This window comes from Euprymna scolopes, chromosome 31 (assembly GCF_053919585.1).
Source record: "Euprymna scolopes isolate OS-2025 chromosome 31, ASM5391958v1, whole genome shotgun sequence".
Taxonomy (NCBI): domain Eukaryota; kingdom Metazoa; phylum Mollusca; class Cephalopoda; order Sepiida; family Sepiolidae; genus Euprymna; species Euprymna scolopes.
The window spans coordinates 56,821,489-57,109,846 of record NC_136512.1 but is presented as its reverse complement, the minus strand read 5'-3'; the positions used below and the strand labels follow the sequence as shown (position 1 = coordinate 57,109,846).

The window sequence follows — 288,358 nt, the reverse complement described above, 5'->3', positions numbered from 1 at the left end:
TTTTGTTATTTGGCACATATGTAGAAAATGTATTAAAGATTAAATCTTTTAAGGAACATAGAGGCAGATAATAAAGGTTGCAACAAAAAATGAATCTGAGATTTTGATATCCGAATCGAAAGCAATTCTTAAATAGCATTGGATGATGTTATTAGATTCCAAATTGCTTGAAGAAATATACATTGAAGGTAAATTCCAATTATGCCCGAAATAGCAGCCAGGGTAATTGGCAATGACTGTTTCGGAATGAGGAATTTAAGATTCATTCTGTCTCATATTTTGATGGTGCAATATCCTTAGAAAATAGCCATAGAAAGAGGTTCTCTTTTATAAAGTAAAAGCCAATCGTTTAAAATGAATGCTCCAATTAGCGAAATATCTTCTCTATATAAATAAAATGAACTCATTTTTTCCCGTTGATTTTGACCTTAATAGGATTAAAAATCAAGATATTTCATGCAAATATAATATGCACAAATGGCAGAACAATATCTGAGGTGTGCTATAGGCTTATTATTTCTCAAATTCCTCGATAATCTTAGATTTCTATACTTTTTCTGCTGAGAAGTCACGGCCAAAATCGGTTAAGATCAATGGAAGTGGTAAAATATTTTCTCTCATATAAATTCCTCCTCCCCCTGCCACCACTTAACACCGTTTGGGGATCGTTCACAAGGAACAGTTGAGAAGAGAACACCGGTTTGGCTTCGTAGTGGTTAGCGTGCTGGACAATTCACATTATATTTTCACGTTCGCGCCGACCTACCGTAGTCGTTTTTTTTTTTTTTTTCCTAAACAACTGGAATGGACTTTTCTTGGTGGCCGAACTGTTAACGTTGCAGATGTTTTTGTTTTTTTTTCACACTTTATTTTCCTACTTTTACTCATGACTCCGGGTTTGATCCTTCCTACTTACCTACCATAACATTTTTTAAAACTCCCCCCCGTCCCGGAAACAAACACTCGGGCAACGCCGGGTACCCCCGCTAGTTCTTAATAAAATCAAGATCCTTGGAATTTAAAAAAGTTCAAATCTGATATTGTAAGGATGGATTTAAAATAAAGATAAAAAAAATACAAGAATAAAATCGAAATAAAAAAAATTAGTTCATATATATTATGTTTATGGGTATCTCAGTTTGTATGTAAGTGTCTTTCACTTAATTTATGCTTGTCTCCCATTTTCCCTTTCTGTTTATCTAGGTTTCTCTATGTGTGTATCGTTTCTGTATTATGCGAGTGTTCGACACATAAGTAACTTTGTGATTCGGCGAAACACTATTTACATGTGTGTGCGTGTTTGTAAAAGTCCTTACATATGTATGCGTGTGCTTGTTCTACATCCGTATGCATATAACTCGTTGTATGTATATGGATATATATCTTACCCAACAAATGTATCTATATGTCTGTATATGCTTTCTATGTATCTCTTTGTGTTCGCTCTACTTCCGAGTGTTACTCTGCGACTATATATTTTTCTATTAGATTTTTCTCTCATTGTGGATTGCTTTTATTTCTTAATATAATCTAAAAAAAATTCGCACCGTATTTTATTTTAAATCATAGGGAATTCTCCGATTCTACAGCAAATAAGAACAATTAGAACGTAATTGTATTTCTCTTCTGTAATGCAGCCCATCGTTTATTTCATATCCACGCAATGTGTGTATGCATTCTTTTTTATGTATTTCCTAGTAAGAACAGGAAACGGACACAATTTAATACTTCGCACCAACTAAGTTTATACGATAAAAGGGGAGTCCAACTTTGAATTACTTTTCTTATATTTTAATTACAAATCGGACATGTCTTTACCATTTAATGATTTGCCAGCATGAAAACTCATTCTTATATTCAAATCATGTCCGAACGAAAACGTCAAGTACTTTTTAGTCAATCTGTAATTATCTTTTACAAGCAGTAATTATTTTTCTAAACTAGACGGACGATCAACGTGCGTGTACTTGAACGAGTAACGTTAAATGGTCATTAGTTACTTGCGTATTTTGTTCTATCGGTAATTCATGTGGAATATGCAGAGAAATAAAAAGGTAATAAAGTTAAAGTGATTGCGAAAAAGGCGGAAAATAAAGGCGTTATCGAAAGACGCGCGGTTAATGGCGGTTATTGTATGAGATGCAAAGATAATTGTTGGGTACCTCTTCCTAATGCCCTATCGAACCTCGTAAATTATAAGCTGTAATATGTGCAGGCAAGTTTTATACGTATACGATTCTGAGTTCTACTTCTATTTCTGCTCCATCACGCAATCACAGACACACACACGTGCATCTTTCTATTGATATGATTGCCTGTTTCTCCACACACGCACACACACAAATACACACACACACACACACACACAAACACACACACATACACACACACACATATATTATATATATATATATATAGAGAGAGAGAGAGATCATTACGGAGGGTTTATATTTAATCGTTTTTTTGTTGTTATTTCTCAATTTTCCATATGCTCGTTCTAATATCTCATTTTAATATCTATTATATATGCGTGTATGTGTGTACGCGTGTGTATGTGCACGTATAGTTACATATAGTTACATATTTATATCTACATATATATATATATACATATATATATATGTTGTAATGTAAATGTATAAATTCAGTAAATAATTTTTTTTCTTTTTAAAGCGTAATTTCAATACTATTTTGTAAATAGGACTTTTAAACCATTGTACATTTATTTAGCTATTTCTTTACACGTTAAAAACATTTTCACATACGAGACGCTTCACTACTTCAAGAAATTTGAATGTAATATAAACTGAAGCATATAAAAGCATCCAGATTTTAAACGAAACAGTAATCAAAATTGCCTGAAGACGACTAAAGGAAATCAGTTTAAAGTACTTGCAAAAACAAGATGGACGAAAACAACAATGGAACTTCCATACATAAACTCGACTGAAATATTAGAACAACTATCCGAAAACTAGAGAAATTCTAAAAAAAAGACGGTTAAGCGTAAACATTCCGTGCTGTTCAACAATGCCTGTCTAAATGAAAACCTGCTGCCTAAATATACAAAAGTATATATATATATATATATATATATATATATATATATATATATATATATATATATATATATATATATATATATAAAAGGTACTGTGTCTGTGTGAGTGAATTCGTTTCCTATGGATTCGTAAACGGCTTGGGCAAATTTTTTCAAATGTCATACAATCTTACTTCATGTTTTTGGGAGGATAAGTAAATAGGTTTTGTATCGAAATGCCTCTGATAAATATTGAAAATTGATAATTGGAAAAATTCGATTAAAAGATGAATAGTCTGATTAGTACTGAAACACCATGAATACATTTTAGAAGCTTTATCAGCGCACGAGCTGGTGTGTAAAATCAATAGTAAGTTCTTTGATAGGACATGGGTACAGTCGAATAGAAAGTTTCTGTTTAGAGCACAATTGGACTCTGACACTTGACTTTTGCTTTCAAGCCTTGATATAAAAATATTTTATGAAAATCCACTGTATGTTCATTACAATACATCGATGACTACATGAGGTTGTGGAGTAAGTCGTTGCAGGTATATATGTGAAGCTTCCTTCTGGTATACTGTGGTGGGCACAGACTAGAAGAAGCCATCAATTCATATGATTTAGAAAAAAAGGGGCGACTTTACCGATTCCGATGAGAATAAATCTAATTAAAGTGTGGAACATTCGGTGATCCTCAACGCTCAATCTTCCCACTAATGTCTATATATAAATATATATATATATATATATATATATATATATATATATATATATATCTGTAGAAATATTTTTCTTATAATATATACCAATACTTATTTAAGAAGCTCAATGTAATTATAGAGCAATATAGAGAATAAATGACAAAAAGTTATATTTCAAAATTCATGATGTTGACCATCTTATAATCTATTCCTTTAATTCAGTTGACGTATACGATTCTTGACAGTATCTGTTTGAAATTCAAAATGGCGTAATGGAAAAATAAAAAGGTCTTTGCAGTCTCTCTTCCAATTTTCGGATTTTAATCAGGTTAAATCAAACTTCAATTCCTTTTGACGGATTGATTGTTGCTATTTCTTCTGATGAGTTAAGGGCATAATAGATTCACTGATTGATATAATAATTAAGTAGTTGATTTTGCGCTACGAAACAGTTACTGTCAAGAATTGTATAAGTCAACTGAATTAAAGGAATAAATTATAAGATGGTCAACATCATGAATTTTAGAATATAACTTTTTGCCATTTACTCTCTCTCTCTCTCTCTTTCTGTATATATATATATATATATATATATATATATATATAATTAAAACACGGTAGTGTTTGAATATATGGTTAATTGGCAGTTTTAATCATTAAGAACCGATTTACAGCTTCACCGCTCACTCATTTTTCGGCCAAATTTCAAACAATTATTACAGTTTATAGATCACTTTCTCAGCTATATTGTGCAAAGAAAAATTCAATTTTCGTTCCGTAAAACAAAAGTTATGATAAATTTTCTGATGTTCAAAATCGTAAAATTATGTAAGGAGGTGAGTGACGCTTTTTATGACCGGTTTCCATAGCAACCACGTCGCTTCAGTGACTACTGCTGCTACTAATTTGAAAAGAAAAGTAACAAGTGAGAATGAAAGCATGAAAAAGAAATAAAAATAATTTGAAATTTAAAATCTTGTGAAAAAATATGCGCAAAAAGAAAGAAATACACTTCCCTTAAAACCTAATAGATAGTTTTAAATAAGGATATCATTTTAAACTTATAGAATAATCATTTTTAAGAAGAATTTAAAACGATGCAAAGGGGCACAAATTTAGACTAAGTTTGATATTATTCAGAAATAAAGGTATATAAAAATATCGAAGAAAAGAATAAAAACGAAGGAATTAGAAATGCAATAGATCTAGAATTTAAATATACATAAAACACCGTAATAGCCTAGTTTATTTGTTGTATTATACAATTTTATATTTAATTACTTCCATAGCCAGACAACGTCGTAGCCCACAAGAGCCATGACAGCCAACAAACCTGAAGTCCAAGACTCGAGTTTCGCCTTCATTTGGGCTTATCAGTTAGACACATCCGAACTCGGGATTCGAAACTCGAGCCTCTTACATGCGAGCAAACCCGCCGCACACAAGTAGGTCCTCTTAACTCACACAGATCAAGAAATCCGACAGTGCAATGAACCTACTTTCGTCTCAGACAAGGAATGTGATCGTCGCGACCAGCTATAACACAAGCCGATGTCTCACAAGTAAGAATGTTATACTATAATTTTATATATTTTATATTTGTAATATTTCGTCTCGATCAGTGAATGTCGATTATTTATCAGTGTAACAATGTCAAATTTTAATCGTTGTTTCGCATAGACAGTTCTACTTGTATTCAAATATTTGATGATATTAAAACTAGTTCATTATGAATTGTTATGTTACTGGTTCATATTAAAGCCGTTGTGGTTTGGGTTGTTTACGCCGTATTATTCAGTTGAATAAAATGTATTGTTATCTTCCAATCAAGATGATAACTACACACTAAACATATTGATTTATCTACAATATAATCTGCATTAATTAACTAATGTACGAGAACTCGCGTTTCTGTGTTTCTCCCGGATCGTAATTTTGGTAAATACACATTATTGTTTTATATTCATAAAATATTTGTAAATTCATGGATAAACCTCTACCACTGCCCTCATTTTTTAGTTGATTACATGTAATCACCCTGAAAATCTTGGTGGAAAGAAGAAAAAAAGAAACGAAGTTTTCGATTTGATAGTCATGTCATGTTAAATTAATATAAAATATAATTGTAAACGGAAAATTATTTTGAATTATTTTGCATTTCATCATCCCCGGCTACTTATTTTCGAACCAACAATTTCGATGAAGTACTAGTTTAAGGCAGTATGTGTGTGCGTTTATGTGTGTAAACAATACTTCGTCCAATTTTAATGATCAAATCCGTAATCATTTTATATATTATCCACAAAAATTCGGTACACTTTACGATCCGTTATTTTACAATAACTTAATTAAAAATTTCCTTAAATTTCTCTAAAATTTAGCAAGTACATTTTTTATCACTAGAAATCACTAACATTTAAACATCCTTATTCAATCTTCAAACATTTTTTAATAAAAACTTTACTAATTCAATTCAATCAAACACATGTGGCTATTGCTTGTTAATTCTTCTGAATGGTCTTCTTATATACTCTTTAGTTATATACATTTCATTATGTGGTTATAACATCAATTAATAATGGTTTATATATAATTTTACTTGCACCAAAAGGACCAACGCTAAAGCTATAGTTGTGCACTTACCTCCCTTAGTCTGATTGGACAAGCCTCTGCCGTTATTGGCCGAAAAATAGATCAGACAAGATCTGAACTCAATTCGATTGATTGTAATGTCAGTCTTCAATCACACACTGAATTAGAAAACCGTTGTAATCGATAATATATTATCTATCAGGATCAGCATGTCTGAAGAAAATTAATCTCATCTCAATTGCGGATTACATATTTACGAGTGTTTTACAAGATGTTTGCGTAAATGGAACTGTCCGAATGTTGGTATGGCTGAAAGTTGTTTTTTGTAACTGAATCAGACTTTCAGGTGTGCATTATTTGAATTACTGTTATTGTCTTGGATGTTGTTCTCAGTACATTTAACATCCGAACATCATCATGTGCATCTTTTAAAGCTCTGGAATCTATACGGAATTTCGAACGAACTTAATCCATGAAGTAGCTTGCAATTGTTCCGTCAGTGATGACCGGTTAGAAGTCTTTAGTTATTCATAATACACTCATATTAAGGATTGAACATCGAACTTTAAGTAAACCTACATTAAGAACAGATTTAACTTAGCGCTTTATCCGGTATGCCATGTATCTTTGCAGAATTCGCAATTTCGTTCAATTTCCCGAGTTTTAGAGAACTATTTCCGACTTCGATAAGATGCACCTGAATAAAATTGTGGGTTTCATAAACTGAAGCGTTGTGAGAACCATATCTACAGATTCGGAGTCGGGATGATAAAAATAATACAATTAATACAATACCATTATCCGAATCCTCTGTATTGTGGATCTGGTTTAGACCAAAAACGATGGCTTTGTTTGACTACCTTATATGTCGCAAAACGCGGGAGTGTTGAAATCTGATTAAGAAAATTGTTATTATTCAGGCATGTCCTCGTAACACATTTATTTATTCTTAATAATTGTGACTTGTAGTCAGGATTTGACGTTTAACCACCGAAATAGATTTAATTAGAACGGATTACTAACAAACACAATTACCCGTGATGCCAAAAAGTGTATGTGGTTCTCGAGTTCAAGATACAGATTTCCAAGTTCGAACTAAAGACTCTCAAGTTCGAAAAAAAACTGTATTCAAAGAATGTTAAGACTTCCAGCGGAACAGTGTGCAAATGAGACCACTGAATGGTTCAAAACTGCAATTGAAGCACATGTTCCCGCACGGAAATTCTATAGCAAGCCCCACTCTCCCCAATGGTTTACTTCTGCTTGTGCAGCTGCCATTTGTCAAAGGCCGCATGCGTTCCGCAGATTCAACCGACATAAGTCCAGCTCAAATAAACAGAAGTTTATAGAAGCTAGAAAGAATTGTAAGAAAGTGATAGAGACAGCTAAGACAGATTACTCTGAAACCACCAGAAAACGCATCGAAGCACAGAAATTAGGAACCCGGGATTTTTGGAAAATCTACAACAGCATAGTAAATAATGGACAGTCAACTATTCCCCCACTATCAAACAATCATGCGGCTGCTTGCGCGACAACTGACAAGGCTAATTTGCTTGCCAGTCAGTTTGCCTCAAACTCCACACTGAACTCGGTACACCACTCCCTCCCTGATTTTCCTCTGCGAACAGACGCCACACTAGACGATTTGAAAATCACCCCTTCTCAGGTACATGCTATTATGAATACCTAGACACCTCAAACGCATGTGGACCAGATATCATCCCAGCTGTGCTATTAAAAAAATGCTCTGCCAAGGTTGCTACAGTTCTCTCCAAACTTTACAATAAATACCTTAACGAATCTTGCTTTCCCGACTGCTGGAAAACCGCCTTTATGGTACCAGTCTTCAAGAATTCTGGTGAAAGAACTGACCCACTAAATTATCGCCCCATTAGCCTCCTCCCGCTTTTCGCCAAAATATTTGAGTCCTTAGTTAATCAAGCCCTAGTCCAGCACCTAACAGCTGCTAAACTCCTGACTGACAAACAATATGGATTCAGGCAAGCCCGTTCAACAGCAGATATCTTAACTGAAGTTTCTGAACGTACATACCGTTCATTGGACAAAACAGGGGAGGGTAGAGCGGTAGCCCTTGATATATCTAAGGCTTTTGACAGGGTATGGCACGATGATCTTCTAAAGAAAATTAGATCATATGGAATCACTGGAAGAATTCATAATGTAATTAAATCTTTCTTAAGTAATAGAAAAATCAAAGTTGTCCTCGACGGTCGTACATCTAAACAATATGACATAAATGCAGGAGTACCTCAGGGGTCTATCCTTGAACCTCTATTATTCCTGATATTCATAAATGACCTCCATGATAAAATTGCTTCGGAGATGGGTATATTTGCTGATGGCACCACTCTCTATAACAGATATGAAGGGAAAACAAATGAACAAATATCCAAGGAAATGGCCGAAACACTAGAGGATGACCTCCAATCTGTAGTGGAATGGGGACAAAAACAGATGGTCACATTCAATGCTGCTAAGACTAAGCTTGTTTCCTTCAATAACTACAAGAAACATTCTCTACCACCAATAGCAATGGCCAAGAACACATTGCCTGAAAGTACTTCTTTTAAACTCCTCGGCCTAACGTTTACATGGAATATGAACTGGAATAGATACATTGAGAGCATTGCCAAGGCTGCTGCAAGGAAGGTTGGCTCCCTCTACCGTGCTAGAAAACTACTTACGCCTGCCAGTATCCTATACCTCTATAAGGCAACCATTCGCCCATGTATGGAGTACTGTTGTCACATCTGGGCTGGTGCATCTGCTGCTTGTCTCTCGCTCCTGGACAGGGTTCAAAAGAGAGTCGCCAATCTGATAGGTCCTGAACTGTCATCTAGGCTTCAGTCTCTGTCCCATCGATGAGATGTTTCATCCCTCTGCCTGTTCTACAAATACTTTAATGGTGAATGCTCTGACGAACTGCAAACAATTGTACCTCCCCGACGTAACTACCCCCGACAAACCCGACAAGCTACTAAGTCTCATCCCTTTACAGTAGAGATCCCTAGGTGCAAGAAAGCCTTTTACTCCAATAGTTTCTTCCCCAGAACTGCGGGTCTTGTGAACTCCCTTCCTTGATTCTGCTTTCCCAACTGCACTGATATGCAGAAGTTCAAGTGTAATGTTAACAAACATCTTTCTACTCATCTCCCTTCATAATGACCCCGCTAATTAAGTCCCTGATAGTAGCCCCCTGCTTCAAAGTAGCACTGTGCCTTGTTTGGGGTGAAAATTGAATAAAAAAAAAATTAAAAAGACTACATTGGACGCATTGTTAGTATGACAACAAATCCAAATATAGAAGTCAGAATACTACAAACTAGCGAGACTTGTGTAAATTACATGGCGGAGCGTGAACGGAGACGCCGCGATATTATTGAAGCCCTTCTGTTAAAACTGTAAAAGTGTTTATCAGTAATTAGGTTAAAGTAGTGCCAGAATATATCTGGTTATTACGGTTTATCTCCCATATATTGATAGGAGTCTGTGACATAGTTCCATTGTTTGGACGCCTGGCGAGAACGGAAACCCTAGAATATCATTATACCATCTTTCGATAGAACTGAGACTACTCTTGGATCCTATCTAAAAGACCAAGAATGTATATTTTAGTTTCACGTACGGCCCAAAAGCGACATTATTCATTTATTCATTTTTTACATTGCGTCTTCAGTGATCGAGAGATCTTATTTATTAAAAAGGAGGATAGAAGGTGATAGCTAGGGCTATGACAACAGCATATTATTTTCCTTGTTTTGATTCTCAGGTGTATATCCATTGATATCTTATATGTTTTTATGTAGAGTGATGTGGTTCTCGGTTGATTAAGTGTGTCTGTGAGAGTCAAAACAATGAAAAGAATATGCTGTTGTCATAGCCCTAGCTATAATATACTACGGACATTGAACTAACGTATCTAAATGCTAATAATTAAATATTCATAGTATGTTATATTCTATCCTCCTTTTTAATAAATGGGATTTCCCGATCGAAAAATGTATAATTGGAAACCGTAACACACGTACGTACATTAAAGGTACTACGCTATTAATATATAGATAATACAAATCATGCAAATGCTCATCTCAAACATTCCGAAACAGACTTTCAGATGTTTGGCATCAATATGATTCTATTAAAGTTATAAATGTGGTATTGGTTTTATGCTGAGATAATTCGTACACATTTTCTCTCATAAAACATTTCATGCCTGATAAGTCATCTGCAAGGGACTCATAGCCACAACAAAAAGAAATCGCTGACGTCATGCAGGTTTTATTATAAGCAACTATCTTTACAACCATTTTTTTTTTTACTTTCATTTTTGTTTTTGTTTTTTTTTACATAATTATCCTTAAACTAGGCTCTTAAACGTTAATAATGTTAATTTTTGTTGCATTTTCACCCCAGACAAGGCACGGTGCCACTTTAATGTAGGGAGCTACTATTTGGGACATAATTGCATGGATACTAAATAGGGAGCTGAGCAGCAAGATGTATGTTTAGAATATACTTGAACTTCTGCGTGTCAGTCGGGATAGTAGGAACTTGGAAGGTAATTACAGAAGTCTAACAGTTTTAGAGAAGAATATATAAGAGTAAAAGAATTTCTGGCACCTGGGGATCTCTACTATATGGGGCTGGGATTTTGCAACTTGTCGGTTTCATCGGGGTCATTTATGCCGAGGGGATACAACGGCTTGTAGTTTGTCGGATCATCTACCATTAAAATATTTGTAAAACAGGCAGATGGATGCAGCATTTCGTCGATGGGAGAGAAGCTGAAGCCTAGCTGCCAATTTGGGACCTATTAGGTTGGCGACTCTCTTTTGAACCCTGTCCGGGTGTGAGAGACTAGTAGCAGATGCACCAGCCAAAAATGTAATAGCAATACTTCCTACATGGGCGAATTGTGCCATTGCAAAGGTATAGGCGTAAGTAACATTTTAGCACAGAAAAGAGAGCTCGCCTCCCTCGCGGCAGCCTTGGCAATGCCCTCGATGTATCTGTTGCAACTCATATTTCTTGTAAACGTTAAGCCGAGGAGTTTGAACGAAGTACTTTCACCTAATGTATTATTTATTTATGGTTTAGAAGGTGTCTTGTAATTATTAAAGGAGAGAAGTTTAGTCTTGACAGCATTGAATGTCACCATTATTTTGTCCCCATTCAACTACAGACTGAAGGTTTTCTTCTCGGGATTTCGCCATTTCCTTAGATATGTGCTCATTCGTTTTCCCTCAAGTGCTTGTTATAGAGCGTGGTGTCATCAGTAAATATACCCATCTCAGAAACATTGTTTAGTCATTAAAATTATTAATTGGACCGATTGTCATATAAATTTTAAATAATTAGATCTTAAGTTTGTGTTCTTTTGTTTTTGAAAGTTAATCCTAATTATAATAGAACTATGCGACCAATAAATTAATAAGCCTAAAACAAAATTGTTATAAAATTGAAACCAATTTTATTATGATGAGCTTTTATAGGTAATAGATTCAGATGTATCCTAAGATAGAATACTGCTGCTACAGCCGTATAGGTACAATTCTTACTTGCTTAGCATGGTACAAAGCTGAGTTCGCAATCTAGTGGGGGTTATCTCTTATTAACCCTACCGTAATTTTCCTAAAGAATCAACATTGCTAGCGTTTCTCTACTCATATTAGACGGTTGAAAGGGACCCAATCTCTGATATTTTTTGACTAAACATCCAATTCATTATTCAAACACAAATATATATGTAATTAAATGATGATTATTATTTTATACCTACACACACTAGAGTTTTGCGCTTACGCAATCATCATTGTAGGATGACACCTTTTTAGCGGTCGGAAGATCCGAACCCTGCTATGAAGCTACCTTTGACTCCATTAGCTAAGATTTTACCTTCATCACACCAAACAATTGCAAAGAAAACAGAAGTAATTAATAACTAATAAGCACACAATTCGGGCGCGAACATTAGACAATCTAGAGTGTTCGAACGATGAGAGTTATAAACGTTTCATAAACGCTAGTTGACTATCTTTTAGCTTATACTTCCCAGAAAGTGGCCATCCTTAAGTATTCTTTAATGGTATTGATAATTATAATTAAATGATGATTATTCTTTTATACATATTAAAACGAGTGTTTCATACTTACGTAATCATCAGTGTAGGATAACAATACCTGCCGGTTTGGAGATACAACCCCAGCTATGGAGCTACCTTTGACTGCATTTGTTAAGCCTTACTTCCGGGCAACCCGATAACTGCAACGAGAATAGAAGGAAATTAATTACTAATAAACGCACAATTCGTGCGCAGACATAGGACACTCCTAAGGTTCTAACGATGAACGTCGGGAAAGTTGAATTAACGCTAATTGACTGTCTCTTAGTTTATACTTCCTATAAAGTGGCCATCTTTACGTATTCTCAAAAAGGGTTGATGATTGTAATTAAATAATTATTGTTTTTATCCCTAGAGACACTTTTGTTTCATATCTTACCCAATTATCAGTATAGGATGACAATTCGTACCAGTTGAGATTCGAACCCAACCACGAAGTTAGCTTTGATTCTTTACCTCCGGCCACCGAACAATTGCCACGAGAATTCATAACTAATAAACACACAATTCGGGCGCAGATATTAGACAATCCAAAGTGTTCGAACGACGGAAGTCGTGAACGTTGAATAAACGCTACTTGATTGTCTCTTAGTTTATACTTCCCAGGTAGTGTCGATCTTTAAGTATATTTTAAAGAGCTTCATAATTATAATTAAACAATAATGAACCTCGGGGTCACCAAACAATTGCTACGAGAATAGAAGGGAATTACTAACTACTAAACAAGCACTCGAATTTTAACTAGTCACTATCCTTCAATGTCTAAGATCTCTTTGTGCAAGTGTTTCTCAGGAAAATCTGGAATAAGGATACTTTATCCTACAAGTAAACATTTACCAAATATTCCAAATAACATGGTTTTTGCATCCCCAATAAGAGCCATTTAGTATGGTTTATCCATTCTAAATGCTGCGAGAAATCGTGCAATTTCTGGAACTTATTGTTATACCAGCCTTCCTTTAACAGAGGAAATTACACCGATTAGCACTATAAATAGCGCTAGTAATTCCAACACCGGTGAGAAAGACGCGACTGCACTTTAACTGCTAGCCGAGTTCCCAGCAGATATACATGCTTTCCTATCTTTGTACATTATTGTTAATACACTTGTCCTTAACCGAACCTCGACTTGATTGTTATTATTTTCACTGTTGTCCCCCGACACTACACTTATGTAACAGCACTAATCTTAATAATCCAGCAAACAAGATGAATCCTAGTCCTAGAATACAGTACGACAAAAATATCATGAGAAAGATATATTAAGACACAGTAAATCTAAAGGGAAATGTAATTTTTTTTTTTAATTTCACCAACTTAACATTAAAAACGTAAATGATAATTTAATGGAATACCCGAATATCTATGTATCTTATATGAAAATCAAGCGTTCACCTAAGGAAAGGCCCTTTTTTATTTGTGAGAACTTCAACTGACGTAAAATGAAACAAAGCTTTATATATATGTATGTGTACGTGCATTCATGTGTACGTGTGCATACGCTACATTTCTACCATTTCACTTACAAATAAAAGTGTATCGTTATTCATTGGTTACCATTTCGAGTTTACTGTTTTTACTAAAGCTAACATTGATTAGATAGTCTCGTTCAGATCTACTCCAATAATTTATATTAAGCTGGGACAGATAAATATAACTCAGGCTGTGCATTAAATTAACTTCACCGTCTGTGGGGTATAAATGAAAATATTAAGCCAGAAAACTGCCTACCATAGTTAGAAAAAATGACAGTCTGGTGAAATTCCCAGAAAGCAAACCGATAAGATTGAACTGTCAAAGGATCAAATAAATTTTTGGTTTTGAGTCACGTCGAAAACGTTTATGGAAAATCGTCTTGAGCATCAATAATTCATATTGCTCTTAACGAGAGAATATGACAGGAAACGATTGTGTCCAGCATCTACAACGGAGTTCTAAAGTGAAAAGTTTTACGCTAATTGCATCGTCTAAAGCCCTTCAGAGGACAAGTACGTAGGTATGTGCAGCTTATTCGGACACATATCAAAAGGTTCGCACTTTATTGCATAGATGAAGCTAAGGAGACGTCGTACTCATCTTGTTCTATTTTTCTTTCTTTGATTTTGTTGCAGCCGTCTTCATTTTTTAAGGATACTGGCTGTAATTCGTATGATTTGCATTCTTCAAACCACTGTTCATATCTTGAGTGTTATGTTCACACTGTTTCGGTCGATGTAACCTCCGATCTTCATCAGGTTTATCTTGTCGAACCTGGGGAGGTTTTTATCAAACTCTGGAATCTGCACGGAAAATGTGGCTGTGTAGTGTAGGAAGCAAACAGTGTCACGAGGAAAATTGGGATTTAAAGCGTAAACTGTAAAATAAGTTCAGTCAATGAAAATCTAGATAGTTATGAAGCGTATTTCAGCAAAAATACTTCAATAATTATTCCCATTATTTTTATCATTGTGTATTATTACTATGTGTATTTATTTTTACTTTAATTATATTATACAAGCCATGTGCATTAATTGCATATTATATATTGTAATAATCGTTTTAGACGATTTTTACAGGTAAGATCCTTTATTTAGGAAAATTATTTTAAACTAGCTGTATCCGGTGATGATGATCATGTTGCTCCTAGGAATAAATGAATTGTTCTAATATTACGAATTACTGTGTCTAAAATGTCGTTTTATAGTTAAATAAGGTAATGGCTAATAGTGTAAACATACTAAATTTGTATGTGTTATCTGTTGTAAAGCTACGGTAATTTGGTCCAGAGAGGAAAACTGCTCCTCTTTTATTATATATAGGGATTACATAAGTTAGACGCTATGCTATCAGGATCTGCAAATATCAACCTTAAAACACATCATTGAGGTGAGTATGGCTACCACTGCAACAAGTCGAAACGGCTGGGCCATATTTGTTTACATGGTGAGAGTTCATCCACTGTGTTTTATTTTAAGTGTTATGGCATTGTTATCGAAAATCATGTTTATGCTGAATATTAAATAGCATCCATAGAAAATTGATTTCACTTTTAAAAGTACAAATATATTTAATGTTTGGATATTTTGAGCTCAAGGCATTAATTTGTAACATATGTTAGCATTTTATGTGTCTGAGTTTTTGTTGTTGTTTTTTTTTTTCAGAGGCGTAAAATTGCCTTGCAAGAATATCAAAGGGCAAATTTATAGACGAAATCAGATAGTGGCTGTGTTGTTTATAAAAAAATCGATGCTTTTCCTTTATATTTAAATTACTTTTACTTTTCCCTCTTCCTTTTTTCCCCACTTATGTTATTCGTCCGACATTTGTATCTATACCTTAACAATATTCACATACAATAGGTTTAGTTTATTAATATGAACTAACAAAAAACTATCTGGTTGTGTTTTTATCGGTTGTGTTCACAAAAAATAGCTGGCAAGTATATTGATATAATACGCGATGCAGATGACTAAGGCTAGATGATGAAAACTAAACATGATTGCAAATTAATAAAGAAAACATTGTATGGTAATTAGACGATAAGCATGTTTTTGATTTCTGGCGTGTTATAGTATTTTACAGACTGATTTGCTGTATCACAGCTACTCAGTGCGCATAAACCAAAACCCATCCCAACTAAAGATCGGACGTTTAATCATCTAGTTAATATTCAGCTGAGCAATGCTGCAGGGACTGGTAAATGATATGTACAATTACTGCAATTAATATATATTGGCCGCCACTATTACAGTATTCTGTCTATGAATAGCTCTCCCCCTCTCTTTATCTATCTATATATATATATATATATTATTATTATTATTATTATTATTATTATTAATAATAATAATAATAACAATAATAATATTAATAGCATCATTATAGTGTTTCATATCCATGCAACATTCCATGTAAAGATGATAATTATTGCAAGCCAAAGGATTCGAATTTCGCCTGATATTAAACCACAAGGTCAATATAAATTAACGAGAGAAAAAGAGAATCTAAACTCTATATAATGTCAAATCAACAGGAAATATATTGTTAGCTTCGTCACAGTGTTCAACAACAATGTGCTATATATTTTCACAACAGTGTCTGTGTGTGAGTTCGTTTCTTATAGACTCCGAAACGACTGAACTGATTTTCTTTAAAATTTACAGAACTTTAGTGTATAAGTAGTTAAGTTTTGTCTCAGAATACTCCCGAAATTATCGATAATCAATAATCGAAACCGTTATTTTAATTCATCTATTATCGGTAAAGCTATTTTTCTATATCGTCGCTTAGAAATAATAATAATAGAACAACGGGTCGTGAAAGTTCTACTGTGAGTAAGTTGATAGCGTATTTTTTGTTGTTTTTTTAACCTAACGTGGTCTGTGGGTTCAAACCCCGCACGTAAATTTCTTAATAACTTTTTTCGTTAACTGGAAAGAAGTTTATATAAAATAATTTTATAAAAGAAAAAGTACTTCTCTAGAGTGCAATGTAGCATAACAAATATTTTGGACTGGATGAAAGCATGTGAAGTTTCCTCTCGAGCGATTACACGGAATTCGATAACAATAAAAATGTAAGAGTGTGAAATATTCGTTGATCATCATTCATCCCGCCCTACTAGTATATATATATATATACATATATATATATATATATATATATATATATATATATATATGATCCACTAATATTTCACTCTCTTATATTTTTATTGTCATCGAAATCAACGGTCAAATACATGCTGAAGACAAACTCCGAGCGGAGAGAGAAGAGAAGCTCAATTGGCAAGAAGACTGGAAGGAGAATGAAGAGGACTGTGACACGACTTTTGACATCTGGAGAAAAAGTTACAGCAAGAAAAGTGAAGGAGAAACATGACTTGGATGTTAACGTCCGAACAGTACAAAGAACGCTGCATAGGATTCGTTTGAAGTATGCAAAGGCTATGAAAAAATTGCATTAACAAAGAAATACAAAGGAGCAAGACTGGAGAGTGCTTAAAAGTGATTAACAAAGCATATTGACTTTAAGAAGGTTATATTTACTGATGAGAAGCGCTTCAAGTTTGAATATCCCGATGGGTGGTGTACTTAGTCGAGAAGGAGTGAGACTGTTGTACTGAACAAACGACAGATGGAAGGAGGTATGATCTTTGCAAATGATCTTTGTGTGGGGTATGATCTTTGCAAATGGCGATATATTCTTGGAGTGGCTGAAAGGACGACATAACAGCGAAAGCTACAAACAGTTGCTGAACGAGAAAGCCCTACCAAGGATAAGAAGAGATTTTGGGAATTATTTCGTTTTACAGCAAGACAATTTCAGCATCCATGTGTCAAAACTCATGAAATAATGGATGGCTAAAGTGATATGACTACTTTGGAATGGCCTGCAAAAAGCCGAGATCTAAATTTAATGAAAATGTGTGGGAGATGTTTGTGCAACTTGTCTATGATGGACCTGAAATACCGAAAAAGTCTCAACTATGAGAACGAATACTAGATGCAACACATACAACCAATAGAAACACGTAAAAATGTTTTTGTGTATATATTTGATCATTATGAAGAGAGATTGATAAACGTTATTGAGAAGAAAGGTGATATTACAGACAATAACAGTTTTTCAACAGTGTGCGAAAAATAATGTCGCGTGTGTTTTGTAAAAAAATGATGAAAATTAAATATTTTTCCTTACCTAATCGATTTTCTTCCATTTTTATTACAGGTATTGTCTTTATATGTTTATGCTATTCTATTGAAGGAATTTTGCCACTGTATGGTAAAATCGAATACTAAAGTGTCCAAATAATATTGTCCGTCCCTTGTATTAGAAAACAAACACAAGCACTTTTCTATAAAACATTTCTAAATAATTAAAAGCAAACAAGTAAAAGTATTTTTATATTAATTTCTTATATCATCATGCATTCAGTAAATTGTATTACAAATCTCTCTAAACAAAACAACCAGACATATGGATATTTACCATTATTTGCTTCCATATAAAATTGTAGAAATGTAAAGTTCTACTTAATCTTAGTAAAGAATGTAAAACGGCATCTTGGCAGTTTATGATTAAGTGAATTTAGTCACTTCTTTTTTCAACGTAATGCTCGCATATCTTTATTGCAATTTAATTCTTACAAAAGAGACGTTGCGAGTTTATCTCTGCTTTATCGTTATTTTCATGGCAGGAGATCTACTGCGCTTCAATCTATAAAACATTCACAACAAACACTCGTTCAGCTACAACCACTGTCAACAATTTTCTACACTGTTTACCCAATCATCAACACTATCGATCACTATGCTGCTATCTCAGTAAACTCATTTACACATTTCTTCGATTTGCCTTCAGGCCTTGATAAGTAGTGACCTACATCTGAATAAAACCTTAAAAAACTTCGGATTTTAAACAGCTATATACGCAGATTCATCATTTAGTCCTCTCACACATTTCGCACAAGTAAGAATGCAACCAAATAATTACACTGACCAACAACAATATTATTGGAATTATTATAATTTATATATTTCCTCATCGTTTGGTTGTTCTTTCACAACATTTCGATTAACTGTTCCTCTGGCTTTCGTCGGGTGATTAATTGCTATGGGATATGAATATTAAGTCTCTTAACCTTATCTTCAGTAATTACTGTCTTCCATAGTTGTTGTCGTCTCACCAAGTTTTGGGCCAACTAAGCCTCTGGCTAGTTTCGGTATGTTTCACTCTTACCCAAAGCCGTTCAAAGTCTTAGTTGGATAAAACTTGTTGAGACGACGACAAATATGGCAGACAGTAATTACTGAGGATACGGTCAAGAGACTCAGCATTCCTATCCCGTCAGAAGAATAATTGGTCGAAACATTGTGAAACAACAGCTAGATAGATGATGATAATAGTCCACAGATAAATAAATAAGTTTATTGTCTTCATTTTTCAAATTATTTAGGATGAATCTGATGCGCTGAATCCAATAATTACATTGGTTTTTGTTCAATTAGGTCAACTTTTTAAGCCATGGCCATATATCGTTTTTTTTTACGTTTCTATTAACATGTACGCATGTGTGAAGCATTTTAGAGAAGTGGATTAAAGTAAAATATCGAATGTCGAATAAATTTGTTATTGGAAATGATTATTTTAATTACAAGAAGTATTCAAATCAGATAGTCCTGGACAATCATGTCGAAAATAATCATTTTGAAGTCATAATACCTCGAAATCTTCCGAAAATTCGTATGGTACGGTGCTCAGCATTACACGAATGACTAGCCTGTGCAGGAAGTATTGGTGCTTTGCAAAGAAAGGAACGTTATCAACGACCATTTGGTAGACAGAAACAGAATACTCTTCCCATCGCTGCCCATCAAACTCGGCTTAATCAAGAAGTTCTGCAGAGCTCTAGACAAGGATAATGACTGCTTCACTTATTTTTGTCAGGCTTTTCCAGGATTGACTATGGAGAAGTTGAAAGCTGTTATCTTTGATGGTCTACACATCTGGCAACATCAGAGATCCAGAGTCCGAAAACACAATGAACGAAGACGAACTGGAAGCGTGGAAGGCATCTGTTCTGGTAGCGAAGAACTTTCCTGGCAACAATACTGCCAGAAATTACGCAGAACTTGTCTAAATTAGACTGACTGCTTTTTAAAACTTGTGCTGCAACATAAGCGTCAAAATGCACTATTTTCACACACGGATCGATTTCTTAAGAACTTGGGTTCAATGAATAACGAACAGAGAGAGAGAGAGGGGTTTCATCAGGAAATGAGAGAGATGGAGACTAAGCATCGGTGTCGCTGTATTGCACTCATTATGATTAAATACTGTAGAAATCTTAAGATGGATCTCCATGCCGCTAAGCATTTCAGGAGTTAGAGAAACGGACTTTCAATTTCTAAAGTTTGAACAATAGTGAAGCAATATGTAATTTATATGTATTTACCTTTATCAATGCTCACCATTCAATTTACAGTAATTGATGTTTCCATCAGGTAATCAATATATGTTGTCTTCAAAACAGTTCTCTTAAAAACATATTTAGGGTGATGTGTTGACAATAATCAGCTGATTATGCCACAAAAATGTAGTCGATTTTTCACAAGATCTGATTTTTACAAATAAATATTACACAAAACTCCGACGTTGTGGAGAGAAACAGATGTCATTTTCTGATTCAGCTGTGCAAAAGTGTCCTTAATCAGTTGTAGAAATGTATATAACATGTAAAAAGTAAAAAATTGTTGCCCCATGTTATTGGTAAAATTTATTTTCTGCGTGAATATTCTGTCAAGGGAATATCAATTGAACGATATTATTAAATAAAATTCTGCGTTGATTCAAAGAACGTCACGCTGGATTAATTATTCATATATACCATTTATTACTCATTTATATGAACTCCTTAATATACTATAATTCATTCAGTAGGCATTATCACAAATTTAATTAAACCAAACACGCTGGATAAATAATGCTTCGCCTCATCGGCCTACCTATAAAACCGTACCCAAATAAAAGTTTACTGTTTCGTTAATTTTATTATTTTATCTTTCCACAGAATGTTTATTATTGGTATTATTTGATTATGCGGACTATCCAATCCAATCAAACGCGGCCATAGCCGAGGTTAGACTCATTACACGAGTGTGTAGTGTAATTCAAATATTGTCGGTAACTGAATACTTGAAGCTTCGCCAGGGCTATCAAAGGTATTTTTATCGTGATGCCATGACTAGATGGGGTACCTACCACGGTTTAAGAGGGTCCCACCTACCCTCGATAAACACACATAGATCACGCCAGTTTCTCAACCTGGTATTTTACCTCGCGGTAATTTTGGACAACTGTTCTCATCTTGAATGTAATTTTTACAACGATCGATGTAACCTTCTTCTGGTGATCTTATCGAACTCGGGAATTTTTTCTGTCAAACTCAGAATCTGAACAGAATCTTGAACAGAACTCTTTATTTAATCCTCATGGATAGCATGCTCTTATGCTGTCACTCATGAATGAGTAGAAGAGTGCCATTTACGACTGGATATCAAGTGCTTTATCCATTGCGTCACGGGTTCTTGCGTAATATTTATTGTGTTTCGCTGCCCCCGGTTATACCAGATTTTCGCACTGACCTGCGCATTCTAATGACGTATTTCTGAGTTTTACTACTTCCTTGCCGACTCATGATAAACTATTTTGTGGCATCATCACTGGATGTCATCGTACACTGCCAACAGGCTTCCTTTATCTGAGTTGTTGGTTTTGGTTTTAAATGAAGATTTTTTTCCTAGATGTATTGCAATCAAAACGGCAAAGATAATCTGGAACTGTATAAACAGGAGTGTCCATCTCTCTGAGGCATTATATATACCCGATTACGTGAATACATACAACAGCTAGTATTCTCTAATTGTCACCCAGCTGATACTGAACAGACTCAACATTTGTTAACTTCGGGGATTTAACGATAATCGATTTGTCAATATATATATATATATATATATATATATATATATATATATATATATTAATTTTATTTATACAAACATTAATGGCTACATATGTGCATACATATTTCTGTAATCACCCGCGTTGGGGGATTACAGAAATATGTATGCACATATGTAGCCATTAATGTTTGTATAAATAAAATTAATATACCTGCCCTGTTCACTCATTGAGCACTATTTTGGTAGACACATGTTGTTTCATTGGATGTACTTCTAGGAAACTAAACTCTACTGGCTATATATATATATATATATATATATATATATATATATATATATATATATATATATATGCGCGTGTGTGTATGTGCGTGTGTGTGTAACATAGACGTCTTTATTTTACCTTTATTTTAATTTAAAAGAAACCGTACATTTGCATGGACTTTGTATCTGTTTCCTTTTAATCTTGTTAACTCTTTAAATAATAAAGATAAAGTTTACTGCGATCAAATCTGCTTCCTTCACACACAATAAAAGCGACAACTCATACATAGCAGAGTTCATCTAAAACCGTTGCCCTTGAAGTCATTTAACGCAGTCTTCAGAAACTTTTATATGTATAATAAATGAACGAATAAAATGTGTGGAACATGACAAGTGAGCAAAATATGATTATATTTCATCGAAATAAAACCTGAAGGAGATTTTTATTGTCAGACATATTGGTCATGTGTCTTAAATTATGCCCGACCAGACGATGTGGAACAAATGGGTCGGACAGAATAAGGGTATTATTATCTTGACCGTTTGCCAGATGCACAAAGGGCGACAATAAGAGCTGGGTTTCCTCCCGAAGAAAACTATTTGCCTTTGATGTCTTTATTATTTATTATTGACGTTAATATCTTGCGGAAGAGACGAATACATAGTTTCCACTTTCTGTTCGTGCTCTTCATGTCCAGTTCCCGTGCCACCCGGATTCATTACTTTGCTCCGATTTTCTTAGCTTCAAGCTCTTCCACTCTTTTCTGCTGACCGGCAGTTATAAAGATCTTAGATTCCTTTTGTCTTGCCAGCATAAGTATATGAGTTCATTTTGTCGATTCTTTCCTCTGATATAAGTAAATGGAAATTTGCCAACATTTAAATGTGTCATTGCATTTCAAACAGAGGCTCCGTCTGTCGGTCGTTTCGTCTGTCAGGCATAAATTGCTAATAGTATTTTTGAATCGTTCATCAGGCATATTGTATAAACTAGTTTTTCCCAACCTTTTACATTCATAGAACTATTCCAATAGTGATTTCCAAGGAATTCCCACGTGATGTCGTTAGTCTCAGTTTTTTTTACAAATACTACTATGGCATGCGTTCCTCAGAATTGTCTCATCTATTTCCTGCTTCCTTTGTTCAAGCTCGTTTAACTCGTTGGTCTAGAGGTCTGCATACATTGGCTGTTTTAATAACTGATTGTAATACAGCTTCCTATTCCAATAGTTTCTTTTCAATGACTGCAAAATTGTGGAACTCTCTTCCTGCTCACTGTTTGTCTTCTACCTACACCGTGTTTTTTTTTAAAGACTAAGGTCAATAGGCATCTGCTATCTTTGCTATAATCATCTTTCGTTCTCGTTAGCTTCTTACTTTGTTTCAAGCGATTTACATCAAAAATTGGCATTTTACTTATCTCTTTCATAATACTAACAACGATGTTTTATAACAGATTTATGTAAATAAGTGATCTTTCACAAATTTATTGACAATTTGGAATGAAAATCAACACATTTTTCTAACAACTTATACAAAGCCATAATAACTGAATCTCGTTTCCAGTTTATTTACAAATTTTAAAAATTCATTGAAATAATAATTTTCTTGCATAAATAAATAATATTAATTGCGAAAGAAAAAATGTATTTGCGCATATGCACAAAGACATAATAATCACAACCTATTTTTCTGTATTTCTTCAAGTACCCTTAGTATTCTCTTAATGGACTCCAAAGTTTCGCGGAAGCCATGGTCGGTTAACCTTGGTATATAAGAATCTTACTCTAAGACTATCACATTTTATTTTTTTAAATATTATTTGCTTCGATCTGTGAGGGTTAAGTTTTAAATAGTATTATCATTGAATGTTAAGAGTTTAAATTAATATTTCAACTTTTAAACGCGATTAAAAAATAAGAGCATCTTATTCTAGTGTCACGTCAAAGTTTTACGTTATTTTAGACGAGGCGTGATTGATTAAGTGTGAGATTGCATTATCATTGCTCTGGTACGCTTAGATTTTAGATACGAGGAGCGTTTCGAAATGGTACATCCTACTTTTTTATTCGACCGAATGGATCAGACGGCATAGCACATTACACGTCTATGATGACTAAGCTTATACATTCATGACCTGACAATTGTACGTCTTTGTTTCAGATATTGACGATGTAAGACTCTAAGAAAACAGCAACTCTCATTCATGGACATGCTTCAGAAGCAGAGATGTATCATTGAATTCCTAGCAAAAGTGCTTAAGAATGGCGGTGTATGTATCGAAAAATCAATTCGGGAGCACAAAATGTCGCTAGTTTTTATGATACTGCTCTCGTCTGCATAGTTCTTCCACATTTTGAATCTTAAAAAAAAATAGGAAGCTTTAAATTTAGTACGACTTTCGTAATACTTTTGTCGAATTTTGGCGCTTAAATTTAAAATATGAGATTTAACTTAGCCTAGTATTTTTATGCTTTTTAGATTAGATCAGTCATAGGCTTTCGTGTTCAATATTTCACTGTAAAGTTTGAAAGAGCATTCGTCGCTTTGTTACACTAATGTATTTATGGTGTGGTGTTTTTCTATCTTATTTCGAAAATAGATGCACTATTCCAGACAATGTGCATAGAGTTACGATTAAGTATCGAGACAGCTATTGATGGCAGCCATAGCTACAGTATCGGGTGCAGACTTTCCGTACTATTTCTTACGCGTTTGTAAACATACCATTGTATTTTTTTATTATTATTATCGAGTCTTCAATGTCACAAATTTGGAAGAGCACACCCGTAGGTATGCCAGGTTTACATTTAGAAAGAACGTATTGTTTGTCTGCCATGCTTATGTTGTAATAATACAAGAGTACACGCGACCTGCTTGTTAAGTACTTGTTATACATATTACTAGCATGGAAATCCGGCGTTGCCCGGTTGGAAATGAAGTTGAGTTTGGACACCGCTGCTAAATCGGGCAGGAAAAGAAGAAGTACGCGAAACCCACTTTAAGCCAACTCAGTCTACAAAGATAATTTGTTACAGTGTGTTGCAACGAAAACAAAGTGAAAATAATTGAGTTTTAAAAAAAAAAGTAGAATTTGTTTTAAGCGAAATAACCGTTATAAAACTGATTAGTTTAAAGAAAAATAATCCCATTACGTAACCCTCAAAATAAGAAAAATGTTAAAAATCTGTTAAACCTGTTTAAATGTTTAAACTTTCTTTTAAACCCTCTGGTAAAAAAATAGAAATAAGAAAATTTTTTTAAAAAATACAAAACAACCCTGTTTACAAAAAAAAGACTATCGTTACGTATCGTTATCGTGTGTTGAAACGAAAAAAAAGTGAAAATAAGTCAGTTTTAAAAAAAGTGGAATTTATTTTAAGCGAAATAAATTTATAAAAACGATTAGTTAAAAGGAAAAATATCGCATTACGTAACCCTTGACAGAAGAAAAATGTGATGCCAAATAAAATCTTTTAGTTTTGTATAAATGTTAAATTTAAAAGTACAAAACAACCCTGTTTAAAAAAAAGGTCACCGTTACGTGTACTCAAACGTAAAAACTAACGCTTACAAGGTAACCTCCTAATCCACTGCCCCACAACGTTGGGAGCGAAATAACGTTGAAAATTATTTTATTTAAACCAAGTGAAAAAAGTAATGCTTGACGCACATGCGCAGTTTTCGAAGTCGTTTATAAAGGTACGGTTTTTCCGACCCTTCCTACGTTTAAACATTTATTTCTATGTGACATAATTGACCATTTTTTCTAATTCTCACATATTATCCGACTGAGACATCGATCTTTCAGATGGTACCGTTCTTGACCCGGTCAAATGTGGATGAGTAAGTTTTTGCGAGTCATAAAAACACAAATACGCACACATTCTGCATTTTATATATATAATCAACCAGCTAAAAAAATGAAAACAGCAGCGAGTAACCGTGCGAGCGAAAAAAAAAAAGCAGTAGCCAGGCTTGAACCTGTAACGCTTCCTTCTCCATCATGAGAATGGTTTTTGAAATATTTATTATTTAAGCACAGTAGCAAAAGTGTACGGCGCATTTACGACGTTACGGACCTTCGAAATAATGAATTTAAAATGTACGTTGAGATCGAGAGGCATGAATGACTTTACAAAAACTGATATTCGTTTTCAGCACACCTGAAAACCCCGTACTTCTGTGTTTATAAAATAGGAAAAAAGGATAAAAATAGGGGTATTATGCACTTTTGATATCGTGCAATTCTTAAGATTAAATTCATGTTTCACAATATCTTTTTTTATTATTATTAAACTGTTAGGTGAAAGCACAGAATAGTTACAAAACACCTTCCCGTCTCCATCATGAGAATGGCTTTTGAAATAATAACGTTATTATTTAAGCACAGTAGCAGAAGTGTACAAGTACGAAAAAAAAAAATTTGGGGGATCGATTTACTATAACGATGTAACTAAAAAGTGAGAACCCCTTTCAAATGTCAAAATAATGACTTTCTAATTTTTTTTTTTAATTAGAGGGGTGATTTTTTTTCTTTTTAATTACAACTTTCAGTTTACTTAAACATCTGATAAAAAATCGAAATATGGAAATTGTTTTTTTTTTTTGTTTTAATTAAAAATAACAAACTGGAAATCGTTATAAAACCGCCAATAAAAAATGCTAAATTAATAATACAAAAATCGTTAACGCCGTATATCTGTTAAAATTGTAAAAAGTGTAAATGTCGTTCTTTTTAAATGAAAACCTAACATTAAGTGTATAAGTAAACTGTTTAAATGCAAAAAAAAAGCCGCGGTTACATGTACGTCAAAACTAAAACTCACGAAGAAACCGCCTATTCACTGAACTACAAAGCTGATTGCGAAATACTGTTGGAAATTCTTTTATTTAATACAATAATGCTTTGAAGTCGTTTAGAAAGAGAGACTTTTACTGCCCTTCTCTTCGTTTAAAACTTTATTTCTGTACGAAATAATTTACCTTTTTTTATAATTTTCACGTATTATGCGACCGAGGAATAGCTCTTTCAGATGGTATCAGTCTCGACCCGGTCTGATGCGTGTGTCGAAACATGCAAACACACACACACAAACACACACACACACAAACACTAACAGACATTTGATATTAATATTATAGATTTCATATATAATTATTTTGAATAAGAAGACACTTTTGATATATATAAATCAGAATAACAACCGTTGTTGTAGCTGCTTGTTGTTGTTGAGCATCGTTCTTTTTGTTAAGAATATTGAGTACTTACAGGAGGGACCACGTGAAGTTTTCCCATTGTCCTTAAGTTATAGTGTTTGTGTGGAACGAATTGGGTTCGAACTGGAATATCCAGGTTGTCAGCCCGTTTTGCTAAGCACTGGACCACGGTTACCTCCCTCCTGTTGTTGTTGTTGTTGTTGTTATGGATGATGTTGATGATAATGATGAGGATGATTCATTTCGAATGAATCAGATGATTATTGTTAACATTCTTTTCCCAATATTATTTTTACTTTAGAGTCGCCGCTTATGAACGCCTGGGAACCACTCAAAGATAAATGATAATAGTTAGGTAGATGCTGAGACAACACCATGATGATCAATTAAGACGGAGCTTGGATAAGGTTTATTTTTTGAGGACGGCTCAACAAGAACTTATTTACTTTAGGTTTGAAAACAACCATGTTTTAGTCAGCTGGGAAGCAGCCCCAACGGTATTGTGTTCCACAGACCAACAGTTATAGGAAAAAGTTTCTGCTCGTGTAATGTTCGTTAGAAGTTGAAAGAAATTGTTGACGTTTTTGCAGCTAGACGAGTATTTGTTGCGAACGTTTAACAGGGGTGGAGCATAGATTGAGGCTTAGTCAAGCATCTATCATGAAAGTAACAATAGAGCAGATATACTCGCATCATCTCTCCTGTGAAAAGGGGAATAAGGGATGTGCAAAGTTCTCGCTCACTAAATTTCGAAAATACTCTTCTACCCTGTTAAGGCAGTAAAAAAACATTTTCCCCAGATGTGAAACGTAATGACTTATACAAGTAGATGGTGGCGTCGCGAATAGAATCTTTTGGTAGCCGTCGAATGATCCCATCATTTGTTTTCAGAGATTTTGGTAACAGATCCAATGAAAGTCTTCTATTTCAGATTAAGGTTGAAGGTCAGTCTTAGAGGTTTGTCGAAGTGAAGAGCTTCCCCGGGATGAGAGCCGTTCATTTAAGTATAGCTAAGCGTGGATTTATGCATTAGTATTCAAAAGGTACAAGTTTGGTTTCAAATACTTCAACGGTAACTAGCCACCATTACACCATTGTACAACACATTTAAGGTTGGAGAAGACATAATCAAAAAGATTCGAATATTGTCAGCCTTTGAAGTGTTGCCATAGATCGTAGTATCGTCTGTATTGGGAGATTGTTGATAAAGATCAGGAAAGGCGTTGGACCTAGGGTGGATCCCAGATGCACGCCAGCGTTATATTGTGAGCTTTGGATTATGGCCCATCAACGAGTTCCTAAATAAACTTATCGGAGAGAATGGATTTGATGGTTGAGATGATATTTCCAGCTTTTTCGTAGTCAGAAATCTTGTAAAGTAGACCTTATGCCAAACCCTATGGAATACTTTAGATATGTCAAGACAAGAGCTATCGCCTTAGAAATGACGCTACCGTCAATAGATTCATTGATCTTGTGGGATATCACCATCAACGCATTAGCTGTTGATCTCTCAGAACAGAAACCATAATCACATAGAGTAGAGTTTGGTGTGGAGTTCTTAGTAAAAAGTTTAGCTTGGTTGGACACTGACGTAATTACCTTAGATCCGTTGATGATGTTTGGGATAGAAGATATGCATGTGCTAAGAACGCTGTTTGTTATGCGCCAAAATCTGTGAGGTACCAAGCCTCTGCTCGTCTACGTTAGAGTTGACAGTAAGGGCAAAATACTCCATCGTGTTTTCTATAACTTTTTTCGGTGTTTGCTGGAAGTCCTAAAGACAATTTTAGTTTCTGAACATATATTTTGTTGAAAGCAATTAAAATAGTTTTCTGTGTGTAATGGGATACAACGGTGTGCCACGGTATTCTATTTGGTTTCACTTGGAATCTTTTAAGGTATATAACCATCTATACCGACAGATGGCCAATTTATTAAGTTTGATTCTATAGAGGACATGATCTTTTTTGGAATATTGAGCATAGAAATATTTTTTTATATTCGTTCGGAAATTATCCCAGTCAGTAATCGAGTAGCGGTACACAGTGCGATGGAGTGAAATATCTGACATATTGTTACACTTTTACAAAATCTTTCTAATTATATTTTTTTCGAGAAAAATATCGGATACTTACAGAATTGATTCATAAAGGTTGCAACCATCCCTAAGTGAAAGTATTTCTGTGGTACGAATCGAGTTCGAACGTAACACACCCAACTTTTCAATTCGTGTCGTTAGCCACTTAGCCACTGTTACCTCCCTGCTGATTTCATAGTTGTGATTTCATAGTTGTGTTGGGTTATACTACTTAGATTTGTTGATAAGGACCACGAAAATTGTGCCGCAGTATTGTCTTATGTGCAAAAGGATCCCATAATCGTTATGTCGACAAAATTTACGGGTTTACCAAGGACACAAAAGTTAGCGGTTGCATAAGAACTCAGGGAAGATTTTATTCAGAACACACAAAAGGTTGAGCATGCAAAGCGGGAAAATTGTTTCATTAAGCAATTGATGTATCTGTCAGGTTCTCTATTGCACAACTGCATAGGAAGCAGCAACAAGAGGGCGTCGAATCCTTGTGTAGCTCCGCCTAGATTTTCACCATCGATTTATTAACAGGACACTTCTGATATTATCACGTTGTCTCGTCTCTGCCACTATGAAGAAATTTCGGCTTTAGGGAAGCTCCTGCTGCTTTCAAAAACGGTTTTTGAAAACAAGCATCACACGTATTTTTGTAGAAACCATTTACGATTTACAAGTAATTCTTTTCAGATAATGATTCTGAAGCATAACTTGTTTTAAGTAAGCGATAAAACAAGTCGGATTCTGAGAAAGACATATGAACTGTTATTATTATGAAACTTTTTATCTCTAATCGCGCAGATTTAATGGACGTAACTTATCAATATACGGCTCCTATTTTAATATTATTTTTTATATCCTGGGAGACTAAACATGATGTCACTAGCCCATCAAACACGCAGTGTGAAAACACTTCCCTTCGTCTCGAAATTTTGACAGGTGCTAAAACATAATGGCACCGATTTTCATCAATCAAAAATGGTCAAATATACAAAGAAATTTTCTCTTTGGTATTCTAAGGCCATCAAAATAAATGACACGTTTGTTTATTTGATCGGATTTCTTTATTTATTGCCATAGTTATTATGATGAATCATAGAAGAAGAATAACAAAAAAATATTTTGTTTTTATGTTTTATGTTAGAATTTTGAATTTCCTTCGGGCATAACATTAGAGACCTCAAACATTTATAAATATCTCTTTCTCTCTCTTTGTATGTAAACATATATAAAGTTGTTATTCTTGTGAGTTTTAATTTTATTTTTTTTTAGAAATTCTTACTTGGCTGTGCTGATAGACAACTACAACTCTATATATTCTGCAACTTTATTGAACAATATACATTGTTACGTATTTTTCAGTTTGATTAAAACGAAGAAGCCTACGAAAATGTAATGTGATGTTTTATTCTATTATGTACTAGCAGTGTCCCGACGTTATTTAAATAAATTAATGAAAACATATCTTCTGAAATATTTTTTTAAATTTATGAAATTAAAACAATATCTGAAGTGTATTTTGCCTGTAAGCTGATATATGGTGTCGAATGTGTTTCTTTAAACTGAATACGATTACCCCAATTGTATAATTATCACGCAGAAAGAATGGAAGACTAGAATTACAAGAATCATAAAATCTAATGGTGTGGTGACATTTTTCCCACGATCAAGGTCAATATGGTGATGGGTTACTAGATATTTTATATGGAAGAGGCGAAAATCTCGAAATAAATGTAATATTCTTGTGATAATTAAAAGCAAAGAAACATTCTCGTAAAACACAATGTAAAAAGTGGCGTTGGTGTTGAGTAGAAAAAATTGCATTGATAAGGTTTGATTATTTTCGTATAATTACTGATTATACAGGGGAATAATCCAATTCATTTTATTATATAGGCGGTTAATTATAGATTTTAGGTTATAAAATTAAATATAATTGTGAGTACGCGGTTCAAGGCTCTGAGCAAAGTTCACAGGTACCCGTATTTATATTTCTATAAACATATAGTGTGTAGGGACCCGGATAATGACAAGAATTATTATAGCGTTGTCGTTATAGAAATTCCTCTTGGATCTTATTGATTACAACTATATTTTCTTTGAAAATCAACAGATTAATAATTTTCTTTAATATAAGTATGTGTTTTTAATGGGTTAATAACTATTGTATATATCTAATTTTGTTTTATCATCAATTTTTCTTGTTCATATATATATATATATATATATATATATATATATATATATATATATATATATATAATTATATTTACTATAATAATTAAATACCTACAGACACTAGTGTTTCATCCTTTCGGGAATCTTCAGTGCAGGGTGTAACGATTAACACCAGTCGAACGATTCGAACTCAGCAACATGAGCAATCTCTGGCTCGATTAGCAAAGACCGTATCCATTCGGCTAGCATTAACCGCGGGAAATAACGCTGAATTTAAACATTTTAATTTTAAATGTTCTTTACGTCAGTCACAGTGACCTAATCATTATATGATGATCTATGCATAAGAGTTAAATTGACTGACTTAATTCAACTGAAAGTGCTCAACGATAAGAAACGAGTTTCTTAAAGGGGCTGATATATATATATATATATATATATATATATATATATATATATATATATATATATATATATTATGGCTATGTAAAGACTAAATCTAAACTTGTTCGAAAACATTATTTATTTAAGATTGTGAAATTAAAAAATAAAAATGAATGTGTCAGCTGACCGGTTTCGAAGCTCGCTCAACAGAGCTAAAATCGAGCTTAATTACGTTTTAAAAATCGTGGAGCTCTTTCTTCCTCTATTTCTGATTTAATCAGACCGACTGGTTCATTACGTCCCCGTCTCTATGGTTTACCTAAAACCCATAAGATTGGGGTACCTTTAAGACCTATATTATCCATGATAGGTTCCGCCCAACATAAAGTAGCCAAATGGCTTAATAATATTTTAGAACTAGTTTTGGGAGAGTATAGTTCTTTCTGCATTAAAGATTCGTTTTCTTTTGCAAAATTTATGCAGAATTATACTCAGACTGACAAATTTATGTGTTCGTTTGATATTGAAAGCCTATTTACCTGCGTTCCACTCTCAAAGACTATTGATATATGTGCCGATGCCCTTTACCGTAGTCAACTCCCAACTCCCCCTATTCCTGAGAATATTTTTGTGGAACTTATGGAATTCGCCACCATGTCGGTCGAATTCAGTTTTAATAACATTATGTACAGGCAGATAGATGGTGTTTCGATGGGTTCTCCCCTGGGACCAGCGCTGGCAAATATTTTCGTAGGTTTCAACGAAAAGAGTCTTTTACCTGGCTTTCAAAAACCAGATATTTATTTTCGTTGTTGACGACACTTTTTGTCTGTTCAACAATGAAACGGAAGCAGATACCTTTTTTGCTTCCCTTAATAATATTCACCCAGTTCTAAAATTTACTATAGAAAAGGAAAGTAATTCTTCCCTTCCTTTTCTAGATGTACTGGTGTGTAAAACACCTACCGTTTTCTTGACTTCCATCTAACGTAAACCTACATTTACTGGTCTTTACACACGTTAGGACTCTTTTTGCCCCACCAAACAAAAATATAATCTCATCAACACTCTTATCCATAGAGCTTGTATGATATGTTCAGAGACCAAATTAAATGATGAAGTCACATTTATTACCAAGACTCTTTGCAATAATGGTTTTCCATTGCAAATCGTGGAATCTACTATTAAAAATAAAATCTCTAATTTCAATAAAATTAAACAGGCATCTGTCGACAAATGCCCTATCTACCTACGTCTACCTTGGCTAGGTAATGTTAGTGAAAGATTTGCCAAGCAAATTTCTTCTGTCGTACAACAATGTTACTTTGCATCAAATACCCGTGTTGTTTTTTTCTTTTAAACCCATTTTGTCTTCAATTTGTAAAGACGTTCTTCCCCCCCCCCACCATAACAATTCTATTATTTATTTATTTAAATGTAGCTGCGGTGTGCGCTACGTCAAGCGGACGTCTCAAAGATTAGATAATAGGGTAAAACAACATGTTTCATCCAAAATTCGAAATGGAAATTACCTACCTTCGGACGTTTTGAACAATACCCATGGTTCATCTATAGGAGAGCATCTTATAAATAATCGTATTTGTGCTTTGAATTTTAATGCTGACTTTTTTCCCATCCTTAGTAAGTCGCACTCTCTTTATCATCTTAAAATTCTAGAAACTATATATATTAAAACTCTGAGACCTTCTCTTTGCAAACAAAAAGAGAATCTCTTAGGGCTTAATCTAGTTTCTATTTAATAATTAATTCATCTCCCCCCTCTTTCTTTTTTTTTTCTTTTTTTTTTTATTCCCCCCTACTTTTTCATCTACGATTCATTGTTCCCCCTTTTTCTTTTTAAAACGTAATTAAGCTCGATTTTAGATCTGTTGAGCGGGCTTCGAAACCGGTCAGCTGACACATTCATTTTTATTTTTTGATTTCACAATCTTAAATAAATAATGTTTTCGAACAAGTTTAGATTTAGTCTTTACATAGCCATAATAAAATTTTGTACCCCGCAAAAAAAATATTTAAATAAAAAAAATATATATATATATATATATATATATATATGTGTGTGTGTGTGTGTAGCTTGAGAAAATTTCCAAGCATTAAAACTATATAAAAAATATAATACAAAATCTCGTTTGTTGGAAAATTATTTTTCTAGAAACTGAATTAGTATTTTACAATCGAGAATCTACACTAGTCCTGATATTATTTTAATGATCATCGGTTGTTTAGAATGAAACACTGTTTCAATGATTTAAAACTAAAATGTTATATTAAACGGCGACTCTCGAGCAGTATTGATAAAACACAACCTCCCTTTAGAAATATACAAAAATGTCCCGGATATCAGATCTAATTTTTTGTTCCACATTAATTTGGCCAAACCTATTCATATTATTTAATAAATGTTTCCTTAGCTTTGTCATTTGTCCTCGCAGAAGTAAGTTTTTCTGTTGTATTTTATAGGGTTCGGATGAATCTATTAATCACACCCTTTTCACCGATTAATATTTTTATATTTACAGTATTATTTACTTATATAATATCTTTATAGTTCCTATATTTTATTTAAAAAAATATAAAAATTTAATATACAAACATATACATAATATTTAAACAATAATATATTAGTACTATATTACTCATATATGTTATCAATTTAAACCTGAATCAATTCTATAGTTTTGAATTTCCTATATTAACCTCTTTCTCTTCTAAACATATTTAGGTTGATATGTGTTGATAAAAATCAGCTGATAATGCCACAAAAATGTAATCGATTTTTCACAAGATCTGATTTTTGTTCAAATCAACTAAGCACAAAAGTCTGACCTGATAGAGAGAAACACATTTCATTTCTTGAGTTAGCAGTACAAAAATACGCTAAATCAGTTGAAGAAATCTAAACAACATTCAAAAAGTAAAAAATGGTTTCCAGTGTAATTTAAATACTTTAGATATAGCTTGATGCACATCTGAGGTAACAATAGATCAAGCGCCGAATGTTTTGTGTATTTTAGGTATCAGATACATACATGGAAGTTTTTCCTTCTGGTTTTGTTCCTATTTTTTATTTATTTATTTTTTTTTCTTTTTACAAATCATAACAATGTTGGTTAGAATAATGCTATCGAATTCACTATTAATTTATAAATATCTGAGGTCCTGGATATGACCTTAAACTATATCCGATGGTGAGGCCCCAGCTTGCGGACTTTAGGGAGCGTAGAGCCATCCTTTAATTGTCATTGCTCCCAGGTCCACTCTGACCCGGAGTGGTAGTACATGTTAGTGTCCCAACTATGGATTAAATAGAAACCGACTAAAACAAAAACAAATATACTTTATTAAAAAATTGTTCTTCAAAATCACTGGCTTATGCATTAAATAACCTGAAAAGGGTTGATATGCCGTAAAACAAAAACAAAACAAACATAAATATCTGAGACTTAATCTTCAATTCCCACTTCTAACATTATATGCTGAATATAGTACCTTCTACAGATGAAGCTATATTATTTGTTGCCTTATTAATAGGAGTTATCGAAAAGTTATATTGAAATATTTGAAGTTTCGCAAGTTTGTGTGAATTTCTAAACAGAATACTCGGTTTTATGAAATATCACTTATTTTAAACGTTTAACCGTTTTATTAAATAATTCAAGTGCATTATGGTTCAATTCGCTGAATGTAGAGTGTGGACTGTAAAAGTTTTTTTTTTTTTTTTTTTTTGCTATGTATATAAAAAAACTACGTAGAGATTTACTTACTTCCTTAACACAGTAAGTTTAATTTAGATAAGTGGCTTCTCTATAGTTTTGACCTTTACTAAGAAATATTCCTAATTTGGAAATGCACTATCGCTGAATTGTAGTCATTACATAAAGAGGGGGGCTTACATTCACATTCTTGAATATTCATAGCATTATTATTTATATTTATATTTTCGTTTGTTATTTTTAATAATTTAAACCCTTATTTCGTATTGGTGTCGTAGCTTATATGTTACTATTGGAGATTTTTACTCTATTTTTTAGTCCATAGGATAGTGAATCTATGATTAACAGTTTAAATAAATTTATTTGTCAAATATTTTCATTTTAGTACACTACTACACTGATATTTCGAAGTTTTTGTTTATACTTTACAAATATGCTTTTATAATTTAATATCGATTATATCCACAATATACTCATACCATTGAGTAGGTTCGTCTTACTCATATATCACATACGGTTTTAATAATATTTTAGATGCTATTTCCTTGAATATCTACATTTTAGTTTGATTGAATAATTTTTCTTATATAATTAAAAAACTCAAGAAATATTTGTAATGATAATAACTCTTATTTTAATTCCTCGTATAAAATGGCAGATTTTCTGGTGTTTCAATGTAGTGTCATATCACTAACACCGTAGTAGGGCACAGCTGGATCTAATCGTCCGATATTTTCGGATTCGGCTGTACTTTTATGTTTGGTCCATATGAATAAATCCGCATTTTTTTAATTATTCCATCGTTTTTATCCCGACACATTCAAGTATGTACCTATTATTTTAAATATTGTTCAATAATCCTATTGAAAAACACGATTTGTAAAATGTTTCTTTAAAATGCCTAATAACACAGATAGACAACATTCATTTTATGTGATAGTAGAGATACTATTATATAAATTATGAATTTTGTCTGCGTGTAAGTCGATCCCTAAAGACTTCTAAAATGTTAAGCCGTTTTTTTCTTTTTAATTTCACTCAAATGTACGTTATGTCCTTGGTAGTGTTTTTAGATAGGTTCTGTATCTTCGATAAGCATCGATAATCGATAATCGAAATCATCCGATGAAATAAGGAACAGGAAATTTTTACTAAAGTTGACGCCTTAAAACAGCCTAATAGAACAAATGCATTTGAGTTTTACTACCGCACAAGCAGAAAGGCCCGGCATATAAAATCATCAGTAGGTTCTTTGGCATAACAAGGACAAGTTCGACATGAATGTTTCTGCTTAGAGCAAAACTGAACCATGATACTTGACTCTTGCTTTTTAAACTTTAATTCAAGTCATTATCACAGAACAAATAGAAAGGCCAGGCAGGTAAAAACCAACATTATGGTCTTAGATATGACAGGAAAGCGTTTGAAACGAATTTTACTGTTTAGAGCACAATTGCACTATGATACTTGACTGTTGAATTTTTAAATTTAATTAAAGCCATGATATAAAAAATAATTTTATAAAATCAACAGTAGGTTCTCTACAACGCAAATTTAAGCTACAATGTGTCGTCGGCTAAGAAACTGCAGCGAAACATGCGAACCTTCCTCTCGATGCACCACGTTAGGTCCTGGACTAGAGCAGGCAATTAATCGATTTGATTGAAAAATGGTCGATTAAATCGATTTTGATGACAATAAAAATATGGGAGGATGAAATATTCGTTCATCCTTATTCAATCCCAGGCAAAGTCGCATCTCCCCGTTTTTATATACACACATACACACACATACACGCGCTCATATATACATATATACACTTGTGCCCGATATTATTCATACCCCTCGGATCTTTGAGATTTCTATAAGAATATTGCTCAAACCAGAAGATAGACAATATTAAAGGGATTTCAAACATTAAATCAAGCATAAGCATTTAATTTAAACTCAACAAATAAATAAATTATGCAAGTTTGAAACATTATACTAAGAAAAACAATAATGGCACTAGTTCAAAATTATTCATACCTCTCTTACTAATAGTCAATAGAATGCCCTTTATTCTTAATAACTGCCTGTAACCGTTTTGGATATTTATCAACAAGATTTTTACAAGCATCAACACTGATTTTTGACCATTCTTCAATGCAGTAGTTCTCCAAATCCCTCAAATTTCTAGGTTTCCGCTTTTTAACCTCAGTTTTCAATATGTGCCAGAGGTTTTCGATAGGGTTCAGGTCGGGACTCTGACTAGGCCATTCCAAAACATTAATGTGATTATCCTCAAACCATTTCTTGACTATTTTGGCAGTATGTTTTGGATCATTATCCTGTTGAAGGACCCAGTTTGGTCCTAAATGGAGCTTCTCCGCATCCTGTCTAATGTTTTTCTGGAGTATCTCCAAATATTGCTCCTTCTTCATGGTTCCATCTATCTTGACCAAACTACCTGGACCACTAGCCGAAAAAGAGCCCCAAAACATTAGGCTACCACCACCATGTTTCACCGTGGGTATGGTGTTCTTTGGGTTGTAAGCTTCTCCTTTCTTCCTCCAAACGTAAGAAGCATCCATATGGCCAAACAATTCAATTTTTGTTTCGTCAGTCCACAAAATACTTGAGAAAACAGACTCTGGAGAATTCACATGGGTCCTAGCAAACTTTAGACGTGCTGCAAGGCGTTTTCCGGTGTGCAATGGAGTCCTTCTTGGTCTTCTTCCTTTCAGACCATTTTCATGCAGAGTCCTTTGCAATGTTTGCCTTGATATTTTTATGCCAGAAGACTCCAGATTTTCTAAAATGTCCTTAGTAGTGGTGGTTGGATTTGCATTAACACTTCTTACAATATTCCTGGTGGCTCTAGCTGACAGTTTCCTTTTCCTTCCTCTGCCAATCAAGTTGTTTGTTGTGTGGTGGCTCTGGAATTTTTTGATGATGCTCTGTACTGTTGCTGTGGGGACCTCAAATTTCTTGGAAATTGACTTGTAACCTAAACCATCCTTATGTGAATTCACAATTTTAGTCCTAAGATCATTACTAAGCTCTTTTTTTATTCCCCATTCTAATAATTTTTATTCTTTTTTTGGTTTTCAGTTGATATCATTTTAATTTCTGAAAAATGCAAAAAACGAAATTAAATTAATCAAAGGTTGTATAAAAGCATTCAAAATAAGAATCAAACAGGAAACAAACAGTCAGAAACTCGATTAATACTGAAAAAATAAGGGGGTATGATTATTTTTGAACATTGCAGATTTTATAAATAGCTGTATATTTCTTTTATTACAAGTATCCCGAGATTTTAAAATGAGGAAAATGATCAGAAGAGGTTTATTAAGAATATGTATCAATATGGACGTAAACAATAAATTCTTACAAAGTTACACCTAATAAACTCAATTTTCAAGAGGGGGTATGAATAATATCGGGCACAAGTGTATATGTGTGTGTGTGTGTGTGTGTGTGTGTGTGTGTGTGTGTGTGTGTGTGTGTGTGTGTGTGTGTGTGTGTGTGTTGAATATGAATAGCAAATATGTTTCAATGACCACCCTGCTAGGGAAAATCACTGAAACATATTGGCATATGTATAGCAACTAGTTTTCATATTCAACATATTCATATTGCTCTGTCTAAACATTGAGCACTCTTTGGTTGACGAATTTTGGTTTGTTTAAACAATATAACCAATAATATAATATAATATCATATAATATATATATACATATATATATATATATATATATATATATATATATATATATATATATATAATCTGTGTGTGAGTTCGTTCACTATTGATTCAGAAACAGCCAGGCTAGCTTTCTTTTGAAATTTCACACAAAAGTACTTTGTGTGTTTGACAAACGTACTTTATGTGTTGGGGAATGTTTTTATGAAGGTTTGGAATCGAAATGCATCTGATAAGTATCACAAAACAATAATCGAAAAATAGGAGAAAATAGAAGAATGAACTTATTTTGACGAAAGATAACACTTAATATCGCTGAAGTGCACTTGAGAAGTTTTATCACAAGCAGAAGGAGCCGCTGTATAAAATCTACATTGGCTTCTTTTTTTTCTTGTTTTTTTTTATAAGATAGGGCGCATTCGAAATGAATGTTTCTGTTTAAAACACTATTGACCCATGAGACATTACTTTTAAATGTTAAACTTGTATTCACGCTGCTATATTAAAGTAATTATAGTAAATGTATAAAATCAACAGTAGTTTCTCTACAGTGCAATGTACGGAGAACTAAGTCATTGTGTGGAGATATGTGTTTTTTTTTTACACAGTGATCACCACTTATCAAGGCCCGGAAGCCACTCAGGGATAAGGGTTATTGCAAGTACATTACGTTAGTGTGGAGATTTGATGAAGTGTTTACTTAAGTGGGCGGTTCATTAGGAATTTATTAACATTGGACTTGAACACATCCAAGCTGTAGTCCGGTGGGAAGCAGGCAGACGGAACAGAGTTCCACAGGCGTGCAGTTCTACGAAAGAAGCTTTGTTCATGGAATCCGCGTTTTGATTTAGGCGCATATATAGAGTGGGGGAAATTTTTCACAGTGGATTCAGCTAGACGGGTGTTTTTCGTGAAAGATTGGCGAGGGGGGACCAGAGATTGGAGTTCAGATGAGCACCTGCCATGGAAATAACGATAAAACAAGGATAGGCTCGCAACGTCTCTTCTGTGGGAGAGAGGTTGCAGGGTAGAGAAAAGGGTATCCCCCACTAAACCACGAAGTCTATTTTGTACTCTGTCAAGGCAGGATAGGCTGTTTTTAGCAGCTCCTGTCCAGATATGGCAACAGTATTCCATCCGTACTTGGCTTTTATATTGATGGAGAATTGCATCAGTAGTGAGATACCTTTTGGAGCGGTAGAAGGATCCCACCATCTTTCCAGCGACCATGGCAACAGACTTGATGTACGTGTTCCATTTCAGATCAGGAGTAAAGGTCAAACCCAGAAACTTGTCAAAACACGGGGCCTCACCCAGACGAGAGCCATCCATCACAATTGATGCCAGATGGGGATCAGAGCGTTGATGATGTAAGGATAGGAGTTTGGTTTTGGATGCATTAAAGGTAACCAGCCACATCTTCCCCCCCCCCCACTGAACCACGCGCTCGAGATCAGAGGAGAGAGAACCAGAGAGAACTTTGTCATTTACAGCCTTTGATGTGTTGCCGTAGATGGTCGTGTCATCAGCATAGATGTCAACGAATGATTTAAGTTGATATAGATCAGGAAGAGAGTTGGGCCCAGGATTGACCTCTGAGGGACTCCAGCATTTATATTGCAGGCCTCCGATTTTTGTCCATCTACCACTACTCTTATGAGCCTATCGGAGAGAAATGATTTGATGATTGAGAAAACATTTCCAGTTATACCGTAGCTGGAAATCTTGTGAAGTAGACCCTTATGCCATACCTTGTCGAAGGCCTTTGATATGTCAAGAGCAATTGCCCTAGAAAGGAAGCCTTTGTCAAGAGATTCACTAATCCTGTGGGATATAACCGTCAGCACATCTGCGGTAGATCTTGCAGAGCGGAAACCATATTGTGTGTCACTAAGAAGGTTGTTCCTGCTGAGGTGGTTGACTATTTCTCTATTTAATATGGATTCAAGCAACTTACTCATAACACACAGGAGACTTATTGGTCTGTACTGAGAGGGAGATGACTTATCACCTGAATTCTTAAATACAGGGCAAACTGATGAGGTCTTCCAGGGAGTCGGAAAGCACTTCTCCTTAAGGCAGCGGTTAAATAGTTTCGTAAGTATGGGAGCAAGTTCTGGTTGAAGCTTTTTTAACACTATAATTGGGATGCCATCAGGGCCAGTTGCTTTACTGGAATCTAGGTTCTTGATTAGCTTGGCGACCTCCTGCACGGATATGTGGATGTTACCTAGCTAGTTCTGTGTTATAGGAGGAAATATGGGGAGTTGATGGCCTTCGTCGCATAGGGTAGAATTAGCTGCAAAGTTCTTTGAAAATAGTTTGGCCTTGTCTGACGCTGACGAGATGACCTCTGGTCCATTGATAATGGTTGGTATAGAACGCACACTTCTGTTCAGGATCTTATTTGTTATTTGCCAAAACTGGTGGGAACCAAGCCGTTGATCAGCTACCTTGGATTTAACAGACTGGGCATATAGCTCTCTTGCATTTTTTATTACTCTTTTACAGTGGTTGCTGGCAGTCCTGAAAGCAGCTTTAGTCTCAGTGCATCTATTACGTTGATAGCTATGGAAAAAGTGATTTCTGTGCGCGGTAGCAGCAGCACATTCTGGGGAGAACCATGGCTGGCTGTTAGGTTTTTGTTGGAATTTTTTAGATGGTATGAATTGGTCTATGCCTACAATTAACCATTAGGTCAGATCTGATACTATAGAGGGCACTTCCTTTTTAAGCATGGAGTGCAGAGGTAAATCGGATATGAATGTACGGAATCGGTGAAATCGCCTATTTTTATCAAATCAACTGATTACCTACACTAGTCAGGGGCCTACTGCAGTACACCGAAAGTACTGCAGTAGGTCTCTGACTAGTGTAGGTAATCAGTTGATTTGATAAAAATCGGCGATTTCACCGATTTCACCGATTTCAATATAATGAAACTAATGCAAGTGCGAAACATTTGTTGATTATTATTCAATCCCGCACAACGTCGGGTCTCCCTGCTAGCAAATTTGCAAGCGGTCCCAGTTACATGTACTTGTACATTGAAGTCAAGGGAAGTAACAACCTTAATTTTTGCAATTTTGGCAGAGAGATTTCAACGTTCATCTACATACAGCGCCTTATATACTTAAATGGCTACCAATCTTGTACCGACCAGATTAAAAGTTGCTTAACTTCGATAATCTAACGAAACCTATGTGTCAACATGATGGTGCTGTATATATATATATATATATATATATATATATATATATATATATATATATATATATATATATAATGGTCTGTTATATTGATTTTCTTTATGATCCGTGCTGAAGAAGCTTTTATCAAAGCATTGAAAGATAAGGTGAAACAAATAGCGGAGGATTCTACCGATTACTCGATATTGAAACTGCACTTAAGGAAAAATGTCTAGACAAAGATGGCGTCTAGATGAAGATAACATGACTTAAACATTTTGGTATTTTTACTTTTCTGAACTTTTCTCTTATACTACAGAATAATTTTTGACTCAGTCTCGTAAGTTGCCAAAATATTGTAATCTATTGCCCAACTTATATGAAAAATGTTTATATATGAAATTGAAAAACGACAGTAAGGAGCCGTGTTCGGCTGATAACGAAACATTTCTTCGGATTTTGTGGATATTAGCCAATGATCCGGTCGGAGTATTGATTAGTAAATGCTGAGTAATGAAAAAACTTTGGTGCGTCGAGCTGATTGACTGTCTTCGCTAGTTTATATGCTTACTTATTTAAAATCATTTTTATGATATCGCTAGCTGGCCCGTGTTCCGCCGTTGTCGGGGAAACCATATTAACTCAAAATCTGCTATGTCTTAAACTATAATTATTGAATTATTTATTTCGGAGCGAACTCACGTACCACATTATTAATGTACAACAGCAACAAGGAATGAGAAATAAAAACGTTGCGACTGTGTGCGTTTCTGATGTGTTTCTTTAAAGAAAACTCTCATTTGTGACGTCAAAAACAAAAAATACGAATATAGATATAAGATTTCTCATTATTTTATGCGGATCATAAAAACGCGTAACGGCATATGAAAGAAATAATCTATTTGTGTCCTTCCTACAGTGCCTACAATTTTCACAGGAACAGATGGAAAAGTATATTGGACTCAGTTTAACTTATTCTCAAGTAGAAACGTACGGTTACTTTACAACTCATGTTCTTTCGACAAAACAGACTTTGTAACATTTTATTATGAACATGTATTGATGATTAATATAGCATTACCAATAACCGACATTTTATGCATGCGGTTGATGCCATGAAAAAATGTGCATGTTTCTTTGATTTCATTTTTATATATATATATATATATATATATATATATATATATATATATATATATATATATATATATTATAAGTGCACCTCTCTTGAGCAGTTAGGGAGAAATAGAAAAAGAAATATAACAAAAAAGGAAATATCGAAGTAAACAAAGAGAAGTTAAGGTGTGATTATACTTAAAGTCTGACAAACGACGGGAATAAAAGGAACTGAGATATATTAAAGATTGGTAAGGGGTTTACGACGGTGAGGGAGCAGTTTGCGGAAGTTAGTGTTTGGACGTTGTATGAATCCAGACAGTGGCAGTTGGACAATTGACGGGAGTTTGACTTTGATGCAAGCGTAGACAGTTTGTGGCTCGGACTAGCTTCGGGAAAATGAATTGACAAACACAGCCTCGACATTAGATGTAGATGTCTGTCGTAGCACTTAGAAGATAGTTTCCCATGATGGTGTCACACACGCGCACAGAGCCCACTCAATATATACGGAATGTTTCAGTTTGTGTTTTTCTTGTGAGCTGTGCTGTGTTGTTTATTTATGTATTCTTGTGAACCCATGTGCAGCCTCCAATAGCAACCAGTGTGAGAGACGAAGATACAGCCACCACAAGAGACAAAGAAGAAAAATCCATGACCAACAACGGTGTGGTCGGTGATGTTGTCGGTGAGAGACTATATAGTGTCACTCTCTCTCTCTTTCTCTCTCTCTTTCTCTCTCTCTCACACACACACACGCGCGCGCACACACACACTCATTTAATTTACCTTTCTTAGTAATTTAAAATTTATATATTTTTATTAAAGGTTATTTTTATTTGAATTGGTATTTCTTTTCTTTATTTGAAGTAAAACTTTTCCATTAGATCTTCACCTTTTTTAATGAAGTTTAAATCTTAAATTCGAGTTTGGGTTTTCTTAATGAGAAATTTAGCTGTTTGCATTTGAATGTTAATATTTGCATTTTAATGTTTCGTCGTAAACCTGTTTTCGTTTGTAATTCACTTTTTGTCAATTGATACTGGTCTTTTATGGAAATTGCTTCACGCAAGACATTCAGACTCCTGATGTAATGATTTAAATATATCACTTCAAAGTAAAAAAAAAAACTAGCAAACACTTACGGTCGGTATGCAAGTCTCCTAGACCTTTATCGTACAATTGTCCAAAGCTATATTCATCATCTTTTTTGTCTCCATTATGATCTCCCGACCACTAGATTGTCTCAGTTGAGATAAAAACCAAATGCAATAAGTCTTCAGACGTATCTCTTCTTCGTACAGTATATTGATACTCTGTGGCCTGACTGTGATAGCTTCCGTACATTTATATCGGGTCTACCTATGCGTTCGATGTTTAAATAGTATCAGATCTTTTACAATTGATTTTTCCCAGTACTCTAACCACTGCGCGACAAGTCCTTGAAAACCAAATTCCCGAGTTCGACAGAAACATTCCCAGGTTCGACAAGATACATCTGAAGAAGGTCAGAGGTTATATCGATCGAAACGTTATGAAAATCACACTCAAGGTGAGAACAGTAGTCCGATGAATAGTAATACAAATAAGCAATCCTCATCTAAAAAATTTAGAAATGTTATGATTTTTTGTTTTTTTAGATACGAGTTAACTTTTGTATTTGTTATTAACTACGATTATTTTCTCATATAAAATAATATCGTGCATTCTGTTTATTTTTACTAATTGTATGATTATATTTACAAAGACAATCAGACTCCAACTTGTCTGAAACAATAACGCTGTTCTACATTTTCCAATGCTTTAAATATTCAAACTTAAGAGACATAGGATAAATAATGTCGATTACAAAAGTGCTGATCGTTATAGCAGTGATGATAAGCTGTTACTGCCAAGAAGGGGGAAAAGTAAACACATCATAATTACTCTGTTCTTCTTATTATTTATGATTCTTTTATTATTATTTATCCTAAGCTTGACTACCCTCAGTGCATATATTGAGCTTTTTTTTATTTTGTTAGGGTTAAAATATAAATAATTATATTTATATTTGGTTTTGGAATTTGCTTTTCCTTGATTAGTAAAGTCCTCCTCATGACCTTTCCTGCTATATGTATATACATATACATATATATATATATATATATATATATATATATATATATATATATATATATATAAGAGCAAATAGTTAATAAAATATGTTAAAACAAACACTTTGAAAAAGAGTTAAAAACATTTAATCTGAAAAGGAAATACTTAATAAATGGATAGTCCTTAATCCGCGGAGTTTCGAAGAAATACTTTCCTTCTCATCAGAGGGTAGGAAATTAGTAAAATGCGGGATCGGATTTTGCATTCAAAAGTATTTGATGAAACTGCAAGTAAGTCAAAGATCTTACTTGATAACAAAAAGTGAAGCAGAGGGAATATGGTGAAGAAAAAGGTGATTTCCCGTGAATTGATAGTCTGGTGAAAGGTAAAGTATCCAATGACGGTAAAATCCAAATGCAAATTCAAGATATATATATATATATATATATATATATATATATATATATATATATTATATTATATATATATATTATATATATATATATATATATATTATTTTCAGCGTCTGCCAGTTGTGTGTGTGTCTATTCTGGGTCGGATGATTCTGTTGCAGCTGACACAGGTGTTGGTGCCTAGTTTCGAGAGCCCTCAGCTCTATGTGCTCTCTGCTATCTGTCCTTCCTCCACTATCTGACTCTATTCCCCTCACTGTTTTGGTGCATGCCGTTACAGTCCTTCTCTATGGGCTGCGGTCTTCGGACAATATATGCCACCTGCCTTGACGTCTCACTTGCAGACATACCTGTAGCGTAGCACAGGTCTTTCAGCTGGTCTGCAGCCGGATTTGTGTTCACCGTTCTGATCCTTTCATCAAAACCACCAGATTTGTCGTTAGGTAAAAGAGTAGATGTGCTTGAAATATCCGCCTGTTCGAGGACGTTTTTGTTTGAGACGTGATCTTATCAGGTACTCCCTAGGATTTTCCTACTGCAGCGAAAGTGAAAAGTGCAAAGTCTGTTCTCTCGGTGGATATACAGGGCTCATGATTCATTTTTATATATAATCGTACTGAGCACGCAGGTTCAGGGTATTCCTATTTAAATATTGTTATCAAAATTTTCTTGTTCCAGACCCTGGTTGCAATTTTCTCGATACGTTTTGTAGAGCTCTGTGCCAAATGAAAGATTGCTGGTGTTATTAGAGCCGAGATATATGAGGTCTGCGACAACCTTGAAAATGCAGTCTCAAATGGTTATATTTAAAGTGTTTTTACATCCTGTCAGTGTATGTTAGTTATTTTAGGCAGAGGACTATGCAAAATTCTCTGCATGAATGCGCAATGATTGGTAGTCACGCTACCTAGATTCAGACACCAAAATAAAATAGAAGAGAAAGCATTATAATTGTCCGCGACATATTTATCGGAACGATTTGCACGTAGAATTCCGAATTAGTTTAAATATAGCAAAAACAAAAAATAGAATTGAAGAGACAACTAACAGTATGTAAACCGTTATTTTCTAGGGAGGCAGACATATAAAGCGACTGACGATAGTTCAGATAGAAAACCAATGATAGGTTCTCGTTGTTTGGATTTGAAAAGGAAGGTACCGCTGTCGTATTGATCGTGTAAATATATATATATATATATATATATATATATATATATATATATATATATATATATATTAAGTAATGTGATTTATAATTTAAAGGTTTTAAAATTTTTTAAATTTAAAAATCAAAATTTAATTAAATTAAAAATCAGTTTCATAAGAAGGAACAACAACAAAGTCAATTATCTGTACGATCGTTTCGGAAATCCGTGCTTTTTATTTGTGGTATACATGAAATCACGTAGAACAATTATGCATAGTTTTTTTGGTAAGCACGGTCTCCTCATCAGCAAATTTAGGAGGATTTCTATTGAATTGAAAAGACACCAAAAATAAACCTAGCATTAAAAGTAAGGCAGATGAATCTGAAAAATTGAAGTAAAAGGTTTGGATTTAAAATTTATAAGAAAATTAATAAGAAAATTGGTATAGGTTAGAGATAGAAATGAGTAGAAAAAATATATATATTTTGAATTTACATAATAAATTTGATTAAAAATATATAGATATATAATTACCTTTTGGTTTTTCTTTTTTTGTAAATCAGGAACTGTATTTAAAGTAGTCATTTAGATATTTGCTATAGCTTTTTATTTTATTGAATGATGAATTTTAAAAAGGGCGACGCTCGTGCAGTAAATTGTTTCCGTTAGCGTATTTTGATTTAGAGACGCTACAGTTAATATCTAGAGAGAGAGAGTATTTTTTTTTTTTTTTGCAAGTTTTTTAAGGGGAGATAATTGTCATGGCTTTATTTATTATTTGATTTACGAGTCTACGGGCGGTAATTGGTTTAACTTAATTTATTAGAAAAAAAATCTATTTTTACTAATGAGTAATTTTTAATGATTTAAGGTGGTTTATATTTATTAAATTTAAACCAACGTTTATGATTACACGATAGAATCTCGTGTCTTGAATTTACTAGTTTGGTTGTGCTTTTTATATCTTCATATTTTAAAATTTTTAGGGTTTCTTTTGTACATAATGTACAAAATTTATCTCCTGGTTTATATGATTTGCAAGTCTCAATTATTTGCCATTTTAAGTTGAAAGAAATATTGCTATTTTTTAGTTGCCAAATATAGTTGGATAGAGTAGTTTGGTTTGATAGAGAGTTATTTTTAAAAGAATGTTTGTGCGTTGAAATTCTATGTTTTATTGGGCCAGATGTGGAACCAATATATATTACCTCTTGATTATTATGATTATTTTCCGTTAGGTCTATTGTTGGATTATAATGTGGTGGGTTGGTTAATAATTGATCGGTAGATTGATTTAAGTTGGTGTTATTATTTAATCTGGTAGTTGAGTTATGGCTGTTGATAGGTTCTTGTATATTTGGAGTTTTTGATACTGTGCAGCTATAGATAACATTTTTAATTTTACATGAGCCTTGTAGGGGACATTTATTTTTTCTTCTACAGTTACAGTCCGACGTATTTTGTATAGTTGCATTTTGTAGTTTATTAATTATATTATTATTTGAGCTAATTATTTTCTGATGAAGGTTAGGCATAGTAGAGTAAGAGACTTTAATTGTGTTCTTATTGAAAATCTTATTATATCTATGGGGGGCTTTAAAGTTCTTATCTAATATTTTAAATATATATATCAGAATTCGGTTCTTATTGTTGAGCACTTTAAGTTGAAATGTAAGTCGGTCACTTAAGCTTGCATGTGCAGACCATGATGTTATACTCATTATATTACCCTGGATGGATGTCTCGACATTTAAGAATAAACGTTTTAATTTCAACTGTAATTCTTGCAGTTAAGGTTGGCTGCGTGGTTTGTTCCTTCCTAATTGAGTCAGAGATGACTTCGAGCCTGGGTCCGAATCTCACGACCGGCTGTTACCTCTGCACTTATGATTACCAAAAGAATGAAACACTAGCGTCTGTAAATATTTAAAAGTTATTATAGCAATAATTATATATATATATATATATATATATATGAACAAATGATTAATAAAACATGTTAAAAGACATCTTGAAAAAGAGTTAAAAACATATTTAATTTTAAAAAAGGAAGCACAAGATAAGTGGATAGTCCTTAATCCGCGGAGTTTCGAAGAAATACTCTCCTTCTCATCTTATTCCGGAGTTTGTAGATACCGGCCTTTCCCTCCCCTTATTTTGTATGTAAGTATGTATGTTTTTGTTTAACTTGTATATGTTTTTGGATGTGTATATATATTTATGCATGCGTGGGTGTTTGTATATATATGTATATGTATGTGTGTGCGTGTTATTGTATATGTATACATATATGCATATATATTTATATGCGTGTGTGTATGTATATACATGTATGTGTGCATTTGTGTGTCTGTATGTATGTATATGTATGTGTATGTGTATATATATATATGTGTGTGTATATATATATAATTTTCTATTTTTTATTTATTTTTTTATTTATTTACTTTCACTTTTTTTTATTTATATAAATAACAGACGCCCCATTTCTTAAACTTGGCCATTTATTTGTTCTTCTGATCAGTTTTCTTAATTTAATTCTGGGACTTTCACGTGCATATCTAAGCTGACCTAATTATTAACGCTAACTTTCGCGCTTTTTGTCTGGGTCAGTTTGACCTTGCTTTTCAAATTTAAACTTTCACCGCTTTTCGTTTTTTTTTTTTTTTTGTTTTTTTTTTGGCTTTTTTAAACCTTAATTTTTTTTATTCATCCAGCCTTGGCAGACGTGTTTTAAAGTTTATCTCCAGTGCTTTTCTTTTAATGATTTGGAATTCATTCCATTTGCGCTTTTTTCCAAGGAACTCTGCCTTTTGGATTATTTTGGACCATTTTGGAATTTACCCATTGGATTGAAATTTTAAATTCGACCGTTTTGGATTTACCATTTTTGGATTTTTACCCTTCACCGGACTATCCATTCATGTGAAATCTTTTTATCATTTTTCTTTTGCCTCCTGTTCCCCTTACCTCACCCTTTTTTTAACCAAGTAAGATCTGTGACTTACTTGTAGTTTCATTAAATACTTTTATATGCAAAATCCGATCCTGCATTTTGCTAATTCCTGCCCTCTGATGAGAAGGAGAGTATTTCTTCGAAACTCCGCGGATTAAGGACTATCCGCTTATCTTGTGCTTCCTTTTTTAAAATTAAATATGTTTTTAACTCTTTTTCAAGATGTCTTTTAACATGTTTTATTAATCATTTGTTCATATTATAAGCTCTATTTCCTTTTCGGTTTTATTGAGCTTTTTACATCTGGCTGAGTTTATTTTACTTGTAAATATAAACTCTTTAATATTTATAATATATTTTAAGTTTACCATTTTGATTACCTTGGTAAACACATTATAATTTTATATATATATATATATATATATATATATATATATATATATATATATATATATATATATATATATAAGCATGGTGTTGCCCAGATATTTGAAGGTGTATGTTGAACAAAAAAAAAGCAGTCAATTTTTTTAACGTTGACTCCTATTATGACTCCTTAAAATTTATTGATTTGGGCTCAAATCAAGTTATTAAGTTGAATCTATGTCCAAGGAACCTATATCTAAAATTTCAAGTATTAGACTCAGAATTGTCGGAGGAGTTTGGTAGAGTTCTCAAAGGTCAAATTGTTGAACTTTGACTCCTTAATCGCCAAATTTCTGGCCGAAAATCGATCACATCGATTTTTCCAAATCTCAGTACCATGTATATCAAATTTCGAGTCTGTAGACTTACAATTGACAGAGTTATTGCGTAGGGAAATGTACACACACAGACACACAGATACACAGACAGATACACAGATACACAGACAGACACACAGACAGACACTTCCACTTTTATATATATATATATATATATATATAATGAATTATATAAGGACTTACCATTTACATATTAAATATATGTACGTATATATATTCAATGTATTTATACATTTTTAATATATATATATATATATATATATATATATATATATATATATATATATACTAGCAGGGAGACGCGATGTTGCCGGGAATTGAATGATGATCAACGAATGTTTCCCCGTCTCATATTTTTATTGTCATCGAAATCAGTGAAATCGTCCATTTTTCAATTCAATCGATTGATTAAATGCTCTAATTCGGAACCCATCGCGGTGCATAAGGAGAAAACTTCATATACGAAATTGCTGTAATTATGTCCGGAATGCATTGTACTGTAGAGAACCTTCTATTGATTTTATAAAATTATTTTCACACGTAATATTTTGTAATTAAAGTTTAAATGCTAAAATATCATGGTGCAAGCATACTTTAATCAGGACATTCATATCGAACGCGCCCATGTCATATCAAAGAACTTACTGTTGGCCTTTTTGCTTTTGTGATAAAAATGGCTTTAATTAAGGTTTAAAATGCAAAAGTCAAGTATCAAGCGTGCTTTAAACAGCAACATTCATTTCGGACGCGCCCATGTTATATCAAAGAACGTACTGTTGATTTTATATGCTAGGCTATTCTTTCGTATAATGTTTGACTGTATAAAGCGTTAACTTTGGTCAAAATCGCGTGTTTCTTCTTCCCTCGGATTTTTCCGATTATCGATATCGATACTTATGGAAGACATTCCGATAGAAAACCTATCGAAGAATACTACCAGATATATAAAGTGCAACTGTGTAAAATTTTATAAAAATCGTCCCAACCGTTTACGACTCCATAGCTAACGAAGCAGAGACAAAGTTACTTATATATAATAGATAAGATAGATAGATAGATAGATAGATAGATATAAAGAGGGATAGATAGATAGATAGATAGATAGATAGATAGATAGATAGATAGATAGATATACTAAATGAAATTTCGATTTTAATTATGTATAGATTTATAAAAAGGACATTTTAAAGATCAAGTGTTCAGGAAGCAAAACTAGTGAGGAGGGGGATATATTGAAGACATTGAATAAAAACGAAGAAGAGCATTGCTTCCTATACACTATGGTGTATATATATATATATATATATATATATATATATATATATATATATATATATATATATATATATATATATATATCTGTGTGTGTTATTTAAAGAAACTGGAGATATACAACGCTCCACGAGTTATCTTCCTTCTTACTTAAAACATGAGCTCATATATCATGACACTACAGAATTTCTTTGCATTAATACGAAACATTAAAAGCTATGGAAGCCCATAAGCGTCTTATCTCGTGCAAAACAGAATGGGACATTTCGTTTCGAAGAATAATGGGCACATATATTATTGTCGGAGAGAAAACAGATTTCAGTCTTCCACAAAACGCCTATATAAATACAACGCTTTCGCACGTATGCAAATTCCTGTAGATAGAAAAAAGGGAAATGAATGATGAATATATAGTTTGTGAGCTTTTTTTTTTACATGATACGCGTTCCAAGTATAGATATAGTGTGTCTCTAGTTTGAGTGATGTGTTTATTTTCGTTCAGTATTTTTATTTCTGAGTTTTTAAGTTCTGTATGCGAAGATATTTTTTGTCGTATATATATATATATACATATGTATATATATATATATATATATATATATATATATATATATTTATATATATGTTAGCAGGGAGATCCGACGTTGCCTGCGATTGTATGTTGACCAACAAATATTTCACACTCTTATATATTTTATGTCATCGAGATCGATGAAATTCACCATTTTGCAATCAAATCGATTGACTGCCTGCCCTAAATGGCGCTCATCCTGGTACACCGGTAAGAAGCTTTCCATGCCTCCCCGAAGTGACTTAGTCCACAATACTTTCTAGTCTACAGTATACTGTTCAGAACCTACAGTTGATTTTATAAAATTATGTTTTATATATAACGGCTTGAATTTAAGTGTAAAACGCAAAAGTCAAGTATCATGGTCGAATTGTGCTTTCAATATAAATATCTATTTCGAAGCCAACCCTGACATATCAAAGAAACTACTGTTGCTTTTATATGAAAGGCAGTTCTGCTTGTGTGTTGATAATGGCGAGAATGTAATATTATAATGCGATGTTAGACAGTATAAGATGTTACCCTGGTTCAAATTGCTTGTTTATTTTTTTCATCGGATTTTTTCGGTTATCGATGATCGAAACTTTTCGAAGAAATTTATTGTTAATAAATATGGTTAGTAAATATAAGGATTGTACTTAATTCTTGTTGTATTTAAAGCGTGTATAACAAAGTTTTCGGCTTTTTAGAACAACTGATAGGGGTGGAAACGTTAAATAATTCCCCACTAGTTTAGCACTCAAAAAACGTCTACTTTGCTGTACTTACAGTCTTAGTGTTATGTTTTCATTTTTAATCTCTTGGATATAATACTATTTCCTCGGAAGCAAATGTATTTTTTATAAAAAAATATATACGCGACACAGAATTGTTCTGAAGTATTTTACAGCGAACAGGAAAAAAAACCAACACGAAAATCCGTATCTCTTTTGTTTAGTTGACGGTTAACTGTATAAGACAAACTGAGAAAAGGCAAAAGAAAATAAATAAAAATTATTCTTTCTCACTATTTTTAAGCAAATAATTTGGAGGGTTATTTTTAGTCGGTGTTTTTGGTTAGATTTTCGTGAATTTCTAAACCAGACATTTGTCAGTGTTATAAGAACAATGTAATACTCGGTATCTGTCGTAGTTCTTGAAATCCTCGCTTCGCCAGTGTTATACGAACACTGGGCTGTTTAAACTCGGATTTTCTTCGTGAGTTTTGAAATTCTTGTCGCCAGTTTAATAACCCTGTTTGAAAGGGATACATAATACGAAAATGGAATGGTAAAATGTATTAACAAGAACATACAAAAGTGAGTTACTCTCGTTTCATCTAGTGGATATCGATTCCCAGCTTATGGCATTGAATCCCGGTATTTATTGTGCATGGATCTGTTCTTTTGTAGGTAACACATGTAGGTCCGCCCAACACATCAGGAAGAGACTCTATTCCAGTGGAGATCTTTAAATGCCATGGTCCAAACTTCTTAAACTGTTTGTACAAATATAGAAACACGGATCTGTCCCAGAAATTTTTAAGACACACTGATAAACCATCTTTACAAGAACAAGGTTAACAAAAGGGTATACGATAATAATCGTGTAATTTCATTATTCTCCAAAGTTGGTAAAATACTTGCTTGTTTGATATTCAATTGAATAGTGGAACATCTTGTTGATAGGATATACTCTGTGACGCAACATGCTTTTCTTTAACACTGTGAAACAATTGACATGATAGTTGCGCTGCCAATCAAGAAACTTGGAGTTCCTGACATGATGAACGTCATTATTTAATGTAGCATAGCTTCAGTTGTATTTGATTGTAACTCATTGGATCCTTTTGAATTCATCAACGTTACTAAACAAAAATGTGTGATGGCTCCGGTTTTATTTACTTTGGTTTTTTTGTTTTTTTTTTGTGATGCTCAATCATGCGTTGGTGACTTCCCATATGGTGATGCATTTAGATTCAGGACTACTGAGTAGCTTTTCAACCACCGGCGATTCAAGGTAAACACGCTTGTCTGAATAACCACCACCAGACATCGTTTTGTTGCTGGTGATGCTGCTCTCGTTGCCGCCTTCATGAAAACTCCCAGTCACCTGTTGATCGTTCTTCAGCGGTTAAGGCGTTCGGACCGACAAATAGCAATAAAAAATCGAAGTAATACAACAAAGTTCTTAGAATGAAACAGAATCCACCTGTAATCCTGAATATCCTTAAATCCCTATTCATGTTGAGTGCAAAAACCTGAAATATGTGAAATACTTTACTTATTCGGGAAGCAAAATCAATGCAGTCTGAACACATGATGATGAGATTACTAATCGAATTGCAAAGGTTAATGCAGCATTTGTGAAGCTTAAGTATCGACTGTGCGACCAGCGTGTAATTACACTTGCAGCTAAAATCAATGTGTACAAAGCTGCTGTATTAACCACATTATTATAATGATCAAAAACATTAACAAAATACTGATAGTACATTAACAAACTTAATCGCTTCCCACACATTTGTTTGCAGGTTTCTCTCCGTAATAAGGTCGCATCGATTTATTTTCCAAATGTAACTTCGCAGAAATTGAGAGGTTTTTTATGCAGTCGAAGCTTCGCTGGACAAATCATATATGTAGAGTGAACGTTGACAAAATTACAAAAATGCTGATTTTTTTTTTTTTTTTTTACAAAATAGTCACCACTTATCAAAGCCCAAAGCTCACTCAACGATAAGGGTTAAGGAGTGTACAGTAGTCAATAGGACAATATCATAGTAATCATTAATAGTGTAAATTTGATAAATTGGATTACTTAAGGGGAACTGCTCATCAAGAACCTGTGTACGTTTGACTTAAAGACAACCATATTGTAGTCAGCTGGAAATCAAGCAAACGGAAGAGAGTTCCACATGTGTGCAGTTCTAAGAAAGAAACTTTGTTCATGGAATCTACGTTAAGGTTTAGACACAGATAAAGAGTGGGGAAATTACAGCTAGACGAGTGTTTCTCGTGAATGTTTGGCGAGGGGGGCCATATATTGGAGCTCAGACGAGCCCTTGCCATAAAAAAAACGATAAAGCTCGCAACGTCTCTTCTGTGAGAAAGAGATTGCAGGGAAGAGAAAAGGACATTCCTACTAGGTTACGAAGTCTATTTTGAACCCTGTCAAAGCAGGATAAGTTTTTATAGCAGCTTCTGCCCAGATGTGGCAACAATACTCTGGACCTACCTGGCCTTTATATTGGTAGAGAATTACATCAGCAGTGAGATATCTACTGGAGCTGAAGAAGGATCCCACCATTTTTCCAGCCACCTTGGCAAAGGATTTGATGAACGTGTTCCATTTTACATAAGAAGTAAAGGTCAAGCCAGAAGCTTATCAAAACATGGAGCCTCTCCAAGACGCGAGCCATTCATTTCAATTGATGCCAGATAGGGATCAGAGTGTTGATGGTGTAAAGATAGAAGCTTGGTTATAGATGCATTAAAAGTAACCAGCTATTTTTTCCTCATTATACCACATGCTCAAGGTCAGGGAAGAGAGAATCAGAGAGAACTTGGTCATTAACAGCTTTAACGTGCTCCCATAGATGATAGTGTCATCAGCATAAATATCTACAAATGATCTAAGGATGGGATTTGGAAGATCATTGATGTAGATCTGGAAAAGAGTTGAACACAAGATGGACCCCAGAGGGACCCCAGCATTAATAAAAAAAAAGAGCTTCTGATTTCTGCCCATCAACCACTTTTCTTATAAAATACTTTAATATATGTTTTGACAAGATTCTGGGTTTGTCCTTTACTCCTGATCTAAAATGGAACGCGTACATCAAGTCTGTTTCCAAGGTTGCTGGAAAGATGGTGGGATCATTCTACCGTTCCAGAAGATATCTCACTATTGATGCAATTCTCTATCTATATAAAAGCCAAGTACGTCCAAGGATGGAATACTGCTGCCATATCTGGGCAGGAGCTGCTAAAAACAGCCTATCATGCCTTTACAAAGTACAAAATAGACTTCGTAGCTTAGTGAGGGATGCCCTTTTCTCTACCCTGGAACCTCTCCCCCACAGAAGAGACTGAGAAATACTTGTCTCAGTGTAGGTAAAATTAATTCATATATGTACTGAGCAATACTTCTCCTAGTGTAGGTAAAATAAGTTCATATATGTACTGTGAAATACCTGTCTAACTGTAGGTAAAATAAATTTATACATGTAATGAGCAATACTTGTCTTTGTGTAGGTAAAATAAATTCATATATGTACTCAGCAATACCTGTCTTACTCTAGGTAAAAAAGAATTATATATGTACTGTGCAATACCTGTTTTACTGTAGGTTAAATAAATTTATATATGTAGTGGGCAATACGTGTCTTAGTGTAGGTAAAATAAATTTATATATCTACTGAGCAATATCTGTCTTAATGTGGGTAAAATAAATTCATATATGTACTGTGCAATACCTGTCTTACTGTAAGTACAATAGATTCATATATGTACGGTACAATACCTGTCTTACTGAAGGTTAAATTAATTTCTATACGTACTGAGCAATACTTGTCTTAGTGTTGGTAAAATTAATTCATACATGTACTGAGCAATACTCGTCTTTGTGTAGGTAAAAGTCATTCATATATGTACTGTGCAATACCCGTATTAGTGTAGGTAAAATAAATTCATATATGTACTGTGCAATACTTGTCTTAGTGTAGGTAAAATAAATTCATATATATACTGAGCAATACTTGTCTTAGTGTAGGTAAAATAAATTCATATATGTACTGTGCAATACTTGTCTTAGTGTAGGTAAAATAAATTCATATATATACTGAGCAATACTTGTCTTAGTGTAGGTAAAATAAATTCATATATGTACTGTGCAATATCTGTCTTACTGTAGGGAAAATAAATTTATATATGTACTTAGCAATACTTGTCTTAGTGTAGGTAAAATTAATTCATATATGTACTGAGCAATACTCGTCTTATTGTAGTTAAAAGTCATTCATATATGTACTGTGCAATACCCGTCTCAGTGTGGGTAAAATAAATTCATATATGTACTGAGCAATACTTTTCTTAGTGTAGGTAAAATAAATTCATATATATATGTATATATACTGTGCAATACCCGTCCTACTGCAGGTAAAATTAATGTATATACGTACTGAGCAATACTTGTCTTAGTGTTGGTAAAATTATTTCAGATATGTACTCAGCAATTCTCGTCTTAGTGTACGTAAACTAAATTCATATATATACTGTGCAATACCTGTCTTAGTGTAGGTAAAATAAATTCCTATATGTACTGAGCAATACTTGTCTTAGTGTAGGTAAAATAAATTCATATATGTACTGTGCAATGTCTGTCTTACTGTAAGTAAAATAAATTCATATATCTACTGAGCAATACTTGTCTTAGTTTAGGTAAAATAAATCCATATATGTACTGTGCAATACCTGTCTTACTCTAGGTAAAATAAATTTATATATGTACTGAGCAATACATGTCTTAGTGTAGGTAATATAAAGTTATATCTGTACTGTGCAATACTTGTCTTAGTGTATGTAAAATTAATTCATATATGTACTATGTAATACCTCTCTTAGTGTAGGTAAAATAAATTTATATATGTACTGTGTAATACTCGTTTCAGTGTAGGTAAAATAAATTTATATATGTACTGTGTTATACTCATCTTTGCGTAGGTAAAATAAATTTATATATGTACTGTGTAATACTCGTCTTACCGTAGGTAAAATTATTTAATATATGTACTGTGTAATACTCGTCTTAGCCTTCCATCGTCGGTAAAATAAATTTATGTATGCCCTATGCAATACTCCTCCTATTGTGGGTAAAATTAATTCTCTGAAGACAACAAATATTGCATTAAAATCTAAGTGCAATGCTTGTAGTGTCTAAGTTTAGAATCATTATTGTTATTTGAAAAAAAATCCAGGATATTATTTTTATTATAGAAAATGTCGTAAATTCTTTAGCTCAAGAGGGTTTTTAAAGAAACTGAAACGCAGGAAACTTTGATTCAATAATATCTAACAACTGGATCAAATTTAATGCAAATCTCATTCGTTTACTATGTCTGGCGATAGCTACGTGGTAAAGTCTCAAGTTAGAACTCCGCAAATTTTGCTTTCAGTTTCGGTTCTAGCTGATGGCACCTATGTCATTTTGTTTTTTTTACTTTGGAAATCACGAGTATATATTAAGTACAATATCCTATGAAATCATCACTAGAGAATTGACTCTATAATAATAAGAATGGGAAAATAGCTCCACTTTTTTGTGAATGCCTTGGGAAAGGCAGAAGCTAAGGGAGTAATCCCCGACAAAAATTCGGTTTGGAGTCACGGTAAGCAGATGGTAAAGCACTGCAACAAATTTCGGCAACTCCTACAGCTGCGCTGGCTCCGACCGTATTGACTTGCTTTTGTCGGACTTAGCCATCAACGCCGATAGGGATACATTGGTAATTGAGCAAGCCTAGGTATCCTTATCACCCACCCAGGCATCCACCCGGAGAGCCAATTCCAGTTTCGAACTGTATAGTCACAGCTGATGCTGCAGTGCACCGGACTAGATGCAGAACGCCATTGTCTTATTAAACAGAACGTTGCCATCAAAATAATGTATGAAATCTGGATAAATTAAAATATTATACTTAACACCTCCACCCCCGCTATTATCATATACAATGTAAAATGGAAAGATAGTGAAGCCTCTTTAATATTGACTATTTTACATATAGTTTTAGACGGGCATATTTCATGGATAAACGATATTAAGGGCGTAACAGACTTATGTATATTTTAATATGTGTAGTCGGATATAGTGTTCACGTTATTTGCGATTCTCTCCATATATACTCTCCTTGTTTGAGTGAGTTAGTGGGAATAGGCGCACGCGCTTTCCCGTCCATATTATTCAAGTGTATGATCAGAGATTTGTGAAATAATCAGGTAATACAGAAAACAAATTAAATTCTTACGTCTAATCAAAAGGAAAGAAAGGGATCATCTTCTATACGCATACTTTGATCTATGAAAATGCGGTTTAGATTCTAGTTTGGCATATGTTCAAAGACCTGATCATCACAAGTCTGTGACATGATTCAATTACACGATGTGATCATCGAAAATGCCTGTTTGATCTGTCTATCGAGCGGCTTCATGAATTAACCACCCTTTCATAAGCACGTGCAATTTGGTTCTGAGTAAACTTCTCTAATAATAGTGATCAGAACTGACCGCCGTTTTCTATTTAGATTTAAAACCATTATAAAAATCCGAAAGATTGGCTCACCTTCATAGAAAATCATTTTTGTGCGGATCATTTCGGGCGACAATTCCAATAATAAAATGCAAATACAAGTTCATTATTGATCGAATTTTCTACATTGCCGAGTACGAATTTGGATACGCGTTGTTCAGATCTTAATGGTTCAACTGTAGTCATTTACGAAATATTTATATTGAAGAAAGTATGAACACCCAATATCTCTTAAATATGAAGAAAATGGCAAAATGCATCTAAATAATTGAATTAATTAAATTGCTTAAGTATACAGGAGTTAACATGTATAAAATAGGGCTGTGTGTATAGACAAATTTAAAAAATGACAAAACTCAAAATATAAAAAAAATCAAATCCTAAACCAATTCTTTTTGTTAGCAAAACTTTTAAGTAAAATATTAACAATTGACACTGTTTTCCTAATAAATAAAACACAAGTATTAATTGATGTTATTCTTACAAATTTTCGGTCAATCTAACCTCCTACCTTCTTCAGGTGCATCTTAGTGAATTCGGAATTTTTTCTGTCGAAATCGAGAAATCTGTATATTAATGTTTTCATTGCACTTTACGAAGGAATAGTTCAACATTAGACGAATTATTTTAATTAATTATTTAATTATTACGAGTTGTTTTAATTAATTATTTAATTATTACTACTTATTTTAATTTATCAAACACTTTTTCTTATCTACTGTGTCACTTTTACAATGTTTCTGTCGATGTCACTTCCGAAATACTTCAGGTGTATCTTGTCAAAGTCGGGAATCTTTCTGTCGAACTAGAGAAGGATCAGTGGCGTACTGGATGAAGTACTTGGTAATATTCAGTTGTAAAATCTAGATATTGAAGGTGCAATGCTCAGTGTGGGCGAAATTCAAAATATTATTGCGAACTAATAAGGATGTCTACCCAGACATGGCTTACGAAAGGTAGACATGCTACTCCAAAGGTTCTATTCGAAATTCTGTGCAGATGCCCAAGTTCGAGAGAAAAAAGTCCTGGATCCAACAAGATATACCTGAAGAAGTTTGGCGGTTACATCGATGAGAACAGTAGTTTGATTATTTGAAAAAAAAAATAGTAGGCAGGGGTGTTAAAAAAGATTTGAATAGCAGGCTCGAACCCGTAATGTAGAGGAGAAAAAAGATTAAAAGAACGTGATGTCTTAGCCGATGTCTCCATCGCTCAACTGGAAGTTCCGAACGTTGAAATTAAGCGTAGTCAATCGAAAAGAAGACGATGACTTACTAAAATGTCGGCGAAAAAAACGAACCTTGTACAAAACTGCTCAGTTGAGGATTAAGAAATTGATGTTTGGGGCCAATTTTTTTTTTTTTCGATATTTGTCGTCCGAAAGATCGAGTTTTTAAACGATACCGGTTTCGTCAGGTTCCGTCGCCTCTGTCGAAAGGTTTTGCGAAACGCGCGCACACACACACACACACACACACACACACACACACACACGCGCGCGCGCGCGCGCACATACACACACACACGCACACACACACATACACACACACACATTTCGCCTTATATATAGTAGATTAAAAGGAAAACTAAAATAAAAAAGTCAGTTAATCATATCTCATCATAATTTTATTTCAATTCTACAGGTAGTAGAGAATTTGCAAATGAATAGAATGAGTGTAGGCTGCAGCTTAATAGTTAGCCTTATTAATTTAAAGCTTTTCTTCAACATGTACAGCTGAGATAAATTTATAATGTTGATTTTTTTTTGTTTTCCTTTTATGTTTGCTCTGCTATGTATTGAGCACTCTTACCTAAGATGTATCAATGTTTGTTTAGTTTCATGCTATAGAAATAGTTCGAACACACACAGAAGCTTAAGTACTGACAGAAATCAAGTCACTGGGGGCAATTATCGGTTAGTTTGATAATCTATCTTAACTATATTAGAACGCGAAAATAAAAACGTTTTTTAATATATTTTCTTCGTTTCATAAAATAAAAATAAAATTAACCAAAGACTATCTCAATATATTTTTTTAAAAAATAAAAATAAAAACATGCGCTTCAGGGAAAATAGTTGAATATTTTTCATGTAGAAGTTTTTAACTATTAATTATTTACTAGGAACTTAAAAGTATGATTATTATCATGGCATTATTGTAGATTAACTTCCTAAGCTAAAGAAAACTGAGATTTTCTTTTTATATTATTGCGTTTGAATACTCTGGAAAACAAGAAAGAAAACAGAATTTTACTGTTTTAGGGCTATTAACCAAAAAGATATCTATGGGAAATAAATTCTGTGCATTTTATTGAGGGGCGTTAACTTTGTGGTTTTATTACCTTGGATTTGGGTTTCGTGATAAAAATATTTAATGGGCAGCCCCAAAAAATTAGAATAGCACCGAAAGGAAAGCAGTTTACGTTAAAGTTATATACGAAATCTATTCCCCGCTTTAAACTAATATAATATACAGTGACTGGGCAAAATTCTTATCTCAATTCCTTATACCCACTCAAACTATAACGTTATCCTGAACCTAAACTAATATAAAGTTTTTAAAAAATGGAAAAACCTAAGGTAAAAGTCTTAATTCGCACTAACGCTTTTCTAACAAGTCTCCCCACAAAACTGCTTCCACTGCATTCCCCCAAATCACTTGGAGGAGTGTAACTATTCATTAGATATATAACCTTCCTAGAGTTGGTGACTCAAACAAATTACCGGTCTGAAAACCTAAATTGCTTAAGGAGTAGATAGGCTCTGTCTATCGCCGGCTTCCTTACTCCTTCTTTGTCTATTAGTCAGGCGCAGAGACACTATCCCAAGTGAATCGACAAAACACTTAGTGGTAGATCTTGTTTCTTGTCTAGGGAATTGAATGCCGTTCCCCCACTCCCGACACATGCCACCCCCTCAAAACTATGTACTTGGGAGTGCTTGAGTACCACACATGCCTGTGCAATTAGATTGGGGTGATCTTCTTCTGATGGGCTAAGGGTACCGGATTGACAGTTCCTGGCTGCTGTTTCCGACTGGTAGTACAAGTGACCTAACTCTTTGGTAGCGCTTAGAGCGGCTACTCCATCAACAGTTGCATAATATCGGGATGTTTGTAGTGCCATGTCGCGCATGGAAAGGGACCCTGCACTCATCCCCGGTGGGCTTTCCTAAGGCCACAGTCCTAGTTGAAGAAAGGTCAGCTAATGGTCTACTAGTTTTGCATGTCTGATACCCTGCATAACCTCTTGTTTAGCTCCTCCTCACCTAACTGAAACTCTTTAAAAACATGATGACAGTACAATAAAAAAATAAGCTTAAACCAGGCCTACGGACAAAAAAATTCAACTTGCCTCCTCCCTTGAGGCTTGCATTCACAAATATCCGTGGGCTTAGAACTAATTTAGCTGATGTTGAAGCATTTCTCCTAACAAATACCCCGGATATCTTAGCACTAAGCGAGACTAACCTACACTCCTCCATGCCCTCTAACTACTTTAAAATGCCTGGCTATCTCCCACTCTGCCGTAAGGACTCTGACAGACATATGCACGGACTTGGAGTCTAAATTCGAAACACCCTCCCCCTGACTAGAGAAACAAACGTAGAAACGGACGATCAAGCCTTTATGTGCTTTAGACTAAACATACAACACAACATTAGCTACTTTTATTTTCTCTACCGCTCTCCCTCGACCCAGGACTGCACCATAATAAACAAAGTCTCTGACAGCATAGACACAGCACTCTCCCTCGACACTAGCGCACAAGTACATGTATTTGGTGACTTTAATGCTCACCACAAAAACTGGCTTGGATTCTCTACTCACACAGATGCAGCGGGCAGCACAACACATAGTTTTGCTATATCTCACTCCCTATAACAAATGGTTACGTTTCCAACCGTTTCCCTGACCAGCAAGAACAACACGCATCACTTCTAGATCTGTTTCTGACTACAGTTCCCGAGGATTGTACAACAAATGCTGACAGCCCACTCGGGAACGCTGACCATGCAGTAATAATGGTAGAAATCGCCCTAAATTCTAGACCCAAAACTTAAGAACCAGTGCTCAAAACAACGAGATATTATAAAAAGACTGACTGGGAAGCCATATTAGAGATCTTATCAGAGATACCCCATGGGGAAATATTTTTCTCTTCCTGCTGAACAGGGCGCAAATGAGACCATTGAATGGTTCAAAACAGCAATGGAAGCACATGTTCCCATGAGGAAATTTTATAGCAAGCCCCACTCTCCCCAATGGTTTACTTCGAGTTGCGCAACTGCCATTGCTCAAAGGCAGCATGCATACCGCAGATTTAACCGACATAAGTCCAGTTCAAACAAACAGAAGTATATAGAAGCTAGAAGTAACGTTAAGAAAGAAATAGCCACAGCTAAGAGAGAATTTACTGAAGCCACTAAAAAACGCATCGAAGCACAAAAATTAGGAACTCGTGACTTCTGGAAAATCTACAACAGTGTAGTAAATAACGGGCAATCAACAATTCCTCCACTAACCAACAATCATGAGGTTGTTTGCTCAGCAACCGACAAGGCTAATATGTTTGCCAGCCGGTTTGCCTCGAACTGCACACTAGACCCTTCCAACAACCCCCTGCCTGACTTTCCTTTGCGGACAGATGCCACACTAGACGATCTAAAAATCACCCCTGCTCAGGTATACGCTATCATAAAAAACCTAGGCACTTCAAAAGCATGTGGACCTGATCTCATCCCAGCTGTGCTATTAAAAAAATGTGCTCAGCGGAAGTAGCTCCAGTTCTCTCCAAACTCTACAACAAATGCCTTAATGAATCATGCTTTCCGGGCTGTTGGAAAACTGCTTCTGTGGTACCAGTATTCAAGAATTCTGGCGAAAGAACTGACCCATCAAATTATCGCCCCATTAGCCTCCTCCCTCTTTTCGCCAAAATATTTGAGACTATAATTAACCATGCTCTAGTCCGGCACCTTACAGATGCTAAACTTCTGACTGACAAACAATATGGATTTAGACAAGCCCGTTCTACAGCTGACACCCTCACTGTAATCTCTGAACGTATATACCATTCACTGGACAAAGCGGGGCAGGGCAGAGCGGTAGCTCTAGATATATCTAAGTCTTTTGACAGGGTATGGCACAAGGGTCTCCTCAGGAAAATTAAATCATGCGGTATCACTGATAGAATACTTAACATAATTAAATCCTTCTTAGATAAGAGAAAAATTCAGGTTGTCCTCGACGGTCGTACATCTAAACAGTGTGATATAAATGCGGGAGTGCCTCAGGGGTCTTTCCTTGGACCTCTATTGTTCCTAATATTTATTAATGACCTCCCCGACAAAACTGCCTCTGAGATGGGTATATATGCTGATGACACCACACTCTGTAACAGGCATGACAGGAAAACAAATGAACACATATCTAAAGAAATGGCAAAAACACTAGAGGATGACCTCCAATCTGTAGTGGAATATAGACATAAATGGATGGTCACATTCAATGTTGCCAAGACTAAACTTGTTTCCTTAAATAATTACAAGAAACCTTCTCTGCCACCAATAGCAATGGCCAGTGATTCCCTGTCTGAGAGTACATCTTTTAAACTGCTTGGCCTAACGTTCACAGGAAATATGAGTTGGAACAATTATATTGAAAACATTGCCAGGGCCGCTGCGAAAAAGGTAGGCTCTCTCTACCGTGCTAGAAAACTACTGACACCCGAAAGTATCCTGTACCTCTATAAGGCCACCATTTGCCCATGTATGGAGTATTGCTGTCACATTTGGGCTGGTGCATCTGCTGCTAGTCTCTCGCTCCTAGACAAGGTTCAAAAGAGAGTCGCCAATCTGATAGGCCCTGAACTGGCATCTAAGCTTCAGCCTCTGTCCCATCGACGAAACGTTGCATCTCTCTGCCTGTTCTACAAATATTTTAATGGTAAATGCTCTGACGAACTGCAATCACTTGTGCCCCCACGATGTAAGCACCCTCGACAAACCTGACAGGCAGCTAAATCCCACCCCCACACAGTAGAGATCCCTAGATGTAAAAGATCTTCCTACTCCAGTAGTTTCTTCCCCAGAACTGCTAGACCTAGAATTCCATTCCAGGTCCCTGCTTCCCTTACTGTACTGACATGCAGAAATTCAAGTGTAACGTGAACCGACATCTTGCTGCCCAAATCCCAACATAGTGTCTCAGTAGTTGCTGCCCCTGATAGTAGCCCCCTACACCAAAGTGGTAATGTGCCTTGTTTGGGGTGAAAATGTAATGAAAAAAAAATATTATTTTAAAGTAGTTTCGCTTTTTTTTTAAAGGTGTTCACACATACTAGGCTAAAATATAGAATCTCTCTTTCGAAGAGAAGTGATTTTATTGGTGGTGTTATTAATTACTTGTGATCATATTTACCTGTCTTCCCCCGAGTAATGCAGTGAATGAATCTCTCCAATTAGACAAAAATTGATAGATTGAGACAAAAATTTATATTGGGACAAAAATTTATATTGGGACAAAAATTTATATTGGGGACAAAATTTTTATTGGGACAAAAATTTATATTGGGACAAAAATTTATATTGGGGAAAAAATTTATGTTGGGACAAAAAATTTATTTGGGCAAAAATTTATATTGGGGCAAAAATGTATATTGGGGCAAAAATTTGTATTGGGGCAAAAATTGATATTGGGGCAAAAATTTATATTGGGACAAAAATTTATATTGGGGCAAAAATTTTTATTGGGGCAAAAATTTATATTGGGACAAAATCTTATATTGGGGCAAAAATTTGTATTGGGGCAAAAATTTATATTGGGACAAAAATTTATATTGGGACAAAAATTTATATTGGGAAAAAATTTATATTGGGGCAAAAATTTATATTGGGACAAAAATTTATATTCGGGAAAAAATTTATATTCGGGAAAAAATTTATATTGGGGCAAAAATTTGTATTGGGGCAAAAATTTATATTGGGACAAAAATTTATATTGGGGAAAAAATTTGTATTGGGGAAAAAATTTATATTGGGACAAAAATTTATATTGGGACAAAAATTTATATTGGGACAAAAATTTTTATTGGGGCAAAAATTTATATTGGGACAAAAATTTATATTGGGGCAAAAATTTATATGTGGGCAAAAATTTATATTGGGATAAAAATTTATATTGGGGAAAAAATTTGTATTGGGAAAAAAATTTATATTGGGGCAAAAATTTATATTGTCGCAAAAATTTATATTGGGACAAAAATTAATATTGGGGCAAAAATTTATATTGGCGCAAAAATTTATATTGGGACAAAAATATATATTGGGACAAAAAATTATATTGGGGCAAAAATTTATATTGTCGCAAAAATTTATATTGGGACAAAAATTAATATTGGGGCAAAAATTTATATTGGCGCAAAAATTTATATTGGGACAAAACTTATATTGGGGCAAAAATTTATATTGGGGCAAAAATTTATATTGGGACAAAAATGTATATTGGGACAAAAATTTATTTTGGGGCAAAAATTTATATTGGGACAAAAATTTATCTTTTGACAAAAATTAAAAAAATTAATTAATTCTTATTAATGTTATTACAACTTAAATTTGGTTATGCCAGATTTTTTTTAGTATAATTTATATTAAAAACTTATGTAAATAATTTGTTATTCTTTTTAATATAGCTTTTGTATATTTTAATTTTAACTTCATGAATCAGAGTTGCTCTTTTTAGAAAAATATCACAAATAATGAAAAGTTCCAAATATCGGAGAATGTTTATAAAAACTTTCGTCAATCTGCGCCATTGAACTCTTTCGATAAGGGGTCAATAATTACGCAGATTATTACTTTTTATGCTGTAGATGGTTTTTTGAATTGTTTTTGTTTTTTTGTTTATTTGTTTTCTTTTTGCTTTTTTTGTTTTTTTTTTGTTTTTGTTTTTTTCGGGCGCTCGGTTATTGGAATAGAAATCGTAATCAAAATCAATATCTGTATCGGAAATGTGAATTTAGAACAGTATCGGTAATTTTATCTTAACCCTGAAAAATATTGAAATCGTTCCAACATATATATATATATATATATATATATATATATATATATATATATATATATATATATATATATATACATATATATATATGTTTTCACTCTCAAGAATTTATCCATATTTTAACCGCACCGCTCCTGAACTGATATCGAGTTTAGTTTCAAGAAATCAATCAAGAATCAATGCCGAAATAAGCAGACGAAGACTGACACTAATATAGTTGTATTTCTAAATTCTATTGACAATGTGCCATATCAAACCTTCAGAGTCTGATTCTAGTTATAATTCATTCAGATGTTGATCAAATAAGAGAAACTAGAATCTTAAGGCTTAGTTTTGCAAATTATCGAATAGAATTAATAGTTGCGTAAAATGGATATTTTTCTACTTATATGATGGATCCTTACTATAGTGGATGCCTCGAAAATTAAAATAGCTTAAATAAAACATCTATATTCTATAAAGAACTTAATAACGTATTGCAAACCTTAATCACCAACTTCTCGTCGACCAACAAAACTACACATACCAAACAATTAAACAGTGAAAAGATTGCAAGCTTAATATATTAAAATAACAAATGTCCAACAATTATAAACTAGACGAAAACCGAGTACAAACCTAATAAATATATATACTAAATTTTGTGAAAAGCAGAAGTTAATCAAACTCAACTATTAAATTTAAAACATCTGACACTAACAACTCAGTATTAAACATACACATCAAACATACATACTACATATGTTTATTTTCTCATGCATTAAAAATCTGTCGAATATATCACCAAAGAATATACCTACATGGCCATATTATGACAATTCCCGCCGCGTTTTACATGCATCTATTATATATTAACACAGTTCGACGCCATCTTACTATACATTTGAAAGATACTAACTTTCAATACTAAAATTGTACACACAACTTATATATATATATATATATTTATATCTTTATATGTAGATATTTATATATATGCATGTAGATTAAAATCAAGATATTTATTATGTTTATTATCATCGCAACTTATCTGATCAATGAAAATTTAATTTATATTTTTTACTATTTAACTGCCAAAGACAACTAAAGTATAAGCATTAAATGCGTGTTAGGTGGTCTATAAGACAACACCATGATAATTTATAAGTGTGATCGTGATAGGGCAGAATATGTTCATTAAAAATGGTTACACAAGGAGTTGTTTACATTCGACTTAAAAACCAACATCTTGTAGTTAACTAGGAAGTAGTCTCACGATATTGTGTTACAAGGAGGGTGCGTTCTAAGAAATGCAATTTGCTCATGGGAGTTTTGTTTAGTTTTCTGTAGAGAGAGAAAAATGTCATGCAAGTAACGATAGAATGAAAACATACCAGAAACATATCTTCTGCAAGGAAAAAGAAATCGGGAGGAAAAGCATGGCCTACTAAATAATCTTACATATATATATATATATATATATATATATATATATATATATATATACACGCACATGTAATGAGCTGTTTGTTTAGTGAAACATTCATTTAAATATGAAAAAACTATAGCAAACACTCAACATAATGGCAACTATTTAACGAACAGCTGATGATTTAAAAGAAATTAATTTTGAGATTGAATTTTTTACAGGTTTTCTTAATGAACGCTTGAGCCGCAAAAACACTTGCCTTACGTCGGTTGACTATCGATCTATTCTATCTAGTATATTTTGCGTTTGCTGCCTTCATTTATCCATCAATAAATGGCAGTCGATATTCTTTTGAACTGTGTATTTTTCATCGTCATTAAATTATCTCTTCATAAAATGGTCAGATGCATTCATAAAAGAATAGCAAATTGCAGATAAATACAACCACTTTATATTCGGTATCTCCTCATCTTAGAAGAGTGAATACCTTTTCAATGTTAAGTAAACCATTAAATAGCTTTTACTTAGGCTTTGAAGTGAATCGTAAAACCGTTAATACTCGTTCGGTAAATGGGTTTTGACATAAATGAGCATCTGTTAATTCTGCGAAAGGTTCATGTGAATGCCTTTTCGTCTATCCTCCTGTACTGATGCATATATATATATATATATATATATATATATATATATATATATATGAGTGTGTGTGTGTATGTGTGTCTATATCATCTATCAGAAAGCAGTGCCATTCAACGTCATATTAACCCTCACAATTTAAAGCTAAATTCAACTAAAATAAAAAAATAAGCACTAACGCGAAAATTAAATATCAAAATAATTGCACAGAGATTAAATTGCTTGAAGCAATATTAATTTTAAAAAATATAATTCAACTTTTACAAAGTAGATTGTAACATCGGTAGTACAAATTAAATATATTTAAAAATGAATGCATGCATCCGTAACTAAATACACATACACACACACACACACAAACATATATATATATATATTGAATATCGAAAAAATAAAAAAATAAAATTTTCACCACACGCTTCTTTACTTTTCCTTCTCATATAGACAATTTAAACCAAAATAACTAAATAAAAAAAAATCAACGAACCAAGAAAAATAAAATAAAATTAATTACATATAAAAGGGCAACAGAAAACTGCCTCTTTAACAACAACGAAATTGCTCCTGGAGGCGATCAAGGAAAACGACTGACAAAAAATTACTCGGCAACTTAATACACAACTTACCAACTAAAACAAGAAGAAATGCTCGGCAGATCGAGAAAATCAATAAAAACTAAATAAAAACTCTGTCGTATTTATATATCACAGTGAAGACCCAAGTCGTATCCCAGTCAAAGGTCCAATCCTGATCAAACGGGACTAATATAACACGGTGAAGACTGTTGTGTTCACCGGTACATAAGTGTTGTCCTAGGTAGTTCCAATTTCGTAGCACCCAAGGAAGTTCAATAGCATGTTTTGGTAGCGTATACGACGACGGGGTTGATGCTCGATTTCTGTATTCCCTGCCTTACCTATAAGAAAAGTAACAAAACATAAAAAAATAAAAAGAAATAATAAAAAATATTGAAAATAAATACAACTCTTGAGGGAAATACACGTGCCGCGGGCCATGATCCGAAGGCGCTAGATTAGCTGACCTATTTTTTCATGCTTGCTGTCTCCTGAAAGAAATCAACGCCAATGGATAACATTCGTTTGTTATTGAGTCAAGAATTCCGTAGGCGACAATGAAATAACTCCAGTCGTAAGTCTTAGTTAGTAATTATAAAATAAATTCTTGATACAATAGAATATTTTTACATATATCAAAAAAATAAAACAAATATGCGATTTCACTTTTTACACAACGCAGCAAGCGTGGACAGTTGCTAATAAAACTTTTACGAAAAACTTATCTTTCCTCTCTCTCTCTCAATCTCTCTCTGTCTTGCCTCTCTCTTTCTTTTTCTCTCTCTCTCACTTTCTCTCTCTTTCTCTCTCTCTCTCTCTCTCTCTCTCTCTCTTGCGTCAGTGAGCGAGAGTGTAGTGTGGGTGGAGGGGCGTCTATACTCACTCTCAGCTGCACAAAAACACTCGATATGACTGCAAAAACCAGCTCTGCGCACTTTCTTATATGGAGGTGACAGGATGAGTTTGACGAGGTCTACATTTTTCATTCAGCAATCCATTTGCCTAACGTCAAAATTGGATTCATCCTGATGGGCTTAATTGGCTAAATTACTTGATCATATTAATTAAGTAAATTACCAGCATAAATGTAATTTTCCATCATAAGTTTCCCACACAGGAAAAAACCTTGGAACCTTGACCTCGGGTTCACGCCCCTTGACAACACTATAGTTTAGACAAAACAATCGAAAATAATACCTTCTCTAGAAATACATGGTTTGTATTAGCAAAGCATTATTAGTATCAAAATATTATGATCAATCTCCAAATTCAGTTTAGGTTATTTTTCCTTCTTTTGATTTGCGTCACCAACCAAACAAATTGGATCAGCAAGACAACCGGGGGTTACACTGATTGTTCACATAATAAAAAGCTCTAATCCCTCTCTAATTCAACTGTTACAGATGTAATTTTCGACGATCACTGGTGGTTGGTTACATCCGCCCCCTTACTTTACCCAGATTCAGAAGGAAATGGTTGAGTCTAACTCGTGCGTAGGTTCCTCGCTCGTCACTAACCTATCCTTAATCAGCCTCATAGCTTCTTTAGTCGCTGAGATAAAACGTCCAACCGTACCTCATATTCTCTCACCATAGACCGTTGTCTCTTCTGGATCAACGTTCATATAGTCGCTTGCTTCATTCCCCTATAAAAGAAATCATTAAAAAAAATTAAAGTCATTTTTATTTGTTTCATTAGTTTATCTCCTGCTTTCCTCCACTTGGGTGGCATTTAAGTCGTCTGCATCTGCTCTGGTTGAGGTCATTTCGGCTTCGGATGAGTTTTGACAAGGACCACCCTTGTGGCGTTTTTATTCTGTTAATCCCTCTCACTCGTTTTCTCACACAATATACCGCCGTTATGATGCTTATCATACTTCATGCCACTGTTACTCCTTGGGAGAAGATTTTTGACTTATTAACATCCCTACCTTCTAACCTAGTATGCGCTTCTCTCAAATTGACGCTATCCATTTTCTTTAGCATTCTTGACGATTCGAGTCTTCGATCGAAAGGTTCCAGCTCTACCCAGTAACTTACGGCTGTGTCCAGAAGGGTGGGAGCACATCCAAGAGTAGTTTACTATTGTCCGATGTGGTACTACCTTGAAGGAATTTAGTCCACGTTCAGAGTTCTCTTCTCCAGACTCACATGCAAGCTTCAAGGCCAGGTCATATTAGCCAAATCTTTTCTAGCATCTCTCGCAACTGTTCGAGGCTTATGGCACTTGGTAACAAAAGTGTCTTAACTCCATGGCGTTTCACCCTAACCCTCTTGTATGTTCAGTCCATACAACTCAGAACTGCTTAGTCGACGTTAACTGGATCAACACATGTAACTTGTGGAAGAATTTCTGAAAAAAATACTTCTCTGGATACCTCCGTCTCTATCTTTATGGAGACGTTCCATATTTTTTCATTCGGGACTTGGATTTGGGCAACTATAGTATTAACACTTTTTTCGTGATCTCAAGCCTCACAATAACAAACAACGAGAATCCCCATACGTGCTAGACAACTGCTGCCGAACCTAACCGAACTTACCGATTCTTCCCTCGCAAGTGTCGAGTAATTTCTTACATATTCCTAAAGTACACTAACCTGACCAGGTTCATATCTGTAAAACTGATGGAAAGATCATTCGTTAATTCTATATCTGCTTCCTAAATCTCTTACTCGGGAATAGTCAGTAAAAAGGGTTCCAAACCACTTCGGAATTATTTCACCACCTGGTGATTTTTCGTTTCTGTCCTTTATTTTTTAGAACTACTTATACTAATTGCCTTTTGAATACACGCAAACTGGAACACTATAAATACTAGAATGATCGCTGGTGGAGACACCCAGGCCGGTATGTCCCCACACAATCAACGCTAAAGACGCAAATCGGCGTGGCGCTTGCTCGACGGCGCCGCCTCTAGTCTACGACAGTAGAGGACTCAACCCAAGATCTCCAACCGTTGATCACCGTTACGGTCGTATGCCTTGTCTTAGCGTGTAGAATCTACCTATCCACTCAGCGTTCGAACTTATCAAATAATGTTTACTAAAAAAGTATAAAAATTCAGTTGTGATCCAACCACGGTCGAAAATTGCCTCGGCGACGGATAAATTGGAGCTTTTTATTATATGAGTAGTCCCGGGTAACAGCAAGCCGCCTTGCTGGCCCGAACTGTTTGATTAGTGATGCAAAACGCAAAAACAAATTCGGGAAAATTAATAATAATATAGTTTTGTGACTGGAATCATTAGATGAAGTTGGATAAGTAATGTTTTGTCTTGGATCTGACCTCCAGATCAATGTTTCTAGATTTCTCCATGCGAAAAACTTTTGTTGGGAAAATAACGTAATTAATATGTACAAGTGATTTGGACCAATTAGCCAATGAAGGTGTCTTAGAGTTTGACGTAATGAAGAGAGATTGGCTGGATAAGAAACCCAGACTCATCAAACAGCACCCGCTACATTTTAGTAAAAGGTGTGAAGAGCGAATTCCCAGTTAAGTGTAAGAATCGGGACTGTTCACTCCACCCACAACACGCTCCCCGTTCACTGACCATCCGATAAAGAGAGAAAAAATTTCATTGGAATCACTTAATTAGACTGTTTGTCTACCTATTTACCACTGTTGAAGCAGAAATGCAGGAATCTCATACCAACCCCGTCATCATAGAACCGACCGAGACCACGCTATTGAGCTTCCGTTGATGTCCGAATCGGAACCACCTAGAACTACACTTATGAACCGTTGAACACTACGGTCTTCATCGTGTTATATTTGGTGCTGTGACCAGGAGACGGTTTTGGGGAGCCTACAAAATTTACAAAATTCTAGACGATCCTAAAATGATCACGAACATTGTTTTAATAGTAACTGAAGACCAGAAAACATCCCGAGAAAAATCCACGGTCACAACACATTTATTTGGGGAGGGGGACGATCATGACCTTTTAGTCACTTTTGCTGACAGTCACATAGAATTTCGATTCAATTGCATCCAGTGAAGTATTGAACCTGTTCTAGTTAGGGACAATCACGCAAGATTTCGCATCTGGAGATTATATCAAACAACAGGGTCAGGTGAATTTTTTCTTTGGCTTGAGCTATTTTTCCTGATGATCAGTGAGGACCTTTGATGGCGAATTATGTTTTAAGGAGAATAGTTACGGCTTTGTTAAGTGCTTTTAAAGTGAAGAATGTTTGATGCCTTTAAATTGGTGAATGATAGCAGCCGTGTATTGAAAAAAACAATATTGGTGTTTGTAGTTACAATTTATAAACTCGAGTCGTGTTTAAAGAGAAAAAAGTAAGAAATTAAAGAGGGCTGAACTAAAAGGGAAAGTGAGCGATCAACAGAAAAAATGTGGCTGTCGGGTTACGCGAATCGTATTTAGAGTGAAGAATAGTTAACGTTTTGTTAAACTGCTGATTGGTTAGTCACATTATAAAGTGGTTGCTGATTAACGGTTTTATATTTATTATTGTTTTACACAAATGAACCCTTGGAATTTAGAAGTGATATTTTTTTCTTTTCGTTGTTATTGTTTTGTTGTGAGCAAATACATAGAGAAAGAAAATAAGAAATTTAGGGAGTAATGTCTGTTGTTAACGAGTAATGTCTGTTGTTAGTTGAGAATTGAATAAATTGGGAATGAATGCTCGGGAGGGAACAGAGGTTTTCGAAGCTGGAAGCATTTGGGGTCATCACCAGTGAATGAGCATTCTAGTTAGAGGATCGCTGTAGACGTGGTTAGAAAGCGGTTCAGACTCGAAAGGCGAGCGAGTGAGGTAAGGACGGTAAGAGAAGCGTTGGTGGACGGAGCATTAGTGCAGATTTTGTGAATGACAATCCGCTGAAACTGCAGGATGCTCTAGATTTTTACTTGGCCCCAGAGAATGTTGCGGAGGGTCGCCACCAGCCTAAAAGTCCCGACAGAAAATAAAAATTCGGTGCGCACTCTGTCGAAATCAGAAGGAAACTGGGAGAGGAAGCCTTGGAGCCTGGAAACGATCTGTCCGAACTGTAGTCAGTTAGGCCACGAATTTAGACGCCGTAAATCGCCGACTGGGAATTAGAAAGTGGGATATGATGCCCCATGATCTCCCAAATGGCAAAGGTCGGAAAACCGAGAGATCACCCCCCTCCAAGAATTAAATTGAAAAGGGTGTTAAAAATAATGTGACTTGAATTGAAAAGAAAATTTAAAAGAATTTAGAAGCATTTGAGCTGATACTTCTGAAAATTAAATAAAAAGAATGTTGACAAGAATTTGTAAGCATTTAAACTGGTACTTCTGGGAATTAAATCGAAAAGAATATCCAAAAGAATCTGAAAGCATTTAAGCTAATAGTCCGGAAATTAAATCGAAAAAAAAATTATTAAAAGGAATTTGTAAACATTTAAACTGAAGAATAAAAATATGTTTGTACTGGAGGAATAGATGTATTTTTGAATTGAACATTAGGAGAAAAGAGGTTTCTACATAAGGACCTAGGGACGTAGATGATTTACACTGATCCTATGAGAAAAAAAACGACTGGTACGGACGTTGTTCTGGTAAAGACAGCTAATTAAGATAGAAAGAAATACAACCGATTATTCGGAACAGTGGCACCGCCAATACTGATGATAGTTGATTTGATGTTTTATAACTAAAGCTAGGATACATGCCTAACCCTAACCCTAACCCTAACCCTAAGGCTAGGATACACGCCTATTCTTTTCATTGTTTTGACTCTCGAGTGTGTATCCGTTGATATCTTATATGCTTTTATATACAGTGATGTGTTTCTCGGTTGATGAACTGTGTCTAACTGTGTCGGATATATACTCGAGAGTCAAAGTAATGAAAAGAATATGCTGTTGTCATAGCCCTATTTATAACAGATGGATTTAATGATAGAAAGAAAACAAGAAAAAAAGGAGAATTACGATTTTGCACTCAAACGTAAACCCTGCAAGCCTTAATGTGTACGTTTTGAAAATAGAAAGAAAGAAAACAAAAGAAAGGAAATAAAGATAGATAGAAATAGTGTCGCTGCACTAAGCAGCAACGCACGTCAGATTTTTCTTTGACCTTGTCAATCAAAAAGTGCAACGACTTGCAAGTAGAATTGTTGCCAGTAACTCATAGCGGGGTGACCCGACGCTGTCCGGGGTACGATAATTTGGTTTTTAGCGAATTCTGCTATGTTTTGAACTCTCGTTTGTAGTTTGCTTAAAGAAGAATTTATTATGGACATTTATTGGACGGTCTCCTTAATTTTGATAATCAGCGGCAATCATTTTGAGTACCTCCAGTTGGTATGTGTTAGTTAGACAACCCGTGAAGAGATCCAGGGTGGGCTGATGTAGCCAATTAGGCGTAAAGAACACGAAGGGAACGTAGACGAAATAGGTGACATGTGGTTGATATGACGTGGGGCGTTGCATGTGGATCTATGTCTTGATAGACTTGATAGATATTGTTGAATATCTCTGCTGTCACCAGAATACCACATTTATTCTGTTCGTCGTAAGGTGAAAGGGTATTTCATAATGCACGAACTAGAAGTGAATTTTTAAGTCTTTAAATTGTCATTTATAAGTTAATGTGAGGAATTAAAGATAACTGTTAAGTCTTGCAATGAAAAAGTAACGCATGAAAATAAAGGAGAAAGTTATCCATATTATTACGGATATGGACCTTATTATACTAGTGTACCGAACGGAGTCCGTATTGATGACAGGAGCACTGAGAATGGCAAAGGGTGCCGTCTTTAAGAAAGCATGTGAGGTGATACTCATGCAGTCATACCAGACCTTAGTGAGTGATTTAGAACCTCTGGGAAATTGATCAGAGATTATCTTGAAGAAATCCTGTACGAAGAAATATGAAACATTTGCTGTAAAGTGGAGACAAAATTGTTGAAGAAATCTTGTATGCATAAATATGAAAGGTTTACTGATACGGTAGACACGGAAGCAGCCAAAGAAGAAGTAATTAAATTACAACTCAAAAATTTAGAAAAATGGCGGAAAACTTTAGCCCAAGTAAATCAGGAGGGTCTCTCAATATTAAATACTACACGCAGGGGGGATTCTCGTTGTTGGAAAGTGCGAGGTTTGAGTTCAAAGTAAAATGTCTCAGTTGTTCCGTGGATTTATCTCCTTTTCTTTCAGGATTTAACCCGATCGATTTTGTTTTTAATTCCTCTTGAATGGACGTTTCCCAAGGGTCGAATCCTTGTCGCAGCAACCAATATAACAACGTTTAAGACCCGATCTTCCTCCAGTAAAGATGCAACATGAAGAAGATCGTAGTTTCTACACAGTTACAAGTGTAGTCCTAGGTGATTCGTCTCGAATATCCACAAAAGTTCCAACGACGAAGTCTCAGTCACTTCCACGAAGACAGGATTGATATAAAGCTGGATGCAGCAGTTTGATTATCCCCATCTCTCTCTCTCTCTCTCTCTCTCTCTCTCTCTTTCTCTTTCCTGCTGGAAAAGATCATTCAACTTGGTTGTTTTCCTTTAAGTTAACATAAAAGTAATAATAATAATAAATCGACGCTGACCCTGGTTGTAGTTTCCATATAAATATTCATGATTACAAGAGAAAAATAAAAATATTTATGTACAGGATTTCACAGGAGAAATAAATAAAAAAGAATAAAAATATCGATTATAATTTTTCTGGTAGTTTTCGATAGTATTCAAACGGAGCTTTTTTGTTTTTATTCTGCTATTCATTTTTATCGATGGGTCAGTGGACGAGTGCTTTCACGCGGGGTAATGTGGACGGTAGACAGTCTCCTCAAAGCTTCAAACTTTTCAAAACTTGAGCGTAATTTATTTTCTTTGCTTTCCATCCTCTTATGTATGGGAAGAGTGGGTGGCGCCTGGGCAGATCTGGGATTCTTCTTTAGCCAATCCCCGCCCAGCACGTCATAATCTGGTTCGCCCTGATTCGATAATTAGCCATACACCCCATACACACCAATTAGGTAATTTTCCGCAGCAGTCTCTTATTGACTATTCCCACGGACAGGCCAACAATGGCTACATACTCCCAAATAATCATTTTTCATAGCAATATTGTTAATATTCTCTTTTTTCCGTTACAAAGAAAATGCATTTCACATCGGTGTCCAAGCCATTTCTTCTTCGGATCTGCAATTAAAATAAAAAGGCTCTCATTCATCTCTCGTTGGCTCCCATTTGGATCAATTGTCAATTCAGATGTCCTTTACCCTACTCTGGGGTAATCTCTTACCATCGTGGCTGATTGGGTCACAAAAGAAAAAAATTAGATAATATAGAATAAGGAGAATTGCAAGCTAGGTTAGAAGGTAAAGGTACTAGTTAGTCAGTGGTCAACTTCCATAACATAACATTGGCATGCAGTTGGTTAAGCATGATAACAGTTCTGATTAAGACGTAAGTGTGTGTGAAAGCGAGTGAAAAGGCTTGACAATAAGAAAGGCCTAAAGGCTACCTGCACCGATAGCTAGGGTGGCTTGCGTCAAAGCTCACCTGAAACCAAGATGACTCCAACTAGAGCAGATGAAAAGTCCGAGGCCACCCAAGTAGAAAACGAAGCACCTTGAGCACCAGGGACCCGGGGGTGAACTAGTGAAGCAAATAAAACTGACTTTGATTTTATCTTGGTGAATTCTTTTATAGGAGAATTAACCAAAGGACTTCCCTATGTGGAGCCAAAGGTGGGACAATGAAAAAACAAATAGAATAATAAAATTAGAGAAAAGTCGAATGATCGCTTCCTTAATAGGTTAATTGTATGTGTGTTTTTATGCCGGGAAATGAACTAGAATAACGGCTTTAGAAAAAATGGAAAGAACAAGAAAAAACAAACACTACCCACTGAAGAGACCACGGTCTAAGGGAAAGTAATAAAAAAAATGTTAAACCGATTGCATGTTTTTCCTTTTTTTTTTTTTTTTTTTTTGCAGGAACATGAATGAATAATTGAATTCTAAGAACATTCTGATGAACTATTATTGGACTAAATTCTTAACCCAAAATCAAACTAGACAATGGTCCAAAGGGAGATAATATATGAAACTAAGTCCAAGGCGAGTAACCGCCCTTGATTAAAATTGAACGTTTGTTTCATAATAAACTATACAAGGACAAATATAACTATTTTGCTAATATTGCTGAGCGATGAGGTATCGTTTGACGTTGCCTGCCAGCGATTTAATTAGACCAGATGCGGATAGGTCAGGGACGGGCGTGAGACGTGTCGGCGGGTTAGCCTTTGGAAACTGGGTGAGCTAAGGGAGCGAATGTGACCCCACGACTTGTGATGGTCGAAAATTGCCTTGGTGATGAGTGAATTGGGGCTTTTATTATAAGAGCAGGCGGGCCAAACTGTTTGATTGGTCATCCAAAATGCAAGAAAAAAATAACTTCGGGAAAATTAATAATAATATTGTTTTGTGACGGGAATCATTACATGAGGTTGGATAAGTAATGTTTTGCCTTGGATCTGATCTTAATGTCAAAGTATCCTAATTTCGCCGCATGAAAAAACTATGTTGGGAAAATGACATAATTAATGTGCACAGCGATTGTGGCAAATTAGCCATCAAGGCGTCTTAGAGTATGACGTAGTAGAGATTGGCTAGATGAGAAACCCAGACCCCACCCGCTACCTTCCAGTAAAAAGATGTGCAGAGCGGATTTTTAGTCAGTCGCAAGCTGTTAAGTTTGAGTGTCAGCACTGTTCAACTCCACTCCGCGCCACGCACCCTGTTCACTGATTGTCGGATAAGAGAGAATAGATTGATTCACTGCTAATCAAACTGCTCATAAAAGAAAAAGACATTATATTTTTTCTTTTTTCCTATTAATAATTGTAAAAATAACATTTTTCTTGTAATCAGAACTTATTTTATAACTAATCCATACAAACGAAAACCCAAACTTACGCCTGGTGTCAGTTATTTATCGCATACAGAATTCGTGATAAACTTTCAAATGAACGATCCCAGATTGAAGTAATTTCTTTCAGCAAACACCAAGCAAGAGGGTGGGCTACCTAACCCCCGTAAATCCGGCTCGCGGCGCGTGTCTCTCTTGAGGGGCTTTGAATTGTGTACTTCGGACTTTTGAATTTTTTCTTTATATTTTTTTGTTTTTGTTCTTTACATGCGAACCACTGTTGAGGCAAGAAATATGGGAATCGCACACCAACCATTACATCGTAGAACCGACTGAGACCACGTTATTGAGCTTTTGTGGGTGTTCGAATAAGAACCACCTAGAAGTACACTTATATGCCGTTGAACACTACGGTCTTCATCGTGTTATACAGGAAACACTTTAATACAATACAATTATTTCGTAATTAATTCTTCTTTTAAATTGTCATTTAAATTCAGAAACCAGAGCTCAAAACAAAAAAAATGCTAAAAATATAATAATCTCAATCCGGGCAACGTTGGGGCATCCCGCTGCAGATCCTTGAGAATAATTCTACTTGCAAGTTGTCGTTCTGTTTGATAGGCGGGGTCAAATGAAAATACGACCTGCGTAGCTGCTTGGTTCAAGCGGTTTATAACGCTGTTGTAACTGATCCCCTTCTTTTTAGTTTCGACTGGTTGTTTTCTGTTTTGTTTCTCTCTCTCTCTCTTCTTCTTCTCTCTATCTCTCTCTCTCTCTCTATATATATATATATATAACTACTTAATTTACTCACATAAAATCAATATACGAAAGTATAAATTTATGCGTAAACTTTAAGTATTAACTTCAAAAGTACTCATTACGTAGGTAGAGTTAATTAGTGAGTTATAAAATATATATAAGCCTAAAGAGTCATAGAGTGGATGAAACGCGCAATATTCAGTGTATCTTAATCGCCATATATATTTTATAACTCACTATATATATATATATATATATATATATATATATATATATATATATATATATATATATATATATATATATATATATATCTTTTTATTTGAAAATATATACATTACAGCTTGTATTGTTTTGGGTTTCCAGTGCAACCTCCTAAAATTTCTTTTCTTTCCTTTTTTTTCTTTCTTATGTTAAATCCATTTGTAATAAACCATCAAGTCAAACTATCATCAGTACCGCCTGTCTCACTTTTTCGAATGATCGGTTAATGGGTGTATTTCTTCCTATCTTTAATTAGTTGTCTTTCTGCTTTTATTTTTAAATTTCCTTAGTGACAGTTTATTCATCCGCTATATAAAATTCAATTACCATCCGTAGCGGTGGTTTAAAATCCAAACAATATGCTGAACACATAACCGTCATTGATTACAATTCAAGCTTGATTACCAAAGCATCGAATAATGAGGACGCCATATCCTTATCTCGGTGCATTATAAAAAGATCAGAACAACGTCACTACCTCTCTATATCCTTATGTAAAATCTCTTTTCTCAACTATTTATTTTTACGTTCAAAAATATTTCTATTTCTCACTGTAATTGTCTCCAAATTCTTTTCAACATTTTTTTCAATATTTTTCTCAAAATATAACTTTCTACATTATCTCATCTTTTCTTTTCGAAAACAATAATCAAGCCTAATGATCGTCTATTTGTCAGTTTAAACGCTTCCAAATTATCGTTAAAAAACGGAATAGCATCAGAACGCATCTACAATTTATATTTTTAGCATTTTATTTTTATTTATTATTATTTTCCCTCTCTAGAGTAGTCAGTTTGACGACTTTAAAATTATAAAAAAAATAATATTTCAGCACATACATAAACATTTTTTTCAAAATCAGAAATATTCAGTTTAAATGTTTACAAGTTAATATCAAGCATAATTTACAGCTACGGCGGTTTACCTGATTCTCGCATACTGCTGTTTCAACCATTCGCCTCCCAGTATCAATATCCCCATCCTTGGGTGGGGGTGGTTTTGGTTCTCTGAGCCTTGCCATTTAGGGGATCGTGAGGCATCATGTCATCCCACTTTCTAATGTCCGGTCTGCGATCTGCTGCGTCAGTGCACCATTTAGATTCGTGGCCAAACTGATCACATTTCGGACGGATCGATTCTCAGATTACAAGGCTTTCTCTCACAGGTTTCGTCTGGTTTCGACATTGAACGTAGCGGGGTTTTTACTGATCATTCTATGTCGGAACTTTTTAGCACGTTAGCGATCTTCATTTTCTAGAGCCAAGTCAAAATCTTGCAATTCAGCGGACTACCCTTAGCGATCTCTGCCTTAATGTCTCCGTCCACCAACGCTTCTCTCACCGACCTTACTTGGCTCGCATGCTCTTCGAGTCTGAACAGTCCCCTGACTGCGTCTATAGCGATCCTCTCACCATGGTTCTCATTCACTGCTGATAACCACAGCTGCTCCCAGAACACTCGAGGGTTCTCCTTAAATTTCTGCTCGATAAACCGTGATAATAGTTCGTCCGTAGCCTCACACGCCCCCAAAACAATCTGTGTCTCACTAAACCTCTTGTAGCCATTAATCTGACTCTCTCAGATCACTATCGACAACTTTTGTTCCAGCCTTAGTACTCATTCCTAAATTATTCAATTACTAATTAACACCAACATTACATGCAACAAATTCACCCTCCCCTTTTTTTTGCACATACGACTCAATCTTAAAAATTGTAATTATAAACACCAATTTTATTTCTTTACCATTCAGTAATTTAAAGGTATCAAATATTCTTCACTTTATAATACGGCTCGTGTCAACCTGTAGTTTTACAAAACGTTAACTATTCTTCACATTAAAATAAGATTCATGTAAACCAGTAGCATCTCTTTTCAATTAACGACTCATTCTTGAATTTCTTATTATTCGCCTTCAAGGGTCCACACTAACAACAAGCTCGTCAAAAGAGAAAATTACCTTGTCCTTCACCGTGGCTTTACACAATCTCCTGGATGAAATCTTGCGTGACTGACGTAGGCTCAAACTGGTGCACTGCAACAGATGCAACAGAATCGAAATAGTTCGTGATCATCTAGAAGTGATATAACAGAACTGAAATCCTGCGTGACGGTGGCGGTCATAAAATGTGACTGAAGTTCGTGGACGTTATCAACTCAGGGTTAATCCTGGTCTCGGCAACCAATATAACACGGTGAACGCCCTGTTGTGTCATATCCTGATCACAAAGCACGACATCGCACAGTGAGTACCGTTGTGTTCACCGGTATGTAAGTGTAGCCACAGGTGCCTCCGATTTCAGAACACCCAATAAAGTTCAATAACGGGGTCTTGGTCGCTTATATGATGACGGGGTTGTTGCGCGATTCCTGTATCCCCCCCTCACCAGTGGTCTATAGGAAAAAGAACATTTTTTAAATTAATAAAAAGAAATAATAAAAAAATATTGCAAAGTAAAACAAACTAAACTAGTCAGTCTACAGGGAATATACGTGCCGCAGGCCACGATCCACCGGCGCTAGGGTGGCCGACCTTTTTTCCTGCTTGCTGTCCTTTGAAAGAAATCAACTCCAATGGGTAGCATTTGTTTGTAATTGAGTCACGAATTCCGTATGTGACAAAAAAAATAACTCCAGTCCTAGATCTTTGATGTTCTTTATAAGATTAATTGGTTAATAAATTCTGAATACAATAGTATTATTTTACAGATATGATAAAAAGGAAAACAAATATGCGATTTCATTTTTTTCAACAACGCAGCGAGCGTGGAAAGTTAATAAAAAATAAAATTTTCGTCGACAACCAATTGTCTTCTCTCTCTCTCTCTCTCTCTCTCTCTCTCTCGCGGTTAGTGAGCGGGAGGGGGGGGGGATAACATCACTAATAGTAGAAGCGCTAAGAACAATACCGAAAAACTTTGAAAAAAGAATGGGAGAGATTGGAAAGAGAGGGATGTCTGAGAAGATACCATGGATAACAATAATGAAAACTCCAGAAATATTAAGGAAACCCCTTGAATGTGGAGACTACACCACACATGAACTACAGACATAAACTGGACACATAAACAGCACAGATGCAAAACACAAAGGAACATCACACGGAATCATGAAAACTGAAACTGTATAATTGAAAAATACTGCTCCTACCTACGGGCACTACATCAAATAATAAGAGGGGGTGTCAAAGATGATGGAAAGACCGAAGAGATAAAGCACTAGCTAGACCTGCGCTGGCTGGGTGCAAAGAGGACTGGGACCTTGGGGAGGCTTATTGTCACCCAAATTCCAATGAATACCAATGGTTGCTGCCAACAAGAAATCAATGGTAAGAGACTGTTTCGATAACGCACATTCTTTTACAAAGGCTACTGAAAGAGGTAGAGAGTACTGGAGGTCTAGGGAGACTTTCTGTAACTCAGACTCCAAGGAACACCACAAGTTGTCCTCAAAGAGTAATATTTGATGATGGCTTGTGTGACTACTCCTAGTGAGTACATAATAAGTGAATTTTAATGAGATCTCTCATTGTAAATTAATATACAAATTAGCTTTACAACTTAGACTACATCTATAAGAAATGTATCAGAAAGATATATATTTTATGTTGAATTCGAAAATAGTGTTTTAATCTCAATATAAATTTTCATAATAGTTTTTCAAATATATAGATTACTTGTAAATAACATAAACGAATAAAGATGACAATAGTAATATGGGTTAAAGGAGTGCTGAAATACGTAGCTGTGCATCATCTGGATTGGTCGTTAATATACAAATAAGAACGATAGTAATGGAATAATAATGGAAATGTCAGTAATAATTTTGTGTGATGAATCAGCAATTACTTTAGTCTTAACCTAAGGAAGACACTCTCTGGGATCTGTCTTGTGCAAAAACTCGACACTTTTTGACGCTAAACGATTTCCAGACGCAGAAATATTCACTTACTTATTCTATTGTTAGTCATTAATTTACTTTTGTATTCGGGAAATAATGAACTGTTTAAATTAATGTCTAAGCTATTTCGATTGAACTCCGTTTATTTTCCTGGACTAAAGCTGAGATACAACAGAGTTTCTGGTGGATTAATATCATTAGTCAAGATTATTAAATAGACGAATTGAACAAAGAGGAGATGCCGACAATTATCGGAGAAAAGCTTCACAAAGAAACCTCATATAATAAATAACGTAATTTAATTATGGCTTTCTTATTTCGATGAATATTCCTCAATATTAGGTTAAGATAAAAAATAAAGGATAAAATAGGAAGAAAAAAGAAAGATAAGTTGCTACATAAAAACAGGCGCCGTACAGTATAAGTATAAGAAATCTGAATAAATCACCGTGTGTTTCTTGAGAGATTATAATTATCGGGTAGCGTAGATGGTGCCAGGAAAGTGTGACATCATTTTATGACGTACTCTATTAAAACATAACTGGGTGATAAGTTGGTGCAGTGAATGACGTCAGAAAATGGTGACGTCATTAATTAAACCAAAGAGAGGTGGCACGGATTAATTATCTAGATGATAGATGAGGAGCTGAATTTTAAAAAATCACTTCATTTGGCACTGGTATTTAAATATGTCGACTCAGTAGAGGTGAGGTTGGAGATTGCGTACCTCCTTACATAATCTGCCATAAAAAGTTTACGTGCAGGCACCCCTTCGTGGGTATCCGTAGTCTGTCAAAGGCTGAAGGAGCCTGTTTTTTGTTGGTTTTTATGGTTTGTTTTAATATATATATATATATATATATATATATATATATATAAGCGAAAGTAAATTAAAACTGTAAACTGAACTTTACAATCAAAATTTATTGTTTGACTTAATGCTCAAAAAACGATTAACAAAGTCCTTATTCCGCGGAGTTTCAAAGAATGCTATTTTTTTATTCTTCTCATCAGGACATAAAGAAATCAGCAAATTATATTTGTAGCAATGCTAGAATTTACTAGTTAAGCATTAAGTAAAACCCCAATTTATTGTAGTTATAAATTGCCAAATAAAAAAAGAAGTGAAGGAATGTGAAAAAAATTTGGGCTACCGCACTGTCCGGAAAAAAACAATTTTCATTACTTAAGCTGGTTTTAAGGATTTCCAATCGAATTATATGCATCGTAACGCTGGACTTATTTTGGACTCTATTCTCTCTAAAGAACTATTTTGTATTTCGGATGAAGTTGAGAGGATTTTCATGCAAGCTGAAATATTATGCGCGGTTTGTTTTTATCTATATCCAACATTTTTTCACATTTTTTCACTCCTTTTTTATTTGGCAATTTATAACTACAATAAATTGCGGTTTTACTTAATGCCTTAACTAACAAATTCTGGCATTGCTACAAATATAATTTGCTGATTTCTTTATGTCCTCTGATGAGAAGAATAACAAGAATAGCATTCTTTGAAACTCCGCGAAATAAGGACTTTGTAAATTGTTTTTTTTTTAGTATTCAATCGAACAATAAATTTTGATTGTAAAGTTCAACTTACAGTTTTATTTTTCTTTCTCTTATAATAAGCTCTACTCTCTATTGCGTATTGAGCTTTTTTAATTGGTTGGGATTAAATTTTCTAGATATAAATACTGCTATTTATTCTGAAGTTTACCATTGCGTATATCAGGTAAACACTACATCCTTTGATTTCATTAATATATATATATATGTGTGTGTATGTGTATATATATATATATATATAATACTATCACATTGCTGCAAGAAAGGTGGCTTTCTACCGGCTAGAAAGCTTCTCACACCTGCAAGTATTCTACAACTCAACAAAACCACCATTCGCTCATGCGTGGAGTATTGTTGCCACATCTTAGCTGGCGCAATAACCATTAGCATAACCCTCTCGGACAGAATATAAAAAGAGTTTCTAACCTAATAGGTCCCACACAATCTACCAAGCTACAGCCTCTGTCCCAACACCGCATTGCTGCATCTTTGCACTATTTTACATATTCTTCAACAGAATCTGCTTCGATAAACTTGCTGCACTTGTGTCCCTTAAACGTAACTACCCTAGCAAATGCGATAAGCAACAAAATCATATCCTTTCAATGTACAAATCTCCAGATATCAGAAAACTTTCTACTAAAGTGTTTTTTTTTAATGAATGCTGTTGGATTTCACTACGTGCTCTTTGTTTCCCCTGAACTGTACCAACATGCAGAAATTTAAATGCAATATAAAAAAACATCTTGCTTTACAACTATTTAATTTGAATGCCCATATTAATCACGAATTCATGGTAGTTTCTTACGTCAGTGATCGTGCGCTTTGTTTGGGATGAATTTAATTCTTAAAAATTAGAAAATACATATTTATGTACTATCTAGTTCAGAGATTGAGTTATTTTGATATACATTCATATTTAAACATAATTTGACATTAATTCACTTTTTTTTCATTTTCTTTATTTGAAGATTTTAATGCTGGGTATGGGGCAACCAAACCAGATGCCAAAATTCCCTTGATTTTTATTGAATCCAATCGAGAGATCTTTTTTTTATCCTCGCTATTCCCTTAATTGGATTTCTCTTTCACTTGGTTCACCAGGAATATTAGTTAGGTAGGACTTCAGGCTCTTCTTCATAAGCCCTGTAGCACCTATAATAACTGGTATGATTGATATCTCCTTAAGATTCCAGTTTCTTTTCATATTATACATGAGACTTTGATATTTGGTCTGTTTCTCTCTTTCAGCTCTGTTCAGACCTTCATTATAATTCAGCAAGTGTGTCATCTCTCATCTCTCATTGTTTGCTGTTTAAATCCAGCTCCTATCGGCGTCTATCACTCTCCCTTCCTTATGAGCGCCACATTTAACCGTTTCTACTGATATACTTCAATCAGACAAAATACATAATATAATAGTTCTTTATTCCTGGATTGTGTGACACTGGAAATAAAACTTCCTTTTTATAGTTATAATTAGCTGATATAACACTATTTCATATGCCGGGCGACATCCAGTTACCTTGCTAGTCAGAACTCATGCGTTCGGCAGTCGTGCGTGTTTGAAACGTCCCAGACGATAAAATAGATTCTTGTTGAAGATTTGGAAAAAATAGATCTTAAATGCTAAATGAAAAGTGACACTTTGGATAAAATAAGCAAGTTGATATCAGAAATATCTTCATTCGCAGCCATGCTTTGAGTCTGGAGAAGGGATTTAAAAACAGACTATTTTCTCATTTTGCTGGCGGAGGAATCGCGAGCACATACTAGCGTCCATAACTCATATGAAGTTTTTGATGTGATAATAAGAAATAACATGGATGGCATGGAAGGCGGGGCTGTAGGTATTGGTTTAACCGATAACCCGATTTTGCGTGTTAAAAAAATAGAGAGAGAAAAAGAGATTTCAGAAAGGAAAAGCTGATTCAGGGGAAAGAAAGAGAATAGAGGAGGAAATGCTAATCTCAGGAATATTTGACGGGGGAGGCACAATTAGAGCAGCATACAAGTCATTTACTAGAGCACTTGCGATGGAAAAACTCAACCACAGCGTCTGAAAAACAACAGCCAGCTAACATGTTAAAGGTATTGCAACCTGGATTGAGGGTTGTGCGCGTTTTGTGCGCTTGAGAATGTGAACGGTACTTTCCAGATATCAGTGAGTCTCTGGTTACATTTTTAAGGGTAGAGTAATAAAAGAAGTGTAGCTACTGGAACTTACAATCAGTGTCGCTGTGTTTATGGGCCGGTGACATCATGGTTACATATTTGGTCTCGTTACGCAGGATCGTGCAACAAACCCTCCCAGGCACGGCTACAGAAATTTGCAATTACCTTCCTAAGAAACTATTTCATACTTTATCAATACCAGTGTCTATAACTCTCGCTTGTTTGACAGTCTCTCTCTCTCTTCCTTTTGGGCGGTGTTTATACAAGAGACGTTCCAAAATAATGCTTCCTGTGTTTTATTCCGCATGAATAGATCAGAGTGGAATCCAAATTGCATTGTAATAATAACTGAACTTATGCATTCATGACCTGAAAGTTCCACTTCTCTGTTGCAGATATTAGTGTGATACTCTAATAAATCAACCCATGTCATAGACGTGCCTTGTCATTAAATTTCTGGCAAAAGTCCATTCAGAATTGTCGTGACTATGTAGACAAATAAATTCTTGGGCGCAAAAGGTTGCTCGTTTTAATGATACCACTCCAATCCTTGAAGCTCTTCAACTTTTTGAGTTGCAATAAAATATGTTTTACGTTTGGAACGATCCTCGTACTACTTGCCCATTTCATCTTATTTTATACTTTTGATTAAGGAAATAATCATAAGCTAACTTTAAATGAAAAGAAAATCAGCGGATACTGATACTTGAGCTAGTTTAAGTGAATAAAATCTAATCTATTATATAATGAATAGTTGTGTGGGGGGTGGACGTGTCACGCAAAGTAAAATATACTATGAAATAAACAGCTACAAAGTTTTTATCAGTGTTGCCATGGATGAATAATATCTTTAAAAAAAATTTAATTCATTGTTTGGAGATCTACTGAGCAAGGCTTCGGTATGATATATATCTATTTTCTCTCTCCAGCTATGAGTAAAAGTCAGTTTGTATGAATCAGCATCGGGACATATTTTAATCGACCTTATTCTGTTTTTAGTGCGAATGTCCCCGATTCTTTCTACACTTAGATATTTACACGATTCATCACATAATGTTTGCCAACACTCATAAGTGTAAGCGATACGTTAGCACTGACATAATCACATCTTTGCACACATACGTCATTAGTCCACATCGTTAATGAAGTCACCACGTCATTTTTTTCTTGCAATAAGATTTTTCCTCGCTTTCATTTCTTTTTCCTCCTTGTGCTTCAGCATGTCACAATGCTATAGTTGTAGACATTCAAATACCGTCAGTAGATTTATATTTAATAAAATTTACTTTAATTTATTTTACGTCATTTGATGTAAATTATTATGGATAGACATCGGGCAACATTTTTAACTGACTCCACTCTGATTTTAGAATTATTTTCACGGATTCGTTTCTAGAATCGTGTACTTATAGTACAGGTGAAGTTTGCCAAGTCATATGAAAGTGATGTTCTGGAATCGACTGGATTAAAATTTAGCAGACCTTGCTAGTCAGTTCGCTTTTTCAAGTAATGTTACACAAGAAATCTTTCTTAGTTGATTGTATATTAAGTCATTAAACCCCAAGGATAAAAGGAACAATATATTTGTAGTTATCGATTCATCAAAGATCATGCTACAGGTTTTCATAATAATGTTATGCCATAACCGATGGGCATTCCCCAAAATTGACGAACTAATAAGATCCAATCATGTGAGGTGCACATTAATTAATTAAGCACTCATGGATACACTAGGAATATCCGTGAAATGGATTGACCTTTCTTAAACTACAATATTATTCGCTTATACATCTGAGTCTGATGGACATTCCTCATGTAGCCAATTACAACCATTTTGATCAGCCGGTACCTCACATTAATAACTCTGGCCAGACAGATAATGCAACTATGATGAATGTGCAAATTCTTTCCCAAAAATGTCTATACATATAACAAAAATGTCTATCATCATCATCATCATCATCATCATCATCATCATCATCATCATCATAATAATAATAATAATAACAATAATAATAATAATAATAATAATAATAATAATAATAATAATAATAATAATAATAATAATAATAATAATAATAAAGATAACGTAAAAGTAAAAATATTTATTTTTGATTTGCAACATTACTTTAGTATGGAAATGATTATATCATCTTTCGCGTTCTGAAAATTCTAATATATATATATATATATATATATATATGTGTGTGTGTGTGTGTGTGTGTGTGTGTGTGTGTGTGTGTGTGACATAGAAACTTTATTACATTATCAAGTCAATAAGAGTTTCAGTGAGGGGAATAAAGGAGAACCCTCATTAGGCCATACCATTTCGAAGCTAAATGTTTCTCGTCAAAACAGGAAAAAAAGCCTATATATATATACATATATATATATATATATATATATATTCGTATTCCTGTCTGTTTGTTTGTTTGTTCACAATTTGATTAATATATACAAAACGTGTTTTTCATTTCTTTCTATATATAGTACAATACTTGGAAAATATACAATTAACAGCTCACCTTATTTGCATATGACATTAAGAAAATTGATTTTACTAAATAGCCGTATCTTAGTTAATTTTTTAACGAGAGAATTATTTTAAGCATTCTATTTAAAATTGTTATTTAATAAATTTTAAACAACAATTATATTGATAATATATTTATTTAATTTATTTTGGAATTAATATTTCTAACTGCGACCTTTTTTTAAAACTTCTTTTAGAGGTATTGATGCTATCTATAAAAAAAAACGTTTACGAAATATCATTAAGTTGCTAGCTGAAAAAATAATTCAGTGTAGATAGAAAAAATGTTTGGCTTTTAAAAAAACACTTACGAAAAAACTGAAAAGATTTAATCTGTTTTTTTTTTATTATTCCTTATGACAATACAGAAATCGGTAAATTTTAACACGTAATTCGGCATCGTTTAATACCTTAAAAAATGAAGATCTGCTGCCCCCTCTAAATTCAACAATTTACACTTTTTTCGCGTTAATTTCATCGATTACAAACTTAATTTTTTAATTAGAAAGGTAACTTTATACGACGTGACCCAGCGGCGTTTAGCCCCTAAAATGTGGAGATCTACTTTTTTCAGTCTAATACATTTAAACAGCCTTTATAAATATTATGAGAAGAAATTTAACAAAAAATAAAATAACATATAAGAGTGGGGGATCACTTTTCTGTATTAATTTAACGTAAAATGAGCCCCCACTTTTTGCCACTAAGCGAGACATGTCACCTCTAGCATTTTTTCAAGTTTGGCGATTGAGGAGGACGACCAATCTGACAAATACAATTTGTTTTTATCTGGTGGGGGGAGAATTACATTGAAAACATAAAATAACGATAAATTTAATTATTTTTTATGAGACGATTCTCTACTTTCACCTGGCAATTTATTAAACAAAACAAAACCCAAAATATGACAAATTCAATTTTGGGTGGGGGGATTACATTAGAAACATAAAACGACAAATAAAAAGCAAATCGAACCCCCTAAACAACAAATATAAAATTTCCTTTATTTAAAAAAAAGACAGTAAAAAGTGCCCGTACAAAAAATAAAGGTAAATATGTAGTTTAGCGGCGTAAATTATTTGACAGACAAAAGAATTATAAAAACTATTTATCTTTATATAAAACATTATTAGACCCAAAACAAAAAAAAATCATTTTGTTTTTTATCATTTTTTATTAGACTAAATGTGCACGCATTACACGTTTAAAATTTGCCCTTTTTTAGGTTTGGCAGATTGGCTGTTTTAAGGCCAAATTTGGGCTTTTATGCTCTTTCATTACAAAAAAAATATGGCATCCAAAAACATAGTTCATGAAAGAGTTGAAAAAGTCCAATCTGCCAAACCTTAGAAAGGCCTCGAATGATAAATATAAATGATGAAAAAAAAATAATAAAAATGAATTTTTTCTGGTTTTATTTCAGCCTTAGTGTCTAACAATGTGTTTTATATAAAATAAATAGTTTTAGATTTTTTGTCTTGCAAATAATTTACGCCGCTAAACTACACATTTACCAAAAATAAAAATAAATGCATGCATTAATGTTTATAAAAGTTATTTTTTTAGGTTCACAAAATCGTGAGTTTTCTTAGGACAGTGATCCCTTCTGTCGAAATATCTTGTGGAGAGGGTATCAGATACTTCTTTTGGGGGGCGATTACATGTACATGTTTTTATCCGTTCTTTTATTTTTGAAATTGTTGTGGGGGTATCCACATTACCCATGATGAAAATGATTAGTATAGCAGGCGTGTTTCGGAACTTCATGTCAACCCAGGCAACGCCGGGTACCCATGCTAGTATATATATATATATATATATATATATATATATATATATATATATATATATATATATATATATATAGTTAAATAGAATTGTAGAAGGCGGTACAATGCAGAAGTAACGGAAAGACACAAGCTGAAGCAGGTGAGAAATTTAGTAATACAACTTATAAATACATGTGTACATATTCATATTTCATATACGCAGTATATTTATATTTGCACAGTGGTCACCTGGGAACGTCGGTCTGGTGGTATGTCCGTGTAATATAATATTTTGAGAAAGATCTCTTCGTCAGATATTTACTTGACTTTGACAAACGTGCTGTTTAAAATTACACTTTGCTTAACAAAATATTCTTCATCTTTTTCCAGGTTGAAAATTGGTCTTATCAAAAGAAAAGCACCAAACTATGATTGTTATGCATCAAAGTGGATTGAAATGCAAGGATAGAGTAGTTAATGGCATTGCAACAAGGAGTATCATCTTCCAAATCATCAAACAGTTCAAAGAAACAGGGGATACGCTAGACGATCAAGACTATCGAATGCTCTCCAAGATCGTCTCTTGATAAGGTCTCAACTTAAGGATCAGATTCATCCAGTGCCACACTTAATGAAACATGAAATGAGGGTGGTGTGAGTGCCTCAACGCGCACAGTGATGAGAAGACTTTTCGACAGTTGCCTTAAATCAAAGAGAGCAGCAAAAAAATCTTTTCTATCAAGAAAAATATTCCAGACAGTTTTAAGTTTTGCAGAAAATATAAAGATTGGACATTGGAGGATTGGAGCAAGGTAATATTTTCGGATGAGGTACCATTTCGCTTGTTTGGAGCTTCTGCAAAATCCCTTGTTAGGAGAAGGAAGGGGGAACGCCTCCATCAATCTTGCGTGATCTTTACGATAAAGCATCCGGACACCGTTCACATGATGGGTTGCTTTTCATTTCAGGGAATGAGATCACTAACTATTCTGCTGAAAATACTGCTATGAATGTCAAATCGTACCTGAATGTGCTTAAAGATCACGTCCTCCCAACAATTCAAGACTCTGGGCACAAGCTGCTTTTTCTAGCACGATGAGTCTCCTTGCCATACTGCTAGGATGATAACAAAGTTCTTGAATAATAAGAATATAGGAATCTTGAAACCTTAGCCCGAGAATTCTTCTGACTCTGATAGACATTCCTCATGAGGGCAATTACAACCATGTTGATCAGCCGATAGCTCACAATAATAATTCTGGCTTGATAGATAATACAACTATGGCATATGTGTAAATTCTTTTTTAAAAAACGTGTATACACATAATAAAAACGCAATTCTAATGGATATAAGTTACGTTCAATTTTATAATAATAATAATAATAATAATAATAATAATAATAATAATAATAATAATAATAATGTGAAAATAAAAATACTTATTTTGGAGTTGCAACGTTGCTTGATTATGAAAATAATTATATCATCTTTCGCGTTCTGAAAATTCTAATGCATATATATGTATATATATACATATATATATATACATATACATATATATACATATATATATATACATATATGAATATATTATTATCCCTGAAAGAATCATGAAATATATATATATATATATATATATATATATATATAATGATTCTTTCCGAGGTACAGAATTTAAATATCGCAATCATGAAGGGAAGACTTTTATAATTTATGATTAAAAACGTTTTAAAATAAAGTATACGGGGTAAAGAGGAGAAGAGAAAAAAAGTCGGAGAGTCCGCTGACCGGTTTCGCCCTCGCTTTCTCAAAGCTGTATCGAGAGTTTTTTTGTTTGTTTGTTTTTTTTAGGGGGAATCGAAGATATGCACAATTTAAAACAAAATCACATTGCGTCACATTATGTGTGGGAAAAGAAAGAAAAAAAATAGGGGAAAAGCGATTAAAATAAAGTAACGTAATATTACTCGAAGATCCTAGGCACTAATCACGCTCAAACCCATGAGGCATTCCCTCGTTTTACAGAGAGAAGGCCTTCTGGTCCGAACATGAACAGTTATCTAAGATATTTAAATGGAATAAGGAGTGAGCACGACACGGGATTGAAAATGATTTCGTGCTATCCTCAAAATTTCACGCCTGAGCAATGGTGACATACTTTGTCTATTTTTCCTGTGCTAGCTGTAATGAAAGTCATTTTTGTTGTAGGGCAAGCCTTATCTATTGCAATTTTCTATTTTTTGTTATCTAAAAGCAGTCATTCCTTGTCTAGCTGCCTCTTTTCTGTCATTTTCTGAGGCAAAGTTATACTTACTCTGCTTGTAGCCTCTTACTCACACCCTTGGGGTAGGTGAAAGATTCGTACGGTTTCTGATTCATTGTCTCAACTTTGAGCCTCTCTCAGCTCACCTCGTTTACGTCTTTTTTTCGTTTCCTCATCTGTTTCATTTACTCTTCGTCCTTGTGTATGTTTCTTTCTTGTTTCCTTCTTTGTTTCATTTGCTCGTCACATTGCTTCCCTTTCCCAGCCATCTCGTTGCCTTTCTAGAATTCGCCTTGTATGAATTAAACCGCTTAGCAGCATGTCTAGTTCTAGTTCTGTCAGTTTCACGTTGAGTTGCTCTTTCCAAATTTATTAATCTTGCTCTCCTTTCTCTTTGACGGATTCCGTTATGCTCCGCGCGTCTTTCTCCATGTGAAGTGTTTTCATTGGAGTAACTTGCAGCAACGTTTAGTCTATTAGCCTCTAATCTTGCCATTTTTTTGCCTCAGTTTGGTTTCGATTTCGTTTGTGTGGCATCTTTATCATGTATCCAAAAGAATAATTTATTATCTAAATTTTTTCAAAAGAATTATATGCATCTCAAGAAAAAAGATCTTTAATGATCCGTTACATTGTTTTTGTCAGCGTTATTTTGGAAGTTATTTTGGAAGTTAAAAGATAGAGTGCAATAAATTTTGGTCTATGATAGGGACCACTATCATGCCAAATTTCATCAAAATTGGTTGAGAAGATATAGGTGGCGGATGGTGATCTAATTCAAATTCATAAAGAAGTTGTCCGGCGCCATTGTGGCGGCCTCTGAAATAGTGACGAACACCAACTTGGTGTACTATCGCTAGGTGGGAAAGAGCCGCACCAAATATGACTTTAATCTTTGACCGTAGCCTTGAAAAATGGTGTGCGCAAGTTTGGTCATGATCAGTTAACTAGTGTGGACTGTAGGACTGTATACATACACAGGCTATGATGTTGACCGTTGACCTTTACTTTGAAAAATAGTGTGCATTATACCCAGGTTTGGATCATCATTATGCCAAGTTTGGTCATGATCGGTCCAGTGGTGTGGGCTATAGAAAAGTATGTATATATATAGGCTATGACCTTGCCATTTGGCCTTAGCCTTGTGAAATGGTGTGCATCCTCTAGGTTTGGGACCATCATCATGCTAAGTTTGGTCATGATCGATCCAGTGGTATGGGCTGTAATAGAGTTGTACACACAGACACACACACGAACGCTATTACTATATATATATATATATATATATATATATATATATATATATGTGTGTGTGTGTGTGTGTGTGCGTGTGTGTGTATGTGTGTGTATTTGTATGTATATGTTTTTGTATTTATATATATATGTTTATATATGTATATATGTATGTATGTATATTTACGTATAATTCATTAATTTATCATTCTATTTTTCCGTTTCTTTTTCTTTCCTTTTTTATAAACAATAAATATCTTTCAATCTCTCCCCGCCCGGCTAAATTAATTTAAACCCCATTTTCAACCCGTTCCTTCCTCTTCCCACCACACCATGCCCACTAACATTAACTCTCCAACCTGTTGCCATGGTGATCCTTTAAATTAACTGTTACTTATGCCGTTATGAATATGAATAGCGTCTTTTAATTTTAAACCGTTATAAACTAAAAAAAAAACGTTTATAAGAATTAACACATAATTAATATTTAATTATAAACCCCTCTCTTATCATATACACTCCTACTACTTTAAATTCCAACGTCCTCTCCCCTCCACTCCCCCCTTCTTTTCTAACTCCCCTTCGTGTACGATTTTTCCATTCTTATTTGATTTTATAACTTAGTCCATCTATGAATTCTGACGATGTTAGTTGGATTTTTCCTCTCTTTGAGGATCTTCCTCTAGTTGAAACAATATGTGAACTCATTCTGTACTCACAGTAATAAATTTCTTATATATATATATATATATATATATATGTATATATATATATATATATATATATATATATATATATATTATCTGAACGCAGGCTAAGATAGGTATGTTGTGAATTACCGAGAGCAGAAATCGGCCGAGTGTTTGATCACTAGGAAAAAGTTGGCATGTTATTTTTGGATGAATTGTAAATAGAAATTTTCATGTTTGATAGAACGGAGCAGACTTCTAAGGCAATGAAACAAAGAGTAAAATGAAAGCACGTGAACCATAACTAACACAGCCAACAGACCATGTCCAGCCATAATAGTGGGAAACAAGCACAGAAACGTCAATGGCTGCCGTTCAGAAATTTGTATAAATAGATTGGCCGATGGAGTTAATCTTATTTCAAGATTGACATAATATATTAATGTATTTTTACGTCATCCATTATTATATCTTAACTTTATGTTAGCTTCGTGGGAACTGTTAGTTAAGAATAAATCCGTGTTTGCAAATAAGATTAACACTCCAAACATCAATATCCGCATTCATTGTTATGTAACCCATTATACTTAACAAAATCCTGTTAATTAAATAGCGTTATATTTCAAACTCATTTAGATAAAGATTGATAATTTGATTCGGTCTATTTTCACAACGTTTAATGCGTATATCTTTAAACTTGGAGATCTTTATATCGAAATTGGGAACCTATAATAAATCTCGGACTTAACTCCTTTTTAATCGTTTCGTAAACCATGACCGAACAGAGGTGTTAATTCTTAGGTAATTCTCAATATTTATTGCTTATTGCGTAATGATTGTAATTTTATAAAGACTGCAGTTTTTAGAGGACGGTTACTTTAAACTTATTATTAGCCAAAATCTTTCATTTTTGCGCCACAAACTCATATCAATAATTCAAGTCGTGTGATTCAATTGTGTGATAGGATGAAGATTTTATCAGAATTCAATCTGGATATTTTGTATACAATTTTATTCTCTATACATCGTATTATGATATACTCTTTATACTTATTGTTTACTAAGTTATGTGACATATCTATTTAGAAGGTTATTGTCGCTCATTGCTTGTACTATCTCCTAGAGATATTTCCCCCAACGTTCTTCTCTGTCGATAATATTTACTTCGACCAGAGCCCAGGTTTCCATTGATAGCTTCAGCTTTAAATTTTGTATGTGTTTTTGAGTTCGGCATGAAGATTTCAAGTTTCGAAAAGATACAACTAAAGAACGTCGAAATGCTGTGAAAACAACACAAGCTGAAAATAATAGTCCAAATATTTTAAATAATACATCTTTTTAAAACTGTTTTTATCAATGAGTAACGTTTATCTCCCTTAGGTATCATATATACCCACTTACAGAGCCTCGTATTTTATACATAGAAACTTATGAATTGTTGTTGGCGTTTAATTATATAAGATTTTTCTATGTTTCAGTCCTGTGATGACTTTTCAAATTAATGCATAGAATTTATGTTACCGTGTTTATATATATATATATATATATATATATATATATATATATATATATATATATATATATATATAGTGTTATAATGGAATAATTCCAGGAGGAAATCCGGGTATGAGAGCTCAATGTGGTAAACAGACCAATAACATAAAAATATAACACGGAAATTACATAATTGTCGATTGTTGAGTATCAAAAATGTAATTGTCTAGTTTAGATGCTTGAAAATACCATAAGGTTGAAATAAATTATTGCATCGACAATTATGTAATTTCCGTGTTATATTTTTATATATCATATATATATATATATATATATATATACATTTTAAATTTGTCTTTACATAAGCAGTAATGTGTTGCTACACAGCCATGAGCATGTTTCGGTCTCCTAGTAATTATTAACTAGAGACCTCTTCAGGCAACAACGCTTATAAGCAAAACACACACGTAATATTAAGTTTGATAGTTAGTCAGTCAGTTTTTTTGTTATTCCGGCCTCCGTTTTAAAATCCCGCCTCCGTTTAAAAAACCTCAATTCGGTCATGGTTTAAAAAATAACAGGATTGAAAATGGAAGCGGAAATAACAAAAAATCTGACTGATATTTTTATGGAAAAAATAATTCATTTTTAATAAAATAACATCTAACATAATGAAAATAAAGATGATCTTCACAAAAGATTATGGGAAAATCCTATTAACATGTAATTCCTATGTTTGTTAAAATTGACAAGTATATCATCGAAGAACTTAGTTATATTTCAAACACGTCCTATCTTAGAAGTCGTATATCTCAACTAATCGAAGCTCAGGATGTGTTGCATATTAAATTTAAACATTAACAGACATAGCTACTGTTCTCTGTCAATGATTATCTCGACACATGTTCGTATTCTTAATACTTCTGTATATATATATGTGTGTGTGTGTGTGTGTGTGTGTGTGTGTGTGTGTGTGTAACCTTTTGTGGTTATTAAATGTACCTTGCATATATGCAATACATTCAAAACAAGGTCAATAAAAATATAATACATTCGTGATGGTCTGTCATAGCATTATATAATACTGGCATTAACATATATATATATATATATGTATGTGTGTGTGTGAGCATTTCAATATGTGTGTGTGTGTGTGTGTGTGTATTGAAATGCTCACTGGTTAGTTTTTTTTTCATGTTTCTACCGACTGCTTTTTTATCGAAAAGCAAACATGATTGAATTTCTCGTTTTTCCCTCAAAATAAATGCCTAGATTTTGCCTACACTTCCTTTTCAAATCAGAATATTTTTATATTAAATAATGTACATTTATATAGAAATATTTTCTCCTGGCTGCTGGAAAAAAAAATCAGGAAAGATATACTGTAGCAAAAATACAAAATAGTAAATGCAACAGAAACCGTGTCATTCCGTTTGAATATAAATCACTCCAAACAATACGGCCAGGTCAGCTAGCGTCATATTACTATTTCCATATAGATATCTTTTACATATATTTCTTAGACAAAAATAAATATAATGCATCCTTAGCCAAAAATAAGTCTATGAGAAAAAAATTTAGTGATTGAATGTATGGGTGCTCGTTTTGGCGTCATATATATATATATATATATATATATATATATATATATATATATATATATATATATATATGTATATATATATATATAGAGAGAGAGAGAGAGAGAGAGAGAAAATAAAAAGGAACAAACCGTATTATGTGTTCATCAACGTTTCGTCTTTATTTCGAGACTTCCTCTGGATGAATGAGATTAAGAAACCAAAACATATACCAGTACTAACGTTGATGAACACATAATACGGTTTGTTCCTTTTTATTTTCTCTATTTTGTCGGAATACTATTTCCATTATTTTCATCATATATATATATATATATATACATATATATATATACATATATATATATATATATATATATATATATATATATATATATATATATATATATATATAACGAACAAAGGTGAAATGAACGTTTACGATCGAAAAGATCTGGTAAATGGAAACACAACTAAAATACATAACAGCAGTTATGTATTTTAGTTGTGTTTTAATCATATATATTTCTATATGTTATAAATTAAGTAGCGTGAACCTTACAATTGTACTGTCAACGCGTATTACTTGTTAATTAAAACGTTCGCATTAAAATATGGTTCTTTGGCGATATTTTTCGAATTTACTGATCTCTATAATTTACTGCTCATAATTTACTCATGCGAGTTGTATTCAATACATATCAAGACTTTCATTCGCATCAGCACTTTTATTGATAGTATACATATGAAACTTAAGTCATCTTCCAAGTAATCTCCTCAGGCTGTACCGTTCCAACAACTTCTGGAAGTCCGCTTGTGAGCGTGTCAATGACCTTTTGTCACGATCTCTTTCATGTTCTCAATCGTCTCATAACGACAACCTCTAATTTTTTTCCTTGAGCTTAGAGAATAACCAAAAGTCACAGGGAGCAAGGTATAGACTATAGGGAGGCTAAGCAACTGTCTTAATGCCTAGCTTGGTCAAATAGTCTGTAACACAAATGGAGTTGTAGACTGATGCAGTCCTGATGGAAATGCTACTGGACGATTTGAAGAGTGCTCGCCTCTTCCGACGAAATCTCTTCCTGAACTCCCTTAAAACATGAACATGGCATTCCTTGTTGACTGTCTGTCCAGTAAAAGCCCCAGCGCATATCGATCAGAACCGAGATATCAAAAAAGGGGGATCATCATAAGTTTTGCTCTGTCTGGCTTTCCTGGGTCTGGGTGAACCAGCATGCTTCCACTGGAAACTATGTCTCTTGGTGTCTGAGTCATGGCAGTAAATCCAGCTTTCATCGCATGTCACTAGAATATTAAAAACTGCGGGATCTGAATTGATCAGCTCGACACTCTCCCTGCAGTCATGACAACGTGTTTATTTCTGATCTTCTCTGTGCACTCTTAAAACAAAATTCGCGCAAATCTTCTGCATCCTCAGTTTCTCGCTAATAATTGTACAGTTCTCACACTGACATCAAACTGTGTAGTTATTGTCTCTATAGACACACGACGGTCTTTTTCCATGAAATTCTTTATTTGACCAATAAGCGCTGGTGTTCTGACTTTTTTTTTTACTTCTTCCACACCTCTCATCATCCCTTAGAGACCGTCTGCCTTCCTTGAATCTCTTTATTTCAGTATTTAATTTATGTATTTCTGTTGTATTAAATGCTAGCTTCTTTTTTTTTTTTTTTTTTTTTCGTCCATAAATGTTTATCTACCAAGTTGATCTTAAATATTGTATAATCAATCCATTATATTATCATTTTCAGTCCCCCACCCCTAATTTCTGGCTCCCATCTTATCTCGCAATTACTTATAACGTCACCAACTAACTTCGGAAGAACCCCCCCCATCCGATTTTGTTTTATATCATAAGTTGCTTAAAACGTGATTAGTTAAAGTTCAGAATAAAATCACGCTTTCTCTTAACGGTTAATTTAAAAAAAAAAAAAAAAATCTTCTGAACGCTATTAAAAGTTAAATTCTTCACTAGTTTGGAGACGGAATGCGTTGTTGTGATAAGTGATTTTTTTCTCTACTAATTCGCACTTTTTATTTTAAGATTCAAATATTAATAACTACATTTTATTTCAGTATTTAATTTATGTATTTCTGTTGTATTAAATGCTAGCTTCTTTTTTTTTTTTTTCTCGTCCATAAATGTTTATCTACCAAGTTGATCTTAAATATTGTATAATCAATCCATTATATTATCATTTTCAGTCCCCCACCCCTAATTTCTGGCTCCCATCTTATCTCGCAATTACTTATAACGTCACCAACTAACTTCGGAAGAACCCCCCCCCCCATCCGATTTTGTTTTATATCATAAGTTGCTTAAAACGTGATTAGTTAAAGTTCAGAATAAAATCACGCTTTCTCTTAACGGTTAATTTAAAAAAAAAAAAAAATCTTCTGAACGCTATTAAAAGTTAAATTCTTCACTAGTTTGGAGACGGAATGCGTTGTTGTGATAAGTGATTTTTTTCTCTACTAATTCGCACTTTTTATTTTAAGATTCAAATATTAATAACTACATTTTATTTCAGTATTTAATTTATGTATTTCTGTTGTATTAAATGCTAGCTTCTTTTTTTTTTTTTTTTTTTTTTTCTCGTCCATAAATGTTTATCTACCAAGTTGATCTTAAATATTGCATAATCAATCCATTATATTATCATTTTCAGTCCCCCACCCCTAATTTCTGGCTCCCATCTTATCTCGCAATTACTTATAACGTCACCAACTAACTTCGGAAGAACCCCCCCCCCATCCGATTTTGTTTTATATCATAAGTTGCTTAATTTTATTTTAAACATTATATTATCATTTTCAGTCCCCCACCCCTAATTTCTGGCTCCCATCTTATCTCGCAATTACTTATAACGTCACCAACTAACTTCGGAAGAACCCCCCCATCCGATTTTGTTTTATATCATAAGTTGCTTAAAACGTGATTAGTTAAAGTTCAGAATAAAATCACGCTTTCTCTTAACGGTTAATTTAAAAAAAAAAAAATCTTCTGAACGCTATTAAAAGTTAAATTCTTCACTAGTTTGGAGACGGAATGCGTTGTTGTGATAAGTGATTTTTTTCTCTACTAATTCGCACTTTTTATTTTAAGATTCAAATATTAATAACTACATTTTATTTCAGTATTTAATTTATGTATTTCTGTTGTATTAAATGCTAGCTTCTTTTTTTTTTTTCTCGTCCATAAATGTTTATCTACCAAGTTGATCTTAAATATTGTATAATCAATCCATTATATTATCATTTTCAGTCCCCCACCCCTAATTTCTGGCTCCCATCTTATCTCGCAATTACTTATAACGTAACCAACTAACTTCGGAAGAACCCCCCCCCCATCCGATTTTGTTTTATATCATAAGTTGCTTAAAACGTGATTAGTTAAAGTTCAGAATAAAATCACGCTTTCTCTTAACGGTTAATTTAAAAAAAAAAAATCTTCTGAACGCTATTAAAAGTTAAATTCTTCACTAGTTTGGAGACGGAATGCGTTGTTGTGATAAGTGATTTTTTTCTCTACTAATTCGCACTTTTTATTTTAAGATTCAAATATTAATAACTACATTTTATTTCAGTATTTAATTTATGTATTTCTGTTGTATTAAATGCTAGCTTCTTTTTTTTTTTTTTTTTCTCGTCCATAAATGTTTATCTACCAAGTTGATCTTAAATATTGTATAATCAATCCATTATATTATCATTTTCAGTCCTCCACCCCTAATTTCTGGCTCCCATCTTATCTCGCAATTACTTATAACGTCACCAACTAACTTCGGAAGAACCCCCCCATCCGATTTTGTTTTATATCATAAGTTGCTTAAAACGTGATTAGTTAAAGTTCAGAATAAAATCACGCTTTCTCTTAACGGTTAATTTAAAAAAAAAAAAAAAAATCTTCTGAACGCTATTAAAAGTTAAATTCTTCACTAGTTTGGAGACGGAATGCGTTGTTGTGATAAGTGATTTTTTTCTCTACTAATTCGCACTTTTTATTTTAAGATTCAAATATTAATAACTACATTTTATTTCAGTATTTAATTTATGTATTTCTGTTGTATTAAATGCTAGCTTCTTTTTTTTTCTCGTCCATAAATGTTTATCTACCAAGTTGATCTTAAATATTGTATAATCAATCCATTATATTATCATTTTCAGTCCCCCACCCCTAATTTCTGGCTCCCATCTTATCTCGCAATTACTTATAACGTCACCAACTAACTTCGGAAGAACCCCCCCCATCCGATTTTGTTTTATATCATAAGTTGCTTAAAACGTGATTAGTTAAAGTTCAGAATAAAATCACGCTTTCTCTTAACGGTTAATTTAAAAAAAAAAAAAAAATTCTGAACGCTATTAAAAGTTAAATCCTTCACTAGTTTGGAGACGGAATGCGTTGTTGTGATAAGTGATTTTTTTCTCTACTAATTCGCACTTTTTATTTTAAGATTCAAATATTAATAACTACATTTTATTTCAGTATTTAATTTATGTATTTCTGTTGTATTAAATGCTAGCTTCTTTTTTTTTTTTTTTTTTTCTCGTCCATAAATGTTTATCTACCAAGTTGATCTTAAATATTGTATAATCAATCCATTATATTATCATTTTCAGTCCCCCACCCCTAATTTCTGGCTCCCATCTTATCTCGCAATTATTTATAACGTCACCAACTAACTTCGGAAGAACCCCCCCCCATCCGATTTTGTTTTATATCATAAGTTGCTTAAAACGTGATTAGTTAAAGTTCAGAATAAAATCACGCTTTCTCTTAACGGTTAATTTAAAAAAAAAAAAAAAATTCTGAACGCTATTAAAAGTTAAATCCTTCACTAGTTTGGAGACGGAATGCGTTGTTGTGATAAGTGATTTTTTTCTCTACTAATTCGCACTTTTTATTTTAAGATTCAAATATTAATAACTACATTTTATTTCAGTATTTAATTTATGTATTTCTGTTGTATTAAATGCTAGCTTCTTTTTTTTTTCTCTCGTCCATAAATGTTTATCTACCAAGTTGATCTTAAATATTGTATAATCAATCCATTATATTATCATTTTCAGTCCCCCACCCCTAATTTCTGGCTCCCATCTTATCTCGCAATTACTTATAACGTCACCAACTAACTTCGGAAGAACACCCCCCCATCCGATTTTGTTTTATATCATAAGTTGCTTAAAACGTGATTAGTTAAAGTTCAGAATAAAATCACGCTTTCTCTTAACGGTTAATTTAAAAAAAAAAAATCTTCTGAACGCTATTAAAAGTTAAATTCTTCACTAGTTTGGAGACGGAATGCGTTGTTGTGATAAGTGATTTTTTTCTCTACTAATTCGCACTTTTTATTTTAAGATTCAAATATTAATAACTACATTTTATTTCAGTATTTAATTTATGTATTTCTGTTGTATTAAATGCTAGCTTCTTTTTTTTCTCTCGTCCATAAATGTTTATCTACCAAGTTGATCTTAAATATTGTATAATCAATCCATTATATTATCATTTTCAGTCCCCCACCCCTAATTTCTGGCTCCCATCTTATCTCGCAATTACTTATAACGTCACCAACTAACTTCGGAAGAACCCCCCCCCCATCCGATTTTGTTTTATATCATAAGTTGCTTAAAACGTGATTAGTTAAAGTTCAGAATAAAATCACGCTTTCTCTTAACGGTTCATTTAAAAAAAAAAAAATCTTCTGAACGCTATTAAAAGTTAAATTCTTCACTAGTTTGGAGACGGAATGCGTTGTTGTGATAAGTGATTTTTTTCTCTACTAATTCGCACTTTTTATTTTAAGATTCAAATATTAATAACTACATTTTATTTCAGTATTTAATTTATGTATTTCTGTTGTATTAAATGCTAGCTTCTTTTTTTTTCTCGTCCATAAATGTTTATCTACCAAGTTGATCTTAAATATTGTATAATCAATCCATTATATTATCATTTTCAGTCCCCCACCCCTAATTTCTGGCTCCCATCTTATCTCGCAATTACTTATAACGTCACCAACTAACTTCGGAAGAACCCCCCCCCCCATCCGATTTTGTTTTATATCATAAGTTGCTTAAAACGTGATTAGTTAAAGTTCAGAATAAAATCACGCTTTCTCTTAACGGTTAATTTAAAAAAAAAAAAAAAAATTTCTGAACGCTATTAAAAGTTAAATTCTTCACTAGTTTGGAGACGGAATGCGTTGTTGTGATAAGTGATTTTTTCTCTACTAATTCGCACTTTTTATTTTAAGATTCAAATATTAATAACTACATTTTATTTCAGTATTTAATTTATGTATTTCTGTTGTATTAAATGCTAGCTTCTTTTTTTTTTCTCGTCCATAAATGTTTATCTACCAAGTTGATCTTAAATATTGTATAATCAATCCATTATATTATCATTTTCAGTCCCCCACCCCTAATTTCTGGCTCCCATCTTATCTCGCAATTACTTATAACGTCACCAACTAACTTCGGAAGAACCCCCCCCCCATCCGATTTTGTTTTATATCATAAGTTGCTTAAAACGTGATTAGTTAAAGTTCAGAATAAAATCACGCTTTCTCTTAACGGTTAATTTAAAAAAAAAATAAAAATTCTGAACGCTATTAAAAGTTAAATCCTTCACTAGTTTGGAGACGGAATGCGTTGTTGTGATAAGTGATTTTTTTCTCTACTAATTCGCACTTTTTATTTTAAGATTCAAATATTAATAACTACATTTTATTTCAGTATTTAATTTATGTATTTCTGTTGTATTAAATGCTAGCTTCTTTTTTTTTTTTTTTTTTTTCTCGTCCATAAATGTTTATCTACCAAGTTGATCTTAAATATTGTATAATCAATCCATTATATTATCATTTTCAGTCCCCCACCCCTAATTTCTGGCTCCCATCTTATCTCGCAATTACTTATAACGTCACCAACTAACTTCGGAAGAACCCCCCCCCCATCCGATTTTGTTTTATATCATAAGTTGCTTAAAACGTGATTAGTTAAAGTTCAGAATAAAATCACGCTTTCTCTTAACGGTTAATTTAAAAAAAAAAAATCTTCTGAACGCTATTAAAAGTTAAATTCTTCACTAGTTTGGAGACGGAATGCGTTGTTGTGATAAGTGATTTTTTTCTCTACTAATTCGCACTTTTTATTTTAAGATTCAAATATTAATAACTACATTTTATTTCAGTATTTAATTTATGTATTTCTGTTGTATTAAATGCTAGCTTCTTTTTTTTTTCTCTCGTCCATAAATGTTTATCTACCAAGTTGATCTTAAATATTGTATAATCAATCCATTATATTATCATTTTCAGTCCCCCACCCCTAATTTCTGGCTCCCATCTTATCTCGCAATTACTTATAACGTCACCAACTAACTTCGGAAGAACCCCCCCCCCATCCGATTTTGTTTTATATCATAAGTTGCTTAAAACGTGATTAGTTAAAGTTCAGAATAAAATCACGCTTTCTCTTAACGGTTAATTTAAAAAAAAAAAAAATCTTCTGAACGCTATTAAAAGTTAAATTCTTCACTAGTTTGGAGACGGAATGCGTTGTTGTGATAAGTGATTTTTTTCTCTACTAATTCGCACTTTTTATTTTAAGATTCAAATATTAATAACTACATTTTATTTCAGTATTTAATTTATGTATTTCTGTTGTATTAAATGCTAGCTTCTTTTTTTTTTCTCGTCCATAAATGTTTATCTACCAAGTTGATCTTAAATATTGTATAATCAATCCATTATATTATCATTTTCAGTCCCCCACCCCTAATTTCTGGCTCCCATCTTATCTCGCAATTACTTATAACGTCACCAACTAACTTCGGAAGAACCCCCCCTCCATCCGATTTTGTTTTATATCATAAGTTGCTTAAAACGTGATTAGTTAAAGTTCAGAATAAAATCACGCTTTTTCTTAACGGTTAATTTAAAAAAAAAAAAAAAAAAATCTTCTGAACGCTATTAAAAGTTAAATTCTTCACTAGTTTGGAGACGGAATGCGTTGTTGTGATAAGTGATTTTTTTCTCTACTAATTCGCACTTTTTATTTTAAGATTCAAATATTAATAACTACATTTTATTTCAGTATTTAATTTATGTATTTCTGTTGTATTAAATGCTAGCTTCTTTTTTTTTTCTCGTCCATAAATGTTTATCTACCAAGTTGATCTTAAATATTGTATAATCAATCCATTATATTATCATTTTCAGTCCCCCACCCCTAATTTCTGGCTCCCATCTTATCTCGCAATTACTTATAACGTCACCAACTAACTTCGGAAGAACCCCCCATCCGATTTTGTTTTATATCATAAGTTGCTTAAAACGTGATTAGTTAAAGTTCAGAATAAAATCACGCTTTCTCTTAACGGTTAATTTAAAAAAAAAAAAAAAAATTTCTGAACGCTATTAAAAGTTAAATTCTTCACTAGTTTGGAGACGGAATGCGTTGTTGTGATAAGTGTTTTTTTCTCTACTAATTCGCACTTTTTATTTTAAGATTCAAATATTAATAACTACATTTTATTTCAGTATTTAATTTATGTATTTCTGTTGTATTAAATGCTAGCTTCTTTTTTTTTTTTTTTTCTCGTCCATAAATGTTTATCCACCAAGTTGATCTTAAATATTGTATAATCAATCCATTATATTATCATTTTCAGTCCCCCACCCCTAATTTCTGGCTCCCATCTTATCTCGCAATTACTTATAACGTCACCAACTAACTTCGGAAGAACACCCCCCCCCATCCGATTTTGTTTTATATCATAAGTTGCTTAAAACGTGATTAGTTAAAGTTCAGAATAAAATCACGCTTTCTCTTAACGGTTAATTTAAAAAAAAAAAATCTTCTGAACGCTATTAAAAGTTAAATTCTTCACTAGTTTGGAGACGGAATGCGTTGTTGTGATAAGTGATTTTTTTCTCTACTAATTCGCACTTTTTATTTTAAGATTCAAATATTAATAACTACATTTTATTTCAGTATTTAATTTATGTATTTCTGTTGTATTAAATGCTAGCTTCTTTTTTTTTTTTTTTTTTTTTCTCTCTCGTCTATAAATGTTTATTTATCTACCGAGTTGATTGCAAAAATAAATTACCTAATTGTACTCATTTTTAGTTCGTGGGAGGGGAATCTATCACCATACTTTCCCTTAAACAGGTCCGTTGGACTTTTATTAAGTACAATACTTAATAGTTATTTTTTATTTATTTATTTTTTTTTTTTTTTAATGGAGAGTAGAAAACGCATTGTGGATGCGTTATCGGCAGCTCCTGTTACTCTCGCTTCTTCTTATTTGTCCCTCAGTCCTCATTTTTTAAATGAGTGATTTTTCTGACAAAGGGAGAAGAAAAAGCTGTTTTCTAGGTTGGCAGTATTTTTTCGCGAACAGTTGGCAGAGTTGGTGGAAATTTTCTGTTTCTATGTCTATCCTTGTAGTCATGTCACTAGTAAGGGTGCTGGAGGTAAACGTTTTGTCTGGGCTGACGTTATCCGCCTGATAGTCAGGGACCCGAACCTTGGATTAACCACTAAGGAGGCTGTCCTATCAGCAGGTGCAAAGTACTGGGGCTGCTGTATTGCCATTTGGTGAATGGAATCTGGACCATGCAGTAGCTTCTGGTGGGGCCTCTCGATGCCATACTAGTGGGTAATTGTTACGGCTTTACCTTATCATGTGGTACAAAAAAAAATTCTTCGTTTCTTTTTCTCTCTTAGTTTCCCCTCTCTGTCCTGCTCTAAGTAAATCTGTCGACCTAGTCCACAAATTCCAAAATTTCATCATGACGAGTTTCAAGAAAAAATACACGATTAAACCCGGTTCTCCAACTTCCAACGTAGACCCCTACTACCATGTCTCCTTCTCCAACATCAGGGGTCTACGTTCTAACCTTCCAGAGGTTGAAACCCAATTACAGGAGACTAAACCAGACCTTTTATTTTTAAGTGAAACTGGCATTGGACAGGCTATTTCCCTAGATGAGTTTGCAATTACAGGATACTCTAACTTAACTTCTAAATCTGACCCCCAAGATCGCCATGGGCATGGAATATGTGCCTATATTAAAGATAGCTTTCCATGTGGGAGGGACATCTCCAGGGAAGATCCTAACTTACCCTATATGTGCTTCCGGGTTGCTTTAGCTCACACTACTGCATTTATATTTACTCTCTATCGCCCCCACAACAGCGGAGTTACTATCTTTCAAAGCATATCTGAGAAAATTGACCAAGTCCTTTCTACTTATCCTTCAGCTAACATTCACGTATGTGGAGACTTCAATGTTCACAACGTCGAATGGTTGACCCACTCAAACAAGACCGATGATGAGGGGAGGTTCTGTCATGATTTCTCCATTGCCTATGACCTCACTCAGATTGTTCAGGAACCTACCCGTGTGCCCGATAATGACGGCCAGTATGCGAGCCTACTAGACCTTTTTCTCACAACTTGCCCTGAACTATGTTCAGTTTCTGTTCTGTCGCCTCTTGGATCTTCCGACCACTCTGTTGTATCAATTAAGATAAAAATGAAATGTAATAAGTCCCCAGACGTACCACTTCATCGTACAGTATATCGATACACTAAGGCTGACTGGGATAGCTTCCGTACATTTATATCTGATCTACCTCTGCATTCCATGTTTAAAAAGGATGTGTCCTCTATAGTATTAGACCTAACTGAATGGTTAATTGTAGGTATTGACCATTTCATACCCTCTAAAAAGTTTCAGCAAAAACCTAACAGCCAGCCATGGTTCTCTCCAGAATGTGCTGCTGCCATTGCGCACAGAAATCACTTTTTCCACTGCTTCAAACGTAATAGATGTATGGAAACTAAAGCCGTTTTCAGGACTGCCAGCAACCATTGTAAGAAAGTAATAAGGAACGCAAGAGAGTTGTATGCTCAATCTGTTAAGTCCAAAGTAGCTGAGCAGCGGCTTGGTTCCCACCAGTTTTGGCAAATAGCAAACAGAATCCTGAACAGAAGCGTGTGCTCCATCCCAACTATTATCAATGGACCTGAGGTAATCTCGTCAGCATCAGACAAAGCCAAACTCTTTGTCAAGAACTTTGCAGCTAATTCTACCCTTTGCGACCAAGACCGCCAACCCCCAATATTTCCTCCTGTATCAGAAAACACGCTATGTGATATACGTATATCTGTACGTGATGTTGCCAAGCTAATCAAAAACCTTGATTCCAGTAAAGCAACTGGCCCTGATGGTATTCCAATTATAGTACTCAAAAAACTTCAACCTGAACTAGCGCCCATACTTACAAAACTGTTTAAACGTTGTCTTAAGGAGAATAGTTTCCCATCTCCCTGGAAAATCTCATCAGTATGCCCTGTATTTAAGAATTCAGGTGATCGCTCATCCCCCTCTCAGTACAGGCCAATAAGTCTCCTGTGCGTCATGAGTAAGTTGCTGGAATCTGTGTTAAATACAGAAGTAATCAAACATCTCAACAAAAATAACCTTCTTAGTGACACTCAATATGGTTTCCGTTCTGCTAGATCTACAGCAGATGTCCTTACAGTTATATCGCATAGGATTAGCAAATCTCTCGACGGTGGCAATCTTTCTAGGGCAATTGCTCTTGACATATCTAAAGCCTTTGATAGGGTATGGCATAAAGGTTTACTTCATATGATCGCTAGCTATGGTATAGCTGGAAAAGTCTTCTCAATTATTAAATCATTTCTTTCTGATAGGTTCATAAGAGTAGTAGTTGAGGGGCAAAAATCAGAAGCTCACAGTATTAATGCCGGTGTCCCTCAGGGATCCATCCTGGGCCCAACTCTTTTCCTGGTCTACATTAATGATCTTCCAAATCATATCCTTACATCATTTGTAGACATTTATGCTGACGACACTACCATTTATGGTACCACATCTAAGACAGTAAACGAGCAAGTACTCTCCAATTCTCTCTCCTCTGATCTTGAGCATGTAGTACAATGGGGAAAGGAGTGGCTGGTTACTTTTAATGCATCTAAAACCAAGCTTCTCTCTTTACATCATCAACATTTTAATCCACATTTGTCATCAATTGAAATGAATGGCTCTCGTCTTCAGGAGGCCTCAAGTTTTGACAAGCTTCTGGGCTTGACCATTACTCCTGATCTTAAATGGAACACGTATATCAAATCTGTTGCCAAGGCCGCTGGAAAAATGGTGGGATCTTTCTATCGATCCAGTAGATATCTCACTGCTGATGCTATTCTCTATCTATATAAGAGCCAGGTACGTCCAAAGATGGAATACTGTTGCCACATCTGGGCAGGAGCTGCTAGAAAGGACTTGTCCTGCCTTGATAGAGTTCAAAATAGACTTCGTAGCCTCGTAGGAGATGTCCTTTTCTCCTCCTTACAACCTCTATCTCACAGAAGAGATGTTGCGAGTTTGTCTCTGATGTATCGTTATTTTCATGGAAAGTGTTCAACTGAGCTTCAATCTATGGTCCCCCCTCGCCAAACTTTCACAAGAAACACTCGTCTAGCTGTAAACACTATCAATAATTTCCCCCACTCTTTATCTGTGCCTAAACCTAAACATAGATTCCATGAACAAGGCTTCTTTCTTAGAACTGCACGCCTGTGGAATTGTCTTCCGTTTTCCTGCTTTCCGGCTGACTACAATATGGGTGTGTTCAAGTCTAAGGTAAATAGGTTCTTGATGAGCCGTTCCATATAAGTTATTAAATTTACCAAATTTTCATTACTAATGATTACTATATTGACCAACTTCTACTGTACACTCTTTAACCCTTATCCTTGAGTGGCCTCTGGGCCTTGATAATGTGGTGATGCCTTTGTAAAAAAAAAAAAAAAAAAAAAAAAAAAGTTAAGATGACGTAAAAGGGGGTCTGAAGTATTACATACGTTTTTGTGACATTTTCTCCAAGTTTGAAGCATAATTTTATTGAATCTCGTTCGTCTAAAATATCCTCACGTTGAAATTGCATTTTTTAAATTCACCAGCTTTAACAATCAGGCTTTAGTAGAGTGTATTCCGATTCCTACTGTAGCTGTTCATTTGAACATGAAATCTTAAAAATTAGTCAGTCATCTCATAAGATGTATAGCAATAAGATACTGAATTTTCAAGAGTCTACGAAAATTTTAAATGTCTGTAAAAAAAATTCTGAAAACTCATTGAAAGCACTTAGTAAATGCAGGAGTTTGGATGAGTTTTTACTCTCATAATCTGATCTATTCGCATTCTTACTCACGTACATCGGAAAGACGTATAAAATGCATACTCATATATGACAGTTATTATTTCATATTTCAATCTTGCATTTGTATGTTTTCAAACGATTCATGGAAGGCCCATACTTTTATTAGACTTTTCTGAAACTCGGTTTGATTAGATAATCTAAATAATAAATTATTTAAACTTGCATGGTTTTCTAATGCATCTTTACAAGAACAAAATATTAACAGATATATATTGATAAAACACATCACTTCAAATGTGAATACCGCGTTTTTCACATTATAGTACGCTCATACATTTAAAAAAAAGTGGTTCGACATCCCAACTATTTATTGTACTCAAAAGAAAAATAAAGGTGATTTTCATTGAGCGAGTACGTTCGTCCGCCACTGTGATATGCAATATAGTAGCATTTTAATAGACCCAATAGCAACTCAGGTAATCATTCTTATGCAGATGAGATTCTGATTAGACCCATGTTATAAAACTAACACATTTATCTACAGGGTCGCCCATTTAAAAGTAGTCCTATATCTTTCAGTTAACTCTAATCATTTTTTTCTGATAAAGCGGTTTCTTTAAAAGTGTCCCGATCGCTATAATCTTTCTTTTAACGACCAACTGATATCACAAGAAAAACGCAATTCATTTTCCAACATGATGGCGCTACATGCCACACGTCTCACAGATCACTGACATGAGTTCATGAAATGTTTATGAAAGGGAAAACAATAAGCAAAAGAGTTATGGCCACCACGTCCCCCGGACTTGTCATCATGTGATTGTTTTTTATCTTTGAGAGACTTTACAACAAAAACTTTACGCAAATAATCCTCACAATATATACCAACTCAAGGAGAACATTACTAACGCTATCAAGAAAATCACCAAAGAAGATCTATAGGCAGTATCTGCAAACTTTTTTAAATGTACCCAGAAATGCATAGATGTCACCGGGGAGCGTTTTTAGGATATTTTATAACACTACATGCAATTTAAACAATAAAAGGATGTTCCTCGTCGCTACTACATTTTCTGTGCTACTTTTAAGCGGGTTATCTTGTATATATCAATTTGATCGACTAGAATCTATACTTTTTAAATCTATGAAGTGTATATTTATAATCATGATCATTTCATGTTTAATTTATCTGCTTAATTTTATCCTTGGTTGGGCATTTAAGAAAAGGGACATCATCTGTATTATTAATATAATTACATTGCATTCATCTGTAGTCACTCCCTTTAAAACACATCAACTAAACGGTTTGTTTTATTCCATTGAGACATTTAATGCTTACAATTTCTTTCAAATAAGAAAGGGGCAAAAATTATTAAATTTTGTTGAGTTTTAAAACGATATTAGAAAGATGCAGATTTTTTTTACTGAGAAACCTACTCTTTAACTGGAAACGTTGGACCGTTGTTTCAGGCCCATGAAAGAAAAGGTGTTCATCATTGATAACCTTCGTAATCTCTACTTGGCTGGCAGCTTCCATCCTGAAATAATTTGAATAATAAACTATCAATCCTGATCTGAAAATTGTCAAACATAAACATTGCAGTAGTTTTGAGAATGCTAGTTTATAAATTCATCGTGACGAACAGAAAGACAAAGACAACATCTTATGAAGATGCTTAAGCGCAGTTAAAATTATATAAGTCCATTTTAATACAAATGTTTTGTGGTGACACTCTAGTGCTACAAAATTGTTCAAGGAGTAAAAAAAATGATATGCTAGCATTAAGCTAAATTCGAATGCGTGTGTAAGAAACTCCAGTCTATCCAACGCTTTAAAAAAAGTTGCAGTTGTCGTGATTTTCATGTTTAGTAATGACAAATATAGTGTTATACAGCGACCGGTTTTAGTTTTTCCCAGTACACTTTTGTGACAATGTTTTAGTTGTTATGTATTTCACGGTTGTGCAGAAGATCTCTCTCTCTCTCTCTCTCTCTCTCTCTCTATATATATATATATATATATATATATATAGAGAGAGAGAGAGAGAGACAGACAGACAGACAGACAGAGACATAGACTGAGACAGAGACAGACAGAGAGAGAGAGAGAGAGAGAGAGAAAGAGATAAAGAAGTTATTTATTTGTTTTTGTTGTGAAGCAATTCAATTATTTATACGAAAGTGGATTTTTACCTAAATGCGAGTTAGAAATATATTCCCTTTGACCAATTTGGTACTCTCGAATGGGTAGCAACATATGTATTGTTTATAAAATATAATTATCCACAATGTATATGTACATATATATATGCATGCATATATATATATATATATATATATATATATACATATATAGGTATACATACATGTGTGTGCATAGATTTGTATATATACAATATACATCCTCATGAAATTGTTGGTCTGACCACCCATGTATTATTGTAATATTTGTAGACGTGGATGTAAATCTGTAAGCAGTTTTACACAACACTCAAAGATACATAATAAAGTCCATCTATATAACCTAGCAAATACTGGCAAATTCCCCTGTTACACTTGTGAACGATCATGCATATATATATATATATTCATTTTGTGTGTTTGAATTCCTTCCTCATGGGTTCCGAAGAGGCTGAGCCTCTCTTTTGCGAATTTCACTCAAAGCTAATCTATATATCTGGCAATCTCCCTCCCTAGATATCTTTGTACAAAAATTAATCAGATAAGTATCGAAAATCGAAAAATTGACATCTTAAAAAAAAATTTTCTCTCTCATAGATAAAATAATTTTTACATGGGAATATGTTACGTTATACCGGCAAAAGAAACTAATAATATTTCAGTAAATAATTTCTCTTTAAAAAAAAACATAACAATTTTATTACAATTTGGAGATATAGCTTAGTGGGTAAGCATTAGATAACAGATCGAATGATCCTCCTGTTAAAGCTCGTGTGTACCTCAACATTTTATTTTATTTTTTTCTTATTAATGAGCTAAATTTACAATAAAAGAAGAAGTACAATTTTAAATCTCTGCAAATCATTTCTTCGTGTGCTTTTTTAAAAACTAAATATTAATCAGAAGTGACTTTTCCAGGGTATTCATCGTCAAGCCCAAATATCAACTGACTTGATATTGTATAAAAAAAGACACAGACGGAATTTGATGGACAACATTATCATTATTATTTTTTTATTTTATTTTTTGTGTTTGAATTAGGGCACCGGTAAAATTATTCCTGGTAATATATAATAATCAATAGGGGATTGATTCTATAATAATACATTGGCAATCTAGATATATGAAATTTAATATTTAAGCGTATTGTACGCCCGAGCAACACCGGGTATCCAGCTAGTAGAGTCATAAGGATAAATCTGAATAAAAGAATTAGTTTCATTTAAGAATAAATCAGTGATTCTTTTCCTTCATTTTTCTGGGCTTGAAACAATTACTTTTGATTTCTATCATTTTTTTTCTCTTTAAAATCCCCTTAATAAATATCTGTATTTAAATTCTGAAATTTGGCTTGTGTCTTAATTGGTAAGATATTTTGTTGGCTACAAGCATCACATAATTCAATAAGTTTATGGTAAAATGTCATTTTTCTTAAAATAGGAATTGTTATTTTTATTATTATAGATTGATATCATAGAATACATTTATATTCAATTAAAATTGCTTCAAATTAAAAAAAAAAGTCGCTGTATCAAATGTCAAACGTAAAAATCACAGAATATGTTATATGTAAATTTGATGTGTTCTATGAAAATGCTACCTGTGCCCTCAGGATTATAGACAGAATGAGAAACAGTATTTTATAACGATGCTTAAAGGTAATAAAACCACATGGGAATATTCAATACACACGTTTAGTGATGATACTCCAGCAAGATTGACTGACGTTAAAATCTAAAACAAAAAATCGCCAAATCTTTGTAGTCTGTCACTTAATCCTACGTTCACAAGACGTAATTCCTAACTACACAATTTCTCAATTCACTCAAGAAGAAATTCACTTCTGCATCGAGGAAATTGCTAACGCTTTTCCTGGGAAAGCTTCTAAATCAAATTTTCCTGATTGCTACTCTTTCTATTGTCCACTTGAGATAAATTCGTTTGCATGGTCAAATCAAATTGGCTAAAAGAGAAAGAGAATCGCCAAGCCTTTAGAACGGTCGTCCATTTAGCTTTATTGCCATTTAGCAGTTGTTAAGTATTCTAACCCAGGTTACACGATTTACGATTTCGCAAATTAGTACGAGAAAAATAAATTGGTTTCAAAGGGGAAATAAACGTAATTTCTAAAAGGATTTTTCGCTGAAATTGCCCTCGTTCAACCCATAAGAAGACACCCGACAACATAATACACAAAACTCTTGGTCAACGTGTGGCACATCAACAATTTTGTATATAATTTAATTCACAAGCACATATATACATGTTATATACATATTATATAAGAGTTCATAAAATCTGGACGCAGGATGGTAGAATATTTACCAGCTCTCATGGTTTACCTTAGCATCTTCCTTGCCACGTAAAACTGGACTCGAAACATCAGACACTTCGTAATCGGACTGAAGTGTAGTTAATTTTTGGTAGTATCATCTCCTCTTTATCTCCTCTTTTGAAAGGAGTTTGTTTATTGCTAAATATCTGAGGTATCACTACCGAGAAATGCCGATGTGTTTGCTCATAAATACTTTTGACCTTGAAAGGGTGTTTGTTTTACAGCATATCAACCCGTTATATTTAATTTAATGCCGGGATGCAGTTTATATTGTTAGAAGTATTATGTAATCTACTAAATCGTGTTTTTCGTTTACGGTTTATCAACTGTTTTTATGTTATTTAGTGCAAAATCATATTATTATTGGCTCTTCCTTATTTTTTATTGTTTTTTTTATTTTCTAGAAGAGGTAATTATTATGTGATTGGTAACAATGATGCTTAATTGTAAATTAATTTTTTTGGGGGGGGAGCTCCAAGAAACCTTATAATCTCTAAAGTGTGTTGTTCAAATGAATTACATAGTTATAATAGGACAGTACGGCTGGCAGGTTTTTACCTAAACTTAATCACAGCATGCAGTTGTCCAGAGTTATGCGCAATAAGAAGAACTTTGATGCATTAAAGAAAACTACGATGTGAAGATCCACATTAAGAGTTTAAAAATCCTTAGATAAGATATGGTTTTAACTTGATGAAATTTTTAGATACAAAATTATTCGAGAGTACATCTTCACAATTAGTGTTCAGTAACATTTTCCTAACAAGCGATAGTTATTTAGTTGTTTATTTTTCTTTCGTTTTTCTTCAACAATCTTTCAAGTCAAATATAAATGAGAGAATAGTTAAGTCTACTATTTAAAATTGTCGGGAGAGGGGGTGATGCAGATATTCATTTTGTAAGTTATGCAAACGTTCATAATCGACATCGGTGAAAATGGATAAGGTGCTTAGTAATAATCAGTTCTACGTGATAGTCTTTTGGAAGTTGAAGGTTAAGACCTCTGTACAATTAATACAAAAAATATATTCAAGAATTACTTAAGACTTCTATTTGATCACGTAAGTAGGCTTTAATTGATGGATGGATAAAATGAAGGCTCTCGCTAAGAATTCCCTACATATTCCCGAGTTTGACAGAAATATTTATGAGTTTAGCAAAATGGATCTGAAAAATGATAGAAGTTATATCGGCCAAAGTGCTGTGAGAATAATATTTAATATGGGAACACTATAAATATATAAATAAATATAAATAATACAACTATGATAGGATTTGCTATCGACTTGCCAATCCGTCGAAGACTGTTAACTACGCAATTTGATGTTCTTGCGGAAATGTTGCGTTTGTCCACAAAAAAATTAAATTTTGAGTAGTCTTGTTATAGATCAACTAATATCATGGACGATAATGTCTAACCGTAAATGGATTATCTCTCCAGGGTAAAAAAGAATACTAAGGTAACCCATTAATGAAGGTGATATCAGATTCTGTAGTGTAGCATGCTGTAAGCAGGTGTTTTTAATGACCATGATGTTTTTATGGAAGTCGCGCGAGATAAGACATGAAGCCAATTGATGTAAGAAATTAATAAATATTACAAAGGCTTAAATATATATTCTTTTTCAAAAACTTAAGTCACTATTAGGAAATCACTACGCATGCGTACTCCCACACGCACGCACAAGCACAGACACACACATATATATATGTGTGTGTGTGTGTGTGTGTGTGTGTGTGTGTGTGTGTGTGTGTGTGTGTGTGTGTGTGTGTGTGTATCCTGGCACAATAGTAAAAAGAAGAAAATCAAGTCGAGGTTGGTTTAAGGAACAAGTTTATTTAACATCACAGGTACAAAGGTAGGAAACGGGTATACCTTGCTTGCACGCAACTAGTCAGTGGTATTACTGTGTCTTCTTCCCTCGATGTAGGTATTACTGGCACTATATATAGTGAGAACCGGTGTAATTTCCCTTGTGTTAGAAAGGCCGGTGTAACACCCCCTTTTGAAAATATCCAGTCTGGGAATTAGTAACGTTTTTGTTTTGGGTTCATCCTAATCAACTCAGTTGATTTCCATTTTCTTTTTAACCTCCTATTCTCAGAAGTTGTCTCTGGTATGGGCACCTGGAAAATATCAAACATGTTCGAGTATCTTTTCCGGGTTCGGTTAGTGTGACGTTTGTGCACAAAATCTGGTCCGTTAATCATATAGACAATGTTGCCTATTTGTTTCTCGACAGTGCCGGACTCCCACAAAGTCCTATTATTTCTGTAAATCTTATAGAAGACTCTTTCGCCAACTTCATACCGTTTTTTATCGTTTTTTTTTCTTAGGTTTGGCCTATCCTGGTTTAGTAACATCTAGTGGAAAATCGATCTAACCTTGCATCCGAACATGATCTTCGCAGGTGTCTTCGACATTTCGATGTTTGCATTCGCAGTGACCCTGTAAACTTTTAAAAACTGTTGGATTGACTTATCCGTCGGTGATCCAGTAGCTTTTTTCAGAGCTCTTTTAGAAGTATCAACGAATCTCTCTGCTTATCCATTACTTCTTGGATGGTATGATGGATATGTTATATGCTCTATTGGATTATCCTCGCAAAGATATTTAAATTCGGTAGACGCGAATTGTGTTCCATTGTCTGTGACAAAGCAGTCTACTACTCCAAACCTAGCGAATAGTTCATATAGGAAGTTGATAGTTGCATCGGATGTGGAGATCTTGCATTTTAATACTTCCGGCCACTTAGATAAGCTACATAGAATAATGAGATAGTAAAAACCATCCAGCGGTCCCGCAAAGTCTAAATGAATTCTGGACCAATGTCGGTCCGGTTTTGCCCACGATCCGAATTGAGTCGGAGGAACTTTCTTAGCTAATCCGCATCCTCTACACTCCCTAACTTTTTCTTCTATATCCTTATCCACGTTAGGTCAGAAAACGAAAGAGCATATAAGGCTTTTCCTTCTTGATATTCCTGGATGTCCTACATAGAATTCCTTGAGCATTCTTTTCTGTAATAGCGTAGGAATGACAACCCTGTCGCTATATAACAGGACGTTATCGCAAATTGAATAAATTTCTTCATCCAGTTGGTTACTGTTGATTTTCTTTCGTGCTTATAATAAATTCATCTACCTCTGCCTTACACTTAATCTCATCAAGCGTCTTTGGAAGTTCTCTTATCGCGTCACATAAAGTATTTTTACTTCAATTTCTGCTTGAATGGCTGCTATTACCATATCCTCCAATAGTTCTGTCTGCTTAGGTATTAACCTGCATGACCAAGTTTTTTAGATGGAATATACTCTATTTGAAGATGTAGTTCAGAAGAAAGGTACCCCATCTTTGAAGTCTATTCGCTGTATGTTATGGTAGTCCCTTTTGTGATCCGAAAATCGTTAATAATGGTTTGTGGTCAGTTTGCAACAAAAATTTCCTACCGTGCAAGAAACGATGAAATTTATTTACCGCGAATATAATGCTTAGCGCCTCTTTCTCAATTTGCGAATAGTTTTTTTCGGTTGGTAGAAGTGTCCGGCATGTATGGGCTATGAATTTTACTTTTCCATCATCCATTTTGTGTAATATGCGTGCTCCTATGCCATAGGTGCTGGCATCGCTTGCAACTACAATATCACGCTTGGGATTATAATGTACCAGAAACAAGTCAGATGTTAATATATCTTTAATTTTCTGAAATGCTTCCTCGCACTCTTGCGTCCAAACCATTTTTGGTCCTTCCTTAACAGTTCATTTAAGGGTAATCTTAGTGTATGCATATTTGGCACGAATACATTGTAGTAATTCGCTAAACATAAGAAACTTTGTAGAGACGCAATATTTTCTGTCCCGGCCTTCTTCCATGTTCATTGATGATTTGCCCCAAGTATTTTTTCCATTAAAAAAGTACAGTTTTCCTGTTTTAGTTTAAATCCATAATCCTGGATCCTTTTGAATGTTCTTTGCTAGCGCTATTCATTAGCATATCGTCCAGGTATTGCGAAATCCAACCCATTTAACATAATGTCCATAATTTGCTGAAAAATAGCAGGGACGACTTTGACTCCAAAAGACAGCCTGTAAAACTTGTATAATCCCTTATTGATCCCTTATTGATACAGAGCAGCTTTGAACATCCTTATCGACTGAGATAGATTTTAGAAAAATATTTCCCTCCACTCAGTTTCGCAAATATTTCTTCAGGGTTCGAAAGAGGATAATGGTGATCTTTTAATTCATTGTTTAAGCCTGCGGAGAGGTCGGCACAATCCCAAATCTCCTTACACTTCTTTTTGATGTAAACTGTTGGTGTAGCCCACTCCCTGTGATCAATTTTTTCAATGACACCCATGTTTTCGAGTCTTTCCAATTCACTGTCTATTTGTTCCATGTCTTAATGATTGAAATGCCAGATCCACTATCAAGCTGAGTTAATACTTTCTTTTTAAACGTTTTAACCTGTACATATTTCCGGATATATCGTTCCTCGGGTTCAATTTTTGTGAGTTTAATGGATGTCTTCTTTCTACCAGATTTTTTCCTACAATGTGATGACTTATGTTCTTTCTGGTAGCGGTTGCCACATTGTTTGAATTTGTAGGGAAACTCATTGTACCAATGCTTATGTTCGTACCTCCAACACAGTCCAGGTGGATCTTTTCTGTTTTTCCCCTGGTTATTTTTTGAAGTTAATTTTTTCTTCTGATTGATCTTTTTAATGTGCGACACTCCGCTTTCCTCTATGTCACGACTGTCCTGTTTCAATGCAACAATCCGTTCACAGTCTTTGCTAAGCTTTGTAGTTTTAAAATTGGCTCATTTTTCGAGCTTATTTAAAACAAAACGCTTGATTTCAGAGTGTTTATTTATGACCAGCCTTTACACAAATATTAAGTATTTAAAATTATTTGATGGTAATTATTCCAGTTTAAAGTCGTTGCAATGCTTATTTACTATACTTGCATAAGTGGTGTAATCGTCTTCCTCTTTTCTAGTGACATTCATATACTCATATCTGTTAGTAGAGTAGCTGTCTCTTGGGGATTCAACTCACTGGTCGTTTTTGGGAAGATAAAATTCACGAGCTGTTTATGCTCGGCAGTTTCCAATTTTCTTAGCAAAAAACTAGCTTTTTTAGCGTCTGTCCATGTACCGCAATCCGATACAAAAATATCCTCAAATCTTCTATAGAAATGGGCGAAAGTGACATCGTCTTCTGGATTATAATTGAAGTTTTCAATAGCGTTCCACACGAAGAATGCATAATTATTCTCGTTTGCTTTCGTTAACTGTGTTGCCTCCAGAATTTTTCTCTGATTCTCCTGTGTTTTCATACAGATTTCCTCAAAGCGTTTCTGTTTTTGTAACAGTATCTCTTCAAATCTTTCTTCTCGTATGGTCGACAATTCTTTTTTTTTTCAGCGTGTGTTTTTAGAAATCTCTCTTCCATTTTCTTTAGGAGTTTTGTTGCTCCAAAAGCTCTTTTTTAAATTTCTCCTCACTTTAAGTTGTTGCATTTGTTAATTTTTCAAGGCAAGGTTTTGTTTCGTTTGAAATTTGAATAATTGAAGAAGAGACTCTTTGAATTCCACGTCCATCGTAAACGAATTCAATTTACACACCACACAATTTACACTTGTATAAAAAATCAGTTTTCCCACGGCTTACTTAATATCATTAGTTTGCTCAACTAATGCACAAAAATAGGGATATTATTTCTTAGCAAAAAGTCAATCCAAGTTTTTTCCCCCAATTCTTTTGTTGAAGAACAAAAGTTAAGAAAAAGTCCTTCCGGAAATTTAATTTGTGGTACGCGGTATTTCTCGTAACAAACAAGTCCGGCGAAATAACATTTGTTCCAAAACAAATTTAGTTGCCCATGGTTTTACGTAGCAAAAAAAAAGTCCGTCGATTCAAAGAGTCGACTAATTTGTAAGGGAAAATCATTTTTATTTTTATTTTTAATCTCTTTGTGTTTCGCAAAAATATGACGATTATTTAACAGTTCTTTGTAAAGCACAAGTGGCTTACGCGAATAAATATTTTTTACTGTTTTTCTTTCTCTTGACAAATCTGATGTTGACCGTTTTACTAATAAATAGTCAAACGTGTTTTGTTCAAATATCAGATGTTATCCCAATAATAACGACAGCTTACCCGATATTTGGTAGTTGATTTGGATAAGTCATTTTACTTTGAAGAAAACGTCTTACCGTGAAAAAAAAACCCTGGTTTCTCGAAAAAAAAAAAGAGTGTGCCCTTTTTTTTCGAAACACTTGGTGTTAATATGTTCAATTATTTTAATACTTGACAATGTTATTTGCGTTCTATCGCTGTAGATTTTTTATAGGAAGTTTTTTTTTACAAATTGTAAAAATAAATACAAATACTATTGTAGCAATTAATTTGCTGTTAATCCTTGCGCCTTTAAATATCTGTTTGAAATGACCAAGGTGTATTGTCGTAAAGATGTTGCAAATCCTTGTATTTCGATCACTTTTGGTGATTGTCTGCAGTGATACAGTTTTGATTCCGTCCTCATCAATCTGATGTGTCATAACACAATAGTAAAAAGAAGAAAATCAAGTCGAGGTTGGTTTAAGGAACAAGTCTATTTAACATCACAGGTACAAAGGTAAGAAACGGGTATAACTGGCTTTCACGCAGCTAGTCAGTGATAGTACTGTCGCTTCTTCCATCGGTGTAGGTATTACTAGCACTATATATAGTGAGAACCGGTGTAATTTCCCTTGTGTTAGAAAGGCCGGTATAACAATATGTAATCTCAGAAACAGTTTTTCATGGTAAATAACTGATGATCTTTACAATAATATTAAGACTAGCATAAATTTGTAGAAAATAAACCGATGCAGTGATTAAAATACATTAATTAATTAGCAAGCAAACTAGTTTTTCAGCAAAAAACCTGGGATTTTTTTTAGTTTTCATGTCTTGCGATGGTTATGTATTTATTCACAAACGGTCACCTATCTGATATTTTATAATGCTGAGTCAGCAGAGGTGTAGTTGGAGATTGCGCAACTCTTGCCACAAAAATTCCTCGCACAGGCTCCCTTACAATGGGTATCTATATTCAAGACCGAAGAAAGCTACCATATGTACATATATATATATATATATATATATATATATATATATATATATATATAGCTGAACGTCTGTGTGTGTGAGTGGTCACGAATAGGCTCCTATATGGTTGACTATTTTTAAAAAAATGATTACATATAATGATAGAAGATTTATCGAGGATCAGGAATGGGTATGTTTGATCGTGCAGAACGGTGGTTCATAATAATGGTTGGGTCTGCGTTAACGCCTTGTCCCCAAAGTATGGAAATAAAAAATGAAAAAAAATGTTACCGGGGTTTTTGATACAGATGTACATAAGAATACTTTGATAAGTATGTTTCAACTTAAATAGGGATTGTATAATAAAATTGTGGGGTCTGCGTTCGCGCCTGTATTCCATGGAAATAGGCACAAACTTTAACAAAGACTATTTGCGTAAGTATACTTTGATAATTATGTTTCAGTTTGAAGAAATATCGTATAATAAAATTATTGAGTGTTCGTTCGCGCCTGATCTCCATAGAATGTAAATATGTTACAAAGTTTAACAAGGTTTTTTAAAAGGGATGAGGGTCCACAATAACACCTTTACTTTAATCTTAATTCACATTAGCTTTTATTTATTTTTTGAGTTGAATCATATTGTGTCGAATACATTCACCTCATTAGTTCACCTCATTAATTCACGTTCTTATTAAAGTGAAAGCCAAAAAAAGTCGGAACTTTAGACAATTCTCGACACAAATTTCGAATAACTCTGTTTTTTTCTTCTCCCCTTGCACGTGGCACTCTTTCGAAAATAGATAAATAGATAAATAATAAAAATAAGAACGTTACTTGTTATCGTGTCGAAAAAAAGGAAAAAACTCTGCTCACGTGACTACGTATCTTTTTAAAAACATTTTCATAACCTTTTTATTTTATTTATATATCTGTTTAAGCTTTTTTGCCAGTGTACTAGAAGGAATTCAGTTTATTACAGCCCTTTCTGCGTGTTCATTACATTACAATAGTACAATCCTGAATCCGACGGCGCAATACTACACCGTTCAATACTGTAAAACTGAAACAAAGCTGTTCTGCCTGAAAAGGGCGCCATTTTCTTCTTATTCATATTTATATCAATTCTTTGCTTTAAAAAACTAAAGTAATTACGTGTTTACTTTTTTAATATCCCATTTTGCTGTTTCGGATTATTTTACTAAACTAAGTAAAGCTTCATTATTTTTTAAAACTGTTTTTGTTTCTTTGTTTTTCGATATTTCGTCGATATTATTTAGTAAGAGTGTTTAGCAGAAAAGCCAACAAACGACTACCCGAAAAAATAAATATACATAAATAAATGTTACCGTAGTCAATAATAGTTCAGTTCATGTTTTTTTGTGTTTTGAAATAGTTTTTAATGCTCTTTACTTGAAATAATTTCAGCGAACCGAAATTAAAACGAAATTTCAGGCGATAACTACTTAAATGAATTTTTATATAAACTACACATACCATAATCGAATATTCCTCAAGCACAAAATAACGGAAAACTTTAAAATATGTTTATAAATATTCTTTAGGATTGCGGAACTCTCTTAAATTATTAATACAGAATGCTCAGGTGGCGCTTCTTCAAATTGAAAACGGAGCTCTCCATTTCAAAGTCGCTGCCATTTTGATTTTTTTAACCGGTTTGTGAATTAAAAAAAAATTCTTTTACAAACTACTTAAAAATACAAACCAATGAACTTTTCTACTATAAAAGTAACTTTTATTGACTATGGTAACATTTATTTCTTGTATATTTATATTATTATATATATAACATTTTCGCTTTGTAAGGAAACATCATTTTGTTGGTCACTCTTGGCTACGAATGGAAACAAAGTTGATATAAAAAATATATTTTCGCAAAAATTATCTTTACTGTCATCATATTTTGCTTAGGGCAACATTTTGGAGTATCAAAACCTATCTTTTTACAACCCCCTCCTTTTCATAACCTATTATGCTTTCATCAAGCACAGTCCATTTTCTGGAGGCTGTTTTTGAACCCAGTCAACGACGGGTACTTCTGCTCGTATATATATATATTTATATACGTATATATATATATGTATATTTATATATATACATATATATATATATATATATATATATATATATATATATATGTAACACGTACACATATATGTAAACAGAAATTGTAATTCACTTTATATGGATAAAATATTATTTTGCTTATAGCTATTCATACGTCTGCTAATGAGACCCATTCACTCGAAATATAATGCAAAGACATCTTAAAAAATTGCTACATTTTTTTAAAGAATCACCGTCATTTAGAATTCTACAGCTTATATAATCTTAATTATGCTATATTTGATTTCGTCTAAGAGATATTTTTTCGAACTATATTTGTAACTTCATGACATAAGAAGTGTCTCTATTTTTCGACCTCCCAACACGATCAACTTTAAACACCTGGTCGGTTGTTCATGTTATAAAACCCTACAAAGACTCGTGTCTATTCTCTATAATACAAATTAAAATCACCCTCTAGTATTTCTGCTCTGCCGGGGGCAGACATGACACTGCATCTGATCCTAGCCTGAAATTATTCGCTATCGTTTTCAATGGAGTTTAGTTGGTTTACATCTGTTCTCCATTGAGAACAAAATCTAGTTTTAATTTTTTATCCAAATTTTGTCTTCCAATATTACAGAAAAGTAACATTGTTCCTGTCACACCTTAACGCCCATTATTCCTGTCTTTGAAGAGAAAAATATAATTTAATTATGATTTTATAATTAACACATTTTGCCTATGATTTTATCATTATCAATAGGAAGACGCGGCGTTGCTTGTAATTAAATTATCAATAGGAAGACGCGGCGTTGCTTATAATTAAATTATCAATGGGAAAACGCGGCGTTGCTTGTAATTAAATTATCAATGGGAAGACGCGGCGTTGCTTGTAACTAAATTATCAATGGGAAGACGCGGCGTTGCTTGTAATTAAATTATCAATGGGAAGACGCGGCGTTGCTTGTAATTAAATTATCAATGGGAAGGCGGGGCGTTGCTTGTAATTAAATTATCAATGGGAAGACGCGGCGTTGCTTGTAATTAAATTATCAATGGGAAGACGCGGCGTTGCTTGTAATTAAATTATCAATGGGAAGACGCGGCGTTGCTTGTAATTAAATTATCAATGGGAAGGCGGGCCGTTGCTTGTAATTAAATTATCAATGGGAAGACGCGGCGTTGCTTGTAATTAAATTATCAATAGGAAGACGCGGCGTTGCCTGTAATTAAATTATCAATGGGAAGACGCGACGTTGCTTGTAATTAAATTATCAATGGGAAGACGCGGCGTTGCTTGTAATTAAATTATCAATGGGAAGACGCGGCGTTGCTTGTAATTAAATTATCAATGGGAAGACGCGGCGTTGCTTGTAATTAAATTATCAATGGGAAACGCGGCGTTGCTTGTAATTAAATTATCAATGGGAAGACGCGGCGTTGCTTGTAATTAAATTATCAATGGGAAGGCGGGCCGTTGCTTGTAACTAAATTATCAATGGGAAGACGCGGCGTTGCTTGTAATTAAATTATCAATGGGAAGACGCGGCGTTGCTTGTAATTAAATTATCAATGGGAAGACGCGGCGTTGCTTGTAATTAAATTATAAATGGGAAGACGCGGCGTTGCTTGTAACTAAATTATCAATGGGAAGACGCGGCGTTGCTTGTAACTAAATTATCAATGGGAAGACACGGCGTTGCTTGTAATTAAATTATCAATAGGAAGACGCGGTGTTGCTTGTAATTAAATTATCAATAGGAAGACGCGGCGTTGCTTGTAATTAAATTATCAATAGGAAGACGCGGCGTTGCTTGTAATTAAATTATCAATCGGAAGACGCGGCGTTGCTTGTAATTAAATTATAATTTTTCACAAATCTCATAAAATTTTCTTTTTACTAACCTCTCAATTTTACTTCCTCATATAGTTGCAAAAAGTTCATGTTTTGGTAAACTCTTTCAATCAGTACCTTATCCGTGTGCTTTTAATTTCAGTAAATTGGATATACCAATTTGGATTCGTTATTTTGATAAACCAATTTGAATTCGTTTCACGCCCGTAGTTGTAGTAACGAGGAGAAAATGGAGATTTAGCACATTAAAGAAAACATAGAAATTTAGAAACACTTCCATTGTCTTTTCGGGGGAGATTATGGCCATGAATTAAAAATTTCATCAAAATTAGATATATTTAAAGATTCACAGGAGCGTATTCTTATAGTTTTCTTGTGGGAACAATTAGAGATTCAGAGCAACATTCATTGTCTTTTCTCTTATGAGGCACGTAGATATTCGCGATTACTTCCATTAACTTCCTAATAAGTTTTATTATACAAATACGCTTTTAGTTTTGATGTTACTTCTTTCACTTTTCCTTCTATAGAGAACACGCACATGCATTGGCATTTATATAGAGATTTTCCGCAATTTCTTTCGATTAGAGATGATGTTCTGCTCGCAAACTACCGTTGGCGTTGAGCAATACTAATTAGCATGTTTTCTTTTTCTTCTACATGCCTAAGTAACCATTTCTGATGTGTGACCAATACTATGAATAACGGACGATGGCAGTCCTTATTAGTTGGCACAAATAACTAAAAAAAAATATGGTGGCCAATACAAAAAGGCAGAAAAAATGTTTTATTAGCAGAGTTAATCACGGAAATAAATAATTATCTACAAAGATTTGTATATAATCAAGTTAAGTAATTTTATACACGCGTATATGTTTATATATGCATAAATACATACACACACATATATATACGTATATATACACACACACATATATATATGTATATACACACATATATATATACACTTAAATACATTACGTGTGTGCGTGCGTACGTGCGTGCGTGTGTGTGTGTGTGTGTGTGTGTGTGTGTGTGTGTGTGTGTGTGTGTGTGTGTGTGTGTGTGTGTGTGTGTGTGTGTGTGTGTGCTTTTCCGAGGAATGAATTTCCTGGAAAAAATAATGTATTTGATTCAAATTTTTCCAATTGAATATACACTTATGGAAAACATAAAAGTACGCACCATAAAAAACACCATAGCGGACATTTCTCAAGAGAGTCTGTACATATTGAAGAAATACAAATCAAGACATCGAAATTATTCATCAACTATAAATTCGCAGTTCGGTGAAAATGCTGTCAAATTATTTTAATAATATATATTGACTGTAAGTCTGCTTTTTATTGGTATTATTCATTAGAAAGTTATTTATTGAATCATTTTAGAAAGATATAACTTCTCGCATTTTTTTTATAACTGCAACTGTCCAATCTTCTTTATTTAATTTAATTTAGATATTATTTTATATGAATAAAGTCGAAGCTAGTAAATGCGTGTACAGTATTATATGCCTGAGTGTATATCTATGTGTGAACATGTAATGAACATGAACATGTAATGAAGTTTGTGTTTGTGTAAAAGATACTATGCGTAAGAGGTATTTGCTTATTAGGTGAGTGTGTAAGAATTGTATACGAGTATGTCGGGATGCGCTTGAATATGCGTAAAAAATGTAATTTTGTATGAACCAGTAATGTATAAGCTTATATCTGGCCCAATTCCGTTGTTGGTATTAGTCAACTCAATGCTTCATAGTATAATATGCTTGTGGGGGGACTATGTTAAGACTATTAGCATCTGTAGCGAAAGTGTTGCAATCTAAGTCGTCAATTCATTTCCTACCCTCGTCACCACGACTAACTTCCTGGATAATCTCTTTGTGAGCGCTAATGGTTGTGTGAGATAGAATGTATTTGCTTATGTCTTTGAGTCCATTCTCTGACTATGCATGTTATTTTTTTACACGGTAATCACCACTTATCAAGGCCCGGAAGCCACTCGGGGATAAGGGTTATTGCGTGTACAGTAATCAATGGGATAATATCGTAGTAATCGTTAGTAATGGAGATTTGATCAATTGTCTTACTTAAGGGGGCGGTTTATCAGGAATTTGTTTATGAAAGAAATCCAAGTTGTGGTCAGGTGGGAAACAGGCAAACGGAAGAGAGTTCCACAATCATGCACTTCTAATAAAGAAGCTTTGTTCATGGAATCTACGTTTTGATTGAGGCACAAATAAATAGTGGGGAAAATTATTGACAGTGATTTCAGCTAGACGGGTGTTTTTCGTGAAATATTGGCGAGGGGGGACCAGAGATTGGAGCTCAGACGAGCAGTTGCCATGTATGTGAGAAAAAGCGGTTTTGTACGTACGTTTTTAAGAGAGCTGATCTAGGGTGTTTGCAGTTTGATAGGTTGTAAGGGTTCGTTAGCGAAAATGTTTGTGTATTAGACTGAAAGTATGTGTGTGTAGATATCGTAGCGTTGGTCTGTCTATGTTTACCGAGCATAAAAGTGGACTTTTATATACGTTGATGTGTTAGAAAAAAAATTATGTACCAGAAAATGCTGTGATTTTTAGTGAGTGCCTATGTATAAGTGTCCAATGGAAGAGCATAAGTTGTGTTTGTACTTAAACGGTTGTGTTTGCATTAACGGTCGGAAATGTACAATGGTTAGCAAATCAATGAAGGTTAAATAATCAATTGTATGTTAGACTATTAAACTGCCCCCACTACACATTTTGCTTCCATATTTCGTTTTCCTTTTCTTTCGTTTCTTCTTTACTCTTTAAAATGCAATGCTTACAGATAAAAGAGAGTACTTAGGACCTCTGTTTATAATTCCGTCCGAAAAACTGATCACATGACTAGACTCCAATAAAAATGATATAATTGCGGTTTATCGAAACAAGTGCGAATTCCCCAAGAATTGAATAATAGAAGAAAGTTTTGCAAAAAGAAGCATTTACAAAATTAAATCTAACAGAAAACAATAGGCTTAATTAGCACACCTGGCGCAGGAGAATGGTAAATAGAACACCGAATATTCACACGATATTCTAACATAAGTTTTCAAGAATACGATATATACGAAATGCCTTCAATAAGTTTCCAGACTCTTTTCGGATAGTAAACACATGAAACTTTAGTCCCCTCTAAGGTTTTTCTTGAGTTTAAAAAATAACCAAAAGTTACAGGGAGCGATGTTTGGCCTATAGGGAGGATGAGGAACTGTCTTGATGCCTATCTTGATCAAATACTCTGTGACAAGGATGAAGTTGTGAACTGAGGCATTGCCATAATGCCATAGTGGAAATGCCACTGACCCAATTTTAAGAGTGTTGACCTCTTCCGACGGAATCTCTTCCTGAACTCTCTTAAATCCTGAACATGGGATTCCTTGTTGAGTGTCTGTCCAGTAAAATCCCAGCGTAGATCATGCCCGTGCTTAAAAAAAAAGGGATCATCATAAGTTTCTGGGTAGATTTGCTCTGTCTGGCTTTCTTGGGTCTGGTTGAACCAGCATGCTTCCATTGGAAACTCTGCCTGTTGGTTTTTGGGTCATGGCAGTATATTCAGCTTTCATCGCATGTCACTAGAATATCAACAACTGCGGGATCTGAATTGATCAGTTCGACACTCATTCTGCTGTTATGACAACATCTTTCTTTCTGATCTTCTCTGAGCACTCTTCGGACAAACTTCGCCCAAATCTTCCGCATCCTCAGTTTCTCACGAATAATTTTGTGTACAATTCCCACACTGATATCAAGCTGTCCACTTATTATCTCTATAGACACACGACGGAATTTATCCATGAAGTTCTTTATTTGACCAATAAACTCTGGTGTTCTGACTTTCTTTACTTCGCTCATACTCCTCGTCATCTTTCACAGACCCCCTGCCTTCCTTGAATCTCGTATGCCACTCAAAAACTGATGCTAGATTAATGCAAGATAGTCCAAAAGTAATCTGAAGCTTTCCATACGTGTCTCTAGCATTTTTACTAAGTTTCTTCTAAACTGTCCTAATGTCCAGATTGCAGTTTTTAAAATTCATCAGTTGTGAGAATCAAGATTTAGTATTCCTGTTGTAGGTGTTCATTTAAACCTGAAACCATAAAAGTTGTCAGTCACTTATAAGATGTATAGCAATAAGATACTGAACTTTCAAGAGTCTACGACAATTTTAAATGCCTACATAAAAAAGCATGGCAACTTATCATCTTGATACACATTGAAATTACAACGCCATGAACAGTAGACGGCATGAATCCTCAGCACATAAAAATGTTTTAATCTCAAATCAAGGCGTTTCTATCCTCTTGATGCTACTCCCTTGTATTTTTTAAAATGAATAAGCTACCTTCTGCATGTATTATCGTTAGGGTATAGTACGCTATGCATTGTCATTGGTTTTCTGTTTCATTTCTGTAATTTCATAAGTTCTTCTTCTGACTAGTTCATGAAGAGTTTAGACTATCATAGCAGGGATACTGCACGAATATTAATTAATAATTATTATTTACTCCCTATGCGTTATTATTCGTTTTGTTGTTGTTGTTATTATTATTTATTAATAAATATTATATAAATAATTAACACAAGTAGGACGTCTCACTTAATTAATTCAATACTGCTTTTTTCTGTTTACGTTAGTACATATAATAGTATAGAATAATCGCTTCAAAAATATTATGAATGTCGTACGCTTGCAGCATCGATATCAAAAAACCCATTCAGTCATTGTAAGAACGAATATGCATACACACTACAAACGATAAATCTGTTTATCAAACATCATTTCAAATCATAACTGTGTTTCGTTTCTCAAGCACCTGCAATATATTTCACAATGCAACGCAAGCAATAAAAGACCGCATTAAATTTGATAAATGTATCGAAAACGAGGTTAGGAATGAACTTCGAAACTTCTTGCGGAATTTTTAATTTTGATTTCAAATGATGCATTTTCGAATGTTCGTTATAATACCTTTACTTTATATATCATTTTAAAGATCATGTTTCGTTCTATCAAACCGTTTAAATTATACTCGTTTCAATACAGCTCCCGTTACTCTCGCTTCTCTTTATTTGTCACTCAGTCCTCATTTTTATGAATGATTTTCTGTATTCAAGGTTAGCAGTATTTTGTGTAAACAGCCGCCAGAGATGTCGGAAATTTTCTGTTTCTATGTCTATCCTTGCAGCTATGTCAGTAGTAAGGGTTCTAGAGGTAAATGTTTTATCTGGGCTGACGTTATCCGTCTGATAGTCAGGGACTCGAACCTTGGATTAACCACTAAGGAGGCTGTCCTATCAGCAGGTGCGAAGTACTGGGGCTGCTGTATTGCCATTTGGTGAATGGATTCTGGACCATACAGTAGCTTCTGGTGAGACCTCTCGATGCCATATTAGTGGGTAATTGTTACGGCTTTACTTTTGCATGTGCTACAAACAAAATATATATATTTCTATTTCTCTCTTACTTTCCCTCTCTGCCCTGCTCCAAGCAAATTTGTTGATCAAGTCCACAAACTACAAAACTGCATCATGAAAAGTCTCAAGAAAAAATACACGATTAAACCCGGATCTCCAACTTCTAACGTCGACCCCACTACCATGTCTCCTTCTCGAGCATCAGGGGTCTAGGTTCTAACCTTCCAATTACAGGAGACTAATCCAGACATATTATTTCTAAGCGAAACTGGCATTGGACAGACTATTTCCCTAAATGAGTTCTTAATTAAAGTATACGCTAATTTAACTTCCAAATCTGACTCCAAGGATCGTCATGGGCATGGAATATTAAAGATGGCTTTCCATGTGGTAGGAACATCTCCAGAGAAGATCCTAAATTACCCTATATATGCTTTCGGGTTGCACTTGCTCAAACTACTGCATTTATATTTGCTCTCTATCGCCCTCACAACAGCGGAGTTACTATCTTTAAAAGCATATCTGAGAAAACTGCCAACGTCCTATCTGCTTATCTTTCAACTAATATTCATGTCTGTGGAAACTTTAATATTCACAATGAGGAATGGTTAACTCACTCAAACAAGACCGATGATGATGGGAGGTTCTGTCATGATTTCTCCATTGCTTATGACCTCACTCAGATTGTTTATGAATCCACCCGTGTGCCCGATATTGACGGCCAGTATGCAAGTTTCCTAGACCTTTTTCTCACAACTTGCCCCGAACTGTGTTCAGCTTCCGTTCTGTCTTCACTTGAATCTTTCGACCACTCTGTTGTATCAGTTAAGATAAAAATGAAATGTAATATGTCCTCAGATGTACCTCTCCATCGTACAGTGTATCGATACTCAATGGCTGACAGGGATAGCTTCCGTACATTTATATCAGATCTACTTCTGCGTTCCATGTTTAAAAAGGATGTGTCCTCTATAGTATCTAACGTGATGGAATGGTAAACTGTAGAAAAAGTTCCAACAAAAACCTACTAGCCAGTCGTAGTTCTCTCCAGAATGTGCTGCTGCCATTGCGCAAAGAAATCACCTTTTCCATTGCTTCCAACATAATTGAGACTAAAACCGCTTTCATGACTGCCAGCAACTACTATAAAAAAAAAGTAATAAAGAACGCAAGAGAGATGTATGCTCAGTCAGTTAACTCCAAAGTAGCTGAGCTGCGGCTTGGTTCCCACCAGTTTTGCAAATATCAAACAGAATCCTGAACAGAAACGTGTGTGTTATCCAAACTATAACCAATGGACCTGAGGTAATCTCGTCAGCATCAGAAAAAGCCAAACTCTTTGCTAATTCTACCCTTTCTGACCAAGGCCGCCAGCCCCGAATATTTCCTCCTGTATCAGAAAACACGCTATATGCTATACAAATATCTGTACATGATGTTGCCAAGCTAATCAAAAACCTCGATTCCAATAAAGCAACCGGCCCTGACGGTATTCCAATTATAGTATTCAAAAAACTTCAACCTGAACTAGCGCCCATACTCACAAAACTGTTTAAACGCTGTCTTAAGGAGAATTGCTTCACATCACCCTGGAAAATCTCATCAGTATGCCCTGTATTTAAGAATTCCGGTGATCGCTCCTCTCACTCTCAGTACAAGCCAATAAGTCTCCTGTGCATCATGAGTAAGTTGTTGGAATCTGTGTTAAATAGAGAAGTAATCAACCATCTCAGCAAAAAATAACCTTCTTAGTGACACACAATATGGTTTCCGTTCAGCTACATCTACAGCAGATGTGCATACAGTTATATCTCATAGGATTAGCGAATCTTTCGATGGAGGCCACCTTTCTAGGGCACTTTCTCTTGACATATAAAAGGCCTTTGATAGAGTATGGCATAAAGGTTTACTTCACAAAATCTCCAGTTACGGTATAGCTGGAAATGTCTTCTCAATTATTAAATCATTTCTCTATGAAAGATTCATAAGCGTAGTGGTTGATGGACAGAAATCAGAATCACACAGTATTATTGCTGGAGTCCCTCAGGGGTCCATCTTGGGCCAACTCTCTTCCTGCTCTACAATAATGATCTTCCAAATCATATTCGTAGACATTTATGCTGATGGCACTATTATCTATGGCAGCACATCTAAGACCGTAAACGACCAAGTTCTCTCCGATTCTCTCTCCTCTGAGCTTAAGCAAGTGGTACAATGGGGAAAGAGGTGGCTTGTTACTTTTAATGCATCAAATACGAAACTTTTATTTTTACATCATAAACGCTCTGATTCCTATATGTCATCAATTGAAAGGAATGGCTCTCGTCTTGGGGAGGCCTCATATTTGGACAAGCTTCTGGGCTTGACATTTACTCCTAATCTGAGATGGAACACATACATTAAATCCGTTGTCAAAGCCGCTGGAAAAATGGTGGGATCCTTCTATAAATCCAGTAGATATCTCACTGCTGATGCAATTTTCTATCTATATAAGAGCCAGGTACGTCCAAGGATGGAGTACTGCTGCCACGTCTGGGCAGGAACTGCTAGAAAGAACTTATCCTGCCTTCATAAGTTCAAAATAGACTTCGTAGCCTCGTTGGGGGTGTCTTTTTCTTTTCCCCGCAACCTCTTTCTCACAGAAGAGATGTTGCGAGTTTGTCTCTGTTTTATTGTTATTTTCATGGCAAGTGCTCGACTGAGCTCCAATCTATGCTCCCCTCTCGCCAAACTTTCACAAGAAACACCCGTCTAGCAGAAAACACTATCAATAATTCCCCCCACTCTTTATCTGTGCCTAAACCTAAACTATAGTTGTTTAAGAAATTTTATGGCAGCGATGAGTCGCTTGAAGATGAGAGTAGTGGTCGGCCATCGGATGTTGACAATGATCAATTAAGAGACTTAGTCGAAGTCAATCCATGCACAAATGTTCGAGAACTTGCTTCTGAGTTAGACGTAACGTGTACGACATTTTTCAACGACTTGAGAGAGATTAGAAAGACAAAATACTTGATAAATCGGTGGTTCACGAATTGAACGATAATCAAAGGAAACGCCGTTATAAAGTGTCATCTTCCTTTCTTTTACGTAACAAGAACGACCCGTTTCTCGATTTAGTTGTGACTTGCGACGAAGAAGTGTTTTTTACGATAACCGGCGACGCTCAGCTCAGTGGTTAGACGCTGTGCACGCTTCAGGACACTTCCCGAAGCCAGAGTTGCAACAAAAGAAGGTCATGCTTACTGTTTGGTGGTCTGCGACCGGTTTCACTCGTTGCAGATTTTTTTAATGCAGAGGAACCCATTACGGCAGAGAAGCACTGTCAAGAAATGAATTTAATGCATCAGAAACTTCGACAACAACAAACAGTATTAGTAAACACAAAAGGCCCAATCCACCACAATACTCGACCGCACGGTACTAAACCGACCATGCAGAAGTTAAACGAATTGTGCTACGAAACTCTAACTCTTCCATAATACTTTCCAGATCCGTCACTTACCGACTACCACTACATCTTGACAACTTTCTGCTTCAAAAACCTTAGCAACTTTATGCTTCAAAAACCTTAGCTATATCAAAAACGCTTTCAGTGAGTTCATCGCTACCAGAACGTAAGACGTTTACGTTACATTAAATACACTTGTTTTGCATTGGCAAAAGTGGGTTGATTTTGAGGATGCTTATTTCGATCAATAAATCTTTGAATTAAAAAGTTAAAACCCGCAAGAACAAGAAATTTCTTGTCAACCTGATATTTTCCGCTTATATATGAATATATATAATTATCCAAAGACACGTGTTTCGTCGTTTACGACTCATCAAATTGGCTGAATCTAGCGATATTCGAAATCGGGATCCCGCGCTAATGAACCTAACCCCCTTACACGCGCGTCCATCTCGCTCGACTGTCTGGATGTATCGTGATTTATTTAGATGTTTTTTTGTTTTTGCGATTTTAAAAACTTCATTAGTTACTCAACCTTTGAAAAACAATAACATCATATATTATATATATATATATATATATATATATATATAGAGAGAGAGAGAGAGAGAGAGAGAGGGAGAGAGAGAGAGCGAGAGAGAAAGAGGGAGAGAGAGCGAGAGCGAGAGAGTCCAAAATGTCCCTAAAGGGTTTGAACTTAAATAGATTTTTTATTTTTAATGATATTTTTCTTTAGTTTTAACACAATTTAAGCCATTTGGGATTAATTTAATTAATTCAAACATTCTTTATTAATGAAAAATAATGTCTTTTAAATGTTGTCCATTTCCAACTTTTGCTCTTTGCAAAACATTATTTATGACAGATTTGCAGATAATCCGAATTGCGATTTAACTCCCTTATTTCATTTCTGATGTTTTCCTTCAATTCTTGCAGGGTTATAGGTTTGTTAACATGGACTCTTTTTTTAAGATATCCCCACAAGAAAAGGTCAAGTCTGCGGAAGGTGGTGGCAATAGCGAGAGATAATATGCGAAGCTGAAAATGGGCAACATTTAAAATACACTATTTTCATAAATAAAGACTGTTTGAACTTTGCATCTTTACAAAAGATCAATGTCTTAGTCAGATTGTGTCAAAATTACAGAAGGATATCATCAAAAATAAAGAATCTATTTAAGGTTAAAATCCTTCAGTGACTTTTTGGACATTCTGTATATATATATATATATCCAAAGACGGCGATCGCAAAATAATGAGAGCTATATTGAAAGAATGAAACAAATGCAGAAGAAGTGCGAGAAAGGAGGCGAGTGACTTAAATCAATAAGGCCTTTTTTGCTAAAATAATTTAGAATCTTGTAATTTACAACCGTGCTTTATTTGTTTAATTACAAGAGCAGAGTTCAATAAAGCACCTTATCATCATCATCATTAATACGAATAGCACACAATCAGAACGAATAAAATGTGACTCGCATATAATGAAAATGTGGCTGCAGAGGAATCTTATTAACTTTGCAAAACACCATCTACAACGAATAGTAAAAAAAAAACGGAATGCTATTTTTCTTTCCGAGAAAATTAAGACAGGGAGAGAATGAACTTTGATTTAAGCGCTAATATTTTAGAGCTGCAGCCAAAGCACATGTTCAGAATGTCATTGCGACGTGACTATGTGATGTTGATTGGTGATCGGGAAGAAGTACGTGACACGAATGAGTTGAGCAAAAAGAAATTGAATTTCCACGATTCGCTCAGCTATGTTTTGGGGTAATAATAAGAATATTTGTGTTTAATCTTCTTTCCAAATAACAATGTTTGGAAAATATTTTGGGTGAGAATTCGTTATCTTAATTTAAAATGTTCACAACACAGCGTTTGTTATAGCTCCAAAATTGATATCAAAGCAGCACCAAAACATAATACACATATAATACGCGCTTGTAATACACACAATCCATTGTAATATAAACGAAATAAGTTTCTAAAATTTAACTCTAACTAGCTGGCAGCCCGGCGTTTCTCGGTTGTACAATACGCTTAAACATATTTTAATTCATGCAGATTGCGTAAGAATTATTATAGAATTAATTCTCTATTAATTATTATATATTGCGAGGAATAATTTTCCAGGTGGACAAGTTCGTAAAAAAAAAAAAATAACAATAATGTTAATGTCGTTCATCAAATTCCATTTGCGTTTGTTTACAATATCACGTTAGCTGATATTTAGGTTTGACGATGAATGCCCTGGAAAAGTCATTTCTGATCAATGTGTGGGTTTAAAATATGCAAACGAATCAATGATTTGTGACGATTTTAAATGGTACTTTTTTATCGTAAATTGAACTCATTAATAAGAAAACATTAAAATAAAATAGTGAGGTACACTCGGGCTTAAACAGGGGACAATTCGATTTGTAGTTGAATGTTCTACTACTGAGCTATATCTCCAGAATATAATAAATTTGTTTTTAAGAAAAAGTGATTTGCTGAATTTATATGATCTCGCTTGCCGGTGTTACGTAAAATATTCCTCTGTGAAAATTATCCTTTTTCATCTATAAGAGAGAAAAGCGATTTTTAAGATCGGATTTTTTTTTATTTCAATACTTCAGGTAGATTTCTGTAAGAGAACAAATCTAAGAAGACTACCAGACATTTAAATTAGCTTTGTGTGAAATTTGCAAAAGATAAGTTCTGCCGTTTCGGAACTTATGACAAAAGAACTCTCTCTCTCTCTCTCTCTCTCTCTCACACACACACACACACACACACATACATACATACATACATACATACATACATACAAAGTGACTTTTATAATAGCAGAAAGCCTTACAACATAAACTTCGGAACTTATGACAAAAGAACTCTCTCTCTCTCTCTCTCTCTCTCTCTCTCTCTCTCTCTCACACACACACACACACACACACACATACATACACACACACACGCACAAAGTGACTTTTATAATAGCAGAAATCCTTACAACATAAACTTCGGAACTTATGACAAAAGAACTCTCTCTCTCTCTCTCTCTCTCTCTCTCTCTCTCTCTCACACACACACACACACACACACACACACAAAGTGACTTTTATAACAGCAGAAATCCTTACAACATAAACTTCTGTCTATTTCTCACATGTCGAACAAAGTTTCACTAGTGAATGTCTAACAGATTTTGTTTCATCGCTGTTCAGTTATATGAACGGACATTATAGTGGTCGTCGTGTCAAAAAGAAGTATGGACCTACAAACTACGTGTTAACAATTTGTTTATAAAGTAATGTTATAATATTTATTTTTGGTTTGAGTGTTCACGTTTTTGACACAAGGACTCAGTCCATGGACGCTTTCACAGGTATATAATGTGCAGAACGAATAGCCTTAGACAAAATAATCCTTAAATTCTACAGTTTTTAGAATAACAGATTCAAAACGTTAACACGTTTTTCAGAAATTCATGAATTGGATTTTTGTCGACATTTCAATTATTTTCAGTCCTAATTACAGGCTTTTTATGAAGGGCTTTTACGCCAAAAATTAATAGGTTAACTTTATTTGTCTGCATATACTTTGACAGTAAATAGGCTGCTAGTTTAAATTAAATTTAACCCAGTCTGAGTTCTCGTTGAAGTTGTGGTGTCGTATTTCTGATATTTTTATTAAATATAAACTAAAAATAAAATGTATCTATATATAAATGATAATAAACTTTAAAGAATAAAAAAAAATAATTAACCTTTTTTCTGATTGGTCTAAAAGCCGCCATAAAAAAAAAAGAACCGCCATCTGTTAGCATAGCTAGAAAGCAATCGTTCGTTTTGGAAATTAGAAGAGCATCCTCACTTTTCACCCCCCCCGCAACCACCCCCGGGTAGCTATACTCTGGTAAGTGGGCCCGTTATATCCAACATTTTTTTTAATTTAATTTTTAAAGCTGGATACAATTTTTGCGGTGCGTTAGTTTATGAAGATACAGAACAGTAAATAATGGATTTCTAGATAACACCGTTGTTCCAGCGCGGTTTGTGTTCTGTATAAGTGCCGAATTGTGTTAAGGTCCTTTCCTGATCCTGGTGAACTCGAAGAAAAAATCTGATCAACTTTAATCATCCTTTTAGTATAAGGGAGTGCCAAGTGTATTAAGTTTTGTAGACTTATCTAATCTCTTGAAAGTATTCACAAAACCTACACAGTAATTACAAGTATATATTAAGTTAAAAATATTCTTATGCTTCTGAAACTGAACATCAAACACAGATTAATGTTCACCAGTGATTCATTATAATCTATAACTAAAACCTTACTGCTACTACTACTACTACTATATGTTTACGTTTACGTGCTACTGACTGCAACTGACTCATTTTCCCTTGAATTGAGCTATCAGCATCGGATGTTGTTTAATGCATCCAGCGCGACCGCAGCCGAGAATGAACGCATTACACGAGTATGTAGTGTAGTTCAAATCTTGTCGGTAGCTGAATACTTGATGCTTCGTCAGGGCTATGAAGGCTATTTTTTATCGTGACGCTATCACTAGATGAGGTGCTTACCATGGCTCAAGAGAGTTCCATATACTCTCGAGAGAAGGATAGACTGCGCCAGTTTCTCAACCTGGTATTTTGCCTCGCAGTACATACCGCCCCTCGCCTTCCAAAATGATCACCTATCTGATACTGGCCAGGCTCAACGTTGCTTCTTTCGATGATCTGGCGAGAACCGGTGTGTCAATGTGATTGTGCTATATTTTAACGTGATTGTGCTGTATAATGGCGTATTTAACAGAATAACACAGTAGAATTATATAAAACAAAATGATGGGACCTCAAGATGCCCAAGAGAATCTGGGAGTAATGATAAATAAAGGGTGAGTCTGTACTACAAAGCTATCATATTAGTTCCTCACAATTCAATGAGTTGACGGTCATTTTAGGAGCAAATTCAAATGGAAAGTATTGGAGGCGTTTATACAGTTAGGAATTAAAACAGAAAATAATGAGAAGTCTGATTGTCCTTCAGTGATTTTATGCATGTGGATCGACTGCATTACTCAAATGTGCCCGAAGCTGTTTTCTTTCCTACAAAGATAAAATAAATGTCTTTAATTACTTTTTGAACATGCGTATTTAAATCAATGGTTTCAGTTAAGAGACCATTGGTTTATACGCATATATTATCATCCCCACTAATATGAATGTAAACAAATAAAGAGGAAAAATTCAGTTGAATGGTGTATAAAAAGTCTGCTATGAACACAAACAGCAAAATAAATCAATAGCAAAATAAATCAAGAGCAAAATTATTCTTTCTTTTTTTAATTTTTTTCACAAGTTTTATTCGATTATGTATTACATGAACTACAATTTAAGAGTCAATATTTTAAACCTGCAACGTGAAAATAAACACATGACTTGAATTAAACTACAAACAATAAATTTAGATTTCAGAGTCATTGTACGAAGTTGAACAAATGTCGACTCGCCAATTCTCAATTCCTGACAATTACACTCACGCATTGTAGCATGATTCGCTTATTTTTTATCGCAAGCTCCAAACAATGTACGTATATACGTGTGTGTATGCGCATGCACGTATGTTTATGTGTGTGTGAATAATAGTGATCTGCAATAGATTTCTCGCAAAAAGTCGCTTGATGCTTTTTTCATGGATTCGTAATAAATAAAGTAGAATAAAACGTCGTATTTGCTGTTTATGGATCCATCAAACACAATAGTACCAAATTTCTGCCGCAATTAAATTTCTTGTACAACTGTTGTTAAGAAAAATTGTGTTTGATGTTTGTATGCTTTACCAGCCACCCTTATGCCGTAAACTAGAGATCTCACTTTACCTCTCCCGAAATTGACGACTCCTTTCGTCCCAAATGTACCCTGATCGTATCCTTTGCCCGGGTGTTCTATTAAGTATGGCTTTGTTTTCATTTTGTAACTATCTTATCCGGGATATCTCAAAGTTCATTATCAATCTTCGTGGTTGACTTCCAAATTTTAAGATATACCTTTCATCCACTGATTCACTTCGATGTCCTTTCTCTTGGAATTTTGATAAAAATTTTAGAGAATATCACCCTTAACTAATTAACCCCCCAACCTTTGCGCCATGAATCCTATTTGCGCCTAAATTCTAACTAATGGCCCGATTTTTGTGATTTTCCTTTTCTCTAATCAGAGCTTCCAAGATCCAGCAGAGATATCCCGCATTCATGCATCTCTAAAAAAAATAAGGTATATCTTCTTACGTATCTACAGTATATTTTATTTTTCTCTCACCTCATTAAGCTATATGTGATTTGCCTACGGTACTGCTTCTGATATGTCTTCGGTACCCTTAAGGATTCTCGTATCCTCTCCACGCCTGCCTTTAATTAATTAAGCCAAGTCTTACCTCCTGCTTGGAATCGTCACGTGCGACCAGCTTTTTTTCAAGCACTTAATTACCACAGGGTCCATTTTATTCTCCGAACGGGGCATCTCTAATGCTTTCCCGGCAAGTTACTCTTCTTGCGAAAAATATTTATTGACGTTAAAAAATATACAAAAAGCAAATTATTTCAAAAAAATCTTTCTTTTGGCTTATCACATCTGTAAAACTTTTCAAAATACTAGTTTACGTAATTGTTATTTTGTCCCCTCTAAAATTCTATTTTTTCTAGGTCAACCATTTAATCAGTATGATCAATCTTATTTTTCCTAAATCATTTACATTCTTATGTATATACATAATAATGACTTGAATTCCTTTCGCAAAAATACAATAACAGTAGGCATACATTTAAGACAATTTACAATATTTGTTCAACATCATAAAAACATTTTCAAAAAAATACCTTAATGCATTTAACTATTATTTACACAAAATTATGATCAATAGTTATAACTTTTTTCAGCAAAAAAATTTTCTGTAACAAACAATTCAACAAAGTCTGTCAAAAAAACTGTCCCTTTTTTTTCAAAAACAAAATAAATAAAACACATAAAAAGCTGTAAAGTTCAACTATGAACACAAAAATGCCTTTTCAATAAAAGGGTATTTACACGCTGTTTAAAACAGTACATGCGACTTCTGAAAAATGCCTGTTTGATTGACAGATATAAATTCAACAATTCGTCCAAACGATTTCATATTGACAAAAATTTTATAACTGTCACTCTGATACAAATTTTAAAACAATAATGGATGACCACAATTTCTCTATTTGTGTGTATATGTGTATTTAAAAAAAAAACAATTCATTTATCAATGAATTACGCATGGTGACTTGTGTTTATAACTGTTTTTTTTTCATTCATCTCTACTACTATTCTTTGCGGCATATCGGCCGGGTTTTTTTTTCTAGCACACTTTTTGTTCCATTGTGTGTATTTTTGTGTCCATTTTCTTCTTTTTTTTTCTTAATTATTTATTTTCATGTCGTCTAGTATTTATTTTCATGGTATTTTATAATGCACCCTCAAACGTTGTGATTTTCCCCTGGTAACCGAAGTTTCTTTTTTGTTCAAACCAACCCTTGCATGAGTGCACTAGTCACGAACACCAAATATGAGAAATATGTTTGATTTGATTGTTCGTATTAGAGTGTTCATGTTGTTGAGTGTTCATATGAGTGATCATGTTAGTGAGATGCTAGATATTATATATATTCATTATGAGTGTTCATATTGTTGAGATATAGAAACGGGTTTTTTATATAAAGAGACTGGGTACATGTTAATACAGGAGAGCCGACGACATATAATAAACAATGAGAAGAGATTTGATGTATTGATAGATAGACCGAGAGTTTTTGCGTTTGACAGTTCTGATGATATAAATGCGGGAGTACCTCAAAGGTCTATCCTTGGTCCTTTGTTATTCCTAATATTCATAAATACTGTCTCTGGAATGGGTATATATGCTGATGACACCACGCTCTATAACAGACACGACAGGAAAACAAATGAACACATATCTAAGGAAATGACAGAAACTCTAGAGGATGGCCTCCAATCTGTAGTAGAATGGGGACAAAAATAGATGATCACATTCAATGCTGCCATGTTTCCTTCAATAATTACAAGTAACCTTCTTTACCACCAATAGCAATGGCCAAAGACTCATTATCTGAAAGTACGTCTTTTAAACTCCTCGGCCTAACGTCCATAGGAAACATGAGTTGGAATAATTACATTGAGAGCATTGCCAGTACCGCTGCGGAAAAGGTAGGCTCTCTCTACCATGCTAGAAAGGTACTAACGCCCGAAAGTATCCTGTACCTCTATAAGGCCACCATTCGCCGATGTATGGAGTATTGTTGTTATATTTGTTCTGGTGCATCTGCTACTCGTCTCTCGCTCCTAGACAAGGTTCAAAAGAGAGCCACCACCTGATAGGTCCTGAACTGTCATCTAAACTTCAGCCTCTGTGCCATCGACGAAATGTTGCATCCCTCTGTTCTACAAGTATTTTAATGGTGAATGCTCTGACGAACTGCAAGCACTTGTACACCCTCGACATAAATACCCCCGACAAACCCGAAAAGCAACTAAATCCCACCCCTACACAGTAGAGATTCCTTGATGTAAGAGAGCTTTCTGCTCCCGTAGTTTCTTCCCCAGGACAGCTTGACTTTGGAATTCCCTTCCGGGTCCCTGCTTCCCTAACTGTACTGACATGCAGAAGTTTAAGTGTAGCGTGACAACATATCTTGCTGCCTAACTCCTTACATAGTACCCCTGTAGCTTAGGTCCCTGATAGTAGCCCCCTACATCAAAATGGCAATGGGCCTTGTTTGGGGTGAAAATTTAATAAAAAAAATAATTTATCTCTTATTTCTAATACTAGCCTGACATTAAGACTTTTTTCAATTCATATCTAAAACTGCCGCGCTACTATTTTTGCAATTCTTAATATAGTTTTTTTTTCAGCGTTCATTTAATTCTATACGGTATCGAAACCCTAATTGCTGGTGGTATATTTTGAACTCTGAGGCGATATTCTATTTCTACACTTGAGAATTTTTATGGTAAAAATATATGGATTTCAACTCTTTCGACAACTTAACATCCTAGTACTTTTATTCGAATCCAGCCGGCCAAACTTTTAAGCTGTCTACTCAATAAATATTATTTTCCCCCAAGTCTTGAACTCTGACTTGAAAATTTTTCATTACTTTCCGGATACGCAGATGCTACTATTGGACTCGTTATACAATCTTATGTAACCTTCGTTGGGCCCAAAGGTTTGATATGCTTTCTATTGTATGTATGCCTATATTTTGTTTAATTTCTATTCTTTTATTCACTAGAGTAATACATTATTAATACGTTATGCGCCACCCTCAAGTGTTGAGCCTCGCATATCCTATATAAGAATACATCCGAATTCTTTAAAGTACTTGATATATATATATATATATAAAGTGATTTTAAAGGCGGAAAACATGAAGTTAAAATAAATTACAGATAAATACTTTTATTAGACAAAATATTTTTATCATACGAATATGTGGTTTATTACAAATGTTATTTTTGGCATTGACAATCCATAGTTGTGTAATACACATTTAAATAAAATAGAGTTACTAATTAAAAGTTCGTCGCCTGCAAAGAAAATACCTTTTATATAGAATATGAGCCATGGATGTAATGTTAACAATAGTGCGGACACAATTTGAGAGATTTTGGGAAAATATTCTTACCCGCTTACGAATACGCTCAGAAACACTTTAAAAGTAGAACCATTCTCATAAGTAACTACAATCTGAACTGCTTTTGACACTCATTTATATGGTGTTCACTTCTTCAACACTATCCATCCGTACAAACCTTTCTAAACTTTCCTTGTCTACGGTATTTCCCAAACCTTAAGAAGTTCTCTATGCCCGAAACCATATTGAGTGAGAAACCAACTGCATTCAGTTAAGAGGATCAAATTTGGGAAATATGTTGTTACTGAAATCACCTCTTTAATAAGTACTACGGACATATATTTGCTGACACCAATTGGTTCTATTTGTATTCCGTTGCGAGACAAGAATTTATTGGTTAGGGAAAATAGTGTTAACAATTTAAAGTTCGCTAACTACACTCAGATCTACTCTGACTCCATGGTTTAAATAGAAAGTACCGTTTGTAGATTATATGTTTTAAAATATACGCACACATGACAAATTGATGATACTCCTGTCGATTACGACGTATGAGGTCCGTCACAATAACTGAGTTGTTCGGAAATCACCACAGATGATTTTTTTATAGTGGTGACGACTTTGTGCACAACAAACCACACTTTTTAGTACAACTGCTAATCTTAGTCGATGCAGATAGACCTCAAGTTTTATATCAGAGCTTTCCATCTCATAGATGCATATTTAAATGAAGGCAGTGGATTAAACGCGCTCTCAGAGACCAACTTAGAAATTTCTACGTCCCGGCCCGATACATACAACGCATAGAATTCCAAAATGATCGCCCACGTAATACTGGCCAGGCTCATTGTTGCTTAACTGCGGAAATCTGGCGAGAACTGGTGTGTAAACGTGATTATGCTGTACATAACAAATTAATTTGCAACGTTCGTGTAAAAATCATATTAAGGTTTTGCTATAGAATTGTTGACCAACTGTTGACATGCCATAGAAGCTAACAAGAAACTAACCAAAATCAAATATGGTTTGACCTCAGCATAACCACATTCATTACCGTATCCATTAAACCAATAATTCACCTCACGTACTTTTCCACAAAAGAGGAGACAATATATCCAACTTGATTATGCTACAAAAATCTCTGGCCATTATAGGAACGCGTGCCATAGACAACGTTGAAAATGGTAAGTCTATTGCCAATATCTTTTTATGGACTTTGCATTCTGTTCCAGTGAATAGATTTCATTAGTAGAAATATGAAAACCTCGAGGCCATAGATTTTGATATAAAAAATAAGAAAATAGAGGCTCATCATTATATCACGATTCATTGAAGAAAGAGATTCATCCAGACTGGCTTTCACTATTTTAGTAGAAGCATTGAAATATGTTTAACACTGACGTTGCTGCATTATGAGCGTAATCTCGCATTACCAATTCCGGTGTTTAATTTCCTGGATATTGTTGGTCTGTTCTATTTAAAGAACATATGTGTTTATTTAGACGACTGAACGGTTTCGAAGATATCGCTATTTAGAGAAAGACACGAAATATGGGAATTGAAACGTGATGGAGTCGACTAGACAATATGAAGATTAAAAAAATTTAAAAAACACAAAATGATGGGAAAAATCGCTTTAAAAATTTACTTACATCAGATATCTCTAAGAATTTAGTTTTGAATATTTCTTAGCCTCAATGGACTTTTTCTAGACGTTTTATAATATTTAAATTCAGAAATCGAGAATAGATTCATTGTTAACAAATAAAAAGGCTGGAGGCAACACATTTTCTTCAACGTTTTTGTCGCCAAGCATGCAGTAGACATATTTCCCACATTTTTTATCGCTAACTTCATACACTAACCGATGGGTCGCGCCATCTGTTGTCAGAATTCGGTTGAGATTTATGTATAACACCTGATATTAAAAAATGGCCAATTATTAAATACTAATCGCGCTGCGCATGGTTTAACTTCGGTGATATTACGAGTAGCTGTGCTTCAACCTGATTATAGTCATATGCAGCAGGCTACATAATTTTATTAAAAAAACAATAAACAAGATGATGGTATCTTTTTTTTTTTAATTTTCTTCCTTTGAAGATTATAATGCTGGGTATGAGGCAGTTAAACCAGCTGCCAACATTCCCCTGCTTTTTATTGAAACCAGCCGAGAGTTCTTTTTAGTATCCTCGTTGTTCATTTAAGTGCAATTGTCTGGATCTCTTTTGCACCTGGTTCACCAGGAATATTAGTTAGGTAGGACTTCATGTTTTTCTTCATAAGCCCTGTGGCATATATAATAATTGGTATGATTGATATTTCCCTAAGATCCCAGTTTTTTTTTGGGGGGGGGGGTTGTTTTTTTGTTTATTTTATATCATACATGAGACCTTGATATTTAGTCTGTTTCTCTCTTTCAGCTCTGTTCAGACCTCAATCATTAGGGACACTCACTTCAACCAAGGTTATGATCTAAAACTATATCCGATGGTGAGACCCCACCTTGCGGGCCTTGGGGAGTGTGGAGCCACCCTTTAATTGCCATTGCTCCCAGGTCCACTCAGACCCGGAGTGGTAGTACCTGTTAGGGTCCCAACTATGGGTTAAATAGAATCTGACTTTAAAAAAAAAAATATACTCCATTAAAAATCGTTCCTCAAAATAACTAGATTCGGCATTAAATAACCTGAAAAAGGTTGATATGCCGTAAAATAAAAACAACCAACCAACTAAATCAACCAAGGTTGCCACGCCCTCTGACTTATTTCATATAACTATGTCAGGTTTGACAGCAGAATTTTCCATATATAGATACATGTGAAAATTTAACGTCTTATTGGTAAACTTATTTCAACATCACAAATGGAAGCTATTGCTTTTAGGAGTGATGTGAGGCTGTATTTATAGCCTTTACAAAATGTATGAATGCATAATTCCTGTTTTTTTATGTTTTATTTTTCATTTTATTTAGAGATATCTAATACAATTATTTAAAACTAATTTTATTTCTAAATTGGACGTGACAGACCGACACAAATGATATTCGAGGATAACCCTTGTCATGTGCATTTTGTCGCTGTCAACACTTTTGTTATAGCAAGGGGCTAAAAACTAAAGACGTACACCATTTTTCTTGGAAGGAGAAGCAATTAAACAAACAAAGATTGATGTTGAGAAGACCAAAGGTTTAGTGAGTCAAACGCTTCTTTCTTTACATTGGAAACTGGTCTAGTACCCCAGGCTCTTATCGTCTTGTCGATAGAAACGGAAAATGGTACACATTTTTAGATGTTATTGTTGTTTAGCCGTTATAAACACACGTATCTTGCTGATCTCCTCTTTCAAGAGTTCTTTCACATTCTAATGACATCATTTTTATCAATTCTTTCTTATAACCCCACCATTTTTTATCTGCCAGTCATTTTATGTGAACTACCTTAGTTACCTACCCAAACGATTAACAGATATACCGGGGCAAATCTATTTAAAACTTAGGCGTGATAGAGGCATTTTTACATATGTTTATTAAAATAAGTTAAAGGACATATATTTAGATTTTCTGTTTAGATTGAAATATGCATGCGGTGGCATTAAATGGTTGTGATTTACGTTATATTTTTAGATAACCATATATATTTTTAGATAACCATATATATTTTTAGATAACCATATATATTTTTAGATAACCATATATATTTTTAGATAACCATATATATTTTTAGATAATCATATATATATATACGTAGATAACATATATTTTAAGATAGCCATATATATTTTAGGAGGTGGGGATTGTTTGGAGTCTGTCCCAGAAATGGCTGGATTATTTTACGAATTGAAAATCACTTTATTACATGTATATTTATAGGATGGGGTGGTGAGACGAGTATATGGAGTCAATCCCGGAAATGGTTAAAGCAGTTTGTGATCTAAAAAAATCAAATGAAGTGTGACGCTCAGGAAGAAAAATAAAAATTACGCAATCAATCGACGTAAATCCCAAGAGGAAGAATTATTAACAGTTTTTTTTCTTTCAAAAGAAAACACTCTTGGAAGGGATGGTGAGACCGATATTGACTTGTATCATGGACTCTTCTAGTACTATATTACGATGTGAGATAACCCTCTCAGGGAGCAGTATCGTAATATTATAGAACCAGCAAGAGTACTTGTAGTACGCAGCACTTACAACTACCTGTAATGGACACCACCGGATAGTAAGCTCCGCTTACTCTTTATCATAGACTTGTAACCTTTTGTCAATATATCTTTCTTACACCTCATCCGTATCCCGTGTATTCCTTCCGTGGTCCCAACCTTGGGCCTACGTTACATATATAAAATATCAACAATGGGACGGGACCTTAAAACCGGATAAATGTGGAGCTTATTAAGGATCTTACCTTTTCTTGATGAGAAGCTCATAAAAGTACCCCCTCTTATCATTGAATAAAATCATGAGTATTCATTGATTAATGAAACTTGGTGGACGGGTCAGGTGTATCAAATATGACTTATGTGTAAATAAGTATGTGCATTATATTAACAATTCTATACGGCTGCATTTTAGTTTACCATTTATTTAAATCTTAAACCGAAGACACTGTGAATTGTGGAGAATAGATCGACGAAGTGAACATTTCATAGAGATTATCATACGCATCTAATAATTTTATTAAAACAGATGGCTGGCATATCGAGAGGAATTTTATTTAAGATTTGAGCGTGATAGAGTGGTTGTTTACTTTTCCGGCACATCAACCTTTTTCAGGGTATTAGTGCTGAATGCAGTATTTTTGAAAAGAGGTTTCGTGCTTCAAGTTTTTATATTTTCTAATATTTATTCACGACGTTTGGTTTAGGTGTTTTGTTTTACAGCATATCAACCCTTTTGTGTAATTTAATGAGGATTTCTAGTAATTTCTGAAAAAAAGATATTCATGCTTCAATTTCTTGATATCTTCAACTATTTATTCATGGGGTTTGGTTTGATTGTTTTGTAGAGAAAAAATATCGTTTTTGTTTCTCACTTTGCAGAACATGATTAAATTTTGAAATGGGAAAGAAAAAATGATAACATTCATTTTTTGATGAAATTTTAATCAAGGCGGCCGGTATATTCATATAGGGGAAAGTTGTTGTTTTTCCTTTTGAGTTTGCAGATAATGACTAAATTTTACAAAGGGCAAGGAAACACACAATCTTTGGCGCATTTTAGGTCAGGAAGCCAGTATCTTCAGATAGCCTTATCTGGTAGCAACGGCATAACAAATTAAGTGGCTGTCCGATTTTAGGACATAGCCTCTTATAGAAATGTTCGGACTTACTTAAGAATTACTGAAACAGAACATTCTTTTATAAAAGTAATCGGGCGATCGACTTTCAGAACAAAGGAGAAAAAAGAAAAAGAAATAGAATGAAAGAAATACATAAAAAAGAAAGATCTGATTGGTGTGAGTGCAAATTTAACACCATTCTATCGCAGCTGGAGATAAGGCCAAAGAAAATGGCTAAGCAAAACTCTAGAGTAAAAATTGTTAAAATGTCTTCCATAATTTAATCAGAGATGAACATTCATTTCTGTAGAGTGAATGTCTTTTTTATCTCTTCCCTTGTGAAATAGCTTTTCCCCATTTACTTTGAACGATGTAATGAAGCTAGTAAACTAAAGGGGAGAGCCATGCTAAAATACAAAGCGTTTATTGTCTGAAATTTAATCGTGGACCAGTTCAGTAAATGGACATACTCGCCCAAATAGCATAAATATTAAACTATGCAGAATATTGCTTAAGATACACGGTATATAGATGTTAAAAATAATCGCCCATTATATACAAGAGGTTTCTTCTGTAAAAGTAACTTGATTGTCCATTGGAAATCATAGAATTTTCCTCGTTTTAAGTAAATATCAAGATAGCAAATCGTCAGAGATCTATGTATTATAAGGTTCAAATGGTGATTATTATCGTTAAACGTTTCCTCTGATAGCTGCAAAGCTGTGTGTCCTCCCAGCCTTATGATCTTATGGCAAGATATTAGTTTGGTTTATGTCCACGTACGTCTATTTATAAACATTTTCTATCCATTTTTCACTGTTTACCTTTCGACAGACTTATTTGTATTATACCTTAAACGCATATTTTGAATATACGACACCAGACCTCACAATATGATCAAATAATCTCAAAACTTTATACTTATTGAAAGCGGAGATTGATGGAATGGCAATAAGTTCTAAAAACTTCGATACTAATGTAAGAAGTGAAGCATTGATGATCCCCCGTGAGTGCACAGTGACCGAGGAATAAAAAATGTAACGTGACTGAATATAATACGATTTTATGCACCAAAAGCTTTTATCTTTACATCATCAACGCTCTGATCCCCATCTGGCATCAATTGAAATGAATGGCTCTCGTCTTGGAGAGGCCTCATGTTTTGACAAACTTCTGGGCTTGACCTTTACTCCTGAATGAAACACATACATTAAATCCGTTGCCAAGGCCGCTGGAAAAATGGTGGGATCCTTCTATCGATCCAGTAGGTATCTCACTGCTGGTGCAATTCTCTATCTATATAAGAGCCAGATACGTCAAAGGATGGAGTACTGTTGCCACATTTGGGCAGGAGCTGCTAGAAGCAGCTTATCCTGCCTTGATAGAGTTAAAAATATACTTTGTGGCCTCGTAGGAGATTCCTTTTCTCTTCCCTGAAACCTCTATCTCACAGAAGAGATGTTGCGAGTTTGTCTCTGCTTTATCGTTATTTTCATGGAAAGTGCTCGGCTGAGCCCCACTCTATGGTCCCCCCTCGCCTAACATTCACAAGAAATACCCGTCTAGCAGAAAACACTATCACTAATTTCTCCCACTCTTTATCTGTGCCTACACCTAAACGTAGATTCCATAACAGAAGCTTCTTTCTTAGAACTGCACGCCTGTGGAATTTTCTTCCGTTTTCCTGCTTTCCAGCTGACTATAATATGGTTGTCTCCAAGTCTAATGTAAACAAGTTTTTGATGAGCCGTTCCATATAAGTTAACAAATTTACCGAATCTCCATTACTAACGGTTACTATATTGTCCAATTTCTACTGTACACTCTTTAACCCTTATCTTCGAGTGGCCTCTTGGCCTTGATAAGTGGTGATGCCTATATAAAAAACTTTATTATTACGGAATTTTTCTAAGAGATATTCTGCACAAAAGTTAGAATTATCCTACTAATTAATCCATAGCAGAGAGGATAAATTATGTTCTACCTTTTCCAGGACTATTAATATAAGGGCAGTTTTCTTTACAATGTTAATTGCAATGCATGCACGCATGCAACGACCTTGCTGTTTTAACAATGTCGGCGACCACGGCTCTCCAAATTCTAGAGCCATGGTAATCTCGGTAAGGCAAGTAAAGACGGTAGTTTCCCGTTGCCTGTCGTCTTGATTCGGGAATGTATCTCCTCCCACCACCCCCACCCGCCTAGATACCAACCTGGAAATTTCTACGATTTGACGTCGTACATACAGTGCCTAGCCTTCTCAAATAGTCACCAATCTGGTACTGGTCAGGCTGATCGTTTCTTTTCTTTTCGGTGATCTGGTGTGTCAATGTGATTGTGCCGTCTATTAGCTGCAATAATATAAACTTAAAAATAAAAACATTTGTTCATTGTCGACATTCTTGATAAGGTTCTCTTTCTTACGCATCGCTTTCGTCAATTCTCTGTAAGTGCGCAGGAAAATAGAATATTGAAATAAAGGCGCCCGAATCTTATTGGTTTATTGAAGAGATGACGAGATAAGTGCTTCCCAACACCCTGGAAAACCTCATCAGTATGCCCTGTATTTAAGAATTCAGGTGATAAGTCATCTCCCTCTCAGTACAGACCAATAAGTCTCCTGTGTGCCATGAGTAAGTTGCTGGAATCCACAATAAATAGAGAAGTAGTCAACCACCTCAGCAGAAATAACCTTCTTAGCGACACGCAATATGGTTTCCGTTCTGCTAGATCTACAGCAGATGTGCTAACGGTTATATCTCATAGGATTAGCGAATCTCTCGACGAAGGCTTCATTTCTAGGGCAATTGCTCTTGACATATCAAAGGCCTTCGATAAGGTTTGGCATAAAGGCCTACTTCACAAGATTTACAGCTACGGTATAACTGGAAATGTTTTCTCGATCATTAAATCATTTCTCTCTGATAGACTCATAAGAGTAGTGGTTGATGGCCAGAAGTCGGAGGCCCACAGTATTAATGCTGAAAACTGCTTCTGTGGTACCAGTATTCAAGAATTCTGGCGAAATAACTGACCCATTAAATTATCGCCCTATTAGCCTCCTCCCACTTTTTGCCAAAATATTTGAGACCTTAATTAACCATGCTCTAGTCCAGCACTTTACAGATGCTAAACTTCTGACCGACCAACAATATGGATTTAGACAAGCCCGTTCCACGGCAGACATCCTCACTGTAATCTCTGAACGCATATACCATTCACTGGACAAAGCGGGAGAGGGCAGAGCGGTAGCTCTAGATATATCCAAGGCTTTTGACAGGGTATGATAAGCTTCTGGGTTTGACCTTTACTCCTGATCTTAAATGGAACACATACATCAAGTCTGTGGCCAAGGTCGCTGGGAAAATGGTGGGATCCTTCTACCTCTCCAGAAGATATCTCACTACTGATGCAATTCTCTATCTATATGAAAGCCAAGTACGTCCAAGGATGGAGTACTGCTGCCATATCTGGGCAGGAGCTGCTAAAAACAGCCTATCCTGCCTTGACTGAGTACAAAATAGACTTCGTGGCTTAGTGGGGGGTGCCCTTTTCTCTTCCCTGCAACCGCTTTCCCACAGAAGAGACGTAGCGAGCCTATCTTTGTTCTCTCGTTATTTCCATGGCAAGCGCTCGTCTGAGCTCCATTCTCTGGTCCTCCCTCGCCAATCTTTTTCAAAAAACACCCGACTAGCTGAAATCACCGTCAATAATTTTCCACACTCCTTATCTGTGCCTAAATCAAAACATAGATTCCATGAACAAAGCTTCTTTCTTAGAACTGCACGCCTGTGGAATTCTGTTCCGCTTGCCTGTTTCCCTCCCGACTTCAACTTGGATGTCTTCAAGTCCAACACAAACAAATTCCTGATTTACCGCCCCCTTAAGTAATGACGCTTTATCAATTCTCCAATACTATTACTACACTATTCCGTTGATTACTGTACACACAATAACCCTTATCCCCGAGTGGCCATTGGGGCTTGATAAGTGGTGAACTCCATGTAAAAATTTTTTAAAAAACTCCTTTCGATACATTTCCTTTCGTCCGTGACGTCATATACCCTTATTCTTCACCTATAATGGAATTTTTCAATTCTTCATTTAATTAAACCTCCCATTAAATGCCTTGTGTAAAATAATATTTGAACATGCCATCAAAAATCGCTATTCATCATGCGATAGGTTTTAAAAATTATAAAAATATGGTATTGCCAATATCTCGAAGAAAGGTAGAAACCAATTAACATATCACCAATTTGGTTTCATTTATTATTTTTCATTTTACAATTGAACAGAATGTGTTTCGTTTGTGTCTATATTTATTTTGCAAAGTCATTGCGCAAATAACCGAGGACATGCCAGTCAGAATGACTCAGTAAAAGATCTCCTTGAGTAACCTAGTGCGGGCGCGCGTATGAGAAATGTGTGCGAAATGACATCACCGGAAAGGAAAATAAAGATTTTTAAATGGAGATCACGTTAGAGACGTAATAAGGTTCGAGATCTCGTTAGAAACGTGAATCATGTCACGGTTGTAACAATTAGGAAATAAATGTCGCTGTTATAAAGAAAATGCAAGTTGAAGTTCTTTTCTGTTCATTGTCTACTTTGCGACTGCGGCTACAACGTGTTGGTTCCTGGATAACATTACATATTGAGGAATGTATGAGAAGCTCATAAAAGTGTCCCCTCCTACCATTTAATAAAAGCATTGAGTAGCATTAATTAACTAATTAATTAATTAATTAAATTTGATTGGCAGGTCAGGTGAATCAAATATGGCTGATGTGTAAATAAGCAATGCATTATATTAACAATTCCATGGAGTTGCATTTTAGTTTACTATTTAATCTTAAACCGACGACACTGTGAATTGTGGCGGATAGATCGGCGGAAAGAACCTTTAATAGAGATTATCATATGCATCTAATAATCTTTTTAATACTGATGACTGGCATATCAAGAGGAATTTTATTTAAGATTTGAGCGTGATAGAGTGGTTGTTTTCTTTTCCTGCGCATCAACCTTTTTCAGGGTATTAATGCTAAATCCAGTACTTTTGGAAAAAGGTTTTGTGCTTCAAGTTAAAGTGTGGACCATATTTCATTTAAAACTTGTGTAAAATGCGGATCGTGCTACTTTTTAGTAAGAATTTCTAAGTTAAATTCACCTTTAACAGTTTTGTTTATTACAGTCTTAGTTAAAAGAACCGCATAATATAAAAAGAAAATGCCTACCTCCCCGCATGTTTAAGATGGCTTTCTAAATAATAACGTGATTATTTCATTACGCCCCCTATTCGGCATAAGTCCATATAATTCTTGAAAAGACGAGTCTGGTTGATAAATGAAATCTCTAGTTGATGGAATAATACCAGTTTAATCTCTGTAGGAATTTAATTGATAAACCACTTCACTGAATTTTCAGCATAAAATGATAAACTTTATGTCATTCACTTCCCTTCATTTTAAGCAAAAGCTTGTAAGATTAGCGACATATTTCCATGAACGCCGACATACATGCATTTCAACTGCACATTAAAAGCTGACCTTATTTTCGTATTAGCGATCTTCACGACGGAAATAAATACGAATAATTTCCCAAATGTTTTATCATTGATAAAAATAAGACATCCTACATATTCGATTTCCATTATCAGATTATAAAATCATTAGGAAAAGCGGTGAGCCGTAATAGTCATTGATTTGCAAAAGCTGATAGGAATTATTTATTATTGAATATAAATGATTAATCTGGATGGTTGCAATGGCAAACCTCTACGCCCTAATCTTATTACGCACACATTAGAGTAATGAGTTCCTAGATTCACTATATTTAAGTATATAATAATTAGATTACACACACAGACAATTCTTATGCGGAACGTGACTTTTCGGTCATTTTGAATTAACATAGGAAATACAGAAATGATTCAAGTCTCAAGTCATTTGCTTTTAATACTGCCAATGTGAAATCATATTGCGTTTTGTTTTGTACTGTCTTTTTCGTTGTTTCTCTATGTCTGCCTCTCTCTTACTCTCTCTCTCTCTCTCTCTCTCTCTTTCTCTTTCTCTCTTTCTCTCCCATAGATAGATAGATAGATAGATAGATAGATAGATAGATAGATAGATAGATAGATATCAGGTTGTTACAAAAAATAATGATCGATTTCAGAAACAAACATTTTTGAAAAAATAAACGATAGAAATGGTAGAATTAATCAAAATACGAGTCTTGCATAGCTATGCATCTCTGCCATCGATTTACAAGATTATTTATTCCTCGTTGATAAAAAATTATTGGCTGTGATGCAACAAAACTTTTGAAAGCTGATTACACCTCTTCATTCGACCGAAACGTTTTACCATTTAAAAATGAACTTAAATGCTTAAATCATCAGTAATCAGTAGGCGAAAGGTATGGAGAATATGGAGGAGTAGGTAAAGACTCGTATCCCAAGAGTCAATCTTGCAACATGTGGCCGCGCGTTATCATGGAGAAGAATTGGACCACGTCGATTCACCAAGGTAGGCCTCTTTTTTGCAAGGAAGCGTGCATTTTGGCAAGTTGATTGCAGTAGATCTCTGCTGTGATACTCTGATTGATTCCCAAAAAGCTTTAGTGGATAAAACCGATTCTAGCCCACCAAAATGTCACCATAATCTTTTGCTGGTGCAACTTTTGCTTTGGGAAGTTTTGGGAGACTCATCACGATCAAGCTATTGAGCAGAACATTTATCATTATCATAAAGGGTCCACTTTTCGTCACGAATAACAATTCGGTCAAAAAAGGGATCATTGCTGTTACGCACGCAAAGCATCGAGTAGACTTTAAATCTCCTAAGCTTTTGAGTCTCATAGAGCTCATGAGGGATCCATTTATCGAGTTTTTTCACCTTTCTAATGCTCTGTAAATAGCGTGAAACTGTTGCAGTACTGATGCCAAGTGTCTGAGACATTTCTCTGACACTTTGACGAGAATTTTGCTCAACAGCTGCTTGCAATTGGTCGTTGTCAAGAATGAATGCTTGCCCTCTACCGTCTTCATCTGTAATAGTCTCGTCTCCACTGCAGAATTTTTGGAACCACCTTCGTACTGTCCGATCACTTGTGGACCCCTCTGCCCATGCTCCGTTGATATTAGCAAAAGGTTCGGAAGCATTGTGCCCAAGTTTGAACTCATGCAGCATAAGGAGACAAAAGGTCACGTTTTGGATTATTCATCATTGAGGGCCCTATATGCTTCCAAAAGATTTTTCCCTGAAAATAAATAATATTAAAAATATTAATTAGTATGTAACCCAACAATGAACTACAAATTTTGTGTTATAATGACTTTTCAAAACACATCATTTTAGGTGGCCATTAATTTTTTAACAACTTAATAGATAGATAGATAGATAGATAGATAGATAGATAGATAGATAGATAGATAGATAGTTTATTCAAGACTAAGTCACCAATAGTTACATCTTTCTCTCTCTCTCTTTCTGTCTATTTCTCTCCTTCTTTTTCTTTATATATTTCTATATTATATATAGAGAGAGAGACACACACAGACAGACAGATACACACACACAGACAAACAGACAGATAGATAGGCAGACAGTCAGAGAGTCGAGAGAAAACAGAGAGGTATAGACGCAATAACAATAGTTCCTGCTGGCCTGGCGGTTGAATTCTTCATACGAACCTTATAAGAAAGAAAATATGAACCCTATTTATGTCCATCAACTCTCAAAACACCTAAAATCAATAATCAAACACATCCCTAAATTTATCAGCAGAATAATTAGTTTTAACTGCTCAACCAAAGAACTTTTAATAACCATAAAAACTTTTATAATAATGCCCTTAAAAACAGCTGTTAAAAAAGGCCTAGTTAGAATAGATTAAAACTATATATGAAGTACGAACAGACCTAAAATCGTAAAAGAAAAATCATTTTCTTTGCATATCCTTTCTAAACAAATTGTTAAAACTAATCTGGGTAAAAACTTTCTAAATATTATTTAGTTACATTTGCGCCTTAGAAATATACCTCACAATTTTTTTTTAAAAATACAATTAAGTTATAGCTGCAATAATAACTTGGAAAAATAATGAATGACCACAATAATAAAATTCTAACAGATAATACAGAATCTAACCAAAATAAAAAAAATCTAAAGTTTGTAATTGTATTAATGTCTTAATGTTCTTTTAAATAAAAATGCCATAAACCTCTGTTAATTATCAAGTCAACATTATGGCATATGAAGATCCTAAATAAAGATTCAAACAAAGATATGCCGGTCATAAATGCAATTTCGTTAATCTATATCATAATAATATGACATCATTGCTTTACAGAGAACTCATAAGAAATAATCTTACACGAAGTGTTAACTGAGAAATTTTTAAAAGGCTAGAACCTGTTAATCATTAAATTCTTCCTGCTGTATATGTCGTAATGAAAATCTGTTTAATACCAAATTTAAGAATACGGATAGGCTCCTAAATAAAAAAAATAAAACAAGAGACATCGATTAATTGTAGGCACTAAAAGTCACACCTCCTAAATTACTTACTTATTTAATCCCTTTAATTAATCCAGTTCATGTGTAACTTACACTTATATTTTATTGTACTATAATTTCTGATTATTAAACTTTACATTAATTAGTACATCTACTGACTACAACATTTTTTATATATGTTATGTTCCTATGGCTTAAATATCATTTTTACCACTGTTTATTTTTAATATCTTACTCTGTTGTTGTTGTTGTTGTTGTTGTTGTTGTTGTTGTTGTTGTTGTTGTTGTTGTTGTTGTTGTTGTTGTTGTTGTTGTTGTTGTTGTTGTTGCTGTTGCTGTTGCTGTTGCTGTTGTTGTTGTTGTTGTTGTTGTTGTTGTTGTAAGCTTATATATACTCCCCTCTTTTCTTGACAGTGATGTATTTTTATATATTACTATATTATACCTTATAGATTGTTATAATCCATATTATACAATCTACATTATATAATTTGTTTATATTGTATATCTGTTAATGTATCTATGTACATGGGTACATATAGATATAGATAGAGAGATATTTGTATATGTGTTCTTGCTATAGTATTAATATTTTCGTCATTTTTTTACATTAGGTATAGTCTAATTTTAATTTTTAATCTAAAATTTTTAATTTTAGTATAAATTCTTGATTATTGGTTAATAAATTGCTAAGACTGTTTTCAAATAGTATCTTTCTTTCACTTGCTCTTAAAGGTTTCGATTATTATCAATAATTCTATAATGTTATAACCTTAATTCTTAATGCTAATTTTTTTACACTAATCTTTAGCTACTAACAATAATTATTTCATCTGACATCTTCACATGTAACGCTAAATGTCCTGAAATCATAAATAATTTGCCTAAGAATGAAACCCCATATATATACCTGACTTAATTGCCAGAGTGTACAACTCACAACTGAAAGAACTATTGAGTGATATAAAGGGCAAAAATATTTGGTGTGCTCTATGTTGTAGACTTTCAGATGAGAGGTCTTCCTCATTGTCACATGTTGGTAGTTTTAAGAAATGAGGATATACTGAAGAACAAAAGTGATATTGATAAATTAGTTAATGCTGAAATTCCTGATATCAACAATGGCTAAGTTTTACATTATCTGGTTAAAATTTTATGATTCATGGATCTTGCGGTACTAAAATCTTTTCTCTCTCCTGTATGAATGATGGTATGTGCCTAAAACATTATCCACGAGTTCAGAAATGAAACCTCTGTGACTATGAATGAATAGCCAGAATACAGGAGACGTAAGAATGGACTTACTGTAGAAGTTGGATACAAACTTGTAGATAATATCTACGTTGTACCTTTCAATGCTTACTTGATAAAAAAAACAAGTATCATGCTTAAATCGCTTCATCTGTGCATAGTATTAAATGTTTATTTAAATGCATCTATAACAGACATAATTGGGCTTCGCTTGAGGTAAGAAATACTATAGAATCAAATAATGAACAAAATGCATACATCTATGATGAAATAAATAATTATATTCACTGTTGATATGTTTCACCTCCTGAAGCTATGTGGCGATTATCAGAGTTTAGACTCCATGGTATGTCCCACACAGTGTATAGACTTGCAATTTACCTTGAAGATCAGAATATGATTTACTTTCATAGTGATGATGCACAACAAGCTGCACACACAGGCACTACTCTTGCAGTTTAACTGGAATGAGCATGATGTTAACGCACTACTCTTGCAGCATAGTTTAACTGGAATGAGCATGATGTCAACGCACAGAATTATTTGTACCCTGACATTCCTCTACATTACGTATTCAATAAACATGCCAAAACATGGACACCAATAAAAGGAATATTAATATTATGAGTAGAACCCTAAAGATGTAGAAAAATTGCATTTGCTGATGGTGCTACTGCACGTATATGAAGCTAAAAACTTTGAAGAATTTCGAATTGCAGAAGGTGAACTTATGCCTACATTTAAAGGATCATGCTTAAAACGTGTTCTTCTTCAAAATGATGAATCATTTGAAAATGCTTTGATTGAAACTATTGCAAAGTCAAGTTATGTTTGCTGCACTATGTGCCTATTCAAACCTACACATTCTCGTGATTTATGATGAAAGATTTTTTGCAATGGATCAAGCTGAAAGCATGGCTTTGCAGTCCATAAATACAGTTGTGATTGAAAATAGTACTGATTATTTAACAATTGGTTTACCTAGATCTGTTGTAATGCAGCAGATGGAACACGAAGCTGTTTTAAATTACTCAGACATAAACAAACTAAACACTAATACTCAGACATAACCACACTAAGCACTAATACTCAAACATAAACACACTAAGCACTAATACTCAGACATAAACAAACTAAGCACTAATACTCAGACATAACCACACTAAGCACTAATACTCAAACATAAACACACTAAGCACTAATACTCAGACATAACCACACTAAGCACTAATACTCACACATAAACACACTAAGCACTAATACTCAGGCATAAACACACTAAGCATTAATACTCAAACATAACCACACTAACCACTAATACTCAGACATAACCACACTAAGCACTAATACTCAAACATAACCACACTAAGCACTAATACTCAGGCATAAACACACTAAGCACTAATACTCAGACATAAAAACACTAAGCACTGATACTCAGACATAAACACACTAAGCGAACTAATATTCTATTGATTATTCTATTGAAGAACAGCCGCGTTTTGTTTGCTTATATGATTAGGTGTTTGCTTATGTGAGGTTTGATGTTTTCAATTACCGTGGAATTTTTACGGGTACGGACTAGTTAATGTTCTTACGGCTATAATTATTTTTATTCATTTATTTTTAATTCGTTTTTGTAATTAGTAAATAAACATCATAAGTTTAATCTTCACTCAAAATCAATTTAGCTAGCAAAACCATAAACACCATTCACATATACACGCGAGACGATTTTTTCATTGACCTATATTTCGAACCCAGACATTAGCCTCGATACTGTCTGAATAAATTTCCTGTCTGCTTATCGCTGACCTTCCTCACTTCCACCCACTACGATATTAAAATATATTTGGGTTTTTGTTTTGTCTTAATATTTTTATCGATGCATGATTTTAAATTTTATAGTTGTGTGGTTTTATAATTATAATTCTATTCTTACGATTTTATTTTTTGTTATTATTGATGTTATTATAATTTGTATGTCTTATTTCCTTTTTTTCCTTTTTCTTTTTTTCTTTCTGTTTTGATATATATATATTTATATATATATATATATATATATATATATATATATATATTATGTATATATATATATCTTTTTATATGTATATAATTTATATATATATATATATATATATATTATATGTGTGTATATATATTTTTTTATCATTTCTTTTATTTTTTCTTCTTTTATTTCGAAATATATTAAATACCCTCCGCTTACTTTATTTTTACAGAACATGTAACGCGACCTTTTTATTAATTTTGTGCTGAAAACTGAAAATTTTAATTATGGACTTTACTTTTCCATAAGCACTATTGTCTGAAGGGGTCATTAGTTACTTGTGATTGGCTGATCAAAACATGTGTAGTGACATATATAATGTGCAATAAATAAGTTTGCAAGACTTTTTTATGGAAACTTTTATTGATAGTACACACATTAAACTGTAGTCCCCTTCAAAGTACTCTCCTCCGGCTGCAATGCACTTGTTGTACTTCTCCAACAACTTATAGAAAGATCCATAGAAGTCCTCTTGTGTGAACGTATCAATGACCCTCGTCACAGAGTCCTTTATCTCCTCAGTTTTCTCATAACGACAGCCTTTAAGATTTTCCTTGAACTTGGGGACTTCCCAAAAGTCACAGGGATCAAGGCTTAGACTAGAGGGAGTATGAGGAACTGTCTTGATGTCCATGACAACGCCATTCTTTCTTATCTTCTCTGAACACTATTGGGACAAATATCGCGCAAATCTTTCGCATCATCAGTTCCTTGTTAATAGTTGTGTGTACAGTTCCCACACTGACATCAAACTGTGTACTTATTCTCCCTTTAAACATAACGGTTTCTATCCATGAAATTCTTTATTTGTCCAACCAATTCTGGTGTTCTGACTTTCTTACTCCTTTCAAACCTCTCCTCATCTCTCACAGCATCGTTGAATCTCTTATACCACTCAAAAACTGATGCTCGATTCATGTAAAATGGTTCAAAAGCAGTCTGAAGCATTCCATGTGCTTCTGTTGCATTTTTTCAAGTTTCAAACAATTTTATTGCATGCAGTTATTCTAACGTGTCCTCATGTACAAATTGCACCTTTGAAATTCATCGGATGTGACAATCTTTAGTAGTGTGTATCCCAATTGTTGCTTTGAACCTGAAATAATAAAAATTAGTCAGTCATCTCATAAGATATATAGCAATAACATACTGAATTTTCAAGAGTCTACGACAATTTTAAATTCCTGTATAAAAGGTCTGGAAACTTTTTGAAGGCACCTCGTAAATGTAGAATAAATAAAAAGTATACACATCTACATATACACTAGCAAGCACCCGGCGTTGCCTGGTCGTAAAATATGCTTAAATATGATATTTTAATTCACGCTTATTAAATATTTATTATTTATAGAGTAAATCATTTTTTTATTGTTAATTACACCCAATATGTATGCAGTAACGATTTTAAAAGTTGTTTTTTTATTAATTCGGTGACATCAGCAGAAATTGAAACCAAAATACTCAGTGCTCCAGCCTTATGCGTTATTTATTCCTTCGGTTTTTGCCGTTATTGTCTGAACTATCGTCAGATTGATGAAATGCTACAAATAAGCTAGTTTAAGCTAAAAATAGATATGTATGCATGCTAAGAACTTAGTCGATTTACTTCTGCCAAGGTTAATATTTTTTTCAATTTATACCACTTAGAAGCTATTTTTAAAGGCTAAAAACCTATTCGAATGTGTTTCTAAGGTCCAAGTACCCCATATGTCAAGTTTGTAGACCAAAGATTCAGACAGGAGTTAGATAAAGAAGTTTCTCACACACAGAGACAAGGTAACACACAGACACACACACATTTTTACATTTTCGCCCCAAACAAGGCAAATTGCCACTTTGGTGTAGGGGGCTACTATCAGGGGCAACAAACTACTGGGGTACTATGTAGGGATTTGAGCAGCAAGATGTCGGTTCACGTTACACTTGAACTTCTGCACGTCAGTACTGTTGGGAAAGCAGGGACCTGGAATTGAATTTCAAAGTCTAGCGGTTCTGGGGAAGAAACTATTGGAGTAGAAAGATCTTTTACATCTAGGGATCTCTACAGTGTGGGGTGGGATTTAGTAGCCTGTCGGGTTTGTCGAGGGTGCTCATGTCGTGAGGGCACAAGTGATTGTAGTTAGTCAGAGCATTCACCACTAAAATACTTGTAGAACAGGCAGAGGGATGCAACATTTCGTCGATGGGACAGAGGCTGAAGCTTAGATGCCAGTTCAGGGCCTATCAGGTTTGCGACTCTCTTTTGAACCTTGTTAAGGAGCGAGAGACTAGTAGCAGATGCACCAGCCCAAATGTGACATATATATATATATATATATATATATATATATATATATATATATATATATATATATATAAACAGGTCCGTGTGCTAGAACATTTTCATCCCAAATCCCACGCAGATATAAAAACTATGGATAAATAGAAGGAAACGTATTAGTTCAATGAAACCAATCCTCTAATAATAAACTATAAAAATTAATAATTAATTAACGCTCGTTTTTTCAAATGAATATGCAAATCAGTTACATTTCATGAAGTCACTAGTATATTCATGATTGAGTACATTAAGAATTTAAAATAGAAAAAGGTAGGCTGCTCATATCAATGTAAGAGTGGAAAAAAATCAACTTTGTAAGTATCTTCCCGTAGCAAACCCCTTACACAAAATCTTTAATAAAAACAACCAAAAATCCCTTCTAGAAGATTTACTTTCAAGATTTAAGAAGACGTCATCCAATAATCCATTAATAGGATACCATCACATGCAGTTGATGCCAACATTGATTATATAAAAGACTATTCAAAAAATATCATTTATCCGAATTCGTACAGTAATGAACTGCTTGACTACTGGTGACCGAGTAAATGAAAAATATGTATTTGATTTGATAGTCTATGTCTACTTTACCATTTTAGCTGGCAATGTTTTCAGTAATCTATTATTACACCGGCATTTAGTCGCCATAATTCTTGTGTAACACGCATATATATTATCGAAATAATAGAAAAGAAACTGATGGAATCAATAACGCCTATACACACTTCGTTCAAGCTCCTTGGCTCCTGAAAGTACTTCATTCAAGCTCTTTCGCTTAACGTTCACAGAAAACATGGGTTGGAATAGATACAGAGGTCATTGCCAAGGCTGCTGCAAAGAAGGTGGGCTCTCTCTATCGTGCTAGAAAGTTACCTACGCCTGAAAGTATCCTGTATCTTTACAAAGCCACCATTCGCTGATGTATGGAGTACTGCTATTACATTTAAGTTGGTGCACCTGCTCCTCCTGAACAGGATCCAAAAGAGAGTCGCCAACCTGATAGGTCCCGAACTGTCATCTAAACTTCAGCCAAGCAGCGAAGTCTCACCCCTACACAGTAGAGATTCCTAAACGTAGGACGGCCTTCTACTCTAATAGTTTCTCTAATAGAACTGCTAGACTTTGGAATTCTCTTCCGGTTTCTTGCTTTTCAAATTGTATTGACATGCAGAAGTTCATGTGTAATGTGAACAGACATCTTGCTGCTAAACTCCCTACATAGTACCTCTGCAGCTTAGTTCCCTGATAGTAGTCCCCTACATCAAAGTTGCGATGCGCCTTGTTTGAGATGAAAATGTAATCAAAAATATATATATATATGTATATATATAAAGCTGAATGTGTGTGTGTGTATGTGTGTGTGTGTGTGTGTGTGTGTGTGTGTGTGTGTGTGTGTGTGTGTGTGTGTGTGTGTGTGTGGTCACGAATAGGCTCCTATATGGTTGACTATTTTAAAAACCGATTACAGATAATGATAGAAGATGTGTTGAGACACAGGAATGGGTATGTTTGATCTGGCAGAACGATGGTTCATTAAAATTGTGGGGTCTGCGTTCGCGCCTGGTCCACAAAGTATGGAAATGAAAAATTTAAAAATTAAAAAAACGTTTACAAGTGTTTTTGATATAGATGTACATAAGAATACTTTGATAAGTATATTTTAACTTAAATAAAGATGGTATAATAAAATTGTGGGGTCTGCGTTCGCGCCTGGCCTCCATAGAATGGAAATAGGCACAAACTTTAATAAGGACTTTTCATGTCAATCTGCGAAAGTATACTTTGATAATTATGTTTCAGTTTGAAGAAATATGGTATAATAAAATTATGGGATGTTTGTTCGCACCTGACCTCCATAGAATGGAAATATGTCACAAAGTTTAACAAGTTTTTTTTTTAATATAGATCTACAGAATATTGTGATAAGGGTTTCAGTGTGAACAGATATGGTATAATAAATTATGGGGTTTATTTATTTTATTTTTACTTTCATCATATTTTGCTTTGGTTTTGCTACCCCCAAATTCAACCCAAATTTACAACCCTTCTTTTTCATAACCGATCATACTTTCATAAATATGAGTCCATTTTCTGTAGGCTGTTTTTGAACCCAGTCAACGACGGGTACTTTTGCTAGTTATATATATATATATATATATATATATATATATATATATAAGTCTAATTATATATATATATATATTTATATATATATATGTGTGTGTGTGTGTGTGTGTGTATTACAGTTATTATAGACCACTATAAAATCATAATACGAAAACAAAAATTATTTTTTATTTTTTTTCTAAAATCAAAAATAATTTCTATTTATACTAATGCTTGGTAAACATTGTCTGGTATAATATTAGTAATTTGTTAATATTTCATAATATTTATCTAAATAAATTAAAGTATATAACTTATAGTACTTTCTATCCAATGACTGCTAAGATTCTTCTCAGCTTTAACAACATTCTAAAATATCTTCATGTAACATCCGATAATTTTAGAGTAATTTCACATTTAAAACAATATAATTCGCACATAATTGTCTCCCCTTGATTGATAAATCTTTTATTTGGAGACCAATTAATTACTGAAACACCGTCGGTCCGATCTCACTTTCTGATGTGTTTATATTAAATATACAATTGAATTATTTCTTCGGAACTTGTTCTGGTTATCATTTAATTTAATCCTTTTCATCAGCTTCAAACGGGTTGTTTCAAACAGCTTTGATGTTGAATAGGATAATTTGTGTCAGTTACAATGCGAAATTGAAATATATATCGGGAAAATGAACAAACTAAACAGTATCTGGTAAGGATCGATCAATCAAGGAATGCATACAAAATGAGTCAAACAATAGTCTTAGATTAAGTTTCGAGCAAGAAAAATACATAACGTATATAACCACATAATACATAACCGTAATCAACAACACCGCAACCTTTATTAATGAGAAACTGAACCTATAGTATGTAAATTGGAAAAATAAACGCATATATCTTTATTAAGAAACAACAAGAACGATCTTATGGATTACAAGCAATGTAAACCAATACATCTTATACGAATTGTGCTAGATCATCTCTTCAAGATAACAATCGAAAGTATAGCCGAAAATAGATCAGTCAGATATCTCTGCTTTAAAATAGATGTAATTCTCAGCTCTAACTAAATTTGTTAAACATATCACTAAACCAAAACTCTATAGCTAAACCCTTCAATAAATAAAAGTACACACCAACATACATCAGGTTAAAATCTAGCAACTCATACTACAGAATAACTTACATATAGAAAACCAACAAGCCTAGAATTAGTAAACTATCACCCATAAAAATATATTTGATTCCAGTAAAATAATATATAGAGATTTATTAACAAAAAAGGATAAACTGAAGAGTTAACGTATACTAAACATAATAAAAATAGTAGAGCAAAAATATAAAAATTAAAATAATCTGGCGTAAAATACCATATTGCCAACAACATTCAACATCTTTATTAAATGTGCCCTATCAATACTAATAGATAAATATTTCGAGACAAATAAAACTGCACAAAATATTTTTAAAAAACAGTAAAGATAAATTATTCATACAGCAAAACGTACTGTAAGACTCTGTTCCTTCTCGTAAGACTATGGATACCCGATGTAAGACTAACTGCGCGTGTAATTGTGAGGCAAGGGTTGCACAATTCTCCAACCACACTTCTCCCGAATCGGCACTGCTTGAGTCCAGTGGCAAGGATAAGTCTAGGACGGCTGGAAACAATGCCGAGATAAGCGGAGAGCATATACAACACTTGAAATTCCCAAATAATAACCCATTAACCATTAAGGCTCAATGTTGCTTAATCGATGACCTTACGAGAACCAGTGAGTCAACGTGATTGTGTTCTAAAGTGTAGTTAATATAATGAATGCACATAAACTAGAAGTATAAAACAAATCACAAAAAAATGGGGAAAAACAACATGAAAACATTAATTTGGATAGTAAAAATTAATGCCACTTTAAGTGCTACATAAATAACATTGTTTAAAATTCAACCATCTTTTCGGAAACACCATCAACAACAAAACTATACGATCAATTGGAAACATTTTTATAATCAATAATCCTCTCTTTGTTGACCTATAGCTAAAAAGCATACAACATTTGAAAATATCTACTAACAAGAAAATTTTTTAATATTTCAGTAAGAGTATAACAGCATCCAGAACTTATCTTTAATGTAAGATAACCGATAATTTAGTCAAATATCTATTATTGCTTTTCTAACCAATAAGTTGGAAACAATATATAACAACAACAAAAAATGTATTATTGCAGTATAAACTTATACTCAGGATAAATGTAGTAATATATACCCGCTATAATAATATTTAAATGCAATTTATATTTTTCAAGCTGGGATCTAAGTAAAGTATCCGTTCTGTCTTGAGGCAACATAAAACAATTTCTCCTACACTGATTTAATCTTTGTTATTTTTTTAAATTTTGAATTTCTTATTGTATTTTAAAATTATATTTTCAATATTAAAAGTTACACTATTATTATTATTATTATTATTATTATTATTATTATTATTATTGTTGTTGTTGTTGTTATTATTATTATTGTTATAGTTATGATTATTATTATTTTTATTATGTTTGCGATTTCAATGATTTTTACTCACATTGAGTACATACAGAAATGTTTTTATTCTGTGGGTTTGAATAGAAAATAGTAAAATCATATATATATATATATATATATATATAACTCAAATGACCTTGTAACGATGTATGTAACCCACTTTCCGGTTTACGACATCCGGTTGCGCATGCGTGTATGACTTGCGCACTGAAATATTAACGCTATTATTTCCAAATTATTATTTAACATGGGAAGAGTGGTGTTTAAAATAACTTAAACGTAATACAGAAATGAACGATGTAAAAAAAGCAGACAGTATTAACAATTGTTTATTTTGATAATTTAAACGCGAAAAAAAAAGAACAATTAGGACGCTGAAATATTAACGTTATTATTTCGAAATTATTATTTAATATGGGAAGAGTGGGGTTTAAAATAAACAAAAAACAAAAGAACAATTGGGACGCTGAAATATTAACATTATTATTTCGAAATTATTATTTAACATGGGAAGAGGGGGGTTTAAAATAACTTAAACGTAATACAAAAATGAACGATGTAAAGAAAGCAGATATATCAATATTTGAATTTAACTATAATAAGTATTATGGTATCTGTTCAGTACACATTTACCTATAAGTATGGCCAACCACTTATAATTCAATAACTGTATTTTCTTTTCAAAAATAATCAATTATAATAAACAGAACGACTCATAGAAATCTATCTATATTCTTTTTTTCATTTTAATATACTTTCATAGAAATGTTTCTGTATGTCAAAAAAGCTATTTTCTTTACGTCACAAGTGTCACGCATATACATAAATTCAATAGCTAATATAACATACTGACGGGTAGTCTAGTCTCTCTCTCTCTCTCTCTCTCTCTCTCTATATATATATATATATATATATATATATATATATATATATATATATACTCATCTCTCTCTCTATATATATATACTCATCTATGCCTGTTCATAAACATGTTGCCTCAAATCTACTATGCCCATCATATACACACTATGATTTTAAATTTCTTATTCAGATATCATATGCACAGGTTGATTAAATTCCTTCATCTACTGGCTTGTCGTATTATTTTCCACTCAACGAACGACAAGCGTAAATTTTCTTTATAATAGTTAGCTATTGCTATTTCAATTCGGATTTTTTTTATATGTACTTATATAATCGTAATATATGATTGTAAAATCTGTCATCTTATTATATATTGCATAAGGTAATACCTCCTAGAATTTCACAATCAGATATTGCAAGAATAAAAGCACATTCAATAACAAAAAACGCCGAATAATACCCAGGATGAATGCGATAGTATATATCCGCTATAATAATATCGAAGTAGTATTTCTGAAATAGTATATACACGTATATACTATATATATGTACATTTAAGTTTGTGTTAGGGACGCACCCCCATTATTAGGAATAACATTATTATGCACCATGATACTATCATATCCGTACATGACGTCACTTCCGTCCATGACGTCACTTCCGGGTACGAGAAGCGGTTTACCAGAGAGTCGGAGACACACCCGAAATTCATAACTTGCTGTGCCATGAGCAAAGATATTGTTTAATTACCTCTTTTACGTATTTTTGTTAATACATATTTATTTAATTGTTACTGTGTCTTTCCCATCATTTATTCAACCACTAGCACCACAACAGGATTATATCTAAGTAATCAGTTATTTTAATGTGTACGTCGGCTTTTGTGTTTGCTTATCTTTTATTATAGCTCATCCATCATATATGCCGATATTTCTATGAATTGTATTTGTAAAGGGTATACAAATGGATAACTTTGCATGAGCTGATGCCTCTGGAGAGTCCAGGGCACCCATGGTCAGATAAAAGAAGTCTGTCGATTTGTTTTTTGATCCATTGCTCGTTATGATTGATCAGAACCTATCTTCAACCTATTTCTACTTATATATTGAGCACTATTAAAGTAAATACTGAACATCGTTACATAAAACATTATATCTCTTCTGTTGCGGACCAGGATATAATAATACCCTAACTCGCCACAAGAAAATAATGAAACGAATGGAATTGAAGGAAACAAAAACTCAATTGATGGATAAGATAAACGTCGTTTATTTACTGCTGAAAGAATGAATGTTTTAGATATAAGATGTGTTCATGTCCGCGCGGGTGTAACCATCGTTTGTTGCGGGATTGGTATTATAGAAGGAAAAAGGAAATGTGTTTTCATCTTACGTTCGGGTCACTATCGTTTGTTCGCGAGTGGGAAAAGAAGTGAGTAATATAGTAAAAATGAGAATGATTGTCCAGCGTGTAGATAAAAACAAAGGATAGAGGGTTGACATCAGTTAAACTATGCGCCATGTTAGCCGTCAGCTACGCGGTGGTGTTCTCTAGCACAAGTAGTAGATAGAGAGAGAAAGAGTGTACGTACTGTCTGTTTGCCTTTTGTCCCACATAGTAGTAAATGGCGTGAGGTACGCGCGTGCGCGCGCCTGCCGAAAAGGCACGCTGTCGGTCCGTAGACCGGACAGCTCGAAAGCTGCTCCTAAAAGAAAGGGTTGGAAACAGCTTGTCTCTTCCTTTTATAGGTGTTTCCGGTGTGTCTTTTGCGCATGTGTGGATTTTCTTTGAAAGGGGAAGTGACGTCGTCCGTGTGTGCTTACGTGTGCGCGTATGTGAATACATGTGTGTACGTTGGACTTTTATTCTTCTATAATTTTACCTGTTCATAGAGCCATATATTTAATTGTTGTCCTGGTTTTACATCTCCGAAACAGCTACATGGTAGGCAGCTGAGGATCCCCGTTTTCTATTTACAAAATTTTAGTTAAAGTTTTCTTTTTTTATCCTTATATAGTCAAATTCTGTTTCCAGCCGATTTCTCAACAGTCTTTAATTGAAGACCTTTGAGAAATCGGCTTATGCAAGTATTAAGTCTATTTATATTTAACAATTTTTGTAAAGGCTTTTTTTCATTTTTCATCCTTATATAATTGAATTCTCTTTTGTGATTATAAACTTTTAAGAAGTCGGATTATGTAGGTGCTAAGTCTGCGATAGGTTAAATTTAGTTTTTTTTTTTTTTTCGGGAATTTAAACTGGATTATTTATTTTTATTTTTAAATTATTTTTTACTCAAGGCTTCTTTGGACTATATATATATATATATATATATATATATATATATATATATATATATATAATTTTCAGAATGTGAGAGATTGTATAATAAATTCCACAGCCAAACAACGCCGTAGCTCACAAGAGCCATGACAGTCAACGAACCGGAAGCCCAAGACTCGAGTTTCGCCCTCATTTGGGCTCATCAGTTAGACACATCCGAACTCAGGATTCGAAACCCGAGCCTCTTGCATGCGAGGCAAGCACTCTACCAACTGAGCAAACGCCCCGCACACAAGAATTTCTATTAACCAACACAGATCAAGTAAACCGCGTCGAAATCCGACTGTGAAATGAACCCACTTCGTCTCGACAAGGGACGCGGCCGTCCAACCAGTCAATAACCCTTGCCGATGTCTCACAAGTAGGATTTTAACTCGTAGGTTTTATATATATGGGGGGTATGTGTATATGCATATATATATATATATATATATATATATATATATATATATATATGGGGGTATGTGTATATGCATATATATATATATATATATATATATATATATATATATATATATATATATATATATATATATATATATAATCAAATATAAAGTATAGTCAGAGATGGGCAAGTTTTAGATACAGTTTGATGGTAATTCCATTTTTTCATTTGCTGCCGGAAGCTTTTACATTAACCAGGACCGTTTCTTCCAACTTTGCGACTTTTGACATCATCGTAGAAACGTATTATTCCTATTTGTCACGTGATTCTTTTTTGTTGTTGTATATTATTTTTTGTATTTATTCAAATCAGTTTCTGTTTAATATAAAAGTTAGACATTCATTTTCGTCCCCATAATTTAATAGACTCTTCGGCCCAAGCCCGCAATGCAACAACGAAATAACGTACGGCAATCAAAGTTCTGCAAGGACAGTAAATAAAACAACCAATGCAATACGGATGTGGAATCGACTTCATCACGAACAATTCTAGCAAATCTAGGCTGCTATTTACTTTTCGTCGACTTGGTAAGCAAACAAATAAAATATTCACAAAATGAATACGAAACAGTCCAGACAAGAAACATACGAGAGTACCATTTTGAAATGGTAATTTCCAGTGATTCTTTTTTTTATATTTTATACTTTGAATATATATCCAACGAATTCTCTCTTTTTTATTATTTGTAAGACATTAAGTTAATTTCCTAGTTTTTAGGTTTATATTTTCTTTGTATTGTTGCAATGCAATAAATAGTGGTTGGGTTTTACATCTATGATTGAAGATTTAATGCACCGTCAACTTTCTAAACGGTGAAGAAATATGCAATATAATATGCATATATATATATGTATGTATATATATATATATATATATATATAAGAAAATGTTTGCGCACTCTAAATAACACAGTGACGTATAAACTAACACATACAGTAGATAATGTGTTGTGTGTGTGCGTACATATATACATATGAGCGTGTGTGTCTATATATATATATAGAGAGAGAGAGCGAAATTATTTTTCACGTCTAGAAAAAACAATATAGCAATACAATCACAGATGCCACATATAAATGTAATACTGAGAGACTACCTGCCAATGCCTTATGTAAGTCTTCCGAATATTATTAGTCAGTTTCATTCAATATCGTAAATATCTATATTTCCTCGAAGAGTCACAATCGCAAACAAGCCATATTTACTCAATCATTATTTTCTCCCCTCACTCTCCCTGGTGACACCGGTAACTTGGATACATTTGACATATTTTTAGCAATCCTGCCATCCGTGTTTACGCTCTTATTCTATGAATGTGATATTTGCGTATTATGACTATTCTACGAGAAAAAAAAAACAATTCCATTCCTTAAGAATTAATTATTAAATCCGATAAATTTGATTAGATGTTCCATATATGTTTATCGGGTTTAAGGAATAAAGGATTAAGGGAATTTTAAACAATTACAAACAACTATTAAGCACTAAATAACATGCCTCCGTCTAACAAAGCAACAAACAAACGACTTACAAAAACTAAAATATCTACTTTCATACGTTTACATCTGCCTAAATGGAGGAATCGGATACTATAGCTGATATTTTCAAGAAGAATTTAAAAAATTATATTCATCTTTTTTTCTTATCTTCATTGTTGCCGTACAAATATCCTTCCATATTCAGAGTAGACAGCAGTTATCCTTAATAGGTCTGCACATCAATGATGCAGGACCATCATCTGGTAGTAACGTTACCTGGTAGTAACGTTACCTGGTATCAATGATGCAGGACTGTTACCTGGTAATAACAGTTTCCAGAAAGGACGAGCATTACGCGTTTAACGCAACCATGCAGATTCGGGTAAAGAGCTCCGAGTTTCCCCTTAACCTGATTTCTTCGCTTTTGCCCCATCGCCGTTGGTTTTGTCGTAGGAGAAAGTTAAACAGTAGGAGAGTGAAAGCAAACCAGAAGAAAGAAGAAGAGCCAACCGTATATGAATTTGTTTAAGGTGAGTGTCAACTTGCCGGGAAGAATCCCATACACTGTGGCACCGGAACCTTCCATCGATGCATTTGGGAGAGTGACATGCGATAACAGGGAAAAGGGAGTTTCTAAGGACTATAAGAAATCCACTTTTTTAAACGCTTCATAACTAGACCGTCTTGCTGTTTTAATTTCGGAGATTTCCCCTTTTCCTGGCCTTATCCCAGCCAAGGAGCACACAAGGTGGCAGAGCATCGGTTGGTGGTGTGTTAGGGTGTGTCTACATACTCGGTCGTCATGTCATAACACCCCTGGGGCTCCTTGTTGCTCCGAGATTCCTTGACATTTAGGCTGGTGCCGCGAGATATCATTATCCGTGTGTGGCCACGGGAAGAGATGTCGGGAGCTTTAGCATTCTAGATACTAATTGTACTCGAAGGCAAGACTTAAGTATTTTGCTTCTTTTTAACCGAAAGGCTAGCCAGCGGCGCGATCTGGAAGTGAGGAAACATTCAATTAAGCACTTTGCACCATTACCGACACACAATTCTATCATTTTTAACCTATTAAACTATGAACAAACTATATAACTTGTGCTACTATGATTTATATTTAAATCTATATATATATATATATATATATATATATATATATATATATATATATATATATATAAAAGTGAACGTGTCTGTGTGTCTGTGTACATTTCCCTACGCAATAACTCTGTCAATTTTCAGTCCTAGAGTCAACATTTGATATACAGGGTACTGAGATTTGAGAAAATCTTTGTAATCGGTTTTCGGACAAAAATTTGGCTGTTAAGGGGTCAAAGTTCAACGATTTGACCTTTGAGAACTCTACCAAACTCCTCCACCAATTTTGGGTATAAACAATTGAAATTTTAGATATAGATTCCTTGGACATAGATCTAACTTAATAACTTGGTTTGAGCCTAAAACAATAAATATTAAGGGGTCATAATAGGGGTCAAAGTTTTAACAGATTTGACCTCTGCGGTCTCTACCAAATTACTCCGGCAATTTCTAAACATTTGAAATTTTGCATAAAGGGTATTCACAGATAGGGCAAGCTTTTTAATCGGTTTGAGTCGAGAATTTGAGCTATCAATATATGAATGTATGTATGTTTGCATATCTGCCTAAAACTTTTGACAGAGGCGACGGATTTTTACAAGATCATTATCGTTATGAAGCTCGACACTTCAGAAGACAAATGCCGAAAAATTAGCTAAAAACATTAATTACGTCACCCTCAACTGGGCACTTTTCTACAGAGAAGGGTCGCGTTTTTCGCCGATATTTTTTAAAGTCATCCCCTCTTTTCGATTGTGTAGGCTTAATTAAAACCTATGTCACCCCCGGTTTGACGGTGGTCGTAACAGCAAAGACGTCACTTTTTCCCCCGTGTTTTTCCTCCTTCACGGTACGGGTTCGAGTCTGTCTTCCTACTACCACTGTTTTTTTGTTTTTTTTTTGTTTTGTTTTGTTTTTTTGTTTTTTATTTGCTCAACATACACCTCCAAACACTCGGGCAACGCCGGGCTGAAATGCTAGTATGAGAAAAAAGAAAGAAAAAAAGTCATTTGAATAGTTTTTCTCTTCTTTTAATGAAATATTTGCATCTTGACGTGTTCCAAAAATAGTTTTATCGGTTTATGCAAAGTTTTTATAATTTTCAATGGGTATTACAAGTGCTTTAATACTACGAATACGCTCAACTTAAAAGTTCAGTTCTATAACATCTCGTGTCTTTAACAACAACAGCACGCTTTAGACATATCAATACAAGTAATACTTCTAAGCTAAAAACAGAGGAAAATAAACGAGACAGCGAACTCTTTCGTTCACTGATGATGGACCCGATACGGTGTGAAATTAATAAGATTTCAACTTTTAAAAAATGAAAAAGAAAGGAAAGAAAAAGGAATTTGAATAATTTCTCCCCTTTAATAAAATATTTCCATCGTAACATTTTCTAAATACAGTTTTGTCTGTTTAATCAGATTTTTTTATAATTTGATCTAATTTATCGTCTTGTAGTTGTATAATTTGAAGTATATGTTTAACCATATGATTTATGTAACCACAAAAATGTAATCTCTGTGTTACACTGGACATATTAAGGTTTAGGTTTTTATTTTTCAGTTTAGAATTGCTTTGAGCTGACACAATACCGCAATAAAAGATAAAATCCAGATAAAATCGTCGGTGCAGCATTTACAAAAGCACCGCAAAATTCTTCCATGAAAAAAATTACTACTTAATAATTTTTTTTTTTAAATAAAATAACTCTAATCAGTTTTTATATTCTATTTAATCCATTTTTTCATTCTTTGTCTATATGATAATACCAATGGAAATTCGGTAAATTTCTTAACCTATATTGAACGGCTCATCAAGAACTTGTTTACGTTAGACTTGAAGACAGCCATATTGTAGTCAGCTGGAAAACAGAAAAACGGAAGACAGTTCCATAGTCATGCAGTTCTAAGAAAGAAGCTTTGCTCATGGAATCTACGTTTAGGTTTAGGCACAGAAAAAGAGTGGAGGAAATTAGTGATAGTGTTTTCTGCTAGACGGATGTTTCTTGTGAAAGTTTGGCGAGGGGGGGCATAGAATGGAGCTCAGCCGAGCACCTTCCATGAAAATACAAACTCGCTACATCTCTTCTGTGAGAAAGAAGTTGCAGGGAAGAGAAAAGGACATCCCCCACAAGGCTACGAAATCTATTTTGAACTCTATCAAGGCAGGACAAGTCCTTTCTAGCAGCTACTGCCCAGATGTGGCAACAGTATTTCGTCCTTGAAGTACCTTATATAGATAGAGAATTGCATCAGCAGTGAGATATCTACTGGATCGATAGAAGGATCCCACCATTTTTCCAGCGGCCTTGGCAACGGAGTTAATGTATGTGTTCTATTTAAGATCTTGAGTAAAGGTCAAGCCCAGAAGCTTGTCAAAACATGAGGCCTCCCCAAGACTAGAGCCATTCATTTCAATTGATGCCAGATGGGGATTAGAGCGTTGATGATGTAAAGATAAAAGCTTGGTTTTAGATGCATTAAAAGTAACAAGCCACCCCTTTCCCATTGTACTACTTGCTCAAGATCAGAGGAGAGAGAATCAGAGAGAACTTCGTCGTTTACGATCTTAGATGTTCTACCATAGATAGTAGTGTCATCAGCATAGATGTCTACGAATGATGTAAGGATGTAATTTGGAAGATCATTAATATAGATCAGGAAGAGAGTTGGGTCCAGGATGGACCCCTGAGGGACTCCAGCATTAATACTAAGAGCTTGTGATTCCTGCCCACCAACCAGTACTCTTATGAACATCTCAGCGAGAAATGATTTAATAATTGAGAAGACATTTTCAGCTATTCCGTAGCTGGAGATTTTGTGAAGTAAACCTTTATGCCATACTCTATCAAAGGCCTTTGATATATCAAGAGCAATTGCTCTAGAAAGGAAGCCTCCGTCGAGAGATTCGCTAATCCTATGAGATATAACTGTAAACACATCTGCTGTAGATATAGCAGAACAGTAACCATACTGCGTGTCACTAAGAAGGTTATTTTTGCTGAGATGGTTGATTACTTCTCTGTTTAACACAGATTCCAGCAACTTACTCATGACGCACAGGAAATTTATTGTCCTGTACTGTGAAGGAGATGAGTGATCACCTGAATTCTTAAATACGGGGCATACTGGTGAGATTTTCCAGGGTGACTGGAAGCAATTCTCTTTAAGACTGCGTTTAAACAGTTTTGTAAGGATGGGCGCAAGTTCTGGTTGAAGTATTTTGAGTAGTTTAATTTAATACCGTCAGGGCCGGTTGCTTTACTGGAATGAAGGTTTTTGATTAGTTTAGCAACATCATGTACATATATTATTATATCACATAGCATGTTTTCTGATACAGAAGGAAATATTGGAGGTTGGCAGCCTTGGTTGCAAAAGTTAGAATTAGCTGCAAAGTTCTTGGCAAAAAGTTTGGCTTTGTCTGATGCTGACGAGATTACCTCAGGTCCATTTATGAGAGTTGGTATAGAGCTCACGCTTCTGTTCAGGATTCTGTTTGCTATTTGCCAAGACTGGTGGAAACCAAGCCGCTGCTCAGCTACTTTGGACTTGACAGACTGAGCATACAACTCTCTTGCGTTCTTTATCACCTTTTTACAGTGGTTGCTGGCAGTTCTGAAAGCGGATTTAGTCTTAGTACATCTATTACGTAGGAAGCAATGGAAAAGGTGATTTCTATGCGCAATGGCAGGAGCACATTCCGGAGAGAACCACGGCTGGTTGTTAGGTTTTTGCTGGAATTTTTTTCGAGGGTATGAAACGGACTATACCTACAATTAACCATTCTTTCAGGTCTGGTACTATAGAGGACACATCCTTTTTAAACATGGAACGCAGAGGTAGATCTGATATAAATGTGCGGAAGCTATTCCAGTCAGCCATAGAGTATATATATACTGTACGATGGAGAGGTACATCTGGGGACTTATTACATTTCATCTTAACTGATACAACTGAGTGGTTGGAAGATCCAAGTGGAGACAGGGCAGTTCAGGGCAAGTTGTGAGAAAGAGCTTTCGTTTATAGACGCTTCAGATATTTTCGTTCTGTCATTTTTTTATCTTATTTTTCTATTTTGCAGCAACAGTTAAAAATATTCGAAATTTGAATTAATCCATTTCTTAACTTTATTTTTATATTTGAAGTTCAAAGGTAAAGACAGGACAACCTGCCAAGCACTATTTTCCACATTCCCAGGAATGATGGGTTCATTGCCCGTAAAAGAAATCTCGATAAGAACAGCTTCCATGGGAAGGAAGTAAATTGACTTTTCGCGGTCTCTTACACTGTACATATACTTTTAAGGATTACCCGACGTTATCTGCAGTACTGTTGCGTCTTATTGATTTTTTTTTATTTCCTGCTAGATTTAGAATTTGTGATAGTGTTACTAATAAACACATGCGTTTTTCTTTCAGATTTGCGAGAATATTTTCCTAAGTGATATTAATATCTAAATGCAAGTTACACATTTATTAATTAAAACACAAAACAATTATGTTTGTAAATCTACGTAAAAATATCTAGTAAAATATTTATATAAAGTTAGAAGGTAAAGGCAGAAATTTCCTGGATCCTTCGATTTTTCCTGTCAACGTACGTGCATAGGCAGGTGTATCAGAATTTTTGTAGGAATTTTTGACACCCCTAACGCGAAACTGCGAATAAAATATTAAAAAAAACTCGTAATTTCTCTTTTAAAAGTGGGTTGTTTATTTTCTTTATTGATTATACGTCCAAAATAAACTATTAAAGTTGTTTTAAAATAATAGAAATATTTTTTTTATTTTTTAAAAAGCGGTAATGAAATTAATTGAATTTTACGAGCTCTGTATTTTTCAATTTTTTAACTTTAAGAATATCTATTGATTCAATTTTTACGATATTTTCAGGGTCAATGTGAAATTTTATGCTCTTTCCAATGAAGCGAATATATTTTAGGCAAACGCTTTTTTTAATTCACGCCCCCTCCCATTTTCAAGTGCCTATTAAAAAGTAAATAATTAATTTACTCACCAAAGTTTTATATATCACAAATTGAAGATAAAAGATCAATAAATAATATATTCAAATTAAAACAACAAAAAAAGTAGTGTTTTTTAGAAATTTACCTGTAAAGTCCGAAATTTAAAGCCTTTTTTTTAAACCACGTTGTTTGTTTTTCTTTTGTTTTGTTTTTTTAATGAAACCTTGGTGCTTGCTCTTTTAATTAAAAAAAAATAGGGCTTGAATTACATTTTTCGAGTAGTTATAAGCTTGGAAAGACAGGGGTTCGAATTAGTTCACGCCTCACATTTTGAAATGTCTATTAAAAAGTAAATAATTAATTTACTCACCAACGTGTTATATATCACAAATTGAAGATAAAAGAGTAATAAATAATATATTCAAATTTAAAACAAACAAAAAAGTAGTGTTTTTTAGAAATTTACCTGTATAGTCCGAAGTTTAAAACCTTTTTTTTTTAACACGTTGTTTGTTTGTTTGTTTTTTCGTTTTATTTTTTAATGAAACCTTGGTCCTTGCTCCATTAATTAAAAAAAAATAGGGCTTGAATTACATTTTTCGATGAGTTATAAGCTTGGAAAGACGGAGTTGAATTATTCAATATTTTTAATGAAATTTCTGACACACCTAGTGCATGGGTTTCTCCTTAAAATATATGTGCATGTTTAAAATGTTCTTTGAGATTTGTAATAATGCAAAACAACGGCGCTATTGTTATATTAGACTTGCGATAACAGTATTCAAAAATAGGAATAATTTCTAGATGAAGATCGAGCAATATGTCAAGCTGCATGAATTTCTGGATGGAGATGGAGCAATTTTCAAGTTGTGTGCTATTCATCATTTTTTGACTTACAACTCACAATTTTTATGCTTTTTATTTACTATTTATACTTGTAAGATGTGTGCCATTAATCATTTTATACTTGCTAAGATTTGTGCCATTAATCATTTTATACTTGCTAAGATGTGTGCCATTAATCATTTTATACTTGCTAAGATGTGTGCCATTAATCATTTTATACTTGCGAAGATTTGTGCTATTCATCATTTTTAAAATTTTTAAGAGGTGTGCCATTCGTCATTTTGTACTAGCTAAGATATGTGCCATTTCTCATTTTATACTTGTTAAGGTGTTTTCTATTCATTATATTTTACTTTATAAGATGTATGCGATTCATCATTTTTATACTTGCTAAGATGCGTTCTTTTCATCTCAGAGTTTTATAACAATCTTTTACAGTGATTCAAGATATATTCAGGCATATCATATATCTAAATTGTCGCATTTTCTACCTCGAAAAGCGGCTTTTATTTTCTGGAAATCTCAACTAAAACATTTGAGATTATAATATGCATTGTGTTGCAAAAGGACCTTACATATTTTTAGATTTTATGTGCCGATCAAAATATTATATATTTATTTTAGTGTGATGGTCGGCTACTCTATTTCGTGAATATATAAACTCTTATTGACATCATTTATAGAAGAGATTATGACGTAGTCACGGGGCAAGCTTCCTGTAATATACTATTCTGTACTTCTGTAAATATACACTCTGGTAAATATATTACCATATTGTCTTATTTGTGTAAAACTCTTCAATGTAACAAGAGCATTTAAAATTAATGTTGGTTTAAGTACAGTGTGTAATACTTATTCTGATTAACTAACTAACATTATAGACAAACCAATAGAAATGTTTATTTCTGTCAGTAAGTGTTTATTTTTCAACGTTCATCACGTCCTTAAAAACAGCCAACATTTGTATAAACCGATTTTTGCACACAACCATTAAATATTTTACACCTTTAATGGTGCATTAGGTGTGTCAGAAATTTTGTGAAAATAGTGAATAATTCCACCCCATCTTTCCAAGCTTATAACTCCTCGAAAAATGTAATTCAAGCCCTAATTTTTTTCAATTAAAGGAGCAAGAACCAAGGTTTCATTAAAAAAACAAAAAAAAAACGTGTTTTTTTAAAAAAAAGGTTTTAAACTTCGGACTTTACAGGTAAATTTCTATAAAACAGTTCTTTTTTTTTTTTTAATTTGAATATATTATTTATTGACCTTTTCTCTTCAATTTGTGATATATAAGACTTTGGTACATAAATTAATTATTTACTTTTTAATAGACATTTCAAAATGGGAGGCGTGAATTATTCGACCCCCTGTCTTTCCAAGCTTATAACTCCTCGAAAAATGTATTTCAAGCCCTATTTTTTTTAATTAAAGGAGCAAGGACCAAGGTTCCATTAAAAAAAAAAAGAAAAAACAAATAACGTGGTTTAAAAAAAAGGTTTTAAACTTCAAAGGTAAAATTCTAAAAAACACTACTTCTTTTTTTGTTTAAAATTTGAATATATTATTGGTTGACTTTTTCTCTTCAATTTGTGAGTAAATTAATTATTTACTTTTCGGTGAGTAAATTAATTATTTACTTTTTAATAAAAACTTGAAAATGGGAGGGGGCGTTAATTAAAAAAAAACGTTTGTCTAAAATATTATATTCGGTTTATTGGAAAGAACATAAAATTTCACATTGACCCTGAAAATATCGTAAAAATAGAATCAATAGAAAAATTTTGATAGATTTTTAAAGTTTAAAAATTGAAAAATATTGAGTTCGGAAAATTCATTACTGTTTTTAAAACAAAAAAAAATATTTCTATTACTTTTAAAACAACTTTAATAGTTTATTTTGGAAGTATAATCCATAAAGAAAAAAAAATAACCCACTTTTAACAGAGAAATTACGAGATTTTTATATTTCATTCGCAGTTTCGTGTTACTTAGTCCTATACACTTGAACTATTGTTGTCAATGCAAAAAAAAAGTAAAATCCCCTACGCAAGTAGTGATCTGCACATTTGTAATTCATGGAAGTAATAATCTATTATATATATTAAAGTGAACGTGACTGTGTGTCTGTGTACATTTTTCAACGCAATAACTCTGTCAATTTTCAGTCTACAGACTCGAAATTTTATATACAGGGTACTGAGATTTGGAAAAATCTTTGTAATCGGTTTTCGGACAGAAATTTGGCTGTTAAGGGATCAAAGTTCAACGATTTGACCTTTGAGAACTCTACCAAACTCCTCCACCAATTTTGGGTCTAAACACTTGAAATTGTCTTGGACATGGATGTAACTTAATAACTTGATTTGAGCCCCAAACAAGAAATATTAAGGGGTTTTCATAGGGGTCAAAGTTTTAAAAAATTGACCGCTTTTTTTTTTTTTTTTCTCAACGTACACCTCAAAACACCCGGGCAACGCCAGCCTGCAATGCTAGTTGTTAATAAATGTAAGCTCCCCTATTCGCTTCGAATCGATTAAAACGATGGCTTATAACAGAAAATAGTCTGATCGCTTGCTAGCGTTGTTCGCTTCAGTTATTTATTGATTTAATCAAATCAGAAACCGCGGTCAGTTTAAAATCAGGCATTGTTAAATGGTTTTGTTACGAGAATGACATATCAATAAATTGCGTTTTTGTCATTACGAAATATCACAAGAAAATTCATTTTCATGATAATCATGAATAAATGATGTCACTGAATGATTACTTTTATTGTTAAATAATTATAACACAATTTGTACTACCGAAAGTAGCATTCCAGTGAATAGTGTTTATGATGAGTGAGAATGGTATTCATTACTGTAGAAAGTTATATTTGAATTATGGACATCTTATGTCAATTACATCAGCGAGAACTTTCAATATTTATATCCATCAGTCTCGATCTGTACAAGCACCGACATTTCAACATAAACCTGATATTCAAGCATTATATAATCCGTGACAATGTAATTTTATAGTCTGAAATAGGCGAATCCGTCGAATGGATACAAATCCCCTTAAATTAGTTGGTAAATGAACTGATGCTGCCTCTCTCTAACTTTTATTGTGTCGCCAGAATATGTCATAAATATTTCTCAATATTTATTTTTATAGATTATAAACAACTCAAGACTTTTTTGCGAAATAGCCATCATCATCATCACTATCATCCTCGTCGTCGTCATCGTTGTTGTCGTTGTTGTTGTCGTCATAATCAACAGCAGAGCACCAATTCGCAGTTTCAATTTTTTCAATATAAAAATACATAACGGATCGTTTTTTCACAATTGTTTAACGTTTTTTGCTAGATATTGAACCGCTATTTCAGAGACTCCAACCGGGATAGTTTTTGATTTTATAAACCTAACCTATTTAAGCACAAGAGTTTTTATATCTTTATTACACTCGGTTCACAGAGTATATTTGCCAGGTAATTTTAAATTCTTTTTCATAAGCCCGCTTCTGTATGCATACTTATGTATTATCTTACTACTAATAGCTGCCAATTATATCCAGGAATAAAAAATACGGTTGAAGATTTTCAGGGGGTACATTATACAAGTGGGGACATCTCTACTATATTCTAAATATTTATATGGAATAGCTTTCTTTTTCATTTAATATCAGCTCCAAATGTTTTCCTATCAGGAGAAAATCAGAGCTAACTGTTCGCAAAGATCATTAATCAGATATTAATTCCAGAGATGATGAATCGTGGGTTTGCAAAAAGTCTCACTTGCAATTGGCTGAACAAATTAATTCGTAATTACTTTTGTGATCTTGATGACACCATTCTGAAAACCAGAGCGCAGATCCCGACCTGAAGCAAATCATAAAACGAAGTGCGTGTGAAGCTATTTTGGAGAGAAAATAAAGAAGGATAGAATTTATGGATATTTGTAAATTGCTAAATATTTCCTCATCACAAGTGAATAAAATTTTTTTTTGTTTATTTCTAGAGACAGGTACACGTACACACTGGGTCGGAATATCAGGTTTATGTTAAAATGTCGGTGCTTGTACAGATCGAGACTGATGGATATAAATATTGACTTGTAAAATACATGAATATGAATTGCAAACCGAACTAAAAGTCTACAACAAAAAGAAATGTAAAACTAAACACGTGATCTATTTATATTGTTGCAGTTTATTGTTTTACAATTGAGGAACAATGGAAAGTGTCAGAGAAACAGAAGTATGGTCGACACAAAATTGACCATCTATATGTGAAACATAAATTAGAGACATGCCTCTTCAATTGAAATACCATTAAATCCTAAATCAAATTACTATCTACTTATTATTTACCAAGTACCGTGGCGCAGTGCTTAGATTACTTGTTAAAATTCTATATATTATTTAATTGGAATTCATTATTGAGATGAGTATTATTAATTAGTTTATTTATTGCGGACTATTATTCTCATCTTTTTTATTTTTTAGTTGTTGTCTCACAACATTTCGGCCAACTATTCCTCTATCATTCGTTAGGTGGTAATCGCGACGGGATAGGAACTCAGAATCTCCTAACTGCATCCTCAACAATTACTGTCTTCCATAGTTGTTGTCGTCTCACCACTTGTATCGAAGTAAGCCTCTGGACAGCTTTGCATAAGATTTAAACCACCATCTCCAATGTTCACCTGGAACCGTAGAGATTCAACGTCTCTATCCACTGGGCCCGTACAGAATGGTATAAAAAAGATGAGAATAATATTCCGCAATAAATCTATATATCTATAAAAGTGAACGTGTCTGTCTGTCTGTGTGTCTGTGTGTCTGTCTGTCTGTGTACATTTCCCTACGCAAGAACTCTGTCAATTTTTAGTTTATAGACTCGAAATTTGAAATACCGGGTACTGAGATTTGGGAAAATCGATGTGACGGGTGTCAGCCAGAAATTTGGCTGTTAAAGGGTCAAATTTCAACGATTTGACCTTTAAGAACTCTACCAAACTCCTCCGACAATTTTGGGTCTAGACACTTGAAATTTTAGATATAGGTTCCTTGAACATGGATCTAACTTAATAAAGTGATTTGAGCCCGAAACAATAAATTTTAAGGGGTCATAATAGGGGTCAAAGTTTTCAAAAATTAACCATTTTTTTGTTTTTTTGCTTTTTTTTACACCTCCAAACACCCGAGCAACGCCGGGCACCCCTGCTAGTAAATTAATAAATTGGTAAAATTCTATTGTAAAGTGATATTCTCCTGACGGTTGATGGTTCAATCCTAAGCGTGGGTGACCCAAAAAATAAAAATACAATTGCGATTACTAAGGACTTCTATCCAATTATGACTGAATGAATGAAAACATACTACACCCGTGAAGTAAATAAAGGGTTCCGTTAAAAATTCTAGATTAAACATTTCCGAATTCGACAAGATAAACCTGAAGAAGGTCGAAAGTTACATAGGCCGAGACGTTGTAAAAATGACACTCAAGATGCGAACAATAGTCCAAATACTGGAAACAAAATAGATTTCTATGTTTGGGATACGGAGCTCCCCTCTACTTTTTGGAAGAGAGGTTTATTCGTGAGAATAAAGCTATTGCACCAACAAAAATAATGGAGTAAATGTGACTTAAGAATATTCGTGAAGATATTCGCGGTCATTGAGGGAATTATTCTTTTATACTGAGGTAACTGTTATTGTGTTCTCATTGAGTTGACTTCTCTTGTAGGCGCAGTAATCTTAATTTCCCGATTTCTGTTGATATAATTTTATTTTTATCTTCATGCGTTTCTGTCGGTGATAAGTGAAGAAGAAAACCTCTTATACGGAGACAATTGTTGTTTGTTATCAATTTAATGGACGTTCCTTTATGAGTGCAGAAGTTCTTAGTTCCTTTCATATAATTGTATCAAAGAAAACCATTTGTTACAAGTATCCAAATCAAAGACTCTTCTGAAGCGTTGAACGTATTGTAGTAATGTTAGATTTTTTTTGTATTAATAATGATTTTTCCGTCTACCACTTCCCTGTCTGTGTCCGCAATTATCCACCAATTATCAACCATATGAGTGCTTCCATATCATATAACAAACGAAAAATTTCAATTGAATTTCAAGTAAAACAAACGGTACCTTCGTAAATGCCATGTCGCAAATAGTAACATATCCAATTACGGGGGAAAGTAAGATAGAAAAATAATTAATAAAAAAACTGTTTTCAGTAAAGTTTATATGAGGAATAAATTTAGTCCGACATTTTGAGTTACGTTCGTCACGTGACATAAGCAAAAGAACATAATTATCTCTTCTGTTAACTTATCTTTTTTAGTAAGCATAGTGATTTAGTTATTTCGCTTCCTTTCGCAAATTTCTTTTTTAATTAATAATTTTTTCTACCCTATCTTCTTTCGTAATTTTTTGGATATGTTATTTACTTGAGACCCGATAATTACATAGGTACCATTTACTGCACTTGAAATTCAATATGTTTTTGTTTGAATAATATAGAAACGTCACTATTTGCTTTACGTAATCAGTCAATCGCAACCACTTCTAATTAAAGGAAATCCTCGGTATGAATATTTTAAAATACGAGGGTCGTTCCAAAAGTAAAGCCTTTTTTTTCAACTCAAAATGTTGAAAAGCTACAAAGACTGGATTTGCACCTCTGAAACAAGGGACTTTTGTACTGCAGAATTTATTGTGCTACATAGTCACCACCATTATCAATGCACTTTTGTCAGGAATTCAATGAAGCATCTCTGCTTCTGACGCACGTTTATGACAGTGGTTGTTTTTAGAGTCCTATGTCGTCAATATCTGCAACAGTGAGATGAGACTTTCAGATCATGAATGCATAAGTTCAGTTATGATGACGATGCAATTTCCAATTCCTTCTGATCTTTTCGGGCGGAACAAAAAAATAGGAGTCAATCTGGAATAAAAATGATAAACACGAAAGTGGAACACTAATGGAAATAAAGACATCTTCGTGCAACGCCGGATATATATATATATATATATATATATATATATATATATATATATATATATATATATATATATATATATATATATTGTTGTGTCGTGGAACAACAGTGAAAATAAGAACAATCAAGTCAAGGTTCGGTTAAGGAACAAGTGTATTAACAATAATGTACAAAGATAGGAAAGCGTGGATATCTGCTGGGCGCTCGGCTAGCAGTGAAGTGCAGTCGCATCTCTCTCACCGGTGTTGGAATTACTAGCGCTATTTATAGTGCTAATCGGTGTAAATACCTCTGTTCAAGGGAGGCCGGTATAACACCCCCTTTGAAAATATCCCATCTGGGATTAATAACGTTTTTGTTTTGGGTTCACCCTAATCAATTCTGTTGATTTCCGTTTTCTGTTTGATCTCCTGTTCTCCAGAGGTGTCTCTGGTATGGGCACCTGAAAAGTATCAAACACTGTGTCCATGATGTCCTCCTCGGGCGATCTGGTCACCTCACCTATCTTTTCCAAATTTGGTTAGTGTGACGTTTGTGCACGAAGTCTGGTCCCTTAATCATGTAGACCATGTTGCTTATTTGTTTCTCAACAATGCCGGACTCCTAGAAAGTCATTATTTTTGTGAATCTTGTAGAAGACTCTTTCGCCAACTTTATACCGTCTTTTTTGTTATCGTTTTTTTTTTAGGTTTGGCCTATCCTGGTTTGGTAACAACTTGTGAAAAATCCATCTAACCTTGCGTCCGAACATAACCTCAGCAGGTGTCTTCGACATTTCGATGTTTGCATTCGAAGTGACTCTGTAGACTTGTAAAAACTGTTGGATTGACTTATCCGTCGGCGACCGACTAGCTTTTTTCAGGGCTCTCTTGAATGCGTCAACGAATTTCTCTGCTTGTCCATTACTTCTTGGGTGGCATGGCGGAATGGTTATATACTCGATTAGATGATCCTCGCAAAAATGTTTAAATTCGGTAGACGTAAATTGCGTTCCATTGTCTGTAACAATTCAGTCTACTATTCCAAACCTAGCGAATAGTTCATACAGGAAGTTGATAGTTACCTCGGATGTGGGATTCTAACATTTTAATACTTCCGGCCATTTAGATAGGCTGTCTACAACAATGAGATAGTAGAACCCATCTAGCGGTCCTGCAAAATCTAAATGAATCCTAGACCAAGGTCGGTCCGGTTTTGCCCACGATCCGAATTGAGTCGGAGGAGCTTTCATAGCTAATGCGCATTCTCTACACTCCCTGATTTTTCCTTCTATATCGTTACCCATGTTTGGCCAATAAACGAAAGAGCGCATAAGGATTTTCATTCTTGATATACCTGGATGTCCTACATGGAATTTGTTTAGAATTCTTTTCTGTAATGTCGCAGGAATTACGACCCTGTCGCTATATAACAGGACGTTATCGCAAATGGAATGAATTTCTTCATCCAGTTCGTTATTGTTGATCCTTTATTTCGTGCGTATAATAAATTCGTCCACCTCTGCCTTACTCTTAATCTCATCAAGTGTTACTAGAAGTTCTCTTATTGTGTCACATAACGTATTTTTTACTTCAACTTCCGCTTGAATGGCTGTTATTACCATATCCTCCAATGGTTATGTCTGCTTATGTATTAACCTCGATAACCCGTCTGCATAACCATTTTTTAGATGGTACATACTCCATTTGAAAATTGTTTGGAGTCTATTCGCCATATGTTGTGGTAGTCCCTTTTTCAATCTGAAAATCGTTAATAATGGTTTGTGGTCTGTTTGTAACAGAAATTGTCTACCGTGCAGGAAACGTGAAATTTCTATACCGCGAATATAATGCTTAGTGCCTCTTTTTCAATTTGTGAGGAGTCATTTTCGGCTGGCAAAAGTGATTGGAATGAATCTGCTATGGGTTTCACTTTTCCATCATCCATTTTGTGTAAAATGCATGTTCCTGTGCCATAGGAGCTGGCATCATTTGCAACTATAATTTCACGCTTGGGATTATAATGTGCCAAAAACAAGTCAGACGTTAAAGTCTCTTTAGTTTCCCGAAATGCTTCTTCGCACTCGTGTCCAAACCCATTTTTGGTCTTTCCTTAACAGTTCATTTAAAGTCGACCTTAGTTTATGTATATTTGGCACAAATACATTGTAGTAATTTGCCAAACCTAAGAAACTTTGTAAAGACGCAATATTTTCTAGAGCAGGCATATTCTTTATTGCACTCGATCTATCTGGATCCGGCCTTCTTCCATATTTATCGATGATTAATCAAGACGATGAAATCAAGCGTCGTGTTTTAAATAAACTCGAAAACGAACCGAATTTAAAACTACAAAACTTAGCGGAAGACTGTGAACGTGGTGTTGGAATTACTTGCACTATTTATAGTGCTAATCGGTGTAAATTCATCTGTTCAAGGAAGGCCGGTATAACATATATATATATATATATATATATATATATATATATATATATATATATATATATGTATATATATATATATATATATATAGAGAGAGAGAGAGAGAGAGAAATAAAAAGGGTAAAAACAAAGTATGTGTTCATTAACGTTTCGCTTTATTACAAGACTTCCTCTGGATAAGTAAAATTAAGAAAACAAATCACCAGTACAAATATTTAAAAATATTTTTTGGATCTGATTAAATGTATGAGTCAGTACCATTCTAGAAACGGTAAAGGTCATTGGGAATTCAACAAAAATGGGAAGGCAGAGTTGTGAAAGAGTGTAAGATTTTTTATAACTTCATATAGCCGTTAATATATTTAAAATGATATGATACAATGCATATTCTTTTTGGAATAAATACGTTCGTTATAATTCAAGTATGGTTGTGTAACTGAAACGCGGTGTATTTTTATTCTGTAATTTATTGGCTGATTATATGTATTCATTATTATAGGAGGTGTTTTCTATAGTGTGAGAGAGTTAACATGTGTTTAAAATAAAATTATTGTATTTTAATAGGAATTTTCTTATTAATAGCAATACGTTATAGAAACTTTTGCGTTGTTTACTTGTGCTTGAATTTGCGATAAGCGCTAATTCCAGAAGTATCCGTTGCGGTTTATTTCAAACTAGCGGGGGTACACGGTGTTTCCCGGTTGTTTGGAGGTGTGTGTAAGGGAGGGGGTAAAGTAAAAAAAAAAACGATGTTAAACTTCTTAAAAAAATCGGCTAAAAAAAAACATCGAACAAACGTAAAATTACCATAAAAAAGAAATCAGAAAAACAAAAAGCAAAAATCAGGGGGAAAAAATGATGAACGTGTTCGGAAAAACAAAAATCACAGCGAAAAGCGAAATAAAGTGGCATAAATAATCCTCCGATTCGGTTAAATCCATGGTGCGTTTCACCCAGTAGAAAGCATAGAACAAAAATGAACGTTAAAATTCCATTCCAGTTTTTTAATCAACTACAAAACGAAATAAAGCGAAAAAAAATGGCATAAATAACCCTTCGACTCGGTTAAGTCCATGATGCGTTTCACTCAGTAGAAAGCATAGAACGAAAACGAACATGAAAATTCCATTACAGGATTTTTAAGCAACTACGAAGTAAATAAAACCCAAATTGGTGTTCTTTCGTAACTGTCCCTTGTGAACGATCGCGCAATGGTGTAAGTGGTGGCGGGGGAAGGGGGAATTTATTAGAGAGAAAGAATTTTACTTCTTCCATTGATTTTAACCGATTTTGGCAGTGGACTCTCAGCAGAAAAAATATAGGAATCTACGATTATCGAGGAAATCGAGAGTTAATAGGCCTATAACACAACTCATATATTGTGCTGCAGTTTTGGGACATATTACATTTGCATGAAATGTCTTGATTTTTAATCCTATTAAGGTCAAAAACAGAGGGGAAAAATGAGTTCATTTTATATATAGAGAGAGATAAATTTTATTATTTCGCTTGTTTAAAGTAAAAAGCATTATTATGTTGTAATAAATGAAAGAAAGAGGATCGCAATTTCTTATATCTCTTTTATGCTCATTGAGCCTTTTTTTTTCTAATTGCGCTGGGTTTTACCAACGTATATCTGATGGCAATTTCGGCAAGGAACAGTGTATATGCCTGCATTGGAAACTGGTTTGTTTTTGGAGAAGTTTTGTTGTTTTCAATGTTTGTTTTATAGTTTGAGATGTGTTTTGTATGATTGGAATAACTAGTTTGTTTAGTTGGTTGCAAATTATTGTATTATTGGTGTGTGTAGGTAAAAGAAGATGTCTGTTTATGAGAGAGTTTCTGGTGTATATAATTTTTATTTATTTATACTTTATTATTTTTGTGTAGCTTTTTTCTTAGCATTTAATAGCAAATATGTGGGATATTGCAAGGTTTTCAAAGTATTTGTGAGGTATTTAAATTCTTCATCCAGATATTCTAGACTGCAAAAAAAAGAAGAAGAAACCAATTATCATACTTGTTTTTATTTTGTTATTACGGTGTGAATAGAAATGTACGTAATCATTTTTGTGTGTAGTTTTGCAGTGAACTTTAAAGGATAGTTTATTATTTGTTTTTATAATAAATATGTCTAGAAACGGTAATAAGTGATTGTTTTCTGTTTCATAGGTGAAGTTTATGGAGGCTTTGACTGAGTCTAATTTGTTTTTAATATTATCTATGTGCGTGTTCTTGGGAAGAAATATTAAAATGTCGTCAATGTATCTCAAATATTCTGTGTTTGAAGATAATCTTAATTTGAAAGAAGTCTAATAAATCTTAAGAAAAGGCAAGAAAATACTCGACTAAGAGGGGAAAGCTGAAAATATTATCCATAGGAAAACCAAAATTTTGCTTGGAGAAATTGTTATTGAATTGAAAATAAGTCATGTCAATTATAAGTCTAATAATTTTTATAAAAGTGTCGGGAGGAAACAGTAAGTTAATGTTTGATTTTTTTAGGTGTGTATGAAGTAAATTTTAACATTTTAATGGTAACATTATTATACAATAATGTTACATCTAAGCTGTGTATAGTTTTTTTATGTCTATTAATGTGTTATATCTTATTGAGTAAATTTCCGGGGTATTTTATGAGGGAGGTGCTGATAGTGACCATTAGTGGAGTTAGGATGTTGGACATGGCCTGTGCAGTTTTGTGTGTTGCACTACCAATTCGGTGTGTGAGTTTTGGGGAGTCCATATAATGACGGAATATTGGGGTGGTATTCAATGTATTATGTCCAAATTTTGTTGTTTTAGAAGCTTTTTATAATATTTGTTGAAAGTCTCAATACTTGTATTTACCGTATTTAAATCAATGTGGGTATAGGTGTCTCTGTCTGCCAACAGCGTAGAAACATTCTCCAGATATGTGTCTTTTTTCATTATTACTATACCACCACCTTTATTGTGATATAATTATGTTCTTGTCATTCACTAGGTGTTCCAAGGCATCTATGTCTCTTTTTAGTTGTACAGTTTCATATGACTGTATATACATATATATATATATATATATATATATATATATATATATATATATATATATATTGATGTATCGATTTTCGACATTAGATTATGCTCATTTTCTTTTTTTTCTTCCTCTGGTAATCAACATATGCTGCTTGCAAAACACTGTCGGACTCGTTAATCATCTTACTCCCCGTCGACTCTGCACTGACTATCGACTGAGAAGCAAATAAATCATCACAGATTCCCAGTTGAATTAAATTAAATAACAAAGTTGTTTTAGACACAGTCGAAAGCACCAAGGCCCCCATTCAGCCATTGTAAATTGATTCACAAAGTTTAAACTTGCAATCGCCGTTATATCGCATATATAATAATGCAATGTTTTGCTGAATAAAACTGGAATGTTCAAATGGTTTATACATAGAATGTTCAAAGAGATCATTTTATGTAATATTTGAATAAAAAGTGAAACATGCAAAATTGATTATGTAATGGGTCTTTAGATAAAAATTCCATAGATGGAATAAAGACTCCCTCAAGAATGAGAAACATATCGGTTGACTTGCAAAAGTATGCGAGAGGATGATGTGCTTTATTTATGAAAATATTTTAAAACACTGGAACACACACATATATATATATATATATATATATTATTTAATTGGAATTCATTATTGAGATTAGCATTATTTATTAAGGCATTTAATGCGAACTATTATCCTCATCTTTCTTAGATGTTGTTTCACGATGTTTCGGCCAACTATTTCTCTGAATGAGGTTTACTTGGTCAAAACGTGGTGAGATGATAACAGCTATGGATGGCAGTAATTGCTGAGGATTTAGTTAGGAGATTCGGAGTTCCTATCTCGTCGCGGTTACTACCTGACGAAGGCCAGAGTAATAGTTGGCCGAAACGTCGTGAAACAACATCTAAGAGACATGAGGATAATAGTTCGCAATAAATAAATTAAATGTTTCAAAATGCTTTCGTACATATGTTCCAGTAAATTTACTGAAACATATGTACGATAACATTTTAAAACATTTGAATATGGAAAAACGTAAATACACGTTAAACGGAAAGGTGTACCTAAGCTAATCTAATGGGGGTAAAATCTTCTTTGCTGATACCAATAATTTCCACCTACTTTTCATGGGTGACCTCAAGCTGTATACCAGTTCAGACGTTTACTTAAGTCGACTCTTACAGATTGTGCATGCGTTCTCAAAAGATATTGAAATTAAATTTGGTAAATGTGCCAAGTGCTCCATCAGAGCTGGAAAGAATGTCCAAACAGAAAACATACAGATTGAAGAGTGTATTGATATAAAAAAAATCTAGTAGAACAGGAACGGTATAAATAACTTGGCATAGAAGAAAAAAAATCAATCAAACATGGCAAAATGAGAGAAAACTAAGCAAAGAATATCTATGCCGAGTACGAAAAATTTGCAAAACATAAATCAGAAACCAAAACAGTGTAACTGCCATTAACCAACTTGCCATGCATAAACATACAGTTTTGACATTATCGACTGGCCACGAAAGGACATTAACAGATTAGACACTAATACAAGAAAGATGCTACCATTGTACAGAGTAATGTATATTAACTAGTGTCATACAAGATGTCTCTGCCATGAGGACCAGATGTCATGAGTCTCTCAGAGATTGACTACCGACACCGAACCACTATTTTGAACTCACGGCAATATCTGATGAACTCCCAGAATCCGAACTGTAAGATGGTATACGGACACCAAGAAACAAGAGCCAGTAAAAATACCTCCATCTCAAAACTGGCCACACATTTTGGATAAGACTGTATTACTAATGGCACAGAAACAGAAAACGCCTACAACAGAAATAGACCAGAAGAGTCGACAAAAATACACGAATAACTTTTTACTAAAGAGAATTGGAAGAATTAGCCAACCAACAGCGTGCCGAGTATTTTCCTGGATGTACTATCACGGGAATATATAAATAAAAAAGACTCTATAGTTTGGCTGAGAAGAGGATCGTTTCACTATGATCAAAAGAGAATTATAATGGCTGCCCAAAACCAAGGTTTGATGACCAATGCTTGTAAAATGATGAGTGGTCTCAGTAATAACAACAATGGAAGGTTCTCTCACATAGAAGTAGGAGTGAGATCCACTTGACATCCAGTTGTAAAGTTTTACTCGGATACGGCTTTATACAATGCGACACAATGGAATGTGCAAATATTTCCACAGGAGAATCTGTAAAACGGTGAAAACCAGTGCAAGTTGTGGGAGCATTTACTAGAAAGAAAAGTGCAAATAAGTCATACACAATCCATTATGACTATGAAATTCCTATAACTATGGAACTAGAAAATACTGATATTGTGATATGGGACAATAGGGAGAAAATAGTAACCTTAGTTGAAGTAACGTCAAAAATACATTATGAAGAGTCAAATAATGAAAGTAATATTGAAAATAGAAATCCGATACTTGATTTGAATTAATTAATAACAAAATATGTTTGACAGACAGACTGACGTAAAAAATTTTGTTCACTAAATGTCAATGTTAGCTGTTGGTATCATTTCTCTTGTGAATAACTGATATGTACAAGGAAGGGGCATATTCGTTTTAAATAGCTGAGTAACCTTGGCTATAGTAATCGAATCATACAATCTAGTAAGTCGCCTTTATGAACGGTTGTTCATAGCCGTAGCTGGTAATATCATTAGGCTTTCGGCATATATTTCAATGTCTCCCACAGTCTTCTATGTCCGTCCGTATTTATGACTTGCACAAGCAAATCATATTCTTATGGGGATAAGCCCGGATGTCTTTACTGATAGTCAATAACTAATATTCTTTAAAAGGAAATTTAGAATATAATTCGTACACATTTATGCGTCCCTTTTAATGGTGCAAAAATACTACGGGCGTTCCAAACGTTATGCCTTCTATTTTTTATTCCGCACGAATGGGTAAGAAAAAATATTGCAAATTTAATTGTTACGATGACTGTATTTATGAATTCATGATCTGAAAGTTTCATCTCATTGTTGCAAATATTGGCGGTATGAGACTTAAATTCCTTGCTTCTTAATAGTTCGCTCTTTTGCAATTTTTCAAATTTTGACATCCCTTTATAAGCTTCTCTTTACAGTTGGAGACGTAAACTTTCAGGCTATTTTCTATTTCTTTTACACATTTTTCTATATTTATTAGTCCTTGTCTTCTCACTTTTCTTTTCACATATAATCTATCGACATCACTCTTTGGATGAAGAGCTCCATTCATTGTCTTCTTTGACTTCCTGTCCATATCTTTCAGCTCATTTTCTCCCCCATTGAATCACACCCCCTCCATATCGAAATATAGCTACTGCCAATGTGTTTACTGCGGATATTTGGCTTCTCTCAATCAAGTTATCTTAGAACCAACCGAAGTCTTCTTTTGTATTCTTTTCTTATTCTTCCCTTCATTTCAGCTGCTTTTATTTTATCGAATTCCACAATTCCTAAGTAAGTATATCCTTTTACAACCTCTTTGATCGTTTCCTCATTCAAAACTTGTATGCCTTTACTTTTAACATTTTTTTCTTTTTCAGTTTCAAGGCACCACATTTTTCATGCCAAATTCCATATCAATGTCATTAATGAACATTTGAACAGTTCTTATAAAACATATTTAGCTGGTATTTGTTCTTTGCATACAACTTTAAGTTATCTATAAATAATAAATGGTTCATCCGGTACTCCTTCTTTCTTCACTCATAACATGCATTTAACTTTTTATAATATGAACGACAAGAGTACTATACTCAAGACAAACATCAATGGCAACAAGTTGTTCCCTTTAAAATCCCTTTCTTCACGTTAACTTTCCCAAGTTCTCTATTTGACACTTTCCATTGTTTTATACTTTTTTCACAGAAATCTTGCACATTCGACACTTTTCCATATATTTCCATACATTACTAAATTCAGCTCTGTCAGACTAGATCATATGCTCTGTGGTAATCTGTCCATGACGTGCTTAGATTTATTATTATTATTATTATTATTATTATTATTATTATTATTATTATTATTATTATTATTATTATTATTATTATTATTATTATTATTATTATAGAAAATATCTTTTATTGAAATTACAGACGTAAAGCTTCAAATGAATGCAAAAAAATACGTGTTATCTATCTATATATCTATAAAAGTGAACGCGTCTGTGTGTCCGTGAGTCTGTCTGCGCATCTGTGTACATTTCCCTACACAATAACTCTGTCAAGTTTTAATCTACAGACTCGAAATTTGATATACAGGGTACTGAGATTTGGTTTCGGCCAGAAATTTGACTGTTAAGGGGTCAAAGTTGAACGATTTAGCTTTTGAGAACTCTACCAAACTCATCCGACAATTTGGGATTAAAACACTTGAAATTTTAGATATAGGCTCCTTAAACATGAATCTTACTTAATAACTTGATTTGAGCCCAAAACAATAAATGTTAAGGAGTCATAATAGGTGTCAAAATTAAAAACATTGACCTTTTTTGTTTTTGTTGTTGTTTTGTTTTTTGTTTTGTTTTTTTTGCTCGGCATACACCTCCAAACACCCGGGCAACGCCAGACACCCATGCTAGTCTATATATCTATAAAAGTGAACGTGTCTGTCTGTCTATCTATCTGTGTGTCAGTGTGTGTACATTTCCCTACGCAATAACTTTGTCAATTTTAAGTCTAGAGACTCGCAATTTGACATAGAGGGTACTGAGATTTGGGAAAATCGATGTGATCCGTTTTCGGCTGTTAAGGGTCAAAGTTCAACGATTTGACTTTTGAGAATTCTACCAAACTCCTCCGACAATTTTGGGTCTAAACACTTGAAATTTTAGATATAGGTTCCTTGGACATGGCTCTTACTTAATAACTTGATTTGAGCCCAAAACAATAAATGTTAAGGGGTTATAATAGGGGTCAAAGTTAAAAAAAATTGACCGTTTTTTTTTTTGCTCAACATGAACCTCAAGACACCCGAGCAACGCCGGGATGAAATGCTAGTATATCTATAAAAGTGAACGTATCTGTGTGTCTGTCTGTGTGCCTGTCTGTGTGTGTATATTTCCCTACGCAATAACTTTGTCAATTTTAAGTCTACATGCTGGAAATTTGGGAAAATCAATGTGATCCGTTTTCAGACAGAACTTTGGCTGCTAAGGGGTCAAAGTTCAACGATTTGACTTTTGAGAATTCTACCAAACTCCTCCGACAATTTTGGGTCCAAACACTTGAAATTTTAGGTATAGGTTGCTTGGACATGGCTCTTACTTAATAACTTGATTTGAGCCCAAAACAATAAATTTTAAGGGGTTATAATAGGGGTCAAAGTAAAAAAAAATTTGACCTCTGCGGTCTCTACCAAATTACTCAGACAATTTCTGGTCTAAACATTTGAAATTTTACATAAAGGGTATTCAGAGATAGGGCAAGCTTTTTCAACGGTTTGGGTCCCCAAAATTTTTTAGTTACTAATATATAAATGTATGTATGTATGTTTTTATGTCTGCCTAAAACTTCCGACAGACGCGACGGATTTTACCAAGATCAGTATCGTTTTAAAGTTCGACCGTTCATACGACCAATATCGAAATATTGGCTAAAAACATTAATATCTTCACCTTCAAATAGGCACTTTTCTACAGGGGGGTCGCTTTTTTCGCCGATATTTTGGAAAGATATCCTATACTTTCGACACGAGTCACTTCAGGTTTGGCGGTGGTCGTAACCGCAAAGACGTCAGCTTTTTTTTTTTTCACCCGTTTTTTTTTTTTTTTCACCCTTCGCGGTACGGGTTCGAGTCTGCCTTTTTACTACCACTTTTTTTTGTTGTTGTTCAACATACACATCCAAACACCCGGGCAACACCGGGCTGAAATGCTAGTATTTTATAAACTCAACTAAGTTTTGTCCTTTTTGCTTTAAAAGTGAAAGGGAACTTTTAATGAATCTTGATTAAAAAAAGGAATATGTGGCAACCCCCGATAGAATATGAATATCAAGTTATCAATCACAAACGAACTGCTTTATATCGAGTGAAATTTTATTAATTTCATTAATGCCAAAAATTTCATTTGCTGTGGGATATCAAAATAGTAGAGTTGCAATTATGCCGAGAAATAGTCACAAAGACACGAAAATTGCGGAAATTAGATTTATTCTGAGATATTAAAAATACTCGAGTGTCAATTATGCCAAGAAATGCCACTATGCAGAAAAATTCAGAGAATGGAATAATTATTGACAATTAGTAAAACGAAAACAAATGACACAATGAAAATGGTGATGATGTTAACTAGTCATCTGGAGTACCGAGTTCGAATTCTGTTGTTTCCATAACACCATTTTCTCCAAGAATGAAAGTAACTTCCAATGTGATACATGCTATAAGTATTAACTCTAAAAAGAATTGGGTGAGCAACAAAATTCAACCAATTAAATGTCATACCATTACGATTCATAAAAATGTTAGTTTATTTCAATAACATAAAAAGTTAGAAATATTTTGCTTTTTTTATTTTTTCATGAACAATAATGTTCTTATATATTATTTAACTGGAATTCGTTATTGAGATGCGTATTATTTATTAATTTATTTTATTGCAGACTATTATCCTCATCTTTTTCTTAGATGTCATTTTACAACATTTCGGACAACTATTCCTCTGGTCTTCGTCAGGTGGTAATCACGACAGGATATGAACTCCGATCTCCTAACTGCATTCTCAGCAATTACTCACATCCATAGTTGTTGTCGTCTCACCACGTTGCGATTGTCCTTCAGGGCCCGTGGCGCAGTGGATAAAGACGTTGTATCTCTACGGTTCCAGGTGAGAATTGTCTAAAAATAGCGGTTTCAATCCTACCCAAAGCTGGCCAGAGGCTTACTTGGCCAAAAATGTTCAAAATAACATTTTCGTCAGTCTGTTACGGTTAAGTGTGATACATTATTTTTGTCGGTTTGTCCAACATACTTATTAAATATTATTTTAGATAAGACAACTTTTTCCTTTCTATAATAATCAATATATATATTTTCACACCAGTATATTTTAAAATATTGTACCGGTACTTTATTTTCTCCAATTTAATCATCTTAGGGAAGTCTTGAAATAAAGACGAAATGTTGATGAATATATAACTTTGTTTGTTCCCTTTTCATCAGTTACGTAAACGCAGGGAAACATCGTGTAATAAGCATTTATTCAGTTATCTGTTTATCTATCTATCGGTATTTTTAATTATCTATATGTGTAGCGGAGTAGCATAAATTGAATCGTGGGAAGCACAAAGGTGAGCGAGCATGCAGGTGCAGAAACGGTCAAAGGGTCATGTTGTGACATGTATCAAACTTGATTGACCGATCAGTCTACACCGGAAGTATCAGAATAGGGACTAGACGTGACATATCAGGTGTTCCATTTTGAATAAGCTAAGTTAAGATTATTGAGTTGCATTCGAGAAGTTGGGGAAGCAAGTGTCTCTATAAGGGAGCGACGTTCTCTGAATAAATGCGTAGAAACGCCACAAATCCTTGATCACCGGTTTCACTTACAGGGAGTAAAATAAAGCAATAAAAAAAGCATATATTTTCTTGTGTGTCTTGCATGTGTGCTTTTTATAGCAGAAAGCATCTTCCCCAAGATGTTGGCGAATCTCTCCAGGCAGCGACCAAAAGATAGAAGGTCACGCAGCAACAGGTATGTCGTTATAGATGTACTGTGAATTATCTATAATGAACACACGTACACACAAGCACTAGCCGAGTCACGGTCCGTAAATAGATATTAAAACTATGATGACAATAATCCGTAAAATAAGCACTTAAAAACGAACGTTTAAATAAGAATACAAAAAACGATTTAGTTAGAATATTACTTCCTTTATTCTCATCATGTATATATATATATATGTGTGTGTGTGTGTGTGTGTGTGTGTGTGTGTGTGTGTGTGTGTGTGTGTGTGTGTGTGTGTGTGTGTGTGTGTACTAGCAGGACGCCTGGCATTGTCTGGTCATAAAATGCGATTAAATAAGATATTTTGATTGATGTATGCATATTCGTTACGTTATATAGGGGGTCTTGGTAAAAGAGAGAGATAGATGTTGTTGTATGTTGTTGTAAGAGAGACTTGTTGTAGAAGGGAGATTTAGAGATATTGTTCATTGTTAAGGAGACTTAGAGAGATAGTTCCTGTTAGGAGAGATTCTTATATATGAAAATGTTCATTTCTTTGCTTGTGTAGATTAGAAGGAGAAGAAAGCTCTTGGAGTAAAGGGATATAGTTCAGACAGTTCGGACATTGTGTAGACATGATGATGTTGAGACGTGTATGTAAAGACATATAACACAAATATATAATACAATTGGACTTTACCTTTTTAAGAATCATAAGACACAAGACGAGCTTTACAAAAAACACTTGATGGTTTATTCTTCACACGGCCGTGTTCCATCACCAAGAATTCAAAGTCTCACATTTTTCCTTGAAGTGACGTCTCGCTTCCAGACGTCTGACTCCCTCTGAGTTTTTTCACTGACTGTCTTCTAACTAAAGTTTTTCTCTATTCCTAGAACTTTCTATTTTCCGTGACGTCATACACATCTTAAAACATGTGCATTCTTTCACGTGTCCTGGACATACGTGTCCAAAACTTTTCCTATTTCTCAGTAACCTATTTATCCAATATGTTAAAAACATTATCTGATAAGCTGCATTCTTTCAATTTAGAATTTCATAATAAACTAGACAGCTCACATTCTTTTCTTGAATATTTTATCTATATTCTAAACAAATGTTTGCTTTACATTTTTAAATTCTCACAAGTAATCTATTTCTAAACTAGATTACGAGGTTCGAATTTCGCCTATGCCATTTCATTTTCATTTTAAACTAAATTCTCCATTTTTATACTTACATGAAAAGGGGACAGCCCTTATCATGTAACAGTAATGCCGTCGTTCGACCTTTTCCTGACTAATTCCATGGTTTTCATTTCATACTTATGCACCGATTTTCCCCGGCTAAAGCCCAAATATCAAGTTTTGTATAAATTCGAATACCCTATATTTTAAGTTCGAATACCTTATATTTAAAGTTTCCTGTCTGTAGACCAAAACTGACAGTAGAGTTTGGTAGGCAATTTTTTTAAACAAATATATATATATATATATATATATATATATATATATATATATATATATATATATATATATATATATACGCATACATAGACATATATAGAAGGAGATTTTTGTTTAATATAACCTTTTTACGCAAATATTACGCAAGTATAAATAATGTAGAACATCTGCATCTATATAATTACACGTAATAGTTAATTAAAGATAATCATCCCATAAAAATCGAAAAAACTAATAGGAAATTAATTAAAATGGCTGTTTAAAAGAATATGTATATTAGCTGAATCTTTTACTTTTGAATGCAATTCCACGAGCTATATATATAATAAAATAGTATTTTCTTTTTAAATTAATAGAAAAAAGGGGTTTTAATATGAATATCAATGCAGAAAAATTTATATGAGTATATATAATATATATAAATATGATTATATATAAGATATATATATGAGAATATATATATATATATATATTTATATATATATATATATATATATATATATATATATATATAACTTAAGCGTTAGAGGAAGAGTGAGCTCAATTCTACAAGGGGAGACTTATCTGGACAATATAAAGCTCAACAAATATCCTCGGGGCTTATATAGGAGAAAAATAGGAATGGGAAATTAAGTCATAAAACTATATATTGGTGGATATAGATTGGTTCATTAGTTGGGGGAGAGAATGTAGTTTATGCCAAGACATTTCGAAACTTCTCATCAGAAAAGTAGAGAAGATGCTAGGTAACATAGTGGTGTCTAGCATGAGATTCATTTGGAACGAAATATATCAAATAAAATCATAGATGATTTTGGGGGAGTTTTATCGAATTCTAAATAAAGGAGTGTATTATATATAGTATAATGTAAAAAGGTACCTAGGGTCTTTACAATAGTCTTAAATTTATGGAGTATATTTTTAGGGTTAAAGTGGGGGTGTAGCGTGTGTTAACTGTGTGTAAGATGTCTATTATCTATCTCCACTATGTTACCTAGCATCTTCTTTAATCTTCTGATGAGAAGCATTAGGCTTCGAAATGACTTGGCATAACGAGTCCCTTCTATCCCCCAACTAATTGTTTGCATTCCCTTATTGAATAAATGAGCCAATCTATATCCACCAATATATAGTTTTTGTGACTTCATTTCCCATTCCTATTGTTCTCCTATATAAGCTCCAAGGATACTTATTTAGCTTTATATTGTCCAGATAAGTCTTTATAGAATTGAGCTCACTCTTTTCCTCTAACCCACTAAGCTACAATAAGCTCCCTCCTGGTTGACCTTTACTTGACGTCCCAATATGTTTAATAAGGAATACACCCCTCTCATCTAAGAATATCCCAACCCCATCCCGAAAATCCTACATCTTTTAATTAATAGCATCTATCAATAAATTCATAATTAATGTAAGATGGAAGACATGCCACCATGACCTTAACATGAGTTTAAAACAACCCCGCTTGATTATTCCACAAGTAAACCCCCCGCCTCACAGCAACTTAGCAAATCCCCTTCTGCCACTAAATAGTAAGACCAGACAGAGGGAGCAAGGGAGAATGGCGGCTAAATATTACAGATTAAAATCAACCCAATTCCCTAACGCTAATGTGCATTTAGAAGAATTTGAAAACGGCCTAATTAATCTAATCAAAAAATAAAATTTAAGAAACCCAATAAACATCCCAACCCGATAGTTAACAAAATAAGCGGCTTTGCACGTAAAATTAAAAATGGGAGAGAACTCTTTGTACCCGCAGATAAAACTAAAAGCTATTACAAATTGAACTACCAAACTTATGAAGGCCTGATATATAAAGAGCTAAGAAAATCGTATAAAGAAGTACCGCAAATCTCAGTACAAATTATCAATGACCAAGCTAAGAAACTCCTTACTAGCATGAACCTAAACACAGAAATCCTCAGCCCAGCTACCCCAAGATTCTCTTTAGAGGACCATAAGCGAGATTCCATTAGCAACCCATCTATCAGGCTTATTTGCCCCTCAAAATCAGATCTAGGAAAAATAAGTAAAAACATACTAGACAGATTAATACCAAATATAAAAAGAAAATAAATTTCTCCCTCTGGTAATCTTCAGACAATGTTATAAATTAGTTCCTAAACCTAAAAGACAAATCAAGGTTAAATTTCATAACATTTGACATTGACAACTATTACCAATATATCTCTCCTATCCTTTTAAACAAGGCACTTATCCTAGCAAAAAATAACTTAGACCTCTCCGATTTAGAAATTAGACTAATTCTACTAGCAAGAAAGATTTTAATACAATTTGATAATAAATTGTGGACCAGAAAAGACACTCCTGATCACTTCGATATAGTGATGGGCTAGTAAGACTCTGCCCAAGTGACAGACTTAGTCGGAATCTGTCCATTAAATAAACTTAAACACAGATTCAACAATAGCGATCTGCAAGGAGGCCTGTACAGGGACGACGCCCTATTAGTAACTGGATCTAGGCCCAGGATGTATAACACTACCATAATTAAACTAAGAGAATTCTTTAGCAGCTATGGCCTTAGTATAAGGTTAGAGAAAGAAAACAAACTCAAATTTCTTAGACATAACCTTTAACCTACCATAAACAAAATTTATTGCTGTACTATGTCCACAGATTCTCCAATCACATCAGATCCGTCATTAAGGCAATCCCTACTTCAGTGTCCAAAAGAATCTCTAATCTCTCTGCCAACCATAACATATTCAATGAAAACTCCACCTTTTATAACAATGTTCTAGCAAACTCAGGATACAGAGACACAACTAAGTACAATACGAATAATGGTAAGAAACACTCCAGCATCTTAGGCATAGTTACCCACAACATGACTAAACGCAAATCTAAACAAAATAATAAGGCAAGATCGAATCATAAGGATCATATGCAAGATAATCCAAACAATGAAAAACACATACAAAACGAGCAGACACCCCCTAAAAACGAATCAAAAGAAAGAACAATATTTGGTCCAACCCCCATACAACAATAACGTCCAAACTAATATCGCCAAAGAATTCTTTAAATTAGTAGAAAATTCATTCACAAATACAGCTCCTAAATAACAAATCTATTAAATTATCCTTCTCAACTATGCCTAATATAACACAAACTATTATAAGCACTAATAATAAGAAAATAGAATCAGCGCAGAAAATAGTTAACGACAACCCAAGTCTAGCTCAATCAAACTCCAATTGTAACGACGCAAATAGCTGCCCACTGGAGAATGACTGTGTACACTCAAACGTCATATATTCATGTACAGTAACAGAACTTCCATCTAACACGACAACAAATAACTTGACAGCCTAAGCCCATAGAACAAGTTATACCAGCGAGGATCCACATAACCCAACAAAAAATAGCACACGTACCGAACAACTGATCACACAACCGATACAGAGCCGAAACATAGAAACTCAATTTACCCCTAGATAATTGAAGAATTTTTTAATACACCGCACACAAATCCTAAAATACACACCTGCATAGGATTATCCTCCTTCCCAATAAAGGCTAGAATTGCGAATCATTTACAATCATTCTCTAGAGAGACCCCTAAAACAAAACTACCCTATCTAACCTAGTAAGAAATTTAAAACAAAGCTCTAGATATATCTAAGGCTTTTGACAGGGTATGGCATGAGGGTCTCCTCAGTAAAATCAGATCATACGGTATCACTGGTAGAATACTTAACATAATTAAATCCTTCTTAGATAAGAGAAAAATCCAGGTAGTCCTCGACGGTCGCACATCTAAACAATATGATATAAATGCGGGAGTGCCCCAGGGTTCTATCCTTGGACCTCTATTGTTCCTGATATTCATAAATGACCTCCCCGACAACATTGCCTCTGAGATGGGTATATATGCTGATGACACTACACTCTATGGCAGACACGACAGGAAGACGAATGAACACATTTCTAAAGAAATGGCAGAAACACTAGAGGAAGACCTCCAATCTGTAGTGGAATGGGGACAAAAGTGGTTGGTCGCGTTCAATGCTGCCAAGACTAAACTAGTTTCATTCAATAATTACAAGAAACCCTCTCTACCACCAATAGCAATGGCCAACGACTCTTTATCTGAGAGTCCATCTTTCAAACTCCTTGGCCTAACGTTCACAGGAAACATGAGTTGGAACAATTACATTGAAGGCATTGCCAGGGCCGCTGCAAGAAAGGTAGGCTCTCTCTACCGTGCTAGAAAACTACTAACACTCGAAAGTATCCTGTACCTCTATAAGGCCACCATTCGCCCATGTATGGAGTATTGCTGCCACATCTGGGCTGGTGCATCTGCTACTAGTCTCTCGCTCCTTGACAAGGTTCAAAAGAGAGTCGCAAACCTGATAGGCCCTGAACTGGCATCTAAGCTTCAGCCTCTGTCCCATCGACGAAATGTTGCATCCCTCTGCCTTTTCTACAAGTATTTTAGTGGTGAATGCTCTGATGAACTGCAATCACTTGTGCCCCCACGACGCGAGCACCCTCGACAAACCCGACAGGCTACTAGATCCCACCCCCACACTGTAGAGGTCCCTAGATGTAAAAGATCTTTTTACTCCAATAGTTTCTTCCCCAGAACCGCAAGACTCTGGAATTCCATTCCAGGTCCCTGCTTCCCCAACAGTACTGACGTGCAGAAGTTCAAGTGTAACGTGAACCGACACCTTGCTGCCCAAATCCCTACATAGTACCCCAGTAGTTGTTGCCCCTGATAGTAGCCCCCTACACCAAAGTGGCAATTTGCCTTGTTTGGGGTGAAAATGTAATAAAAAAAAAAAATAATAAAAATAAACTTCTCATTAAAATGGAAAATATTAAGAAAATCCAAATCTTACAGTCCAGGCTCTAAATACTGCCTACTATGTAACGCAGAGGCGACCGAGATTATAACGGCACCTAATAAATTAAACATCCTCAACTCATAACCAGAGATAATTTGCAGTTGCAGGCACAAAAGAAAGTTTAAGTACGGAAATACAAATAACCCCGATGAAAATGCACCACCAGACAGGAACTAATATTTAGCACTTCTAACACTAAGCATGGAAAAAAACGTAACACCCTCCCTCGCTGACCCTAACAAAGGGCTAACGGCTAACACCCCAAATTTAAATCCCTTTTTTCTTTTTTTCCTCCTCTGCAATCGCCACTAAGATTTTGTTATCCGTTGCGATCGCCACAAAGAACTTTAACTTTTCAATATAAACTCTCTGAATATATAACGATTATATAGCATTAATTAAAAAAACACGTTGAATCACCTGCCACCTGACAAGATCTTACTAACGATATAACTACTTTACCCATAACTTCTCAGACAATTACCCCTAACCAAATCTCATCTCGCAAAATCTTACACTACCTATTAAACTGCAACCAAACTAGCAGTTACACCAAGAATATGTCCTCGCCAATTTAAAGCCAAAGCTTAATGAAAAGTAACTTAGAAATCTCCTTTCCCCTGGGCCTCAAACCTAAAGCCAAAAATAAGAACCCTTAAATATTCCCCGCACCTTCCACTTGTAACGACACCCCCTAAATCGAACTCATTCAAAAACCAGCACATATAAACTTATGCAATTGAAATAATACTAACCCTTTCAATCCAGAAATATTTATATTTTAAATATTTAAATTTCCTGAAAAATACTTTACGATAAGGATTTCCGACCTTCACTCCCCAATATAGCTCCTCCTACCCCCCCCCCCCGACATCCACACAGACACACTCCCATCTCTCGTCTATGCCTCATGACTGTCAGCTAAGGTCGATCCAACCATCCCTACACGCCAGCTTAGAGCATCCTCTCTACTTCCTCCCACCCAGCTAATCTTGCTGCCAACTAATTCTTTCACTAGATTTGAAAGCAGATGAACGCGTCCAATTCTAGATAATCCGTCAGTTTTTGAACCAAAACCGATTTTGCCATTTCATGCATAAAGGAGGAATAAATGCTACATTTCACCAGCACAACTAAGCAATACTAACGGAACCATATAACAGAAAATATGCAAGACAAACACGGAAATTTTAACGGGCATATCTCTAAGAATAATAACACAATTCAACGAAACGACACTTTCCCTCGTTTAAAAACGAGCATGTATGTATTCCGCTGTTTATGTCTTGCTCATTCCTAAATAACATAGATCGCTGGCCCTTGCAATCGGGTAATTCAGAACTTTATTGTGGGTTTTTGCAGGCATTTTCCTGTAAAGGAGATTTAACTCCCCCCCCCCCAGGATATTGTTCTCCAAACATTTTTGTTTTCCGGCTAATCCCATATATGTGTATGTGTGTGTATACATATATATATATATGTGTGTGTGTGTGTGTGTGTGTGTGTGTGTGTGCGTGTGTGTGTGTGCATATATACTATTCTAATCCTCTGTACCGCATTCTTGAATCCATACACCCTAGTTATCCAATTCTGCCCCCATTTAACGAAACTATATTTTTCATTCTTTTATTTTTTATTTTATTTTTTATTTTTCCTTTTCTTGTTCTTTTCATTTCACTCTTCATCGTTTATCCTTTAAATGTATTTCATGCGTTACTTTGACATTGCCTTTGCCTGTACCCTTTAATTTTATTCACCTTTTAGTTATTATTATTAATATTATTATTATTATTATTATTATTATTATTATTATTATTATTATTATTATTATTATTATTATTATCGTCTTCATTGCTATTATTATCATCATTATTATTGTCATTATCATCGTCATTGGTATTATTATTATTATTATTATTATTATTATTATTATTATTATTATTATTGTTATTATTATTATCGTCGTCATTGCTATTATTATCGTTATTATCATCATTATTATTGTCATTATCATCGTCATTGGTATTATTATTATTATTATTATTATTATTATTATTATTATTATTAGCATTAGCATTAGCATTAGCATTAGCATTATTAGCATTATTAGCATTATTATTAACATTATTATTGTCAATAGTAAATTTCCCACATTACTCCACCACGCCAATCATCTACATCCAAAAATCTACTTTATCCTGTTATTTATTTTTTTTTTTTTTACAAAGGCATCACCACATTATCAAGGCCCAGAGGCCACTCAAGGATAAGGGTTAAAGAGTGTACAGTAGAAATTGGTCAATATAGTAATCATTAGTAATGAAAATTTGGTAAATTCCAAAGACTGCTACCCTATCTTTCTACCTCTGCCTTGTACCCAAACCTCCTCCCTGTATACCTAATAACAAAGAAAACTTAGAAATATTGACACATATTACCCAACATATATTGTACTCTGAAATCCAGTATTATAGCCTTACAACTACCCCTCCAAAATTATACACTACTTTATAGTGTTGTTGTTTGTCTCGGTTGCATCTGTCACAAATGCCCCTCCATAGATAATAGACATCTTACACGCCGTTAAAATAGAATGACCACCCGTCCACGCTACATTCCCACTTTAACCCTAAAACATATACTCGATACATATAAGACTATGATAAAGACCCTATACACCTTTTTACATTATACTATATATAATACGTTCCTCCTTTAATTAGAATGCGATGAAACTCCCCCCCAACATCATCTATAATTTTATTTGATTTATTTCATCCCTAATGAATCCCACGCTAGACGCCGCATCTCTACTATATTACCTAGCATCTTCTCTACTCTTTTGATGAGAAGCATTAGACTTCGAAATGTCATGGCATTAAAAAGTCCCTTCTATTCCCCCAACTAATTGTTTGTTTCCCTTATTCAATGAATGAACAAATCTATATCAACCAATATATAGTTTTGTGACTTCATTTCCCATTCCTATTGTTCTCCTATATATATATATATATATATATATATATATATATATATATATATATATATATATATATATATATGATGAGAATAATGGAAATAATATTCCGACAAAATAGAGAAATAAAAAGGAACAACCCGAGTTATGTGTTCATCCACGTTTCGTCTTTATGTCATCCAGAGTAAGTCTCGAAATAAAGACGAAACGTTGATGAACACATGACTCAGTTTGTTCTTTTTATTTCTCTCTCTCTCTCTCTCTCTCTCTCTCTCTATATATATATATATATATATATATATATATATATATATATATATATATATATATATATATATATATCAACATTACTTTCATTTTAAAAGCACTGTCAAAGTCATAAATCTATATTTGGTTCATTTTTCAGCAAATCCGTCGTTTTTGTGTAATTTAATGATGAACATATTATTATTATTATTATTATTATTATTAATAATAATAATAATAATAATAATAATAATAATAATAATAATAATAATAATAATAATAATAATAATAATAAATGAACTTATATTGTCTCTGTTCTATGCAGGCAGATGGGGAATATGACTTCTAGCAGTAGCAGTATAAATAACCAAAGCAGTATATATAAGATTTGAACATGAATTGCCGATTTTATTCATTTAAATAACTTTATCTTTTAGCTGACCTGCTCTTAGTTCGTTGTAAAATAAAATAAAATCTGCCAATTTTGGAGGGAATTATTAAAAAGTTTATCTCACAATTTATTCTCTGAATATTGATAAGGCATTTTGGTGTTAACAGTATTCACAATTTTTCTTTTACTTATTTTCAAACCCTCTTTGTAATCCATGTGTATGAATGAATGCATTTTTTTTTTCATTGTAATAAATATGTAAGAGTTTTTTAACATCTTACTTTTATCAGATAAACAAATAAGAATACAAAATACGTTGAAGTGAAATTATTTGAGATGAAAATGATTAAGAAATTCTTTTAGAAAATTACACTTGACATAAGTACAAAAATATTTTTTTAATATATCTCACATGCGGTGTGGTGGAATTTCATGTGTTACCTACGAATGAACTGATCAATGCATAATAAATACCAGAAGACAAAGGCGTAAGGCGGGAGTCGATATTCAGTAGACCAATCAAGGTTGTTCGTCAGCTCGACGAACAAGTCTCTCTTGTATGTTCCTATTAATGCATTTTGTTGCTCTATTCCCGTATTTTGTTTTCCTTGCGACCCTTTAAACAGAGTCACAACAACTATAAAATACCACGGAACTAAGAACCACTATAACTTACAACTTTATGATATACCGTACTATGGCACACCAACAACAATTCTATTTTAAACTTAAGTTTCACAGACCAACAAAATCGTTTTCGAACACTTAAGCCTAACAAACAGACAGAATTTCTGTTTCACATTTAAACGAAACAGAGGTACGAAAATAAGATTTAAAGTTTAACAATCAAACCAACTTGGTCTTTTTTGTATTAATTGTTATAAAAATACACTCCATGCTTTCTCGCCGTGGTTCGTGAATATAGCTCTTTATAGACTGAGTCTTTTGTGAGTTTGAGTTTCCTGACATGAAAAATATGCTTTATTTCTAACTCCTCTCTCGTGTTTACAAGAAGTGGACTGTTTAGAAAAATCATAATACTCGCATGCATATGCTTCAGTTTCTTTCCGTTTTTCTTACTTCCTTTTTAAAAGAAATTTAACTGCGTTTAATATCGCCAGGTACATCTTCTAATATATATATATATGTGTGTGTGTGTGTGTGTGTGTGTGTGTGTGTGTGTGTGTGTGTGTGTGTGTGTGTGTGTGTGTGTGTGTGTGTGTGTGTGTGTGTGTGTGGTAAACTCGTATTATAGTTTTTAAAAAATACAATAATATTTTTTTACTTTGGCAAAAGTTTGAGAATTTATTTTTTGTCATTTATTTTTTTTTTTTTACCTTTTTTATCTAAGATCACAAATTTATGAAACGAGACAGCTTTCTCAGTATTTTGTAAACGGCAGATTTTATCAACCTCACATAATCGTTTTTCATAAAGTCTGTATTCGATAAAATGAAGTTATATAGTGGCTGCCTACCCAGATTATAGCGATAATCAGATAACAGAAAGTTCTAACGTAATGTTTAGTTTCTTTCGTATGAAAAAAACCAGTAGAATCTATAACTGTATTTTACGCAAATAGCGAAAAAGTTTCATGTATTCGTCATTTAATTGTGAATTTGAGAAAATGTAGAGAAATATAAAATAAAAACAATAGATACTACATAGCATTATATACAAGTAGAAATAATATTTCAAACATTTTATTTAATTTATTTGTATTAAAATCAATAGAATTATGTGTTGCCCAGGTCGTGCAATTGAAATAACATATAACAATTTGTACATAATATATTCCTTAGTTTTGTGTTAACAATTGATGTGGTTTGCCTCTGGAAATAATTATATATTCTTTCACATTCTGAAGGCGCTTATTTCTCGCTAGATAAGTTTGTCGTTATGCAATCTTTAGCAAGTGTAAAAAATTCTACTTGTGAGATATTAGCTTGGGTTATAGCTGTTCGAGATGATCGCATCCCTTGTTCGAAACAAAGTAGGTTCATTCCACTGTCGGATTAGCTTGATGTGTGTTGGTTAATAGACGTTCTTGTGTGTGGAGCGTTTGCTCAGTTTGTACAGTGCTCGCCTCGCATGCAAGAGGCTCAGGTTTCGAATCCCGGGTTCGGATTGTCTAACTTATCAGCCCAAGTAAAGGCGACTCTTGGCCTACCGGTGGTGTTAGTTTTCATGGTTCTTGTGAGCTGCGTCTGACAGGAAATAATTCATGTATAGTTGTTTATATTTGATTTTTAAAAAATCGTCTACCAAAGTCCTCTATCAGATTTTATCCACAGACATGAAACTTAATATATAGGATATTCGAACCTATGCGAAACTTTATATTTGAGTTTTAACTGAGGACAATCGGTACAAAAGTGTGAAAATTAAAATAAAATAGAATTTGACAGACAAAAGTTGAACGACTGCATTACGAATATGCATGGGTAACGTAATAGCTATTGGTAATTGGTCCATGTCTTAATTTTTAGCCTTGCAACAAACATGGCCTCATAGCTCAAGCATTGACGTAAAAAAAAATCTAATAAAGCTAAATGTTTTGATTTCGATCCTCTGTGATGGCGCACGGACCATTTTTACTATATATTGGGTCCAATATAATATAATAATAAATACGAAATTTGCATAATTCAAAAATATCTTATTAAAGCGTATTTTACGACTGAGCAATGCTGAGCGGCCTCCTAGTATATATATATATATATATATATATATATATATATATATATATATATATATATATATATATATGCGCGTGTGTGTGCATACATCTATATATATATATATAATATATATATATAATATATAGTCATATTTAATCACACGTGCTTGAATAATGACTTGCTGCCAAAATATACAATTATATATATATATATATATATATATATATATATATATATATACTAGCAAAAGTACCCGTCGTTGACTGGGTTCAAAAACAGCCTACAGAAAATGGACTCTGATTTATGAAAGTATGATAGGTTTGAAAAGGAAGGGTTGTAAATTTGGGTTGAATTTGGAGGTAGCAAAACCAAAGCAAAATATGATGAAAGTAAAAATAAAATAGATAAACCCCATAATTTATTATAGCATACCTGTTCACACTGAAACACTTATCACAATATTCTGTGGATCTATATTAAAAAAAACTTGTTAAACTTTGTGACATATTTCCATTCTATGGAGGTTAGGTGCGAACGCACACCACATAAATTTATTATACCATATTTCATCAAACTGAAACATAATTATCAAAGTATACTTACGCAGATAGATATGAAAAGTCTTTATTAAAGTTTATGCCCATTTCCATTCTATGGAGGCCAGGCGCGAACGCAGACCCCACAATTTTATTATATCATCCCTATTTAAGTTAAAACATATTTATCAAAGTATTCTTATGTACATCTATATCAAAAACACTTGTAAACGTTATTTCCATACTTTGTGGGGCAGGTGCGATCGCAGACCCCACGACTTTAATGAACCACCGTTCTGCCAGATGAAAAATACCCTTTCCTGTGTCTCGATACATCTTCTATCATTATATGTAATCAGTTTTTTTAAAAAAGTCAACCATATAGGAGCCTATTAGCGACCAAATACACACACACACACACACATTCAGCTTTATATTATAGAAGATATGTATTATATATAACTCAATGTAGTTTGCTTGAAGCATTGAGTGAGTTATGTAATTTATGGAAGCGTTAGAAGGCTATCACAATACAAGAAATAGGAACATGTTGGTGTAGAGAATAGAAAGACAAAAAAATGATTATATATATATATATATAATTTCTTATCAATAACAATTCTTACTTAAAAATTCAAACTTTTTATTTTTTAGAAAAAAGTCCTCTATGTTAAAGAGCGAGGGTTTCAAATCTTTTGAAGGCATCTAAAACCCATCTATGATCCCCATCTGGCATCAACTGAAATGGATGGCTCTGGTCAAGGGGAGGCTCCATGTTTTGATAATTTTCTGGGATTGACCTTTAATCCTGACCTAAAATGGAACACGTACATCAAGTCTGTTGCTAAGGTTGCTGGAAAAATGGTAGGATCCTTCTTCCGCTCCAAAAGATATCTCACTGCTGATGCAATTCTCTATCTATATAAAAGTCAAGTACGTCCAAGGATGGGGTACTGCTGCCACATCTGGGCAGGAGCTGCTAAAAACAGCCTATCCTGACTTTACAGAGTACAAAATAGACTTCGTGGCTTAGTGAGGGGTGCCCTTTTCTCTTCCCTGAAACCTCTCCTCCACAGAAGAGTCGTTCTGGGCCTGTCTTTATTTTATCGTTATTTCCATGGCAAGTGCTCGTCTGAACTCCAATCTCTGGTTCCTCCTCGCTAATCTTTCACGAAAAATACTCGTCTAGTTGAAACCACTGTCAATAATTTTTCCCATTCTTTATCTGTGCTTAAATCAAAACATAGATTACATGAACAAAGCTTCTTTCTTAGAAGTGCACGCCTGTAGAACTTTCTTCCGTTTGCTTCTTTCCCATCTGACTACAACTTGGATTTCTTCAAGTCTAACATAAAAAAAAATCCTGATAAACCGCCCCCTTAAGTAAGACACTTTATCAAATCTCTATTACTAACGATTACTACGATATTATCCCATTATTACTGTATACACAATAACCAATATTCCCGAATGGCTTCCGGGCCTTGATAAGTGGTGACTACCATGTAAAAAAAAGGCCGTGTGAACTGGAAATTGTGACTTGGAACTACTTTGCTATTTGTGACGCTTGCTTGCTACTTGTGTCTATTCGACTAGTCTGGGTCGCTCTTGTCTGACAGGTTGAGGGTATAAGTTGTATAATATCCAGACGGTTGTAGTGCTATGTAACGCATGGAAACAGACCATGCAGTTATCTTTGTTGAACTATATCGAAGCAAAAACTATATCGAAGCAAAAACTATGTGAACAAAAACCGGTTAATACATGATGGAACGATTAAATTCTCGTCCTAAATAAAAGCACAGTTTTATTTTAAAACTTAATTTGAAAAAATCAATTCAAGGAACTTGATTATGTAGTAGAGCTGGCATCTATTGAACGTAGCCGGCTTTAGCCTCAATCACTGCCTCGATACAGTCCGAAACTGGTTGATACCTTTTTAATAGCGCCAGCGGGAGCTTGACAAATACTCGACGGCGGCGATCACGCTGGCTTTGGTGTTGTCGGAGATTATGTTGGTGATGTTCTCGACGCATGACAAAACAAAGTAGTCCAGCGGGTTCAAGTCGGGGGAGGAGTGAGAGAAGAGTACGAAGTCATAGCATTCCTTCTTGAAGCCAAGCCTGGTTTCCTTTGGACTTGTGAGCTGGCGCCGAATCCTGCTGTTACATTTAGAGTCTTTCACCGGCGACTTGATTGCATCAGGGGATCACCACATTCTTTGTCACATCCAGATACAATTTGATGTTGACTTTCAAGTCGAGTTCGAAGATGTGAGGTAACATTATGTTGCCCTCACTTGAAACCACACCAAAGATCATAACCGTGGCCGGAAATTGTCGTCCTATGCGTTGAGCTGTGCCCTCAAGCGTTGAACTGTTCGGATTCGCATTTTGAGGGTGCTGACAATGGTCTCGTTGTCATGACTTGGATCGGTAAAGAGCGTGAGTTGTACAGTGGCGCATCTCCGATCGCGCTCGTTAAACATTGTGCCACTTTCAAACATGATAAAACACTTCTATCGCTCTTAGGATTTGTACACAACTGGTCAAGTAGTAGATGGTCCGCAATAATAAAAGAAAACCGGTTTTCTTCAGACGTAAATGGAGTCATGTCGTCTTTTTAAGGGCCAAAATTTTACTGTTTCACCCTGTAGTCTACTTGCATGTGCATACTTAGCATCAAACTGCCAACTTCTCTAAGCCACTCTTTCTTCAAAGTAAGAAACGTCAAATCAAATTACGCCCAAAGCAATAAAGCTCGTTCAAACAAAGCATTAAACAAAGAAGACCAATTCTCCTTCTTCCCGTAGACTCACAATCACAAATATTCAAGAATTTAGAAGTAAACTAGATGATGTAGAAATTTTCCTTCTAATAAACTCCATGGATATCTTAACATTAAGTGAAACCAACCTGTTCCCTATAACTGCTTTAACATGAGAAGATACCTTTCTCTCTGCCATAGACTCCCTTTAGCTTGATGCGCAATATAGAATCAAATAACCAGACCTATATGTGATTTAGAGTAGCCTTACAACACTGCGTTAGTTATCTATATTTTCTCTACTGTTCTCTCTCAAGTCAAGACTGTTTCCTAATCAACTATGTCTCTGATAGTATAAGTGTAGCACTCTCCTTATACACTAACGCCCAAATATTTTAATGCCCACAACAGTATCTGTGCTATTTTCTTTGGCTAAACAGATGCAGCTAGTAGCAGCACACATAGTTTCTCTATATCGCATTCTCTAATATAGACATTCACTTTCCCGACCTGTCTCGTCAGCAAGCGTCAATTCTACATCTATTCCTTATCACATTACCCAAAAATTGTGTGACAAATACCCATAATCCACTTGGAAACGCTGATCACTTTGTTATATCGATTGGCATTATCTCTCACTCCAAGTTCTAGGCCACAAGCTGGGAAGCCGCTGCTCAAAATGACAAGCTGCTTCAAGAAGACTGATTGGGAAATCATCAGAAAACACATAAAAAATGCCCCATGAACTTTCTTCTGAACTGCTTAACAGTGTTCCAATGAGACAACTGTGCACAACAGACATAGAAGCACATGTTCCCATACAAAAATATTATTTCAATCCCCACTCTCCTCAATGGTTTGCTTGAACTTGTGCAGCTTCCATTGCGCACAAGCGGCATGCATTAAGCCGATTCCTTTGCCACAAGTCAAGTACAAATAGGCAAAAGATAATGGAATCTAAAAATTACTGTAAGAGTGAAAGAGCTGCCGTCAAGAGAAGGCATATCGAAGTGACGAGGAAACATAGATTTGCAGAAAATAAGGACTCGTAGTTTTCTTTAAAAGCAAATTATAATCGTGTGATGAATAATGGACAATCCACAATTCTCCCATTATCCAACAACCATGCTATCGCTTGCACGCGACCGGAAAAGATGACCTGCTAACCCAGTGGGTTCCCTCAAATTCCAAGTTAGGTCCTTTAAACCACTCCCTCTGTAATTTCCCTTTTGAATTCCCTTCATGTATTTTGCTACCTTGACTGTATTAAACTGCAGATTAAATGTAATGTGAACAGACATCTCCCTGCTTAAATCTCCAAAGTTACCTATTTGACATGATACCAAGTAGTAACCCTTTAGTTTCTAAGTGGCAATCTGCTTTGTTTGAGGTGAAAATTTATAAAAAAATAAAATTTATCACCCATAGCAAAACGAGTTTAATGCCTTGAAAAGCTAGCATGAAGTAACGGGGTATAATTTTACAAGTTTTTATGCGAAATGGATCTCCCAATTCAATCTCTAAAATAATTGTTCGGGTTATTTGTTTAGTTTTTTTTTTTTTTTTGCTTTTTTGGTGGGGAGGGGGTTCGATTTGATTATTTTTGGTATTTAACTCTGCATAAGTCTGAAGCCAAGGAAGAAATCAACGCATAATGAAATAGATATTTTGCTCTAAAAATATATACTTAGCCCGTCAAGTTTTATCACCTTAATCACCACTAATATATAGAAAAATATATCTCCTGTATAATATCTTGACTGCAGAAATTTCCCTCTGGAACAAAGTATGGTAGGTTTGCAATAAGATGCTACGTACTAATTCATTACGTCTCTATTATTAGCCACTATCTTATGTAATTTTCGAACACAATTTTAGACACATTAAATCGTTATAATAAAATGCTACATTGCATCTTAAGAGCAACATCATCACAATCGGAACATCTATAGGGGAAGGAGTCCCTATTTTTCTGTATAAATATTTAGTCTTCCCACTGCTACCAGTTGATACCGGGACTTATTCTACGTTTTCCTACAATACCTACATTTCACCAATCGAAACTGGTTATTACCTATGTACACATTATATAATCTTTCCATTTCCAGATTAAAAATAAATAAATTCACCCTTCTCAAATTCCGCCCATTTTGATTGGCTGATACCTGATCAATTCGCATATTTCAGAAACCACTTCTACAATAAATAAACGAACGGTCCAGAAATTATACAATATAGCGCCACTCTTTACAGAGGAAAATCGTGCTAGACAAACTAGCTAAATTAAGCATATTAACCGATTGTCGTCTACAGAATACAATCGTGCTTAAAAACAAAGAAAATTATAGAAATATACTGATTTGCATCGCTAAAACAAACATTACAATCGTGCTGAAAAAAAAATAAAAAATAAAAAACAAACAAAATTTAACATATTAAGCGATTGGCGTCGCTAAAATAAACAACAAAATTGAGCATATTAACCGATTGGCGTCACACTTTACAGATTACAATCGTGCTAAAAAACAAAATTAAACATATTAACCGATTGACGTCGCTAAAGAAAAAAAATTAAACATATTAACCGATTTTCATTGCACTCTACGGATATCAATGGTGCTGAAAAAAAAATTAAATATAATGTCCGATTGGAGTCGCACTCTATGGATTACAATCGTACTAAATAAAAAAAAAATTTAAACAAAAAACAAAATACATATTAAGCGATTGGTGTCGCTAAAATAAACAACAAACTTAAACATATTAATCTACTGGCTTCATACTCTACGGATTACAATTGTGCAAAAAAAACACAAAATTTAACATATGAACCGATTGGCGTTGCACTATAGATTATAATCGTACTAAAAAAATAAAGAAAACTAAACATATAAATCAATTGGCTTTTCTTAAAAAACAAAATTAAAAAAGTAATTAAACATGTTAACCGATTAGTGTCTCTAAAAAAACAACAAAGTTAAGCATATTAACCGACTGTCGCTGCACTCTACGGATTACAATCATGCTGAAAAAAACAAAAAACAAAATTAAACGTTAATAACTGATTGGCATCGCTAAAAACAACAACAAAATTAAACATAAATCGATCGGAGCGCACTCAACAGATTACAATCGTGCTGAAAAGAAATGTAAAAAAAAACAAAGAATAATTAAACATAATAACCGAATGGCGTCGCTAAAAAAAATCAAAATTACACATATTAACCTATTGGCATCGCATTCTATTGATTACAATTGCGCTGAAAAAACAAACGAAATTAAACATATTAACCGATTGTCGTTGCACTCTACGGATTATCATCGTGCTGAAAAAAAAACAAATAAAAAAACAAACAAAATTAAGCATAATAACCGATTGGCGTCGCTAAAATAAACAACAAAATTGAACACAGTAACAGATTGACGGCACACTTTACAGATTACAATCGTGCTAAAAACAACAAAATTAAACATATTAACCAATTGGCGTTGCACTTTACGCATTAAAATCGAGCTAAAAGAAAACAAACAAAATTTAAAATATTAACCGATTGGCGTCGCTAAAAACACCAACAAATTTAAACATATCAACCCATTGTCGTCGCATTCTACAGATTACCGTGGTGCTGAAAAAAAAACAAATTTAAAAATAAAACAAAATTAAACATATAAACCGATTTGCGTTTCTTAAAAAACAGCAAAATTTATATACGGATTACAATCGTGCAGAAATAAAAAACAAACAAAGTTTAACATATTAACCGATTAGTGTCGCACTATACAGAAGACAAGAACTTTTTTTATTTTTGTGGGTAAATGTTTACATTAGTTCCACCTCCACAATTTTCTTTAACATTACGACTTTTATCGGTTTTCGACTATGCTGATTACAAAATTCTCATTTATATTTGGCAGAGACAAGTACTTTTCGATAGTTAGGGGGGTTGTATTCCAAAAGCCATTCTAAACATGCGGAGGTTGAGGGTATCTATTCCGAAAGCCGTTTTTAACACGTGAGGTTGGGGGTTGATCACCAACAACAATCGTACTTTATTTTTTACGAGGGGGGACTGCATCAACCGGTTAACCAGTTAACGGGTCCTGTTAGTATATCAAAATATATGCTCATGTATATATATATATATATATATATATATATATATATATATATATATATATATATATATATAAGTGTGTGTGTGTATTTGATGAAATCCAGTATGAAAGCGTGACATATTGTCCATGTTGTTTTGAGAGTGATGCCCTAAAATAATAATATAAATCAATCGGCGCCGCACTCAACAGATTACAATCCTGCTGAAAAGAAATGTAAAAATCAAAGAATAATTAAACATAATAACCGGTTGGAATCGCTAAAAAACAACAAAATTACACATATTAACCTACTGGCATCGCACTCTATTGATTACAATTGTGCTGAAAAATAAACAAAATTAAAAAACAAACGAAATTAAACTTATTAACCGATTGTCGTTGCACTCTGCGGATTATCATCCTACTAAAAAAAAACAAATAAAAACAAACAAAATTAAACATAACCGATTGTTAGTATATAAAAATGTATGCTCATGTATATATATATATGTATATATATATACATATATATATACACGTATATATATATGTGTGTGTGTGTGTGTATTTGATAAAATCCAATATGAAAGCGTGACATATTGTCCATGTTGTTTTGAGAATCATGCCCTAAAATAATAATATAAATCGATCGGCGCCGCACTCAAGTTATATTATTTTAGGGCATGAGTTTCTATGAATACAGATTTTACGCATATCCCGTTTCTTCTCCAAATTCCTTTTTTCCTTTTATTATTGCATATCATGAACTTTGTTGCAGTTTTTAAGGATATCTATTTGTCTCTGAAGAGCTGTTTAGTGATATAACGAAAATAACCTCTGCAGTCAAAAGGAACACGTGTAAGACGCAATAAATTGAAAATTTAGTCGTCCTTTTGAATTATATATATATAATATATATATATATATATATATATAGAGAGAGAGAGAGAGAGATAGACAGATAGATGGATAAAGAGCGAAAAGCTTCGAAGAATAAGCAAGCATAAATAACTTAGCTAAATTAAGGAAGAAACCATCCTCTTGTTACCCTTCAACAACATCGCTTGAAGCGATACCGTTTAGTACTAAGCTGAACAAGCAGAAACGCAATATGCCACTAAATGGACAAAGGTGAGTGCACTTTACATACTTTATAATTAAACACCCGAAAACGATTAACTAAAATAATCTAGGGATCGAGCACGCTTGGAATCGGAATGTTGATATATACCTACGATAAGTATTATCGTAAAGCAACGTTTCATAAGGAAACCAACAACATAATTGATCCCAAACGATAACTAAGTACTCTAACAAGAGGGCTTTGCGAACAGAATACTCCACCAGGATAGACAAATATATACTATTATGCACTTGTTTGCATGTATATGATTTGGAAAGCCTATCTATGTAACGAAGGATATAAACCTATAAAATATAATTATACTCTTGTATTTAGGAAAGGGTAAACAACCCAAATGAGAGAATGATAAACATCGAAATTAAGTTTTTATATAGATATGAAAACCTTTGTTGCTTTGATTACTTCAGACACCAATGTAGAGTGGAAAATATAACTCATTTAATTTAAATCATATCAATAACCTTGTATATCTGTTCATTGTTAATGTAACCATATGGAAATATATCTCATAAAAATAAATTATAATTTTAAAACCAGAATTAAATGAACTGATAAAGAAGCGAGGAATAAAATAAATAGATAAATAGGCTTTAACAATAAAGTAGATGAATAATGTAGTCGCCACCAGAAAGAAAAACAAGCATAAAACCAAAAGAAAGTTAACGACGATGAGGGTATAATATTGTTTCAACTCAAAGCCATAACCAATAAAAAAAAAACGCCAAGTTAAAATTATACCAATACCCCCTGCTAGTAAAGCTTGACAACATTGGGTCGTACTTTCTCTCTTTCTTCAACCACCAACTCCACTCCTTTCCTTCACCACACCTCCTTCCTGAACCTACACTGTCCACATTCACAAAGTATACACTCTACTTAAAGCGTAAAACACATTCAAATATCTTATAAAAACCGAATGTAATCTTGACTCTCTTTTCAATAACGCTCTTTTTTTTTTGTTTGGTGAAGTGGTTTCCTTGAAGTGGTATTCCACTGAAACATGTATGCACATATGTAACCAATAATATTTGTATAATAAACAGACTGTATACCAGCTCTGTCCTCCATTAAGCACCCTTTAATAACCACGCGGGTTTCATTGGGAACCATTAAATATATATATATACAAGAATAAAAAAGCATTGGAAATGCAAAAGGATATAGGGATGGTATGCCAAAAAGTATACAAACAAGATAGCTATGAATGGCTAGGCACATGGAAATAGAATTGCATCCAAAGTATAGCCCTATAGCTTTTCTCCAATCTTCATTCCGTGCCATCATTACAGTTGTAAAAAGCTATAGGGCTATACTTTGGATGCAATTCTATTTCCATGTGCCTAGCCATTCATAGCTATCTTGTTTGTATACTTTTTGGCATACCATCCCTATATCCTTTTGCATTTCCAATGCTTTTTTATTCTTGTTAATTAGTATTTTTACTTACAGTCTTATTTTTAAACTTACATTCATGATAGTATTGTCTTTTTTAGGAGGCGGCTCTTGCCGCCTCCATTAGTAGTAGGTCGCTTCCTGCTGGGTTTTAGGTCTTTGGGTTTTGAGCCTTAGGAGTTGCCTCTTGGTCCTCCATCGGTTCTATATTACATAGAGAGTGCTACCGCCTCTCTGATAAAACAGTTAGAGTATTATAAAGTTCTAAAATGTCCATACCTTCACTATTAAATTTTTCTTGACTTTCTTGCAGTTTCTTTTGCGGTTAATTTAACTTATTTCCTTTGGCGTTTGGTGAGTTCTTAGAAGAACTGGTCTGATCTACTTTTCTTAGCGAGCGAAGAGATTCAGCTGCATTTAACAATGGTTGCTATAGTGTATTTTTGCGCATGCGTGAGAATTTCAAGTTTCCTCCTTATTTTTCAATAGTTTGACAGTAGTCATGTGTCTTTCTGCCAATAACGACAGACATCAGTGTTAGCCGTGATCGTCTAGAGGTTAGGGCCCCCCACGTTGTGGCCGTGCTAACTTAGGTTCGAATCCTGGTCACAGCATTGACATTTTGTACATATTTTACAGTCCAAAATCTGAAGAATTATTTGTTTTTATAACATTTTTATAACAATTTTGATCAACTGAGATAAAGATTTCGTGGTTTCATTAACGCTGGTGGGTTACTGTTTAAAGAAAAAACCTTAACCTTCACCTCATATATTCAGCGTCCAAGAAATATAGGCCACTGGCAAACTGGAACGTCTGTGAGCATCCGGTGTATTATTTGGAGCTGTCCCTTTTGAGAGAAGTTCCGTGTTCGAAGTGGTCTGTCTACATTGGGTATATAGTGTTTAAAACTTGTTATTACACGTAATATTATTTAATTATGGAGTTAGCTAAAAAGCGATGGGTCACTGCACTTCTCCGTGTAAAGAGCAGTCGATTGATGCTTGAACTGTTGTCAGAGACCGTTCGTACAGCGAGATACATCGTCTCAAAAGAAAGAAGAAAGAAGAAGAAAGAAGAAAGAAGAAAGAAGAACAATTGGCCATTTTTGTACCCTTTTTTTGCTCTCTTTTGACATTTTAACCGACGTTCTGACACTCGCTGGATTCGTAAGACACTTCTCTGTAAGAATATGTGATTTTTGAAACTTATAAGTTGATTTTAGTTGAGATTTGGATAGTTTTGTTTTGTAGGCGTATATAGGCGTGTACGGGCCATCCCTATATAGAGAGTGCTACCGCCTCTCTGATATATATATATATATATATATATATATATATATATATATATATATATATATATATAGGCAGCAAATTCGTTTTCGAACGTTGTCATTACTTAATATAGCACATATATATATATATAAAAGAATAGATATACAGAAACACGAAAACCGACGCCTTGCTGCCCAACTCCCCACATAGTACCCCTGTAGCTTCTCACCCTAATAGTAGTCCCCTACATCAAAGTGGCAATGTGCCTTGTTGGGGGTGAAAATGTAATAAAACAAATTAGTGATGGGCCGCGCGAAGGTGGCTTTTAAGCCCAGCCAAACTCTGGCATTCTTTGGCATACATTGTGCAGACATGTGCGCCACTACCAGCACGTTCTTGATGGTCACTTCTATATATAATCAAATGCCGCTTCAAACGCTGTTGTTTTGCACGTCCACCGGCAGTTGACACAGGTTAGATCTGGAAACACAAGACTGCTTTGTGGCTCACTGCGCTGATGAGTAGTCTGTTGGCTTATCAGCCCAGCTTTGCTCAGACAAAATCTTCCGCACACCTCACGCTTCAGACAAATTTGTCGCCCCAGCACATCCACCGCTGCTTTTACCCTCGCTTTCCGAATATCAAGTTTCAGTAGTTCATACTGGGTTCGATCAGCCTCAAACTTGCCCACACCTCCCCGCCAGGTCCTTCTCCACTCTCTATGATCCAAAGCAAGACTCTCCCAGGCTCTTTCATCCATCTCACATTTTTTAAGGTGGACTTCAAACAATCCTTGAATCTCATTTTAGGTTTTTGAGCCAGATGTCTTCCCTCGGCGAGTTCGCCATAAAGGAGTTTTTTGGGAAGTCGACTGTCTAACATCCTCACCACATGTCCACTCCCTCTCAGTCTATGCTTGATAATGTAGGCTTCAATACTTAGACATTGGGTCCGTTCAAAAGCCTCAACATCACTGAAATACATTTGCCAACTCACACATGTATGCTGTCCAAGTCTCACAGGCATATAGAAGAGCAGAAAGAACGCATGCATAAAGCTTAATCTTTGTTGGTAGCGAGATCCCATGACAACTCCACAAACGCTTGTCCAACTTTCCAAAGGCATCACTTGTCCTGCTGATCCGTAACGATACCTCATCATCCATGGAACCGGACATACTCAGTGTGCTACCCAAGTATACAAACTTAGCAACAACCGCTCCCCTTGACCCATAGATATAAACTGATGGCTAATCGTACGGCATGCCTGGAGCAGGCTGATGCATTAAGACAATTTTTTTCAGATTGATAGTCAGGCCCAATGCACTGCAGGAAACCGCTAAGGCGTCCAAAAGATGCTGCATATCAGCCACCATATGAGCAAGGAGATCACAGTCATCCTCATAGAGCAAGTCACAGATCGTGTTGATGAGTACTTTTGTACTTGCATTGAAGCACCTAATGTTAAACAGCCCTCAATAGTTGGGCAGCGAATATAGACACCATCAGAGCAACCCCCGAATGCCATCCGAAAGACCATGGTGAAAGATAACGCAAAGAGTGTTGGTGCTGGAATGTCTCCCTGCTTAACACTATTTTCTATTGAAATAGGATCAGCCAGCTTTCCCGCAACGTTGATCACAGTCTTCATATCATCGTGGAAGAGCTTTAAGATCGTTATAAACTTGTCAGGACAGCCAAGCTTTTTCAGAATCTCCCACAAAGCATCCCTATTGACTGTACCAAAGGCCTTGGTAAATCTATGAACACCGGATACAGTCCCTTTTGCTGTTATATACATTTCTTCTGTAGTTGTCTGGCTGTAAAAATCATATCCACTATCCCTCGACATCTTCTGAAACCACACCGCGACTCAGGCAAAACATCGTCAGCAATGTGCTACAGCATTCTGTCTAGCATGATCCTACAGAGCACCTTACCGACTACTGACAGCAAAGAGATGCCCCGAGAGTTTCCACATTCATCTCTGACACCCTTCTCCTTGTATAGCACAACCATCAATGCATCACGCCAATCCTGTGGAACACACTCATCCCGCCAAGCAGTCTGCAACAAGTCCGCTAAGCGTTGCATCATCTTGGGCCCAGAACATTTAAAGATCTCTGCATGCAAACGATTAAGGTTAGGAGACTCTCCATTATTCAGCTTATGGACAGCTGCTTCAACCTCCTGGAGATAGGGGGCCTCTGCCAAGATATCCAGAAGGTATTCGAAATGCTAACTCTATCAAAGAACAATGTTAGTAGGGGCTCGAAGAAGATCCCCACCATTCCTCGAGCGCAAAAGAGTGATAGGTGATCTGGATGGTCCGCACGTAGTAGGCTGTATAAGACCTTGTTGTTGTTTGAATCCGAGGCAAGCTGTATTTCCTCAGCTTTCTGACTCCACCATGTTTCGCAACCTCCTCTGCACCTTATGATGGATTACCTTAAAATTGTCCCTCAATCGACCTTGCTCACCATCCCTCAAACCACCCCCGAGATAAGCATGCAACGCCCTAGCCTTTGAATCAAGCAGAGTCTTAATTTCAGTATCATACTCATTGAACCAATACTGATGTTTACGCTCACAATAACCTAAAACTCTCTCACATAGCTCATAGACAGACTCCTTAAACGCAGGCCAAGTGTTTTCACAGTCAATCTCTTCCATCTCCTTAACTAGTTTCTCCCTCACAATATTGTTCCTTAGGGAGTCAACATTAATTAGCTTTGGGATAGCCACATCAGGTCCCCTCATCTTGTTCTTCACAACACACTTAACCTTTGCACGGACCAAACGATGGTCCAACACTCTGCACCATGCATGAAACGAACACTGCAGATATCTCTCATCTCACGTTTTTTGACTAACACATAGTCTATCAAGTGCCATTGTTTGGTACCAGGATGCATCCAGGCCTTATATTTGTCCTTCTGCTGAAACACGGTGTTACCGATTTTAAACCCCATCTCTGAACAAAACTGCAACAACATCAGACCATTGCTATTATACTTGCCCACTCCGTGTTTACCCAGCACATCCCAGGTTTCAAAATCTCTTCCCATCCTAGCATTAAAATCTCCAAGAATGAAGCTCTTATCAGCAGAGGGAATGCGTCTTACTACATTACACAATGCAAGGTAAAAAGCAACCTTTTCATCTTCTGTTACATCCATAGTGGGTGTATAGACACTCAAAAATGTTGTATAACGACCATTTAGCAGAGGTAACCTCATAGTCATGATCCGGTAACTCACACTACAGGGAAGTTCTTCCAGGCTAGAAAGAATTGATGTCTTTATAGAAAAAGCCACGCCTGCTTTCCTCTTACATCCATCTGCTCTACCACTCCAGAAAATTGTGTAGGCCTCAGCCAACTCAGAAAACTGTCCCTCATCAACCAGCCTGGTCTCAGACAGCGCAACTATGTCCATATCATAACGTTGAAGTTCATTAGATACAAGAAAAGATCTACGCTCTGGATGCAACGGCAAATCAAGCAGCGTCCGCACATTCCAACAGCCGATGGTCATTGTCATATATTTCCTCGCAGTAGCTTGATGACGACTCAGTCCAGGTTGTGGATCCCTGAGACACCTGCCGGGACAGGCCCTGGAAGTTCGAGTTCCCTTATTGCCATTTACGTTCATAACTATATTTGCAAACTTCGTTAAATGTTTTGCCGTTTTGGGCTACAGTCAGCCATTTTGCTATCGAGATACACACTGATGGTAAAAAGTGTATCTAATTTATATCAAGCAATGACTATTCTTGAGGCTTTTTATAGTGAGGAAAGATTTTGCACCGAGACAATCTCACTCTCTAAACAACTGCCATATTGAACCACAAAAGAAGAGCAATCAACATCATTGGATGTAGCAGTCGCCGCAGGTTTATATCAGAGTTTTCCTTCTCCTAGAGAGGTTGCCTTCACCACGGCTTACGCGAGCCCTCTTTACTCACCATGCTATTTGATCCATAACTGGTAATTGGGTTGCAAAGCACCAGAGCATATTCCACACGCCGGTAGGTCATATATGCCGCAGCTTACATGGCCTAGGTTCCTCTGGAGGTTTCTGTCAGGGTTACGTCACCCTTAGCCTTTGATTAAAGAACCTTGGCACATAAGGCAGTGGAGGTCCAGTTATACGGCGCAGGACACTCGTCGTTCACCAGAGCCCTGTCTGCGTGGCAGTGGTCACGACGTGCACGTGGGGTTGATTTGTCTGGGAGGAGGACAGTAGGACGTTAATGCATCTGTGTGCTTTTAACACGTCGACACCAAACCTTGACCACCATACATATATATACATATATATATATATATATATATATATATATATATATATATATATATATATACATGTATATATAAATACATACATATATGTGTCATTATCTTATTGAGGATATCAATGGATTAGAAATGACAGAACGATCGATCGACTTTTACAAAATGGCGTCTTTATTATCATTGTAAACAAGCAAAACGTACACCGGTAAGGGACGCAGCTCGAGACGATGAAAACTCTTATTAGTCCCTCATGTAACATCTTCCCTTTTCTCAATGACAAAACAGAACAAAAAAAGTCTAAGAATGAAAACAGAGTCTATAAAATATAGCGATCTAGGCATTCATTGGCCTAACTACCCTCATACCTAACAGGGATTATTCTGCCCTTTCACTGATTTTTCCCGACGGTGTTGTCCGCAACCTTTCCGGGATTGGTTTTGTTGGGGATGGGGTCGGGTTTGGGCTTTCTCTTATTTCACATTCATGTTGAGATGGTTCTGTGGTGCATATCTCTTTTGTACCCCGCATTCTTGGGTAACTCTCTGTCTCTGTCTCTGTCTCTGTCTCTGTCTCTCTCTCTCTCTCTCTCTCTCTCTCTCTCTCTCTCTCTCTCTCTCTGCACTTCATATGGCTGGTGTATTACTGATGTGAGTTGGGGTGTCTCTGCAGTTTTCTTCAATTCCCTATCCACTTTTATATGGTATTATCGTTCATCCAGTCTCCGCCCTACCACTGCTTTCCTCCACTCTTTTTGACCATTTATGTGTGGTTTCATCCATACTACAACTCCAGGATACAATGGTATCAGTGGTTTTACTTTGTGGTTGAAAGAATGTTCTTGCCTCCTGCGGTCTTGCTTCACCATTTTTCTTAGCTTTTGGGGCAATTCTGGCTTGAGTAAATCCTCTCTGGTTGGGAGAAGTGTTTTTGTTCTCCTTGACATCAGCTTCTGAGCTGGTGATAAGAGACCCCTGCCTGGCGTATTCCTGTGATCCAACATTGCTAGGTATGGGTCAGCCTTATCTTTCATCGCTTTCCGGAAAAGTTTTTTGCCATCTTTACTGCAGATTCCACCTTACCATTTGCCTTGCTATTGTATGGACTGACCGGTGTATGTGTAAAACACCACTTTTTTGCAAAGGTAGAAAATTCCTGGCTACTAAATTGAGGCCCATTATCAGTTACCACCTGATCTGGTATTCCATGCAAAATGGTGTTCAAGTTCAGTTATCACTGTCTTTGCTTGTGTATTGAGAAGATTATCAATTTCCCAAAAGTTGCTCATGTAGTCAACTGTGCAGAGATAATCTCTATCTGCAAACTTAAGGAGATCTATTCCCACTTTCGCCCAGGATCTGTCAGAAACTTCATGGACCCTTAATGGTTCTGCTGGATTGGCTACTTCATATTTTCTACATGTGGGGCATTTTGAAACGTAGTCCCTTATGTCACTGTTCATATTTGGCCAATACAAGCATGCGCTTGCTCTTCTGCAACATCCCTCTACTCCCAGGTGTGTGGAATGCAGCTTTTCTTTCAACACTCTCCGCTGTGTCAGTGGGACCACTACCCTGTTTCCTCTGAAAATTAACCTTGTACCGTCATTTCACTCTGCATGTTAAAATATGGTCTCACCTCTGGGTCAAGATGTATTTTGTCTTCTGGCCATCCTTCCAGAATTACTTGCTGCAACTGCTGCATGCTTCTGATTTCCTTCGTCGCTGAGCGCAGTTGAAGCAGCTTCTCACTGCTTCCTTGACATCATCTTCATCGTCCATATATTCACCGCCCAATCCATAGATGTATGCTCTTGATAGCGTGTCTGCAAGGAACATTTTCTTACCTGGATGGTACATAACTTTAGCATCGTAAACCTGAAGTCGCATCAGCATGTTTTGCAATCGTTTTGGGCATTTCACCAATTCATGATCGCTTCCAGTGGCCTATGATCAGTTAATACTGTATTCTGTCGACCAAACGTATATTGGTGAAACCGTTCACATGCGTAGACTACTGCTAGTAGTTCCTTCTAAATCTGTACATACCGAGTTTCTGTGTCAGTCAGTGCACGGCTGATATAGGCTAGCGGTTTACCCTCTTGCAGTAGTGCAATCCCCATGCCCTTCTCACTAGCATCGCGTTGAATGACCAAAGATTTGTTGGGGTCATAATATCTTAATACTGGTGCCTGGTGTAGGTAACTGAAAATTTTCCCTCTTCAAAGCTTTATTCAGTGGTCTTTGGTCTATGCATATCCATAGTCTTCTATTTTTCTTAACTACCAGTGCTAAAGCACTTACCCATGGTATTAGCTCACTCACTGCCTCAATAACATTCTTCTAAACCAGTTTTTCTAACTCGACTTTTAGCTTGTTCTTAAGTTCCAATGGTATTTTCCGTGTTGCTGCAACATTTGGTGTTACTTCTTGATCCATTTGCGAATGTGCTGTCCTGGTAATTGACCCAATTCTTTCTTGAACACATCTCTGAAGTCATTGATAATGCTGTCTGAGTACTGGCTGTTGGAGTAATTCATTTGGAAACTTTGGCGACCATTTTGAATTTGTCGTTATTGATAATAATACAGCGTCTGAAATTATAAGTTCCATTTTCTGGATTGCATTTGCTCCAAGTAAGGGATGGAAATCCTCTTTCACAATGACAAACTTGACTGCATATTTTTGTCCATTTTGGGGGGCTATCATTTTTACTCGACACTCTCCCAATGGCTTCACTTCTGTTCCATTCCACATGACAAGAGTCTTATTTGAACGTCCCAGTGTTTTTCCAATCACCTGTTTCTCATTCAATATGTTCACGGACGCTCCACTATCGAGCTGAAAGGCAATTGGTTTTCCTTTCACGATCATTTTCGCTTTTATCACCTCTTGACTTACAGCATTCACCCTTTCCTTTATTTTTTTTTTGTTTTTTTTACACAGTGATCAAGGTCCGGAAGCCACTCAGGGATAAGGGTTATTGCAAGTACATTACGTTAGTGAGGAGATTTGCTGAAGTGTTTACTTAAGGGGGTGGTTCATCAGTCAGGAATTTGTTAACATTAGACTTGAAGACATCCAAGTTGTAGTCCAGAGGGAAGCAGGCAGACGGAACAGAGTTCCACAGGCGGCGTGCAGTTCTAAGAAAGAAGCTTTGTTCATGGAATCCACGTTTTGATTTAGGCACAGATATAGAGTGGGGGAAATTTTTCACAGTGGATTCAGCTAGACGGGTGTTTTTCGTGAAAGATTGGCGAGGGGGGACCAGAGATTGGAGTTCAGACGAGCATCTGCCATGGAAATAACGATAAAACAAGGACAGGCTCGCAACGTCTCTTCTGTGGGAGTGACGTTGCAGGGTAGAGAAAAGGGCATCCCCCACTAAGCCACGAAGTCTATTTTGTACTCTGTCAAGGCAGGATAGGCTGTTTTTAGCAGCTCCTGCCCAGATATGGCAACAGTATTCCATCCTTGGACGTACTTGGCTTTTATATAGATAGAGAATTGCATCAGTAGTGAGATATCTTCTGGAGCGGTAGAAGGATCTCACCATCTTTCCAGCGACCTTGGCAACAGACTTGATGTACGTGTTCCATTTCAGATCAGGAGTAAAGGTCAAACCCAGAAGCTTGTCAAAACACAGGGCCTCACCCAGACGAGAGCCATCCATCACAATTGATGCCAGCTGGGGATCATAACGTTGATGATGTAAGGATAGGAGTTTGGTTTTGGATGCATTAAAGGTAACCAGCCACATCTTCCCCCACTGAACCACGCGCTCGAGATCAGAGGAGAGAGAATCAGAGAGAACTTTGTCATTTACAGCCTTTGATGTGTTGCCGTAGATGGTCGTGTCATCAGCATAGATGTCAACGAATGATTTAATTATGTGTTTAGGGAGGTCATTGATGTAGATCAGGAAGAGAGTTGGGCCCAGGATTGACCCCTGAGGGACTTCAGCATTTATATTGCAGGCCTCCGATTTTTGTCCATCTACCACTACTCTTATGAGCCTATCGGAGAGAAATGATTTAATGATTGAGAAAACATTTCCAGTTATACCGTAGCTGGAAATCTTGTGAAGTAGACCCTTATGCCATACCTTGTCGAAGGCCTTTGATATGTCAAGAGCAATTGCCCTAGAAAGGAAGCCTTTGTCAAGAGATTCACTAATCCTGTGGGATATAACCGTCAGCACATCTGCGGTAGATCTTGCAGAGCGGAAACCATATTGTGTGTCACTAAGAAGGTTATTCCTGCTATGGTGGTTACGCTGCCTACATGTCCATAGTCTGAACAACTACTACTGTCGTTTTCCTGGTCATAATGTTGGGTTTTGACAGTCTGCACCCTCTTTTTTCTTGATACTTTGCATTTCACAGCAATTTTTCCCCCTTACAATGTAACAGGTTTTACCAAATGCAGGACATAACTCTTTGCTCATTCCATGCCGCAATGCACACGCCCAGCAGTCTCTGTCAGATTGTGCCGATGTCTTTCTCCTGGGTTTACAATCAACCCTATTCACTCCTTCAGGCCTTAGGATTCTGGACTGGACTGTAGCATTTTCAGACAGCTTACAGATGTCAATACATTTTTGTAAGTCTAACTGTCTTATTTTCAATAAATCAGCTTGTGTTTGGGGGTTGTGTATTCCCAGTACTACCTGATCTCTGAGTACTGATGAAATGCGATTGTCGCAAAAATTGCACGTTTTTATCAACGTACGAAGTTTTGTAATGAAAGATTCAACAGTCTCGTATTCTCCTTGCCTTCTAGAATGAAATACGTAACGCTCGCAGGTTTCATTCGTTTCCCCTATAGCATATTTATCAAATTTCTGAATAATTTCGGTGGGTATTCTTTCGTCCTCGGGTGTTGAAAATTGAAACCCGTTGTAAACTTTCCGTGCGTCGTCTCCCAACATATGAAGTAAAGGTACCCTCTGATATTGTAATGACTGTTTCGTCAAACACATAATAATGGCGTAGTTATACCATTTCAGTTTAAACAACTTAAAATTCGCCGCTAAATTGTCTTCCATACATAGGGGCGCCGGAGGCCTTATGCCAGCCACTGGTCTGTTTGTTTCTTCCATGTTCCGTTCCGACATTTTTTCCCGTCCATGTGACTCACGTATAAATTAGAATTTGAAACAAGAACAATAAAGTTACTTATCTGTTTCTGCAAATAACTTTACGCTTCTTGCTCTTTTCTACATCTTACTTGGACTGTTTCCATCCCACCGCTGCCGCCATGTGTCAATATCTTATTGAGGATACCAATGGATTATAAATGACAGAACGATCGATCAACTCTTACAAAATGGTGTCTTTATTATCATTGTAAAGAAAGCAAAGCGTACACCGGTAAGGGACGCAACTCGAGACGGTGAAAACTCTTATTAGTCCCTCATGCAACAATATATACATGCATATGTACATATGTATGTATGAATGTTTGGGCAATATAATGAGAGAGATGTATGCAACGTTTGTTTGTTTATTTTTTAAGGTTTTCAGTCGGAATTGCCACATCGTCACATTTAATATAAAAAGACCGTTTAAAGTTATACGTTACGAGTGAATAAAATCACAAACAAAAACTGAAAAAATAATACAGCGCCTGAAGTTATAATATTTTCATTTGACAGACATCAAAGCCTTCATATTGTTACTGTCATATTTTTATCGAAATAATTTTAGTAAAAATTAGCTGAAGATAGAAAACGGTTTGCACTGAATCGGTATGTTATTATCATTATCTTTCTTGAATTTTGTCAATGATCAATCGACACTTCAAAGGAAGCAGTTGTCAAATTATATTATCTCTCTGAAAATGAGTATGTAAAATAGAAGTTGGTTCGGTTGATTTGCCTATTTTCGCGACTACATCTCAAATCCGATATAGGGTAAGATTGCGAAGGTTTCTAATGAAGTCGTGCTAATTGTTGTGACTGAATGTGTTACTCCAGTCAACGTAGCCGGGCAAAAAATATGTAAGTGTTGTGTAGTGGCACAATAGTAAAAAGAAGAAAATCTAATCGACGTCGGTTTAAGGAACAAGTGTATTTAACATTACAGTTACAAAGGTAGGAAACAGGTATAATTGGCTTGTACGCAACTAGTCAGTGGTAGTACTGTCGCTACTTCCATCGGTGTAGGTATTGGTGGCAACATATTGTGAGAACCGGTGTAATTTCCCTTGTGTTAGAAAGGCCGGTATAATAGTAAGTTAGAACTGAAGCATGAATTACTCGGTCTAATCTACAAAAGTAGTTCAGAAAGCCTGAACGCAATCCATATCTTAAGCAACCATAGTTAAGTTAACAAATATAAAATATGTTAATCTACAGATATTGGTTACCTGCAGAAGTTGCTCCAACCTCCTGGAGGTAGGGGACCTCTGCCAAGATATCCATAACGAAATTTAAATGCATTAGACTGGCTTAAATATGCGATGAGCCACTATACGGCTCTGAAAGTAACTATACAAATCTGAAAGTTCTAATAATGTTAAGAACTGCATGTCTTGGATAAAAATACAAGATATGACATTCTATATTCGGACCGAGGTCATCTTAAATTCTTGTGTTGCCTAAGTCCCGTGTGATGGAGCAAAGATGCGGACGAAACACCAAGCACTCAATTGAATCAACCACATTCACGCGTATGTATTGCTCTATTTTTATATTTGTTCTTTTCTGTCTTGCGGTCGTGTTTGATATTTTGAACGCTCAATTCATGGACGTATCGGCTTTAGGTATTTTAGCACTCATATTGTTTTATTTATCTCCTCTTTAATTATCTTAGCGAAGGAAGGTATGTGTTTGGTCCGGTAGGTTGGTTGATTACTACGATTATTTGTATTCAGTCACGTGCTTACATCGCTAAACGAATTAACAGTTAGTCAACATATCGGCCATGGTCTACCTTAGGATTGAGTTCATTTTCGGATATTTAGATCAAGGATACAAAAAGTGTTAGCAAACGTTTCAGTCTCCTTACAAGGTCCGTACTGTTGCAACTAAAGTCCAGTTACGTATGCGACCCTTACCTTGGACATCGGTGTAGAAAACTTCACTTGCGGTCAAAATTAGAACGGTATTTCATATTCCTATATTTTCACAAATATGATGCACAAGTCTAGTGCTCTTTCATCGAGTAACCATCATGGAAAATTTTAGTATGGTCAGATAAATAGTTTGTTTTTTGAATAATCTATATTTCCATGGCAAACCTGGGAATAAGATAATAAAAAGTAAAGGCCTACATAAACCATGGCTAATCCTTACGTTGTCAGGCCGACGTGTGTAGTCGCACGAACGACTTATGTTGTTGTATACAATTGAGAGATTAGAAGCAATATATTTTATAAAATATGTCAAATATTGTTTATTTTATTAAACAATTAAATGGCAAAAATAATAGTAGATGGCGATTATAAAACCTTCCGTAATGGAAAATGATTCTATGTGAATTGTTTTGTTTTTTTATTATTTTATTTGTTATATAGCATTTTTTTTCTTTGAGAACTTTCTGATTTTCCGATTAGTCTACGGGGGAAATATGCATTATCCATATACAAATATTAGTTTTTTTTTCTACTATAAAACTATAAACTAAATAGGTCTGTAAATGTGTAGTTTGGAAAAAGATGATTGGCACGATGAATAAAATCGTAGATTTTGTAATCTGAGAAAAGTGCTATATATATATATATATATATATATATATATATATATATATATATATATATATATATATATATTGTTATATCTTAAACATCAGTTTCTGATTTATATATCCTTAAAAGTGTTTATTTTTAGAAATATAGACACACACATACATACACACACAAACATATATATATACAGACATACATACATACACACACATACATACATACATACATACATATATACATACATACACGCACAAACATATATATATAAATTGTTTATATAAAATCTGTGTTAACTATTTCAGTGATGTATTATGATTTCATTGCAGTGAATCTGTCTTTTAAAAGGCTTTTAGAAAACCAAACAAATCATCAACGACTCATGAATTGAAAAACAAGGGCAGATTCACTGTAATGAAACCACGGTAAATGTCTAAACTATGTAGCATATAGTTTTTATATAAATAATTTGTATTTTAGCTCTCACATTTGCGATCGAGAACTGTGTTGATTTCTTTTAAACACATCATTACATCTTATATATATATATATGTGTGTATATATATATATGCGTGTGTGTGATTGAGTTAATTTGCGAAGTGTATTCTTCTGTGCTCTTAAACGTACTAATTAACAATTTATAAGCCGATAGAAAATATTCGAAAAGAATGAGCTGAAAAAATTATTGCGCGTGAATGCTGAATTATTGGAGTGGAAAATTAACTTTGAACGACTTAACTAAAACTTGTTAAGTTTTCGTGGTGTTATTAAGAGAACTTTACATATTTTCATTGCACGTTTCGACAAAATCTAAATTGAATTATTTTATGTTCGTTAAATTTAATTACCAGAAATAATCAAATCAATTCACCACATAGCGACAGTAAGAAACAGATTTTTCGTATTTCGGCACATCATAAAAATGCTGCTTCGAGGCAATAATAGAGAAATATGTGAGAAAAAGCTCTAATAAATATCGTTATTTCATTTGGCTTTTGTCACAGCCAAATCATATACAGGGTGGAACGATCAATTTGTCGCCCTAAAAGAAAATAACAGTGTAGCATTATTTTAAAACTTTTATTGAAAAAATCAATTCAGGTAACTTGATTATGTAGTAGAGATGACATCTATTAATGTAACCGCCTTCAGCCTCAATCATCTCCACACTTTTCAACACATCCAGATACAATTTTATGTCAACTTTTAAGTTGATATCAACAATAAAAGGTGGCATGATGTGACCTTCACTTGAAACCATAACCGTTGCCGTAGACTTTGTTGAGCTGTGCCTTCAAGTGTTGATCTATCCGGATTTTGGGTGTTTGAGAGTTCTGGAAATGGTTCTGTTGTCATAAATTGGATCGGAAGGGAGCATGAATTGTACAGCGGTGCATCTCTAATCTCGCGTGTTGAACATTGTGTTACTTTCAGAGATACTGTAGCTCCATAATGGGTATGGTGTTCGGTCCTGAATCTGTTGATGTTAAAAAGTCGCCCGTCAGTTCTGTACATAATCCGAACTCCACGGGGAAGATGTTTGTCCGTGAGATGGAGGATAGCAGTAATGAAGATGGAGAACGGGGTTGGGGCAATGACACATCCCTGTTTCACTCCCGTGTCAACCCTGAATGGCTCTGTTTCATCTCCACTACTACTGAGGACTGTAGCTGACATCACTACCTTTATCTGCCCAAATTGCACAAGAAAAATTGGGTCTAAGATTGGGCTCTATGCTCACCTGAGGACCCACAGAAGCCACAAAGGAGGACAGTCTTACTCGGACACGAGTGACCGCCGATGATGATGACTTTCAGTGATGATAGTAGGTTCCTATAGCAGTTGGGATTTTTACACAACTAGTAGATGGTCTGCAATAGAAAAAAGAAAAGAAAACCGTTTTTCATCAAGCAAAAATGGAATCATATCATTTATTCTAGGACGACAATTTTATTGTTCCGTCCTGTAGGAACAGTTTATCTTATCGTATAACCGATTTTAAAAGCCTCGATTGTTTACTACTCCAATGGATGACCACTTGTTAAGTTATTTACTGCCCACACAGCAAAATGTTACACAAGGTTGCAAAATGGAATTGAAGAGCCAGTGCATTAGAGTAAGAAAACTCTAGCCCGCAAAAAATGCTTGGGAACTCATTATTATTTAATGCAATTAGCAATAAACTTATTCTTTTGCAAAGAGAGAAGGCAATGTCTGGAATTGTTAGCCTCTTAGAACTGCACAAGACGAGCAACATAACACGGTCAATAGAGAAAAGGCCTTTAAACAAATAGTACAGACTCAATTTACTTCAGTAACAATAAAAAATCCCTGGTTCACACCGCTTGTATATACCAGTTAGTATAAGAGTATACTTAACGTAAATATAGCAACTGATACGCAACTAGTTGTTAAAAATACGCAACTAGTTGTTAAAAACACGTAACTAGTTGTTAAAAATACGGAGCTAGTTGTTAAAAATACGGAACTAGTTAAAAATACGGGCGATATTCCTATTGTTTTGTTATGAAAATATTTAATTACATCAGTTGTTCAGTGCGAATATTAAGAAATAATTCTTCAGATCCTTCGAAATTGAAAATAATATCATCAGTCTGTGATGTCTCTGAACCACTATCCCGTGATGCAATTGAAGAAACATATACCAATATTAAACATACATTTTTCCATCTAAAATATTATAAATTTAGCAGGTTTATATTATCATATTACTTCCGATTAGACATGGATTGGGATTATTAATTTCTTGTTTATTACTTAGTGCAGTCTGAACTTTTCTGTGATACATACTCGGCACTTTTTAAAATGTGAATCACAGGAAAATTTCTTCTGGTTAGATGATTCAATAATAGAAATCACAACACCCTTTCTTCTCACACTATTAACAACTAAACTATGGTACACCAAAATTTATCGAAACTATAAAAATTATCGCCTTGACCACATCATTTAATAGTTTATATAACTTGTCCACATATATCACAAATACAACCCAATACAACTATATATCTCACTATTTAATTCCCAAAACACATTACGCTACAACACACACCTAGACTAAAATAATTTTATTGCAAATATATAAAAATATATCAATAAAAAAAACAAAATATAAATGGTATTTTTACAAAACAATAGAAAATAAACAAATTAAATAAAATAAAATAAAGTTGTTGTTTTTTTTAATAACCATACGAAGCTTTATATAGAGGTAAAAAGAAAATTTCCAAATATAAAGAGAATCCTTCCAACTCCTGAGTATAACGCCGATTTACAAACAACGCAATTCTTTGTTTATAAAGAACAAATGCTGGCACAAATGACAAATATAGACTAAACGCTCTTCCAACACACACTCTCACACACTCTCACGCAAAATGGCCAATCCCACAACAGCAGCAACACCTTTGAATCAGTCATTTAATCACATTATGATTTTTCTTCCTTTCTCTAAGATACTCAATTTCTGGATTAACTTTAACTTTGTTTTGGAAATGAATAATGTTCGAAAAAGCATTATTTTTAGCAACATGCACTCGACACAGTCAACAACTCGAGAGAGAAAGAAAGAGAACACATGTAAATATCCCGTTTAGTACACCTAAACAAAAACTATGAACACTAATAAAAACGCCTTCACAAACAATAAGAACAAATATCTTTTTATAGGGAACACAGAAAGCGAACGCCGCTTGTCTTGAACCTGTGGTTTATGTTTTCTTTTTTACTCCATATCTTTACATACTGAACTGTGCTGAATAGTTGATCTCTCATTATACGCTGGTTCCAACCCCAGACCGGCATGATCAGACTAATGAAACCTCGGTAAATGCAACTGACACTCCAATGTATAGTTTTTAAATAAAATACTTCATATTAGATGGTGGAATCTACAATCGAGCACTTTATTGTTTTCAAATTATCATCCATGTTACACGTACCCACCCACACACGTACATGCACACAAATACATAAACAAACACATAAACACACACACACACACCACACACACACACACACACACACACATATATATATATATATATATATATATATATATATATATATATATATATATATATATATCAAGATAGAGAGAAAAAAAATAGAGGTGAGCAACGGGTAACTACGATTGGTGTTCAATAAGTAATCTCCCTGACTCATTTCCAGTTATCTGATACACCGGAAATTTCCATGTATAATGATTTATACTTCTTTGGGTTATATGGCAAATTAAGTACTACTAAGTTGGGTGTGAAATGGAGCTTCTGATCCAGTTTTTGTAGGAGACTTTTGATAAAATGAATGAAACGTATGGTAATGATGCCTCATCATATGACTTTGTAAAACACTGCCATCATGAATTCAAATATGACCGGAAATTTGGGTGAATAGTTACCAAACATGGTCACTCATCTTTTGTTATTAATTAGGCATCTTATAGTAAATTTAAAGCTGACATCTTAATAAATCGGCGCGTGACTATTCGTCTAATAGGCTAAAAGGCATAGATTAGTACAAGGTATGTGGAAACTATCATTCTTCACCATTTGCATATGCATAAGGTATTTACCATATGTATCTCCAAGTTGATGCTACCTTTCAGGAAGCTGGAACGCGTCGAAGGCTCAGGAATGAATTTGTGATGTGCCAAGAAAAGAATTAAAGTTTTTCAAAAGACTCCTGTGTCTATCACCATGATTCCGGTATCAATGCTCCGCCAATGCAGTGGAAGCACTTGAATTCACCATCTCAAAAGAATACAATAGGACAACTCTCCGCTGGCAAGGGAATGCTCACAGTTTTCTGGGGTCAGGACGAAGTCGTAATGATAAATCTTCTGAAAAAAGCTATTACAATTAGAGGAGCCTATAATGTTTCACTTTAAAAGAAATTTTAAAAAGTCACCAAAATCAAAAAGCGGAGAAAGATCAGTAAAGTTATCCTCCTCCTGCAGACAATGCTCTCGCTTACAACGATCGTGTCACCAGCTTAGAACTACGGCTATGTGGCTATGAAATCCTTTCCCATCTTCTACTCTCCTAGCCTCACATCCTCTAACTTTCACTTCTTCCCAGCTATGAAATCTTTCGAAAAGAAGTCGTTTTAAGAGGACACACCTTTGGTGTTCTACAAAATAGGTCTCCAGAACTGCATTAAACGATGGGAGAAATGCTTAACTCTGGATGGTTCCTATATCGAGAAAGACTAATAACTGTCCCAAGTTTCGTTGCTCTAGTGCTATCAAAAGTGTGTGGTGGGCATTACGTAAACGTTCCTTATACTTAAATTCTTCGTTTATTCTTCATTATGATTGCCGCATACATTTTTACATGCGACGGGTTAGTTTCGCTTTGCCAGACTTACTTATACACTAATTCTATAAAATATCTCATTTTAGCTTTCTTTGTAATATAGATTGTGCTATCATGTCTTAACTTATTTCCTGAATCCGTTTCTTAAACAAATAAACTCCTAAGTGGTTTTAGTTATAAAATGAACATATATTTTTATTTACTTGGCGGTATGCAACCGTATCGATCCGCATAATGTTGTCATATATTTGAACGATGTGGCTAGCTAAATATTTAGAAACATTTATCATCCAGTAAATTAATAGCCATATATCGATCCATCTCTATCGTTTATATATATATATATATATATATATATATATATATAATACTAAATCTGAGTTGATAAAGGTTTTCTTCTGAAAGCTTATTTTCTTAGGTTTATCTCATAAAAAACATGCTAAATTTTTTCTCCGTCGATGGCTATATATAGATTATAGTTTAAACATTTATTCTTATGACAATCCACTATTTGCAATTAATTCACGGAATCATCAATCCGAAAAGAAGGCGTTTTTAAGAGGACACACCTTTTGTGTTCTACAAACATGGTCTCCAGAACTGTATTAAACGATGCGAGAAATGCGTAACTCTGGATGGTTCCTATATAGCGAAAGACTAACTGTGCCAAGTTTCGTTGCTCTAGTGCGATCAAAAGTGTGTGGTGAGCATTACTTAAACGCTTCTTATGCTTTAATTCTATCCATCACTTTCAACCTCTCTCGCTGACTGTTGTTCCCCCCTCCGCTTCCACCTCTCCCGCTGAATGTTGTCCACCCTTCCTCCGCTTCCATTTTATGCAACATCTATTACACTCTCATACGCCAATCTTTATCGCAGTTTCTCTCAATTCTGTTCTCGATATTTTTTTTTCGATCAAGATTAATAATTATTTATTTGGATTATTCGGACTACTATATTCCAGTAGTCTTCTGGGACTTGAAAGTTCAATCCTCAATGCAGGCGATACTAAAAATACACTTACGAATTAGTTACGATTTTTACCTGATCATGGCTGACATGACCAGACAGTTTTATAGGAAGGATTCCGAGTTTGAAAATATGCACCTGAAAATGATTGGAGCTACATCGACCGAAACGTCATGAGAATACTATTTGAAGATAAAGAAATTGTAATGAAAACAGGACGATAAGTCTCCGTCTAGTAATTTTTATTATTCATTTACAAATTCGACTACTTGTTATTTATTTGTTTCCCCACCGAAACAAAATGTGACACAAGGTCGTTTTTAATGTGAGAGAAACCTAGATCCCCTCAAAAGGGGCACTCTGGCAGTTTGACAAAATAAAATTGCCTTAGTATAGAAGGGTTTCCCCCTCCACTGACTAAGGAGAATTAATTTGAGTGCGGCATCTAGGCAGTTACCACACTTTAGCCACCAGTCCAGTACGAGTACCGGATGTCGACCGACAAGAACTCGACTACTTGTCTACTAGACAAGGGGAAATGCACAGCTTTTATAATCTTGGATTATCAAGGGAGATAATCCATATTCACAATAGACACTAGTCCGATTAATTAATGAACAAAGAATTCTGTATTACTACGTTACTAGACAATTCGGTCATGCATTGTGAAGATATGTGCTATTCTGTCCTCGAAGATCAATTCGTAATTCTCTGTTTTAATTGAATTCAATATAAATACGTAATCCAAGCAAATCAGGAAAGTATCGGATGAATATTGCATATTTTGAAAGTTAATGCATTTCTTGTTTGATTTGAAATGCATTTGTAAGTAGCGCCGTCTCAATAAATACCTTAAGTAATCACGACAGCATCGATGCTATGAAACCAATTTGCATGATCTACGATGCAGCATTACAATAATTAGAGATGCATGAAATGCAAAAGCGCTTAGATTTGAATTGTGCACGACTTGCATGCAAGCAGATAAAACATATTTGAATAAAGGTGAAGTTTTGACGATTCAATTATCTCAGGTGAGTCAGTTTTCGCAGGCGAAAGCGTACTTTGATATTAGAAAGGATTACACAAATGTCATGAAAGACTGGCTTCACTACGAGGAATCGACCCACGTAGGATGATTTAAGACACCAATTTCATAATTTAAACTAATTCTATCTAAAGTTTTAACTTTTTTATACTTATTCTCGACACTTGCAATATGACCATGAATGCTGAAAATGAAAATCAATAACTAATAATAACAAGTGAAGAATGCATGGTCTCCCGTGAGTGCACAGTGAACGAGGCATAAAAAATTTCAGCATTTTTCCACCCCCATTTAGCCCCAAAAGTCCCCAAGGAATGTCAAATCCTAGTGAAAATGAACAAACAGTGCAGTTTTAATTCTGTACCATGCAAAAAAAAAAGAAATAACTAAGTCCATCATTTGCACCTCCTATTTAGTCTTAAAAGTTCCCAAGGTCTTAATATATTAAAATTTGAGTTTAGCACCATACAAAACTGCTAAATAGACATACACAGAAAATTTTGGACAAATATGGTAACACAATCCCAAAAATGGGGTGTTTTTATTAGCCCTAAAAAGCTCCTGGGGCACACCCAAGAGTTATCGCGAAGTTCTATAACAAAATTATATAGAAATCAGTTAATTACAACTTTTCAGAAAGTTTTATAAAAATCCAAGGCATCAATTTCTTAATGAGCACAAAAGTATCAATTTTAGCCATTTTAACCCGAAAGGCACCCCTGGGGGGGGGGCAACCAGAGTTTTCCCGGAAAATCCGTTCTGTTACGTTTTTACTCATATGATGTTTAATGTTTGTGCAAAATTTCAAAATAATTCCAAGGCGTAGTTACTGAGAAAAGTGCGGACAGACGAACGGACGAACGGACAAGGGTGAATTTACAAGTCCACCCTCCTTTTGTTGGCGGACCAAAAATCATATTGTAAATAAGGACTCGTCGATGTGAACAAATATAAATAAGTCTAAACAAAAATCAACTAATGGACAATAGATTGCACTGTTTGATTTATTTTGCGAATGACCAAACCAATATTCTCAGTGCCTTTTGTTTAACGACCCATAATAGGAACCAAATTGTAATTACATCCAATTGTTGGGAAAAAAGTTAAGATCTCCAAAATAATTGATTCATATCATAGAAACACCTCGTATATCCAATAACTGTACAGATAAGGGTATATGTTCACTATGTAACAATAGTAGTACTAAGTTATTATTTACCAGTATATTATTATTAAGTTTATATATAAAATGTATATTGTCTGTGTGTGGGGGGACCATTCTCCACCAAGTTGTTCTGTCAATATTTAATCGACAGACTTGAAATCGGATATATAGGTGATTCGAACCTGCGGAACAAACTCGATTTGGATTTTAGCCGGTACAAGTAGCTGTTAAGGGGTCAAAATATAAAAATTGAAACTTGACAGGTGTAAGTTGACTAAACGTGTATCTTCTACGTATGCGCAAATATACATTTACATGTTTAACAACGTTATTTTTAAAGTTTTGATATGAATATAAAGTTAACGCAGATGGTTACGAATGACGATGGACAGCTATGTTTTAGTTTCGATTCTGACTGATTACTTCGAAGTCATGTTTTTAACTTTTGAAATTACTTCTATATATTGGGTACAATATAGTAACCAATAAAGAATTGACCTTATAATAGTAAACACTAAATTAGCACAAATTAAAATATCAAATTTCAATGTATTTTACGACTGGGCAACGTTTGACCGCCTGCTAGTTAAATATAAACGAAATAATATCAATAACAATGGCATACCATACACACACATATCTATATGTTTATTTAAAATAAATTTCAGTTAATAACATTGAAATAATACATTCCGAAACGTGTATGAAAAGGTTTAAAATATTCGAAGTTATCTACATAAAAACCTAACAACCTACAATTAATGTGATTACTTTCCCTGCTTCAGTGTTTAAAATATTATAGTATTCTATTTATTAAAGTTTATTTCACCAAATGCACAGGCTTCAGCTTCAAGGATGAGTTAATTACTGTATTTCTACCACTCTGCGGCTAGGTTTATGAACTAGCATTTTGTCAAAAAATTTAATTTCATATTTACTCTACCATATACAGGGTCATCAATATTTAGCGTTCCAGTCTATTTCAAACTATAATTTTAATCATTTTTCTCCGTATTCCTCTATTTTTGACACTTATTCATGAATCTTTATACTTTCAGATATCAGAATATAACCATATATAGTATTTTAGACAAGCGGACTGCAATTGTTGAGCTGTTTAAAGCAGGAAACTCCAGGAAGGATATCTGTAAGAGCCTGAAAGTGAACAGAATGTTGGTGTGGGGGACTTTGAAACGTTTTGAGGAGACTGGAGACAGAATACGCCAGGGTAAGGTCGCCCTCGAATAGCTAGAACCCCTAATCTTGATAAATCCATCAGAGAAAAAATCAGGAGGAATCCTAAGAGATCCATCCAGAATCTGGCTAAAGAGTTGAGAGTGTCGTATGGGATCATGTCAACTGTACTCCGAAAGGACCTGAAGATGTCTCCATTCAAGCATGTCAGGAAACAACATTTTTCTGCTCAAGTTGTTGATAAACGATTCCAAAGATCCTGGATTCTTCTTTCTCGCATTCAGGATAGCACGCTACCAAATCTCGTTTTCATTGATGAGAAGAAATTTAATGTTGAACCCCACTTTAACACCCAAAACGATCGAGTGTTGTCGAGGGGTGGGGACGAAGGATCACGAGTGGTAACAAAGAAAACAATATGCCGCCCCAGTGATAGTCTGGGCAGCCGTAACAGAGTCCGGTAAAAGTCCCCTCTTTTTTGTTGACCAGGGGTTGAAATTGAACCAGCAAAACTATCAAGATGACATTCTCGTTGGCGCATTGTTGCCCTGGGCACAGAAGCACTTAAAAAACGGTCCGTGGTCTTTTCAGCACCACTCCGCACCATCACATGGGGCCAAAAAGACTCAGTAGTGGCTTTCCGAGAATGTCCCGCAATTCATTCCCAAAGAGGAATAGCTTCCCCCGATTCCCGCAATTCATTCCCAAAGAGGAATAGCTTCCCCCGATCTGAATCTCCTTGATTTGGGGATCTGGTCATACCTTGAGAGCAAGGTCTCGGCCACTCACCATCAGTTTGGAAGCTCTGAAGGTCAAACTGCAGAAGGAGTGGGTCGAAGTCCCCCAGAAAGTAATTCGTGACACATGTAAGGCTTTTCCTAAACATATTCAACTAGTTATTGACGCAGATGGTGGACATATCGAATAATATTTTGTGTATTAACTTTCTATTGATTTTTCTACAATAATACATCTGCAAAAATTCTAAATTTTGTTTAATTTCCTAAATAAGTTGTTTAAGTTGTAACGATAAATACGATGTACTGATGTATGATTGATATATATACAGGGTGTTCCAAAAGCAGATATGAGGACTTGAAATGTGCCCAAGACTTTTGGAACAGCCTGTATATATATATTTCTCAAATGCAAATGAAGCTCTTGAAAAGTATAGACACAACTCCATTGAATTTATTTAAATAAAATTAGAAATATGATTTGCGAAAATATTATGCTCTCCGACGTCTTGTAAAAATATCGAATTCTAAAAAATGAAAAAATTTATTCAATTTAATGCAAGTCAAATTCAAAAACGTGTGGTTGTCAAGAAAAGCGTTAACTGCTTCGAATTTTATTCAAAGTTGAATGTTTACCCATGCATTTTGTTGCAAATTTTAAACTTTACGAGAAGTTACAAACAGCAAAGTAAAAAAAAGTAACTTTTCGAAAAATTCGTCCATTAATCATGTCAGTAAAGATATGAACATAACTGCAAAAGATAAAAACACACCATAAAAGGTAAACCAATCGAATTGAACTTAATAAATCTTTTAAATTTTCGTACTAACCCGTTTTATAACTTAAAACCTAGGTGTAATCATCTTAGACATTGGCATGCTGATATTTTTATGACTCGACATCTATAATATAAACTCTACCTGTCTGCTTAAATGTATGTATGTAGGTATGCATGTATGCATGTATGTATGTATGTGTGTGTGTCAGGTCATGTCATATGCTACTGGTACCATGTAACCCAGTACTACCTGCCTCATGGTCGGGTCACCGGCGACTAAACTGGTTCCCCCACCAGACTTGTTTGGTGAGGAGGGCGGCTAGTCTCCCTGAAGGATTAAAAACAAGACCTTCCAAAGGGAGAATGAACTCTTTTTCTGGGTCAACGGCCAACTAGCACCGTGTATATTTGTGTGTGTGTGTGTGTGTGTATGTGTATATGTGTATTGGGGTGGAGAGGGCTCCCGTAAGCCGTGGTGAAGGCAACCTTTCTAGGAGAAGCAAATCTCTGATTTAAAAAACCATAAAGCGGGAGACCAGTACCCGCATTAAGCTGGTCTGCAGTTTAATTTATTGCTGGCTATCTTGCTCTTGCTTGTTGCTGGATCTCAACATTTTGAACCGAGAGAGAGACTTATCTGTCGTACAAAGCTAAGACTCTGTAACATCATCTTTGTATAGATACTCCCTCAGGCATTGGGGCTCATGGATTTTAAATGTCAGAGGGAGTGGCACTCGTCTGACAAGACGTTGCAATCATCATCATGTATGTATGTATGTATGTATGTATGCCTAAAACTTTCGACACAGGCGACTGATTTTCATGAGATCGGTATCGATTTGAAGCTCGACCCTTCAGACGATAAATATCGAACAATTGGCAAAAAAATATTAATTTATTCTCCCTCAACTGGATACTTTTCTTCAAGGAGGGGTCGTTTTTTTCGCCGATAATTTTAGAATTAATCGCTTCTTTTCGATTGACTAGGCTTAATTTAAACCTCCGCCACTTCCGATTTGGCGATGGACGCAACGGCAAAGAAGTCAGGGGGGTCACATTCTTTTCCTCCTTCGCGGTACGGGTTTGAACCTGCCTAATAACACATTTTATTTCTTATCTATTTTTTTTATTTAATTTTTAATTATTTATTTTTTTTTTTTTTGCTCAACACACACCTCCAAACACCTGGGCAACGCCAGCTCAGGGTAGTCTATAATATAAATCTCATCTGTCTGTTTAAATGTATGTATGTATGTATTTATGTCTCGCAAAAAAATGTATGTATGTATGTATTTATATCTCGCAAAAAATTCCGACAGATGTGATGGATTTTCAGGAAATTGGTTTCATTTTGAAGCTCGGCCCTTCGGACGACAAATATCGAAGAATTGGCCCAAACCATTAATTACTTCACCTTCAACTGGACACTTTTACTACAGGGAGGGATCGCTTTTTCGCCCATAATTTTAGTAGTAATCGCCTCTTTACGATTGTCTAGCCTTAATTTAAACCTACGTCACTTTCGGTTTGGAGATGGGCGCAGCAGCTAACCCGTCACGTTTTTTTTTTGTATTTTCTTTTTATCTTTGATGCTCATAATTGTCCTCCTTTTTTTTATTTTTGATCAACCTTACACACACCTCCACTTTCGTTTCCACATTCGCGTCACGGGTTCGAGCCTGCCTATCTACTACAACTTTGGGGGGGGGGGTCAACACACACCTCCAAACACCCGGGAAACGCCGGCGCCCAGGCTAGTTCCTAATAAAACTGGATGTTTCATCTTTGAGTGCCTTTAATCTTTCTGACAGAAATCAACACATTATCTTTCTTTATACACACATTGTCACACAACCAAACCAATCAGGTCTCATAAAAGCGTTGTACCAGCAGCAGTCACCAATCTATCTATATATTTATAAAAATGAGAATGTGTGTGTGAGTATACTTCTCAACCTATATACTCAACGAATTTTTGATCTTCAAACTTGAAATTTGGTATATAGGGTATTCAGGTATTTGAAAATCTTTTTAATCAATTTTCGTCAGGAAAAAAGGGCCGCTAAGAGATCAAAATTAAAAAATTGGTACTTGTGGGTCGTCGGATTTTATATGCATGTCGACTGCTTCATGACTGCGCATGCGCGGCCGTGAAACATGACAGCTTCCTTATGTTAAGAATAAGTAGGTTTGAAAACACTTTTTAAAGGTCATGGCAAGGTGGTGTAATGGTTATCGCACTTGACTCCCTGTCTTCAGGTTTTTGTTTCGATCTCAGCTCGAGTTTTTTTGTTTTTTTTTTGGTTTGTTTTTTGTTTTTTTTTACTTGAACATAATATTCGCATGCACATGTTTCAGCTTCTTTCCGGATATTTTAATCTTTTTATAGGAATGTAACGTTACTTTTAATACCGGGCAATACCGGGTACACATTCTAGTACACTATTAAAAGGAATGCTGGTTTTTACTCTAAGTGCCTTTGCCCTTACGAGGGGCGTGCAATAAGTAATGCCACTGGCCCACTTCTCATAGCAGTAGAGCAATGAAACTTGGCACAGTTATTAGTCTTTCTTTACATAGGAACCACCCAGAGTTATACATTTCTCTCATTGTTTAATGCAGCTCTGGAGATCGTTTTTGAAGAACACCTCAGGTTGGTCCTCCAACCACGACGTGACTTCAGAAATCAAGGCTGCATCATCTGGGAAACGCTTTCCTTTCAAAAACAACTTTATGGCTGGGAAGAGGTGAAAGTCAGAGGGTGCAAGGTCAAGAGAGTAGGGAGAATGAGGAAGGATTTCAAAACCACACGCCCGTGCCTCTGATCTGGCGACATGCAAGTTGTGGACCGGAGCGTTGTCCTGCAGGAGGAGGGTACCTTTGCTGATCTTGCTGCGCCTCTTGATTTTGATAGCTTCCCTTAATTTCCTAAAAAGCGAATTATAATAGGCTTCTGTAATTGTGGTACACTTTGCCAGGAAATCTGTCATCACTACTCCGTCCTGGTCCCAAGAGACTGTGAGCATGGCCTTGCCAGCGGAGGGCTGCACGCTTGCCTTCTTTTGAGGTGGTGAGTCCAAGTGCTTCCACTGCATTGACTGGGCTTTGGTTTCTGGATCATAGTGATGGACCCAGATTTCATTCTGTGTAATCAGTCTTTTGAAAAACTTGGACTCATCTTCTTGGCACATCTCCAAATTCATTCTCGAGCACTCGACGCGTTCTCGCTTCTGGAATGGTATGAGCAACCTGGGAATCCATCTGGCAGACACCTTATGTATATGCAAATGGTCATGAAATATAGTTTCCACAGACCCTGTACTAATCTTGTCATCTTGAGCTATTTGGCGAATAGTAATGCGCCGATCTTCTAAAATGGCAGCCTCAACTTGACGGACAGATGTCTCATCAATGGCAGAAGGGGGCGACCAGGTCTGGGAGCTGCTTCCACAGACTTCCGGCCATGTTTGAATTCACGATGCCAGCGTTTTACAAGGTCATATGATGGGGCATTATCAGCATAAATTTCTTTCATTTCATCAAAAGTCTCCTGTGGTGTGCGTCCTTTCAAATACAAAAACCGGATCACTGCTCGACATTTAACAGGCTCCATTTCACACCTGACTCAGTTCAAACACCTGTAAAACAGAAACTACGATTAGTTCAGAGCTGTAATTTTCCACATAACCCGTAGACATATGAATCATTTCACATGCAAAATTTCAGCTAGATCAGACAACTGGAAGTGTGTCAGAGGCATTACTTTTTGCACGCCCCTCGTATGCTCGGCGCCATCTCCACCGTCGATGCTGACTGCACCTCGTCCCACAGATCTTTGGCAGATATAACGGCACCCTTTCTGCAGCTACATATTTTGTGCATACCCTGACCCAGCTCTTGCTTTAGCCTGACTCTTCAGCTAACCCATACAACATCTGCTCTAGATCACTTCTTTCTACTCCAGATCCTTCCTGCAAAACCTGTTTTTCTCAACATCTGATCCTCTAATTTCAGTCCCTGTCGACATACTGCATTTCCGGTTCCCGGTGATGTCATCCCCTACTGTTTAGGTTGCAGGGACCACCTTTCTGTTGATCCAACCTTTCCTCCTGTTCAGGTTCCAGAAATGTGTGTTCCTATTCATTCAGTCTTTCCTAATGTCAAGCTTCCTCGTTTGTTGATCCAGGTAAATCAGTTTTCTCCTTCCAGCCACTTGCTTCCATAGACATCCCTTCCTCCAATTCTTCTACATTGTTTTCATTTTGTATTTATGGTAAAATAAATGTAACCCTTATTTTGCAATTGTTAATCTGCATTTGTTACTGTGTTTTTGCCTGCGTCTACTTTCTTAGTTATAAGACCGATCATTCCGGTGACTGGAGTAGAGGCACTAACCAAGCGTCACACCGCATTAGCAACACTATCCAAGTGATTGGTCCTTGTAACAATCTTCAGAAATAGCAACCAATAGAATAATACTAATGTAAAAATTAATCGTTACACGTGATTTAATGCACTTCAAAATCAACCAGCAGCCAAGGTAACCAAAGTAACAAGAGAAATGACACTTCCTGTTTTGATCATCAATGTTTTGAATCAGATACAAACTCGAATTAATTAAATTAATATTATAGAATTGGTATCCTATTCTAACGATTAATGAATTCATTAAAAATATTCTTAAAATATATTTAAGAATATTTTAATAAACTCATTAATCGTTAGAATAGGATACCAATTGTATAATATTAATTAATTTAAATTACTTTTAGAAACATCTTCTTTAGAAGCAGAAACAAAAACGGCAGCATTGAATCTATCGATTTTGAATAACATGTACAACAAATTGGTTCGTCTGTGTCGAAATTGCTTATTATAAGCAACCTCAAAACAGTCGCACCAATTTTTCATTGAATAATTAATCTTCAAAATTCTAATCAAAACAATCGTCTTTTTTCAGCGCAGTTCTACGAAATAATCTAAATTTCTAATCAGTAACTTTAAAGACAATTAAAAATATCGTATAATTAAATATCTTATAATTAAAAATCTGTAAGTCGGTCATATTCGCCCTGACCCAAAAATCTTTAATTAAGAATATGTTACAGTTCATATCTGCGTATCTTTTTATGTATAATAGTGGAATGTGAGACAATATTGAACTTGTTCAGTATATAGATGTGTTACCAAGTATTGGATGTGTATGAGAAATACTTCCGGGTATAAAAAAAATAGTCTCTGTATTCTACTTATACACGGTTGAACGATAAATTTGTCGCCCTAAAGAAAACAACACTACACTACAGCTTTATTTTAAAACTTTTATGGAAAAAATAAATTCAGGTAACTTGATTTTATAGTATAACTGATATCTATTCAATGTAGCCGCCTTCAGTCTCAATCACAGCCTCGATACAGGTCTGGAACTGAGAGAATGCCTTTTCTACAAACGCCGACATGAGGTCGGCGAATACTTGGCGGATGGTGAACATTATGCTGGTGTTGGTGTTGTGAGAGGTCATGTTTGTGATGTTCTCGACGCATGATTAAACGAAGCAGTCCAGTGCTTCAGATTGGGGGAAGAGAGGGCCAGTGAGAGAAGAGTACAAAGTCGTAGCACTCCTTCTGAAGCCAAGTCTGGGTCTCTCTGGACTTGTGGGCCGACGCTAAGTCCTGCTGCCATACTCAAGATCTGCCAGCGGCCACCTGATTGCACCAGGGTATCATTACACTCTTCATCACATCCAGTTACACTTTGGTTTTGACTTTCAAGCCGACTTCGAAGATGTGAGGTGGCATGATGTTGCCCTCACTTGACACTACACCAAAGACCATAACCGTGACCGGAAACTATATTTGAAACACCCTGGACAAGTCCTTATTATTCGTGGTAATCCAGCGATGTATTTTGAGGGTGCTGGAAATGGTCCCGTTGTCATAACAATGATCGGTAGAGAACATAAGTTGTACAGCGGCGCATCTCCCATCTCACTCGTTGAACGTTGTGTCACTTTCAGACATGATAGTAGGCTCCTATCGCTCTTGGGATTTGTACACAACTGGCTAACTAGTAGAAAAAAAAGAAAAATCGGTTTTCCTCAAATAAAAATGGAGTCATGTCGTCTTTTCTAGGCCGACGATTACACCCTGTACAAAAAGAATAAAGAAATTTAGCAAGCATGAATATGAAACAATTAAAAAAGCAGCATTATAAGTGTTAGATAGAGAAGGCCGTGTTTAGGTGTCAGAGTTTGTGGGACACCTTAAAGATCAGAGGTTACTTTAAAATGGAAGTTGATGAAAATGCGTTACTTCTGATCGGCAGGTTTTCTTTTTGATTGACAACTTAAACAAGTCAACCTTGATTTTGATGTTCTCTAAGAATCACTAGCGAATGTGGGGCGTTGCGTATAACGTAGCTAGTTTTGACAAAGCAAGTAATATCTGTCTCTCTCTCTCTCTCTCTTTCTCTCTCTCTCTCTCTCATACATACGTGAACTGTCGCTCTGATGCTTTATGTGATCGTCTCCCCTTTTTCTCATGAACTAGCATAACCGGCCGGGTATTTAAGGGCATGGGTTCACAATGCCGACGCGTGTGTAAAATGGATGTATACATCGATCGGTCAATAAAAATGCAACGTTGTGATTGGTTGTTTTGTTTTATATTATATCAACCCTTTTTATGTTATGATAATACTTTCATTGTTTACACTAGTGATAGTACAAATACCGAACTTTGAGGGAGGTCTCTGAGAGGCTTTCCCATTAGCACTCGCTAAATGTCGGAATATGATCACGTACCACGCTGTGCATGCATACGTGTCCCTGTATGATTTTTCCGCGTGGATTACTGGATCCGTCAAGCTCATGCTAAAGTTTCGGTTTTAGATTTGATTACTTTGTCTTTGTCATTAGTTAATAGACTACCTGGTTTTGAAGTTATTATAACTTTCTTTCTAATTATTATTTGGAACTCAATCATTTTTCGCTTTCTTGGCGCCTTAAATAGACAACGGTTTCATGATTAAGCTTAAACATAAAAAGAAAAGAATTTATTCGATAATTAGTTGCTTATTATTATAGATAATGTTATGCAATCCAGTGATAAAGTAATACATATAGAAATTTGTATTTCATCAACGAAGATGATGATATGCAAATTTGATCTTTAAATCTTAATAAAATTCTAGCGAAATTGAATTTGTATTGTTTGCAGGGAATTTTCAAACAATAAACGATCTCTTATTTGTAACATAAAGATATTGATCAACAAATGAGTGTTTTATTTTGTAAGGAGAAATACGAGTTATTTCTGATAACGAAATTAGAAGCTTTCAATGAGTTTTATTGGTCCGCTGACTTAGTCGGATTTGGATCTTAGAATTCACCCTCGTCCGTTCGTCCGTTCGTTCCCAAAATTCTCAATAACTACGCATTATATTTTTCTGAAATTTTGCATGAAGTTACAATTACCCAAGGGAGGAAATGTAACATTCTCGGATTTTTTTAAATAAAAATTCTGGTTGCGTTACAAGCGGGTCAAAATGGCCAAAATAGCACTTTTCGAGGCATTAGATTAATATACACTCATTGTTATAATATGCAAGTAACTTCCTTTGGATGCAGCTTCATTGTCGAATTCCATTATATTAATATACAATCATTGTTATAATATGCAAGTGACCTTCTTTGAGTGTAGCTTCATATGTGTACTAGCAAAATACCCGGCATAGCCCAGGATTGGATAAAGTAGGTGTATATGCACTAGCAGAACAACCGGCGTCGCCCGGGTTGTATGACATAGGTGGATGTGTACTAGCAGAATACCAAGTGTCGCCTGTGATTGTATGATATAGGTGAAGTATAGCACGTTTCGGAACAAGAATTTTTCTGACAACAAGCTTTTGCTGAAAATTCCAAAAAACAAGACCACATGGATATACATCTAGAAACGTAATATTTGACCCTGGGAAAATTCTGGGCCTTAAGCCCCAGGGTGTTTTAGGGGTGAATACACACTTTTGGGGGCTAATTTTTATTTTTCTCCTAAAATTCAATGTATCAGTTGGAGGACCATATAATTTTTGGCTTGTTTTTGTATTTTATTCAATGAGGAGGATTACATCCTTATAAATATTTTTCTAATATTTGTTCAATTATTTCGTTATAATTATGCATGTTAACCGTAAAATAAATTACTTATGGCGCATAGGGAACAGATTAATCTGTACTAAGATGAAGAAGACGGATCTTCAGTATTTTTAAGATGATGAAAGCTTTTCTTCTTTAAGCAACGATTTAATATATGGGAATATAAGCTCATTCTAGTTGCAGCTTCGTTATAACCGTGATAGAAATGTCGTCAGGACTAGTTCTTGACAAATATATGAATATTGCTCAAAGTGACAAATATATGCTCAAGTGACAAATATATGAATATTGTTCAAAGTGTTTTCAATTATAAAGGGAAGCTAAATATTTTGTACAAGGGAGTCATCACTTATCAAGGCCCGAAGGTCATCAAGGATAAGAGTTAATGAGAGACAACAGTCTAATAATAATTAGTGGTGAAAAAAGGTAAAAATGGATTATTTATGGGCGCAGCTCAGAAGAACTTGCTTACATTGGATTTGAGGATGATCATATTGTAGTCAGCTGAAAAGTTGGCCCACGGAAAAGAGTTTCACGGGTGGACAGTTCATAGAAAAAAAGCCTTTTTCATGAAATTTGTATTCAGATTTAAGCACAGATAACGAATAACGTTCTCTCACTCTCTATCTCTCTCTCCTTCTCTGTGTGTATATATATATATATATATATATATATATATATATATATATATATATAATAGGACAACAAGAATATGAAATGAAGTCATAAAACTATATATTGGTAGATATAGAATGGAGTATTTATTGAATAATGGAATACAAGCAAAATTTGGGGGATAGAAGGGACTCTTTATGCCAGGGCATTTCGAAGCCTAATGCTTCTCATCAGAAGAGTAGGTATCCACTATTAGGTTTACACTAAACCCTCCACCCGGTAGTATTTACATTAAAACTTTTAAAATTTACCGAATTTATAATTCAAGTTAAGCTCCCCCGGTTCAACCCAACCCACCCCCGTCACCCATACAGACATATCCCCATCCCTCTTCTACCCCCTCCGACGACCAGCCAAGTGCGTTCCAAACTCCTCAGAAGCAATCACGTGTACATTCCAAATTCCTTTCTAGTTGTCACTTCCTATGATAATCTAACTAGATTGAACGCAGTTGAACCAGTCCAGTTTCGAGTAATCTCCATCACAAGAGTCTCCGTTGAACAAATACAGCTTTTTGTTATCCAAAATAGGAGGAAAAAGAATTTACCAGACCAACGCATCTATGCAAAACCACCCTAACAAAATGTTTAATGGAGAAATATGAACTTTTAACAGACAGCTGTAAACTATGCTTCTTGCATCATCTCTTGGATATTAGAACTCCTACAATAAGTAGCTACGCCGAATGGATGGACCTGTTTCCTCGTGTTCATAAACGAGAAAGTATGTATTCAATTTTCTAGACCTTGTTCATAAAAACATAAATTTGATGGCCTTTATCGAACTTCAAGAAATTTAAAGTTTTAATGTGGACTCTTATATATTTTTTTCTTTTATTCTACTTTATCTTTTACAGGACCACTCACCCCTCACACCTCAACCCCATTTCCTGCTACTCTGACTCCCTACTTGTCTGTATCCCTTTCTTTTACGCATTCCCTAGTAATTATTATTTACATTTGTAGTGGTGGTGATGGTGGAGGTAGTGGTAGTAGTAGTATTGTTACTACTATTATTATTATCATTATTATTACTATCTTGTTTTTACCTCTATTATTATTATTTTTAGTAGTAGTAGTAGTAGTAGTAGTAGTAGTATAAAAATCATCGTTATAATTACTGTTGTTATTATTATTAACTTCTAATTTATTTTCATCTTTATTATTATTATTATTATTATTATTATTATTATTATTATTATTATTATTATCTTTCCACTATTATAAGTAGTAATGGTCTCCTTACTCTTCCTCCTTGCCATCTATATGTATCCTTAACCTTTTGCATCAAGTTAAAAGCACTCAGTTATTGCCATTATATCCTCCGACCGCTCCCTTATAATCATACTCGCTATATCACAAAAAGAAACTTAAAAATATTGACGCATATTACCTTTCAATTTTACAACCTTGCATACCCCCCAACAAATTATAAGCGATTTTATAGCTGCCATTTGCCGTTTAGGTTGCACCAGTCAAAAACACCACTCCATAGAAAATAGACACCCCACAAACCGTTAAAATAAATTACCATGCAGCAACAATACACTCCCAATTTAACCCTAATACATATACTACTTAATCTCAACACTATGTTAAAGACCATATACTATCTTTTTTTTTTTTACACAGTTATCACCACTTATCAAGGCCCGGAAGCCACTCAGGGATAAGGGTTATTGCAAGTACATTACGTTAGTGTGAAGATTTGATGAAGTGTTTAATTAAGGGGAAGATTCATTAGGAATTTGTTAACATTGGACATGAAGACATCCAAGAAATTTTTCACAGTGGATTCAGCTAGATGAGTGTTTTTCGTGAAAGATTGGCGAGGGGGGACCAGAGATTGGAGTTCAGATGAGCACCTGCCATACAAATAACGATAAAAAGAGGATAGGCTCGCAACGTCTCTTCTGTGGGAGAGAGGTTGCAGGGTAGAGAAAAGGGCATCCCCCACTAAGCCACGAAGTCTATTTTGTACTCTGTCAAGGCATGATAGGCTGTTTTTGGCCGCTCCTGCCCAGATATGGCAACAGTATTCCATCCTTGGACGTACTTGGCAATAGAGAATTGCATCAGTAGTGAGATATTTTCTGGAGCGGTAGAAGGATCCCACCATCTTTCCAGCGACCTTGGCAACAGACTTGATGTACGTGTTCCATTTCAGATCAGGAGTAAAGGTCAAACCCAGAAGCTTGTCAAAACACAGGGCCTCACCCAGACGAGAGCCATCCATCACAATTGATGCCAGCTGGGGATCAGAGCGTTGATGATGTAAGGATAGGAGTTTGGTTTTGGATACATTAAAGGTAACCAGTCACATCTTCCCCCCACTGAACCACGCGCTCGAGATCAGAGGAAAGAGAATCCGAGAGAACTTTGTCATTTACAGCCTTTGATGTGTTGTCGTAAATGGTCGTGTCATCAGCATAGATGTCAACGAATGATTTAATTATGTGTTTAGGAAGGTCATTGATGTAGATCAGGAAGAGAGTTGGGCCCAGGATTGACCCCTGAGGGACTCCAGCATTTATATTGCAGGCCTCCGATTTTTGTCCATCTACCACTACTCTTATGAACCTATCGGAGAGAAATGATTTAATGATTGAGAAAACATTTCCAGTTATACCGTAGCTGGAAATCTTGTGAAGTAGACCCTTATGCCATACCCTGTCGAAGGCCTTTGATATGTCAAGAGCAATTGCCCTAGAAAGGAAGCCTTTGTCAAGAGATTCACTAATCCTGTGGGATATAACCGTCAGCACATCTGTGGTAGATCTTGCAGAACGGAAACCATATTGTGTGTCACTAAGAAGGTTATTCCTGCTGAGGTGGTTGACTATTTCTCTATTGAATATGGATTCCAGCAACTTACTCATAACACACAGGAGACTTATTGGTCTGTACTGAGAGGGGGATGACTTATCACCTGAATTCTTAAATACAGGGCTAACTGATGAGGTCTTCAAAGGGGTCGGAAAGCACTTCTCCTTAAGGCAGCAATTAAATAGTTTCGTAAGTATGGGAGCAAGTTCTGGTTGAAGCTTTTTTAACACTATAATTCGGATGCCATCAGGGACAGTTGCTTTACTGGAATCTAGGTTCTTGATTAGCTTGGCGACCTCATGCACGGATATTTGTATGTTACCTAGCTTGTTCTGTGTTATAGGAGGAAATATGGGGAGTTGATGGCCTTCGTCGCATAGGGTAGAATTAGCTGCGAAATTCTTTGCAAATAGTTTGGCTTTGTCTAATGCTGACGAGATGACCTCTGGTCCATTGATAATGGTTGGGATAGAACGCACACTTCTGTTCAGGATCCTATTTGTTATTTGCCAAAACTGTTGGGAACCAAGCCGCTGATCAACTACCTTGGATTTAACAGACTGGGCATATAGCTCTCTTGCATTTTTTATTACTCTTTTACAGTGGTTGCTGGCAGACCTGAAAGCAGCTTTAGTCTCAGTGCATCTATTACGTTGATAGCTATGGAAAAAGTGATTTCTGTACGCGATAGCAGCAGCACATTCTGGGGAGAACCATGGCTGGCTGTTAGGTTTTTGTTGGAATTTTTTAGATGGTATGAATTGGTCTATGCCTACAATTAACCATTCGGTCAGATCTGATACTATAGAGGACACTTCCTTTTTAAACATGGAGTGCAGAGGTAAATCAAATATGAATGTACGGAAGCTATCCCAGTCAGCCATAGAGTATCGGTATATAGTACGGTGGAGGGGTATGTCTGGGGGCTTCTTACATTTCGTTTTTATCTTAACTGATACGACGGAGTGGTCGGAGGATCCTAGAGGAGAATGAACGGAACATGAACATAGCTCAGGGGAAGTTGAGAGAAAAAGGTCTAAGAGGCTTGCATATTGACCGGGTGTATCGGGCACACGGTTGGGTTCGCGAACAATCTGAGTGAAGTCAGTAACAATGGCAAAATCATGACAAAACCTCCCCTCATCATCTGTCTTATTTGAATGGGTCAGCCATTCCACGTCATGGACGTTGAAGTCACCACAGATGTGGATGTTAGCCGAGGGATGTGAAGACAATATGTGGTATATTTTCTCAGATATGCTCTTAAAGATAGTAACTCCGCTGTTGTGGGGCCTATAGAAGGCAAATATAAATGCAGTGGTGTTAGCAAGTGCAACCCTGAAGCACATATAGGGTAAATTAGGATCTTCTCTAGAGATATCCCTGCCACACGGGAAGCCATCCTTAATGTAGACACATATTCTATGCCCATGGCGATCTTGGGTGTCAGATTTAGCTGTTAAATTGGAGTATCCGTTAATTATGAACTCATCTAGGGAAGTGGTCTGCCCCATTCCAGTTTCACTTAGAAATAATATGTTCTGTTTCGTCTCCTGTAATTGGGTTTCAACCTCTGGAAGGTTGGAACGTAGACCCCTGATGTTGGAGAAGGAGACCTGGTAGTAGGGGTCTACGTTGGAAGATGGGGTTCTAGGTTTAATCGAGTTTTTATTCTTATATATCATACTATATATAACAAGCTTCTCCTTATTTATTTAGAATTCAAGCTTCCCCCAACTTTCTATAATTCATCTTAATCTTTTTTGTCCCTAATGAACACTACGCTAGAGGCCGCATCTTCCCCATGCTACCTAGCACCTTCTCTACTCTTCTAATGAGAAGCCTTAGGTTCCGAAATACTCTGGCATAAAGAATCCCTTCTATCCCCCAAATTTTGCTTGTATCCCATTATTCAATAAATGATCCATTCTATATCTACCATTGTATAGTTTTGTGACTTCATTTCATATTCTTGTTGTTCTATTGTATAAGCTCCAATAATAATTTTTGAGCTTGGCACTATTCAGATAAGTCTCCTCTTGTGGAATTGAACTCTCTCTTTTCCTCTTACACATTAAGCTATATATATATATATATATATATATATATATATATATATATATATATAACTACATATTGGGTATTATATATGAAAAAATGATAACGTTTTTATCTCTTCATGTCCTATTATACCCAATATATAGTCATAATTTCAAAAGTAAAAAGCAAATATTATTCGAATATCATCAACTAGAATCGAAACCGAAACTAAAAGACAGCAAAACATGGTTTCATGATTGAAACTATGTATACAAGTTAAGCAAAGTCAATTTAAGCTCAGTATTTTCGGACGAGGGAAAAGAAGTGTGAATTTTGTTAAATACAAACTGGTTTCCGTGACAACAATGTTTTTGATAGACAAGATAAAAGCAAAGGTGGTCGGACAGAGTTTTATAATTATGTAGATATGTGTGTGTGTGTGTGTGTGTTTAGGCAGCATTTTGCCAAGTTAAAATATGTTTAAAGTAACAGCAATTTATTTTTTCAATTATCTAATGATTTTTTGGTGTTAAAAAAAGAAAATACATGTGGAACATACACATTTTTTTATTTTAGCACATACAAGGATCATTAGAAAAAATAAAATTATGATTCCACAGTAGAATTTAAAACATGTTTGCTTAACTGTGTGTGTGTGTGTGTGTGTGTGTGTGTGTGTGTGTGTGTGTGTGTGTGTGTGTGTGTGTGTGTGTGTGTCTGTGTGTGTTCTAAACTACAAGATGTTCTTTAATTACTTAGTAAGAGATTGCTGGTTGTACTTTAATTTTTGTTATTCTGAGAATATTTATTTCGTAAGAGAAATTAAAGACACGTGCATGAGATGTTTTTTCGCCTACAGATTTATTTATCAAACTTTTAAGCGACATTTAAAGATTTGCTAACAAGATTAGATTTAAAATATCACACATATTTATTTTTACTGTAGTTTAGCTGATAAAACCATTCCAATTTCATAAATATTAGATTGGAAAGGTCAGATATAACTTATAGTTTTCTCAAGAAGTAAGCTGACTGGAAATACTCAACACAGTTACAATGATTTACAAAAGAAAAAAATATTGAATTACTGATTTTAAAAAACTGAACTTTAAATTAAAAAAGATAAACTTCAAATTTAAAAAAATCAAAAACAATTTAATAAAGATCAATATAATATTGCACAAAATTAACTTTAATTGAAAATACGATTAGTTATAATTAGATTGTTTTTTTATTAATTATATACGACACTATCACGTTGACACACCGGTTATCGCCAGATCACCGCAGATAAGCAACGTTGAGCCTGGCTAGTACCAGATGGGTGGCTATTTGGGAAGGCGAGGCGCGGTATGTACCGCGAGGTAAAATACCAGGTTGAGAAACTGGCGCGGTCTATCCTTTTCTCGGGGATAGATGGGACTCTCTTAAGCCGTGGTAGGCACCCCGATTTAGTGATGGCACGATAAAACATACTCTTGATTGCCCTGGCGAAGCATCAAATATTCAGCTACCGACAAGTTTTGAATTGCACCACAAACTCGTGTAGTGAATTCAATCTCGGCTGCGAGCGCGCTGGATGGATGAATTTATTAATTATGTTATTCAACCACTCAATATAACATTAGAAATTTGAAATTACAAAAATTCAATTTTCATTCATTATTTTTCTTTCAATTTTTAGGATTTGAAATTCGAATTCAAAATCTTTAATTTTAACTGAATAATGTGTATGTACATATGTTTGATTCATTAATAAGCAACATTGATTTTTTTGATACTTGTTAATGTTTTACTTTTTATATTGAGATTTAGGCCAGAAATCCGCTGTTTTCTTACTCAAATAAGCTTACTTTGAACAAGATATTTTATTGTATGTATAAAATGTTGGAATTTATGAACTCACCCTAACCATCCAAATTATAATGTGTTATTTTTATGGAAAAGAATGCGGAATACTTTCATTAACATTTAGCCTCTGTTGTTATATTGTCGACCTTTTCCTTGACCTCTTTATATATATATATATATATATATATATATATATATATATATATATATATAGAGAGAGAGAGAGAGAGAGAGAGGGAGAGTGAGAGATACACTAGTGCTTTACGCTTACTCAGTCATCAGTGTAAAGTAATAATTTCATGAGATTTGAACCCAGCCACGACGCCATCTTTTGGTCCATTTGCCGAACCTCTACATCAGAGCCACCAAACAATTGCCGCGGAAAGGAAGGGGATTAAGAAGCATTAAACGCCGAATTCGGGCGAGTACAATGACAATCTAGAGTGTTCGAACGAGCCGAAGTCGTGAACATTGCACAGACGCTAGTTGACTGCCTCAGAGAATTCAGCAGACAGTGTCCATCATTAAATATTCTTAAATGGGCTTGATAATTATAATTAAATAATAATAATTCAATTATATTTACAAACACTAGTGTTTCATGATTACGTAGTCATCAGTGTAGGGTAACAATTCCTGCCGCTCATAATGTTCTGACGCGCTTGTAAATTTGATTAACTTACTAGTGTAAGCCATTTCTGATCTTACTCTATTTTTGTGTTCTGAGACTCTTTATTTCATAAGGGAAATTAAAGCCACCTGCATGAAATGTTCTTTTTTTTCGGCTAAAAGTTGTTCCTCAATTTATTTAAAAGATATTTTAGGATTCTTTAAAAAGATTAGTTTCGAAATGTCACAGTTTTTTTCCATTCCGTGTTCATAAATGTTTGATTAGGAAAGTCATATATAGTTTAGTTTTCTCAGAAGTAAGCCGATTAAAAACACTCAACGCCGTTTACATATAATTGGATTGGCGATTTATGAAAAAAATTAATTGAACTACAGATTTTAAAAAGCTTATCTTTGAATGTAAAATGATAGATGTAAAATAATTACGAAAACTAAGTATTATTATAGAAGCCCAATTTAAAATTGTAAAAAAAAAAGAATTGTAAATTTAAAAAACACTAAATAAGAACTTGATTAAGTGGTTAAACTTTTTAGCAATTGTAATCAATAAAAGTTAAAATTCAAATGACAAAAAAAAATTTTATGATTTTAATTCGAATTAAGATTCAACTATAAAATTATTTGATTTTAACTTGTTTTTCAGATTAGATGATGAGTTTTTAGATGATGATTGTTTAGATGATGATGTTTTTAGATGATGATTTTTTAGATGATGATTTTTTAGATGATAATTTTTTAGATGATGATTTTTTAGATGATGATTTTTTTAGATGATGATTTTTTTAGATAATGATTTTTTTAGATGATGATTTTAAGATGACGATTTTTTTAGATGATGATTTTTTTAGATGATGATTTTTTTAGATGATGATTTTTTTAGATGATGATTTTAAGATGACGATTTTTTTAAATGATGATTTTTTTAGATGATGATTTTTTTAGATGATGATTTTTTAGATGATGATTTTTTTAGATGATGATTTTTTTAGATGATGATTTTTTTAGATGATGATTTTTTTAAATGATGATTTTTTTAGATGATGATTTTTTTAAATGATGATTTTTTTAAATGATGATTTTTTTAGATGATGATTTTTTTAAATGATGATTTTTTTAGATGATGATTTTTTTAGATGATGATTTTTTTAAATGAAAATTTTTTTAGATGATGATTTTTTTAGATGATGATTTTTTTAAATGATGATTTTTTTAGATGATGATTTTTTTAAATGAAAATTTTTTTAAATGATGATTTTTTTAAATGATGATTTTTTTAGATGATGATTTTTTTAAATGATGATTTTTTTAGATGATGATTTTTTTAGATGATGATTTTTTTAAATGAAAATTTTTTTAGATGATGATTTTTTTAGATGATGATTTTTTTAAATGATGATTTTTTTAGATGATGATTTTTTTAAATGATGATTTTTTTAGATGATGATTTTTTTAGATGATGATTTTTTTAGATGATGATTTTTTTAGATGATGATTTTTAGATGATGATTTTTTTAGATAATGATTTTTTAAATGAAAATTTTTTTAGATGAAAATTTTTTTAGATGATGATTTTTAGATGATGATTTTTAGATGATGATTTTTTAGATGATGATTTTTTAGATGATGATTTTTTTAGATGATTATTTTTTAGATGATGATTTTTTAGATGATGATTTTTTAGATGATGACTTTTTTAGATGATGATTTTTTTAGATGATGATTTTTTAGATGATGATTTTTTAGATGATGATTTTTTTAGATGATGATTTTTTAGATGATGATTTTTTAGATGATGATTTTTAGATGATGATTTTTTAGATGATGATTTTTAGATGATGATTTTTTAGATGATGATTTTTTAGATGATGATTTTTTAGATGATGATTTTTTGGATGATGATTTTTTAGATGATGATTTTTTTAGATGATGATTTTTTTAGATGATGATTTTTTTAGATGATGATTTTTTTAAATGATGATTTTTTTAGATGATGATTTTTTTAAATGATGATTTTTTTAGATGATGATTTTTTTAAATGATGATTTTTTTAAATGATGATTTTTTTAGATGATGATTTTTTTAAATGATGATTTTTTTAGATGATGATTTTTTTAGATGATGATTTTTTTAGATGATGATTTTTTTAGATGATGATTTTAAGATGATGATTTTTTTAGATAATGATTTTTTAAATGAAAATTTTTTTAGATGAAAATTTTTTTAGATGATGATTTTTAGATGATGATTTTTAGATGATGATTTTTTAGATGATGATTTTTTAGATGATGATTTTTTTAGATGATTATTTTTTAGATGATGATTTTTTAGATGATGATTTTTTAGATGATGATTTTTTAGATGATGATTTTTTTAGATGATGATTTTATAGATGATGATTTTTTAGATGATGATTTTTTAGATGATTATTTTTTTAGATGATGATTTTTTAGATGATGATTTTTAGATGATGATTTTTTAGATGATGATTTTTTAGATGATGATTTTTTAGATGATGATTTTTTAGATGATGATTTTTTAGATGATGATTTTATAGATGATGATTTTATAGATGATGATTTTAGATGATGATTTTTTAGATGATGATTTTTTAGATGATGATTTTTTTAGATGATGATTTTTTAGATGATGATTTTATAGATGATGATTTTTTAGATGATGATTTTTTAGATGATGATTTTTTAGATGATGATTTTTTTAGATGATGATTTTTTAGATGATGATTTTTTAGATGATGATTTTTAGATGATGATTTTTTAGATGATTATTTTTTTAGATGATGATTTTTTAGATGATGATTTTTAGATGATGATTTTTTAGATGATGATTTTTTAGATGATGATTTTTTAGATGATGATTTTTTAGATGATGATTTTATAGATGATGATTTTATAGATGATGATTTTAGATGATGATTTTTTAGATGATGATTTTTTAGATGATGATTTTTTTAGATGATGATTTTTTAGATGATGATTTTATAGATGATGATTTTATAGATGATGATTTTTTAGATGATGATTTTTGAGATGATGATTTTTTAGATGATGATTTTTTAGATGATGATTTTTGAGATGATGATTTTTTAGATGATGATTTTTTAGATGATGATTTTTTAGATGATGATTTTTTTAGATGATGATTTTTTAGATGATGATTTTATAGATGATGATTTTTTAGATGATAATTTTTTAGATGATGATTTTTAGATGATGATTTTTTAGATGATGATTTTATAGATGATGATTTTTTAGATGATGATTTTTGAGATGATGATTTTTTAGATGATGATTTTTTAGATGATGATTTTTTAGATGATGATTTTTTAGATGATGATTTTTGAGATGATGATTTTTTAGATGATGATTTTTTTAGTTGATGATTTTTTAGATGATGATTTTTTAGATGATGATTTTTTTAGATGATGATTTTTTTAGATGATGATTTTTTAGATGATGATTTTTTTAGATGATGATTTTTTAAGATGATGATTTTTTAGATGATGATTTTTTTAGATGATTATTTTTTAGATGATTATTTTTTTAGATGATGATTTTTTTAGATAATTATTTTTAGATGATGATTTTTTTAGATGATGATTTTTTAGATGATGATTTTTTAGATGATTTTTTAGATGATGATTTTTTTAGATGATGATTTTTTAGATGATGAATTTTTTAGATGATGATTTTTTTAGATAATTATTTTTTTAGATGATGATTTTTTTAGATAATTATTTTTTTAGATGATGATTTTTTTAGATGATGATTTTTAGATGATGATTTTTTTAGATGATGATTTTTTTAGATGATGATTTTTTAGATGATGATTTTTTTAGATGATTATTTTTTAGATAATTATTTTTTTAGATGATGATTTTTTTAGATAATTATTTTTAGATGATGATTTTTTTAGATGATGATTTTTTAGATGATGATTTTTTTAGATGATGATTTTTTAGATGATGATTTTTTAGATGATGATTTTTTAGATGATGATTTTTTTAGATGATGATTTTTTAAATGATGATTTTTTTAGATGATTATTTTTTAGATGATTATTTTTTTAGATGATGATTTTTTTAGATAATTATTTTTAGATGATGATTTTTTTAGATGATGATTTTTTAGATGATGATTTTTTAGATGATGATTTTTTAGATGATGATTTTTTTAGATGATGATTTTTTAGATGATGATTTTTTTAGATGATGATTTTTTTAGATAATTATTTTTAGATGATGATTTTTTTAGATGATAATTTTTTTAGATGATGATTTTTTAGATGATGATTTTTTTAGATGATTATTTTTTAGATGATTATTTTTTTAGATGATGATTTTTTTAGATAATTATTTTTAGATGATGATTTTTTTAGATGATGATTTTTTAGATGATGATTTTTTAGATGATTTTTTAGATGATGATTTTTTAAGATGATGATTTTTTAGATGATGATTTTTTTAGATGATGATTTTTTTAGATAATTATTTTTAGATGATGATTTTTTTAGATGATGATTTTTTTAGATGATGATTTTTTAGATGATGATTTTTTTTAGATGATTATTTTTTAGATGATTATTTTTTTAGATGATGATTTTTTTAGATAATTATTTTTAGATGATGATTTTTTTAGATGATGATTTTTTAGATGATGATTTTTTTAGATGATGATTTTTTAGATGATGATTTTTTAGATGATGATTTTTTAGATGATGATTTTTTTAGATGATGATTTTTTAGATGATGATATTTTTAGATGATTATTTTTTAGATGATTATTTTTTTAGATGATGATTTTTTTAGATAATTATTTTTAGATGATGATTTTTTTAGATGATGATTTTTTAGATGATGATTTTTTTAGATGATGATTTTTTAGATGATGATTTTTTTAGATGATTATTTTTTAGATGATGATTTTTTTAGATGATGATTTTTTTAGATAATTATTTTTAGATGATGATTTTTTTAGATGATGATTTTTTAGATGATGATTTTTTTAGATGATTATTTTTTAGATGATGATTTTTTTAGATGATTATTTTTTAGATGATTATTTTTTTAGATGATGATTTTTTTAGATGATGATTTTTAGATGATGATTTTTTAGATGATGATTTTTTTAGATGATGATTTTTTAGATGATGATTTTTTAAATGATGATTTTTTAGATGATGATTTTTTTAGATGATGATTTTTTAGATGATGATTTTTTAGATGATGATTTTTTTAGATGATGATTTTTTTAGATGATGATTTTTGAAATGATGATTTTTTTAAATGATTATTTTTTAGATGATGATGTTTTAGATGATTATTTTTTAAATGATAATTTTTTAGATGAAGATTTTTTAGATGATGATTTTTTAGATGATGATTTTTTAAATGATTATTTTTTAGATGATGATTTTTTAGATGATGATTTTTTAGATGATGATTTTTTAGATGATTATTTTTTAGATGATTATTTTTTTAGATGATGATTTTTTAAATGATTATTTTTTAGATGAAGATTTTTTAGATGATGATGTTTTAGATGATGATTTTTTAGATGATGATTTTTTAGATGATGATTTTTTAGATGATGATTTTTTAAATGATTATTTTTTAGATGAAGATTTTTTAGATGATGATTTTTTAGATGATGATTTTTTAAATGATTATTTTTTAGATGATGATTTTTTAGATGATGATTTTTTAGATGATGATTTTTTTAGATGATGATTTTTTAGATGATGATTTTTTAGATGATTATTTTTTAGATGATGATTTTTTAGATGATGATTTTTTAAATGATGATTTTTTAAATGATTATTTTTTAGATGATGATTTTTTAGATGATGATTTTTTAGATGATGATTTTTTAGATGATTATTTTTTAGATGATGATTTTTTAGATGATGATTTTTTAAATGATGATTTTTTAGATGATGATTTTTTTAGATGATGATTTTTTAGATGATGCTTTTTTAGATGATGATTTTTTAGATGATGATTTTTTAGATGATTATTTTTTAGATGATGATTTTTTAGATGATGATTTTTTAAATGATGATTTTTTAGATGATGATTTTTTTAGATGATGATTTTTTAGATGATGATTTTTTAGATGATGATTTTTTTAGATGATGATTTTTTAGATGATGATTTTTTTAGATGATGATTTTTTTAGATAATTATTTTTAGATGATGATTTTTTTAGATGATGATGTTTTAGATGATGATTTGTTTAGATGATGATTTTTTAGATGATGATTTTTTTAGATGATTATTTTTTAGATGATTATTTTTTTAGATGATGATTTTTTTAGATAATTATTTTTAGATGATGATTTTTTTAGATGATGATTTTTTAGATGATGATTTTTTTAGATGATGATTTTTTAGATGATGATTTTTTAGATGATGATTTTTTAGATGATGATTTTTTTAGATGATGATTTTTTAGATGATGATTTTTTTAGATGATTATTTTTTAGATGATTATTTTTTTAGATGATGATTTTTTTAGATAATTATTTTTAGATGATGATTTTTTTAGATGATGATTTTTTAGATGATGATTTTTTTAGATGATGATTTTTTAGATGATGATTTTTTTAGATGATGATTTTTTAGATGATGATTTTTTTAGATGATTATTTTTTAGATGATTATTTTTTAAGATGATGATTTTTTTAGATAATTATTTTTAGATGATGATTTTTTTAGATGATGATTTTTTAGATGATGATTTTTTTAGATGATGATTTTTTAGATGATTATTTTTTAGATGATGATTTTTTAGATGATGATTTTTTTAGATGATGATTTTTTTAGATGATGATTTTTAGATGATTATTTTTTAGATGATGATTTTTTTAGATGATGATTTTTTAGATGATGATTTTTTAAATGATGATTTTTTAGATGAGTATTTTTTAGATGATGATTTTTTTAGATGATTATTTTTTAGATGATTATTTTTTTAGATGATGATTTTTAGATGATTATTTTTAGATGATGATTTTTTTAGATGATGATTTTTTAGATGATGATTTTTTAGATGATGATTTTTTAGATGATGATTTTTTTAGATGATGATTTTTTAGATTATGATTTTTTAGATGATGATTTTTTTAGATGATGATTTTTTTAGATGATGATTTTTAAATGATGATTTTTTTAAATGATTATTTTTTAGATGATGATGTTTTAGATGATTATTTTTTAAATGATAATTTTTTAGATGAAGATTTTTTAGATGATGATTTTTTAGATGATGATTTTTTAGATGATGATTTTTTAAATGATTATTTTTTAGATGATGATTTTTTAGATGATGATTTTTTAGATGATGATTTTTTAGATGATTATTTTTTAGATGATGATTTTTTAGATGATGATTTTTTAAATGATTATTTTTTAGATGAAGATTTTTTAGATGATGATTTTTTAGATGATGATTTTTTAGATGATAATTTTTTAGATGATGATTTTTTAGATGATGATTTTTTAGATGATGATTTTTTAGATGATGATTTTTTAGATGATGATTTTTTAAATGATTATTTTTTAGATGAAGATTTTTTAGATGATGATTTTTAAGATGATGATTTTTTAAATTATTATTTTTTAGATGATGATTTTTTAGATGATGATTTTTTAGATGATGATTTTATAGATGATGATTTTTAAATGATTATTTTTTAGATGAAGATTTTTTAGATGATGATTTTTTAGATGTGAATTTTTAGATTATGAATTTTGTAGATGATGATTTTTTAAATGATTATTTTTTAGATGATGATTTTTTAGATGATGATTTTTTAGATGAAGATTTTTTAGATGATAATTTTTTAGATCATGATTTTTTAGATGATGATTTTTTAGATGATGATTTTTTTAGATGATGATTTTTTAGATGATAATTTTTTAGATGATGATTTTTTAGATGATGATTTTTTAGATGATGATTTTTTAGATGATGATTTTTTAAATGATTATTTTTTAGATGAAGATTTTTTAGATGATGATTTTTTAGATGATGATTTTTTAGATGATGATTTTTTAGATGATGATTTTTTAGATGATGATTTTTAGATGATGATTTTAGATGATGATTTTTTAAATGATTATTTTTTAAATGATTATTTTTTAGATGAAGATTTTTTAGATGATGATTTTTAGATCATGAATTTTGTAGATGATGATTTTTTAGATGATGATTTTTAAATAATGATATTTTAGATGATGATTTTTTACAGGATTATTTTTTAGATTATGATTTTTAGATGATGATTTTTAAATAATGATTTTTTTAGATGACGATTTTTTTAGATGATGATTTTTTAGATGATTATTTTTTAAATGATTATTTTTTAAATGATTATTTTTTAGATGAAGATTTTTTAGATGATGATTTTTTAAATGATTATTTTTTAGATGAAGATTTTTTAGATGATGATTTTTAGATGATGATTTTTTAAATGATTATTTTTTAGATGATGATTTTTTAGATGATGATTTTTTAGATGATGATTTTTTAAATGATTATTTTTTAGATGAAGATTTTTTAGATGATGATTTTTAGATGATGATTTTTTAAATGATTATTTTTTAGATGATGATTTTTTAGATGATGATTTTTTAGATGATGATTTTTTTAGATGATGATTTTTTAGATGATGATTTTTTAGATGATGATTTTTTAGATGATGATTTTTTAGATGATGATTTTTTAGATGATGATTTTATAGATGATTATTTTTTAGATGAAGATTTTTTAGATGATGATTTTTTAGATGATGATTTTTTAGATGATAATTTTTTAGATGAAGATTTTTTAGATGATGATTTTTTAGATGATGATTTTTTAGATGATGATTTTTTAGATGATGATTTTAAGATGACGATTTTTTAGATGATGATTTTTTAAATGATTATTTTTTAGATGATGATTTTTTAGATGATGATTTTTAGATGATGATTTTTTAAATGATTATTTTTTAGATGATGATTTTTTAGATGATGATTTTTTAGATGATGATTTTTTAAATGATTATTTTTTAGATGATGATTTTTTAGATGATGATTTTTTAGATGATGATTTTTTAGATGATGATTTTTTTAGATGATGATTTTTTAGATGATGATTTTTTAGATGATGATTTTTAGATGATGATTTTTTAGATGATGATTTTTTAGATGATGATTTTATAGATGATTATTTTTTAGATGAAGATTTTTTAGATGATGATTTTTTAGATGATGATTTTTTAGATGATAATTTTTTAGATGATGATTTTTTAGATGATGATTTTAAGATGACGATTTTTTAGATGATGATTTTTTAAATGATGATTTTTTAGATGAAGATTTTAAGATGACGATTTTTTTAGATAATTATTGTTTAGATGATGATTTTTTAGATGATGATTTTTTAAATGATTATTTTTTAGATGAAGATTTTAAGATGACGATTTTTTAAGATAATTATTTTTTAGATGATGATTTTTTTAGATGATGATTTTTTAGATGATGATTTTTAAGATGACGATTTTTTTAGATAATTATTTTTTAGATGATGTTTTTTTTACATGAAGATTTTTTAGATGATGATTTTTAAGATGACGATTTTTTTAGATGATTATTTTTTAGATGATGATTTTTTTAGATGATGATTTTTTAGATGATGATTTTTTAAATGATGAATTTTGTAGATGATGATTTTTTAGATGATTTTTTTTTAGATGATGATTTTTTTAGATGATGAATTTTAAATAATGATTTTTTAGATGATGATTTTTAAATAATGATTTTTAAATGATGATTTTTTAGATGATGATTTTTTACATTATTATTTTTTAGATGATGATTTTTAGATGATGATTTTTTTAGATGACGATTTTTTTAGATGATGATTTTTTAGATGATGAATTTTATAGATGATGATTTTTTAGATGATGATTTTTAAATAATGATTTTTAAATGATGATTTTTTAGATGATGATTTTTTACATGATTATTTTTTAGATGATGATTTTTTTAGATGATGATTTTTTTAGATGATAATTTTTTAGATGATGATTTTTTAGATGTTATTTTTAGATGATGATTGTTTAGATAATGATTTTTAGATGATGATTTTTAGGATGATTTTTTTAGATGATTATTTTTTAGATGATTATTTTTAGATGATGATTTTTTAGATGATTATTTTTTAAATGATTATTTTTTAGATGAAGATTTTTTAGATGATGATTTTTTAGATGATGATTTTAAGATGACGATTTTTTTAGATGTTTATTTTTTAGATGATGATTTTTTTAGATGATGATTTTTTAGATAATGATTTTTTAGATGATGATTTTTTAGATGATGATTTTTTCGATGATGATTTTTTAGATGATTATTTTTTAGATGATGATTTTTTAGATGATGATTTTTTAGATGATGATTTTTTAGATGATGATTTTTTAGATGATGATTTTTTAGATGATGATTTTTTTAGATGATGATTTTTTAGATGATGATTTTTTAGATGATGATTTTTTTAGATGATTATTTTTTAGATGATGATTTTTTAGATGATGATTTTTTAGATGATGATTTTTTAGATGATGATTTTTTTAGATGACGATTTTTTTAGATGATGATTTTTTAGATGATTATTTTTTAGATGATGATTTTTTAGATGATGATTTTTTAGATGATGATTTTTTTAAATCATGATTTTTTAGATGATGATTTTTTAGATCATGATTTTTTAGATGATGATTTTTTTAGATGATGATTTTTTAGATGATGATTTTTTAGATGTTATTTTTAGATGATGATTTTTTAGATGATGATTTTTTAGATGATGATTTTTAGATGATGATTTTTAGGATGATTTTTTTAGATGATGATTTTTAGGTGATGATTTTTTAGATGATTATTTTTTAGATGATGATTTTTAGATGATTAATTTTTTAGATGATGATTTTTTAGATGATTATTTTTAGATGATGATTTTTTAGATGATGAATTTTTAAGATGATGATTTTTTAGATGATTATTTTTTAGATGGTGAATTTTTAGATGATTATTTTTTAGATGATTATTTTTAGATGATGATTTTTTAGATGATGAATTTTTAAGATGATGATTTTTTAGATGATTATTTTTAGATGATGATTTTTTAGATGATGAATTTTTTAGATGATGATTTTTTAGATGATTATTTTTAGATGATGATTTTTTAGATGATGAATTTTTAAGATGATGATTTTTTAGATGAAGATTTTTTAGATGAAGATTTTTTAGATGATGATTTTTTTAGATAATGATTTTTTAGATGATGATTTTTTAGATGATTTTTTTTTACATGATTATTTTTTAGATGATGATTTTAAGATGACGATGTTTTTAGATGACGATTTTTTTAGATTATGATTTTTTGATTATGATTTTTTAGATGATGAATTTTTTAGATAATTATTTTTAGATTATGATGTTTAGATTATGATTTTTAGATGATGATTTTTAGATGATGATTTTTTAGATGATAATTTTTTTAGATGATAATTTTTTTAGATAATTGTTTTTAGATGATGATTTTTAGATGATGATTTTTTTAGATGATGATATTTTTAGATAATTATTTTTAGATGATGATTTTTTTAGATGATGATATTTTTAGATGATTATTTTTAGATGATTATTTTTAGATGATGATTTTTTTAGATGATGATATTTTTAGATAATCATTTTTAGATGATGATTTTTAGATGATGATTTTTTAGATGATGATTTTTTTAGATGATGATTTTTAGATGATGATTTTTTTAGATGATGATATTTTTAGATAATTGTTTTTAGATGATGATTTTTAGATGATGATTTTTAGATGATGATTTTTTTAGATGATGATTTTTTAAGATAATTATTTTTAGATGATTATTTTTAGATGCTGATTTTTAGATGATGATTTTTATAGATTATGATTTTTTAGATGATGATTTTTTTTATGATGATGATTTTTTTAGATAATTATTTTTAGATGATGATTTTTTTAGATGATGATTTTTTAGATGATGATTTTTTTAGATGATGATTTTTTAGATGATTATTTTTTAGATGATGATTTTTTAGATGATGATTTTTTTAGATTATGATTTTTTTAGATGATGATTTTTAGATGATTATTTTTTAGATGATGATTTTTTTAGATGATGATTTTTTAGATGATGATTTTTTAAATGATGATTTTTTAGATGAGTATTTTTTAGATGATGATTTTTTTAGATGATTATTTTTTAGATGATTATTTTTTTAGATGATGATTTTTAGATGATTATTTTTAGATGATGATTTTTTTAGATGATGATTTTTTAGATGATGATTTTTTAGATGATGATTTTTTAGATGATGATTTTTTTAGATGATGATTTTTTAGATTATGATTTTTTAGATGATGATTTTTTTAGATGATGATTTTTTTAGATGATGATTTTTAAATGATGATTTTTTTAAATGATTATTTTTTAGATGATGATGTTTTAGATGATTATTTTTTAAATGATAATTTTTTAGATGAAGATTTTTTAGATGATGATTTTTTAGATGATGATTTTTTAGATGATGATTTTTTAAATGATTATTTTTTAGATGATGATTTTTTAGATGATGATTTTTTAGATGATGATTTTTTAGATGATTATTTTTTAGATGATGATTTTTTAGATGATGATTTTTTAAATGATTATTTTTTAGATGAAGATTTTTTAGATGATGATTTTTTAGATGATGATTTTTTAGATGATAATTTTTTAGATGATGATTTTTTAGATGATGATTTTTTAGATGATGATTTTTTAGATGATGATTTTTTAGATGATGATTTTTTAAATGATTATTTTTTAGATGAAGATTTTTTAGATGATGATTTTTAAGATGATGATTTTTTAAATTATTATTTTTTAGATGATGATTTTTTAGATGATGATTTTTTAGATGATGATTTTATAGATGATGATTTTTAAATGATTATTTTTTAGATGAAGATTTTTTAGATGATGATTTTTTAGATGATGATTTTTAGATTATGAATTTTGTAGATGATGATTTTTTAAATGATTATTTTTTAGATGATGATTTTTTAGATGATGATTTTTTAGATGAAGATTTTTTAGATGATAATTTTTTAGATCATGATTTTTTAGATGATGATTTTTTAGATGATGATTTTTTTAGATGATGATTTTTTAGATGATAATTTTTTAGATGATGATTTTTTAGATGATGATTTTTTAGATGATGATTTTTTAGATGATGATTTTTTAAATGATTATTTTTTAGATGAAGATTTTTTAGATGATGATTTTTTAGATGATGATTTTTTAGATGATGATTTTTTAGATGATGATTTTTTAGATGATGATTTTTAGATGATGATTTTAGATGATGATTTTTTAAATGATTATTTTTTAAATGATTATTTTTTAGATGAAGATTTTTTAGATGATGATTTTTAGATCATGAATTTTGTAGATGATGATTTTTTAGATGATGATTTTTAAATAATGATATTTTAGATGATGATTTTTTACAGGATTATTTTTTAGATTATGATTTTTAGATGATGATTTTTAAATAATGATTTTTTTAGATGACGATTTTTTTAGATGATGATTTTTTAGATGATTATTTTTTAAATGATTATTTTTTAAATGATTATTTTTTAGATGAAGATTTTTTAGATGATGATTTTTTAAATGATTATTTTTTAGATGAAGATTTTTTAGATGATGATTTTTAGATGATGATTTTTTAAATGATTATTTTTTAGATGATGATTTTTTAGATGATGATTTTTTAGATGATGATTTTTTAAATGATTATTTTTTAGATGAAGATTTTTTAGATGATGATTTTTAGATGATGATTTTTTAAATGATTATTTTTTAGATGATGATTTTTTAGATGATGATTTTTTAGATGATGATTTTTTAAATGATTATTTTTTAGATGATGATTTTTTAGATGATGATTTTTTAGATGATGATTTTTTAGATGATGATTTTTTTAGATGATGATTTTTTAGATGATGATTTTTTAGATGATGATTTTTTAGATGATGATTTTTTAGATGATGATTTTTTAGATGATGATTTTATAGATGATTATTTTTTAGATGAAGATTTTTTAGATGATGATTTTTTAGATGATGATTTTTTAGATGATAATTTTTTAGATGAAGATTTTTTAGATGATGATTTTTTAGATGATGATTTTTTAGATGATGATTTTTTAGATGATGATTTTAAGATGACGATTTTTTAGATGATGATTTTTTAAATGATTATTTTTTAGATGATGATTTTTTAGATGATGATTTTTAGATGATGATTTTTTAAATGATTATTTTTTAGATGATGATTTTTTAGATGATGATTTTTTAGATGATGATTTTTTAAATGATTATTTTTTAGATGATGATTTTTTAGATGATGATTTTTTAGATGATGATTTTTTAGATGATGATTTTTTTAGATGATGATTTTTTAGATGATGATTTTTTAGATGATGATTTTTAGATGATGATTTTTTAGATGATGATTTTTTAGATGATGATTTTATAGATGATTATTTTTTAGATGAAGATTTTTTAGATGATGATTTTTTAGATGATGATTTTTTAGATGATAATTTTTTAGATGATGATTTTTTAGATGATGATTTTAAGATGACGATTTTTTAGATGATGATTTTTTAAATGATGATTTTTTAGATGAAGATTTTAAGATGACGATTTTTTTAGATAATTATTGTTTAGATGATGATTTTTTAGATGATGATTTTTTAAATGATTATTTTTTAGATGAAGATTTTAAGATGACGATTTTTTAAGATAATTATTTTTTAGATGATGATTTTTTTAGATGATGATTTTTTAGATGATGATTTTTAAGATGACGATTTTTTTAGATAATTATTTTTTAGATGATGTTTTTTTTACATGAAGATTTTTTAGATGATGATTTTTAAGATGACGATTTTTTTAGATGATTATTTTTTAGATGATGATTTTTTTAGATGATGATTTTTTAGATGATGATTTTTTAAATGATGAATTTTGTAGATGATGATTTTTTAGATGATTTTTTTTTAGATGATGATTTTTTTAGATGATGAATTTTAAATAATGATTTTTTAGATGATGATTTTTAAATAATGATTTTTAAATGATGATTTTTTAGATGATGATTTTTTACATTATTATTTTTTAGATGATGATTTTTAGATGATGATTTTTTTAGATGACGATTTTTTTAGATGATGATTTTTTAGATGATGAATTTTATAGATGATGATTTTTTAGATGATGATTTTTAAATAATGATTTTTAAATGATGATTTTTTAGATGATGATTTTTTACATGATTATTTTTTAGATGATGATTTTTTTAGATGATGATTTTTTTAGATGATAATTTTTTAGATGATGATTTTTTAGATGTTATTTTTAGATGATGATTGTTTAGATAATGATTTTTAGATGATGATTTTTAGGATGATTTTTTTAGATGATTATTTTTTAGATGATTATTTTTAGATGATGATTTTTTAGATGATTATTTTTTAAATGATTATTTTTTAGATGAAGATTTTTTAGATGATGATTTTTTAGATGATGATTTTAAGATGACGATTTTTTTAGATGTTTATTTTTTAGATGATGATTTTTTTAGATGATGATTTTTTAGATAATGATTTTTTAGATGATGATTTTTTAGATGATGATTTTTTCGATGATGATTTTTTAGATGATTATTTTTTAGATGATGATTTTTTAGATGATGATTTTTTAGATGATGATTTTTTAGATGATGATTTTTTAGATGATGATTTTTTAGATGATGATTTTTTTAGATGATGATTTTTTAGATGATGATTTTTTAGATGATGATTTTTTTAGATGATTATTTTTTAGATGATGATTTTTTAGATGATGATTTTTTAGATGATGATTTTTTAGATGATGATTTTTTTAGATGACGATTTTTTTAGATGATGATTTTTTAGATGATTATTTTTTAGATGATGATTTTTTAGATGATGATTTTTTAGATGATGATTTTTTTAAATCATGATTTTTTAGATGATGATTTTTTAGATCATGATTTTTTAGATGATGATTTTTTTAGATGATGATTTTTTAGATGATGATTTTTTAGATGTTATTTTTAGATGATGATTTTTTAGATGATGATTTTTTAGATGATGATTTTTAGATGATGATTTTTAGGATGATTTTTTTAGATGATGATTTTTAGGTGATGATTTTTTAGATGATTATTTTTTAGATGATGATTTTTAGATGATTAATTTTTTAGATGATGATTTTTTAGATGATTATTTTTAGATGATGATTTTTTAGATGATGAATTTTTAAGATGATGATTTTTTAGATGATTATTTTTTAGATGGTGAATTTTTAGATGATTATTTTTTAGATGATTATTTTTAGATGATGATTTTTTAGATGATGAATTTTTAAGATGATGATTTTTTAGATGATTATTTTTAGATGATGATTTTTTAGATGATGAATTTTTTAGATGATGATTTTTTAGATGATTATTTTTAGATGATGATTTTTTAGATGATGAATTTTTAAGATGATGATTTTTTAGATGATTATTTTTTAGATGAAGATTTTTTAGATGATGATTTTTTTAGATAATGATTTTTTAGATGATGATTTTTTAGATGATTTTTTTTTACATGATTATTTTTTAGATGATGATTTTAAGATGACGATGTTTTTAGATGACGATTTTTTTAGATTATGATTTTTTGATTATGATTTTTTAGATGATGAATTTTTTAGATAATTATTTTTAGATTATGATGTTTAGATTATGATTTTTAGATGATGATTTTTAGATGATGATTTTTTAGATGATAATTTTTTTAGATGATAATTTTTTTAGATAATTGTTTTTAGATGATGATTTTTAGATGATGATTTTTTTAGATGATGATATTTTTAGATAATTATTTTTAGATGATGATTTTTTTAGATGATGATATTTTTAGATGATTATTTTTAGATGATTATTTTTAGATGATGATTTTTTTAGATGATGATATTTTTAGATAATCATTTTTAGATGATGATTTTTAGATGATGATTTTTTAGATGATGATTTTTTTAGATGATGATTTTTAGATGATGATTTTTTTAGATGATGATATTTTTAGATAATTGTTTTTAGATGATGATTTTTAGATGATGATTTTTAGATGATGATTTTTTTAGATGATGATTTTTTAAGATAATTATTTTTAGATGATTATTTTTAGATGCTGATTTTTAGATGATGATTTTTTTAGATTATGATTTTTTAGATGATGATATTTTTTATGATGATGATTTTTTTAGATAATTATTTTTAGATGATGATTTTTAGATGATGATTTTTTAGATGATGATTTTTTTAGATGATGATTTTTTTAGATAATTGTTTTTAGAGGATGATTTTTTAGATGCTGATTTTTAGATGATGATTTTTTTAGATTATGATTTTTTAGATGATGATTTTTTTAGATGATGATTTTTTTAGATTATGATTTTTTAGATGATGATTTTTTTAGATGATGATTTTTTTAGATGATGATTTTTAGATGATGATTTTCAGATGATGATTTTTTGACGATGATTTTTTAGATGATGATTTTTTAGATGATGATTTTTTAGATGATGATTTTTTTAGATAATTATTTTTAGATGATTATTTTTAGATGATGATTTTTTAGATGATGATTTTGTTAGATGATAATTTTTTTAGATAATTATTTTGAGATAATTATTTTTAGATGATGATTTTTAGATGATTATTTTTAGATGATGATTTTTTAGATGATGATTTTTTTAGATGATGATTTTTTTAGATAATGATTTTTTTAGATGATGATTTTTTTAGATAATTATTTTTAGATGATGATTTTTTTAGATGCTGATTTTTTAGATGATGATTTTTTTAGATGATGATTTTTTTAGATAATTATTTTTAGATTATTATTTTTAGATTATGATTTTTAGATGATTATTTTTAGATGATTATTTTTTGGATGATGATTTTTTTAGATGATGATTTTTTTAGATAATTATTTTTAGATAATTATTTTTAGAGGATGATTTTTAGATGATTATTTTTAGATGATTATTTTTAGATTATGATTTTTAGATGATTATTTTTAGATGATGATTTTTTAGATGATGATTTTTTAGATGATTATTTTTTTAGATAATTATTTTTAGATAATTATTTTTAGGGGATGATTTTTAGATGATGATTTTTAGATGATGATTTTTTAGATGATGATTTTTTTAGATGATGATTTTTTTAGATAATTATTTTTAGATAAGTATTTTTAGAGGATGATTTTAGATGATTATTTTTAGATGATGATTTTTCAGATGATGATTTTTTTAGATGATGATGTTTTAGATAATGATTTTTTTAGATGATGATTTTTTAGATGATGACTTGGTTTAGATTATGATGGTTATTTTTTTTAATGATGATTTTTAGATGATGATTTTTTTAGATTATGATTTTAAGATGATTATTTGTTTTAGATGATCATTTTTAGATGATAATTTGTTTAGATGATGATTTTTAGATGATGATTTTTTTTAGATGATGATTTTTTTAGATGATGATTTTTTAGATGATGATTTTTTTAGATAATTATTTTTAGATGATGATTTTTAGATGATGATTTTTTAGATGATGATTTTTTTAGATGATGATTTTTTTTAGACAATTATTTTTAGATAAGTATTTTTAGATGATGATTTTTAGATGATTATTTTTAGATGAGAATTTTTCAGATGATGATTTTTTTAGATGATGATTTTTTAGATAATGATTTTTTTAGATGATGATTTTTTAGATGATGATTTTTTTTAAATGATGATTTTTAGATGATGATTTTTTTAGATGATGATTTTTTTAGATGATGATTTTTTTTAAATGATGATTTTTAGATGATGATTTTTTTTAAATGATGATTTTTAGATGATGATTTTTTTTAGATGATGATTTTTTTAGATGATGATTTTTTTTAAATGATGATTTTTAGATGATGATTTTTTTTTAAATGATGATTTTTAGATGATGATTTTTTTTAGATGATGATTTTTTTAGATGATGATTTTTTTTAAATGATGATTTTTAGATGATGATTTTTTTAGATGATGATTTTTTTTAAATGATGATTTTTAGATGATGATTTTTTTTAAATGATGATTTTTAGATGATGATTTTTTTTAAATGATGATTTTTAGATGATGATTTTTTTAGATGATGATTTTTTTTAAATGATGATTTTTAGATGATGATTTTTTTTAAATGATGATTTTTAGATGATGATTTTTTTTAAATGATGATTTTTAGATGATGATTTTTTTTAAATGATGATTTTTAGATGATGATTTTTTTAGATGATGATTTTTTTTAAATGATGATTTTTAGATGATGATTTTTTTTAAATGATGATTTTTAGATGATGATTTTTTTTAAATGATGATTTTTAGATGATGATTTTTTTTAAATGATGATTTTTAGATTATGATTTTTTTAGATGATGATTTTTTTTAAATGATGATTTTTAGATGATGATTTTTTTTAGATGATGATTTTTTTAGATGATGATTTTTTTTAAATGATTATTTTTAGATGATGAATTTTTTAGATGATGATTTTTTTTAAATGATGATTTTTAGATGATGATTTTTTTAGATGATGATTTTTTTAGATGATGATTTTTTTTAAATGATTATTTTTAGATGATGATTTTTTTTAAATGATGATTTTTAGATGATGATTTTTTTTAAATGATGATATTTGATGATGATTTTTTTAGATGATGATTTTTTTTAAATGATGATTTTTAGATGATGACTTTTTTTAGATGATGATTTTTAGATGATGATTTTTTTAGATGATGATTTTTTTTAAATGATGATTTTTAGATGATGATTTTTTTTAGATGATGATTTTTAGATGATGATTTTTTTAGATGATGATTTTTTTTAAATGATGATTTTTAGATGATGATTTTTTTTAAATGATGATTTTTAGATGATGATTTTTTTTAAATGATGATTTTTAGATGATGATTTTTTTTAAATGATGATTTTTAGATGATGATTTTTTTTAGATGATGATTTTTAGATGATGATTTTTTTTAAATGATGATTTTTAGATGATGATTTTTTTTAAATGATGATTTTTAGATGATGATTTTTTTTAAATGATGATTTTTAGATGATGATTTTTTTTAAATGATGATTTTTAGATGATGATTTTTTTTAAATGATGATTTTTAGATGATGATTTTTTTTAGA

General features: G+C 33.4%; 1 pseudogene; it reads right to left on the bottom strand.

Moving 5' to 3' along the window:
• Positions 1-160,422: 160,422 nt before the first annotated feature.
• On the bottom strand, positions 160,423-160,893 carry LOC145255542 (histone-lysine N-methyltransferase SETMAR pseudogene; annotated as a pseudogene).
• Between the last annotated feature and the right edge of the window lie 127,465 nt (positions 160,894-288,358).